General features: G+C 34.3%; 20 protein-coding genes, 2 long non-coding RNA genes and 1 pseudogene across 48 annotated transcripts; 16 read left to right on the forward strand and 7 right to left on the reverse strand.

The window, feature by feature from the left end:
• The first annotated feature begins 1395 nt into the window (after positions 1 to 1395).
• Positions 1396 to 2618, forward strand: LOC100262921 (zinc finger CCCH domain-containing protein 14-like; annotated as a pseudogene).
• A 5383-nt stretch (positions 2619 to 8001) lies between these two features.
• LOC100261210 (3-hydroxyisobutyryl-CoA hydrolase-like protein 3, mitochondrial) lies at positions 8002 to 21292 on the forward strand. 2 transcript variants are annotated; one of them, XM_003633083.4, is made up of 10 exons: positions 8002 to 8307; positions 10545 to 10646; positions 10847 to 10911; positions 13540 to 13674; positions 13769 to 13865; positions 19076 to 19205; positions 19619 to 19797; positions 19944 to 20071; positions 20193 to 20294; positions 20980 to 21292. In XM_003633083.4, the coding sequence occupies exons 1-10, from the start codon at positions 8070 to 8072 to the stop codon at positions 21079 to 21081; spliced, it is 1278 nt and encodes a 425-aa protein (XP_003633131.1). In that variant the 5' UTR covers positions 8002 to 8069; the 3' UTR covers positions 21082 to 21292. The 2 variants fall into 2 exon arrangements, with proteins under 2 accessions (XP_003633131.1, XP_002284721.2); XM_002284685.5 differs by lacking the exon at positions 10847 to 10911 and adding an exon at positions 11123 to 11175 and having other exon boundaries at positions 8040 to 8307.
• A 386-nt stretch (positions 21293 to 21678) lies between these two features.
• LOC100252655 (nudix hydrolase 20, chloroplastic) lies at positions 21679 to 26963 on the reverse strand. Of its 2 annotated transcripts, none has more exons than XM_002281381.5 (9): positions 26582 to 26963; positions 26038 to 26102; positions 25510 to 25678; positions 25217 to 25297; positions 23987 to 24112; positions 23243 to 23322; positions 22827 to 22942; positions 22507 to 22627; positions 21679 to 21871 (listed from the first exon to the last, which is right to left on the reverse strand). In XM_002281381.5, exons 1-9 carry the CDS (start codon positions 26846 to 26848, stop codon positions 21802 to 21804), a joined length of 1095 nt encoding a protein of 364 aa, XP_002281417.2. In that variant the 5' UTR covers positions 26849 to 26963; the 3' UTR covers positions 21679 to 21801. The 2 variants fall into 2 exon arrangements, with proteins under 2 accessions (XP_002281417.2, XP_059596782.1); XM_059740799.1 differs by having other exon boundaries at positions 23987 to 24081; positions 25524 to 25678; positions 26582 to 26906.
• A 9424-nt stretch (positions 26964 to 36387) lies between these two features.
• On the reverse strand, positions 36388 to 41872 carry LOC100242417 (nudix hydrolase 20, chloroplastic). 3 transcript variants are annotated; one of them, XM_059740797.1, is made up of 10 exons: positions 41527 to 41872; positions 41000 to 41064; positions 40472 to 40640; positions 40164 to 40244; positions 38862 to 38987; positions 38117 to 38196; positions 37698 to 37813; positions 37378 to 37498; positions 36614 to 36687; positions 36388 to 36510 (listed from the first exon to the last, which is right to left on the reverse strand). In XM_059740797.1, exons 1-9 carry the CDS (start codon positions 41791 to 41793, stop codon positions 36618 to 36620), a joined length of 1095 nt encoding a protein of 364 aa, XP_059596780.1. In that variant the 5' UTR covers positions 41794 to 41872; the 3' UTR covers positions 36388 to 36510; positions 36614 to 36617. The 3 variants fall into 3 exon arrangements, with proteins under 3 accessions (XP_059596780.1, XP_010656361.1, XP_010656360.1); XM_010658059.3 differs by having other exon boundaries at positions 37698 to 37831; XM_010658058.3 differs by having other exon boundaries at positions 36388 to 36687; positions 37698 to 37831.
• Positions 41873 to 44452: 2580 nt separating this feature from the next.
• LOC104880679 (uncharacterized) lies at positions 44453 to 50026 on the reverse strand. Of its 2 annotated transcripts, XM_010658195.3 has the most exons (4): positions 49815 to 50026; positions 45452 to 45993; positions 45124 to 45358; positions 44453 to 45041 (listed from the first exon to the last, which is right to left on the reverse strand). In XM_010658195.3, the coding sequence occupies exons 2-4, from the start codon at positions 45983 to 45985 to the stop codon at positions 44581 to 44583; spliced, it is 1230 nt and encodes a 409-aa protein (XP_010656497.1). In that variant the 5' UTR covers positions 45986 to 45993; positions 49815 to 50026; the 3' UTR covers positions 44453 to 44580. The 2 variants fall into 2 exon arrangements, with proteins under 2 accessions (XP_010656497.1, XP_059596802.1); XM_059740819.1 differs by lacking the exon at positions 49815 to 50026 and having other exon boundaries at positions 45452 to 46053.
• Positions 47200 to 47999, forward strand: LOC109123406 (uncharacterized). Its single transcript, XM_019222998.2, has 2 exons — positions 47200 to 47404; positions 47506 to 47999. The coding sequence occupies exons 1-2, from the start codon at positions 47200 to 47202 to the stop codon at positions 47760 to 47762; spliced, it is 462 nt and encodes a 153-aa protein (XP_019078543.1). The 3' UTR covers positions 47763 to 47999.
• A 1473-nt stretch (positions 50027 to 51499) lies between the features above and the next one.
• Positions 51500 to 68464, forward strand: LOC100256125 (uncharacterized). 4 transcript variants are annotated; one of them, XM_002284712.4, is made up of 15 exons: positions 51501 to 51791; positions 52347 to 52424; positions 53090 to 53139; positions 53262 to 53315; positions 54165 to 54217; positions 54981 to 55053; positions 57188 to 57249; positions 58015 to 58083; positions 59346 to 59451; positions 60417 to 60487; positions 61595 to 61695; positions 64612 to 64707; positions 65366 to 65433; positions 67603 to 67648; positions 68231 to 68464. In XM_002284712.4, the coding sequence occupies exons 1-15, from the start codon at positions 51582 to 51584 to the stop codon at positions 68309 to 68311; spliced, it is 1218 nt and encodes a 405-aa protein (XP_002284748.1). In that variant the 5' UTR covers positions 51501 to 51581; the 3' UTR covers positions 68312 to 68464. The 4 variants fall into 4 exon arrangements, 3 of the variants coding, with proteins under 3 accessions (XP_002284748.1, XP_010656365.1, XP_010656364.1); XM_010658063.3 differs by having other exon boundaries at positions 51657 to 52233; XM_010658062.3 differs by lacking the exon at positions 51501 to 51791 and adding an exon at positions 51809 to 51909.
• Positions 68465 to 75057: 6593 nt separating this feature from the next.
• Positions 75058 to 75864, reverse strand: LOC132254633 (uncharacterized). Its single transcript, XR_009466888.1, has 2 exons — positions 75807 to 75864; positions 75058 to 75697 (listed from the first exon to the last, which is right to left on the reverse strand). It is a non-coding gene; the product is annotated as an uncharacterized LOC132254633 (long non-coding RNA).
• A 10081-nt stretch (positions 75865 to 85945) lies between these two features.
• LOC100266181 (tRNA (guanine(37)-N1)-methyltransferase 2-like) lies at positions 85946 to 93891 on the forward strand. 3 transcript variants are annotated; one of them, XM_059740727.1, is made up of 11 exons: positions 85946 to 86278; positions 86899 to 86996; positions 88008 to 88112; positions 89031 to 89091; positions 89303 to 89378; positions 90186 to 90711; positions 90793 to 90912; positions 91085 to 91246; positions 91820 to 91926; positions 93451 to 93525; positions 93620 to 93891. In XM_059740727.1, exons 1-11 carry the CDS (start codon positions 86181 to 86183, stop codon positions 93710 to 93712), a joined length of 1521 nt encoding a protein of 506 aa, XP_059596710.1. In that variant the 5' UTR covers positions 85946 to 86180; the 3' UTR covers positions 93713 to 93891. The 3 variants fall into 3 exon arrangements, with proteins under 3 accessions (XP_059596710.1, XP_059596712.1, XP_059596711.1); XM_059740729.1 differs by lacking the exon at positions 86899 to 86996 and having other exon boundaries at positions 85956 to 86140; positions 88008 to 88135; XM_059740728.1 differs by lacking the exon at positions 86899 to 86996 and having other exon boundaries at positions 86163 to 86278; positions 88008 to 88135.
• Positions 93892 to 94293: 402 nt separating this feature from the next.
• On the forward strand, positions 94294 to 96887 carry LOC100260978 (glucan endo-1,3-beta-glucosidase 8). Its single transcript, XM_002281464.4, has 2 exons — positions 94294 to 95411; positions 95679 to 96887. Exons 1-2 carry the CDS (start codon positions 95062 to 95064, stop codon positions 96784 to 96786), a joined length of 1458 nt encoding a protein of 485 aa, XP_002281500.1. The 5' UTR covers positions 94294 to 95061; the 3' UTR covers positions 96787 to 96887.
• An 849-nt stretch (positions 96888 to 97736) lies between these two features.
• On the forward strand, positions 97737 to 102415 carry LOC100250972 (syntaxin-32). The gene is made up of 5 exons (XM_002284739.5): positions 97737 to 98341; positions 99517 to 99767; positions 99889 to 100061; positions 101108 to 101302; positions 101917 to 102415. The coding sequence occupies exons 1-5, from the start codon at positions 98104 to 98106 to the stop codon at positions 102074 to 102076; spliced, it is 1017 nt and encodes a 338-aa protein (XP_002284775.1). The 5' UTR covers positions 97737 to 98103; the 3' UTR covers positions 102077 to 102415.
• Positions 102416 to 114944: 12529 nt separating this feature from the next.
• LOC100245597 (uncharacterized) lies at positions 114945 to 124326 on the forward strand. Of its 2 annotated transcripts, XR_009466948.1 has the most exons (5): positions 114945 to 116182; positions 118027 to 118245; positions 118380 to 118471; positions 118661 to 122650; positions 124049 to 124326. XR_009466948.1 is itself a non-coding variant. In XM_002281488.4 (4 exons), the coding sequence occupies exons 1-4, from the start codon at positions 115070 to 115072 to the stop codon at positions 119367 to 119369; spliced, it is 2133 nt and encodes a 710-aa protein (XP_002281524.1). In that variant the 5' UTR covers positions 114945 to 115069; the 3' UTR covers positions 119370 to 122702. The 2 variants fall into 2 exon arrangements, 1 of the variants encoding a protein (XP_002281524.1); XM_002281488.4 differs by lacking the exon at positions 124049 to 124326 and having other exon boundaries at positions 118661 to 122702.
• Positions 120718 to 125550, forward strand: LOC100245830 (uncharacterized). Its single transcript, XM_002284754.4, has 3 exons — positions 120718 to 121041; positions 124163 to 124418; positions 125011 to 125550. Exons 1-3 carry the CDS (start codon positions 120718 to 120720, stop codon positions 125394 to 125396), a joined length of 966 nt encoding a protein of 321 aa, XP_002284790.1. The 3' UTR covers positions 125397 to 125550.
• Positions 125551 to 125836: 286 nt separating this feature from the next.
• LOC100267915 (omega-hydroxypalmitate O-feruloyl transferase) lies at positions 125837 to 127690 on the forward strand. Its single transcript, XM_002281495.4, has one exon. It carries the CDS (start codon positions 126164 to 126166, stop codon positions 127556 to 127558), a length of 1395 nt encoding a protein of 464 aa, XP_002281531.1. The 5' UTR covers positions 125837 to 126163; the 3' UTR covers positions 127559 to 127690.
• Positions 127691 to 133519: 5829 nt separating this feature from the next.
• Positions 133520 to 137274, forward strand: LOC100268154 (polyadenylate-binding protein-interacting protein 5). Of its 3 annotated transcripts, XM_002284776.4 has the most exons (4): positions 133564 to 133799; positions 133868 to 133972; positions 135718 to 136181; positions 136862 to 137274. In XM_002284776.4, exons 3-4 carry the CDS (start codon positions 135744 to 135746, stop codon positions 137018 to 137020), a joined length of 597 nt encoding a protein of 198 aa, XP_002284812.1. In that variant the 5' UTR covers positions 133564 to 133799; positions 133868 to 133972; positions 135718 to 135743; the 3' UTR covers positions 137021 to 137274. The 3 variants fall into 3 exon arrangements, with proteins under 3 accessions (XP_010656370.1, XP_002284812.1, XP_010656369.1); XM_010658068.3 differs by lacking the exon at positions 133868 to 133972 and having other exon boundaries at positions 133520 to 133799; XM_010658067.3 differs by lacking the exon at positions 133868 to 133972 and having other exon boundaries at positions 133671 to 133867.
• A 1441-nt stretch (positions 137275 to 138715) lies between these two features.
• LOC100262770 (dnaJ homolog subfamily C GRV2) lies at positions 138716 to 163705 on the forward strand. 2 transcript variants are annotated; one of them, XM_002281506.4, is made up of 22 exons: positions 138716 to 139581; positions 140857 to 141090; positions 141299 to 141386; positions 141531 to 141739; positions 145746 to 145847; positions 145923 to 145985; positions 146121 to 148391; positions 149564 to 149926; positions 150581 to 150721; positions 153420 to 153812; positions 153933 to 154427; positions 155034 to 155257; positions 155365 to 155709; positions 156099 to 156393; positions 157237 to 157695; positions 157769 to 158114; positions 158194 to 158537; positions 158621 to 159088; positions 160450 to 160574; positions 161700 to 161823; positions 162586 to 162654; positions 163212 to 163705. In XM_002281506.4, the coding sequence occupies exons 1-22, from the start codon at positions 139108 to 139110 to the stop codon at positions 163407 to 163409; spliced, it is 7830 nt and encodes a 2609-aa protein (XP_002281542.1). In that variant the 5' UTR covers positions 138716 to 139107; the 3' UTR covers positions 163410 to 163705. The 2 variants fall into 2 exon arrangements, with proteins under 2 accessions (XP_002281542.1, XP_010656371.1); XM_010658069.3 differs by lacking the exons at positions 138716 to 139581; positions 140857 to 141090 and having other exon boundaries at positions 145736 to 145847.
• An 849-nt stretch (positions 163706 to 164554) lies between these two features.
• LOC100257646 (pentatricopeptide repeat-containing protein At1g26460, mitochondrial) lies at positions 164555 to 164962 on the forward strand. Its single transcript, XM_010658070.3, has 2 exons — positions 164555 to 164772; positions 164876 to 164962. The coding sequence occupies exons 1-2, from the start codon at positions 164575 to 164577 to the stop codon at positions 164945 to 164947; spliced, it is 270 nt and encodes an 89-aa protein (XP_010656372.1). The 5' UTR covers positions 164555 to 164574; the 3' UTR covers positions 164948 to 164962.
• A 7015-nt stretch (positions 164963 to 171977) lies between these two features.
• On the reverse strand, positions 171978 to 175299 carry LOC104878684 (trafficking protein particle complex II-specific subunit 130 homolog). The gene is made up of 4 exons (XM_059740841.1): positions 174994 to 175299; positions 174215 to 174305; positions 173974 to 174098; positions 171978 to 172031 (listed from the first exon to the last, which is right to left on the reverse strand). Exons 1-4 carry the CDS (start codon positions 175051 to 175053, stop codon positions 171978 to 171980), a joined length of 330 nt encoding a protein of 109 aa, XP_059596824.1. The 5' UTR covers positions 175054 to 175299.
• A 1642-nt stretch (positions 175300 to 176941) lies between these two features.
• LOC100242271 (non-specific lipid transfer protein GPI-anchored 14) lies at positions 176942 to 177662 on the forward strand. Its single transcript, XM_002281549.4, has 2 exons — positions 176942 to 177301; positions 177409 to 177662. Exons 1-2 carry the CDS (start codon positions 176971 to 176973, stop codon positions 177660 to 177662), a joined length of 585 nt encoding a protein of 194 aa, XP_002281585.1. The 5' UTR covers positions 176942 to 176970.
• LOC132254648 (uncharacterized) lies at positions 177325 to 185640 on the reverse strand. Its single transcript, XR_009466952.1, has 2 exons — positions 185136 to 185640; positions 177325 to 177677 (listed from the first exon to the last, which is right to left on the reverse strand). It is a non-coding gene; the product is annotated as an uncharacterized LOC132254648 (long non-coding RNA).
• Positions 185641 to 186084: 444 nt separating this feature from the next.
• Positions 186085 to 190766, reverse strand: LOC100264554 (E3 ubiquitin-protein ligase At4g11680). 13 transcript variants are annotated; one of them, XM_059740622.1, is made up of 6 exons: positions 190577 to 190703; positions 188499 to 189018; positions 188330 to 188399; positions 187216 to 187341; positions 186846 to 187131; positions 186085 to 186463 (listed from the first exon to the last, which is right to left on the reverse strand). In XM_059740622.1, exons 2-6 carry the CDS (start codon positions 189007 to 189009, stop codon positions 186272 to 186274), a joined length of 1185 nt encoding a protein of 394 aa, XP_059596605.1. In that variant the 5' UTR covers positions 189010 to 189018; positions 190577 to 190703; the 3' UTR covers positions 186085 to 186271. The 13 variants fall into 13 exon arrangements, with proteins under 13 accessions (XP_059596605.1, XP_059596604.1, XP_059596603.1 ...); XM_059740621.1 differs by having other exon boundaries at positions 188499 to 189163; positions 190577 to 190698; XM_059740620.1 differs by adding an exon at positions 190086 to 190181 and having other exon boundaries at positions 188330 to 189018; positions 190577 to 190697.
• A 6076-nt stretch (positions 190767 to 196842) lies between these two features.
• Positions 196843 to 197615, forward strand: LOC104880680 (ornithine decarboxylase). The gene is made up of 2 exons (XM_019222910.1): positions 196843 to 196969; positions 197056 to 197615. Exons 1-2 carry the CDS (start codon positions 196843 to 196845, stop codon positions 197613 to 197615), a joined length of 687 nt encoding a protein of 228 aa, XP_019078455.1.
• Positions 197616 to 200163: 2548 nt separating this feature from the next.
• LOC100249162 (ornithine decarboxylase) lies at positions 200164 to 201620 on the forward strand. The gene has a single exon (XM_002281585.4). It carries the CDS (start codon positions 200164 to 200166, stop codon positions 201400 to 201402), a length of 1239 nt encoding a protein of 412 aa, XP_002281621.1. The 3' UTR covers positions 201403 to 201620.
• The last annotated feature ends 4041 nt before the right edge of the window (positions 201621 to 205661 follow it).

The following is a 205661-nucleotide window of genomic DNA, read 5'->3' on the forward strand; positions in this document are numbered from 1 at the left end:
ACACAATTTTATGGTGATTTAGAATCCCTTGCCTATATCCATTCCTCTCAAACTCCAAACCAAGCGAGGGTTCTACTATTTTTTAAGCTTATCAGTTCTTTTTATCTTTCTCAAAATTAGAATTTTTTGATAATATGATTAAAGGTTGGAAAATAGAGAAATTAATTATAAGACATAAGATAATTGCACTTTATTTGGATTAATATATATATATATATATTTGAAAAATAAAAAATCTCATTCATATCCCCTTTTCCATTTTTATTTTAATTACAATAAAAAAAATTAATATTTATCAAATACAAATATTAATGATTGTAAAATTAATATTTACTAAATATATAAAATTGAGGTATAAACTGTTTCTAATATTTCTAAACTATTATTTTTATTTTTAAAGAAAAAATACATGTGATATGATAAAATTTGTATACATAAATTTCGATTTATAAAATTAAAAAATAACGAAATAACAACAAATAAAAAGAAATATTTGATTAAAATGAATAAAATAATCCCTAAATTATGAATTTAACTCTTCTCATGTTTTTTCTACCCATTTTTTTTTACATAAACGTCTTGTAGACCCTTTATAAACTAAAGGTTTTTTTTTTTTTTACCACCCGAATGAACTAAGCATTTCATTTTTGGAGTGGGGGTGGTTCCTAGATGAGCCAAGCTGCATGGGACGTGTGGCAAGGATTACCAGCTCGCCATGGTGGTGGTTGGGGTGGTGATTTTTGTTGAAGGGTGAGCAGTGCAGCTGGTAGAAGCTTGCAAGAAAAGAAAAGGATGAGACTAGGAGATGACGGTTTTTTTTAGAAGAGAAAACAAGAGCAAGCAGGGCGAGAGAAGGGCTATCCATGGGTGATTGATTTTCAAAGGTTTTGAGAGAGAGAGGAAGCTGTAGGAAGAGAAGTTTTCAGCAGTGGAGTTTTCAGAGAAAAAAATAGAGAAAGAAATAGAGAGCTAAAGAAAAGGATCTTTAGGTACGTTTGTTGTCATTTCTTCATTTTTTCATACTTCTTGCTTCATTTTTCGTCATCTCATATGGTTCTTAAACATTGTTGGTTTGTTTGGTGGTGAATGTGTGCTAATGCTCTGTTTTTCTCATATTTTCTTATGATTTCCATCTGAGGATAAGTCGGTATACGACTTTTGGTTTTTTTTTCCCCATTGATCATGGAGCCCATTAATCTCAAAATGAAATGGGTTTTCCATTTAATGGGTCTTTTGTTATCAATCTAGACGGTGCTCTGTTTTGGGACGTTTTCCTTTCCATGTAGCTGGTATCTCAAGTCTCATCTCTATTTATTATCATTAGCTGTCCTTGCTTCTAATTGATCTATTTTGCTTGTGGAATTTCTGGTTTTTGTGTTCATGGAGGGCAGCTGAGATTTATTTGAGTGGTATGGTTTGAAAAGAACCTAACACCGAGAAGGAAGACCCAAAAGTTTGAAAAACATAGAGAAACAGAGACTGTTATCACCCTCGTCGCCAACACTGCCGGCGTTTGCAACGGCTATCTCATTCCCACAATCGGTCGCCGCTGCAACCCCTAGCTCCACCATTCCCGACATTTACACCTCACTACAATCATCACCACAACCGCTCCTAGTTGCTCTTTTCTCCACCATAGTCATTCATTTTCCATCCAAGTGTCGACGAGATCCATTTGAAACCCATGCGAACTCCGTTCTGCTCACTCCCAAGTCGACACCATACCCATTACCTAACCCACCTAGCCATCAACACCTACCCACCTTCATCCTGCCCAACCTGTCACAATCACAACCTGGGTAGCCCGCACAACCACCTCCTGTTCCAAATGGCTCCTCTATGCCTGCTGATAATAGTAAAATGTGTAACAAATTCAACACCACAGAAGGCTGCAAATTTGGTGACAAATGTCATTTTGCCCATGGTAAATGGGAGCTTAGCAAGCCACTTGCTCCATATCATGATGATCCTCGAGCCATTGGATCCATCCCAGGCAGCTTAGCTGGTCGAATTGAATCGTCACCAATCGACCCTGTTGCTAGCTTTGGTGCCTCAGCCATTACCAAAATTAGCGTAGATGCATCATTGGTTGAAGCCATCATTGGGAAGGGCGGTGTGAACTCGAAGCAGATATGTAGCCAAACAGGGGCCAAACTTTCCATACGGGAGCATGATTCAGATCCAAATATGAGGAATATTGAACTGGAGAGGACTTTTGAACAGATAAAGGAAGCGAGTGCAATGGTAAGATAACTAATTGTGAACATCAGTGCAATGCCAGGGCATGCAAGAACAATTGCAATGTCAGGTGGTGGCCAAGCCCCTCCGCTAGCAAATACAAGACTAAGTTGTGCGACAATTTTACAAAAGGATCATGTACTTTTGGAGAAAGGTGTCACTTTGCTCATGGGGTTGGTGAGTTGCACAAATCTGCAATATAAATGGCACACTGCTATACCATAGTAGTAGTGGAGTTAAGAGGAAACCAAGGTAGCAGCCTATACATCTGTAGAGATGGGAAAAGATGAGAGTGCTCAATTGGGAAAGCTAGAATTTGACAAGTAGGATGATTGGGATTTGATTTAATGAAATGGGTCGGGATTGTGTTTTGAGAGACACGTGACCTATCCTTCAATCTTTCCATGCATGTTTTTTTTAATCAACTTTAAAATTCCACCATCCAATGCACCACCTATAGGATGTGCGTCATCCTCTTGCTTCTTCATATTTTGATGTCAAAAATTAATTTTCAAATAATTTTCTAAACTTCAATTCCTTAATTTAATCTTTAAAACTCTAATTTCCAAAACTCCAATTTAATTTAATTTAATTTTTAATTTTTAAAACTCCAATTTTCAATTAATTTTCAAAACTCTGATTTCTTTCTAAATTAATTTTCAAAGCTCCAATTCTCAATTAATTTTCAAATTTCCATTTTTTTTTAATTTAATTTCCAAAATTCCAATCCTTAAATTTAATTTTCAAAACTCCAATTTTCAAATAATTTTCGAAACTTCAATTTCTTTCAAATTTAATTCCAAAAATTCCAATTCTTAAATTTAATTTTTAAAACTCCAATTCTCAAATAATTTCCAAAATTCCAATTTCTTTCAAATTTAATTTCCAAAATTTCAATTCTTAAATTTAATTCTCAAAACTCCAATTTTCAAATAATTTTCGAGACTTCAATTTTTAAATAAATTTCAAAACTCTAGTTTTCTTTTAAATAGTTTTAATTTCACTCTAGTTTTTCAAATATTTTTTAATTTTGCAACTTTTCATCCTTTATTAAGGTTTTAAGTCGCCAAAAATCCTGATTTTAATAAGTCTGCTACCATTCTCATTTTGGTATGCATTTGTATAATTTTTCTTCAATTTTCAAATAATTTTTTGTTTCTCTTGATTTTAAATAAATAAGAATGAATTTTTCATAATTTCAAAATAATAGAATTTGTGAGTTAATTCATGCTAAAATAAATTGGGTTTTGGTGAGGGCCCAACATTCATAATTTTTCTTTCGAAAATAATTCAAGTGAATTGCATGATTGATATTATTCGATTTTAATTGGTTTTGTGCGAGATGCTTTACACTTATCATTATGCACTAACCCCATTTAATTAATAATGCATCTTTAATTGCTGCTAAGGTACGATCTCATTCCTACTTCATTTATTTATTCGTTCTCATGCTTGATTTGTTTTATTATTCGGTCGTTTTATTGGTATCCATTGATTTCCTTGTCAATTATCACATTTGTTTCACTTTATTTAATAAAGACCAATTTTTAGGGGCTTAGAGGGGTACTACAGTCTTTACCGTACCTTCCTAATAAGCAACCTGATCCCCGAACCTAGGTTTGGTTTTTCATAAACCGTTTTTTTTAAATAAAGAGTCACACTTAGGGTTTTCTTTCTTATTTTGTTTTCTCTTTAAAAAAATAAAACAAAAATAAGTGGCGACTCCAAATCTTTTCTAAAAATCAAATTTTTACCAAACAAATAAAAAAACGAATTTCGTCATCAAGTGGGAACACATAGAGCGAAATGCACGTCTTTTATTATTTTAAGTATTTACATATGGGTTTTAAAATAGAGTTATTTTTGTAAGAAAATAACGAGGATATTTTTGTGTAATTGAGGTCAAAAATGGTGAAAGGTTAAATTTCAAAATTTGGGTTTTCAAAGCCCCATTAATCAAATAACCCAAATAAATATGTCAGCACGCTTTTCTAAGATATTTTTAGAATAAAAAATATATATAATTGCCTTATTTCATCTCCCAGGCAAGTATAGCATGAGAAGGAAAATTCTATTCAACTTTTTTCTTTCTTTTCTATAAATAATTTCTATTTTTATATTTAAATAATTATTTGAATTTTTTTTTTTTTAATTTAAGACTTAGTTATTGCAGACCCCCATTTAGGCATGGGTCACTTTTTCTCTATTTGTTTTTGCAAATCACATTTTTTAGCCAAGTGTCACTATCCTAGCGGGCCACGTGTCACATCCTTAGTGGTCATAAGGAATCAACCTCGCTTTTTGAAGCTACAATAAGACTTTGACACGTGGAGGAACTTTCTGGAAGGGGGTCCCGCAGGCCGTTAAGGGGCGCGGATGAGAGAGAAGGAAAGGTAGCTGCTGCAAGAAGGGAGGTGACAACATTGTAGTGGTGCAGGAAATGTGGCTGCTGCAGAGATCGTTGGAGGTGACAACATTGTAGAAGAGCAGAGGGTTTTGCTTTGGGGAGATCGTTGGAGGTGACAACATGGTAAGGGGGCAGAAAAGGTGGCTGCGGCAGAGATCGTAAAAGAGATCCGAAGAAGGAGAGAAGTGAGGGAGGCTTGTTGAGAGACGGAAGAGTTTTTCTGAGGGGAGTTTTTCTGAGAGTTTTGAGAAAAGCGTATTGGCTGAACTTGGGGAGGAAGCTAAGAACAAAGGAGCGTAGAGTTGCTAGGAAGGGACCAGGACACAGAGCTGAGAAGGGAGATTTCCAGGTATGACCATTTGTTTTTGTATATTTTCCATTTTTATCAGACTGAACAGGTCTGATTCTCATCGATTTTTCATTTCTGCTTGTTGGGTTGCTCTGTTTTGGTGATTATTGATTAAATATTGAAAGAGTTTGTTGTGTTTTATGCCCTATCCTGACGAGTATTTTCCATCTTAACTCACTGGATGTTGGACTCATGGATGAAAAGATGAAATGAGTCCGATATGCTGGTTAAAGTCTTCATGTTCTTCTTCTTGTTGCTATCCTGTTATCTCCTTGTTTTCTTTTCCTCCCTGAGTGCATACTCAAGGCTTCAAAGTCTCAGTTGCTTTTCGTGAAGCTTCAAGCCATGGCCTCCTTGTGGTTAGAATCTGGGTTCTCAGTGATGATGAGAGCAGGCCTTTTCAGTTTTCTCCAAGCTTTCACAGTCAGCAAATACCCAAGGTTGCATACTACCAGACATAGTTGTCGGCTAGACGTGGAGGTGCGTCTGCTGGTGGCCTGCCCATTGTGTTTATGTCCATGCACGCGTCTTCACTCTGCATGACCCCTATCTCTATTCTCATGCAAGCGGGTCGTCATCTCATCCCCATGTATTTTTCCTTATCCACCATACCCATCATTCATCTATTCATCACTCTCTCTAGGTCGTCATACCCATTTCCTCACTCAAGCTTGCAGGAATCAAGCATCCTCCACCACACCCATTTTCCTCTCATTCATTCTCCACCCCACTCCCTCACTTACATGGAGTCTCGCGGGTGCATGCTATCCTTCACTCCTTCACATACCCATTAACATTCCACCCGGGGAAGAATTCTGTCCGCCGACGTCCCCCGCCTTCTCAGGATGTCTCACATCCGGAATTTTGTCCGCCTACGTCCCCCCCTTCTCCGGATGTCTCACATCCGGAATTCTATCCGCCGTCATTCCACCCTTTTTCGGATGTCTCACATCCAGAATTTTGTCCGCCGCCATTCCACCTTCTCCGGATGTCTCACATCCGGAATTCTATCCTCCGTCATTCCACCTTCTCCGGATGTCTCACATCTGGAATTCTATTCGTCGCCATTCCATCTTCTCCGGATGTCTCACATCCGGAAATTTGTCCGCCGACATTCCACCTTCTCCGGATATTTCATATCTAGCGCTTGACGTCGGATGGGAGAGGAGGGCGATTCAACTTCCCCGGATAGCCATGTCCGGATCCTCTGATGGCGCTCACCCGGAGAGCATCCGCAGCCGACAATTCAGATTCCATACTCCCATTTCTTATATTTTTTTTTCAAATTCAAGCTATTAAATGGTTTTCCAATCTCTAAACCCTTTCAATAATTTTAGTTTTTAAAATTCTCATCCTTAAAGTCTTAGGTCCTAAAAATCACATTTTTAATAAAAATTGGTTGCCACTTCCTTTCTGGCAAGCCATTTCCACACCTCCTCTGTTTTAAAAATGTTTTGAAATAAGCAATGAATCAAATTTTGTAATTTTGAATAATGGAATTTACAGATTTAGTCCATACAAAAATAATCGGGCTTTGGTGGAGGACCCACATACATGATCTCATGATCGATTGATTGATCCGATTTGATTGACTTGGTTATCATACAAGATTTATTTATCCTGCTCTCTGACATGCATGCTATTATTCCTTAATTGTACACTAACCCTCTCTCTTGATAGTGCATGGTGGCTTATTGCCAAAGTATGTACCCACTTTCTATCTGATCATTGTTTATGCATATTCGAACTCTCATACGTGCATGATCATTCTGAGTATTCATTGATTCTCTCATCAATTGTTATAATTGCTTCATTTTATTAGTAGAGACCCGACTTTAGGGACTTAGAGGGGTGCTACGGTCTTTACCGTACCTTTCCGATAAGTAACTTGACCCCCGAACCCGATCCGGTTTTTCGTAGGCCAACCTTTCCTAAAACAAGTAGTCACACTTAGGGTTTTTTTTTCTTATTTTGTTTACCCTTTAAAAATAAAACAAAAATAAGTGGTGACTCTAAGTCAGTTTTCTTAATCAAATAAAATCAATTTTCCAAAATAAAAATCGAGCTCGCCATCGAGTGGGAAACGCATTGAGCCGAAATACGGGGTCCACAGTTATTTTTTATATATTAATTTAAATTCATTTCACTTATTTTAACTATTTAATATAAAGATTAAATAATTTAAAAATACATAAGTTTGTAACTAATTTTAATTATATTAAATTTTCCTTCATATTTATATAATACAATCAAATATGAAAAAATAATTTCTTATGGTATTTGTGTAATTATACCAATTATGATTATTTAATTAAAAAATAATTAATTACTTTTCATATTTAGATTTGTTATTACAGAGTAAACATGTGCATAAAGTTTTTACGATGCTATAATATATTTTTAAACACAAATAGTTAAAAGTTTTTAAAAAATTTAAAATTTTATTTTTTTATTAAATTAAATTTTCTATCATTTTTATTAAATAATTAAAATATATATAACATTAACTTTATTATTTAATTGTCCCATGCCTTGCACTAGGAACAAACCAAATAAAACCATAGAAAATAAGATTAAATTTGGATACAAAATAATGAAATTTAGGTTATGATACAAATAAGAAATGTATGAAAACAAAAAATATATTTAAAATAAATAAATTATTTTATATACTATTTTAAATTTAGTTTATTTATTTATTTTTCTTAACATAAAAATTAAATAATTTTTAATTTTTTTTATTTTATTTTTTCTTTTCTATCATTCACGTTGAAACCAAATATGATAATTTTTTATTTTTTTTTTATAACAAATTTTTCCTCTCTCTTAATACATTTCGGAACCGAAGGATTGTCAAGAAGATAGCAGTGGACCCTTTAGATTTTTATTTTTTATTTTTTAATAATAAACCCTGTAGTTACAAAATTTTACAAAGTACTATCCGAGACAAAAAAAATGGGAGTTGGACTATTTGATGCGAGGGTAAATTGGTGGGTAAACTCGGGGCAAAATGGACAACTAAAATGGGAAGTTCTCCATCACCTCTTACACTCTTGCTCACACGCAGATAAAAACATGCGAAGCCTAGTGGGCGCATCGCAACTCTTGAACCGATCCTCTACTCTTTTCCTCTTTCGAGGCCCTAAGTCTCATTCTCAATATCTCCATTTTGGCAAAACATCATCTTCTCTTCGAGGCTTGGCCACTATGGCTGCTGCTGCTGCTGAGGAATTTGTCAAGGGAAATGTTCATCCAAATGGCGTTGCTGTGATAACTCTTGATCGCCCCAAGGCTCTCAATGCTATGAACCTAGGTTTGGTTTTCTCATGTTTTCCTTGTTCCATCTCTTAAAGCACATCATTTGTTCGTTTTGGATTAGGATGATTGCATTTGATCGAGTGTTCGTTGCTGAAAGTTTTGGTAAATTTGTATGAATTTTATGCTTGGAAATGTTTCATTAGGAATAATTCGGGTCTGGATTTGATATTAGTAAACCTAATTGCTTCTGATTTTGGGGAGATGGTATTAAAGTGTGGTTGTAATGACCCGTTTGCAAACGATAGATGATAGACTGTAACCCTTGATTCAATTGAAGCAATAACATTTTCAGTCCCTTCGTCTGTCCTAATAACTGCATTCTTTGCTTGTGATTTTTGGAATGCTTTTTTCCTCTATTTAAGGAAAGTGATATTTCTGAAAACTCTTTGTGCATGCCTTGTAATTTTTTTCTTTTTTTGGTTTTCCTGAGAATCAAGGGCATTTATTATGGGTTTAAAAAAGGGGGGTCGTTTTTGGAAAAAGGCAGATCAGATTCCATTCCCCAAACTGTTGAAAAACAAAATTTTTGTACTTCATCTTTCTCAAGGGACCCTTCTTGAGGTTTGTGCCAAGGTTTCAGACTGAAAGGAAATAGGATCTTTGAATACCTTCTCTTAACCAGTTTCGTGGAAATTCTGTTTCTGATAATTGAACACCATTATTGGTGCATTTAACATGCATTTCTCAATTCCAATCCTTTAAATCTTCAGACCACTCGGGAGATTGAAAAAATAACATACCTAGAGCAATAACATGATGAACCAAGAAGTCTCCAGGACCTATTGTTAAGAATACTGAATTACAATTCCCATTAACAGCTTGTTTTCGGGATAAGCAATTATGTTATGATTGTAAAGGGACAATCTTAGTATGTGAAAGTTTCATTAGATATGAAACGGCTTCCTTTGGGCATGGCCCAAAGAAAGAACATCCAGAGGAGCAATATTGTCATTTTTTTTTGTTGAGGTCTTTTTAAAGTTAAAAGTATTTTTACCAAGATCACTCAAATACATATAAAAGCTTTTATTGGGTATGAGGAAGAGCTTGTGGTTTTCAAAAAAACCCATCCAAACCACAAAATAGTGTGTATTTGTGCTGGCAGCTGAGCTCAGGAATGGAAATCCTATTTCCAAAAATGAATCCTGGAATGGAATGATTAAGTAATCCCAGTTCCATTTTTGGCTACTAGAATTTGAGATTTTGGTCAACTTCCATTCTCATTCTGGTGTTTGGTTATTTAAAAAAATTGCAAGAAAATTAATGCAAATTTATGAAATTATCCTTTAAATTATATTTATGAAAATTATTTATTTTTTGTAATAAATAAGGAAATAAAAATGGGTCGTCAACATTTTTTTCCCCATAAAAATTCTATGATGGAGATGAGCAAGATATTTCAACTTTTTTTTTTTATATAGACAAGATAGTTCAACTAATTTGGAACTTTGGAAATCAAACTTTTCAAACTTGTGTTTCTCAAATAGTCATCTTATATCTAGGAATATAATACCCATTTTCTAGTTAAAATACATAAGAAATACATAATACTTGGAAATGCAGTTGGTGGAAGTGGTGTTACTTAGTTGTAAATAATAGGCTACCACTCCATTTTTCACCACCTAATCCAAGGCAGTATCCTTAGCAATCATCTCTTTTCTTACTGTCTTAATCCCAAGTGAAGCAGGCTGCATAATTTCTTACTCATGTTACCCTTCAGTTTGGTGGATAATCATGTGTTTTCTTACTGCATTGTCCATATTCTTTCTTGTCTTCCTCATCCTTGTGGCACCTTCAACTTAATAACATTGCTTCTTGTTGGGCCTTTCTTGCACATGTTCAAACCATCTTAAAAGACTTTCCAATCCTATGTTGGCGTACCTTTAATTTCTCATGGATGAATTGACTTTTAGCTTCATCACTCTCATCTGGGTCATCTTCATTTCTTCAATGTGTTGTTTCTTGATTGAATATATTCCATTCCATAAAGCTTAGTTTGCCTTTAACCATGTCAGATGTTTGGTTTCCTTTTGGCTTGGTAGGTTTTACATTGTGATGATGTTTATGTTCTTGACCAGTTGTTTTTGGAGAATTTATGTGTGGGAAAATATTGAAACCACTTGTCATGTTTCAGATGGGATGTGATATAATATGTTGTTGATATCATTGCAGAAGTACTTTGTGTATCATTTTGTCTCTCATTATACTGACTTGTCACTGAATTATAATGTGTAGATATGGATATAAGATACAAAAAATTTCTTGATGAATGGGAAATGGACCCAATGGTCAAATGTGTTTTGGTTGAGGGCAGCTCGTCTCGTGCCTTTTCAGCAGGTAACATGAAGAAAAATAGAACTCCTCTGTTTTCCCTGTTAAATAATGTTTTCATGTATTAAATGTACTTTTTTTGTTGTTTAGCATGAGCTTCAATTTTTTTTTTTTAAAATCTAATTTTTTAAAAAAATTTTGGGGTAATGTTTTGTAATTCTGAGTGTTAGGTAAGATTTTGAGGGAACCATTTGTGGAAAATGCAGGAATGGATATTAAGGGGGTTGTTGCTGAAATTCAAAAGGACAAAACTACACCTCTTGTGCAGAAGGTTTTTTTTTTTTAAATTGCACATTTTATATTCAACTGTCTGTTGGATAGATCATAGTTGACCATGGTTTCTAATCAGTGTCATTTTCACTTCTATATACCCTGTGTTGTTTGTTGTTTGTATGTTTTATTGTTGTGATGGCAATCATTTTGAACCAATACAGTAGCGTAATGCTTGTCAATTGATAACCCAAGTCTTAGTTTATCTGCAGGTGGTGATGTGAAGCAGATCTCAGCCAGGAAACAACTATCATATGTGATTGAGGTCTTGTTTGTATGCTTGTGATTATGTATCTCAGATTTTTCATCATGTAAACATTGCTGAAGAAAAGCTAATAGTATCTGAATGCTATTTAAGGTTGTTCTTTAATAATGATGACCATGACCATGACCAATAACAGAGCTGACCTTCTTAATAATAGTCTGTGAGTCCCTGACGCCTCTAAAGGACTTCTTTCCTGTTTTGTTTGTCAGTGTTTCTTTAAAAATATTTGAATAGCTGACTTTTGGGTGGGGGAATAGTTAGGATCTCAGTGCCCCCAATTTTTGGAGAAATTTTCTGGATAAGGAGTTGGAGTTAGTGCAAGATTTTCTGCACAATTTTTTTCAAAAAAGGGATCATTCAGTGTATCGATTTAGTGCTCTTAAGGATAGGTTGCCCAGATAAGATGGTTGGAGGTTAGCAAAAGTTATGCTATGTTCTTGTTTAAATCTTCTTATAGGCTCTTTTTTGTTCAAGGGAGCAGAGTTATGCTGCTACAAAAGAGGTTTAGGATTTATTGGCACCTTTAAAAGTGTGCCTGTTTTCTTGGGAGGTTGGTTCAGTGAATTTGCAGAACCAAATGTATCGTATAAATTGACCAAATTCTTGTGCCATGCATGTAGCTTGTGCATCATATGGTTATCCACTTCATAGCGCATGCATTTTCCTTATTTTCTATGGATCTTGGCACTTTGATCTTGCAATCCATGTTTTTTCCAACTTATTACTAGATTGTGTGATTTGATTTTGATGCATGACTAATTTAGGGGGTGTTTATCAAGCTGAATTAAGTAATAAAAACTATACTGTTAAAAGTTGTAACCACTGAATCTGTAGTGGTGAGAAGTATATTGGTATCATTTGAAACATAAGTGCTAACTTTAATTCAACCATTTGATAAAAAAAATAAAATAAAAATTGAAGTTTGAAAATAGTTTGTTTTATAATTTTGTCATTACCCATTATTATAACAATTTTTAAATATTTACTTAGTATGTCAATAGGTACCACTTGGCACAAAAAATGTCATATGGGTTATATTCTTGAAATAGGTAGAATCGTATTAATATGATACAAAGCTTACAATTTTGTAGTTAGGCTTTAGATTTTGGAGCTAAAATTGTATCACATGGATACCTCAGAATAAGCAAAATTTCATAGTAGGATTCGTGTTGGATAGAAAATGTTATTTGAACCACTAGTTTTACTACTTTTTTTTTCATCTAATGATGTGATAATTAGTACCTGGATCTGGAAAAGTTGTTGCATTTATTTTAGAGCAATACCAATCCCATCACCTTTTACAGCCTTACCAAAGTTGCAAATGGTAATTGAAGGAAAGAAAAAGTCAGAAGAAAAAATAAGGTTTATTCTTCACCCATCATCACTTGTCACCTTGCAAAATGGTAAAAAGGTGGTAAAAGGAAGGTAAGAAGAAAGGCATTTTCATTTATTTTAATTACCTTTTTCACATCCACTTACCACCAACCATACTAACCATGGTAAAAAATGTGATCAAGTAGTGATGCAAATAATGTTTTCCATGTTGAATTTATAATTTTAGATGATATATTAATAAAAAAAGAATGCCGTGATACATTATTGTTGTTGTTGTTGTTATGATTGTTGTTTCTTTGTTATTTTTGATATAATAGAGGAGTTTGGATAATGCAAGAGACCCAAATTTCTTCACACATATAAAGATACCGAAGTAAAAAAGTCCAATAAAATCTAGATAGAAAATCTTGTACTCTCCAACAAGCAATTAAAGTTCCTTAAGATTTTGAATGGAAGATGGCAAAGAATTGGAATGCTAATTTTCTTTAGAATCATTTTATGCAAATAAATCTGGCAAAGTATTCATTAAAACAATTCTTTCTTTGGCATGAAATTCAAATGTTATTTTGTATACTATTCAAACTAGACAAGATCTATTTGATTTCTTTGTCAGTGAAATCAGGGACATTTTTGAAGAGTGATTATTAAATATAGTTTGGATGGTAAAAATGGAATTTAAAAGATAAAATTTATTGAACCACTTATGGTGTTTTGCTTGAAGTGTTTGGTAAGGTTCCTATAACTTTAACAGATTAAGCAGTTTTTGGGTAGATTTCAGCCATAATTGGCTACTTGTTTTTGCATCAAACAAGCTGAATAAATGGAGTCCACTTGCTTTTCCTCTTTTCAGCACTTCATAGTTTATTAAACTAACCATAGTCAATTCCTCATTGGTTTGGGTAGCATTTTTAAATCCTGGGCAGGTTGCCATTTGTCCTGTATGTGGTGGTTCATTATATGTCTTTGTACTAGATTGTATTTATTCTGTTGCCTGAAATTGATACCTCACTCTGCCAAATTTTCTGGCAGGTATTCACAGCAGAATATTCCCTAATATGCAAAATTTCTGAGTACAAAAAACCATATATAAGCCTCATGGATGGCATTACAATGGGTTTTGGAATTGGACTGTCTGGTCATGGTCGCTACCGGATTGTCACAGAGGTATAATGGCCATATATGGACATAAATTTGTTTTGCAACTTCAATTAGAATAATGTTCTAATTTCTGATATTTATTTGTACTAATTTGTTTCAGAGAACTCTTCTTGCCATGCCAGAAAATGGAATTGGCTTGTTTCCAGATGTTGGATTTGCTTACATAGCAGCACAGAGTCCAGGAGAAGGATCAGTTGGTATGCTTTTTGTTATTTAAGAGTTTTGATGGTTTGAGGATGGAACCTTTTATTTAGTTTCACATCAAAGTTTTTGTATCTGCTATCTATCATAGGTCCACAGGATTTTAAAGTTTCATTTTAAACTTAATTGTCAATAGTCACAGGGTCTAAAACCCATTATAATTGAAGTGCTTGAAAGAAGACAGAACTTGAAATGGGTCTTCTTCACATTATTCTTAGGCCATTAGCTTATTCAACTGATATAAAACTGATTTTTGAAATCCATTTGATGTGGGTTATAGACTCATTTTCAGCAGACCTTCTGTCTGCTTCTGTGATGTAAGTAGGCTAAACATAGTTACTAGAACTTTCAGATAGATTTCCTTTTTGGAATAGCGTACACCTATTTTCATTTTTATCCAACTTTGCATAGAGGCGTCTGTATTTTTTGGAATGATTTTTCATCCTTTGTACTTATTTTTTCAATGTAATGAAATGGTTGCTTCTAATAAAAACAATCCATAGTTATCGGAACAAGTAAAAAGGCATAAAGCAAAAGTGGTGGGTGGGAAGAGAAAAGGGACAAAAATGTTAGAGAAATGTACAAGAAAAAATTATGAAGGCCTCTCAATAAAAGTATATGAAGTATTTGACATGTAACATATATTAGGATGCATCAAATCCAAAAAAGAAAAAAGTTTATAAATACAAGTGATAACTTTACTTTTGGGTGTACATGCTTTAAATTATCATTGATTCACCACCAATTGTTGCAATGTTTAGTTAACAAATACTAACAATGACCATCAATTCTCATAAAATACATGTAGCTTCTAATGATCTTGAAAGTGCTATTTTGAATTTTTTTTTTTTTTTGATAAGTAAAGCAAATTGTATTAAAACAGAGGCGAGAAGCTACAAAGCATACAGGGGGTATACAAAGCAACTAGCACCTCTCAAAGCAAAAAGAAGACCAACAAAGCCTCACCACCCCTTAATTGGACGCTAACCATTCCAAGAACCGTATAAGGGATAGACGCTCCTCTCCAATATACAATCTAGCCTAGCTCCATAAATTACAAACAAAAGAATTCTTAAGCTTCTGAATATCTAACACTCCTCCCCTAAAAGTTAGTCTATTTCTCTCCTTCCAAACCGTCCAAAAAATAAACAATGGTATGGACTTCCATATCTTTTTCCTTTTCTTTCCCACAAAAGGGCCCCTCCAGCTAGTTAAGACCTCCTTTACAGTTTCTGGAAAGACCCACTGCACACCTGATAACCCAAGGACAATATTCCACAGAACTCTGACCACTATATAGTGAATAAGTATATGATTTACAGTTTCTTCTTCACACCCACACAGAAAGCAACAATTAGGAAGCTGTCATCCTCTTTTCTGAAGCCTATCAAGAGTGAGCACCCTCCCTCACGTAGCCTCCCAAGCAAAGAATGCAACCTTGGTTGAAACTAAATCCACCCAAATACATCTTGACAGAAAAACAATATCATTGGGATTGGCCAACAAGCTGTACGCTTCTTTGACCCTAAACTTTCCGTTTTTTCCTCCCTTCCAACAAAATGAATCTTCCTCCATAGAGGGCTTGTAGCCCCTCAGAGCATAGAGCAATTCCCCTATCATATCCAACTCCCAATCATTAAAATCCCTCAGAAATCTTAGATTCCAACCCCCTGACCGAAATTCTGATCCCACATCTCCTCCACCGTAGCATTCCTATGGGAAGCCATAGCAAAAAGACGAGGGAAATTTTGGGACAACGCTATACCAGTACACCAAACATCAGTCCAAAAACTGATTTTGCTTCCCTTCCAAGCTATGAACACCATGTTATCCCAACACCAATTAGTTTCCTTCAAAATTTCCTTCCGCACCCCTACTCCGAACGCCCCATAAGCCCTCTTTGCTCTCTAACCATGACCTTCTTGCCTGTATTTCGCCGTTATCACTTGTTTCCAAATATTATCTTTATCACAAGCAAACCTCCAGATCCATTTACCAAGCAAAGCTTTGTTCAAGAGCACTAGCTTCCTTAAGCCTATCCTTCCCTTGTTCTTGTCCACACAAATCACCTCCCATTTAATTAGATGAGCTTTCCTTTCCACGTTTCCCCCTCCCCAAAGGAAGTCTCTTTGTACTTTTTCTAATCTTCTAGCAACTATCTTAGGCATCCGGAATAGAGACATATGATAGATTGGCATGCTAGCCAAGGTGCTCTTTATGAGAGTGATTCTCCCACCTTTGGAGATATATTGCCGTTTCCGCCGTGCTAGTCTCCTCCTCATTTTCTCTTCCACCCCATCCCACACAGAAAGTGCTATTTTGAAATATTAGAGTTACCATTTCAATTTTTTTAAGCACAAGTGGTTCAAAGAACTTTTGAGTTCCAATGGTAATCCTAAGAATCGAAGAATCAAGCATGAATAGTTTACTCTGATGTGTGCTGCCACAAAAGTCTGGAAAACATATCAATACTGCCATTCTCTAAGGGCTAAGAACAATCTTTTATTTCTAGTTAAAGAGGTTTGGGGATCAGGTGCCTCTCTCAAAACTCGTTTTTTGATTAGGAAGCGGTGTGGGGGAAGATATTAACTGTAGATACGTTGATGAAGAGGGGATGCCCCTTGGTTAATAGATGGTTTCTTTGTAAAAATAGTGAAGAGTCAGCTGATCATATTTTGATTCATTGTAATTGAAAATGTGAATCTCAATAATGAACTACACCTAGAGGGGGGTGAATAGGTGTTGTAGAACAATTTAAAAAATCCTTCCAACAAAGATTACCTAACCTTAGACTATCTTAATGTCAAGAATTTTTTCTTCTAATAACTTTTCAACAAAGCAAAACATCCACAAGCAATAATGTATGCATCAACACTCTCCCAACAATTTATAAATGCAAAACACATGCAAATACTTCAACACTCCTCAAAAATAAATCAAAACATAGAGTGAGAGAAAGAGACAATGAACACCGGATTTTTAATGTGGAAAACCTCCGAAAAGATCAAAAACCACGGGCCTATCACCGATTGAAAACTCCACTATGAAGAATAAAAAAACTGAGTACAAAGTTTTACCTAGTTCAAGCCAACCAATCCTTCCCGGAATACTTGACTAGTACCTTCATTTTCAGCTTCTCCTTTTGGAGCACACTTGGAGTCCGCACCAAGCTCAATCTTGGCCTCTTCTTGAATCCACACAAGAAGAAAATGGGTTTTTGCACAACCCAAATAGAATGAGAGATTTAGATGTGAATGAAGGAATGAATCAACCCATTTATTGCTCAAGAAAATCCATTGAAAACTAGTTTTGAAAACATTAAGAGAAGTGGATTTTCTTTGCAATCAAAAACCCCAACTTAGGAAAGCAAAAATGAGAAATGAAGAACACTTGGAGTGTGGCTACTCTCCCCACATTTTCTGCAGTCTCTCTATTTAGAAAATGAGAAAAGATTTGTTTTTAAAGTGTAAAAAGAAACCCTTAATCTAATGGCTGAGATTTGATCAAAAAAACATTAGTTGGATAAATCCACCCCTACACTTGGATCGATCCAGAAACAGAGGAATGAAAGCCTTGCACCAAAAACCATTTTTCCCAACTTTCTAACACATTTAAAAATTAAAAACCGAGTTGATTCACACCCAATCACTCCACACTCGACTACATACCTCGGCCTCTTAGTAAAGTCTTAGTCTTCAAGTCAAGTAGTCCGAATAGGAATAGGAAAGCCGAGTTAGGGGACACTTAGGAATTTTGTCCGGAATTGCCAACCTAGCTAAACACTCACAGTAATAAGACAAGACAACTTTGGTTAGTGTTGTTAACGACTTTTGATTTGGTATGGGTGTTCCTAGCTTCAGTGAGAAATCTTCTCCTATAATGGAAATTCAGGGACTCTAGAGAAGAAGAAGAAGAGAGCAGTTTGGCGGCTAGCTCCGATTTGTTTATTTTGGTGTATTTGGGGAGAGTGCAACTGAAGGATCTTCGAATATGAAGAACTGTTGGACCAAAGGCTGAGTGGTCCAAACAGTTGCTGAATGTGGAAATCCCCTCTCATCTGAATTTTCTGGAGACTCTATATTGTGGCTACCCTTGCTTTTTTCTAGGTTTTTGTCTTTATTTTCTGGTGCTTGGGTTGGTTTTTTTTGTGTGTACTGCTTGTTACATTGAGTATGCCCCCTTTTTTTGGCGCTTCTTAATACAAGCTTTTGTCTATCCAAAAAAAATTTGCCTTTCCAGGTGACCTGTTGGGTTTTCACGGTAGCAGCTCCTCTAGGTAATAGTAATACTAAGGATCAAAAAATGAAATATGAATAGTTGCTCTAAGGTGTGCTACCAGAAAAGTCTGGGACATATATTGGAACCTGCTTTCCAAGTGAGTGACCTGTTGGGTGTTAGTAGCAGCTCCTCTAGGCTTCACCTTAAAATATTGTCTCTACATGTGTGATCGAAGAAACTTAAAACCAAATCACATGATCATTGTACAATTTTTTTTAAAACCTGGAACCTTCCACAAACCCTTCCCATCCCTTGACCACTTGAGTCAGGCCTCAAGGGCTTGCATGATCATTATACAATATCAACACCAATGCACATACGAGTTCCAGATCTACCAACTTGAAACTTGCTGCACTTAGACCAAAACCTTTGCCGGCTACATCAATAAAGGAACTTGAGGAACAGCAATATTGGAACTAGAATTAAGTTGCTTAAATGAAGGTAATAGCATAAAAAAATTAAGTTATCAAAGTCCTGACTAAAATTCACTTTTGAATGATGGGGGCCATGGCATGGAAAGTAAAAGTTGGTTGATTTGTTGAAAGATTTTTTTGCTATGTTGAAAGTTTACAAGATCTAGGTCCTTGCCTTGATCCTCCGGGAGAGGGTCTTTAGATGAAATGTCACCAAATGCGACTAACTGGGGCAATGGCATGTCAAGTAAAAGTTGGTTGACTTGTTGAAAGATTGTTTAGCTATGTTGAAAGTTTACAAGATCTAGCTCCTTGTCTTATTCTTCTAGGTAATGGTGAAACAGGAGTTTTTGTTTTTTCCCATCTTCTACATCGGCATAGGGAATAATTTATCCTTCCTAGGCATATTGTTTATCCATCTTTTTGTAGCTGTTAAACCTAGCTTTGTTATAAAATAGTCGATACCATGGTCTTCTGTGTTTATTTCATGCTTTAACTAATTCAAGTTTTTTCAGGTGCTTATCTTGGAATGACTGGAAAAAGGATTTCTACATCAGCAGATGCACTATATGTAGGTCTTGGAACACACTATGTGCCATCTGGGAACTTGAGTTCACTGAAAGAGGCCCTTCTGACAACCAGCTTGTATGCCTCAAACAATCTTTCTATGCATGACAACAACTATTTTTGCCCTGCTGAAACTGCATTACGCATGACCATATGCTTTCACTTACATACATGATTTACAAAAATTGCCTTGTGAACCATTATTTATGAATAGGAGTTTTCCCCTTTATTGACATCATTCTATGAATCTATCAATCTAGCTTGATAAAATGATGGAACATTCATGTCACTCACTGATGTAGGTTAGGTTTTTTAATTGCTTGATGTCTTTTCATTGTAAATTTACAATTTTTACAACCAATGTATGAAACTGAGGCGTTCAGTTTCTGTTATTCATATACCATCTAGTCTGGGATGTATTCTCCATTCATGTATCTGTTTATCATATATCCACTTTCTCACTAGAAAATCATTATCGATTGTCCATACAGTTCAGAGGATCCACATCAGGACATCAGAGAGCTGTTGGTGAAATACAGCCATGACCCTGAGTCTGAGGCCCAGTTAAAGTTGCTTTTGCCTCAGATTGTTTCAACCTTCAGTGCAGATAAGTCAGTTAATGAGATTATAGAAGAGCTGAAAAAGCATCAGCTTAGCACTGATGCTATAGGTAAGCTACTTTACACCATTCTTTTTATGGTAGATCAGCTCGGTGCCTTGGACATCTTCTCCTACTCAATCTAGTAATGTTGGCATCTAGTTCTTGCTTCAGCTCATTTCATCCATCATTTTGATTGCCATTGTTTCCATGAACAGTGTCAGAGTGGGCTAAGGAAGCCCTTTTAGGTCTTGGAAAGGGGGCTCCTTTTTCTCTTTGTTTAACACAAAAGCATTTCTCCAGAGTTGCTTTGGCACGTGGAAAAAATGACAGTGATTTGTGCAGTGTGAGTTGCTTTTTCCTGCTTTTTTTTTTTTATAAAGAAAAGAAAACTTATTTTGCTAATTCCCAAAAGGCCACAAATTTTAAGAAGTAACGGGTATTTTCCTGCAATTGGCTGTATCCAGTTAAGCGGCGTGATGAAAACTGAATATCGCATTGCTTTGAGGTCTTCTCTTCGGAATGATTTTGCTGAAGGGGTCCGGGCAGTCTTAGTGGACAAGGATCAGGTTTGTCTCATTATAGTAGGAAGCCATTTATATGTTAGAAGCATATGAACTGGTGAAATTCTGAAATTCTGTTTGATGCTGCATGCTTATCAAGTGCATGTTACCTTGTGGGTAATTTTTTACAACACTATATTACCCTATGTATACCATCATGGTCCCAATAGCTTCCTTAATTTTTTTACACTTAAATAGAATATTAGCTGCTTCAGTTTCTTCGGAATGATTTACTTAAATTCCCATCTGCATTCCTCATCTTAGTAACAGTGGTGAAAAGGCATCTTACTAGACTGCCATCTCGCCTAGTTTCCTCTGCAGATGCCTCCATTTTGTTGCAGTTCATTACTAAGCTAAACTCCTATACAAGTGAATATTAGCCCTTGAGAGGGTTTAAATTGGATGGAAAGTGGAGTTTGAACAGCCATCATGTTCCTTCTCATTACATGCTTGAACCAGAGATCCTTCTGAGGATGATATCACCTTGTATCTTTCTGAGTGTGATCCATCAACCCATATGACCACTTCAAATTCATGAGACCATCACTCTAGCCTATTGTTGAGATTTCTTGTAATGTGAACTGAGCTGAGTATTGTAGTGTGAGTGTTTGATTTTCCTTTTTACTTGCATTGAACTCGCTGTATCTGAATAAAATATTTTAATGCATTTTCCATCTTCATGCCTCTGCAGAAGCCAAAGTGGAACCCCTCAAGCTTGGAGGAAGTGGATCTAAATGAAGTGGAAGCTGTCTTTGAACCATTAAGCCAGGGAACGGAGGAATTGAGAGTTTGAGTTGTGTTGGTCATCCTTTGCGCTTTGAATATCACAGACGTTATTAGTGCTATTGAAATATGTCATAAACCTGTACAAAAATAAACTAATTTGACAAAGGGCATGCTCCATTACGTTGTGGTGCTACATCAAATTTCTTTTGGTCTTTTCTCAAAGGTGGCGGATAACTTTGTTAAAATAAAAGGAAAAACATCAGCTAATTTGGCAGAAAGTCGAGGGTTACAACATATTCATTTCTATTTTCTGTCAATCCTTTTTCTCCATTTTTTTCAGTACTTTTGGACTTGACTAAGTTTCTTAGAACATTTTATTCAATTTTTATTCAGTATAACATGGTAGGAGTTTTTGGATTGTGCCCGAATATCTTGATTTTGTAGTTATCCACTCTTATGTATGCTGCACTAATCCGTCCTTTGCTAAAGGGCATGGGAGCACTCAACCCAACCATTAGTAGGTAGCATTAGATTAAAGAAAAATGCTTAATTCTAAATTGTTGCCAGGCTCATCACTAAGGTTGAATGCGTAACCAGGATCTCACCACTGAATCCAACCACCATTGGCAGTTCTATATCTTTGGCTTTCAGTCGACAAACCAACTTGTATCAAAAAAACATACTATTATTGCAAATGGGATGCTGTTTGGTCATAAATTCAATGATAAAAAGGACTACATACAGCATCAGTGTGGCTTAAAAAGAAACAGCAAGGAAAATGTGCATATTACGAGCAATCTCCGCTCCTCAAGCTCTGAAGTAGCTCCAAGTATCCTAAACTATCAGGGCCAATATACCTGCAAATATGAGAGAAGTAAATAATTGGAATAAGCAAACTGTTGGAACATTTTTTTCTTACGTCTGCTAAAAAACTGGATCAAAATAACTCATTTTGCTTTACCATGGACACAACTTCCAATATCTTCAGTATGTTTAGCAACCAGCTAGTACCGAAGATGATATGTGATGACCCATTCTTTTCCATGTAAATATTGTCAGCTCTAGGCTAGAACACTAGGTTGTCATCTTATTGGGACTTTTTTTAGCTTCATTTATTATAAATTCCAATTCTTTCTTTTATTCTAAATTGTCTAAATGGTTTCTTAGTAAGTTTTAGTTTGAAATTGTTTTGAAGAATAGCAAAATGTTTGATGTTTTTAGAGGATTTTCTTTTTTTTTTTAAGCTTCAAGGAAAAGTAGTACGTTTTTACTCGCTCTAAACATGAATTTGGTAATGGGTAACTTTCCTATTACAAGATGTTTGTTTGAGTCATTCCCATTTTGACTCTCCATGCTTGAAATGTAAAATGACCATTATGCCTATAGAGTGGGTCCTAGGGCGTGCCATGATATATGCCAAATAATAATTGTTTCCATTCATTCACACAAAAGCAGGAGAACAACAAGAGAAGGAATAGAGAAAAAGCTATACCCATGGCGAAACAGGAAATCAATGATGACAAGAGAACAATTTGACTTGAAAAAGTGTGTCCTCCGTACGACATCTGCAACCTGTGACACAGGGATCAATCTGAAGCTCTCCACTTCTCCATCTGTTACATGTTTAAGAAGCCATTAAGGGGGATGGATTGAATCCAAAGAAAAATATTGCAGTTAATAACTTCCAAATGAAATGGAAAGTTGGAAACAAAGCAAATGCTCCAAGACTGAGTTGCAATTTTACAATTTCTAAAGTGGAGAAGAATGAGGTTGTGATGACAATTGATGAAAACTGAGCATCAATATGTTTACCTTGGTTCTTAGGAATGAAATCGTCAGGGAGTTTTAAATCATAACAAAATAAAACATCTCGCTTGTATCTATACCCATCAATGTCACCATATGAGACAGCACCAACTGGTACAGCTCTGTGAGTCAAGCATGTTCCGTCAATATTATAAATTGTAAATGAAGAAGAAAATAAGAGAGGCAGAGAAGTCGGAATGAAAAAATCTAATGCAAATCAAGGATATATATTTGACAAACCAAATTTCAACTTCCTAGCCTCTATGAGCCATATGATGAATATGGAAAAAGGAAAAGAAAATGCTTAAAATTGTTCGACCAAGTACTTTTAAGCACTGTCTTTCTTTCTGTTGCTTTTTTTTTTTTCTCTTTTAACAAAGCCAGTTGGACAAGTCATAGTTCAATGGCAAAGGAAAACCTACTCTTTAGACATGGATCTGGGGATTCCTGCTTCCTCTTCACATTCCTTCATAACATTCTCCATACAGGCTATCCCATGAGGCTGCAATTTTGATCAACAAAGTAAGAGATACAGAACTGCCTCAGAAAAAAAAGGGCAAATGCTCTTATTGTACATGAAATTGAAATTTTGTTGATTGCACAGCCAACTAATTTTATATAACCAACTTCTGATAGCCTGCATAATGGAAAAACAAAGGTCCAGCCAGAAAATGGGCAGCCCTACAATGCCCACTTGGAATTTTGTTGTCTTTCCCCTTTAGTTATATACTTAAGATATAAATGTGAAACTGACATCTAAATAATGCTTTGAGCAGCACGATATAACAAACAGATGAACATGTTAATTGCATATTTTATGGAATATTTTTCATTCAATGGATCCTAAAACCTTTACAAGAATGGAAAAACCTTATTTCTCCCCATGAATGGTATGGATCATAAAACTCTCTGATTCATTATTATGTATAAAAGCAGACAAACATGATTTCTTGCTTGATCCATGCAAGGGATTTAAGTCATGACCTTTGAGATGCCATTAGGCTATGACCTTTATCAGAAGGAATGTGACACAATGGGACATAGAAAGCCCTTTTATGAGGCCACAATGCATTAAATTACTTATGAGAGCACATAGAACTGGGTAATGCTTGGTAAGCAAGAAGAAGAACTGTCAATATATGCAAAGGTAAAAGGCTGTTATATACCAGTCCTCCAGAAACTAGATGATCAAGCATTCCTGGATAAGTGGTCTTCACTTGACTTCTCTTGCCTATCCACAAGTATTTCTGCCCGTTTCTTTCTGTGTAGCCATTCATTTGAATTCCATAAGCCTATTCTTCAAAAAGCATTTAAAGGTGAAAACATAAGATGGATGGTACAATAATCAGCATATAAACATAAAATACCTTGGATTCATTTGTCAGACAGCCTTTGATACAAGAAAAATGCATATCTTGCCATATGTGAAGATTGAATGTTTTTCAGCCTTTTATTAGATGTAACAAGGTGATGAGAATTACATGGAAGAAGACATACAATCCACAATTAACACATGTAGAAATAATCAAAGAGGAGATGCACAACCTTTCACCTCTATGGTATACAATCAAAATTTGCACCATCTTTTATTAGCAAAAACATGTGGATTTACCCTTGGCCTTTGGATGAAGGACTCACTATACACTATTTCCAAAATGGTGTAAGTAAAAAATTTAAGTGAGACCATGACAAGATGATATTTCTACAAGACAGACAGTTCTCCAACTTGTAAGCCACACAGAATATGGCACTAACATGGTCTAAGCTCAGAAAATTTTCTGCAATGCATAGTACCATATTATAAAATAATATGCTTGATGAATAGCTCATCTATAGTTTCCTTATGCACAACTAGCCAACACCACTTTTATAGGCTTTGTTCAACAGATTGAGAAATATAAGTAATATGAAAAATGAAAAAACAGAAAAATGCTTCCGTGCAACAGATTGATTAAGGAACATGCATCACAATTATAATTTCAGTGGTTTAAGAGTTAAGAAAAAATTTCTTTATGCACTACTAGCCAAAACCACTTTCTTAGGTTGGTGATGTCCAAACAAATCACTGAATTAAGCCATGGTCCATGATGATTTTGGAACTCAAAGACAATACCACTAGAGCATAGAGGAAAAAGAACATCTCAGGTCTCAACTCCATATTTTCATACTCTATTTCATTGTTCTTATTTTTTATTTTAACACTAATAATCAACCCATCAAAATCAGAGCAATGTGAAACTTATTACACTAACCAAGATGAATTTCACTATTTAGTGTCTTGATATTTCCAATGCCCAACATCACAAACTGGTAATGAATGCTTAAATTATCTCATTTTAGTTTGTGTTTCCAAAAGGGGGAGCAGTTTCAATACAATATACAAAGGCATGACCAACCTTTATCCCAAAATAAGGAGCGGCTGCACGTTCCAGCAAGAAAAACACCGGTGCCCCAAAGAGTGATGCAACAGGATATAGCTGAAGAAAACCAATGTCAATAATAATTCACCAATGAAACAAAAAACGAAGTCCAAAAAAAGAAAGAAAAAAGGAAAAATTGAGCTCCAAAAAGTTTCAACAATATAATAAACAGATCCAAACTAAGCAAACCAAAGCATTTGATAACACAAATCCACACACTGAAGGAAAGATGAGAATCAATAAATCATTTTAGTGATCTGAAGTAGTACCTCCTTCCGTATACCTGGAATCAGTTCTTCCCCTAAGCATTTAACTACATCTCCAACTGCTCTAGTCCTTTCATTGGGTGTCCTCAGTACAGGGTGTAGCATTATATGGGAGTTATCTTGGGTGAAAATAAACACATTAGAAAATCTCTTTAAGTGATCATCGAAAAAGCTGCACAAAGTCAAAATGCATTCATTAATACAAACATACTGTTCAAGTTTTTCTAGATCTAAATTCAACAACAATAAATAAAGAGGCCCATTATCGAGTGCAGGTCACTTTTTGTGAATTTAGGAGTGGTTCAACAACTGGTAATAGACCTAAATTCAGCAATTTTTCAATAAAGTGGTTGTGCAAAATGTCAAGCTGCAGTTGCTCACTTCACTTGACAGTCCAAAAGTTACCAATGCACCTAGTAATGGCTGCTCTTTCAGCTGTACAAATTGTGTCCGAACTTAAACTACAAGTTATCAATCAAGTCATTAACTCATTAAGTATTACATAATTAAGATAATTGATGATGATATTACCCTTTATGAATATAGCCAACAGTTTGGTCCTCAATGACAAATGGAAGGAAGTCCGATTGTTTTTCCTGCACGAAATTTCAATCAACAACTACTGATTTGGTATGGCTAATGAGAAAATGTAGGGAAAACAAAAGTAAGTTATGACATCTCCCAATTTTCATCACAACCAAAAACCTCCACTCAATTGATTCCGATACAACTCGAATGCTATTCATACAAGTAATTTCACTTAAGAACTAGCGACTTAGATTCTCTAGTAACCATTTCAATTAAGAATTACAGGTTTAGATGCTCTGTTTGGTCACATAGAAAACGAAGAGAAAATAAATTAAATTTTGAAATCTCGGGATTTTGATCATTTATCCAAAAACCTCCCCCTAATTGATTCTAACACAGATTTAATGCTTCTCCCATTCTGCTCAGAGACCATGACAAATTAAAACAAAAGTTCAAACTTTAATTTTCTTTTCCTTGCTTTTCTCGGCAACCAAACATGTGTTGCATACATACATAGAGAGACAGAAAGAGAGTGTGTGAGAGATACTAAGCCGCGATTGCAGACTCTGATCTTCTCAAAGAAGCCTTGAAGGTCGGACGAGTGTCGCGAAGAATCCTGGGAGTCGGAGATTCGAACGACGTCGTCCCAAGTGAAACAAGTGGCGGAGACGGAAGGAGAGCTAACCCTAATTGGAGTGGAAGCCAAAGTGCGTGATGAAAGGGTGAGTCTAGTTGGAAGAAGAGGAGAGGAGAGAGAAGCAATGGAGCTTCGGACAGAGTGGCAGAGACGCAGATGATGGTGATTGCAAGCCATGGAGCGTCGAGGGAGAGAGTGCGGGAATGGGAGACTCCTTTTGGGCCTTTGGCTGTTATACGGTTATCCATGCCCTTCAAAACGACGTCGTTGGAGCTCTTGCATTCTCCGAGGTGACTTGTGTCAGCCATGCACCTGCCTAATAGGCCATGTGCCCGCTTCGCAAAATTAGGTCTTCAACTTTTACACGAGAGGACTCGAGCGTCGAGACAACTCCTTTTAGAAAGCATTAAAAAAAAAAAAAGGCGATTAAAAGGATGAAATCAATCGACTTATGGAATACTAACCTTCACCTTTTTTCAATCTAAAAATTATCTATAAAAATACTCTCCTTTTTTTCTTATTAAAATAATAATTTTTAAAAACATACACATAAATAATAAAAAAATATTAAAGATATTTATATCAAAAATTAGAAATTCAAAAATAGGAAAAATTAATTTTACAAATTTAAAATTTTTTTCATCTCTTTTAATCAACTAGTAACTGCAAATGTGCCAAAGCACATAAGAGAATATAAAAAAAGTTCAACAAAAAAATTAGTATGTGAATTTATTTTTTTAAAACTTATATAAAATCAAGTAAATATTCAAAATCAAATAATTGAATTAAACATGAAACCAAATTAAAAAAATAATTAGGATTAAATACAAATAAGATTACATTTTTGGGCACCAAATTTTATGATAATAAAATTATTTTTTAACTAATGTTCTTATATTATAAAAATAAATATCCTTGGTCATAAACATTTACCAATTTAAATTTAAACATATTATTTATTTCTTTTACACTAAATTTATAAAAAAAATTTGTGTTAATTATTTTACATATGTTCAAATTTTTTTTTTGCCTTTTATATAAGACTTTTTTTTAATAAAAATAAGAACAAAAATGAATTAATTTGAGCAAGAAATTTGAGGATTAAAAAAATTTAAAAAAAAATCTCAAATCGATGGCATTGTCAGACCAAACCCATTGGAAGAGTTGAAGTGAAAATTTTGAAAAGAATAGAAAATGACAAAAGAAGAAAAAGCTTTTGAAACTTTAAAGAGAATAAAATTTATAATGGATGAGAAATTTGAAAAGTTTTTAAACTTTTAATAATAAATTTTTATAACATTAATTATATTAATTATGTGGTTTTAAAGAGAATGAATTAAGACATTTTTGGAATGAAAAAATTGAAGAGTAATTAAAAAATTAATGATTGATTTTCATAACTTTCTTTTCAAAAAATAAAAAATAAAATATTTATATTAAATTTAAAAATTCTTATGGAAAAATTATTGACTATATATTATGTTGTTCAAAATTATTTTAAAAATATATTTTTTTAATTCATTTTTAAAAACCATTATATATTTTATAAAACTTATTATTATTTTTTGTTTCTAAGATAGAAAATAGAATCCAAATTAAATTAAATAATTCCATATCAAAGAAAAATATATAATATATCAAATTATTCAATCAACCGAAAAAAATATAAAGGAATAATAAGTTTTGTTCTAAAAAAATTTCTAAATCAAAATAATTAAAATTTTAATTAAAATTTTTTTATCATTTTGGTACATTTTATATCAAAATCTTAATATTTTTAATATAATGTTGTAATTTCCTTAATAAAATTTAAATTTGTTTAAATAAATAATGTAAATGAGTGATGAAACTTTTTATTCAGTAATTATCTATAATATAGTAAGTGTTATTATTAATTCACTATTATTTTATTAAATATAAAAGTTTAAAATATTTAAATATCTCAAAATGAATGAAAATCACTATTTATAGTTATAAAAAGTAAACAGTTTGATGTAATTAATTTTTAAAAAAAAATAATTTATTTCATTGAAGAAATGAAAGATAGGTTAGGATAATAAGAAAATATTAATAATAAATATAAGTATTAAATACATTTTATTTGTTTTCTCAAAACACATTCAAATACGATTTAACATACTTTGAATTTGTTATTAAGAAAAAAAAAATACCTAATTTGTAGAAGAGTTTTAAACAAATCCTAATTGTTCTTCATGTCAATTCTAAATCCGAAATCGAAAAAACACTTTGCGGTGATCTCCAATCATAACCAAACTTCTCTCCATACATATTATAAATAAAGACTAATAAACATCATATTGGTGGATCATAGGGCACTTCATCAAATAGGATGAAGGTCTCTTATCATAACAGACTTCTCTCCATACATATTATAAATAAGTCAAAATCAATGGTTAAAACTAATAAACATCATATTGGTGAATCATAGGCACTTCATCAAATAAGATGAAGGACAAATTGTTGTGCCAAAGGGGACGTAGGATTGTTGTGTCGAAGATGAATGCTCGATTTGAGAGGTTTCTCACAAATTAACAGTTTCCTTCATAGTTTATTGTGAAGAGTTTTAGGATTGAATTTGAATATAAATTAAAATGAAGTATTGAATTTGAATATAAAATCAAAATGAAGTTATAAATATTCACATTAAATTGAAGACAAATGAAAATATTAAATTTTTCGTTTACAATGACAATTTATGGAATGACTTCCATTAACCCTAATGAAATAAAAAGATTAAATTCTCATTTAAGTTGATTATGAGTATCAAAAAGATTAAATTTTAAATTATCTTTTAGGTTCGTTAATTTCTGGAATGGTTTTCGTCACGTGAAGTAATTAAAACTCTAATTAAATAAAAAAATTAAATAATTAGTATTGAAAATATTAAAAAAAAATTAATTACCTTTTAGGATTGTGCTGATAATTTTAGGAATAGTTATATCAAATAATTAAAACTCCAACTAAATGAAAAGATTAAATTATCATTTAAATTGATTATTAATATTGGTAAGGACATTTCTAGAAATAAAAAAAGTGAAAAACAGCTCATAGTTTTATAGGTGGTATAGAATGGAAATTGAAGGCAAATGAAAATATTAAATTTTTCATTACCTTGGGGGTGTTTGGTACATGGAATAGGAAAAGGAAATGAATATTTTGTTTCATTCCTAATGGAAATGAATTTGTCCATTCCATTTCTAGTGTTTGGATGAATGAATTCAAGATTGGAATAATTATTTGTTTACATTCTAATGTGTGGTAATAACAAGAATGAGAATGAAAAATGACAATAATACCCTTACACAGTTTAAAATAATTTTTTTTATTTTCATTGAAAAATAAATAAATTTTGAAAATTTTCTTTTTGTTACTAAATATTAATACTAAAAAAATAGTCTTATTATGGGATGAAGAGACACCATGGCTTGATAAATGAAATGTAAGGGTAAAATAGTAATTTGAGACTATTTTATATTTTCTTATCCGGTGAATGAATCAGAATACCACCTAGTTGTGATAAATTGAAATCCTTCTTATAAGTGGATTTGATTTCTGTAGGAATATTTTTTTATTCCATTTCTACCTTCATAAAATTTATTCAAACATGGGAATGAGGGAGAGAATGAATGAGATGTCTATCTCTATTCCTCATTCCCACAAACCAAACGCCTCCTTTAGGTTTATGATAGGAATTTTATGGACGACTTCCATTAACCCTAAGGAAATAAAAAGATTAAATTCTCATTTAAGTTGATTACAAGTATAAAAAGATTAAATTTAAATTATTTTTTAGGTTTGTGATAGTAATTTGAGGAATTAAAATTCTAATTAAATGAAAAGATTAAATAATTAGTATTGAAAATATTAAATTTTTTGAATTACCTTTTAGGTTTTTTATGATAATTTTATGAATAACTTTCATTACTTCAAGTAATTAAAATCCTAAATAAATTAAAAGATTGAATTCTCATTTAAATTGATTATTAATATGGTATGGCCATTTCTAGAAATAAAAGAGTGAAAAACAGCTTATACTTTTATAGGTAGTATAGATTAATCCTAAAAAAAACAGGAAAACAAAAATATAAATAAAAAAATAAGTTGGTTAACGTATTTTAATACTATTTTTTAGAATTTAAAAAAAAATACACTGAGAATAATTAAATATAAAAATTTAAAACACTATATATAACATGTTTAAAAATATAAAAAACATATTGTGGATCAATGTCCACTCGAAAGAATACAGGATTCATATATATTGGTGAAAAAAATGATTTTAAAAAAAGTTGAAATCACTATCTATTTTAGTTTATTTTTAAAAGAAAAAAAAATAAGAAAAAAAACTATAACTCCTTATTTAGGAAAAAACCTTATTTAGAGTCTAAATTCAATTATCAAGTTACATATTGAGACAATATAGTGATAATTCATAACTCCCTTTAAGCCCCCATACTCACTATCTTTACTAAACATGGAGAAAATTATGAGAATTAATCAATTAATCATAGATACCAACCACAAATCAATATACAGAAAAATAATAATTATAGCATATTACAATAATGTACTAGATAAATGATATGAGAATTATGCAAACTAATAAAAAAGAAGATATTTCAAAAAATTAGGTTTTCAAGAAATTCCAAACTTTATTAAAAACAATTTGGAATTAATGATTTCAATTTAATTTTTTATAAAAAAACTTTAATTTATTTTTAATAAATGATTTGATTCAATTTCACTTGTATTCAATTTTCAAAAAAGTTATTTAGACTTGTTATTGTTAAAAAGAGTTTATTAAGAACAATTTTATTAAAATAAAATAAAAAAATTTGATTTTATTACAAGAAAATAATTTTTATTTACTTTTGTTAGAAAAAAAGAAAGATTTTTTTACAATTTTATTTATAAAAGTGTTTCAATTTTATTTTTTATTTAAGAAAAGTGATTTTTACAAATTATTTAGAAAAATGATTTTTTATGACTTTATCTAGCTATGAAAGATATTCCAATTAAATAAACAAGACTTTTACTTGTAAAAATATTAAAATTCAATCCAATTGTATTAATAAAAAAAAAATATTAATAGGAAAATTAATTTTCACATAATCATTTACAAAAATGATTCATTGTTTGATTTTATTAAAAAAAATCTCTGACTCTACAAAAAGAGATTTCAAACTTATTGCTTTTTCAAAGGTTTCAAATTTATTAAAAAAAACATTAGAAAATATTTTTATCTAAATTTATAAAAGAGATTTTCATAATTTCACTCACAAAAGGTATTACATTCGATTTTTTAAATTTATTTTTATTTTCTTTTGAAAGGACTTTATTTACTTAAAAAAAAAAAAAAAGCTTACAATATGACTATTTTATCTAAAAGAAAAAAAAAATTTACTTTTATTATTAAAAAAGGAAGATGCTTACAAATTGTTTAGAAAAAAATCTTTTACAATTTTAAATAAGAAAGAGAGAATTTTGGTTGACTTTTATTAAAAGGGAGTTTTATTAACAACTTCATTAAAAAAAATTGCTTTTTAAAAAGAATTTTTACAAGTTTATCTAAAAACAAAATTTTTATTTATCTTATATTTCAAAAAAGAAAAATATTTTCACAATTATCTTTTATTAAAAAAAAAAAAAAAAGATATTTTCACAAGCATGGTTTTCAGATTCTGAAAAAAAAAATTTGATTTTTTTTTTATTTTGATAAAATTAAGATAAGATTTTCAATCTTACTAAAAAAAGAAATGAATTTTAATTTTACTGTAAAAAAAATGTGCAGATTGTTTTTTATTTTTTGTTTTAAAAAAAAAGTTTTATGGAAATTTGGGGTTACTTTTCAAGCTTACTTCATGAGCAAGTAGGAGAAGGTGAGTCAAGGACTATTTCCTTCATGAGAGATAGGTAGAAAAGGTGTTCTTAGATCTTTAACATAACATTTTCCACATAACAACATTTTGTGCAAGACATATATATTTATATATGCCAATTTTAAAGGGAAGTATGCTGGATTGAAGCTAAGAGGTCTTTTTTGGGCAGCTATAAGGGCTACCTAAGTTCAATAATTTAATGGTTCTCATTGTTACATGAGCTGGTGGGGAAGAATATAAGGTATTAGAGAAAATAATGGTTCTCATTGTTAATGTGTAGCAAATGTTGTGTTAATGTAGAGCAAGGCCGATAAGTGATATCCCTTGTAAACATGTCATGGCTTGCATTAACCATAAAAGAACATATTCAACACCATTCATTCACCAATTTCCTCTCAAATGAAGCTTATTTGAAGACATATAGTTGTATGATTCATCCTATTCCGAATCAAGCCATGTGGCTTGAAGTGGAGTATGATAAGTCGTTGCCCCTTTATTTAGAAGTGCATGCCCGAAATACCTAAGCTTAAAAGAATGAGACAACTTGATGAAGAGATTTAAGGAAAAAAAAGGTCTTTCCCTATAAGGTATGGCTTGTGCAAGAGTCTTGGACATAACAAAAGATCATGTAATCATGATTCTAGTAATAAAAGAAGAGTTAAAACAATGCAGGTATTCATACTACATCATTTCTAATTAATTAATTATTATTTTTCTTTTTTCTTAGCACAATATTGTAATTTTTTTCTAGGAAAATGTTGGTGCTCCAACAAAGTGTGCAAGATGGTGGACAACAAAGTGAACTAAATTGATGAACACAGTGAGCCCTTTGGTGGACAACAAGACTAGGATTTTGAAAGAAAGATTTTATTTTATTTTTCTTTTTGGAAAACAATGGATTCCAAGACTAGTATCAGTTTATATCCTCTTTTTTTGTTCTTGGTACTGTTTTGTTACGGGATCATGTCTCCTTGTTTTTATGATGCACAAAAGGATATGGTTTTATATATGGAGTGTGAACACATTGAAATTTGCATATATCGTCTTCAAATACAACTATTTATAGTCCACCCAAGTAAATTCCTTCATTTTCATTCATTGAAGTTTACAAATTGTATTTTTTTTTTCACGCTTCAACAATCATAATTGAAATACAACTACTAAAATTTTAAATAATATCATATCCAACCATTATCATCGTTATCTTTCAAATCACTTTACACTCCTAACTTTTAATATCAAATGATTAAATTCTTCCGTTGGTAAAATTGGTTTCCAAAAAGACATCAAACTACTTCTCATCATTATCCCACAATTACAACTTTTATTCTTGAATTTTATTATGCCTCAATTAATTTTGTTATTGGAGCTTGTAGATATCATTAAGGGTAAATAAGTAATTTTGTTACTTACATTAGTTTCGGGTGTAAGTCTATTTAAACATTATTTCAAGGCGATGGTATTTTTCTTACTTCCGTAATCATCGTTTGGAATCAATTTTATCATGGAAAGGATTAGAGAGGTTAGACCATACGAGGATTTTGGTCGTTTGAAGCAAAATAGAGGGAATTTATACTCTGCTCTTTATTCCACCATATCTGGAAACATTAAGCAATGAATCTCAATCTCTGAAGATCATCACCATCGTCGCTTTATAACAGTCGGTCTCGCATAGAATTCTCACGCTCCCGCGCGGTTTTTGCCACCGTCACCGTGCAATCAGTGGCGTTCATGCCGGATTTTCTGCCAGAAAATGTCATGCACGTCAGAAGCCGCGCCTCCCGTGCTCCAAACAGTCACCGCCACTACATCATATCCGGAGCTTATAGTACGTATCTTGATGGCCCTGTTTGGTTGCCGAGAAAACGGAGGAAAAGGGTTGGAAATGAAGTTTTGTGTTTTGATTTTTCGGATGTTTGGTTCCCTGGAAAATGGAACACTCGACGTGAGTCTGTCAAGGTGTTGTGCGACACTCAGTTGAGCTGTTTCTTTCGTTATTGGGAACTGAACAAACGAGAATGGTGTGATGTGAATTTTGTTTCCGTCACTCTTTTCTTTTTCCGATTCTCAGCAAGCAAACAGAAACAAGTTGTACCTTTTTCGGAGGGACCGACGAAAGGAAACGGAAAAGAAGTTCACTTTCTTAAGAAACTAAAAACCTCATCTCACTAAAATGATTGTATAAGACTTAATTCAGTTGATTATTCTTTTTATCTCCTTAGGAAACAAACAATTGAAAATACGCGGTTTGATCTTTTCCATTTATTTTCTTCTATGTTCCTTCCATTTCTTCTGCTTGTTTGGAATGCGTTAATTCTTCTGCTTGAGTTTTATTTGTATTGAAATTGATTGAAATAGGACAAAAATGCTGATTTATCAATGAAGATTGAAGAAGGGTTCGGACCCAATGGATTGGGTATTCTGACAACAGCTCATGTAAGAATGTTTTACTAGTGATTCTTTGTGTTAATTCTCTCTCTTTTAGTATTTGATTTTCATAAAATCAGCAGGGTTTCGTGCCTTGATTTTGTTCACGGGCTAATTACTAGGTTATCATTATGGTTGATGTTCAAATGTTTTATAGTTGATCCTTTTGTCACATTCACTATGTTGAAACTGAAAACATTCAATATGTCATATATACCTAGTTTGCTGGTAGTATGGAAAATTTTCACTCTTTATCCTCTAGTTATGAAATCTGTTCGTTGATCCCCTTAATTTTCACTGCTCTCAGTTCTCACTTATTCTTACTTTCAAATTGATATTATGCTATCCATTGATCCATCATCCCTGGTTAAGAACCATTCCACGACATTTAATTGCTTATATTTATTTATTTATTTTCCCTTTGGTAGTACTTTTGAAAACTACAACCGTCATTTCTTTGCATCTGTTCTTCTTAAAGTCCTACCTATGCAACATTTTAGGAGATCTTCAGAATAATGTGCTTCTTCTAGCTTGAGATATTGCAGATATGACACAAATGTAGTGTTAAATAGGTTCTTCTGAAGTTCCACTTGTCTTGTCTTATGATAAATATGAAAGGAGAAAAACAATAGTATCATAAATTTAAAGCATTCTGAAATTTAAAATTATGGTTATGGTATTGTCTAAGTGGTGTTTGTTTTTTTGGCATAGAAAATATCAAAATATTTGGTTTTTTCTATTCAGCTAAAAGTAACATGTTGACATCATCTAACATAACTAAAGTGAACTTGTTATCAATATATTGAATTTAATTATGTTGAATGATATCAATAGATTACTTTTAACTTAATAGAAAAAGACAAATATTTTGGTTTTTTCTATTCAACCAAAAAACAAACACCGCCTAAGTAATTGGTGAAAAAAGGATAGCCTAATAATGGGCCTTTACTGAACACAAATATCACTGAGAATCAAATCTTATAAAGTTAAAATATTGAAAAGCATGTGGTCTCCCTAGTTTTTTGGTTCACTGGACTGGACAAGAAGCAGCTTATTAAACAGGGATCAACAGATTGATCCTGTCTTATTGGGTCTCTTCTCAACTTTGTATATAATCTTTAGGGAATGTTCCCCAAGTTAATGGAGAGAATCTTTCTAAAGCCTGAAGGCACAAGTTAATGATAAGAGAGAAAAAAGGATGATGAAACAGGAAACAGTTGCCAATCTTTTTCTCTTCCTCCTTTTTATATTTTTTTGCAATGGAAAGGGCAACACATTTCTCAAGCAGGTAAAATAAATAATCAGAAAGTAAGAATCTCTCTGGCAAGTCCTATTTCTGCTTTATGTGATAGCAGTAGGTTTCTGGGTCTAAGTGACCAGGAAATCCAGTGAGGGTAACAAGGAAAGTTATATTTACTGTGATGCAATTTTCACAAATTAATATCAATCAACTTCCCTGATATTTCATATAGTTCCTCTGTTGATTCTGTGACTGAAGTTGTCTGAGCTTCCCTACAATTATTAAAGATAATAATAATAATAATTATAGTTAAAAGAAACAAAAAACAAAAAGGGAAGATTGAGAAAATGCGACAAGGAAAATGTGTCATATTACGAGTTTACAAGCAATCTCCCCTCCTTAAGCTCTGAAGTAGCTCCAAGTATCCTAAACTATCAGGGCCAATATACCTGCAAAAATGAGAGAAGTAAATAATTGAAATAAGCAAACTGTTGGAACATTTTTTCTTACATCTGCTAAAAAACTGGGTCAAAATAACTCATTTGCTTTACAATGGACACAACTTCCAATATCTTTAGTATCTTTAGTAAGCAACTAGTACTGAAGATGGTATGTAATAACCTATTCTCTTCCATGTAAATATTGTCTGCTCTAAGCTAGAACACTAGGTTATGATCTTATTAGGACTTTGATTTAGTTAAGGTTGAAGATAAATGAGTGATGCATTAGTATAAGTTTTAGCTTCATTCAGTATAAATTCCATTTCTTTCTTTTATTCTAAATTGTCTAATTAGCTTCTTAGTAAGTTTAAGTTTGAAATTGTTCTGAAAATAGCAAAATGTTTAATACTTTTAGAGGATTTTTTTATTTTATTTTATTTTATTTTTTGAAGTTTCAAATGAAAGTAGTATGTTTTTACTCCTCTAAACATGAATTTGGTAGTGGGTAACTTTCCTATCACAAGATGTTTGTACGAGTCATTTCCATTTTGACTCTCCATGCTTGAAATGTAAAATGACCATTATGCCTATAGAGTGGGTCTTGGGGTTTGCCATGATATATGCCAAATAATAATTGTTTCCATTCACTCACACAAAAGCAGGAGAACAATAAGAGAAGGAATAGAGAAAAAGCTATACCCATGGCGAAACAGGAAATCAATGATGACAAGAGAACAATTTGCCTTGAAAAAGTGTGTCCTCCGTACAACATCTGCAACCTGTGACACAGGGATCAATCTGAAGCTCTCCACTTCTCCATCTGTTACATGTTTAAGAAGCCATTAAGGGGGATGGATTGAATCCAAAGAAAAATATTGCAGTTAATAACTTCCAAATGAAATGGAAAGTTGGAAACAAAGCAAATGCTCCAAGACTGAGTTGCAATTTTACAATTTCTAAAGTGAAGAAGAATGAGGTTGTGATGACAATTGATGAAAGCTGAGCATCAATATGTTTACCTTGGTTCTTAGGAATGAAATCGTCAGGGAGTTTTAAATCATAACAAAATAAAACATCTCGCTTGTATCGATACCCATCAATGTCACCATATGAGACAGCACCAACTGGTACAGCTCTGTGAGTCAAGCATGTTCTGTCAGTATTATAAATTGTAAATGAGGAAGAAAATAAGAGAGGCAGAGAAGTTGGAATGAAAAAATCTAATGCAAATCAAGGATATATATTTGACTAACCAAATTTCAACTTCCTAGCCTCTATAAGCCCTATGATGAATATGGAAAAAGGAAAAGAAAATGCTTAAAATTGTTCGACCAAGTACTTTTAAGCACTGTCTTTCTTTCTGTTGCCATTTTTTTTTTTTTCTCTTTTACCAAAGCCAGTTGGACAAGTCATAGTTCAATGGCAAAGGAAAACTTACTCTTTAGACATTGATCTGGGGATTCCTGCTTCCTCTTCACATTCCTTCATAACATTCTCCTTACAGGCTATCCCATGAGGCTGCAATTTTGATCAACAAAGTAAGAGATACAGAACTGCCTCGGAAAAAAAAAGGGCAAATGCTCTTATTGTACATGAAATTGAAATTTTGTTGATTGCTCAGCCAAATAATTTTATATAGCCAGCTTCTGATAGCCTGCATAATGGAAAAACAAAGATCCAGGCAGAAAATGGGCAGCCCTACAATGCCCACCCGGAATTTTCTTGTCTTTCCCCTTTAGTTATATACTTAAGATATAAATGTGAAACTGACATCTAGATAATGCTTTGAGCAGCACGATTTAACAAACAGATGAACATGTTAATTGCATATTTTATAGAATATTTTTCATTCAATGGATCCTAAAACCTTTACAAGAACGGAAAAATCTTAGTTCTCCCCATGAATCGTATGGATCATAAAACTCTCTGATTCATTATTATGTATAAAAGCAGACAAACATGATTTCTTGCATGATCCATGCAAGGGATTTAAGTCATGACCTTTGAGATGCCATTAGGCTATGACCTTTATCAGAAGGAATGTAGCACAATAGGACATAGAAAGCCCTTTTATGAGGCCACAATGCATTGAATTACTTATGAGAGCACATAGAACTGGGTAATGATTGGTAAGCAAGAAGAAGAACTGTAATAATATGCAAAGGTAAAAGGCTGTTACATACCAGTCCTCCAGCAACTAGATGATCAAGCATTCCTGGATAAGTGGGCTTCACTTGACTTCTCTTGCCTATCCACAAGTATTTCTGCCCGTTTCTTTCCGTGTAGCCATTCATGTGAACTCCATAACTCTATTCTTCCAAAAGCATTTAAAGGTGAAAACATAAGGTGGAGGGTACAATAATCAGCATATAAACATAAAATACCTTGGATTCATTTGTCAGACAGCCTTTGATACAAGAAAAATGTATATCTTACCATATGTGAAGATTCAATGTTTTTCAACCTTTTATTAGATGTAACAAGGTGAGAATTACATGGAAGAAGACATACAATCCACAATTAATACATGTAGAAATAATCAAAGAGGAGATGCACAACCTTTCACCTCTATGGTATACAATCAAAATTTGCACCATCTTTTATTAGCAAAAACATGTGGATTTACCCTTGGCCTTTGGACAAAGGACTCACTATACACTATTTCCAAAATTGTGTAAGTAAAAAATTTAAGTGAGACCATGACAAGATGATATTTCTACAACAAAGCGACAGACAGTTCACCATGATGTAAGCCACACTGAAGACTAGCTGGCTTATGGTTATTAAAGGAGGGTGACCAAAAAGAGGGAAATCACCAAAATCGACATTTAGAAAAATGTGGCACTAACATGGTCTAAGCTCTCAGAAAATTTTCTGCAATGCATGCTACCATATTATAAAATAATACGCTTGATGAATAGCTCATTTATAGTTTCCTTATGCACAACTAGCCAACACCACTTGTATAGGCTTTGTTCAATAGATTGATAAATATAAGTAATATGAAAAATGAAAAAAACAGAAAAATGCTTCCGTGCAACAGATTGATTAAGGAACATGCATCACAATTATAATTTCAGTGGTTTAAGAGTTATTATGCACTACCAGCCAAAACCACTTTCTTAGGTTAGTGATGTCCAAACAACCGCTGAATTAAGCCATGGTCCATGATGATTTTGGCACTCAAAGACAATACCACTAGAGCATAGAGGAAAAAAAACATCTCAGGTCTCAACTCCATATTTTCGTACTCTATTTCATTATTCTTATTTTTTTTTACTTTAACACTAATAATAGGTTAACTATCAAAATCAGAACAATTTGAAACTTATTATACTAACCAAGATGAAATTCACTATTTAGTGTCTTGATATTTCCAATGCCCAACATCACAAACTGGTAATGAACGCTTAAATTATCTCATTTTAGTTTGTGGTTCCAAAAGGGGGAGCAATTTCAATACAATATACAAAGGCATGACCAACCTTTATCCCAAAATAAGGAGCTGCTGCACGTTCCAGCAAGAAAAACACCGGTGCCCCAAAGGATGATGCAACAGGATATAGCTGAAGAAAACCAATGTCAAAAATAATTCACCAATGAAACAAAAAACGAAGTCCAAAAAAGAAGAAAGAAAAAAAAAAACTTGAGCTCCAAAAAGTTTCAACAATATAATATGCAATCGGAAGTAAACAGATCCAAACTAAGCAAACCAAAGCATTTGATAACACAAATCCACTCACTGAAGGAAAGATGAGAACCAATAAATCATTTTAGTGATCTGAAGTAGTACCTCCTTCCGTATACCTGGAATCAGTTCTTCCCCTAAGCATTTAACTACATCTCCAACTGCTCTAGTCCTTTCATTGGGTGTCCTCAGTACTGGGTGTAGCATTATATGGGAGTTATCTTGGGTGAAAATAAACACATTAGAAAATCTCTTTAAGTGATCATCAAAAAAACTGCACCAAGTCAAAATGCATTCATTAATACAAACATACTGTTCAAGTTTTTCTAGACCTAAATTCAACAACAATAAATAAAAGAGGCCCATTAGCGAGTGCAGGTCATTTTTTATGAATTTAGGAGAGGTTCAAAAACTGGTAATGGACCTAAATTCAGCATTTTTCAATAAAGTGGTTGTGCAAAATGTCAAGCTGCAGTTGCTCACTTCACTTGACAACCCAAAAGTTACCAATGCACCTAGTAATGGCCGCTCTTTCAGCTGTGCAAATTGTGTTGGAACTTAAACTACAAGTTATCAATCAAGTCATTAACTCATTAAGTATTACATAAGTAAGATAATTGATGGTGATGTTACCCTTTATGAATATAGCCAACGGTTTGGTCCTCAATGACAAATGGAAGGAAGTCAGATTGCTTTTCCTGCACGAAATTTCAATCAAAAACTACTGATTTGGTATGGCTAATGAGAAAATGTAGGGAAAATAAAAGTAAGTTATGACATCTCCCAATTCTCATCACAACCAAAAACCCCCACTCAATTGATTCCGATACAACTCGAATGCTATTCATACAAGTAATTTCACTTAAGAATTAGCGACTTAGATTCTCTAGAATTACAGATTTAGATGCTCTGTTTGGTCACTAAGAAAACGAAGGGAAAATAAATTAAATTTTGAAATCTCGGGATTTTGATCATTTATCCAAAAACCTCCCCCTAATTGATTCTAACACGGATTTACTGCTTCTCCCATTCTGCTCAGAGACCATAACAATTTAAAACAAAAGTTCAAACTTTAATTTTCTTTTCCTTGCTTTTCTCGGCAACCACACATGTGTTACACATATACATAGAGAGACAGAAAGAGAGTGTGCGAGAGATACTAAGCCACGATTGCAGACTCTGATCTTCTCGAAGAAGCCTTGAAGGTCGGACGAGTGTCGCGAAGAATACTGGGAGTCGGAGATTCGAACGACGTCGTCCCAAGTGAAACAAGTGGCGGAGACGGAAGGAGAGCCAACCCTAATTGGAGTGGAAGCCAAAGTGCGTGAGGAAAGGGTGAGTCTAGTTGGAAGAAGAGGAGAGGAGAGAGAAGCAATGGAGCTTCGGACAGAGTGGCAGAGACGCAGTTGATGGTGATTGCAAGCCATGGAGCGTCGAGGGAGAGAGTGCGGGAATGGGAGACTCCTTTGGACTGTTATACATTTATGGACGCCCTTCGCAACGACGTCGTTGGAGTTTCCTTCATTCTCCGGAGTGACTTGTGTAAGCCATGCACCTGCCTAATAGGCCACGTGCCCCTTCGCAAAATTTGATCTTCAACTTTTAGAAAACAATTAAAAAAACAGGAAAACAAAAATATAAATAAATAAAAAATTAGGAGGTGCGAAAATAATTTTGAAAATAATTTTTTAAAAACAGTTTTTCTTATTTTTGTTCAATCAAAATTTATTTAAAAACATAAAATATTTTTAACCTATTTTTAATATTTTAAAAAAATTATATTATTTTTTTATAATCATTCTACATATTTATATAATTATTTTTTAAAATACATTTCATAAAATATGTAAAAATAATATAAAACAATTAAAAGATGTTTTTTTTAAACATCTTGTATTCTATTCTTAAAAATGGAAAATAGAAAACAAGTTTTTGTTGTCAAATGTATTTTTGTGTGTTTTTTTTAATAATAGAAAATTCCCAAATAGTATTAACTATCTTTAAAATTAAAATACTATTGAAACTTAAATATGAAAAATAGTTGCTTAACTTATTATCTATAAAAGGTAACTATCTACTTATGTGAAATGCAAAAGTTAACAAAATATTTTTTATAATTTTTAATTGTTATCCAAAATATTTTATAAAAAATAATTGAAATACCAAAATTTTATTTTTAGAAATAATTTATTTTTGCATCAAATCCTCAAAAAAGCTTTTTTTTTTATTATAGATTTATCAAATATATTTTTTTGAGTTGTGACAGTATTTTCTAAATTAGCTTCCAAACAAAACTTTAATATTTGGCCTCAATCAAACAAATAACTATTTTTTTACACCTGTATGTACTTTTTTCTGTTTAGTATTTATTTCTATTTCTATGATTATTTAATTAAAATGGTCATTAGAAATTCAATTTTCCAATCTAACCCTCCATCATTTTTTAACCATATTTTGACAAAAATACTTTCACTTTTTTCTTGTAAAAATAACCGTATCTTTTAAAATCTACATGTAAATATTTGAAATAATTAAAGGTATTTATGTCAAAAATTGGTTAATCTTCAAACAAAACATGACAGAGATTAAATTCACAAATGACAAATATTTCATCTATTTTAACCAATTAATTCTTATTTTTATTGGTCATCTTCCTTCTTCTTCTTTTTTATCTAATCATCATGTTTGAAAAAACAATCTCTATTAATTGAAAATTGAAAAAAAAAAAAAAAAAAAAAAGAACTTAGATTGACATTTTTGAGTGTGAAACACGAAAAAATAATCGATGTATCGTTTTCCAATAAAATGTTATATTTGATGTTTTCAAAATATAGAGATATTATTCTAAGGTTGTGTTTGTTTGGTGGGATAGAATAAAATAAGACATGTATATCCCCATATATATCATATTTTATTTTATTGGAATAGTATATTTTAAGATATTATTTCTAATGGTATATGATATCATTTGATATTGTTTTAAATAAATTTGATATCTTAAGGTAGTAAATGCACTTATATATGTGATATTATACTATATTTAGGCTGTAAAATTAAAAATTAAAATAAAATTGAATTTATATTATTTTTTAGTGTATGGTATTTGTTTTAAAAAAATTATATTGCATTTCAATATTTGTTATTGCAAAAATGAAATTTCTCTTATGTTTAATAATATTAATGATTAAAATATTTAAAATTTATGAATAATTTTTTTTATATTATATCATTCAATTTATAATTTATATAAACACATATAATACATATATTAGCTATGGCAGAACTAGAGACTTTTGCTAGGGGCATATGCAAAAAATATATTATATTATAGTCATGGTTCATAAATTGTAAGGTAATTAATGGTATTTTATATTATTATTAAATAATTAAATCATTTTAAATATTAATTATGAAAATGTATTAAATTCAAAAATCATGGCACTAGGAACACTTTAAAAAAGATTTAGATTTTTATGTAAAATAAATAAATTATTAAGAATATTTAAAGGAAAATTTCAAAAAAAAAAAAAGATGGAAAGAAAAATCAATATAAATTTTCAATAATTTTAATCATTTCATAGCAAAATCCTTTAAAATTATTTTAAATAATTAAACAATTTATGTCATGGATACTTTAAAAAAAAATAAGTGTGTCATTTAAGGTCTCAATGTTTTATAGCTTGATCTTATTTATTTATAACTTGATCTTATTTATTTATACCTTAGGTGGCGTTTGTTTTTTTGGCTTAATTCTAAATAGAACTTTTTTTTAACTTAATACTAAATAATGCTTAATAACATTAAGCATTAAGTTGTTTGTTTTTTTAAAATTTTATTTCTATTAAGTATTAAGCTGTTTGTTTTTTTATATGCTGAAAACCAATATCTTAATATTTTAATGTATTAAAAAAATATAATTTAACTTATTTCTAAAAAGTTCAAAATAATAAAATTGTTATAATAAATAATTTATCATTATCATTCTTACAAAAAATAATTAATATATTTATTTTTTATATAATTAAAATAAAATATTTAAACTTAATAATATGAAAAATAATGGATTGATAAAACCTAAATCAAATTAAAGAAAAAACATAACAATTCAAGTACATATTTTCAAATATCCGAAGACATCACATAACAATTCAAGAAATACTTCTAATATCTAAACATTGCATTTCTTACAATGGTAAAAAGCTAAAAATGACAAGTTAACTAAACACTTGAAAGAGTTCATTTGCAATTTGGTTTCGGAACTGTTGCATGAATTCTTGATCAGATGCTGCAAAAAAACTGCTTATAGTGGAGGTTTGATTTTGATTTGCATTGTCACTTTCCAATTCCACTTCATTGTCATATTCAGAAAATAATCTATCCGCAACTGAGATTTGTCGAAGAAAATTGTGAATGGAGAAGCATGTCATGACAATTTTTGTTTGAGTAGTAAACGAATAAGGTGTCATTCTCTTCAATATTGGAAAACGCGCCTTAACAACACCAAAAGCACGTTCAATGACATTTCTTAATCTTGCATGACATTGGTTGAATATCTCCTCTTTTCCTACAGCTTTACCACCACTACGAAAATCACTCAACCAATAGCGCACATTACGATATGGTGCCATAAAACCTCGAGTGTGTGTGTATGCTGCATCTACTAAATAATATTTTTCTGAAAAAAAAAAAGGATTGAGTTGATTATTATAATGAATAAATATAAATCATATTAAATAAAATGAAAATAAAATATTTACCTGATGGGGGCATTGGAAAATTATGTTGTGGGTTACGGATAGTTTCTGTCAAGACTCTTGAATCATGAGCTGTTCCTTCCCATCCAACAACAACAAACCTAAATATCATGTCAAAATCACAAACTGCCATAACATTTTGAAAACATTCTCCTCTCCCACAACCTCGATAAGGTACTTGTTGATTAGTGGGAATACATGCATGAATAAGAGTTCCATCAATTGCACCAACAGCATCCTACATGGTAATAATTCTTTAAAATATAAATAATTATTTTTTTGAGAATAATACAAATATGATATAAATAATTAGAAATAAAAAATAATATACCTTAAAAATTTGTCTTAGCCGACGATTGGAGATACCATTTGAACTATCATTGAATGATGGAGGAGTAATCATCTCTTTTGAGAAATTCACCATGGCCACTAAAACCTCATGGAAGTATTTGTGAATTGTTTGACTTGAGTGTTGGAATCTATTCTTAATCAATCGATTCTGAAGATTATGACTAATAGTCATAAGAAACATGGCCATTTTCTCTTCAACATTCAAATGTTTACTGTCAACAAGCCATCCTTTTTCTCGAAACATGTGACATAGAGAAATAAATCCATGTTTTTCCATCCGCATTAGTTCATAACATGTGCTAGATGAACCATTTAACAGCTCTTGAATGAAAAGTGAACCTGTAAATGATGAAGTAGAGACTCGTTCCTTATCAATGGATGAGTCACTTAATAATTTGAGCAACAACACAACCAATCTTTTTTTTAAAACTCTTGTCACTTCTAACTTTGTATCTTCATCTTCACTTGATGATGATGAACTTGAACTATTTGAGTGATGTGAAAGATTCTCCATAAGAATATCTATTATAAAAAAACAATAGTTATGAAATAAAAGCATAACAATATAATCAAATAGTTATAACAATGTATGAGTAATAAATATCCAAAACAAATATCCATAAAATGTAGAGAAAAAGTCTTATAATTGGAAAAGTTTAAATGTATCAAATATCCAAAACAAACAAACCAAATGTACCAAATTAAAATCATCATATAAGTCATATACCCTATGTATTCCACAAATCTAAAACAAATATTTAAAAAGTTATTTTCGCAAGCTTTGAATCCATCCCATTCGCTCTTCGTCACTTTCCATCTCCATCCACACCTCTCTGTACTCTTTCTTCTTGCAAAATGCATTAATTGCTACATAGTATAATGGATCCTCATAAGTCAAGAGCCTCTTCAAAATCTTCATGCATTCTTTGACTGAGGGTCCTTCAAAATTCTCCAACACATTCACTATTCTATTCATTTCTTCTTGAGTTTGCTCTTTCTTTCCTTTCTTCTATTTTTTCTTAGAACCTTCTGCTTCATCATTAGTATTTCTTGGCAAATCCTCATCTTCTTCTAAACTAATTGAAGTTTCGCTAGGCATAGATGTAGAATGTGTTGATGATTCCTCAGCCCTAGAAGCTATCACTCCTCCAGAGCTCCAATTTTTAGACCCAGTAGCTAACACTCCTCCAAACAATGCCTCTAATTCTTCCACATTTGCTAATGGTTTAAAACGGAATTGTTTAGCTTCTGGATATTTCTATTTTACAAGATAAACAACAAGATAAAACTACTATCATAAGTGAAGCAAAGTCATTGGTTCAGCATGCACAACAAATAATAGATATGACTAAACAGCTGAACAGTAGGAACAAGCTTTGAGTCCTTTGTGCCATCTGTTTGGAGTCATGGGTCCTCAACCATTCCATTCTGGTTGAAACTGTAAAGTTAAGACCTCAATTTTGGATTTATCTATTTAATTTTGAGCTATACCCATGCCTAACAATGATAGTAGTTTCAAAGAAATGTATTTGATCTAAGACCTTACCCTGTTCAAGACTGTAAAAAAGACCTTAACCTGTTTACATAGTCAAGCTGTGACTAGTAATTTATATAAATTAATGACTCATAGGATAACCTGGTTGAATATTCTGTACATAGTAGTTCTTCTTCCCTATAAGATAAAAATCCAACTCAATCTATATCTTCCCTATAAGATATAAACAACCCATGAAGTTGTTTATATCAATTTCAGGGTCCAAGTTCAGAGATCCCAGCATATGTGATGTTGCCTATAAGGACCCCATCAAGGTCAGATCAGTCCACTTCATTGGAGCCAAGGACTGGTTGAGATTGCCTTCTGAGGACCTCGCCACTGCCTTTGACAACCCTCTTATCATAAGGCACCCTCAAGGCCACACCATCCCCAGATTAGGTGAGTCTTTCCTCATTCCCAAACCCTAAGGAAGTTTTCAAGTGTTTAAAGCAATGATTATAACTTTGGCTACCTATTTCATTGTTGCGTGTGACAAGCAGATGAGGCAGCAACTGAGCAATTAAGAAGCTGTAGCACGGAAATCCTCCTCCATCAAAGCAATAACCCTTCAGTTAACAAACATAATTTGGAGAATGGAGAAGTGAAAGCAGATGAGGCACAGATGGAGAATGGAGAAGTGAAAGCAGAGGAGCACAAGGGTAAGGTAGAAAAAGCATGTAAGACCCAAAAACCAGAGGGTGTAATTGAGAAAAAGATGGAGAATGGAGCTGGGGGGTTAGAGGCAACACAAGCCTGAAGCAATCAGGTGGGGATATAGATAAAGGTAGTCCTCCACTCAGGACCATGCTTTCAAAGAAATTTTGGAGTGTGAGGGAAATAATGTTTGCCTATTCTTATCATAGTTTTCCTATGTAGAACACCTTGGGTGCTGAAGGAAAATTAGTGCTCCCCCTGGATTAACTTTGGTTTTTCTTCTTTTGATTTGTAATATGTTTCACCTCTATTTATGGGACTCATCATCGTTTTGCCCCTACCATGTCTGTGGAATGATCTTAAGCTCTTCTATTCTGAAGTTTTTCCTTCCTCAAAAGACATTTTATCTGAAAAAAAACGCAGACAAATAAAATTATCTCAACCCTATGATCCTTGCACCTAAGCAATAAACAAGGCAGGTGACATGCTTTACACCCTTCTTTTACTAGAAGCTCCTGGATTTCTTCCCCTTCCAGTAACCAGGGGCAGAAAATGGTCAAGAAAAATGACGTAGGTAGAATCACTATAGCAATTGGGTTCTGAAAAAAAGTTTGGGGAACATTAGAGAGAGTAATGTCTGCAGGATTACAATTCCCACAGCTTCAATCAGGTTGAAGACTAACCTAGTACTGCCCAGAGGGTCTCTTTAAGCGAGTGACATGAGCTAAAGTAATGTTGCACCAGTCCAGGTTGGTGTAGAAGTCTGTTTCTATTTAAACGAGTTCATACAGCAATGGAGCTGAGTTGATTCAGGTGCGGTAAACTAGAGTAAGAAGGATTACAAGGGATGTATACATCCAGAACCAGATCGACAAATCAGGTTCACAGTGGGATGCCAGTGCCGCTTAAAAAGTTTTGTAATCTTGTGTTAAAGGGCTCGTACCCAATTTTCTATTTAACACTATATTAAACAAACACACATCTGATGTTTGCTCTTTCTACTTGGAAGGCTTTCTACCTGAAGGCTACAAACAAAACTAATGGCAGAAAAAAGTTCCCACGCTAGGTTGAATTCGAGGCATACCCATCACTGCTCAAACTGTGTTTGTTCCACTTAAAGACATCTCTCCCAAGTCGACTCAAAACTTAGGCCATCTAGGAAAAAAGACATTAGAGTTTCAAGGGAAAATTCACTTTCATAAATTTTTTTCATTGTAACTAGGCACTCAAACGGTTGCAATTAGTTCAATTTTTTATCGTTCACTTGTAAATTTGTGAATAGGCCCTAGAATAACTAGCATGATTATAATCATTAGAAGAAATATTGTATTGCATAATAAGATTTGGTAAATAATACCTCTAAATATATATCACCAATAGACATAATATTTTGAATCTTCAAACACAAAGAAATATATCATATTAGCACAAAATTAGTAACCCTCTATGATTCTCACTCAGCAAACAGATGGAATAGAAACCATACCCATAAACAAGGCAGCTTATAACCCTGTTCGTTAAACCCATCTAACAAAATCCAAGAAACATTCCATAGATTATATATGAAAATATAGGCACATGCTATAAGAGTCTACAGTCTCACTACAGCCAGATCATTAGAGAGTTTAAAAGGATGGATACCCATGGACCAAAGCCAAAAATTCAGAAGTCGATCACAAGGACAGGATGCATAAACAGAACCCAAGTAAAATTCAGCAAACAAAGCATCCACATACCAATCAGAGAAATGGTGTAAGAGAGTTTGAACAACTAATTCAAAAGGGTTGCAAAAGATAGAAATTAAACTCCCAACCACCCATTGAATACTCCTGATTTGGTCTTGTTGAGACAAAAAAACCCAAATACCCGATACCCACATTCTTTGTAATCTCAAACAAAATCAATAGCCTATAAATCTTTTCTTAAAAATGAACTCAAACAAAAGAAACACCCACACAGCTCCTCTAACAGAGCCTAGAAATCCTAAAATTATCTTAGGACCTGCAACACGTGAACTCAAAAACCCTAAACAGAGCACTTGCATATGTGAACCAGAATAGAGAATGAGAGTTTTAAAGAGAGAAGCACTAGGAAATGAGACTCGACTGCTCTATTAAAATCCGAAAATCCAAAATAAATTTGGGTTGAGGGTTACCTTCAATCAGATCAACAATGTCGATTGAAAGTGAAGCGTCTCCAACTGTGTAGTCTCGGATGCAGAGCGATGGAGGAGGAGAATGAAGAAATTACCGCTCTGGGGATGAGGTGAGGCCCTGAGGGTTGAGGATGCCAGTTGCAGAAAGCTTTGAGGGGATGGGTGGGCTAAGGTCGAGCGTCGGGCGTCGGGCGTCGGGCTTTGAGAGGTTTCAAGAAAAAGCTAAATATTTTGGCTTTTTTTATTTAGCCAAAAATTTTAAAAATTTAGTAATAAGTCATTAAAAATTAAAAAAATAAACAACCTAAATTCTAAAAAGAAATTGCATTAAGTAAAAAGCCAAAAAAACAAACACCACCTTAGTCTTATTTTTTATACTTACATCCAAAAGCATAAATTAAGATTAAGATTAAAATTTTCATAGATGCCATATTAATACCTTGATTTTTTTCACTTTTTCAAATAACTAAATTTAAGATAGTTGAAAGTAATTTTTTTTTTTTAAACTTATGTTTCAATGTTTCATACAATAAATCAGTAAAACATTAATAGCTTAATGGTTAGATTTTGATGGACTAATATTAATATTATTACTTCCAAGTAAAAATATAAATAGTTAATAAGAACTAAATAAATATTATTTTTTATGATTTAGTTAAACCAACATAAAAAAAAAGTATAAAAAGGAGAAATATTGAATTAACAAGAAAAAGTAAGTATGAATAATATTAAATAAGTTTTTTTATATTTTATTTTAATCTTAATATATTATTATTAAGTAATGGTGAAATTTGTGTTTTTGGTAATGTCATTCAGTCGCCATAATTTTTTTTATTTTTAAAATTTAACCAAAAAAAATATTTTTTTGAATATGTAGTTACATTTTATGTTGGTTGGACTAATGACAAAAATAACTTATTTTATTTTATTATCAATTAAATATGAAATAAGATATGGTATTATCTCTTATCATATCCCATCTCGTGTTATATCAAATCAATCAAATATGATATAAGTAAAATTATTTCATGTATATGCTCACTTTCTTTTTCTATCTATTCGAATAGTGATTTTTTTAAGGACAAAAATGTATTTCGATGAAATAACCAAACTACCCTTAACAATGAATATACATTCATCTCTCATTAGTGTTTGACATATTAAGCCCGAACTTCTACACAATGTTTAGCCTTCCAGACTACAACGTAATGAGGTTTTTTTTTTTTTATTTATTAAATCACATCTAAATTATTCTTAATTATTTTTAACTATTTTTACAACAAGTCTTTTTATTTATTTTTAATCAAATTTAACATTAAAAAAAAACTCATATTTGGTTGATTGAATATAGATGAGATAGAATAAGAGAGAAATAATATTTTCGAATCTATATTTGGTTGGTAATATGATGCGATAAGTTATATTGTCATTTATTCTATTTTATATTCAATTAAATATAAGATAAAATAAGTGATATATTTATAGTTTTATTATTTATTTATTTTAAAAACAAAAAAAATAAGTATCCCCTCTATTTAAAAAATGATAATAATTTATTTCAACTCCGATAATTAATATATTGTTTTAATATTTTTATTAATATATAAAATTTTTAAAATTAAAAAAAAAAATCTAATTTTGATTTATTCAATCTTTTATGAATAAATAATTTCCTTCCATAGTCGTTTGGAATCAATCTCATCGTGGAGAAGTGTTTTGGACTGTACCAGGATTTTGGTCGTTTGAAGCAAACTAAACGGTCAAACAATGAATCTCAATCTCTTAAGATCATCACCATCGTCGCTTTATAAGAGCCGGTCTCGCATAGAATTCTCCGCTCCCGCGCGGTTTCTTCCACCGTCATCGTCCAATCAGTGGCGTTCCTGCCGGATTTCCTGTCAGAAAATGTCATGCAAGTCACCCGCGCCTCCCGTGCTCCAAACAGTCACCGTCACCATATCATATCCGGAGCTTATAGTACGTATCTTGACGGCCCTGTTTGGTTGCCGAGAAAACGGAGGAAAAGGCTTGGAAATGAAGTTTCGGGACTTTGATTTTTCGGATGTTTGGTTCCCTGGAGAATGGAGCACTCGACGTGAGTCTGTCAATGTGTTGTGCGATACTCAGTTGAGCTGTTCTTTCTTTATTGGGAACTGAACAAACGAGAATTGTGTGATATGAATTTTGTTTCCGTCACTCTTTTCTTTTTCCGATTCTCAGTAAGCAAATAGAGACAATTTTTACCTTTTTCGGAGGGACCCGACCAAAAGAAACGGAAAAGAAATTCACTTTCTTACTTCTTCTAATGTTTGGTTCCTGAGAAACTAAAAACCTCATCTCACTAAAGTGATTGTATAAGACTTAATTCAGTTGATTATTCTTTTTATCTCCTTAGGAAACAAACAATTGAAAATACGCGGTTTGATCTTTTCCATCTATTTTTCTTCTATGTTTCTTCCGTTTCTCCTGCTTGTTTGGAATACGTTAATTCTTCTGCTTGAATTTTATTTGTATTGAAATTGATTGAAATAGGACAAAAATGCTGATTTATCAATGAAGATTGAAGAAGGGTTCGGACCCAATGGATTGGGTATTCTGACAATAGCTGATGTAAGAATGTTTTACTTGTGATTCTTTGAGTTAATTCTCTCTCTTTCAGTATTTGATTTTTATCAAATCCGCAGGGTTTCATGCCTTGATTTTGTTCACGAGCTAATTACTAGGTTATCATCGTGGTTAATGTTCAAATTTTTTATAGTTGATTCTTTTTTTCATATTCGCTATGTTAAAACTGAAAACATTCAATATGTCATATATATCTAGTTTGCTAGTAGTATGAAAAAATTTCACTCTCCATCCTCTAGTTATGAAATCTGCATGTTGATCCCCTTAATTCTTTCACTAGATAGCATCTACACTGGCCATGATAAGACTCTTCAAAATGTAAAGACATGAATACCCACCAGATGTTGTCTTGAGCTATTGTGAAGGTTTTTTTAACTATCTAAAATTTTAATAGGTTCCATTTCTGCCTTTTTTTTTTCATTTTTTTTTTTCTAAAACATGATTTGCCAAATGTCGCTATCTATGAATTGACAATTACTCCACAAAAAATGTTGCATTTTCTTTATATTTCTTCTAATTTTGTGTGTATTGTTTACTTTGATCTGTGAAATTTTAGTTGCCAGTGAGATTTTTAGGGCACTACTCACTTTATGCTTGATTTCAATTTCATCTTTACTGCCTTTTTGAGATTGTTCTTTTCTTCAATATAGGTACCTGGATTTTCTTTATTGCGTCAAAATCTCCTACGCCTTTCACCTAGGTATAAGCTTGTAAAAGGAATTTCTGTATTTATCCGGATCTCACATAGATCTAACATGAAGATAGAGGCTTAAAGTAATTCTTATGCCGTTGCTCATAGGATTGATCCTGCTCTTTTATCAGGTTAGCAAGCCTACCTGAGGAGGTGAAGAAGGAACTTGAAGATCCTAATAGCAGGTAATTTTTACTGTTCTCAGTTCTCACTTATTCTTACTTTCAAATTGATATTATGCTACCCATTGATCCATCATCCCTGGTTAAGAACCATTATACGGCATTTAATTGCTTATATTTTTATTTTATTTTTTCCTTTGGGAGTACTTTTGAAAACTACAACCATCATTTCTTTGCATCTGTTCTTCTTAAAGTCCTACCAATGCAACATTTTAGGAGATGTTCAGAATAATGTGCTTCTTCTTCTAGCTTGAGATATTGCAGATATGACATAAATGTAGTGTTAAATAGGTTCTTCTGAAGTTCCACTTGTCTTGTCTTATGATAAATATGGAAGGAGAAAATTATGTTTGAAGTTCCATTTTGGTGGCAAATCTTACTCAGATACAGAAAAATGAAAACTTTTTAAAATAACAGGAATCAGTATAAAAGAAAATGCATGGAAACTCCACTGAACTTTTAATAATACTGAAAGATAAGCCAAAAAGGTGATGCAGTTTGTTGGTAATTTCTTAGCACCTTTATAAGGCCAATATAGGAGGAGTCAGTGAAGGTATCATGTGTCAGAAGGGCCCAAGGAAGGGAATTTTCTCTATGAAGTCTTTTTATAATGTTTTGGTTATTGGAGGTGAAAATGTTATCCCTCGAAGGAGATTTGGTGCAGCTTGATACTCTGAAAGACATCAAGTTTCTGATGACTTTTAGCTGATCACCTTCCATTGCTTATAGATATCCTATGGGAGACAGATATTTTTCTATAAGCGGTTGTGATATCAGCTTTCAATTTTTAACTTGCCCTTAATCACACATTTACATCTAACTTTGCTTCTTTTTAACCGCTCTCATCTGTAGGTACAACTTTGGATGGAGTCATGGGAAAGAGAAGCTTGAATCTGGAAAACCTGGTAAGTATTTTTTTTTAGGAACTCTATAAATGATTTATGACCTAACACAATCAAGCTTCCTCTTGTGGAACCTCCTGTGGCACATAGAGCAATTATTCTCTAAGTCTTTTTATAGTTCATTAGTATATAAGAAAATATTAAAGATCATTTGAGAGAACCTCAAAATGTATATGATGCATCTTCCCTCACCCAATCAATCCCTCAATCAATGCCTCAATTTTATAATTAGCAAAATGATTTTTGCTTCCCAGTTTAGTTTTCAAAGCAATATTTTCAGTTATGAAAAAAATAAAAGGCCATTCAATAGTCGTTAGGGAGATGGCCATGGCCCTTACGGTGCTGTTGAGATCGGTTGTTAATACATGTATAAGATAGAGCTCTCTGTTTTTTAATTTCTTCTAATGCTTTTGGTAAACCTACCCTTAGGTTTCCATCAGCCTTTTCTAGCACCACCAGATTGACCGAACTGTCAAAAATGTAAAAGTTATGTTTATTTATGAAAGTAAAAGTTCAGAAAATTGCAATAACTCTCTAATGTACAAAAGCAAATGTTATTTCATTTATTCGTTATTTACTAAAATAAACTTGTTGGCAAGGTTATGACAAGAAACTAAGATAGTGAATATCTTTAGTATTTGCAAGGTCAAACTAAATACTTCAACTTTTTGAACAAGTTGTTGGGTTGACTTGTTTACTAATGGTTCAGGGTCCAATAAATATATATTCTTCACCTGTTGCTTTTCTCTTGCATTTTGTTGTGCAGATATGTTGAAAGGCTCTTTCTATGCAAATCCAATATTAGACATACCCACAACTGAGGCACCTCTTATCCAACGGTATAATGGCTATGAACATTTTTATTTATTGTGCTTTTAAATATTGCTCATTAATCCTAGATTGTGTATATGGCTAGGGAATCTGTGCTCTGTGAGGGAAGAAGCAACTTGATAATTCAATACAATTTTCCCCTTTCAAGATTAAAGAAAATTTGTAAATTGGCAGATGAACAATGTCTGAAAGAGTTTCTTATGCTAATCAACTGTGAAAACCATAATGTGACCCAAAACCTTAACCTACTAGGTCATTGGCCAACAATATATATATCAAGCTGGCATAAACACTTTCTCCCACATGCAGTCTTCTCTTGCTTTGCATGTGGACCCATTAAATATACATGACCTCTTGAAAACCAAGGCTATGATACTATGTTGCACAAACAACATATATTAGGTTATGGCCTTAACAATCATTAATCTTCCTCAAAAACACATGTTTTGAGCATTTTTGCATTTCTTCTGTTAATCAAGTATAAAATCCATTCTTTAAATTGTATAATTGACTGCATATTTTTTTGGATAATGTTTGTTTAGTTGAATGGAGACATGTACAGAAGCATCCATAGGTGCTCTTTTTCTTTGTGGTGCTGTTTTTCCATATATTGCAGGGTGTCAACTTGTTACTTAAGTAGACCAAGAAATAATCTGTGACCATTCCTGTGTGAAAGGTGTATAGAAGCATATGCCGAACTGGTTTATATCAATTGCTTTGCCTCTTGCTAAAGAAGTTTTGATGATTGTTAAAAGGATAAGGAGTTTATATTGTAGCAAAAGGGTTGTAGATTCCTGTCAAATAGTATAGAATTAAGCATATGGATAGAGAGGGAGGAAGTCTTGGGTGACACATGCATCTTATGTGAAATTGAAGTTAGTTGATCCATGTCTTTGCTTGGCTGAGATTTTTCTTCGAAAGTTCAAAATATGTTTATGTTATTTGATCTGTGTCATGTGCATGTATACATTTTTCCAAACTTAATGAGGGTACTTTCGGGTGGGGAGTGGAGGAGGGAGAGGGAAGGAGTGCTGAGTGGAGCATCTCTGTAAATACAAGTTCTTTTAATTTTCATTACTATTGTGGATACTTGCAATTCATTTTATCAGGAATAGGTTAAATCATGGGTTTTGGAAAACTATCCACCTCCTTCTCTTACTTTTCCTTGTTTTCTTCTTTTTCCTTCTTCCACTTGGAAACTTAATAAACATTTTAGAACATAGATTGGGAGACTCTATGAGAAGACAGGATGGCCTATGATTTAATAGAAAATAGCACCCCAAAATAGATTTAAATGGAGTAGGACTGATGTAGCAAACCTAAGTAGTTGGTTAATGTTTTTTTGAGTTAAGATGATTAAGAAAATTATGAGTGTTGTGTTTTTATATATATATATTGCTCGATATTCCAAAATAATTTTTGGTACAGTTTCTCCAGTAGTCAATTAATTATTATTTCTGATATATTCTCATCATTATAACTATTAAATGATACACATTCAAATATATATATTTGATTGACAATACTATGATATATTGCTCACAGAACTTCAATCTCTACGTTACAGAGTTTTAAAAATTATGAGATATTTGCCCATCACAAAAATAACAATGAGCTATTGTGTTGTATTAATTTTTGAAGGAGTGAATGAAGATGGTATCCAAAAATTGTATTTCACAAATCAAGAATGCTGATTTTCCTGCCCTTTTCTGTATTTTCGTGAAACATTGCCTGAAGTTGTTTTTAAGACAAGGAGGACACGAGAGAGTATTGGAGAAAAAAACTGTTCCCTTGTAAGACCTTGGCCTAAATCCAGGATCCCAGCTATAGAACATGAATGTTTGGCTGAAATGGATGATAAATCCTTGTTTATCACAATATAAATCACTGTGTTTCTATGAAATATCAGCTGAAATTGTTTTAAGACAAGGAGAAAAGGTGAGGAAGAGTAACAAAGAAATGCTCCCTTTTAGAGGACATGCATGCTTAGCCATAGATGAAAAAATGAGATGAAAATTCTTGTTGTTATTGAAATAAAAATGACACATAATTTTTAAATGCTTGTATAACAATTAACTGTCCTATTTTTTATTTTTCTTTACTATTGCTTTTTTTTTTTTTTAACTCATGTTTGGTCTGTAGGTATCCATCATATTGTGGACCAAATATATGGCCAAAACATGCTTTGCCAGAACTCGAAGTGGGTATGTTCACATCCAATTCTTTTGTTCTCTCTGCTAGGATTTTATGATGCTTAACTTTTCAGCATATGTAGATGTTCTCTTTCCTGAAGTTTGTCTAACATTGTTCTCAAGAAACATTTAGGATCTGTAGATATAATATGAGTGATAATACATGCCAAGGCTAAAGATATGATTCCCACTGGTGCATACATGTGAATGACTATATGAACTATCTTGAATCATATGCTTTGTTGGTGTAATTAATTCGTATTATTATTTGGTTGAAGCAATTATCATATTGGTCCACAACATTTGCTGGTCCCTCTTTGTGAAACTTCTGATTATCAGTTATCTATTGATCTTTAATTGTTAACCAACTTACTTTTTCCTTGTGTTGATTTTAACATATGTATTCTCCACATCATTTTTTCAAAATATATTCTTTGCTATCGTCTCTTTCCTTGGAATTGATTTATTCTAAGTGATTTTGGTTCCAGACTTTGCTTCCTACAAGTTATTTTTCCTTACATGTGCATGTTCGAAGAAAAGGAATGATGCCCCACAAGGGTCTGGACAGAAATTTTGTGAACAATTATTAGAGGCAGTGAGCTCTTATTACAATGCAAAAAGAAGTTTATGCATGTCTAAGTGTTTCGTGTGCATTGATATTTTAGCAAATGATGATGGCTTGAGAGCAAGATCTACTAATTGAATATAGTGAATGTCTTTTAAGATTCTGATGCTTCGTGGATTATATGGTTTCTAAAATTGGTTATTGATATGTAGCTTTCAAAGCTCTTGGGAAGCTGATCCTGGATGTTGGGTCAATGGTGGCATATCACTGTGATCAATATGGTAAATTCTCCATATCTAGGGTTTTGAATTTCTCACAGCAACACCAAAAGTGAACTATCATTGTGTAAGCTATCTGTTTTCACATATTTTGTTAGAACAGTTGATTGTTTGCACAAACTTTTTAAGGACTTCTTTAATACATATTATTTTAGTCACGTTCCATATGAATATATTTAGAGGACTTCAGAGAAAACTAATTTGAAAAGAGTTCAATCTTCATTGACAAGGAAGAGTGTGGACTGGAAATTTAATGAGCTTTATTTTTTGAGCTTATTTCCCAGTTGTCTAATTAAGTTACATCTATATTTGTATCCATTATTAAGTTACCTTGGACTAAGTGGTGAGCCTTTCTCATCCTTACTGGTTTGAGAATCGGAAGGAAGAGACAATATGAGGAAAAAACAATGAATATGACTAAAAAAGAATGGAAAAGGCGATCCATATGTTTGACGATGACTGTGAAGCTTGAAAAGTAACTCAAGGACATATGATAATGTTGAAATGGATGGGAAAGTTTATGGAGAACCTTGATGGCTATGAAATTTCATTTAAATATTAGGAAAGATTTCCAAATCTCTGTTTCAAAAATTCCAAAAACATTTCCTGTGCCTTTTTAAGAAGCATTTAACTGTTTTCCTGGGAAATTGATGCTTCATGTCCTGTAATTTTGATGGAGGTTTCTCGTCGGTTTTTGAACAGGATTCATGGGAAACAGCTCTCTATGAAGATGGGTGTTTTCAATATTTATGTTCTCATCTATAAGGGAGAAATGAATACTTTAAACCTTAAGTGACAAAAAAATAACCTCTCTAAACATCAATTTCTTTCTATATATTTTTGACAGAAGTTGTCCACCAGTTCTGAATGGTGTTTTTGGGAAATGAGTTTCCCTCTTGAAAGTTGAGCTTTCGGACCATGTTCTTGTCTACAAGGGAGAGATAATGCTTCAAGCCTCAAATCTGACAAAAATTAACTTTTACTCATTACCTGGCATTTCCCAAATAAGTTGTAATATATTTATGGGGCCATGCCAAGCTTGAATTGGTGTTTAGAAGATTTATCTGCATTGGGCTCAGATGTTTCGATTCAGGGCCCTTTCATGCTCAGGCCTAAACACGCATGTTATGGGCGTTGCTAGGCTCTGTGTAAGCTCTAAAAATTGTCAAATGCATCTTGCTTTTCTGTAACTATGTAACATGTTTGTATTTTGCCTTGCTGTTCTCTTAAGTGACCCTCAAAAAATTTTATGAGTGCTTGAGCAGTATCCAGATTGATGAAAATTAAAGAGGATGAAGGCCTAGAGAAGATACTTCTTCGCTCTCGGTGCCACAAAGGGCGTTTGCTTTATTATTTTCCAGCAGAGAAGAGGTGATTATGTTTCTTATCACACACTTTTGTGGCTGAATAATACTATTATAGAGCCCTTGGTGTTTCTTCACTCATCATGTTCTTGCAGGTCTGTTATATTTTGATCAATATGTGGCTACATTTATGTTTTCTTTGGTGAATTATATTTGCTTTATTTGCTTAGTCATAGTGCTGGGAAATACAAGATAAAGGAATTTTCAAGTTCACATGATTGAATTGTTTGTTGCTGGCACATTCAAAGTTCTAAGTTAAAAGCTTACCTAATGAATTTCATTCATGACCTTGCTAAATTTTAAAATTACCAAAATTTTAAATCAGGAATGGAGACTTTTAATATTGTAGCTCTATGAAAATATTAGACTAGATTCTATAGAATTTAAGAACATAAGATGATGCAGCAGGTATTATGGAAGATATCTAAGATTATTTTTTTAATTGGAAGACATCATTTCAAGACAGTAAAGAGCTAAAAGATGACACATGAGAAAGACAATTTCATCATCAAATGTTTTCCTTTAACTTGTTAGCCACTTTTGCTACCTCTACTACCTCTTACCTCTGTAGCTCCCTAGCTTCTTTGTTGTTGCTTTTGCTTGTTCCTATCTCTAAAGTTTGCTAGCTTCTTTTAGGAGCATTTTAGTTAACTCGATTTTGGGGTGTGTGGATGGTTAAGAGAGAAATGTTGATTAGGAGGTCTAATGACCAGGAGTGACTTTGTATTTTATTTTCCTTGTGTTTTTTTTTTCTGTAATTCCAATTTAATAGGGCAGTGACTATCTGTTTGGTAATATAATAGAAATTTCAGCAGAATTCAAGTGTGGATTTTTCTTCTGTGTTGAAGGTTTAGAAAAGAATTGCTTGATAAGCATAGACTAATCTCGTTTGTGTCCTTGAATAGTACAGTACTTGGTTTGAGGACTCCAATTCTGACCAGTTAACAAATATAATAGAATTTTTTCTTGCAGTAATTGCAGCAGGGATGGTGATTCTATGTCATCTTGGTGTGGATGGCATACAGACCATGGTTCCCTTACAGGTGATCAATTCTTCCAGACATCCTACTATATTGTTAATTTCTAGCTAGAGCTCAATGATCATTTGAGCCATTCCTGTTATCTGGTTCGCTGATATGCTATTAGTTTAAACACACTATCCTCGAGCTTCCCTGTATACTAACAACTAAAATGAAAGAGATTTGCAAATATCCATTATATTGCAATCTTAAAATTCAGTGGCCATGTGTGTGCCTGATCACTTCTTTCCTCTTCATGGATGAATTCAAAAGTGTGTCTTCTTGCTTGTCTGTGCAAGTTCTATGAGTTGAAATTAATGTAAACTCTAGGTGCATTTGAAAACCCATGGAAAAGGAAATTACTTATTCTTTCTTGGTTTATAGCATCTATGTGTGTGTGTATTAAGTTCTATTTAAAACAACTGTAATGATATTATTTCCATGGTGACTAAATGCTCCCTAATCAATGCAAAGAATCTGGCCCCTACTACATCAAAAGTTTGTTTAATACTTTCAATTGGAATAACAGCCTCTATGCATAAAAACAGTTTTATTGTGTTGTCCATTAATTTTATTTAGTTTTGCACGAATTCAAAAGGAAAATTAAAATTAGGGAATTGTATCATGTTAAGAGCAAAAAGGGTTCATGATATGTGTTTGGCGAAGAATGGTTAAGGAGGTGAGAGAGCTCCTTATATGAATTGCATAATGAAAATGAAGTAGGAAAATGATTTTTAGACAACTTACTAATTCTTTGAAGGTTAGAAATCATGTGTATATTTGAAGAAACAGGGACCAGAAACTAACAAAGTTCTAAAAAAGGAAAAAAATAGAAAAGATCTGTGGACTAACACTAAATTTCTTGGAAGGGGAGGATGATGCAGCATAGTTTACTAAGTTGTTTAGCAATATTTAAATATTAAGAATATTTCAAATGAACATAAATGACATTTTAGCTCTCTCTCTCTCTCTCTCTCTTTCCTTTTCTATATATATGTCATTACAAATAAATGAATTCCATGGACATTGTAACTCGGATTCTGTTGGTTGAGAAACATTTTTTGTCTTCTTAGAATCTTTGTAGTTGTAAGTATTTCTCACATTGTCCGTTTAATTTCTGTTTGAATGTAGGTCTGACATGTGGCATGTTTATGAGAGATGCTGTAGAAATACCTTGCCCTGATAGTGCTGCTGGTCTTTATATTAAAACCCGAACTGATCAAATAGTTAAAGTACACATTCTTGTTCTTAAATTCACAGTAATTCTAGGATTCACTGGCAGTTCTATTATCTCAATGATGACTGACATTCATAATTGTTTACTCCAAAATATGAAACTATGCATCACACATATAACTGATTCTGGGACTGCTGTCTTACCTTTTACTCACCACATGTCAATGTTTGTGATATATCACACCTTTGAATGGGGATCTATTGATAGTGCCAAAATAAATGAAATCTTGGTGCTGGGATTTGTGTTTCTTGGGCAAGTTGGGGGGTGCATGATGGAAAGTCTCAGCGAAAGTTTTCAGTAAATATTCAACTAAACTCTCCTATATATTAATAGTAAAAATTGTCAGAAAGGAAACCTATGTACTGAACAAGCATGAGAAGGTTGTGGGGCCATATTCTGCCTTTTAAGGTGACTTTTGGAAAAGTGTTTAGAGTCATATGTAGATTTTTGTTTGCTCTAGGATTTTTTGTGACAAATGTGTTGATATACAATGAAACAACCAGCCAAAAGGAAAACTAAATTCCATTACAATAAGAAAGGTAAAGCATATTTTGAAAAAAACATGCATTGTTTCAAGTATTGATATTTCAAGTAGCGTTTAGGTCTTTCTTTCTTTCTTTCTTTTTTTAAAAATTAGTTTCATCACTTAATAGATTAGAGAATAACATGTGTTAAAAACTTGCGATACACGGTACAATACATTTTTTATGGAAATTGATATGTATTGCAATCCGTTTCTTATTTTAAAGTGTATCTTACGACATGTGATATTATGATACAATGATACATATATTTTTAACTATTTTTCTATAATTTTTTTTAAAAAATAAAATTAATTTTTTGTTAAAAGGAATTTATTATATTAATTGTTTAAAATATACTAAATGATTAAAAAATGGCCATAAAAAATAGAAATAGGTAAAATAATCTTATATAAAAAGCTACATTCTTATTGTCAAGTGTAATATTAGAAGTCAAGTAAGTTTATTTTTACAATAAATATTAGAGAATTTTTATTTGAATGATTTGAATGTTGACAATGAAAATGATGGTGAGCAATGAATAAAATTTTTTACCTAATATATTAACTTTTTTTTTTGGTAGAAAGAAATGATGACGAATTAAAAAGTTAGAACTTTGAAGATAACACATAAAGACATATATATATATATATATGCCTAGTTAGAACAACACAATAAGTGTCTATATCAATTAACAAGACAAGAAGTGCATATGCCTAGTTAGAAGTTGGAACTAAAAATTTAAAAAGATTATTTTTTTGGATTATGTGATGAATCTATATATTAAAGTCATATTTTGTTAATTTGAACTTGTCAAAACTTCAACATTCAATGTTTTCATGTGATATGATATAGTTTAACTCTTTAGATCCTACTATCTTCCATAAAATTGGTTATTATTACTCTGTATTTCATGCTTTCAATAGATATACACACATATACATATTTTTATTTTTTATTTTTTACGATGTAAAAAAATTTACGATACATGATACATTACGGTACACAATATAGAAAAATAGAAAAACAATACATGATACCTTTACGAGTTAACAACTATGGTTATAAGTAAATGGAGTCTACGGCAGTTGATGCTTAAGATCCCTACCTGAGCAATGATAGTTTTTCTTTAAAATTAATAGTATTGTCTAATTATCTTTAAGAAATTGGTGAAAAAAGGATGACCTAGTAATGGGCCTTTACTGAACACAAATATCACTGAGAATCAAATCTTATAGTTAAAATATTGAAAAGCATGTGGTCTCCCTAGGTTTTTGGTTCCTGTCTTTTTGGTCTCTTCTCAACTTCGTACATAATCTTTAGGGAATGTTCCCCAAGTTAATGGAGAGAATACTTCTAAAGCCTGAAGGCACAAGTTAATGATAAGAGAGAAAAAAAGGATGATTAAACAGGAAACAGTAAATAAATTGCCATTTTTTTTCTCTTCCTCCTTTTTATATTTTTTGCAATGGAAAGGGCAACACATTTCTGAAGCAGGTAAAATAAATAATCAGAAAGTAAGAATCTCTGGCAAGTCCTATTTCTGCTTTATGTAATAGCAGTAGGTTTCTGGGTCTAAGTGACCAGGAAATCCAATGACGGTAACAAGGAAAATAATATTTACTGTGATGCAATTTTCACAAATTAATATCAATCAACTTACCTCCTATTTCATATAGTTCCTCTGTTGATTCTGTGACTGAAGTTGTCTGAGCTTCCTCTACAATTATTAGAGATAATAATAATAATAATAATAATAATAATAATAATAATAATAGTTAAAAGAAACAAAAAACAAAAAGGGAAGATTGAGAAAATGCACTATTGTAAAACATATAAGCATTTGTTAGTGATAAGTTGGAGCACAGTAGATAGGTTAATTAGACAACACATCTAGAGCAAGGGTGTTATTTGGTTGTCTCTATGCATTTGCAATAGGAAAATACGATGACTGCCTCTCAACCTGTACATCTAATATTTGAATGTAACCCTGTATGACTCCACGAAATAGATGTAGACATAAAAAGAGACTGTGATGCCATATTCCTTCTGTTAATGATGTCTCTGGCTTTTGGAGCTATGCTAAGGGTCCATACTTGGGGCATTTCTGTAGTATCATAATATCCCTTTCCTGTAGCCTCATTTCAGTTCCACCCAGTCATAAATATAGAATGTGTTACAAAAAGTTTAACAAGAAGATTGCTGATGGGGTTTTGGTTCGCAAGGTTTGGTCATTTGAATTTCCCTGATAACAAATTTTGATGTGCTCTTTTATGTTGATAACTTGAAAAAGCATTGCTTCATTTAAGTGGTATACGAAGTACCTCAGTACTTTAGATGGATAGATATAGTTTTCCATATATTACCCTGGATGCTGTTTTGTTCATAAGGTTGTCTTTGGAGAAGATGAAATAGCATATCAAATTGGTGAGACGGCTGAAATACTGTCCAGAGGTTATCTTTGTGCAACACCACATTGCGTTCGGGTACTTTCTGATAATCCTTTTGTCTATCCATCTAAAGCTTTGGCACAACCTTCAGGGCATAAGCCTAGTTTTCAGATTTGCATTATGATGGTATCTAGTGTGACCAGAGCATTGTTGTGCATATGTTATCGTATTGACCTAATGTAGATAGATTAAGCTTACTGAGACACCTTTCAAGGGAAAAAAAATTTGGTGGCATGCACCATTATTAAGTTTATCTACAACGAATTGTTTTTGATTGTTACCAAAATAATTCACATACACCAATACAAGTGTGGAGCACACTGCCTCTGGTTTTGTCCTGACCTTGTCCAATCACCATTAACACAAGCACCACATTAAAAGGTATGGAGGAGGACCAGCTGTATTTTCATAGAAAGGAATTGGTGTATTTTGTAATTCATCCCATTTTGCTTCTGTAGCAAAATGGTGGATGTGCCCTTTCATACCTTGATGTTGCCTCTCCAATTGGTGACAGGAAAACTAGGGTGGAGCTGAGCAAGCTGTTGGTTGCTCATGAACACCTAAGATCTAGTACTCCTCTCTATGGCCAGGGCCTGTCCATATTAAGTTAATAGTTTCACTTTCTTTCTTGTTTTCAGTTTCTGTAGTCATGTCATTCAAGAAATTATATCTTTATGGTCTGCTCATTGGTTAGGCACCTAAGGGAGAGGAGGCTTCTGGTGTTGAACGATCAACATTTGCATTATTCATGCAGCCTGACTGGTATGTGGGTTTTAATATGTAGTTGGCTGTTTTAGACATGCTTTCTTTTTTATTAAGGGTATTCCCAGTGCTGTTTTGGTTGCTTTGATAGCATTTATACATGTTTAACCATCCTCTCTTCATGGTCAACTGAATACACTTAACAATATTGTTACCCTTTCTTAATTGGAACAATTTCATTATCAACATCAGCTTCTCTGATCATGCCTGGTCCATTGTAACCTTATTGTGACTTGCCCCTGAATGTAATACAGCAACAGAAAACATGAAATTGATTATAAAACATCAGTGGCAACTGGCAAGGTGAGGGTATAAATCCACCATTGTTCTATTGAAACTTTAAAATTATTTTTACAAGAAACGAAATGAATCTTTGTTTGGAACAAATTCTATACTTTTTCCAGAATGAAGAATGATGGTCCCATTTAGACTCTCTTTCTTGTATATGAACTATTCTTGTCAACAAAAGGAAAATAGCAAGAGATTGGTTACCAGTGATAAATAGTTGTACAGGTTGTATATAACCACATGAATTGCACCACTCAGAAATGATGGCTTTAAGAAAAGTTTTCAACTAAAATTATAGAAATGGAATTAATTTCCCCAGAAATAATTGGTTTTTCTTTCTTGTGGAAGGTCATAGTCAATCTGTTGGTTATTTGGGTATGAATTGACTGATAATATGAATATGTTCATTCCTTTTTACTGATAATCGCCTCATTCTAGGACTTTGTTACTTATCGTTTTTCTTATTTTACTTTTTGAAACAAATGGAGTCAAATGAAGTTATCTTGTTATAGTTCGGTGTTCTTTCCTTTCTTCCCACATCTCATACACACACACATGCACTCCTAAATCTAAGGAGTATTATTGCTAAAGAATTTCAACGGTAACTGGCAGTTTACTGCTTGTCCTGAAACTTCTCACTTGTTCTTTGAAATTTTTTTCTAAAGTGATCTCGAAAATTCTGCTGAAAAAATGTGGAATCTTCTTGATGTAGAAATATATTCATCCACCGTTTCATTGTCTCTTTGCATCCCAAAGAAATAAACCTGTAAGGAGAGGTAGCTTGATGCGGAGAAGGTTTTGGAATCCATATTTTGTCAAGCTTTGGAGGAATCTCATACGGTTTCTCATTTTGGTGTTATCATTTCTTGATTATTTCTCCTCTTAGTTTCTGAGGATTGGTATTGAATCTTCACGAAGTAGAATTCACTTGTCTTTTGCAAATTGGGGATGGATATCCTAGCGGAGCAGTGTGATTATTGCTACTGTGGATCTACTCCTGATTGCATCAATTTCAAAACCTGTATTTCCTTAAAGCTATGTTTGGTTCCTGAAAATTTCGAGGGAAAATGCAAGGGAAAAAAGTAGAGAGGAAAAGTACAAGGAAAGAAAAAGTAAAGAAAAATAAAAAATAGATTTAGAGTCAATAAACTATTTTTATATACTATTTCAAATGTATTTTACTTATTTTAATTCTTCAATATAAAGATGAAATAATTTGAAAATGCATAAGTTTTTATTTAATTTTTATTATATTTTATTTTCTTTGATATTTTTCATAATACAATCAAACATGAGAAAATCATTTTCCTTAATGTTTTTTTTCATTCTTTTATAGTTTATGGGAACCAAACATAATCTAAGGCTATGTTTGGGTCCTGAAAACTTTGAGGAGAAGCAAATAAAAGGAAAAATGTTGAGAAGGATTATAAAATATTTCTCTTGTTTGGTTGTTGATGAAAAAGTTGAGAGAAAGAATTAAATTCTTGAATAATGCACTTTCCTCAAACTTTCCCCACATTTTCTAAGAAAAATTAGGGCGGAAATTTTTTATTTATTTTCTCATCTCTTTTCTTTAGTATATTTTTCTTTACCCCTTTTTTTTTTTTTTAATAATATCCAAATATAAGAAAATTATTTTCCTTAACAGTTTTTTCCCTTGCCTTGGTACCATCTAAGAACCAAACATAGCATAAAGGAAATTGACACTTTTATGAAGCCATTTGGACCTAGTTTGGAGCTATAGCAATATCCCCTTTTTATATTTTTCCTTATGCTTGGTTTGCTTGTTATCACCTGTGAATGAGTGGAAAACCTGAATTTAAATTTGACTGAAATATGTGTAATGCTGGTTTAAATTTTCTGCATTCCTCGTTTTTGTAGGGATGAAAAGCTTAATTTTCCTGAGGAGGTGCATATTCATCAAGAGGTATGTATTCTGCACCCTAAAGTCCTTATTGGTGTGCACTATTACAGCACTCACAATGCAAAAACCAATAGTGGCATTTGCCACCTGACCATCACCAAACTTTACCAGATTCTAGCTTTGGCATGACAATTTTTTACTCGCTGAAGACTTGATAGTGAAGAAAAAAAATGATGGGAAAGGATTCCGTGAACCAGATTCAAGATGTTTCTATGACTTTACAAGGCTCATTCATGTTATAAACGTTTTTTTTTCTCCTCATCCCAAAATCACCAGGAGTGCTTTTCTAAAGCAGAATGGATTATCTTGTGAATTTCGCCTGTTTAACTTGATTAAGTTATTAGGACCAGTAGAGAAAGCTCGATAAATACCACCCAGATGAGTTTCAGATGATTTTCAGATAACCTGGCAGACTGAATTTGCCTTTGTCAAACTCTCTTCCTATATTACACGTTATTGTTGTATTGAAGCAATAGTATCAAAGCGCTTCGTTCACTTTGGTTTTTTGATTTCTAGTTGCGCTAAAAGTGCCACTTATGAATGTCATGCTACTAAATCGAAATTTGTTTGTTATGTTTTTTTCAGTTGATCCCATCAAACTGTGCCTTAACTTTTGGAGAGTATTCTGAGAAGCTCCTCGACAAATATTACCACCTGAAAAATTAAGGGCTCGTGTTTCTGTCTGAACATTGCCTATTGTTAAAAAGTTTCCTCCCTAATGCTAGGGAGAAATAAATAACAATTCAAATGATATGATGTAAAACAATTTCATTTGCATAATTGACTTTTAGTTGGCAGTAGTCATCTCCCTTTTCTTCATATTATATGTTTCTTATTGATTCCATGATTTCACAAAGCATATCAAGATAATCCAGTTTCAGACTGGCTTAAACCCTTTGAGGGTCGCCCAATCTTGAACCCGATGATGAAGCATCGCATCGGACCAATCTATTAAGGTTTATTACTACTCTCTTCTTTGAGAAGATCAGCATACATCACCCTTCTACATGAGCGCCATATTGTTTAGTGTCCTTTGCAGGCAGGTAGTGGAACCAGCAACCAACGGATCCCACCCAAGAGATTCACACTGTGAGTATAGTTAGATGACATCTATATATTAAATTGATTGATCATATTATATTTGCGTAGAAGATGTTCATCTTTTGATGAGTTGTGCTTCATTTTGATTTTCTAAACAGACCTTGTCGGCTGTGTAACTGTGTTGCATTAGAAGCATCCGTGACTCAGAATATGAGCCTTCATGACATCACAAATATTCTCAAGAAGGTGGCACCATAAACACAGCACAGGTTTGTATTTTCTGAAAAAAAAAAAAAAAAAAAAAGAAACTGATAAGTTGGCAGAACTTCGATGAATCTACTGGTTTTTTTCTCCCTGCACTAGAGATATTCGTCAGCCGTATTTGTTAGTTCTAAGCTTGGGTTTCTCCAGGCTATGCTTGATTCTAGGAAAATAGTAAGTAAAGGAAAAATGGGTTAGGCTATATTTGGTTTCAGGAAAGTACAACGTGAAGGAAAAAAATATGGAAAAAAATAATTTTCTTATGTTTGATATATTATAAAAATAATAATAAAATATAATTAAAATTAGTTAAAATTTGTACATAAAAAATAAAACTTTTTTTTTTCCCCTATTTTTAGTCGAGTTTTTTGAAAGCCAAATATAACCTTTAACGAAAGAGTTCTTCAACAGAATTTGGACCTGCTTTCACTTCTAAGTACCGACAGATATAAAGAGAAAGAAAGATTGATTGTGGTTTTTCTTTAGTCTATTAACTTCAAATTTTGTTTGGTTATTTAAAGAGATGTTGTTTTGTCTACCATGAAAGCTACTCCTCAAATGCTAAATGACCAAATGATGAGTTCACTTTATACTTGATAGGACAACCTCCTAGCTATGAAGTGATGCTAAATCGCACAGACGGAGCAACGGCCGCCGGCAAGGGAGGGAGAACAAAGAGCATAAAGTGGGCCGCAAAAGGCCGACATTTAGAAGTGAGATTAGAATTATTCAGTCAAATGATTATTCATGGTATAGTCCCTCTCATTGCCAACTATACATCACTCCATATATAAACAAACAAAACAACCACCTGCGAAGAAAGCGCATCATAAAAACGATCCCCAATATCCTACCTAAGACTACCCCACTCGTTTGATATTATTTATGTACAATGCTATTTAAACAATAGCGTAGGACCTTGGGATTATATTGAAAAAAGTAATCAAAATTTGTAAGTCCATAAACATTACCCTTTTAATAAGACAGTGGTAGCCCCTTGGTCTCTTGAAGAGACCAAAGCAACCTTGGGATGTATAGTTCCCACCAAAGTCAACTTCTTTACATTGTTACTAACGATCTAAGTTCCATTAATTTATCGATAGTTGTGAACACATTCTTGTAGCTCTTGTTTTTCCTTTTCCAATCATCAAGGAAAACTATATTTTAATTATAATTATATGCTAATATTTCTTATGATTCCCATACATTTTATTTTGGGGGTATTTTTGGGGTTTGATTGGCCTATTATAATATTATATATTCCACACCGCCCGCCCATTGGTGGTAATGATAAACAAAAGTGTGCAACCTCCAATCGTATGGTCCACGTCATCCAGGATAAGGTGGGCCCAGTCTGGATTCTATTTGCTTTATTTTGTTCCCAGTGTGAATTCTGAAAGCGAGATCAGCTTCCCCATTTTATCACGAGACGATTTTGTCCTCCGGCTTCAAACACCTGCCAGTGTGTGTGGCCCGCGTAGAGTGGCTGGTGATTATCACGAGAAGTTGTTGGAGGAGATGAACTGAACCTGGAATGAAGTAGGACGGCGTCGGCGGTTCCAGAAGGGGGAGAGGTGGGCGGGCTGATGTCTAATGGAAAACGTGGGCTAATAAAGGACAAAAATGGACACGTGGGATAGTGGAAAGCAATGGGGGTAGGGGCCCAAACGCTTTCCCCACACGGCTCTTTATCTGTTTCAGTGCTTTAAAGTCCTCCGGACATGCCCCCTATGCTTTGACCACACCATCAATGTTCTTTTATCTACTTACCACATCACCCTTTTTTGCCCCTATAATTCTAGAATATATGCGTGATTCACTGATAGAACTTTATTGTAATTAATTTATTAACCTAATAATTTAAGAATTCAATCAATTACAATATGTAACATTATTTTATATCTTAATCTTATTATTAGTACATGATCAATTGTATTATAGCATTTTTCATAATTTGAATGTTACAACATTTTTTTTTTTTTGGGAGATCCCACCAAACAATTAATTGAATGACAAATGATTAAAGTAGATTAGAATAAGGACCTAAAATGAAACCTCAAGAATGGGGAAATCATTTCTTATGTATTTAGAAGTTAGAATTGAAGAAGAATAACACGTGGAAAGTTGAGGGCAATTATGGCATAAGGAAAGAAGGAGTAGCTTTCGTGGACAGGACATCAACATCAGAGAGGTGGACCACGGTACAATACACGCTAATGCATCCTTCTATATGTATATAACTACCCATTTGGTTACTTCAAACCTCACCCTCCTACTACTCCTAAGTCCTATCCTACCCCATATTCTCTACCAAGGGGTTTTTTTTATTATTATTATTATCTCCCATTTCCATGTCCGTCTCCATCTTCCTTCCCACCACCCACTCTGGCCGGAAAACTGGCCGGAAGTCCAGTCTCCGGAAGCGGTGCTTCACTATGGTGAAACAGCAGAAGACCAGGTTCTACATATTGGGAAGATGCGTCTCCATGCTTCTCTGCTGGCATGATCATTCTCTTGGTGACTAACTGATCAAGTTCTGTGTCCCATGTAAGTATTTCCGATTGGTCGAGGCGGCGGAATCGAAGCCCTTCAAATGGGTTTTCCCGGACGGAAGTGTGGGCTTAAGGGACTGCCATGGCGGAACTGAAGAAGAGCACAGGATGGGAGAGAGAGAGAGAGAGAGAGAGAGAGAGAGAGAGCTCTTCCATGGCAAATTATTGATGGATGTATACCACTTCATGGAAAGAGGAGGAAGAAGGGGCAAGCCGGGATTCCATTTTTATTTTTTATTTTTGTCTTTTTTTAGCTTTTCCTTTTTTTCATGGAAGATCAGAGAGGAGAAATGGATGCTATTCCCATTCCTTGGATGAAAATGACAATTGCACGCTATATGAGAAGGTGTAAAAAATTGTTCCATTTCCATAATTCTATTCCACATTGGATGCCAAGATCCTTGACATATTAGAAATGATTTCACTTGATGGTTGGGGGCATTTGGAATATTGGACAGCCCCAATGGGTCTACTGGGTCATGTATTGAGTTGGAAAAACATTCATTCTCATAAATCATTTTTGAATTTATAGAAGGAATTGAATGTTAGTTTTTTTTCCTATAATATGTGGCGTGTAAATATTATTTATGGGTATTAATTAATAAGTGGGTAAATCAATTGATTGGACATCCAAGAGTCTTATCTACAAAATACTTAAATGATAAATAGGGAGTTATATAATTTAATTTATGCGATGGTATTACAACTTTTGTAACTCCATTATTATGAAATTTATTTGTATATTATGTTTATGAGTAATGGGAAAAAATTGAAAAGTATAACCTATATAATTATATAGTTGCATTCAAATTAATAACTCATCATTACCCATTAATTTGTACATAATGGTTGTAAATGATGAGTATAACTCTCGTATAATCTTTGATAGGAAGATTAAGAGATATACAACTTTTTATAAGTTAAAATTCTAAGTCACACTCTCATTTTTATGTCATTTTGTTATTTTATTTTTAACAACATACACCACACAAGTAACTCATCCACTATATAAGAGTAGTGAGTTGAAGACCTTGACACATGAATTAATCTTATTTCAAAAGTGTCGTTGATATTATGGAGAATATAAGAATATGATCATTATTTTAGTATTTATATTTATTTTATTTTATCCTTTTATTGTAAACACCATTTTTGAATCCTATCACTAATTCTAAAATCGACGATAATTTTATAAAGTATTTTTAATATTTCAAAAATTATATTGTTTAAGAATTAAAAACAGTTAAAAACACTTTTTATACTCATTATGAAATATTATAAATTTCACGTGATTTTAATTCTGATTCGGAGAACTTTTAATCATTAGAAATGTGGAAGGTGTTATAAAAGTCAACAATTTACAGGTGATCGTATATGCAAATGTTTTCCTTTCTTTTTGCTACTCTCGATATACTCAAAATGATAAAATAGAAGTAATAAAAAGATAAAAATTAAAATTAAACATTTATATGTAAAATTATTTCTTTTTCTCTATCTATAAATATTAAATTTAAATCTATTCTTTATTTCTTTTTGTTAACAAAATTATTCTTATTTATATATATATATATATATATTTCTTAAAAAAGAAAAAGAAAAAGGGAATAACTCTATTTTCCTAGACAAAAACTGGAGTAGGGAAATTTCAGTGGCACGCCCACCATCGAGCCCACACCAACCCAAACACATCCCATGATGTCGGCCGTGTTGCAGACGTCAGGCCCCAACCAGCTTTTCTACTTTGGTTTTGTTTTTGCTACCTTCTTTCTTCCTTCCTTGTCGGCCTCTAGAAGCCTTCTTTTTTCCCACTTTTATAGCCAGAAAATCTCAAACCATATCTGATAACCAATTTTATTAACTAAAACATCATTTTCATCCTTTTCTACACGCATTTGATTCAAGAAAAATCTTAAAAATTTGATGCTGATTTGACTTAATCCAACAATTGTTTGACTATTTGTAGATTTCTATGCTGTTGTTTCTGTTAGCCAATTACAAGGTGCATGTGGATCTGTGATAATCTTTAGCTCGACAGTGAAAGGAGATTCTGAGAAAGATAAACAGATGCTTAGAATGTTAAACAGTAAGGCATAATCAGTGTATAGTGCATGGTGGAATGAGAGTCTTTTCACAACTGAAATCATAAACAGTAAGGCATAATCAAGACCTTTGACTTAGAAGGGCATTTCTTTTAAAGTTAAAGTTAAATTCGTGAAAGGTGAATACGATTTTTACTATTTTTACTGTTTTTAAAAAATAAAATCATAATTATCAATTATGATATGATTTTATGATGTGATAATTTATGTGGTAATTTATGTGGCACAGACACACTAGATTGAACATTATTTTTAATTCTATTTATTTTATAGAATTTTTTTTTAAAAAATATGGTATTTTTGGTCAAAGGTCGCATTATTAGTGTATAGTGCATGGTGGAATGATAGTATTTTTCACAACTGAAATCATAGTGCTACTTCTGTTATGATGAGAATGAAGCATCTTTTGGATAATTTTCCTTTTTTATTTTACCTGGATATTAAAATTATTATTAAAAAAATTTGTATGAGTAAATTTTTTTTTACATTAAATTATTTTTTAAGTCGTAAGTCTTTTAAACAAAATTAGTTAAACAAGCATTGAAATTGTTATCAAATTTTAAAAATAATTTTTGACTTCTCAAAAATCAAATAAAATTAGATGAATGTTTAGTAAATTGATTTAATATTTTAATATAATATAATTTAAATAATTAACATATATTAATTATGTTTGATAAAATAATTTAATCTTACAACTTAATACTTAAAATCAACTTAATGGTTTAGATTTGGTTTGATACTGATTTCAAAAAACACTTTTAGGGTATGTTTTAGAGTGCGTTTGGTATTGATGTAAGTAGTTTACATGCTATATATATGTGATTCCAATGAGCATTTACAATATGAATCAAAACTGAAAAAAGACTTAGAATAGTCTACTTACCTCCTGTCATTGTATGAGTTACTGTAATCGGTTTCAAATCTTGATTTCCAAACTCTGATATCTCATTTAGATGATGTATTTATGAAGATAAAACAACAGAGAGGAGTTCGAGACCATTTTAAAATCTTTATAACAGTGGCTTCCATCATACCACGTTGCTTTTGCCATCATGTTGAGCAGTTGGTGGAATGTACTCCTTAACCGCAGCAGAAGTGAGAGATGGTGGAGGACGTGGTCAAAGTGTTGGACCACATTTGAAGTGTTGGACATGTGTGAACGTGTATCAGCTAATATTCTCCCACTTGGTCCAAACCTTTATCATAATGTCCTATCCATAGTTTTAAAAGGCTCAAGGGGCACCAAGGTGCAAAGTAGTCCTGGAGCCTGAGGCGCAAGGCGCATCTAAGGCGCGGGCTTTAGTGAAGTGAGGCGCACCTTAATTTACATATATATTTTTATATAATATAATCAAATTTAATAATCATTTATTTGTCCTAAACACATAAATTATCAAATATCATCCAAAACTTGAATTTAATAAACAAAAAACATAAAAATAAAGAACTCCAAGCATAAAAACAAATCCAAATCCATATTGCTAATTGCCTAATACATATCCAAATCCAAAGTTTCCAAACCTAAAGGTCCAAAACATGAAATTTGTCCACAATTCAAAAACATCATTAAAAAACACTTAAATCACAAATTTGTCCACAACAAGCAATCATCACTCCTCCTCTAAATCAACAAAATCATCATCATCATCATTTCCATCACCACATTTGTAGCCTTCCCCATCTTCTTCATCTACTGAATCAACCATGTCTCCATCTTCATCTTCATCTATTAGTGAATGAGAAGGCAAAGTTCTAGAACTTGAAGCTATCCCCCTTGTTGGTGGTATTATGCTTAAGCTTGCTCTAGCTCTAGCTCTAGTATCAAACCTGGCCTCCTCAACTCCAGCAGCTCTAGCAACATCACCTCATGTAAAATTGTCATCATCAAATACAAAATCATCTTGTGCACCTCCATGAAAATCCTCATCTTCCATTCTCCCTATCAACCATTCATTGCTATCATCTATATCTTTCAAGGAAATTGGGTCAATGGTGTTACGTTCATTGTATCTTCTCTTCAAGGCTCGATTATACTTAATGTACACCAAATCGTTCAAGCGTTGATGATCTAACCTATTTCTCCTCTTGCTATGAATCTGCAAAAATTCATAAGCTCATAAATATATTTTAAAGTTTTAACTTTTAAGTTACATTCAAGACTCTATTAGACTATTACTTGTAATTATTTTGGATTTGGTCACTCACATTTTCAAAGATGCTCCAATTCCGTTCACAACCTGATGCATTGCATGTTAAGTTGAGGACTTTCATTGCAAACTTTTGCAAATTTGGAGCTGAAGCTCCATATGCAGCCCACCATTCAGCTGTAGTATAGATATTAACAATTTAGTGAAACAATTCACCTATTTTTAGTAAAAATACAATCTAATCATTTAAATAAATAAAACTAAATAACTAACCTAGTGCTCTAGTCTTTCTTGTCCTAACAGCTAACTCATTCCCGAATAGACCTTGGGCATTTGTGAACAAACTCACTTCGGTCATAACTTTTTCTTGCTTAGCAGGGTTTCTTGTTAGCCTTAAGATGCATTTATACAAATCACTCATAATCTCAGCATCATGCTCTATTTCTGGCTTATCATAGAAGAATTCCGGGTTCAAAAAGTACCCTACTGCATGCAAAGGCCGATGAAGCTGAATCTCCCACCTCTTATCAATGATGTTGAAGATTTCTTTGTACTTCTTTTCATTTCCATTAAAACTTCTCACAATTGCATCTTTAGCTCTATTCATGGTTTCATAGAAGTATCCCATAGGAGCTTTTTTTTTTTACCATCAACCAAACGAAGCACACGAACTAGGGAACCTAAAACCTTTAAGCAAAACACAATAGTGTTCCAAAATGAAGGCATTAGAACTATGTTGGCTATAGTTTTCCCCTTCTGCTTTTTTGCCCATTTACTGTCTGACCAATCCGAGCTTGTAAACATCTTCCTCAAATTGTTTTTTTGTTCATGCAATCGCGATAATGTGATGAAAGTAGTTGCAAACCGAGTCTTAGCAGGCCTAAGCAATTCCTTTTGTCCAGTAAACCGCCTCATCATGTTGAGTAACCCTAAGCGATTATAAATATACCCATTTAGTGATATAGCCCTCTCCAATGTCCTCTTGATGTTTGGTAGCTTTCCAATATCTTCCAACATCAAGTCAAGACAATGTGCAGCACATGGTGTCCAATACAAATGTGGGCGCTTTAATTCTAACAACCTCCTTATATGAAATTGTAGATAATAAATTTACATAAGTTCTCAAGATAAATAATTCAAATTTTAAAAGTAAATAAAAATTCAAGAAATAGTATTTATTAGCTGTCATCACATAACTTTAGTGATTATCTGTTATAACTTGAATAACATTCTCCTCACCAACTTGCTCTACCCATTTGTCAAGTAACTCAAACATCTTTTTTCCCATCTTAATCATTGAAGAAGTATCAATGGATTGCATGAACATGGTTCCCTTTGAACAATTAACCAAAAAGTTCACCAAAGTTCTCTCTTTCCTATCGGTCCATCCATCCGACATAATTGAACATCTATTTTCCCCCATTCCATCATATGATCTTTCATAAAATCTTTTGTGAGAGCCAATTATTTCTTAAGGTTAGTAACTCTTGCCTCATGAAAAGTTGGTCCCTTCATACCCACACCATATTGGCTAATAGCCTCAATCATTGGTTAGAAACTCGGATATGTGACTGCATTAAATGGAATAGCAGCCTCATACATCCATATTGTGATAAGCATACAAGCTCTTTCTCTTGCTTCCTTTTTGTAGGCATCATTGATGGTAGTTTGATTCATCTTTCTACTCCTTCGATTTTGAACAACCATCTTTGCATTAGGAGTGAAAAAATGATCCATAGGACCTTTTTGTCTTGGTTTTTTTGAAGAAAACGTCCTACCACCACTTCCTCCTCGGTTACTACCTCCACTAGAAATGTTGGTGACATTCGTTCTACTAGTAATCTCCTCACCAATATCTTCATCTTCCAAACCAAACAAATCTTCATTAACATATTCGCTTCCCATATTCATTTGCTCTTTTTGATTTTTCTTGGAACTCATATACTCTTCCATTTCTTCTCTAACATGTTCCGGACATTTTCTACACTTTTTAGCATTTCTATATCCACCAACAAGATGTTGTTTGTGTCTATATATGCCTCATTTGGTTACTTTATCACAAAAAATGCATATGATGGTGTTCAAATCTTTTTCATTAACCAAACGACCATATTTCCACCTCAGATCTCTTCTTTCACTTGCACTAGAGTCCACTTGAGTTTCACTCTCATTATCCATCTTGCAAACAAATTATCTATACTCTACAATAAAATAATTATAATTAAATTAAGAAAAAAAATTGAAAAAAAAATGCATATCACATTATCAAATATCACATTAGCAACAAATATGCATATGAGTGCTTTTTATTTATTTATTTTTATTTTGTAAAATTTTCATGTCAAAAACTCAAAATATAATATTTATATTTTAAAAAAAAAATTACCAATGAGAGTTATGAGATAAGAATGGAAAAAAATGCAGAAAAGTGAAGAAAAAAGAAAAATATCGAGGTCCGGAAGGTACGTGACTATTTCCCCTTTATTTTTCTCTTATTTTCCCCATATTTTTCTTTTTCACTTCTGCAGCATGGAAGAGGCTAGGGCAAAGAATGGCAGTGGTCTCGGGTTGAGAAAGCCAGAAAAGGGGGCTGAATGGGAGGAACAGGCCAAAACGACGTCGTTTTGGCCTGTTTTTTTTTTAAAAAAAGAACAGGGTCCAAAACGGCGTCGTTTTGGGCCCAGCAAAAAAAAAAAATGTAGGACTCCCGCAGCCCCGCCTCCTCTTTGCAACTCGACGGTAGGAAGGAGAAGAAGAAGAAGAAGGAGAAGGAGGAGTGCGTACCTGGTCGGACCATCGGAGGCGACTCGGGCGATCACCTTGCCCCTTGCTGGAGGCGAGCGCCTTGCGCGCTTAAGGGGCGCCTTCGTGATGGGGCGTTGCCTCCCTTCAGGCGAGGCGCCAGAGGGTGGCGTCGCGCTGCCCTGAGCCTAGGCGCGCCTTTCAGAACTACGGTCCTATTTCAGTCCATCAATTATCCCCATTAAGTAACAAATACATGAATCATGACGATAAGTCCTCTATTTAACGAGTGTTACCTTCCATGTATTACAGTGTACTCATTTCTTAACATTATACTTTTTGTGACAATATTACTTAATGAATAAACCCTATGTTCATTCTTGGTCCAATGAAGTTGAATTTTCTCAAAATTAAATAAAAGTGCACATCAATATGAGAAAACATCATAATAAGAGTTTGTACAATAGAAACTACATAAGAGAACTAAGTCCGATGTTCACTACATGATCCTTGAATTTCAACGGTGGCATGCCCTTAGTCAAAAGATCAGCGATCATCAATTCAGTGCTAATGTGCTCAATAACCATTTTCTTTTCTTTAACACGTTTTCTTATGGCTAGATACTTAATGTCGATGTGTTTGCTTCGACTTCCACTTTTATTGTTCTTCGCCATAAAGACTGTAGCTGAATTGTCGCAATATATACTAAATGGCCTAGATATTGAATCCATAACTCTAAGCTTGGAAATGAAACTCTTAAGCTATACACCATGTGAAGTTGCCTCAAAACAAGATATGAACTCAGCTTCCATAGTAGAAGTAGCAGTCAAGGTCTGCTTAATGCTCCTTCAAGATATAGCTCCACCGACCAATATAAAAATGTATCCAGATGTTGATTTACGTGAATCAACACAACCAGCAAAGTCTGAATCTGAGTAGCCAACAACCTCTAAATTGTTTGTCCGTCTGTACATAAGCTTGTAATCTTTGGTTCCTTGAAGATATCTCATCACTTTCTTTGCAGTTTTCCAATGGTCCATACCTGGGTTACTCTAATATCGTCCTAACATTCCAACAACAAATGCAATGTCCGGCCTTGTGCAGACTTGAACATACATTAGACTTCCGATTGTAGAAGCATATAGAATGTTCTTCATTTGTTCCATCTCAAGATCATTTTTCGGGCATTGGTCCAGATTGAACCTATCACCCTTCACTATAAGGGGAACACTAGGTGAACAATTCTTCATCTGAAATCTCTCTAAAACTTTATTGATATGGGTTTCTTGATACAAACCTAAAATACCTTGAAATATGTCTCTATGGATCTTAATGCCAATGACATAAGATGCCTCACCCATATCCTTCATGTCAAAATTTTTAGAGAGGAATTGTTTCACCTCATGAAGTAAACCTTTATCATTGGTTGCAAGTAAGATGTCATCCACATATAAAACAAGAAAACAAACTTTGCTCCTACTGACCTTAAGGTATATGCATTGATCCATAACATTTTTTACAAAACCAAATGAAGAAATTATGTTATGGAATTTTAAATACCATTGGCGGGATGCTTGTTTTAAACCGTATATGGATTTCTTAAGCTTACAAACCAATTGCTCACCATCACTAGAGGGAAATCCTTCAGGTTGTTTCATGTAAACCTCCTCCTCTAGCTCTCATTAAGAAATGTTGTTTTCACATCCATTTGTTGCAATTCCAAATCAAAGTGGGCTACTAACGCTAATATAATGCGCAAGGAATCTTTCTTAGATACAGGAGAAAATGTTTTTGTGTAATCGATTCCTTCTTTCTGAGTGAACCCTTTTGCAACAAGCCTGTCCTTGTATCTCTCAATGTTGGATGTTTCTAAATTGATCGCTCCCACTGACTAAGTCATGTTCAAGAAATTTAACATTTCTCGATTCCGCAATCCTAATGTTGTGAGATGAACAGTAAAATCTGTACCCCTTAGACTTTTCAGCATATCCAATGAAATACCCACTAATAGTCATTGGGTCCAGTTTCTTTTCTTGTGGATTATAAATTCTCACTTCAGACGAGCATCCCCAAACGCGCATATGTCGCAAACTCAGTTTCCAACCTTTCATTAACTCAAATGGTGTCTTTGGGACAACCTTGGTTGGAACTCGGTTTAATATATACACTGCTATCTTAAATGCTTCAGTCCATAAGAATTTAGGAAATTTTGAGCTGCTAAGCATACTCTTCACCATGTCCAATAAAGTTCGATTTCTTCTTTCTACTACACCATTTTGGTCTGGCGAACTAGACGTGGTGTATTGGGCAACAATCCCATGCTCTTGAAGAAACTTTGCAAATGGCCCAGGTGATTGTCCATGTTCCAAGTATCTACCATAATATTCTCTACCTCTATCTGATCTCACGATTTTAATTTGTTTACCACATTGTTTCTCTACTTTTGCCTTGAAAACTTTAAAGGCTTCTAAAGCTTCATTTTTGCTATGAAGTATGTAGAAATACATGTATCGTGAGAAATCATCTATGAAAGAAATGAAGTATTTCTGACCATGAGAGTCCATGTCAAGACTCATATATCAGTATGTATGATATCTAGTATAGCGGAACTCCTAGTAGCACCTTTCTTTGACTTGTTGGTTTGCTTTCCCTTAATGCAGTCCACACAAGTCTCAAAGTCAGTAAAATCTAGAGTACTAAGTATCTCATCATTCACCAACCTTCTGATTCTATTTATGGAGATATGACCTAATCTTCGGTGCCACAATGTAGAGGAACCCTCATTAACAACACATCTTTTAATGCCAGTTTGGACATGTAATGAATTATGAGTGATATCATTTTGTAAGAATATGCAATAAAGACCATCAGACAAAATACCATTCCCAACACAATCATATTTATAAATCAAACTGAAAGGTGTTTCTGAAAAATGAAAGGAATATCCAAACGATACAAGTTTAGAAACTGAAATCAAGTTTCGTGAGAAACATGGTACATAAAAGGTCTTTTGCAATTCCAAAACAAAACCACCATTTAAAGTTAAATAACATGTCCCTATTGCTTCCATATGCGAGCCTATCTTGTTTCCGGATAGGATGAATTGCTCACTTGTCACTAGCTTCCTTAGGTTTTGCATACCCTGCAAGGAATTTGAAATGTGGATTGTAGATCCATAATCAATCCACCATGTGTTGGTATTTACATTAACCATATTAGATTCATAACAAACAAATGAGGTAGGGTTACCTTTCTTCTCAAGCCATTTCTGAAATTTCAGACATTTCTTCTTCATGTGTCATTTCTTTTTACAGAAAAAACACTTTTCGTCTTTCTTAATGTTAGATTTGGGAGGATTTGATGCTTCATTTTCTGACTGGCTTGAGATTTTCATTTCTTTCATTTCCTTTGCGTTACCAGCATGGCAATTTCTCCTTGTTCCATCAATAACCTCTCTTCCTCTTGAACACACATGGTTATCAATTCATTGATAGACCACGTATCCTTATGTGTATTGTAAGAGATTTTGAAAGGTCCATACTGAGGTGGAAGAGTGTTAAGGATAAAGTGCACTAAGAAGGATTCAGACATTTCTACATCGAGCTTCTTCAATTAAGCCACTATGTCCTTCATCTCCATGATGTGTTCGCATACACCTCTTATACCGGTGAGCTTCAGGGATGTGAACTTCATAATCAGGGTGCTTGCCAAAGCTTTATCTGAAGTGACGAATTGCTCGTCAATAGCCTTGAGCAATTCGCAGATATTCTCATGTTACTCAATTGAACCATGTATACCAGCACTAATTTTTTTCTTAATGTACATCACGTTGAGGCGATTGGATTTCTCCCAGTGTTCGTACAATAGTATTTCATCAGGTGTGCTGGTATCAGTGATCTTATGTGGTTCATCTTTACTTATGGCATAGTCTATGTCCATGCACCCTAATTGAAGAAGAATTATCTCTTTCCATATCTTAAAGTTATCTCCTCTAAGTTCGGGAACCTCACAACGAATATCAGATATGCTAGGTAAAACTGAACAAAAAGATTACAAGCTTATTAAAAATTTGAGGCTTTAATATAAATTCATGTTTTACCAATGTAGAACATGCTTAAAAATTGAATCTAATTTTATTAAAAATTGCCTGTGGGCTAAATCTTTAATTCAATCATATTCATTATCTTTATGATAGACTTTATCAAACTATTTTATTGAATTATGAAATTTATTATGAATATAGTTTGGTATTTTCTGTCTATAATTTTTACGATAAACCTATTAAATTAATTCTTCCTAACTCCTGCGGGTAAATTAGGAAAAATTAATTTTAATATTTTATCCTAATTAATTATATAAACATAATGAAAACCATGTGGGGTAAAATCGTCATATTTATATAATTAATTACAATTAATGTCCATAATGTGATCCTTATTTACTTAATATATAATTTTATATAATTAAGGATGTTGTGCTTATTCCTTTATTTATTTAAAGTTATATAATTCACTAGACATTAAAACTATATGATATAATTTTAATATATCTAACACAATTTTAGGCAACAATTGCATGCATTAAAAGCTACAACTTTAATTTAGGCTACATTTTTATACATACAAACATATAAATCAGTATATAATAATTTATTTTGCATGTATAAAATTTACATGATAATTTGAAAATAATTTAAAGGTTTCAGATTATGAATGAGTGCCTAAATCCAAATAAAACACAATCAATTCCATGCCCAATAAAATAAAACAAAAATTCAAATCGGGCTAAAAAGGGCCTAAACTGGCCAATTTTAACAATCATCCAATGAACCAACACTTAAAGCCCATAATTTAGTAAAATGGGCCATTGGCATGCATTGAGCTTAATGAGCCCAATAGCCTCTTATACCAAGGCCCAAATTTCACATTTAACTCATGGCCCAACACTTAATAGAACCCACTCTCTCTAGTTTATTTTATTTTATTATTATTATTATTGTTATCACTTGCAATGAAAACCCACTATCCTTATTTTCTGCCACCCCGTGGACTGCACCATCACCAGCTAGCTATGGAGTTGCCTGCAACACATGCAAGAACAGCCCCACACGGTCCCTTCAAGTCGTCTGCATCACTAGCTAGGCCAACCTTACACGATATTTCCACACGCGACGACCTTCCTTCGAACCGACACCACAACAAAGTGCATGGTTTCTGCACCCACGCACAGGTAGGCGGAGACTGAATGCTCCTATTAAATGGCCCCTCTCCTCACGGCAGCATCATGCTCGGCCTTGAAACAACCTGCAACTTAATGATGCAGGCTTGGCAGCACTCTAGGAAGATTTTGGGTGACTCACACTCACAATCAATTCGATTTTTCTGGGTTTTTATTGACCTTGGCCAGCGTTACAACCAGCATGAAGAGCATCAGTTTTAAAACGACATTTTTCGAAAGCCTGCAATGGCGCTTCCCACCTGAACGAGATGACGCTTGAACGGCGCCAGAACGCGCCTTGAATGGCGCTTGAAGCGCACCTTGAATGGCGCTTGAATAGTGCCGTTGGAGTGCTTGAAAATGGCACTTGAATGGCGTCGCTGGTGCGCCTGAAAATGACACCTTAAACGGCGTTGCTGGTGCGCCTGAAAATGGCGCCTTAACAGCGCCGCTGGAGTGCCTGAAAATGGCGCCTAAACGGCGTCGCTGGTGCGCCTGAAAATTGTGTCTTTTGAACACCTGTAATGGCGTTTTCTGAAAGGAGGACACTAACTATTTGGATCGCCTCTAGCAGGAATTGTTTAAATAATTATCGAGAGATCATATAAACAAGAATTTTCATTCAAAATCAATACAAAGCATAGGTAAGATTTAACGTGCTCGGATACCAAATGTAAGTAGTTTACATGCTATATATATGTGATTCCAATGAACATTTACGACATGAATCAAAACCGAAAAAAAAAACTTAGAATAGTCTACTTATGTCCAGCCATTGTATGAGTTACTGTAATCGGTTTCAAACCTTGATTTCCAAACTCTAATATCTCCTTTAGATGGTGTATTTCTGACGTTAAAACAACATAGAGGAGTTCGGGACCATTTTAAAATCTTTATAACAATGGCTTCCATCATACCACGTTGCTCTTGCCACCATGTTGAGCAGTTGGTGGAACGGTGGAGGACGTGGTCAAAGTGTTGGACCACATTTGAAGTGCTGGACGTGTGTGAACATGTATCAGCTAACAGTTAGTTCTAAAAGTATTTTTGACATTTCTAATACTTGGAAAATTTTATTTTTCAAGTATTAAAAAAACTAAAAGTACTTCATAAAATTATTACTGAATGCACTCTTAATAATATTTTTAGGAAATGTTTATTCTAACATTTGAAAATTTTTATTTTTCAAATATTAAAAATATTAGAAATACTTCATAGAATTAATGTTGCTCTAAAAAGTATTTTTGGATAAAAACTATAGGCTTGTTTGAGAAATATTTTTTAAAACAATTTTTTGTTATTCAAAACAAAAGATACAGAAAACACGTTTGACAACAAAAAACTTTTTTTTTTTTTGTTTTAACTTGTTTTAAGAAATAATTAAACAAACATATAGAATAATTAAAAATAAAACACTAGATATACAAATTATTTTTAAAAATATTAAAAATAGGTTAAAAATATTTTAGGTTTTCAAGTAAACATTTGGTCTACAAAAATCAAAAAACAATTTTCAAAAACTACTTTTTCATAATTGTTTCTAAAACAATTATTAGGGTTGTTTGGTAACAATTTTAAAAAACAATTCTGAAAAATAGTTTATGAAAACAATTTTTGAAAATTGTTTTATGGAAAAAAAGTTTGTTTTGGAACTTATTTTTAATATTTTCAAATATATTTTAAAAATAATTTTTATATCATGTACTTTATTTTTAATCATTTTACATATTTGTATAATTATTTTATAAAATAAAAATTAGAAAATAAGTGAAAATAATATATAATAACTAAAATATATTATTTGAAAATATTATATTTTATGTTAATTTTATTGTGGATAACAAAAAACTGTTGTTAATAATTAGCAAACAGACCTTTAGATGATTGACAAAATTTAAAAAACACTTTTAAATATTTGAAAAATCAATTGTAGATTTAAGTTTGCATAAATAGAAGCAAAAATATAAAATAGTAAAACTAGTATAATCAACTTTTGATTAATCATATATTTTTAAATACTCTAAAATTTGTTTGTAAACATAAAAATGGAAAATATGTTATTTAGTGGATAATATTTATAAAAGAAAATGAGTTGGGTTTTAAAGTAAATTATTAAAAAAATTAATAATAATAAAATTTAAAAATTTAAATATTTCACAATAAATTTTTTGAACAAAGCTTTAGAAACATCCTATCAAAGTATCTTCCCTTTGGCAACACAACAATTTTTGTGGGTGATAACAGAACCGGTCTGGACCGGACAGGGTTTTTCCATAGAGGGAACCCGAAGGTGTGAAGTAGTAAGCCTGCTCTCCTCTAGACCGGACCGGGCTTTTTCAAAGAGAGAATCCGAAGGTGGGAAGCAGTATGCCCGCTCTGCTCTAACTCCAACCCTAACCCTAATTTGAGATAAAAAGAAGAAGAAGGAAAAAGGTGAGAATCTGAAACCGTGAGTGGTGCTTTGTGTATTGCAATGTTGTTGGACGAAAGTAAGTTTGATTTGCAGTTGAAATTATGGGCGCTTCGAATCCCTAGTCAACTCTGCAAGGTTGCTTCTAGGATTCTAAACGGGTTAGCTTACATCTCAAATCAACTTGATATGCTTTCTTAGTTGTGCATTTCTTTACTTTGTCACTCTTTTCTTTGGTGCGTAGAGGTTAGATTGGACGGAATTTGTCGCAATGAAACTCAGAATTTTGGTTCTCAGTTTCACTGATTTTATAAATGTGAACTTCGCTAAGTAATCCTCTGGACCACCCCAATGTACGACAAAGAACCAATTGAGAGAGAGAGCAGCACTCTGCAATTTCAATGCAGTGGCGCACTGTATTGAAAAAAGTGTTAAATGACCATGTGGGTCTCTAAGGTTTGTAAAAATTCAGAATGGTTGCGTAGTTGGAAGTGAATATTAGATTGGAACTCCATAGCACTTACTAGATATTGTTCCCTGGTAAGCTGTGGTGACATGGAGGAGTTTATTTGCAGAGATCTCATTTATAAAAATGTTGATGATGGGTTTGGAACTCTTAAGCACCTGTTCAAAAAATGCCTTATGGAAGAGCCAAATGTTTTAGCAAAAATAGTGTCCCTTTTCCTTGGATTCTATTTTCATCTGATTTTACCTTAAAAATATACAAGTCAGTGGACATTGTTCAGGGTGCCTTTTTTTTTATTATTTAATTTTTTTGCAGATATTTGCTTGACAAACCCCGTGTTAAACCTATAACAGAAGATCCAACATGTGAGACAAACCGTTACATTATATTGTCTGAAAGAATTAAAAATCCTGGTAAGAAATGTTGATTCTATGGTGATAGTAATAAAAAGGTTTTGGGGCTTGCTAAGAAAATTAAATGCCTTGTTTTGATGTTTTTAATTTTTTATTATATGAGATAAAAAAATGTGTTAATAAGGGAAAATAAGTATCCTTCAAAGAAATCAATAGTGTGAGGACTTTCTACTTCCTGCAATGTTATGGACCATATTTTTTCATATATACCAATTCATATGCTTTTATATTGGAGGAAGATATGAAATAATTGAATCTCAGTGGTAAAGGGATGGGAAGGGTTTGTAGGAGCTTCCAAGTTCAAGTCCCAGTGGAGACAAAAAATTTACCTATCAAAAAAAAAAAAAAAAAAGGACATGAAACAATTGAATGGTAAATGTCATGTATGAAAAAGTTTCAGCTTTTGCTTGAATATAGTTGTCAAAATGCATGGTGACACTAGGTAATTGCTAGATCTAGTAGCTTGCCTATTGCCCTCAGTTTTTTTAAATCTAATGAAAATTCCCCATTAGTATTAGCTCTTTATAGTGAGTATCAAGTTATTTGGACCCCCCTCCTTTCTCAAGTCTGACAGCCATTTATAGCTCTCGCCCTCCCAACTTTGTGTTTGCTCACTGCTTTGTGGCTTTTCGCCTCTTAATATATTTGCGCTCATTTATAAAAAAAAAACTTTGTGTTTGCTCACTTGTGTGCTTTTTTTTTTTTTTCATTTTTAAGTCAAATTGTGAAACATTAGTTTTGACGCAAACTGTTGCAGAATCACTTCATGTTGGTTTTCATCATATGTATGGTCCATGCCTTGGCCATTAATGTTACTTTTTAATTTTTTTTTTTGAACTTTTCTATTTTAAATTTGGTCCTTTTTTCATTGTTGACATATTCTAGACAAGTCCAAGCCTTGGGATGCCGAATTTGGTGGTTGTTTTATATTGCTGCTTTTCCTTGTAACAATAATTTAATTGGACTCATTTTCTAATTTTCACTGAGGGTAAGCTTTTTGGTGTGGAACAGATTTATCTGATATTCCAGAGGATAAACGTGATGAACTGAAGGTGCTATGCAAGATTGAAGTAGTTCCATATTCGTTGACACTTGGATATTCTTATTGGAGTGCAGGTCATTTCCTATGTTCATCCAGAGTATATTACAAATTTTCTCTCTTTTATTTGTTATTTCATCTCGGTTGCTGAAATGTTGGCTAACAATGGGCCAATGATTCTGGATCTCATTTATCTTTCAATTGATCTGGAGTTGGGGTTTGTATGTTAGAATCAAATGTTCCCTTTGCTACTCGTGATGATGACATAGGATGTGTTTTTGAATTACCTATAAAAAAAATGTTTTCTTACTAAGCAAATTTGTTTTGGAAAAAGAAAAGAATATAAATGCAGGGTATTCTCTGAAGTAGTTGCATTTTGTGAGGTTTGCTATACTAATTCATGTATGTCATTCATCCATTACTTCAGGCCCATTAAAAATGGACCAACCAAAAAGTCATCCATATACTCCCAGTTCTTAGTGAAGAAGAATTGGAGACTAAGGAAAAAAAATGAAGAAACTTATTATTATTCCTGCCCCCCAAACCCCTACATGAATGGGATCAGGAAATATTCTGTAATCATCATCATCAACAATAACAACAAAAAGGAAAAAAAAAATCAATTCTTATCATTGATGTTATTGGCTTTTGGAGGCTCTTTTGGTTTAATTTGTTTGAGTAGTGAATGCTGTATCCTTGCAACTGGAAAAGTAATAAAAAAAACCCTTGTATAGTTCTTTTGACCTCCATAATCTTTGAATAAATCTTACTTCATTAACAGTAGGCAGTTTCTGTCCATTAGCCTGTACATATAGTGGAAAATATCATGCCTGACAACATGTCCAAAATAATACATTTGATGTGAGGTTCACATGTCCTTGACTCCTTCAATTATATTTTGAGATTTTCTTAACGATTCTATTTGATTTTTATTCACATCTTTTATCGTGTATATTGAAGATGGCCAAATTTCTGACTGGTTCTTGTGATTATAGACCATGTGTTGAAGCAGATTCTTCCTGATGGAGTTGAGGTCCCTTCATCCTTTGAAACAATAGTTAAGTTTTCTATGTATATTGTTATTCACTTATCTTTTTTCTGCTTGCTTTTTTTCCTAATATTTTAATTTGTGCTTATAGAAAGACTTTTTCTTTATGTCTTGCTTCTTTGCCTTGCTATGCGGTTTGCAATTTCTTACAACTTGTTCACTAGCTTGTGCATTTTTTGAACAATAAATGAGTAAATTAACATGGCTTCATATTTGTGCAGGTCACATTGCCCATCTGAATATAACCGGTGAACTACTTCCCTACAAGGATGTCATTGCGAAGGTCATCTATGATGTAGGTATCAATTCCTTTATTAGCTTCATGCATATCCTGGTTCTCAACGAACTTATTATTATTTATTATTATGTGTATGGAGGTCTACATGACATGTTCTAGATGTATTAATGTTATTTCTGCCAAACATACATGACCTCTTCCCCTTTCTTTCTAAGAGCACTCATAATTCTTTATTTCAACCATCTGAATTTTGTTATTTCTGCCAAACATACATGACCTCTTCCCCTTTCTTTCTAAGAGCACTCATAATTCTTTATTTCAACCATCTGAATTTTGCAACTTCATTTGTCAAAACTCAAAAGTGATAATTTCAGTGAAAGCATAAATCCTGATCACTTCTTGTTGATTATGTTCATATTTTTTATGGTGCATTTCTATATGTTTTTAGCGCATTTTACTTGCATTATTGCCCTTCTTCTTCTCACTGGCACTGCTGCCCTCTGCACATGTCTAAATCACGTTACATGGGGGTCCCTTTATTTTTGTATTTATCAAAACCTCAGCAGTAAACTAATCCTAGTGTAATCTGAAAGTTTTAATTCTGAAAGAGAGATTACAGACACCTCATTTTCACTTCATGTCCTTGTATCTTTTGTCTCCATGTCATTGTTATGGATGTTTATTCCTTTTCTTCAAGTAATCATATTTCTAGACTTATCAGGAACAATTTATACTGGCAATCTATTATATTTTGAATTCCTGAGTGTTGTATTTCTCATTTTTTCCCTGAGTGTTGAACATCTCATTTTATTTACTGGTTCTCATTTAATCTCTCTCTCTCTCTCTTGTGTGCTATATTTGCAGAAAAATTATCCTAGAATCAAAACAGTTGTTAATAAAGTTGGAACCATTACGAATGAGTTCCGGGTGCCAAAGTTTGAAATTCTAGTGGGAAAAGATGATATGGTTACAGAGGTGAAGCAATACCGGGCAACATTCAAGCTTGATTACAGCTTGGTCTATTGGAACTCAAGATTGGAACATGAACACATGAGGCTGGTTTCTCAGTTCCGACCAGGGCAGATAATTTGTGACATGTTTTCCGGTGTTGGTCCTTTTGCCATTCCAGCAGCACAGAAGGGATGTCTAGTGTATGCAAATGATTTAAATCCAGATAGCATCCGTTATTTGAAGATTAATGCAAAAATCAACAAGGTTGATGATAATATTTGGGCTTATAACATGGATGCAAGGAAATTCATTTCTCAATTGATGGAAGTGCCAGTTCATGAGATTCTTCCAGAACCTGATGTTCCTGTTCTCAAAGCTACCGAGGAATGCAGTATTCAGGCTAATGTGCAAACAGAGTCGCAAAATGGAGGACTAACTGGTAAAGCTTTTGTTTAGTTGACTTTATCATTTTCATGTGTAAGAGTGCAGCTCTGTAACTTAATCTACATTATCTCTGTAGTTGAGGCGATAGGAGTACATAGTGATGATTCAAGTAATATGGATGGTATAGAAGGATCGTGTACGGTTGCTGATGATACTGTGGCTGCTGTTAAGAAGCATTCTGGAAGTTGTGAGGAAGGTATTATGGGCAGTTAAACTCTGGTCTTACTAATTTGCATGCTTGATCAAGTGTTTAATACATATTAATTTTTAGATGTGTAGAATGCATAGTTAAATGATTTTGCAATCATTGTGTTAATCACTGTCTTTTGTGGTGAGAATAACTTGTCCCTTTCCATTTACCTTTGCAGAAAATGGAACTTATGATAATGCCACTGTTTCTGTGGTGGGTAGGAGGAAAGATCGCATGAATAAGAGGATGCGAGGCTCTGAATCATCATCCAACATCAAGCCCTGGGAACATGTTGATCATGTCATAATGAATCTACCTGCTTCTGCCATACAATTTCTTGGTAAAGTGCATGTTTTTTTTATTACCTTTCCCTTTCTTTCTGATCACTTTGAACATTCGCTTTTTGTTTGATTTAGAATCTCCTTGCTGCCACTGTTGGGCAACTAAAATCAATGTAGCCTCAAACATTATTTAGCATTGGCCAGATGGTCTAGACCACTAATTATATGGCATATTGGTTCACTTGCATATATCATTCAGAACCATCATTTGTTCTCAAATTAAAAAATTTGGATGTTCTCCTTTTGTTTCTTTCATTCACTGATTCAATTCATAATTTCTTCTCTGTTGTTTGGTCAATTGTATTAGTACTTAATTTCTTTCATGTGGGAGGAAAGCCTTCTTGTTCATTGAGGTGCATGCATCTTTGGGCTGTTAGTCTAGGTCTTATTTTCTCTTTGAGGGAATGCTAAACAGAAAGCTTGGCGTGGATTTTCTTTGGTTGTTTATATTATGACATATTTCTTTCCTTTCCTGTACATGCTTTAGATATATTGCATTTTTTACTCAGTGCTCTGTTTGTTTTCTTGCAAGAGATTGAAAAGGAAATTAACATTTGGAATTTCCCTTTCAGATGCATTTAGAGGCCTCATTCAGAGGAAATACTGGAAGGGATCTTTACCTTGGATTCACTGCTATTGCTTCATCCGGGCAAATGAAACAAATGAAATGATTATTTCTGTGAGTATCATTCTGCTGAAACAAATTGATTTCTCTTTATATTAATGCTTTAGTAGTTTCATTAGTGTGTTGTTTCATATATGTATATTATGCAATCTTGCATGTGCCACATTTTCTGTGAGGTTAATGTGAAGTATATTATAGGTTGATAGTTGCACTGCGGTTAGACTGTTTTAAATATGATTTTCTGAAACTTCTCATGAGATCAACGGTTTACCCTTACTTATAGCATTTGGACATATGTTTTAAATATGTTTTAAATATGCAATCTTGTATGTATGAGATAAGTAATACAATTTGACCTTGATTTTAGTTGAATGTGTCCATTCCTGCTCCTTCCAAATACGCCAACCCATGGACTGTGGGGCTGCTCTATTCTTTCTTCACAGTTTTACTGTAACATTGCCATGCCAGATTGCTATGCCAGGAAATATGATGTAAGCTGTGCCATCATAGTGTTGTTGGAAAAGCAAAAATAAGTGGGGCTATAAACATTCTCACCCTTTCCAGGAGCATGCTTGGTGAGATCAGCACTGGGTGATGATCTTTTTAAATCCAAGGGTCAACAAAAGATCTCAGTTCTGATTTTGGTTGCTCTGAAAGTGGTACTAATTCACACAGGAGAATTTACCAGAGTTTAAGTCTAGACATGTGGTTGGCTTATGCAGAAATTCACTTGGTGTCCTGTTCTAAATCTTATTCATTTTTAGTTATTATTATGGAAGTTCAATACCCTATGCTAAAGCTTCGCCTTCAATTGGGAATTTCTTTGCTAATTACCCAAAAATGATCATCTGTGCCATGCATCTGACTCCTGAATGTAGGAATTAGAACTTTGTTGAGTTGATATGCAATCCCCTTCAGCACTGTAGTTAAATACCTGTTTTACAATCAACAACAAATAACTACAGCTGAAGATCTGGTTGAGGACAATTTATCGACAAAATTAAATAGGTTTGCATGCTTCCAGATTCTTTGCTCAGGGAATCCTCCAACAAATCAATCCCAAGCTTGATTAGCTCAGATTAGCTCTTATATTTATTTGAATTTGTGTTGGTCTACCCGCATTTTGGTGGAATACGTCCTAATTCTCTGTTGGATTTCAGTTCTTGAAATGTGGAGTAAGTGGTCTATGATTATTGCTCTGCTTGAATTGGCACACAAGTGCAAACTTACTGCAAACATTGTTCTTTTAATCTTCTCCAAAAGTTGGAAATCCCAAATGGGCACTTTGGGATTTTCTAAATTCACTGAAAGTCCATTAGCTTGCTCATGTTTGTATACTGTTGATTTAGCTTGCTGTGAGGTAGTTGCTGTTGATCATGCTGTAACAGCAGTCACTGCACCCAAGCGGATTCAGCTTAGATACATTGTGAACTGAACTGTGGTTTGCTGTTGATCATGCTGTAACAGCAGTCACCACACCCATGCGGATTCAGCTTAGATACATTGTGAACTGAACTGTGGTTTCATGTTCCAATTCACTTTTAAGTACTCATCTCAGTTTCAATTGTTTGCTTACAGGAGGCAGAGACTGCTTTGAATGCAAGTATACAAGAACCAATACTTCACAGGGTTAGGGATGTTGCTCCAAACAAGGTACAAACAATCATGGGTTCATATACATGGATTCACAACACTATTTTTTCATGTTAGTTTATTAATATTTTTTTAACTTTTTTGTACCCTACAGGCAATGTTTTGTTTAAGCTTTAGGCTGTCAGAGGAAGCATGCTTCAAAGAAGATGCCACCAAGAGTTTGCTTGATTCTTCTGGAGACTTATAGGCACTCTTAAGAACTGAGGACCCAGGGTTGGGCCTGACAGTATCTCTGTTTCTAAACCCAAATGAGGTGGGTTTTATTCTTGTTAACCTAATCTAACACAATATGAAAGCATAAACGAATAAAAAAGAGAGCCTATGTGATTTGAGAAATTAAATTAATGCATGGAGGAACTTTGAGCAGACTGCTTTTTCTTTCTTATTCCTTTAATTTTATTTTTTTTGGGTTGGGGGGGTGGTGGTGTTCTCCTTTGGAATCTTATAGTTGAAGTTATTAATAAAATTATGTTTCTTCTTTCCAAGTGCTGCATGCTTGGAATTGGTTTGATAATTTAGGATCATGAGGAATTATGACACATGGGACACTATTGCTTCCAAAATCTCATCCTTGGGGTTGTGTCCATTCTCTTTAAAATTCATTATCCATTTCCCATACTTGTGGCAATCTTTACAATGACAGTAATAATGATAAGCCTTGGCAGAGACACCAAATCAAGCATAGATATAGCAATTCCTTTTTGATATACACTTTCTATTTGGATTCCACCATAACCTGGTTGAAAAGGTAAAAGCTCTCATAAAAGGGCCATATAATGAGTAAAGAAAGACTTCCCTCTTGTCACGACCACGTGGCTTCAGGCTGGAAAGGCCAGATTTTGAAGGGCTATCTTCAAAATCCTTTTCAAAAGTAGTCAATGGCTGTTCAAGCTAAGTTTATTACATGGCCTCCAACTGTACATCCATCAACAATCTCTAGTTTACACAATGCGAGGTGGGTTTTGATCCACCAACCGTTAACGGAAAGAGAATTGATTTGTTCCTCAAGTTGCAAAAATGAAAAGACTTGTATTGTTGTCCTACCAAGATGGGCAATTGGGAAAAGTTTGGTGGAAGGACGAAGCATTACTCTCTTCAGAATTTGCTGTAGAATTGCTGTGATTCACGTGAAAGACAACTTCTTTATGTTTCACCTTTACACTAACAAGAGACTCGAAGCCTGAGAGCAATTGGAACGATCAAATTCCAAAGGGGCGCGTTGGCATAACTGAATAACTGAATTAAGGAAGGAATCTTCCATTCCCTTTTCTGCTTTTTGTCTGGCCAACCTCCTTTCAGATTTTTCACCTTCTCCCTGAAGGTTTCTCAAAAGCCAAACATTAAAAATTTGAGAAAGCAAAAAAGGGCCTTTTCTCTACTTGTATAAAGGAGTGCATCAAACAACCAGAAAATTCCCCCCCCCCCCCTTCTCTCTCACTCTCTCTCTCCCAATCATTTGGCAGCTCTTGTTGATTCTTGATTCAAGAAAGAACAAGTTTCAAAGAGACCGGTCAAAGATTCATCAAAGAAAAGAGAATGGGGGAGGCAAGATTGAGCTGTTACCATCTCTTGGTACTGTTTCTTGTGATGTGGATGAGCATGCGGTCAAGTGGGTTTGGTGTTGGGGTGAACTGGGGAACCATGGCAACCCACCAGCTGCCACCAGAGAAGGTGGTTAGAATGCTGAAGGATAATGGGTTCCGCAAGCTGAAGCTGTTTGAGGCTGATGAGAGGATCTTAGAGGCTTTAACTGGAACTCATATAGAGGTGATGCTCGCAATACCCAATTACATGTTGCCGGAGATGAGTGAGGACCCCTCTGTTGCTACTTCCTGGGTGCAGGCTAATGTCAGTAGTTATAGCTACGCTGGTGGAGTCAACATCAAGTTGAGTATCATGCTTCTTTTATCCTATCCACAGTTTCCCCAATCCTCTTTTTAACTTGGGTTTCTTTAATTTCCTTTAACCCTCTTTTTGGTTGCTGAGAAAATTGAGATTTGAATTGGGGTTTTCCCATGCAATGGTTTCCCCTGTTTTTCTTATTTTTCTTTCACATTTTCCTCTTTTGAAGCTCCCAGTTTCTCTATGTGCTTCTGAATGGGCTTTCATTTCTTTTGATGATCAGAAATCACCTTTGGCAATCTGTTTTGTAGGTATGTTGCTGTGGGCAATGAACCCTTCCTTCAAACATACAACGGCACCTTCCTAAAATATACACTACCAGCCCTCAAGAATATCCAGCAAGCCTTAAACAATGAAGCGCTTGAGTCGGTCAAGGCCACAGTCCCCTTCAATGCCGACATCTACTACTCTCCTGACTCCAACCCAGTTCCATCCGCTGGCGACTTCCGAGCAGAAGTCAGGGACCTCACCATTGAAATAATCCAATATCTACATTCAAATGATGCCCCTTTCACTGTCAACATCTACCCATTCCTCAGCCTGTATGGCAACGCTTACTTCCCCATGGACTACGCCTTCTTCGATGGCTCAAACAAACCCATAAAAGATGGCAACAACGTCTACACAAACGTGTTTGACGCAAATTTCGACACTCTTGTATGGGCACTAGACAGAGCCGGATACCCAGATGTGAAGATCATTGTCGGAGAAGTAGGGTGGCCAACAGACGGCGATAAGAACGCCAATGTAAAAAATGCAAAGAGATTCAACCAGGGTTTGATCCATCATGTTCTGAGTGGGAAAGGAACCCCAGCTCGAAAGGGTAAAATTGAAGCTTATCTATTCAGTCTGATCGATGAGAATGCCAAAAGCATTGCGCCAGGGTGCTTTGAGAGACACTGGGGGATTTTCGAGTATGACGGGAAGCCAAAGTATGAATTAGACGTATCAGGGTCAAGGGAGAACAAGGGTCTAGTTGCAGCAGAAGGCGTGAAGTACATGGTAAGGAGGTGGTGTGTGTTGAACCCCAATACAGATGATTTGGAGGACTTACCAGATAGTATTAACTACGCATGTTCCATGTCTGACTGCACTGCTTTGGGCTATGGCTCTTCTTGTAATCATCTCAGTGTGGCTGGTAATGCTTCTTATGCCTTCAACATGTATTATCAAGTTAACAATCAGCAGAGTTGGGACTGCGATTTTTCGGGTTTGGGCATAGAGACAGAGGAGGATCCCTCCGATGATGAGTGCCTGTTTCCGGTGATGATTGCCCATGGCTCTTCACTGGCACTGCATAGACTGGATTTTTTGGCGTCAATTGTAGGAGGGTGGATGGTGTTTTTGCTTATGGTATAATAGGAAAAGCTTCAGGAGTCTGTCCTGGTTATTTCTTTCAAAGGAGATTTATGAGCCTGTAGGCTATAGGTTATTATAAAACTGATTGCTTTGTCAGTGAATTCATGTGCAGAATCTTAATGAATTTTGGCCTTAATTTAAATGAATCGACATCAACACTGAGGGCTGAGCAATGCTAGCTCAGAGGTTTGGACCTACAGTATAAATTGCTTCTCACCAGCAAATGAAATATGAGATCCATGATCCAACCCTCAAGCAAGGAGATCCCATTTTTTGGGTGCTGAAATTGGAATCTATTTAGAAAATAGAGAACAAAGTCAAGACGAGGGTGACCCCGTCCCACACCCCTCCATCCTGACATCCTTGGAAATTGAAAACCCTAAAAAAATAAATAATAGTATTTTCATATATATATATATATATAAATAAAAGAACGACATCATTCATTATATTTCATATATAAAACCTTATTCACTATTTGATAAATTAATTTAATAATTTAAATAAATTTAATAACTTAATTTAAATCAATATGTAAATTAAATATATTTGATAAAATCACTTAATAATATAACTTAAAGTTAAAAATAATTTTAAGAAAAAATAATTAACTTATTTTTAAATTTATATTTATATTTTACTTTTTTTTATATCATAATTTACCTTAATTACCTTCATGATTTTTTTTACTATTTCATGACCTTTATTGTTATTTGATATCTTTTACCTTAATTATAATTTATAAAAATAAATATATTAATTTGATGATTTAGGATAAATTTTAAGTTAATTAACCTTAATATTTAAAATAAAAATTAAATAATAAACTTTAATTTAATAATTTAAATATAATTTAATTTAAAATTAACTTAAATTTTTAAGTAATAAATATTAAGGTTTTATCAAACACTCATGATTTCATATATTTATCCTTTTATTCAATAGTCTAAAGCAAGGTGTGGTGTGAGCATTAAGTTCGGGGTCTGAATAGCACTTGTATGCGTATATATAATTTAAATGCTGTAAACATTTTAACCATGAACATAATTAAGGTGTTGTAACGGGGTAGCCTTGAGAGAGTAGGCGTTGGAATCATTTCATCTTCAAAGCAAATCGCAATTTCCCCGAAACACTATGCAGATCCACTCTGCTCTCTTCAATTCATAATTTGCGTGCTAGCTAAGTCTTTCCTCTCAAATTTACAAATCCTAAACACTCCTCCAACCAGATCTAGGGTTAGGGTTTCAGATCTCGGCATTTTCACTCTGATCGCCCTCGTATTGATGCAATTGTATACGATTTGGCCTTCCTTTTGAAATGTCCATGAAGTCAGCGCAGTCGTCTTACCGCGATCGAACGCAAGAGTTTCTGAACGTTGCCGAGAGGCTCAAGAAGTCATTCTCTTCGGCTGCGCCGAATGCGGTGACCAGTAGTGGCGCGAAGCCCGACGGAACGCGATCTTCGCTCGCTATTCAGAAGGAATTCAAAGACAGGGCTTCGCGGATTGGATATGGGATTCATCAGACCTCGCAGAAGCTCGCCAAGCTAGCGAAATGTGAGTAATTGAATTGGCTTGTATTTTAATTTGATTGTTCTGACGTTATAATGATTTTAACAACATATAGCATCTGCGTTAACTGGGATGTTTTTAGGTCGAACATTGTGTTGGGTGTGAGAAACTTAGGCTGGTTTGGATGCGCGAAATCCTATTTGATTAGGAATTTTGGGTTGGTAGAATCCGGAAATTTTGGCTTTAATGTAGAATTGTTAGTATGATTTGGCGTTTGTGGAATTTGAGTTTTGGATCAATTTGTTTATGATGCAACCAAACAGTATCCCAATTTCACTTCCATTCAGCTAAAGTATTCTTTAACATTTTTAGCTGCTGCTTTTGAGGCTTTAAAATCAGAACATCAAACACAAGAATTCGGTAGATGAGAGTGCGTTCATAATGCAAGAATAGAGAAGAATGGGTTGATGAGTTCATTGAAGTTTTTATCAAGTTCCTTTACTCCTTTTATCGTAAGTAAACCCTAGGTAGTGAAACATGCAGGTTTCAGTTTGGTGTTTTTATTTCTCTTTTGGTCAGTTTGGATTTGTTTGTAGATGGTTCCTGATAATCATGAAAGATATTGACTCTGTTCTCCATCTTGACAACAGGGACATAGGGAGTTTCCAAGATATAGTGTATACTGTTGTTCTTCTATTGTTAACTTCTGCATTATATGTAAATAATATATGATAACTATTAGAGGTATCAATTTTGTTCTTCATGAATACCAATAAAGGAGGGTACTCCATGTGGAGAGGAGTTATGCCTTGTTGAGATGGAGTTTTTTTGGTATCATATTTTCATTTTGCATTAAAAAAATTGAGTGGAATTTAGTTTGAAAATGTAAACAGGTGGGAGAAAATTTTGTCCTTGCTTAACAATTGCTTTCTATATTTCAGGCATGATACTTGAACGTGCTAATAAAAATAATTGAAATGTCCCATAAAAATAATTGAAAAAAGTTTAAAATTAAAATATCAATCATAGGAATTCACTTGATGCAAGTTTTAATTGAAAATTAAATTTAGGAACTCAGTATTTTAAACATTAATAATAGTAATAAATCTTGTGGCACGCAGTGAGGTTGTTGTTGATTTGTGATTGTGCACAGAAATGCAAATCTATGCTAGTGTTTGGAGAAAAAAGATTTTGAAATATTTACTCTGCTGTATCACCAGTGGCAAAGAGGACATCAGTTTTTGATGATCCAACAATGGAGATCCAAGAATTGACAGCTGTTGTCAAGCAGGATATTACTGCACTAAATGCAGCTGTAGTGGACCTACAACTCCTTTGTAACTCCCAAAATGAAAGTGGCAACATCTCAAGCGACACAACCTCCCATTCAACAACAGTTGTAGATGACTTAAAAAATCGCTTGATGAGCGCGACAAAGGAGTTCAAAGATGTTCTCACCATGCGAACAGAGGTATATTGATCTTGCTGTGCACAAGGTCTTGATTTCCCGCTACTAATTCCATCCTTTGGAATGGGGTCTTGTTATTTAATCATTATTATATTTATCAGTTGAATTTGTTGGATAACTACAGAATTTAAAGGTTCATGAGAACAGAAGGCAGTTGTTTTCTTCAACTGCTTCAAAAGAGTCCACAAATCCTTTTGTTCGCCAGCGTCCATTGGCTGCAAAATCAACTGCTACTGCATCATCATCCCCTCCTCCTTGGGCCAATGAATCTTCATCCTCATCTCCCCTCTTTCCAAGGTAAAGATCTTTCTAATTGTTTTAGGTGACTTTTGACTATTCTAAGGATCATATAAATAAAAATGGTCATTTTTTGTGCTTGGCTTGGGCCTCCTTTTTGATAGGTGCCTTCTAATTCAATTTTGCTTTGCCTATAAAAAATTGATCATGTATTGGATCATCGTTTATATTTGGGAAAAATCCATAGGAAGTTTTCTGAAGTTGGAATAGAGGATACCAACTAGTTGGTATTAAACTAGAATTTTCTGGTTGGAAGTTTCCGTCCTCCAATATTTTGGAAACTCAAATTCTTTTGGTTACCTAACCATAAATCATTAGAGTATATGGATGCACTCAATGGGATCATGTTGATATAAATCAGATCAAGCCATTCTTTGGCTTAAATAGTCCATAAATGTACGGTGCCCCTTGAAAAAGATGGTCATCTTTAGTTTATATTTGGCAATTCTTCTAATAAATTTAGGATATAATCTCTTTTACTAATCTGCTTTTTGACAACTCTAGCTCACTCAAACAGAAACATTTGGCAACCTTTGGAGCGCTTTAATCTTTTGGATATTTGACTGAATGCAAATGCTGCTGTGTGAAAAAAATCATTGTTTGGAAAGTTGAAATGATTAATAACACAAGCTCTATCTTTACCTATCAAAAAACTAAAATAAAATAAAATAACACAAGCTCTATCTTTACCTATCAACAAAATAAATAAAATATAACACAAGCTCTATCTTTGCAGTGAAATCAAAAGTCTATTTTTGAAGAATTTTATTGTTTATTTCCTTTCAGCTTCTTGGAAATTTGACAAACTATTTCATAAAAATCCTTTTTCTACTTTATCTTTTCTGATGTATAGCTTCATGAATAACAACCAATAAGAAATTCAATAGACTATAAGAGAAAAAATAAATTCAATGGTGTAAGTATTAATTTTTGGCTGGACGTTCCCGCATCACTCTCTAGTATATGATCCCTCTCTTCTCTATTGTTGCAGAGCCAAATTTTGATTTAAAGGATTCTGAAGATTTTATGTTTGTTTTCCTTCCCAGGAAACAGGGAAATGTGGAATCTCAACCATTGCTGCAGCAGCAGCAGCAACAACAACAGTTGGTTCCTCTGCAAGACAGTTACATGCAGAGCCGAGCTGAAGCTCTTCAAAATGTGGAGTCAACCATTCATGAGCTTAGCAACATCTTCACACAACTGGCTACTATGGTTTCACAGCAAGGAGAGCTTGCAATCAGGTTGGTTAATCAATTACTGTGTTAATATGCACATGTAGTAACAGAAAAAAACGTGTGTGGCTAGGTTGTCATTAAACACCCACAAGTATATCCACTTCAGTGTAGGTTGACTTATCCACTCCAGTGTAGGTTGACTTGCAAGGGGGTGAGTATGTCCCTTTCTCTTCTGCATATCTTGAGTTGCTATTTTAGCACCTCTTAGCAATACAATTCTTTTCTTACTTATCAAAAATAAAAAAATAAAAAAAATATAATTGTGTAATTTGTTTTACCAAAGAGATCTTTTTCAAACCAGACATTGCAGCGTTTGGTCTTTCTGGTGGCCAATAACTGAATATCTCACTTTGGCACCGATTCCATTGCACTGAAAGAGGTAATTTCATCAAACAACCAGGCTTCTAAATCCTCACCATGTGGTGAAAGAAGAAGTCAACTACTTAGGAATCAGTACATTTGACCATAGGAGGAGGAAGATAATTGGCAACATAAGAATGGCTTAATAACTAAATTTGACATTGAAGAAAATTATTTCATATGTATCACCATTTATTTATTTGATGAATTTAGAAGTATCAAAGTCACCTGTCACAACTAGATAATGCTTTGGCTGTCAGGATTGATGAGAACATGGAGGATACACTGGCAAACGTGGAAGGAGCACAGGGACAACTGGTCCGGTACCTTAACAGCATATCATCCAATCGATGGTTGATGATCAAGATATTCTTTGTATTGATTGTATTTCTTATGATTTTCTTATTTTTTGTGGCATAAGAATATTTTTAAAAAATAGGAAAATAAAGGGAACAATAGAGCATTTCCTTTTTTACTTTTTGCAATTGCTCCTTCATAGAAAATGGGGAATGCCCTCCAAGAAAAAAGTGTTATACTTTATCTAAGAAAAAGAGGTCAAATTTTGATGTGCCGATGCTCCTAATTAGAGAGGTTGTCATCCTATTATTGAAAAAGTGGGAGCCATCATCATCATTATCATTGGTATTATTATCATTGACAAATGAATCTGATGGTGTAAATTCTGTTTCCTGTTCAATGACATTGTTTTTGCCTCGTTTTTTCTCGGCAATATATGGAGAGTTGGACTCTGCTTGCTTATGTGCTTGTAACAGTGGATAATGATAGGATGCTTTTGTGGTCTGTTTCTATTCTTGTAATGTTCTGTGTTTGGATGATAAGAGGACCCCCTAACTGCAGATGGCCCTCTCTGAGTCCTCACCGGAAACAATAAAACTGATTGCTGGGGCTGTAATGTGGCCAAATATTTTGGTGCAGAACAATCTATCCCTCCGTCCCTCCCTCGTTCAGCCTTGATATGAGTTGGGCTTCCCCTTTGAAGCAGGTTAGTCAGATATGATGTACTGACCACTTCTTTTCAGTCCATGTAAAATGTAAGCTAGGACCTAGAGTGTCAACCTTTTTCAGTTCTAATAGGCTTGGGATATGAATTGCGAAAGTTACCAAATTGTGACTTGAAGGCTAATTTGGGATATTGGTGCTGGGGATGGATGGCAAGGTGGCCGGTTTCGGAACAGTCAGCTCATTTTGATCTCTTCCTGACCATTTGAATCCATTCCCATCCTCTCCCCCCCAAAAAAATAATAAAAAATAAAGGATATCTTCTTGTTCTATTTTTTATGTTATAAATTTTATTTTATTTTATAAGAAATCAATTTTTATATTGTTAAAAAAGGAAAATAAAAAATAAAATAATTTTTACTTAATTATTTATATATATTGAGTGGAGTGAGTAGGGGCAAAGTTATATCTAAATCCAAATCTGTTTCGATTTAATTTTCTTTTTAAATTTCCTTCTAATCTATTTATATTCGGTTCAAGTATCTGACAAAACTTATTCCATTCTCTCATTGGTGTTGATTTGTAATTGCCATCCTAGTTGGTATTAATTTAACATTCTATTAGGTGATTTCAGCACAATCGTCTGAATTGCACTTCTATTTTTATTTCCACTTCTAGGCTCGAAAAACCAAAGAATGTATTAAGATTGTCTTTGTTGAACCTAAAAAGGCTTTGAACAAACACATGTTTTGACTAACCATTAGAGTTAAATCAAAATGACGCTACATTTTTCTATAATAAAGTCTGTTTTCCTTTGATTGAAAAATCCAAATTAATTTCTAGTTATGAAAAATGAAAATAAAATTTATGAAACATTTTTTTTTGACCTATTTTAAAAAATATCAGTAAAGCAAAATTCAAAATCCATTCGTTGGTGCCCCACCATCTGATAAGCAGAGTAAACAAACTCATAACACATCTGCATCTACCCCTGCTCCAGTGACTCGCCAAAATACCCAAACCACCGAGCAAACCCAGTATCTACTCATTGGTACACAATCTGTTCTTCCACCATTACCAAATCTTCCCTCCTTGCATCAATCTCTTACTGTGAAGCTTGATGAGAACAACTATCTCATTTGGAAAAATCAACTACTCAAAGTCATTATTGCAAATGGATTGGAAGATTTCATCGATGGGTCTCATCTTTGTCCAACCAGATTTCTTGATTCTCAAATGCAAATCGTTAATCTAGACTTCAGTGCTTGGCATCGCTTTAATTGACTCATTATGAGCTGGATTTATGTCTCTCTGACTGAAGAGATGCTATCTCAAATTGTTGTGCTATCCAACTGCTCTGGAGATTTGGAATGCTCTCAACCAGATCTACTCTGCTATGTCCAGGGCTCGTCTGACTGAGATTCGTGTTAAGATACAAAATTTGAGGAAAGGGGGAATTGTAGGGATCCCTCCCTGGATGATACGTGGCACACATTTCTATCCGGATTAGCTCCATCCGGATTTCCCCAAGAGGACACGTGGTGCGCTTCCCCTATCCGGACTCCCTCAAGGAGAGGCACACGACACTCGCAAACATCACATTCGGACGACCGACATATCCTATCCGGATATGTTTGTCCGGATCGTTTACTAAAGTAAGCAAGTCTTACTACGTCATTCCGACAGCCTGCCATGACCCACGTTTCGCCACCTGCAGAGCGAAAGGACAGGAATGATGGCAAGTCACCTCCCACGATCTCTGTCAGCCGCCCTAAGGGTGATAATGGCCCTACCACCACCTAGAGGTATCATGACGAGCCAAAAAATCTCCCCACCAATAAAGAGGGAGGCAGAGCTTCTGTCACTATATATATGAACCTTCACACAAAGAGGAAGGTAAGCTTGCTATACCTAGTAAAAGGTCAACTGCTTAATCTCTCTAACCATGGTTGACAAAACCATCGGAGGGTGTGTCCAGACACCCTGTCCAGGTACCTTTTGCAGGGACGACTGAATCAGAACTCTATTTTGGTTGAAAGCGTGCGTCCATTTAGCAACTACGTGGATCACAGGGACGTGAGGCCTCAACATGAATGACTGTTATGGAATATATTAAAAAATCGGAGCATCTCTGCAAGACCCTAGACACCTCCCTTTCATCTTATTTTGCACCTACCACTCAATCCACCCCAAACAAGTCCAAACCTCAATGCCAAATCTGTGGAAAACTTGGCCATAAAGCCAACATTTGTTATCATAGGACAAATCTCAATTACCAACCAACCCAGCATCCTCCTAAGTACTTCATTTTTTTTTTTCCTCCAAAAATTGAGACCACTAATCCTCCAATGCTCAACATGATGTCTAGCAACATTGCAATTGCAAACTTTGTGGCTGATAATATCTGGTACTTAGACTTGAGAGCTACTCATCATTTCATACCAGATTACTCCAAGTTGACCTCAGCAACACCATTCACAAGGTCTGATCAAGTGTCAGTTGGGGATGGTAAGAAAATTTCATTAATACATAAGCTTCTTATTATTCATTGATGATCATACCAGGTTTCCTTGGCTTTACTTGCTTAACACCAAAGATGAGGCTTCTTCCATGTTTCTTAAATTCCAAGCTATGGTTCAAACTTAATTCAATGCTGCAATTCAATCTGTTCAATTTGATTGGGGTAATGAATACAGGTCTCTCTCCAAATTGCTTGAGTCTCAGGGTATCTTCCATAGAATTTCATGTCCATGTACCCCACAACAAAATGGTAGGGTAGAAAGAAAAAATCGCCATGTGGTTGAAATGAGATTGTCTCTCCTAGCTCATGTTCATATGTCTCTTAGTTACTGGCCCTTTGCTTTCCAAACTGCTTCTTACATCATCAATAGGTTGCCGACTCCAATTCTAGCTCATAAATCTCCTTACCATCTTCTCTATCACATACCACCATCTTACTCACATCTCAAAAAAATTTGGCTGCTTTTGTTTTCCTTTTTTACTACCTTTCAATGATAACAAGTTGCAATTTTGGTATTGTAAATGTGTCTTCATCGGTTATAGGTCACAACATAAAGGTTATTTATGTCTTGATCACCTCAGGCAGAATTTATATTTCTAGGCATGTTGTGTTCAATGAACTTTCTTTTCCCTTCTCTAATATTCAATCACCTTCTCCTTGTACAGCTTGTCCATATTTTCCTTTCACTATTCCCATTTTTCCTTCCTCTACTACTCATATTTCCCCTTCCATCTCAAACTTTACACCTACTCCCTTATCCTCTTCTTCTTCCTTACCTTCCTCATTTTTCATCTCTCCGTCTGCACCACCTTCTGATTCACCCACTACAGCCACCTCTCTTCCTCCATCACCACAACCTTCTACTTTTTCCACCATCTTGGTAGAGGACTTGCATATCTCTCCAGAGTAAACCAGACCACCAACTCACAATGATCACCCCATGGTGACAAGGTCAAAGTCTGGAATTTACAAGCCTAAGCTACTTTTGAGCACTCTTGCAGGACTTCAGGTTGAACCATCTACTTACAGCTAGGCCGTCAAACATGCTCAGTGACAACATGCTAAGCAAGCTGTTGGTAAAGTCATTAGCTGTAAGTCTTGATTAAGAACAAGACTTGGCACTTGGTTCCTTCTCCTGCTTATGGTAAAGTCATTAGCTGTAAGTGGGTATAAGAGCTTAAACTGAAAGCTGATGGTAGTATTGATCGATAGAAAGCTCGTTTGGTAGCTAAAGGCTATCACCAACCAGATGGCTTGGATTTTTTTGAAACATTCAGCCCGGTAGTCAAGCCTGTTACAATTCGTGTGGTTCTCACCTTTACCATCTCTCAAAATTGGCCTATTTGACAGTTACATGTCTAAAATGTGTTTTTGCATGACGACCTTATTGAAGAAATTTTTATGATGCAACCACCAGGTTTTGTTCACCCTGAATTCCCCAATCATGTGTGTAAATTGGAGAAAGCACTCTACGGTCTCAAACAATCTCCATGTGCTTGGTTCACCACCAAACTAAGCCATGCTCTTTCTCAGTGGGGCTTCACTAGTTCTCTTGCAGATTCTTCCATGTTCATCTACAAGTCAAATTCTATTTTTCTTGTCATACTCATCTATGTTGATGACATCATTACGGTCACTCATTCTGAGTCTATTTCCCAGCTCGTCCTTTCACTTGGTCATCATTTTGCCATTAAAGATCTGAGACTTCTTCACTATTTCTTAGTCATAAAGGTGCATCGTTCTACTTCTGGTCTACATCTCAGTCAGCATAAGTACATCACAGATCTTCTTGCTTGCACCTCCATGACTGATTCTAAGTCGGTTCATTCCCCTATGGCTTCTGGTTATGCTCTATCCATTCATGATGGGACTCCTCTTGAAGATGGCACTACATACAGAAGTGTAGTTGGGGCACTTCAGTATTGCACATTAACAAGGCCTAATATTTCCTTTGTTGTAAATAAAGTTTGCCAATTTATGCATTCTCCTTCTAATGTTCATTGGCAGGTTATAAAACGCACTTTACACTATCTGAAAGGGACTTCTCATTATGGCCTTTCAATCCAAGCCACTCCAGATTACAATTTAACATGTTTCTCATATATTCCTTCGCATTTATTTCATTGTAATTGAGACAAGAAATATACCAGAATTATTTTCTTCCTCCTCTATTTTCTTTTATGGCTTTCTTCTTTTTCTTCTCCTCCAACTTAAAGTTTTTCTCTATCTAGTCGTAGCCTCAAAATTATGTAATAGTGTACTACAAAAAAAAAAAAGTCTTTTTTAAGCAGGTTTATTTTTGGCTTTTAAAATACATGTTTTGTAGGAAAAAATAATTCTAAAAATATGCACTCAAATAATAACAATGATTAAAAGTTCAAAATTACCCTTTAAATTTCATTAGAGGATGAACCACTGATTGTTTGATCTTATCCCACAATATCATCAAAGAAATCAAACAAAATCATCTTGAGATGATATGATAGGTCTCAAAACGAAACACTCTAGATCAAGACCTAAGAACACTTCACTAATCCCTTTATAAACAAAATAGTTTCACAGGAATTATCTTGATTGTCGAATATCATTGAGAAATAGTTATTTAACGATTTCTTACAATTCTTCCTAATATGGAATCCGTGAAAATTCAAGTTTGTAATTGAAATGAGTTTTGTACACACCGTAGTCTTCTTTCAATCATTTTCAATTGTAATATAAGCAACAATGATAGAAAACAGTCCACTTTATCTCCTTTTTGAATATGACCCTATTGACTTAAGATATCCCCCATATCCTTTAAAGCCAAGTGGAACTCTCGTCTTGAATTGGCACCAGGGTTGACATATGACCCTATTGACTCAAATATTCCCCCTATTCTCATTTTGAATTGCCATGAGGGTTTGCTCACCATGCTTTCCTTTCTTTCCTGCAACCCAACTAATTCATATTTTTTTTAAAATCTTAATATAACAAGTCAAGATACCTCCATCATGTTTTGTAATTTTTACACATGACACGTGACAAACCAATATGACACATTATTTTTCGTTTTTATCCCTCTTCTTCCATTTTACCTAGAATGTGATGTCACTTTTGATTTTTTTTTTATATTTTAAATATGCTATTTACATATTTTTTTGATGAAATCTTTATAATTATTTTTTCATATTTATTAATTATTTATGGATACTTTAAAATAAGATAATAATATATAATAAATTAATATAAAAATAAATACATAATGAACACATTCAAAATTTTAGGACATAAGATTTTATATATTCATGTTAAATAAAATATTTATTTATTTGTATCATATATAAACGAAATTAAAATATTTTTATCATATTATTTTATTATTTATATTATTTTAAAATTTTCTTGTGATAATCAAAATCAATGAACATGGTTTTAACTTTTTACTGATGCTAATTTCATTGTAATTGGTTAAAATATTTAATTTTTTATTTATATAAAACAAAAATATGACTATGGTTCTAACTTTTTGTTTGGTTAAAATTATGAATTTTTTATTTATATAAAATAAAAAATAAAATATATTTTTAGTAAAAATTGTATTTACTATTTTATATGAATTTTCTCTTAATTTTATTAGGAATTATTATTATTATTATTTTGCATAAAAAATGTACACCTTTCAAGTCCCCTAAGAAAAAACACCCACAAGGGCACCAAGAAAAAATAGAACACCCTCAAGAAATATAAAATATTAAATATGCTATAAAATATGAGATGTTGTACTACTATGGTAATTTGTGGATGATCATCCATAAATATTTTGTGTAACTCCCTATAAAAGGGAGAGACCCTAATGAAATTCAAGAGAGTTTTCTCATGCATTCTATTATCTCTTTCTTGTTTTTTTCTTTTCTTACTTTGTTTTACAACACGTTATCAACACGAATAATCTCTACAAAAGAAATATAAAGATTTTTCTCTATTCAAAGAAATAAGAAAGACATTCTTTCGTTTAGAGAAATAGAAAGATCTTCTCTCTTCTTTCTCACAAAAAGGTATGTGATAAACTTATATTGTGATTTTTTACTTTATCACCCTTTGACTCTCTATTTTCATTTATTTTATTTGAATACATAAATTTGTACAATCCGTATAACCAGAAGTTATGAGATAAATTATAAATTGTAGGGTAAATTTATAACCAGAAGTTATGAAAAATATGTGCAATCCCTATAACCAAAAGTTATGAAAAAAATTATAAAATTACAAATACATGACCAGAAGTTATGTATATGATCCCTAATAAAGTAAATAAATAAATAAACGTCCATAGCCTGAAGCTATGTACAAATCTACATAATGAAATTTCATAGCCCAAAGCTATGCACAAATCTGCCCAATGAATAGTTCATAGCTTGAAACTATATACAAATTTATATATATATATATATATATAACAGTTCATAACTTGAAGTTATGTACAAATTTAAATATTTTCTTGTTTTGACAAAATAATCATGACCTAAAGCTATGAAATATATTAATTTTTAATTTCTTTTAATTATATTGTGTAATTCGAAGTTATACATAAATAGTTCATAGCTTGAAACTATGTACAAAATTGCATATTTTCTTGTTTTTGACAAAATGATCATAATTTAAAGTTATGAAAAATATTGGCTTTTAATTTTTTATTTTGTACTCACTTATTTTTCACAACAGAAATTATGAAAAATAATTTTTATTAACAATAGTTTCATAGTTAGAAACTATGCATACAATTTCTAATTCTCTTGTATAACCAGAAGTTATTCAAAACAAAATTGTCAATGAATCTTGGAGTTATGATCAAAGAAGCAAATCAAGCATTCTTGCAGGATCGCGTAAAAATACCGATTTTCCTTCGTCATCATCTCCATGAAGGTTTAACAAAAAATGAGTTTTTGATGAGAAATCATCAGTCTCGTCCAACTAGATCTAAATCATTCCTTGAAGTGAATGCAATATTGTCCCAAACTCGTGGACGATGACGATGACGTGGTCATGGAAGAAATCCCCGATACCATGGTTCTTATAGTAATAATTTACCAAATTTTCAGAAAATAAAAGCCTCATTGCACCACCAGAAGTAGAATAATACTGAGGTAAAACAACAAAATGGGAAGTGTTTACAAGATAAACCTCATAAGAACCATGAGAATAAGTGTCATAGATGTGGCATGAAAGGACATTGGTCACGTACTTATTGTACTTCAAAACATTTTGTTGACCTTTATCAAACCTCAATAAAAGCAAAAGGAAAGGAAGTTGAAATGAACTTCATTGATAGTGATGGCTCAATGGATCTAACCCATTTAGATGTTTCAGATTTCTTTGAGAATCCTAATGGGAAAATTGATCATCTAATTGGTGAAGAAATTGTTTGTTATGATTAAACATTATGTTTTTATAAAGTTATTTGCAAATAGGTTTATTTTGTTATCATCTTTGAACACATTGTTTATTGCTCATATTTTATAGTTTATTTCACATTTTATTATTTATCATTTAAATTATTTTCTTTTTTTATACTTGAAGATACATGGATCTCTCTTATACCTTGATCCATCACTACAATTAGTTTGATTATTGAAGTACTTTCTAGTTATTTCATGTATAAATTGCTCCACACTTACAAAATCAAATGTGTGATATACTTACGAAATATATAATTTTAAATTATATTTTCATATTTGTTTTATTGTGTTATAGATGCTCTCACTGCTTTTACACAAGTTATTAAGTTATGTCATCATCAATGATTAATATTTTTCCATTGATTTTAACTATTTCTCTATGATAATATTTCTTCAACGCTATAAAAACGAGGTTTTTATGACAATGTTTTATGACTTGTTACTTTGATGAAAATCTTGTCTCATTAATTCTACAACATTGATGATAGACAATGTTAATACTATATCAGGTGATAGAAACCTGATTAAAGGTTCCAGAAGAGTTTATACCATTTCACTAGTAGCATTTGATTCCATGTGAATGACACTTTATACGATGCTAGATCCAGAAGAATCTTGTAATGCCAACTTGGTCCTCTGGGATAAAAGGTCGTATGCATGTATATTATAAAACTAGAAGTTTTTATTTAGTGACTAGTCTACATACACACTTAAAAGGTATAATGACATGTTGTGCAAATTATCATTTTAATGAGCCAAATTTCTCGCCGCTAGGGGGAGAAGAGCCAGTTTCAGAAGAACATCGTGAAATTATTTGGAATGCATTAACTTTGACTCATCTTAATCCTCGTACAAATCAATATGAACTAGAAGTTCAAAGGATCCTTCATTTGCAAAATCTTGCAAATCAATTACCAGATGCATTCATTAATACAAAGAAAATGACAAAGTTATATATCCCGACTACAAATACTCCAACACGGATTGATGTCCATGTAGGACAGTTAACAAATGAATCTAAGATACGCCTGAAACGTGGTAAACCTGTCGGCTCAAATGATGTAACCCCCCGGAAGAGGAGAACCCAAGAAAAACTTGGCACTCTAGAAGAGACCATCAAAATGACTTATCAATTTAAAATTGATAAATCTATAGCCCTAGAAGAGGCACAAATAATGTTGAAAGCCCCTAAAGAGGCACATATTGAACAAGAAGCCCTTGAAGAGGCACATATTGAACGAGAAGTCCCCTAAGAGGCACAAGTACCAAAAAATTGTAAGATCTCAATAAGTTATGTGCACACGAGAGAAAAATGGGATAGAAATAATATTGTTATTAACAATATTTTCGCTTTCCAAGTGGCCTCCGATATCATAAGAAATGATGAAGATGCCGAACCACGAAATGTGGAAGGATGCCAACATAGAAATGATTGGCCAAAATGGAAAGAAGCTATACATGCAGAGTTAAACTCATTAACAAAATGAGAAGTTTTTGGACCTGTAGTCCAAACATCTGAAGATGTAAAGCCTATTGGGTACAAATGAGTATTTGTACGAAAACACAATAAGAATAATGAGATTATAAGATATAAAGTGCGATTAGTAGCACAAAGTTTCTCGCAAAGACCTGGTATTGACTACGAGGAAATATTCTCTCCTGTTATGGACACAATCACACTTTGTTTTTTAATTAGTTTGGCAATCCCAGAAAGACTAGATATGTGTCTCATGGATGTTACTACAATATATTTATATGGATCCATGGATAATGATATATACATGAAAGTCCTTGAAGAATTTAAATTGTCTGAAGCAACTTTTACAAAGCTTCGTAGCATGTACTCAATCAAGTTACAACAATCCTTGTATGGATTAAAGCAATTTGGACGCATGTGGTACAATTGCTTTAGCAAATACTTGCTAAAAGAAGGGTATATGAATAACCCTATATGCTCATGCATCTTCATTAAGAAATCAAAAACTGGATTTGCAATTATTGCAGTGAATGTTGATGACTTAAATCTTGTTGGAACTCCTGAAGAGCTCACAAGAATAACAAATTACTTGAAAAAGAAATTTTGAGATGAAAGATTTTGGAAAAATAAAATTTTGTTTCGACTTGCAGATAAAACATTTCTAAATGGAGTTTTAGTACATTAATCAACATATATTAAGAAAGTTTTGAAACATTTTTATATGGATAAAACGCATCCTTTAAGTTCTCCAATGGTTGTTAGATCACTTGATGTGAAAAAATGACTCATTTCGTCATTGCGAAAAAAATGAAGAATTACTTGGTTCTGAAGTACCATATCTTAGTGCTATTGGTGCACTTATGTATCTTGCCAATTGTACACGTCTAGACATTGCTTTTTTTTTTTTTGTCAATTTATTAGCAAGATATAATTCCGCCCCAACTCGAAGACATTGGAATTATATCAAACATATATTGTGTTATCTTCGCGGAACTACTAATATGAGTTTATTTTACTCAAGGGAATCAAAGCAACAATTGCTTGGATTTGCAGATGCAAGATATTTTTCAGATCTACATAAAGGTAGGTCACAAATAAGATAAGTGTTTAATTGCAATGGTACTGCTATTTCATGGAGATCTATCCAACAAATAATGGTGGCCACATCATCAAATCATTCAGAAATACTAGCAATTCATGAAGCAAGTAGTGAATGTGTATGACTAAGGTCAATGATCCAACATATTCAAGAAACATGTGGACTACCTTCCATCAAAGGCAATGCAACCAAGTTACATGAAGATAATTCTACTTGTATTGCACAAATTAAAGGGGGATTAATAAATAAAAGGTGATAGAACTAAACATATCTCCTTAAATTCTTCTATACTCATGAGCTTCGAAAGAAATGTGAGATCGATGTTCAACATATTTGATCATGCAATAATCTAGCAGATCTATTCACAAAGGCATTACTTTCGACCACATTATAAAAGTTAAGATATGACTTTGGAATACGAAGATTGAGAGATCTACCATTTGAAATGTTGAAGAAATCATAATCATGTTTACATGAGGGGGATAATGATAATATGGATATACTGCACTTTTTTTTCCTTCGTCCAAATTGTCCCACTAGGATTTACTGGCAAGGTTTTTAACGAGATAGTTGTAGTAATCCAAAAGAATATTGTACTCTTTTTCTTTTACTAGGATTTTTCCCATATAGTTTTTCCTAATAAGGTTTTAATGAAGCATATTCTTATGATCATCCAAGGACGAGTGTTATAAAATATGAGATTATGTACCACTATGGTAATTTATGGATGATCATCCATAAATATCTTGTATAACTCCCTATAAAAGGGAGAGACCCCTAATGAGATTCAAGAGAGTTTTCTCGTGCATTCTATTGTTTCTTTCTTGTTTTTTTCTTTTCTCTCTTTGTTTTACAACAAAATATAATTTTTATGAAAAATATATTTTATTTTTTATTTTATATAAATAAAAAATTCAAAATTTTAACCAAACAAAATGTTAGAATTATGGTCAAGTTTTTATTTTATATAAATAAAAAATTAAATATTTTAATCAAGTAAAAAGTAAGAATTACATTCAAGTTAGAATCATAAGTAAAAAGTTAAAACCATGATCATTAATTCTAATTTTCATATGAAAAATTGAAAAATATAAATAATAAAATAACATGAGAAATATATTTTTATTTAATTTATACATAATAAAATTTATCAAATAAATAAATATTTTATTTAGCATAAATATATAAAATCTTATATCATAAAATTCTAATTGTATTTACTATGTATTTATTTTTATATTAATTATTTTATCATATATTATTATTTTATTTTATTTTTAAATATTAATAAATACAAAAAGATGAAATGGTTAAAAAAAATGAAATTCTAAATATTTTATAAGAACATGTGTAGTTAACATATTTAAAAAAACAAAAAAAAAAGTAAAAAATGACGTCATATTCTAGGTAAAGGGTAGAAAGGGGAAAAATGAAAAATAATAGGAAATATTGGTTCGCCACGTGTAAAAATTAAAAAATGAAAATTGAATTAATTGATTGCATGAGAGAATAATTAAAAGGTAATACTTTAATTATTATTTTTATTGGAGTGCATGCTTTTGAAATTATTTTTCTCCACATGTATTTTGAAAATCAAAAATAAAATTTCTTGGAAAATCTATTGCTTTGGCCCTTGGGCAATGCGATATTACATGGTTTTTCCTTAAAAATTTATCCTGTAGGAAAAGTACAATGTTTTTGAAAAGGTGATGCCAGCGCAGCAAGTAAAACCTGGCCCGTTACATCATGTCCGTACCACCCCCTCTGAGTTTGAACTCGACGATTATAGCGCGCATTTGAATTTGAAATGCCTGCAACGGTCACATTTACTGGTCCACTCCTTCTATTATACATCTCTTCTCTCTCTCTAACACAACACAACCCACACACATTCTCTCTCTAAGCCCTTGCTCTCCCTACAATGGCTTCTCTCACTCCAGGTATCCTTCTAAAGCTCCTCCAATCCATGAACTCTAACACCAAAGTCGCCGGCGAGCACCGTTCCGCCCTCCTCCAAGTCATCGGCATCGTTCCTGCCCTCGCCGGCTCCGATCTCTGGCCCAACCACGGCTTTTACGTCCAGCTCTCCGACTCCCTCAACTCCACCTACGTCTCCCTCTCTGACCGCGACACCGACCTCATCCTCACCAATCGTCTCCAACTCGGCCAATTCGTCTATGTAGATCGCTTCGACTTCGACTCTCCCGTTCCCCGTGTTTGCGGCATCCGCCCAATTGCCGGCCGCCACCCATTTGTTGGAAGTCCTGAACCACTCATTGCTCGCATTTCCCCTTCGAAAAAGGATTTTGTCATTCAGCCCGTTTCAGATTGGGATCAGTCGGTTGATCCAATTGCGGCCTATTTGTCGAACAAGAAAATTGACGATGTGAAAAATGATGGTAAGGAATCGAAAATTGAGACCAAGGGGGAAAAGGGTAGAACAAGGCAGGTTCTTGGTACTAGGGACAATAATGGGGATTTGGACGAAACTAAGGTTTCGGATAGGCCTCAGCGGTTCTCATCTCCGGCAGGTGCGAAAAGATCAGTCTCTGCTGGGAAGAAGAATGTGGCGGTTGCGGAGAGAGATCCGTCTCCAGCAGGGAAAGGGAAGAGGTCAGCGTCACCAGTACCATCTAAGTGTATGGTTCCTAGTTTGGTTGTGGCACGAGAAGAGAATAGGAAGACATCGAGGGAACCTGCAATTATAGTGCCTTCGAGGTATAGGCAGCCATCTCCAAATGGGCGGAAACAGGCCTCACCCAATGCAAGGAGAGCTTCAATTTCTCCAGGGAGAAGGTTGTCAGGCGGTTTGAAGTTTTCGCCTGCTGTTGGGGGTGCCCCAGATTCTACTAGCAAGAAGAAGATGGCAACTATAGTTGCTGGGATTTCAAAGGTTTCTGAAGCTCTGGTTGGGTCTGCAAAGGCAGGTAGGAAGAGTTGGGACGAACCACCAGCGGCGGTGGGCTCTGGGGAGCTGAAAGAGAAAAGCCTTGCAAAAATTAAACCAGATGTGCAAGCTATTTTGCGAACTCAGGTAATATTCTGTGCATATTTTCATAATTTCAGAATATTCACTTGTTTAATACTTTGTCCTGAACATCTGGTCACATAATTGAGATATATGATCTTACATAAGGAACTGAATTTTTAGATCCAGGGTAGATCATCATGATCGTAGGGGACTTTCTCCTTATATCATACTTAGTTGCTTCTGATATTTTTTGCAATCAAATTCATTTTTAAATTTATTCTGTCCCCTTTCCCCAATCACCCATCTCATATTTTGGTGATTGTGATATCATGGGGCTGCAAATAACGACTTCCAACAAGCCTCACGCTAACCATGTATTTTGATCATTAGGCTAATTCACATATGGATCTGATTCTTCTTGAAGTTTCAATCCACATTAATATTCCTCCCTAATGGAGAACTAACTTGGATTACACCATTGCTTGTGCTAAAATTGAAAAAATGTCTTTGTGGGATGGAACATTTAGAAGACCTAGTTCGAACACTTTGCAAGATATACCATTGTTGTGAAGCAAGTATGATTCATAAGCTCGTGCTCAGCCCCAGGAATAGACCTTGGAACTTCAAACACTTAGTCGCTTATTCATGAAAACTTTTAGCAAGAAATGGACCAAATAGTTCATTTGTTAATGGAGAAGCTCAAAGTTATGCAAGAAAGCTGTATGCTTATCAAATAAAAAATAAAAAATAAAATTAAAGACTTCATGAAAATCCTTGTTGACACAACTATCTCTGATACAACCATACAATAGACTTTTCCCCCGTCATCGTATACAATATGATTAATGGCTCTGCAGTCTAATAGGATATGTAATAATTTTCATTTTGTTTTAGGATTTGATTTATTCCATGCTTTAACCATTGCAACTATGCCAATACGTAGTGTACTAAGTACTGAAATTTCGATCACTCCCAGCTTACTACCTGCTCGCTGCTAATGCTATTTCCTTGTGATTCTCAGAATATCAATTAATCTGTCCTGCATCATGTGCATATGGAAGTCCTGTTTTTCTTTTTCTTTATCTTTTTTATTTTTTATTATTATTGTACATACATGAATGCAAGTTTGATAATTAAGGCAAGGTAGAAGCTATTCCTATATAAAAGGATAATAGAGAAGTTAGGTAGTATGATTTATCTCTTTAGCTCTTCCCTGTGATAACTCTATCCAAGACTATATTAGGGTCAGTTCTTAAAAATGGTTATCAGTTGTTTTTAGGAGTAAATTTCTGATTGGGAACTCAAATATGAATAACAGTTTTCTCTACTTATTCTCCATAAAATGCCAACGTGCATTATACAATGCAAATGTTTGTGACTTACTTTTCTCTTTCTTCTTGTTTTGAGAGCAAATGTTTGAAACTCAAAACAAGTTACAAAAAGCATTTGAAAACAACTTAAATTTCTTCTAAAAGATCACTTTAGTTTTGTAATAAATTCTGAAAAAAATATTTTCAATCCAAAATTTGTTAAACATGTTTTTGAGGTTTGGAAAATTATTTTTTGTTCTAAAGAATTAAAACTTGTTACTGAGAACAGTTTCCAAATAGGCTCTTACTAACCGTACTCCCAATCCTTACAGGAACATGCAAGTTTTATGAAATGATTCTTATATATAAAATCGTTCTTGTCTGGCAGTTTAGGTGTTCATAAACTTTAAACGTGTGGCAATAATGCATAGAGATGAGAAGAAACTCTGTGCCTGGCACTTTCTGATGTTCAATTTCAATTTTAGTACTTCTTTAATGTTTATACGGTTCATTTGCTGCATTTTCTTTGCCCTTGCATACTTAGCATGATATATACCGGCCTTCTGATAATTCTAACTTAGACGTGCAATCTTCCAGGCTGCTATTTCTAGGCGTCTAAGTGATGTGCATGGTCGACAAGCAAACCAGGATGATTCTTCTACCAATGAGAAAACAAAACCTAACTCAGCAGAAGGATGTCTGGTACCAGAGAAGCCGACCTGTGAGGCTCCAGCAATTACAGTTCATGAGAAGAAATGGACTGATGGCAGTGTTCCATTGGATACAGTCTCTTCCAGCCTTGCAAAACTAGGAAAGGTATGAATAATGATTAGAATGGAACTAAGACTCATTTGCCAGCAGTAACTTGGAATTCATAACATCTATGTTGAATCCCTTAGTGTGCTTGGAAGATTAAGAAAATGGGTTTCGCATATGTTGATTAAATGCAGGAGGCTATGCAAAGGAGAGTTCTTGCTTCTAAAGCCGCAGCTGAAGCTTTGGAAGAGGCCACTGCTACGGAGTCTATTATAAGGAGTTTAAGGTAATCATCCTATTTCTTCCGACACACATTAATCACTAAACCTATCTTAAGATACCCACCACATCTTTATCCTCCTTGTATCAGCAAAAGATGTCATGACACTAGTCTAAAGTACAGTAATCATTGTTCAATATGCAAGGTTGGAAATCCTTGAACCACTGTTGACTGATTTTTGTCAATATATTTCAGCATGTTTTCGGAGCTTTGTTCAAAATGCAAGGTTGGAAATCCTTTACCCACTATAGATCGATTTTTGTCAATCTATGATGAAGTCATGAGATCAACCGCATTCGCTGAATCAGTTAGCACTTGTCACCGCTCTGACATACCTCATGACAGTTCAAATTCTACTTCTCTTTGGGTTGAAGCTGCTTTAGCCACTGATCTTGGCATAGTCTCACTCCTAACGGGACTGAATATCGACTCTCAGCCAACATTGCAGAAGAGTACATCAAAACGACAGGCTCTCACTGCACCTGCCAAAAACCATCTGAAGGTTTCCTCATTGCCAGCTTCAGATCCTACTATCGGTTCATGGACGAGGGGTAATGGGATGAAAGAGACCATAGAACTTGCAATGAATTTGCAGTCTGAGATGCAAATGTGGTTTGTGAAGTTTGTTGAGGAGTCCCTAGATGCAGGTTTCCGGGTGTTTAGGGAGTCCAAGGCTGATGTCTGCAGCATGCTGCCTCCAGAATGTGGCCCAATTGCAGCAATCTTATCACAGTTGAAGAGAGTAAACGATTGGTTAGATCGCGTGGCTTCAAAACAAGATGAGTTGCTGACAGAAAAGATCGAACGATTAAAGAGAAAGATCTATGGATTTGTTATTCATCATGTGGGAACAAGTCTGGATAACTCCTCCTCCATTCCTTCCTCTTGCATCTCCATGTCCTAGTTGCTTAAGCCCATTAAGACAACTCAGGCCTCTCGACTGAATTGTTTCATTCTTAATGTAACCAGCCCCTCCATTTTCATTGAAAATGATATTTGCTTCATTCTCAGAACAGCTAGTTTCTTCTATCAGTAAATCATTTGAGATTTTGCTTCCTTGCAAAAGAAAGAAAATCATGACTAGGATTCTTGTTGTTTGGTAGTGGAAATTATGGCATTAACTTTATGCCCTTTTCTTGTCAAGAGGATAAGGGATAAACAAATTCGTACAAACACAACACATGATGGAATTCTGATGGCCAGGGTAACAGGAGTATTGTGCTGTTTTCTTTTCTTCCTGAATTTTTCCTTTTTGGTGAAATTGGTAGGGGTTTTACATGTTGTTTCATTGGAAGGCTAGATTTTACACAAGATCCCTCGTCCGTCCCGTCAGTGCTTGTAAATTATTTATTTTAATTTTAAAAAATAAAAAATAAATTGCCGACCCTCTCACTGCCATAGGAGGTGAAAATGAAATTGAATTCCCAATGTATCTGTCCTGTGTTTTGATTCTTGTCCTTGAAGTGAAAAGGGGTTTAGTCATTTTCTGGATACGTTTCTCATATGTTTGGGCCCTATGGGCCCCTCTTAGCACCACAAGTTTGACCAAACTCTTCGTTGCTTTTCATATTCTTTTCCCCCTTTGGATCCAATCATAATTCGTATGAAAACAGAAAACCTACCACTCAAGATTTGTTTTTGAAAACAGTTTATTTGTTTTCAAAACAAGATTTTATGAACTGGTTTCTATTTTGAGGCCCATAACAGAACCAAACCGAGGCCCATTAACGCGCATGGGTGCCAAGTGTCCTCATCCACAACCACACGTAATGAGAAGCAGGTGCTGCCAAGTGGCAGTAGGGTCCACAAGAACCCATCTTGATGGGGTGCACGGTGTGGGCGCGAAGCTGAGAATCAACGCCCAGGAGCCACGCCGAGGTGGGGTGGTCACCCTGGGGGAGCTGGAGAGGGTTTCTTTCGCTGGTTTCTGTATTTATATATAAAACGCAGCCCCATTTTTTCATTATTCAGGTCTCGTCACAACCTACGTTATCTGAATCTCTCATATGTACACTATCTTCACAAACCCTCGTCTCCGCATTTCGAAACCCTAACCCTACCCTTATCATCTACCTTTTCTCTCCCTATCTCAATCCTCCGCTCTCGCTCTCTTCCTAGATCCTTCCAATCGATCCGCCGCTGCCGATTCTTGGAAGAATCTGATCATCGGCGTGTTCTCGGAACTCTAATTCGTCGATTTGATCTCTGATTTTTCCTTGTTTGGAGGATTGAGCTTGTTGTTTGTGAGGGAAATGGCGGGAGGAGGGAATCGGAGGGACGACGGATCTCTGGTGATAAACAGCACGAATGTGTTCGCGGCGCTGGGTTCTCTGAGAAAGAAGAAGAAGTCGGAGAAGGAGAGTTCGTCGTCGTCGAGGAGCAAAGGGGCGTCGAAGAAGGCGGAGTCGACGGAACAGCCGCAGGTGTTTTGGGCTCCGACGCCTCTGACGGTGAAATCTTGGGCCGACGTTGATGACGAGGATGACGATGATTATTATGCCACCACGGCTCCGCCTCAATCGGGTTGGGGGCCGGCGGATCCGCCCAAGGCTAAGGAGAGTGTGACTCCTGTAGAGGTTTGGAGATTTTCTACCATTGTTTTTCAATTGGTCTGTTTTTTATTTATTTATTTATTGGATTCAGCATTTCTTCCTTGGATAAAGGATTGGTTATTGCTATTGAGTTTTATATTTGAATAATAGTGAATGTAGGGGAATATTTATATGTTTACACATTTTATGCCGAGACGTGCAACTAATCCTGTAGCAGGTTTCTGTGGTTTCGTTTGATGCTAATGAATTTTTGCATGGACAAGGTGGGCTGAAATTTCGAACCACTTGTTGGTTTATGCTTTTTACTCGATTGGAGATTTAGGGGTTATCACTATATGCGCTCTGTTATGTAATCCTTGGTGGGAGTCATTTATGCATCTCTTCATGAAGAGAGAGAGAGAGAGAGAGAGAAGGGGGAGTGGTTTGGGGAGGGCGGCAAACAGTTATGTATGTAAGGAAGAGGCGGCTTCCTACAGTGGTTTAATAGGAGAGGAATAAAAACAATGCTAGAGAAAATGGTGGGCTTGGGAAAGTATTTTTGTTCCCACTTGAATGACTGGGTTTATTTACTGTTGTTGTAAATTTACATATGTTAATTTTATGGATAAATTGAAAATCCCCTAGTCATGCAAGTGGCAGCTTTGTTGTCATTCCAAAGAAAAATGAATTGAGAGCCTTTTAGCGGGTGACATGGTGTATCTTGATGCAGTGGGAGGCAACTGTTGTTGAGTTTCCTGTGCCACTAGACTAACATGTAAAAAGATCCTCCAATTTCAGGCTATAGTTATGCTGCATTAATTCTGCCTTCCCACATTCACTCGAGGAACTTGTTTGCTTGGGAGCAAGCTAAGGGCACTGAAAAATATCTTCTAGCTGTTGGGAATACATACATTGCATGGTATTAATGTTAACTTAATTTTAGTTGGTGGATAAGAATATGCAAGTAGTCTTCTCCTGTGCCTGGAGCTCCCTTTCAGTAATTTTTTTTTCATGACAAGGTGACTGGATTGCCATTAGTCATAAATCCTCAAGCACCACCCTTTTGTGAAGCAATGCTCCTTGTCTTACGTTGTGTTACAAGATGGTAAATTATTAATTTGATTCATTCTGTAACTTTCATTTAATGTCTAAATGCTAAAAATTTTAGGAGCCTAAATGACAACCTTTCTTGTAGCAAAATTGATGGAGACTTGCTTACCATTTTATCATTATGGAGAAACTGCACCGGCATTGATCAAAATTGTTAAATCTATGCCCTAACTGAATCTCTAGATCTTTCTCTCCTTTTTTCTGTTTCAATAGGTAATTTACTACTGTTTTACAGATATCCATTTATAAACTTGAATTAATGCCTAATACTCTAGATGTCTAGTGGAGGCTAGTAGCTCAGGAGATGGCTTTTGATTTGGACATCTCAAATATAGCACATCCTACATGGTAGCTGTTGCACTGTTGTTGTTAAGAACCGTTTTGTTTGAATCTCAATGAGATCTTTAGGCTTTTACAAGATATCAAAGCTATTACAATGAATAAAGGATGCTGAGGATATGATGTAGCTCGTGGTTGTGGGAATCCCTTTATTGCCCATATTCATGTCAATTTGGCATTTGGCTTGATGAAGGCAACTCATAAGGTCAGAGATGGTTTGTTTGTCTCAAAGCTTCCCCATTTATTTGAATATTTTTTTTTAAAAAAAAATGAAAACTGTCTTTGTGTTAAGCATTGCTACACACCTCGCAAATCAATGGGTCTTTATGCTCTTATGTATCATAGATGGTAATTTTTAGTTTAAAATACTCAAGTTATAAATCCAAATCAATGTTTAGTTGTGAAAACATGTAGGTGGGCTTAAGTGACACCCTTGCCAGTTGTCTTGTATTTGGGTGACTAGTGTAAATTTCAGATATGGGATGTCATCCATTGTATTTTGCTTTATTAACTTGGAGTGTGATTTCAAATCTTAGAAGGGGATATGTACCTGTTGAGAGTTGTTTAGAATCCCCATACCAGAATCAATTATGCAGATGATAGATATAGACATGCATAGTTGAAATCATGGAAACAACTTATAATAGTGAGAATGAGAACAATGTTATAACTAATTGAGTATAGCAGCAGGAAAATGCTTAGCTTTGAAAAAACAATACAAAAAGTTTTGCACAAGGCCAGATTTAGTCAAATCTGATATTTTAGCAAGGTCATGTTACATTTATAATTGGCCAGTATGGGTGAAAGGAATTGCATTTGGTCATGTTTTAGTTAGGAGCTCATTCAAGATGAAAAACATGTTTAATTGTTTTTTGGCAAGTGGTTTGCTGCTTATATTGGTTACTGGGTATACATTTGTAGGAAGCATTTTAGTTAATAGTGAAAACAGAACAGAGATAATCCTATAATCAGAAGCTGCATTTCTGTTGAAGACAGAGAATTAATTGAAATGCTAGTTAAAAACAAATAAAATTGGAAAAAAAAACTCAAGCATCAATTTCTGCATTGGAAGAAAATATGTGTCTGACTAATTGCTTTAGGTTCAGTATCAAGCGAAAATCATAGGAGCTATGGAATGTTGACTCTCACAAAGCCCAAAGTGCTTGTGTCAACATGACTTAAATGTATCCTTACTACATTTGTTTATCTATCTCTTTGTCAAGCGGTTATTCTGATTACCTAAGATTTATCACTGCTTGGTAAAATGTGAATTTAGATGCATGCTTGTAACACATGGATTGAATGCTTAAGTGGCATAGGTGCGTGCTTGGGTGATCAAAAGTGTACTGTGCTAGTGGGTCTTTGATAGTGACATTTCTATATTTAGAATTCATTCAAACTGGTTCCTAAACAATGTGTTCTCTAAATATTATAAATTACTTGGAACATCTTTATCCCTTTATGTTGATCTTGAGAATCAAATTTTAAATTTGCTGCACTAATTTTACCTTCCTTTTTATGCTCTTCTATTGTTTCTCCTAAAGTTTATTGTTATTTCTTAGTCTGTGCTGACTAATTTTTTTTTTTTTTTTTTTCATTTTAGATAAGTTAGATGTCAGAATATGAGGAGTATTTCATGAAGGGCCTCTGTGCCTTGAGCTAAATTCATTAATTTACAGATTTTTTGGATTTAGTATTTTTCTGTACTGGATTCCAGGAAAGTGAAAGTGAAGAAGAAGGTATTGATGAAATTGATGATGATAACGAGGAAGAGCATGAGAATGAACATGAACCTGAGGTACCAGTGGAAAAAGAGCCAGTCATTAAGAAGCCTCCTGCAGCTTCTTTGCCACCTAAAGATACAGAAAGGCAGCTTTCAAAGAAGGAATTGAAGAAAAAGGGGCTGGAAGAACTAGATGCTGTTCTTGCTGAGTTGGGTTTGATAGAGAGCTGTGGCCAAGATGAATCCCATGGTAATTTAGTGATCTATTATAATACTTGAGCTCACCCATGAGTTCCTTCTGTTCCAATGTGGATGGTATGTTTGAGAGTTTTGTGCATGTGAGCTAGCTATGTGAAACAATATATGGAAGCTGATGGTTTTAGCTTCCAATACCTTAGAGATGTTTTTCTTGATTAGTACCTCCAAGCCATAAGTTGAGTAAACCCCTCCCACTCTTCTACTTGTAAAATCTGAGTTTTAATTGTTTCTGGATCAGATCAAGTTTCATTTGATTGCTGGGAGGCTGAGACTTGTGTAATCTTACTCTCATTCTATCTCCTCCCCTAAAATTTTTTATTTTTTAGAAATCAATTATGTTCTTGCCTTTAGTTATAATGCCTAGGATATGTTATAGTGTTTTGCTCTTAAGGGGCCAGGGGAGTGATAGTTATCAAGCTTTAGTTCTTTTATTATATTGATCTTTTTTTTTATACCAAACATGCATGCATTTGGCTTGTGGTTGCAACTGGAGCTTCCTTCTAGCTTCCAGATATTGTTATAGCTGTGCATCTTCCCATTTGCTCTTTGATTCTTCTTACATGTTCTCCTTCTTGTATACCCAGGTGCTGGGGAAGAGAAAAAGGCAGAGAATCTCAGTGGAGAGTTAGAAAAGAAGGAGAATGCTCCTGGAGAGAGCAAAAGTGCAAAAAAGAAGAAGAAGAAGGATAAAGCTTCAAAGGAAACTAAAGAACCACAAGACCAGCCAAATGATGCTGAGGAAGGAAATGGGATGGAAGAAACTACTGTGCCCGAGAAGGCAGAAGATGCAGCTGCTGTTGACATGAAAGAGAGACTAAAGAAAATGGCATCTATGAAAAAGAAAAAATCAAGCAAGGAGTTGGATGCTGCTGCCAAAGCCGCTGCTAGTGAGGCTGCTGCAAGGAGTGCAAGGCTTGCTGCTGCAAAGAAAAAGGAAAAGAATCACTACAACCAGCAGCCTGTGCGCTAAGATCCTTAATCCTTCTCTCTTCTTTCACATGTATGAGCATGTATCCTCTTGTTCATTTGTTGACTGGAAAATAATCATTGGGATATTTTCGAATGACTTTTAATAGGAGACTTTTGTTCTAATTAGAAAAGAATTATGGTTCTCTCTTTCTCAATGGTTTTCTCCCACCCTTGTGGCAGTTAAGCTTATGCGGAAAGTTTCATGGTTATTAACATGGTCTTGAATTTTTGTCTCATTGCTGCTGTTAGGTACTTATTTTTAATTTTTGGTTGCTTCCTTTTGCCGTGGAAAGCTAGAGCAGCAATTTTAGGAATGAACCAGGGTCGAGGGTGCCATTCTAATTCAGGTCTTTAAGTGTTTTTCTTCCCCAATGTTTCTCCATGTATTGCATTGATCTGTACCCAGGATCAGTCGTGAGTTATTTAAGGAAGACTAAAAGAGAATGTGCAGATGTCTCAATAGGGGATTGGAAACTGAATGGCTGGCAGGTGGGGGTTTTATTATTAGCCTTCAACAACTTCATTTCATGCATTTTTCATGTATTATTCTTTCTCCCAACCCCACAAAATCATCCTCACGTCACACAAAGGATGAAGCAAAATTGACAATGGAGAAAGCTGAGAATTATGGTATTACTGGTATCACCAAAGGAATAATTTAAGATCCAATTCATATAAAGCCCAACTATCTTTGCATGCCAACGCAAATTCTTATGCTAAACTAGTACAAGTTGCACTACTTTGGCACAAGCATTAAGCCCTCCATCAATGGCTCCATGGGTTGAAGAACTCCATTTCCCTCACTTGGAAATCCCTGTAACCATTTCTCATGTTGGTCTTGTCATGCCATCCGGGATCGTTCCGACCGCACCTGGCCACACCCTCTACCTCTCTAACCTGGATGATATAATTGGTGCCCGTGTTTTCACTCCAACTGTATATTTTTATCCATCTCATGCTCTGAGTTCTGACCGGAAACTGGTCATGGAAATACTCCGCAATGCTCTTGCCAGTGTTTTAGTCCCTTACTACGCCTTTGCCGGTAGGATCAGGGAGACCAAAAATGGGAAGCTGGAAGTGTTTTTTGGGCAAGAACAAGGTGCACTCATGGTCGAGGCACGCACAGAAATGGCCTTAGCCACCCTAGGAGACCTTACAGTTCCAAACCCAGCATGGCTTCCATTGGTCTACTTCTGCCCCAATGAAGAGCCATACAGACTCATTAACATGCCATTACTCATAGCTCAGGTTACCTTTTTCAGCTGCGGTGGCTTCAGCCTCGGCCTGCGGCTCTGCCACTGCCTCTGCGATGGCCTCGGTGCCATGCAATTCGTTCGTGCGTGGGCTGCCACAGCAAAAGCGGGCACCTTAATAACAAATCCTAGGCCATGTTGGGATCGAGAATTCTTCAAGCCACGGAACCCACCCATCATAAAATATCCACACATCGAGTTCATGAGGATTGATGATGGCTCCAGCCTAACAATGAGTCTATGGCAAAAGAAGCCAATTCAAAAGTGTTATCGAATTAGCCCAGAATTTCAAGCTCAACTCAAAGCTTTAGGACAACCAGCTGATGGCAAGTTCACATGCACCACATTTGATGCCATGGCAGCTCATGTTTGGAGGTCCTGGGTGAAAGCCCTTGATGTGCAGCCATTAGACTACAATCTTCGCCTTACCTTTTCGGTCAATGCTCGGCAGAAGCTTCAAAACCCGCCATTAAAAGAGGGGTTTTATGGCAATGTTGTGTGTGTGGCATGTGCCACCAGCACAGTATCCAATCTTGTTAATGGCCGCCTCTCTGATACCGCCAGGTTGGTTCGAGAAGCAAGGCTCAGCATCTCAGAGGAGTACCTGAAATCTACACTGGACTATGTTGAGGTGAACAGGCCAAGGAGGCTTGAATTTGGTGGGAAATTGACCATAACACAATGGACTAGATTCTCAATATATGAGTCTGCAGATTTTGGGTGGGGAAGGCCAGTTTATGCTGGAACCATAGACCTCACTCTCACACCACAGGTTTGTGTTTTCCTTCCTGAAGGAGGGTCTGATTCAAGTGGTACAATGGTGGTGTGCATTTGCTTGCCTGAGTCTGCTACCAACAAGTTTACAAAGCATTTAAGTATGATATTGGATTCAAGCCATGAAAATTGTTGATAGCAGCAAACCGTATATCAGTTGTTGAAGCTGGGAATCATGCAATGCTGCATTTCATGGTTCATAAACATTTGATTGTTGAACAAAAATTTATAAATTCATTTAATTTGGGTGGGTGTGACTTCTTGTTCACTTTTTGTGTGTGAAACTCCCTTCAGGGTTTTGTCAATTTAGAAGCTCTTTGCCCACATCTTTGTTGGAGAGAATTAGGATATATATATATATATATAACACAAATATGGATTATCACATAGGATTATTATTATTTTCTTTTGTAAAAAGTTATATTTCAAATATTATTCTTTTTTGGAAGATAATTTTAAGAAAAAAAAAAAACGAGTAATCTTAATATTATAAAAATATTTTTCAAGAAAATTGTAAAAATGATTTTTTTATACAAATTTTGTTAGGGTTGCAATAATGTTGTTTAGTTTAATCGAATGTTATAAAAGATTTCACTTTCTTCACTATACATCAATTGATTTTCAATAATCATCAAAAGTCAATTTAACAAATAGTATGAGATTCGAATTATTACAAATACCATATTGATGGTGGAAGACGGACACGAAATTACCTCTTTCATTAATAAAATAAAATGTCATTGTCTCTCCCTTCGTTACTTGCATTTATATTATTAAATATAAAGCTTTTTTTAAGCCAATGAGAAGGGATCTTCCACCTATGAAAGGGACATTCTCAAGAATATTTTCTAAATTTCTCTTCATTCCTTTTTCTACCTTACATTACTTTTTATTTTACTTTGTAAGGCATTATTAGTATGTCATTTTAAACAAAGAGTGAAATTCTTTCTTGTATTAGATACTTTCGAATTTTAAGTGTTTCAAATTACGTCGAACCTTGTGAAACTTGAGTTTGGACACTTCTAAAAACCATTATCTATTATGGATACCTAATGTTGAAATCCATTTTGATGTCATAAATCTTAAGACAACAATCAAAGAAGACAACAAGGCATTCTTATGGGATTACATTAAAATTGCTTTCATACTTTAGACTGATTTGAAAAAACAATATAACCACTAAAAGACGATAATCCTTCCAAAGGCTCATTATGATTTGATGCATTTGAGGTTGCAAGTCTTCGAAAAATATAATTTTTCATCATTCAAAATTATCTTTCAATTGAAGTTATGGAAATAAGTTACGTTAAGAAAAATATAAACTATTTTTCATGCCTCAAATGTGTTTCTGCACCATCAATATTGAGAGTGTGAATTTACAAAGTGCTCTAAATTGATCTCATGTCTTCTTGTTGTTTGAGCAAAACAACGAGCTTTTGCTAAAAAAAATGACTATTTTTATCTAATTGGTTTTGTGTCATTGCTTAACACAAATGTCATTTTAGCTCATGATTTCAAACATAGAGGTAGACATAAACTTGAGTAAGGACATTTCATGTCATACCACTAGAAATGAAATAATATATGGATAACATAAGAAAATAAAAATAAAAAGATAAGCTTATCAAGGCTTATGAAAACAAATGCTACAAATGTGACATGAAAGGACAATTGGGTGTACACCTAACACCAAAACATTGAATTGAGTTTGATTAGGATTTAATGAAACTATAAGGAAAATATATAGAAATGAATTTTATTGATAGAAATAAACTTATAGTTTAAGTTTGCTTGATGAGATAGAATATTATTTTGGGATATCATATCCCTTTAAATAAGAAATGCATATTTTAGAATATTATTTGCAATAAGATGTGATATCTTAAGGTAGTATATTTAATGAAATATATTATAATTTTTTTTACTTTTACCACTTTATGTAGATTTGTCGTAGCGTAGGTAACAATGACAAAACCTCTAATAACTACTGATCAAGATTACCAAAAATCTTTAATATCAAGGAATGTACGATTATACCATTTCCTAAGTCAAACTAACTTTAGAGGATATTTTGATTTCAATACCGTTGCTTTAACCTTTCATTCATTCCATCAGTAGTCCAATCTCACCCATTGTTTCTTTTTAGATATAATCTTAAGTTTTAATGTTTTTTCGCCGAAAGATAACTTTTTAACCTCTCATGAGTGTATTTTACACACACAAACCATAAAAGAATAAGAAAGAATCTTCCTTCATTTTATATCATTTCCGAAGTCAAACTAACTTTAGAGGATATTTTTATTTCAATACCGATGCCTTAACCTTGAATTCATTCGATTAGTAGTCCAATTTCATCCATTGTTTCCTTTTAAATATAATTTTAGGTTTTCATGTTTTTCGCTCTAAGATAACTTTTTAGCCTTTCATGAGTGTGTTTTTACACACACAAACCATAAAAAATAAAAAATAAAAAGAAAGAAAGAATCTTTCTTGATTTTAATAAAATTAAAAATAATGCTTTATTCAATAATGTGAATGAGAAAGAAACCAAACCAAGAACAACCTTGAATGTCTTTCTTCTTTCCTTAGAATCATCCCAAAAAAAAATCTCTTCACTTCCCTAAAAATATAAAATATGGGTTTTATATCAAAAATAAAAATTAACATGTGATATACTCATATAAGCCACTTATTTATCAAATAATTACCTAAAAATAACAAAAGAATACTAAAATCTCAAATTCTAATCATGTAGGGCCCACTTAAGGTTGGTAGAGTGCCCAAGTTCTAATTCCTAAGGTGGAGAAAGCATATCTCAAAGTGGCAATGGGTGATTTTGATCGCACGGATTTTGTCATTTGTTGGATCAAAACAAAATTTATAACCTAATTTACTATTCTATAGCAATTTGTACCCGATCAAAAAGAGGTTTTAGTACAAACTACTATAGTATAGTGGTATTTAGGTATCATCCACAAGGATGGATTATTCTCGGTAATTAAGGCTTGAATGAAATGATAAGAAATGATTGTGATCAAATGAAATTGACTTGAAATTGAATGATAAAATTTCAAGATAACAATGTATCCAAATTGAAAGGAAAAAGAAGTGTAAAAGAGAAGAAAATGAATAAGATGTGAGATTCTCGGAGTTAGGATTTTCTAGAAAGCAATTTCCATGGTGAATAGATGTTAAGATCTAATTTTCATCAAGTTAGATTGAAAACCTAAATTTTCATCTAAACTGATTTTTGATTTAGCTTTAGGTCTAGATCTAATTTCTCTTCAAATTAGGTAATCTAATCCAAGAGATCAATTCAAATCATATATTCAATTCATCTTAAATTATCTTCCAATGATTCACACAATGCAACTATGCAATCTCATCAAATCTAGCATTAAAAATTTGATGAATCTACCTAGTTTGCATTGTAGTAATCATCCAAGATAATTTGAAGAGAAAAATCCTCAAATTTCAATTAATCAATCAATTTGATCAAATTACCTTTGCAAATCAAGCTCAATTCTCTAATTCACCATAAATCTTGCCTTTAGATTCTCCCTCCTCCGAGAAAAACGAGATTTAGCGACTTATACTTGGAGATTTGATTTCACAAGACATGTTTAGCTACCAAGAAAATGAGAGAAAATGAAGGAAAGTAGAGAATTATATAGAGAGAAGAAGTATGAAAAGTTCTACAATTAGAAAATGTATCAAAAGTCTTTAAATGAGTCAATCATGTTTCTATTTATAGGCCAAGGTCAAGTGGACACTTGGCATCATCTAAGAGGTCTTCCAGAGGCTTCTTCATCAAGAAATCTGGAGAAAATACATTTTGACACGAGCCCTTAGCAATTTCGCATGATGATGCGAAGTGAAAAATCCATCAGCTGCATTTTCGTCTTGCTGAAGCTTTTCTCATGATTGTGCGAAAATTTCACATGGTCATGCGAAACCACTTTTCACATTTCCCTTATCTGCTACAACTAAGTCTATTCTGTTTCATTTCGCATGGTCATGCGAAATTGAAAAACATGCTTTTGCGACTCCTCTTTGCAATTTCTCCCATTTCTTTATCTTGATTCCACTTCAACTACCTCCAAATCAACTCCAAATCCCGATCCAAACCGATTGCATTGCTTCTTTCATTATGCATTTGGATCATCATCAACTTTATTTGTTTTCTTCAATTTGATTCATCTCTTTTGTCACCAATTTATCAAAAAACATACCTTGAAATGACTCCATAACTTCATAAAACTTGTTAGTAACTCTTGCAAGGGCAACAACATGTTAATTGAGTGTTTTAGGCATAATTACTACTCAAAAGACGTGAAACTCATGAGAATTATTATCTAAAATATGCTATTTTTGAGTAGTAATCAGATTTCGAAATGGATTTGAAATCATAAGTTAAATTTTCTCGATCACCATTTTGAATTCAAAATGACTCTACTATACCTAATTGTCTTTAAATGACCATAACTCCTTAATTTCATCTTCAATTTGCACATTGTTTGAAACATTAAACTCATAACTTCTCAAACTTCGAAATGATATATAATTTTATCAAAATTAACCTCACACAAGTTCTTTAAAAATTATGTCAAATTTAAGATATATGTTGTTGACAAGTTTGAATTCAAATTCCTATATTGAACTTTGAGCTAAAACCTCCAATCTTCTTTTTCATGTTTGCTTGCTCTCTATATTTCTCCATAATATTCATTTCTTATCTCTTATATTATGCATTGCTCCATTTGCATTTGTTGCAACTTTCATTGTGTTCAAGAACTTTTAGAGCTCATTTACTATCATGGATGAAAAAGGTTCCTGTAACTTGTGTCATTTTCATATCTTAAACTTAGATTTTAACTCATGATATATGTTGGATTCGTGACTAAGGTTTTAACAACAATTTAAGATAAGTGAGATAAATTAAACATTTTTTATCACATAATTTACTCTCTAATTGCACTATTAGAGCACAATTTGTGGCTACGATCACTAGGTCATTTAGGATTCTTTATGATACATCATATTATAATTCAATTCTCATGGATATCCTTTAAGGAGTTAGAAAATTCTTTTACCTAATGATTTTCATTGTGTTGCTTGCTCATAAGGCAAATTGATTGTTAAATCAACTTTTACTAAAGTTATCTTCAAGTCACTTGATGAGAGAGTAGCTTGATGGGGATCACTAAAATGCCCATGGGTGTCCAATCCATGGTAGTGAGACATTGGTCCTTCAAAATGAATTTAAGGGAACATATGTGGATAAGTGGAATATATAGTTTTATTTTTTTATTTTAGTTTTAATTTAGTTGCTTTTGACCATGGTAGACCTTTGTTTATCTAACTATTGTTTGTTTTATTAACATCTTTTAGTTATTAATATCCTAACATAACAATTGGATGTGAGCTCTAAAATTAAGGGGCGGGTAAACCTCCAATGACCTTAAGAGGATTCGAACTGGTGACTATTGATGAGCAAACCCAAGGCAGGATCAACTGAGCTATCCCTCAGGGTTAAAAACTTAAGGAAAAATATAAAAGTACTTTTCATATCAATATGTTTTTTTCCTTAGCTACAATACTTGTTTAGAGAATGCTTGTTAGTTTGTGGTGGCATTTATAATGGACCATTGAATTAGAAAAATTAACTAATTAAATGTGACAAGTTAATGCCATTGAGAAAATGCACAAAGATTAATTAAATCTTTTGAACCCTACTCCAAACTTAAGTAGGTCTAAAAATTTTGAGTGCTATGACACTAGGTATCTTCCGTATCCTTATATAACGATAACACAAACTGGATGATTTTCATCTCGAAAAAGCCTAAATACAATTATAATACAAATCCTAACAAAACAAGAATTAGTCATTGAAACCAACAATTGAACACGATGTTGAGTTACTATGGACTTCATTTACCATCGTAACACAAATGCTTTCATGATAGGTTAAAAATAATAAGAATCATCTATATGTTCATCAATCATAAACCTTAGTATAAGTATATATATATATATATATATACACACACACACGTATCATCTATATATTTGTTTGTGTCCTTTTAATGACTTCTGTGTCGATTATAAAGTTACAAATGAAAGAAAAATGAAAATTGATCAATTTTCCAAATAAAGCCATGGCCCATGGAGATGTAACCCAATTCTAAGTTTCTGACAAGCCAAACGCGGCACAACCTGAAATAATTACAACTAAAGCCCCAGCGTCAGCATCAAAAATCAATATATGGTTTCGTCAGCGCGCTTCTGCGTTACATTCACCTTTTCGACACTCTCCAATGGCTTGATCGATCTCTCTCCGATTCGATTCGATTTCCGATCCTTCTCGCTCCGTACAGGTTCTCATCTGTCTCCACCCTTCCACTCACGCCTTCAACGATTCTCACGAACTCTCTGACTTCATTAGGTATATGCGGGTCATGCGATCTTCCGCTAGGGTTTTATTTTCGATCAAGACGGAGTTCGGAGGTTGCTTGTGTTTGTGTTCTGTTTGGTTGCTGAGAAATAAAAGGTAGGCGAAGAGGAGAGAAGAAAATTATTTTTATGATTAAAATTTTTTGAATCTTGGAGCTTCCGACTCAATTCAGCATCATGATATGACTATTTGGTCTAGTTTTGACGTGGAGGTCAGTTTTGAGTTTTAAGGGAACGAAAGGGATGGAATATTGTTTTCTTTTGTGTCTTGCGGTTTCTCAGCAACCAAACGGAGTGTCACACTGTCTGTTTCTCTTTGTTTTGTGATGTTTATTTGTCTTGAAAGTTTTACGGTCATTTGCGGTTGTTTTCTGTTTGTTTCTTTCATTTTCCTTCCATTTGGAAGCTAAGAAAATGGAAGATAAAGAAGGAGAAAGTTTTAAGTCTTATGTTCTCTGTTGTTTTTGTTTCTTGCACATGAAAAAGTTGACTCATCTCAGGCCAGAAGTCCAATTAGGCTCTGAATTTTGGTTTCTTTTGTTTTCCTGCCTTTCCTCGGCAACCAAGCAGGGACATCTTTTTTTTTTTGATAAACTCTCTGATTTTAACGAATGAACTTGTTCTACTCAATGCTATAATTTCTTGAAAGTTCTTATCATGAATCATGTGAATGGTATTGCCACTTTCTGTCTCTCTTTGGATATTAGATCCCTTGCTTGAACCTTTTGTCTACACTTTTGACTTCAACATTTCAATTTTCAATTACATGGCAAAAGTTATTATTTGAATCCTTTTCTCTTCTCACATTTACGTGCCTTTACAGTTTCATATTCCCATGGACTTCTAATTTATAGAATGGAGTTGGACTCCATTTATTGAAGTTAATAGCTAAGCGATTTATTGATTTCATACTGCTGTCCATGCAAATATAAGATTGCTTTCTCCTGCCAGCTGAACTCAGCCATAGGATGTCTTGCTTATTTTCTCTAGGAGAATACTCTTGGAAACTTGATGTTTGATGTAGATGTAAAATGCATAAATGTTGTGTATTAATACATAGGACCTACAGATTCATAGGCTGCAAGATATATAAATATCTTTAGGTATGTTATGCAGATTGGACCATAGATCGTAATTCTTAGAAGAACATAGGTTGTTGATTTCTATTTTTACATGATATGCTTCTAAAAGCTTCAGTTTTAATGAATACTTCTTATTATTCTGTCTTTTCTTGTATTGAAGTTTCTTCTGTGTGTGCAAATCAACTTTGATTTGGAGGACAATGCCAAGAGCTAGTTTTTTTTTTTACTTCAACCACCAATTAAGGCAGTTAATTGAAAATCTTCTTTTGAAATGAAGGAAGCAATCGAATAAATCTGGGAATAGTGCCTCTCTTCTTGCCTAACTTAAATATTCAAATACATCTTTCTAGTTATTATTAACATCACAAAAGACAAGAAGAAAAGTAAATCAAGCATTATGAGGGAGATCGAGCACATTTGATTGCTTATTGTGATTGACATTATCATGAGAGAAAGCAGATACTAGTGTTGTTTATAATTATTGATTTGCAAATATAACCAGACTGAAATGTTAGATTTTGTTGCTAATTATAGTTTTGAGGACTATGCATGTGCTTTATGGAAATGCCTTTGTAATTTAATCAGATTGATACTATGTTCTTTAATATTAACCAAATTCATGTAAGCAAAGTGCTGCTTGCATTTCTCCAAATTAGAAGGATATTCTTATTTATATAAACATATGGCTTCTCTTCTAAATTGCTAAATGATATATTTTTCCCCCTGATAGTCACCATTTCTTTGCTTGTCTTTTCGACAGTGTGATCTGTTGTACAAATTGAGACAATGAAGTCAGGAACATCATCTTTGAATCCATTTGCAGAATCTTACATACCGCTCTCCAAGAGAGAACCTAAAAATGAGGGCAAAACTTCTGAGATCACAGCAGAAAAATCTCCGAAGAGTAGTGGTGAGACTACTTGGTTTGGCACTCGTTCTCAAGGCCCCAAGGAGACAAAACAAATCTATCTTCAAAGTGATGCTTCTTTTGACCTGAACATACATGGCATTGAGGAGCTACTCATTGGTGAAGATTTCATGAAGAAGGGCCATGAGAATCCAAGTAATGAGACAGAAAAATATTACACAGATGAAGACTCTCAGATGGATTTGGCTTATCTGGGGACCTTGTTTCCTGGTATATCAGATCAGTCCCTCCTGGATGTATACACTGCAAATGGTGGTGACTTGGAAGCATCTATCGATATGCTGAACCAACTTGAGGTACAAGTCTTATGCTCTAAAAGAAAAATTTTAATTATTTAATTGACCATCTTTTTATAGGTAATGAATAATGTTAATTGGTAAGGGCAATATCACTTGGTCGTACCGTTACAGTTGTTTTAATGTTGTCATGACATTGTTAGCTATGGCGGGTTCTAATCCAGTTACAAGCTATTGCAGTAATTAAAAGACCCAGAAATGTTGTTCTTGTCCACCATTGCCACTGTTTTGAATTAATAATATTTGAGAGATGCTAGGATTCTGGATTTACGTGTTTGAAAGTGTGAGTTCTGTTTTGAAAATTTTCAACCCAGATTGGAAAAAGATTGAACCTTATCAATTGGGAATCATTTTAACATCATTTCTGCAAATTCCAAGAATTTGAGCTCATTTGTAATGTGGTATATTTTTGGAAGCCTTTTTACTTTCACAGCCCGTGGTTTGTTTTTGTTCTTTTGATATATTTTCTCTCTTTTAGTTTGGTCTCATCCTCATATCTAAAACAAAACTTCCCTCCCACTTGTTTATAAATTTTCCTTTCATGCTATGTGAAGGATGGGAGACCCACATTTCTTTCCATGGTATGTGGTATGCCAGATTCAATCCCAAATTTTTACCTTCATTCATTCAGTTTCTGATCATTTCCACACTGGATTGTTTTGATTATTTTGAATATGCAGTTCTACCCTGTTGATGCTCGCAGACATCTTCCAGAGAGCTTGGACATTGGTGATGTCTCAGATGTCAAATCTTCAGCTGAAGGTTCCTCCAAATTGAAGGGCATCTGCCCTGGAGAAGCCTGTGGGTCGTCTTCGTCTGGTCCTTCTCCATCCCCATGACTGGATTTGATTGAAGAAATCCTGCTGAGAGGGCTGTGGCTTAATTTTCTTAAGAAAGAATGATGGTTTTCTTTGGATGCGTGGCTGAATTTACAGTTTCTTCTTTGGTTCTTGTAGCTTGCATTTCAAATATGGTTCCTTCATTGTCTATCCCTCTGTGCAGTTCTCTTACAAGTTGAGACTTTTTGTTTACTCTATAAAAAGAGGAAAAAAAGAAAAAACATAAATAACGTGCCTTTTAAGTCTTTAACAAAGAACCTTTTCTTGTATGGGTGTGGATCACATTCACTCATCATGGTCAGTTCAGCGACCTTTCAATTGTTTGGCCCCAAATAAAAAGAAGGCCCAAACCAAAATTGTTCCTTTCCGGGGAGCTAAAATCCCTCAATCTCCGGAGCCAGAAATTTTGGTGAGGGGGTAAAATAAAATTTTTGAATATTATAATAAGTATAAATAAATTTTCATATTTTAAAAATGGTAACATCGGTGTCTTTCAATAAAAGAAGCAATTATTAATATTAACTATAAAAGGAAAAAATAATTTATAATATGATAAATTAAAAATATTTATAATAGAGTTTTAGATTTTATTAAAAGTTTATAAAAAAAAATTAAATAATATTTGTGAATTTTTTCTTTTAAAAGATAGTAAGAAATTTGACTACAATTTTTAAAAATATTTTGGTAAGGAACTTTTAGAAACATTTAATAAATTATACACTAATTTTAAATAGTTAAATATAAATCACTTGATAAGATTTGGATTGTCAACTCTAAATTACTAAGTATTTAATTCAACCTAAAAATCTAAACATTTGTAAATATTTTAAATTAAACTAAAAATAACCTACCACTAAACAAGATACTTAATAAAATATCAAATATTAAAACAAAATTAACTTTGATAAAAAATTAAATAAAATATATTTGAATAATTATGTACATATTCATGCTTAATTATACCAAAAGCGTCAACATCTAAGAAATCTCAAAATTAAACAAAATATAGCCCCAAAAAATTTTTAATAAAATATCAAATACAAAATTATAAAACATTTATTTTGTTAGATTTATTATATATATATATATATATAGATTTAAATCAATTTAATTTTATTAACATTAAATAAATTTAAAAATCCAAACAAATTAATATTTTATAAAATCTATTTAAAATTCACATTTTTTTTCACACATAAAATTAGTTTTTTAAAAGGGAAAATTTTCTATATTTTTAACTTTTTAAAATTCCTAAATCAATAAAAGGATTTTTTTTTTATTTTTTATTTTTTTAAATTTGACGGGGTGCATGTGCCCCTGAGCCTATGGTGGCTCCGCCCCTGTCAGCTCCTTTCTTGTAAAATTATTGTATAAATGTGAAATAGAATGATGATGTAGTCACAAGGAAAACGATGGAAAGATGTACTTAAATTAGCGAGATACTCTTAAAGGCTTAAAGCTCAGCGCGTTTTACCCATTTTCCTTTTGGGATATTTATGGCCCGTTGGTTCAATTTCTGGTACAGCCTCCCACGCTATGCCCGGGATTGTGAATTTTCTTGTAAGGTTCCAGTGCAAAAGAGGACAATTGATAAAGCCTGTACCGCCAACGTGCCCCAATTAGAACTCCGCACGTGGAACCAGAAACCCCGTAAGGTCACCGAGTTGTGAGGATAGTCTATCCAAAACGTTCACTATTGACAGGTTGGTCATGACAAAGAAGAGCCTTCCTCCCGTAGCTGGCTGCAGTTTCTCTCTCTAAAACCTCCTTTGGGATCCCGCTGGATCCATCCCACTCTTGTGATCCAAACACATCTTTTCATTTTCTGCCATTTAATGTTAAATTTCGAAACCTAATCCACGGATTCTAATTTTCTTAATTCACTTGTTTTTTCTCCCAATTTTCCCCATATGAGATTGGGACTTTTAGGGTTTAGTAATCATCCAATCAAAACGATCCGGTAAATATCGTCAGAGCTGGGGGCGAATCAGTCTCACAATCGCCCGGCAGCGGCGCAATCCGGCATCGGAATCTTCTTCCTTCGCCCTAATGCGCCACGCACCCACACCCTCCAATATCTCCACCACATGGACTCCATGAACCGCCGCGCTGCCGAGCACCCTCCGTCTGCCTCCGCCGATTCCTCCTCTTCCCCTTCTCCCGCTTCCTCCGCCCCTCATGTCCCCGAAGAGCCCGAGTACTTGGCTCGATACATGGTTGTCAAGCACTCCTGGCGTGGCCGCTATAAACGAATCCTCTGTATATCAACCTCTGCGATCATCACTTTGGATCCGTCTACATTGTCGGTGACAAATTCGTATGATGTGGCGACGGATTATGAAGGTGCCACGCCGATCATTGGCCGCGATGATAATTCGTTTGAATTTAACATCAGTGTGCGGACGGATGGACGTGGGAAGTTTAAGGGCATGAAGTTTTCGTCAAGGTTTAGGGCGAGTATATTGACTGAGTTGCATAGGTTGAGGTGGAATAGGATTGGCGCTGTGGCAGAGTTTCCGGTGCTTCATCTGCGGAGGCGGACTGGGGAGTGGGTTCCCTTTGTAAGTTGCACTTTTCTTAGATTAATCATTTTTTTTTTCGCTAAGTAAGAGAATGTATTAAAATGTGCTAAAAACTCAAGAGTACACAAGACTTTTCTTGGATTAATCATAATGCAGTTTTGGATGATGCACCATGCTGGAAGCTAGTTTCTTGAATCTGCTTGTATGAAACATTTTAGTCTTTGGTTATTTATAGTTGCTAACTTGCTAGAGCCATGTAAGTGGAAATGGTAAAAAAAAAAAGGGATCAATGCTTAATGGATTACAATCTGCACTTTAAACCACGCAGAAACACCAAACATCTACCTTAACATTGACTTTGAATTCTAGATAAGTGGGATAGCTTTTAGAACTCAGGCTAGTATTTGGGAGGGACAGACAGATGAGAAAATGGATGTTTCTTACTCCTATAGAACTCAAGCAAATTACTTATGCAGCCTTCTTGTAAATTTTTTTTACTTGCTATCTTTGGGGGTTTATTTTATGATATCATTTTTTTGAGACTACAAAACACGGTAAGGAGGTCAGAGGAGTCTTTGGCTCTCTACCCATCTCCTAGAGAAATTTATTCAAGGTGGGAATCATTTCCTTCGACCATGTAGACAAGCTCTTTAGGATTTTATTTATTATTTATTATTTATTATTGATTATATTTATTTTGTTTTTTTTTTAATTTTTTAAAATTGGCCAAACTTCTATGTCGAACCAATAAAAATAGGAATTATGGTTTCCCAAATGTAGCTGTGCTACTATCATGTGGATGGATTCAAGTTCAGCCTTGTGTTTGGAGGCATCCTTTGCTATGATCTGTTTCTCCCTGTTTGGGAAGTTAGCTATTGTCATTGGTGTTAGGCAATTCACACACCAGCTAAAAAATTGTCAATCCAATTACATATTTATTCTATTGTGGTGTTTTTGGCTATATTGGAAGTACTTGATGAAAGCATTTACATCTTTAATAAATTATTGGTAGAAATAGAAAAAATAGGATAAATCTTGGTCACCGATTAAATGTAGCTAGGATGTTATGGAATTAAATGGTGATTCATGTAGTTATAAAATCACCACTCCTTTGAAAGCCTAATTTTATCATTGGGCCTTGAATTACAATAATTAACCTCCCATTGATACTGGTATAGCCATACTTATATCAAGTGGCTGTATCAATGTCGTAATGTTTCAAGTAATAAATTTCCAGCTTGCCTGATATGCTGAATTTTCTGTTTAACTATTGAACTTCTGCATTGATAACTGGTGATCAAATGTCTTGTACAGAAAATGAAAGTTACTTATGTTGGACTTGAACTCATTGAATTGAAATCTGGAGATCTTCGCTGGTGTCTGGATTTTAGAGATATGAATTCCCCTGCTATTATTCTCCTCTCTGATGCTTACGGGAAGAAAAACACTGAGCATGGAGGTTTTGTTCTATGCCCTTTATATGGAAGAAAATCTAAAGCTTTCCAAGCTGCTTCAGGGACTTCAACTACTGCCATTATATCAAATTTGGTATGGTTGTTTCTAAAGGTTTAATTCATATTTCTGTTTCAGTTGAATTAAAAATTGTATGATCTTCTGCTTTAAGGCTTCCTTCTTAGCTTCTAACTACCCTCCTCTCCACCCATAGGAAGGTTGTTTGAACTTGCCTACTGATTGGTGTTCCCGTGCTTGAAAATATTCTGCATCAGTTGTAATTTCATTGAAAAATTTTGTGCAGACTAAAACAGCAAAATCCATGGTTGGGTTGTCACTAGCTGTGGACAGTTCTCAATCACTTTCTGTTGCCGAGTACATAAAGCGAAGGGGTAGCTTATTCTAAACCATGTTTCATGCGCTTATCCACCACTCTCTCTCTCCTTGTTTTTCCTTGTTTTTGTTTGTCCTATTACTTTTTTCATATGTGATTTGATTCATTCACACCTCCTATGCAACATATGTAAAAAATACAGCCAAAGAGGCAGTTGGAGCAGAAGAGACCCCTTGTGGGGGTTGGTCTGTGACAAGGTTGCGGTCTGCTGCTCATGGAACTCTTAATGTTCCAGGATTGGGTTTGGGAGTGGGGCCAAAAGGAGGACTTGGGGAGCAAGGTGATGCTGTATCTCGTCAACTCATTCTCTCAAAAGTTTCACTTGTTGAAAGGCGCCCTGCGAACTATGAAGTGAGCATATGAATTCATTGAATTTTAAATCATTGGCTTTAGATACATGTCAAAATGTTGAGAGATACACATATCATTCATCAAGGCTTTCTTAATTTCAAAGATGTATGCCTTTATGAGATAAGCAAAATAAATGGTTTGCCTCACGGAATTTGTTAATTTTAGATAGTTGATTGGTGTCTCTAAAGTTTAAGGGTTTATTTTTTTTGCTTTAGGGACTGTCCCACTGGACATATATGAATGAATTACTGCAATTTTTGTTTTAATTTTTATTTTTTGAAAGTACCAAAATTTAATTTATTTTCATAATTTCAAATTTTATTTTATTTTATAAGGATATGTTAAAAGGAACTTAAGATGTACTTAAAATGTAATTTAGTTTATGCATTTGAATTTATTTAAAGGCTTTTTTCCCAAAGAGTGCAGCCACAACAAAAAAAGTTGTCTTTGTTAAATTCTAGGCTGGAAGAGACAATTTTCTCAAAAGCAAGGTTCAACTCTAGCATTTCAGTCTTTGCTTTTATAATACAATATGATTAACATGCATGAAGAAGTACAATTGCTTTTATAGTTTTTGTATGTTTTCTATTTTATGTTCATTTACACTTTTTATGTGCATGTGTCTAATATTATTGGGTGGAAATGCAATTAAAACATCATTGTACATTTATGCTTATAAGCAAAGTTGTTGTATTTAATGTTTGTTAAAACCTAGAATTACACACCTATCTTTGTCCCTATTTCTCACCTCTCTTTTTCAACTAAACCGCCATCTCACCTATAGTGCTATAAAAGACATTTAATTTCACTTTTAAACATTTTTTTTTTTTGGAGTAAGGCAAGATAATATATTAAAAACAAAAGACACCTGTGAAGCACCCTAAAGTACACAAGATGTATACAAAAGACGCCTCACAGTGCCTTCAAAAAAGAGGGTCAACAAAAACACCGCCCTCCTCAAAATGAGCCTAACTAGTTCACAAATTCTATTATAAATGGGGATTAGAAACTAAAAACAACTTAGACTAATACCAAAGATTGCAAAGGAAGGAATGTTTTAGTCTAAGCATAGAATGCTCTTCATTCTCAAAAAATCTGCAGTTTCTTCCTTCCAAATTGTCTAGAATAAACATAAGGGAGCAGTCTGCCATGCCTTTTTCCACTTTCTACCTACAAAAGAACCGTGCTAACCTAAAGAGTGTGTCTCTAACCGTGTAAGGAAGCACCCACTGTACCCTAAAGAGGGAGAACAATAGATGCCACAACACCCTTGTGTTGACAGTGAAAAAGCAAGTGATTAATGAACTCTTTCTCCTCCTGACAAAGAAAAGATTTATTTGCCAAGGACCAACCTCTCATCTTCAAATGATCCAAAGTTAAAACCTTTGACCAAGTAGCCTCCCAAACAAAAAAACTCACCTTTGGTGACACCTAAGAGTTCCATATCACACATGTCAAAAACAAAGTTGTACATCGCAGTTCTAAAATTGTATAGAGCGCTTTAACGACCTTATCCAAATTTCCTTATCCTCCTCTTCGCTACTCACTCTCTTCCTATGCAAGTTCAATAGGAACCTTTTCCACTTAATTCACCTCCCAATCATTTAGGAGCCTAAAAAAGTGAAGGGCCCAACAACCCTTTTCATCTGATCGATTCCAAACATCCACCACCCAAGCCTCCTTAAAATCAACAAAAGTAAAAAGAGAAGGGAATGTAATACAAAATGGCTCATCACCACACCACTTGTCCTTTCAAAAGCTAACCCTCTACCCATTCCTAATTGAGAAAGCAACTTTGCTAGCCACAAGATCCCAATCCTTCCTAATTGCTTTCTATAATCCTACCCCATAACTTTCTCTCACTTTCTTGGATCGCCACACACCCTCTTCTACCCCATACTTTCCAGATATTACAAGCTTCCATAAAGCCCCCCTCTCCTCAGCCCCATTCTCCAATCCTCTTCCAAATAATCATAAATAAAACTAAGTACACATTTCCTTTTGAATAAGGACCTGATTACAAGAACTGATGGGTGGATACCTTCTTAAAGTGATGTAGAAGCCCACATGCAAGAAAGTTGGTGGGGTAATATGAGGGTGGAGTTAATAAATATATTTTTGTTGAGTGTCAAGGTGCTTTTTGTGCTCTTTCTTTCAAGGCCTTGCTTTAGGCGCTCCTTGTTTATGTCTTGTGTACTTTGGTGTACCTTATTCTTTTACTAATTTATACATACCTATCTTTACCCATAAAAATAAAATAAAAAATGTACCTTTGTAACTTGAGCTCTTTTCCAAGTAATGCCGATATCTATTTAGGGGTGGGAGATTGATCTTGTTAAATAGTATTCTTTTCAAGTTCACCTATATACTTTATGTCCCTCTTTGTTATTCAAAGGAAGATGTGGATGAGACTAGAAAAGATTGAACAGGATTTTTTTTGTGAGAGCTACTACTTTGGGAGATGAAATGTTATTTAATAAATTGGTCAACTTTTTTCTTGGATAAAGGTAGGGGTGATTTAGGCATTAGTGTCTTGTCTTTGCCCAATGATGCCCTTTCTGGAAAGTGGTTGTGGAAGTATGGATGGACATGGATGGATTGGGAAGATGTGTTCTTTTGAGTAAGCTTGAAGGGTTGGTGGCTAGGTGGTGTCCTTTGAAGGGGCGGGAAAGGTTTGAAGTGTGCTTGTGGAGAATGATGAGATAAGGTTGGAGGAGTTTTGAAGTAGGGTCAAATTCATGTGGGGTGATGGAAGGAGAGTCAGGTTTTGGCATGGCTTGTGTTGCAGTGATTTTTCTTGGGCAGCAGATGATTGGGAGGAAAGGGATGGTGTTTGGTGTTGGAACCCTTGTGTTTTAAGGACTTTCCATGATTGATGTTGGAGAGTGTTAAGTCATTTCTTAGGCAAATTTATGAGGTGATGGATTATAGGGATTGTAGCAACAAGTTGATGTGAAGAACTGCTAAGGGTAGGAAGTTTTTTGTTAAATCTTTTTATGGTTTGATGGAGTTTGTTCCTTGGGAGTACTTAACCAGCTAAAGAATTTTGGGGGCCACATGTTCCCACAAAAGTGGGCTACTTTGCATGGAGTTGCTCAGGAGAGTTCTAACTCTGGACCAACTTAGAATCAAAGAATGAATGTTAGCTAAAATGAGATTATTTTTTTAAGATTGCAGAAGAATTGGCTAACCCAATCTTACTTTATTGTAGTGTGGCTAGAAGCTTGTGACATTTATTTATTCTCGTCATTTAGGTTTTGTTGGATTTCCTTCAGCTAGTGAAAGAGGTGCTTTTACATTGGCATGAGAGTTTTGTGGGAAGGAAAGATGAAAAGTTTGGAACTCTGTGTTGTTTGTTGTGGAACATTTGGTAGGAAAGAAACCAAAAATGTTTGAAGGATTGAAGTGGTCAATATAAGTGATCAAGGACTTCTTTATGAGTAACCTTTTCCGGTTAATCTAGATTTTGCTTGGGAGCAGATTGCTTTGTCCTTAGTTCCTGTTCAGATTAATTCTAAGCCTCTTAGGATCACTTTTGCAATAATTCTAAGCCACTCGAGACCAGGAGCTATTTGAGTTGCACTAAGAAAGACATTGGGCAGTTTTCTTCTTTAATCTGTTCACTTAAAACGAGGGATGGTTGGCCAGGTCAATGGATTCTTTTCGGTTTTTGGGAAGTTTTATTTTTTGTGTTGTCAGGCTTAAATATTTTTTTGTAAAAGAACTGTGCTTCATTTTTTGTTTAAAAATGTTACAATTTCTAGGTGCTTGCACTTTATGACATTCCTGAAGGAGGTATAGGAGTGCTTTGGTTGCAATTTTGCTTTTTAAACCTATGCCTGGGAATTTGTGTAAAATGAAAATTGAATGAAGTGAAAGACTGTCTTTCTTAGCGTTTAGGAGCTATTTGAGTTGTGCTTAAAAAGACATTGTGCAAAGGATAGTTATGTTTCTATATGTTTGATGGTTATGTCAAGTGTTAAGAATCTCAATTAGATGTGTGCAGGCTGTTATTGTTCGACCTCTATCTGCGGTAAGCTCCCTTGTTCGATTTGCCGAGGAGCCCCAGATGTTTGCAATTGAATTCAATGATGGATGCCCTATTCATGTGAGTAATTGTTGCCTCAACTGCATTTCAAATATAGCTTCTGCATAAAGTCTCATACCTTGGTTTGGACTTCAGGTTTACGCAAGCACATCTCGTGATAGCTTACTTGCGGCAGTTCGTGATGTGTTGCAAACAGAAGTAGGTAGATGGGTTCTCTCTTGGATATCAATTTAGCTTTTGAACTCATAATTTGAATATCATTTGTCACACTCTTGTGTTCTGTGGTGATTTAATCTCATAAAATGTGATGACCTTTTGGTTTGCCTTTTTCAGGGCCAGTGTGCAGTACCAATTTTACCAAGGTTAACTATGCCTGGCCATCGTATTGATCCACCTTGTGGGAGGGTTCTTTTGCAATTTCAGCAATCCCCTATTGGACAACAACGTCCTGTTTCTGATGTGGAAAGTGCAACCATGCATTTGAAGCACTTAGCAGCAGCTGCCAAAGATGCTGTTGCAGAAGGGGGCTCAGTTCCAGGGTCACGAGCTAAACTGTGGCGTAGAATAAGAGAGCTAAATGCATGTATTCCTTACACTGGAGTGCCCCCAAACAGTGAGGTGCCTGAAGTGACATTGATGGCCTTGATTACCATGCTTCCAGCTACTCCAAATCTTCCTCCAGAATCCCCTCCTTTGCCACCTCCTTCTCCTAAAGCTGCTGCAACAGTGATGGGATTTATTGCTTGTCTACGCAGATTATTGGCTTCAAGAAGTGCAGCTTCACATGTGATGTCTTTTCCTGCAGCTGTTGGAAGAATAATGGGTTTGCTCAGAAATGGTTCAGAGGGTGTAGCTGCTGAAGCTGCAGGGCTTGTTGCAGTTCTTATCGGTGGTGGTCCTGGGGATACAAATGCATTGGCAGATACTAAAGGAGAGCGCCACGCCACATATATGCATACCAAGTCTGTGTTGTTTGCTCATCATGGTTATGTTATTATCCTTGTCAATAGATTGAAGCCTATGTCAGTATCGCCTTTGTTATCAATGTCTGTTGTTGAAGTTCTTGAGGCTATGATATGTGATCCACATGGTGAAACTACCCAATATACAGTTTTTGTTGAATTATTACGGCAAGTGGCTGGCTTGCGTCGTCGCCTGTTTGCATTGTTTGGACATCCAGCTGAAAGTGTGAGAGAAACTGTGGCTCTAATCATGCGTACGATTGCAGAAGAAGATGCAATTGCAGCAGAATCAATGCGTGATGCTGCTTTGCGTGATGGTGCTTTGTTGAGGCATCTATTGCATGCTTTTTACCTTCCTGCTGGTGAGCGACGTGAAGTTAGTCGACAGCTTGTTGCTCTTTGGGCAGATTCTTATCAACCGGCTCTTGAGTTATTGTCTAGAGTACTGCCCCCTGGACTAGTTGCTTATTTGCATACTCGTTCTGATGGGGTTGTACCTGAAGATGCACAGAACATACCGAATCAAGAAGGATCACTTATCAGTAGAAGACAGAGACGCTTACTTCAGCAGAGGAGAGGCCGTGTCGGTGTAGGGAAAGGAATAACATCTCAAGATCATTCCTTACCTTCTGTTAACAACTCTGATGCTGGGGATCCAACACGGCAAAGTTCTGCTGCTTTTAAAGCGTCAGATAGCTATTACAAACCTGCTCCTGATCCAACTTCTGGACAGGTTCCAGCTGGACATCCATCTGTTGCTCACACAGGTGAAAACTTAACAAATGAGTTGTCCTCTACAGGGGTTCCACAAGTGGATTATTCAGCTGCTGTAGTTTCATCCGATGCTCTGGCAATGAACACAAAGGAGGCACTGGAATCGATTGCTTCAAATTCTGTTGATTCTGATCCCAATGTGGCTAATTTCCAGAATGCAGGCCTTCCAGCTCCTGCACAGGTTGTTGTGGAGAACACACCTGTGGGATCAGGAAGGCTTTTGTGTAACTGGCCTGAATTTTGGCGAGCTTTTAGCCTTGATCACAACCGGGCAGATTTGATCTGGAATGAGCGCACCAGGCAAGAGTTGAGAGAGGCTTTGCAGGCCGAGGTCCATAAACTGGATGTTGAGAAGGAACGAACGGAAGATATTGTTCCTGGTCGTTCGACAGTGGAGATCATGAGTGGTCAAGATAATGTGCCTCAGATATCATGGAACTACACTGAGTTTTCTGTTGGTTATCCCAGTTTATCAAAGGAAGTTTGTGTTGGTCAATATTATCTGCGTTTATTACTGGAAAGTGGCAGCAGTGGCAGGGCACAGGATTTCCCACTGCGTGATCCAGTTGCCTTTTTTAGAGCGTTGTATCATCGATTCTTATGTGATGCTGACATAGGGCTTACAGTTGACGGTGCTGTTCCTGATGAACTAGGTGCATCTGATGATTGGTGTGATATGGGAAGATTAGATGGTTTTGGAGGAGGTGGAGGCTCTTCAGTAAGAGAGCTTTGTGCAAGGGCAATGGCTATTGTATATGAACAGCATTATAAAGTAATAGGCCCTTTTGATGGTACTGCTCACATTACAGTTCTCTTGGATAGGACTGATGATAGGGCCTTGAGGCATCGCCTTCTTCTTCTTCTGAAGGTAATCAATATTACTTTCCAAGCTACCACTCAAAAAAAAAAAAAAATCAATATTAGTTTCCAAGCTACTATTTGTTTATTTATTTATTTTTATAGTTAATTGATAGACTATATAGGATGCTTAGTCAATTGCTTTTTTTTTTTAATTTTTGTGTTAGTTTTAGGTGAATATATTCTATCTGCTTCTTTGCACAATATCTATTCCACTTATTTGTCCTCCATAATTATTCACCTCATGTTTGTTTAAGAGGAACATGTGAGAACTACGCTTGAATATTGTCTTTGAAGTACATTTGAGCACAAATTTGTACAAATAAATGGGCTTGCTCATTTCCATTATCTTTACTCTTGATCAAATTCACTAATTTGTTGACATGGAATTTTTCTTTTAATGCATTTTTTATTGAATGGTATAAAACCGATTCTCCCTTTGCCCCTGATCTTGTTTCTCCCTTAACACCTCCCATGTTCTTGCTTCCTTCTAGATCTAATGGTAACCCCTTTTTCTAGTGGCTGAGTTTTCCTCAAAGGTTCAACTTTCTTTTTGTACCTTTTCCCCCTTATATTGCTTGAAAAGTACTCATACTTGCATCATCTTTGTATTTTTTTTTATTATTTTGGATCAGAAATAGTAATTGTAATTATACTATATAGAAGGATGTATGAAGAAGGATGAGAGATCCTTCATAAAGAGAATTTGTATGGATGTTAAAAAAATAAACAAATAGAGATCGGTACAAAAAACAAGAACCCTTTTGTATCCTAAAATAAAAAAAAGGGGTAGACTGCTAGAAGAGAATGAACAATTCCTCTCTGGCAAGATCACAATCCTTTGAATGTGATGAATATTTCATGATTCTCTATCCATTGCCACCCAAGAGAGGATTATCATCGAGTCGTCTTCATCCATAAGATTGAGGACTCTCAACCACTTTGCAATTTCCAGCCCTTTAATAATGTCAGAATCTCTACTTTGATAGCTAGGCTGAAACCAACTACTTTTGAGAAAGCTCAGGTTGTCCCAATTATAGAAAACGGTTTCTACCATATTGCCAATGAAAAAATGGAGGAAAAGATATCCATCTTCTCTCTCCCCAATTACACTAGCAGCAGTCAAGGCTAATGGTTTTATCAGGTCTCCTGAAATTAGTGCATGTTTCACTGTATGTGCAGGTGCTAATGAAAGTTTTATCAAATGTAGAGGCTTGTGTCTTGGTGGGAGGGTGTGTATTAGCCGTTGATATGCTGACAGTAGTTCATGAAGCATCAGAAAGAACGGCTATTCCTTTGCAATCGAATTTGATAGCTGCTTCTGCTTTCATGGAACCATTAAAGGAATGGATGTTTGTTGACAAGGAAGGTGTACAAGTTGGACCACTGGAGAAGGATGCTATCAGAAGATTCTGGTCAAAGAAAGGTATTGATTGGACAACAAGGTGCTGGGCTTCTGGGATGTCAGATTGGAAGAGATTACGTGATATCCGTGAACTTCGGTGGGCACTAGCTGTTCGGGTTCCTGTTCTTACTTCAACGCAGGTACTGTTGTATTATGCATGTTTACTTGAGTCTATATTACATTGTGAATGCTACATTGCACTTTGAGTTGATTTTGACTAAGTTTACTTCACCACAAACTGCAGCTACTGGTGGACTGCATTTGTAGTTGTATCTGGTTTGGATTAATGTTCTTTTAATGATTCTTTTGTTCCATTCACTGCCTGAACTTGTTGATTTTTTATGGATATTCAAGTTCCATATCTTTTATGTTAAATGACTGCGGTCTTGTATCTGAAGCTGTCTATATACATTGTCATTGACTATTTTGAAAACAAATGTCCTAGCTCACTAGTTAACTTTTAAAATAATTTTTGGGCATGCCTGTATGAATCAGTTTTTTAACATGGATTTTATTGTTATTTTAAACTTCAATGGTGCTGATAGTGTCATCCTTCTGTTGTAACACTAAAAATGTATTTGAGGAAAAGATCCTTCCTTGTATATCTTGTTAGCATCCTTGTGTTGCTGGAGTCCAGCATCTGGAATGTTTGAAGATGTATTTTGTGTAGATTCAGTTCTGCATATGAAATAAGTACTAGTGCTTGTGATTTTATACTTCTTTCTTCAACTGTTTGTCGAGGGCATCATATCCTTTCCTCTTATCTCATGTTAGTTTCATTTGTCTACATTCAGGTAGGGGAGGCAGCATTGTCCATATTACATAGCATGGTATCTGCACATTCAGATTTAGATGATGCTGGTGAGATAGTTACCCCAACTCCTAGAGTGAAACGGATCTTGTCAAGTCCTCGTTGTCTTCCACATATCGCACAGGTGATTCCTGGAGTTGTTTTGACTTATGATTTCTGTATTATTCATAGCTGTTGTCTATTTAAAAATTTAATTAGCATCCATGTTTGTGTGTGGGGAAGGGTGGATTTTGGAGGGGCTTTGTTCTCTTTCTTTCTTTCTTATATTTTTTTTTCAAATAAGGATTGGTTTATTAATGTAGATTGTTAATCTAGAACTGGTTTCTGGCTGTCCTTATCCAACTTGAATGCAGGTGATCACAAACTTTAAGGCATCTGTCCTTTTTTATTTTTTATTAATCAGAGCTGGAACCTTAAACCTCTGACATTACCCACCCCACCTGTTGTCATGTGAGTCAGGCCTCGAGGGCAAAGCATCCAATCCTAAATAATATGCTACATTTCTATTGCTTGTGGTCTGAAATTTATATATATAGTGTGTAATTCTATTATTTTGACTTTCCACTTTTCCCTCTTATCATTTCATGCTGTTGAAAATAATTTCAATACTGATTTTTTAAGACCTGGGTCATGGTTGTCAGAAACTTACAGTGCATTATATTATATGCATGGTGCAATTCATTTTCACATAAAACACTATTTGTCACCTATATATATTGCATCTTGACTATATCTAGTGATAGCTATATGATAGATAATACAAATGATACAGCCACATTTGACTGCTTTTAACAGCTTTTATGAAATATCAGATTTAATCTTTTTTCTTAAAAGGGATTAGTATATTATTGTTTAAAAGGTACTTTAATCCAGGTTATTATTTAGATTATTTGTGTGTTAACATTGAGAATGACCACAGATGAAGAATGATTTTGGCTTAGTGTATTGAATCTTCATTTTGAGTTCTTTTCCCCATTTAGCTGCATGATTATGATGAACTTTGGAAGTTAGAACTTTAATCATAGCTCATAATCATTAGTCCATGCAAGTACATGGTAACACAGCTGTATGCACTCTCAAGTTGCAAGGGGTTGGGGTGGGGGATGTGTGAGGTTTGAGTTCCTGGAGGGACCAAAAAAGGTGTTGCCTATCATAAAGAGTACATAGTTACCCGTGCTTGATCATAGTTTCTCTTCGGTAAGGAACTTGGAAGTCTTGGCATAATTATATTTTTGAGGGGCTAGTTGAAATCTGTAACTTAAATGGATAGTTTAGACCCTGTTTGGTAACTGTTTTAAAAAATAATTTGAAAAAAGTTCTCTTGTTTTTTTTTTTTGATAGACAAAGGTAGAGTGAATTAATAAACACCTAAAAACAGGGGGCGCACCCTATGTATATAGGCAATATACAAACAAAACCCAACCAGGCTGCAGAAAGGAGAAACAAGACCTATAATAGGGAGGCTAGTCTTATTTTAGTACACCCAAAATTTCAAAAAAAGAGGGATTGTCCAACCCCAAAACCTGCTAAGACCACTCTAATATTTTTTGTGAATTTAGTTATACATTGCTTACTTTGGTCATGCTAAACAGATATGTGTGTCTGCCTGTATGTATTATATATTTTCTAATCTATTTTTGGATATGTAAAAGGACTAATAAGACATGATACGATACGATACAATACAATTTACGAGTTGGCATTTGCTAATCACAAGTATTTTGTTCCATATTTATGGCCCTCGATTTTATTATTTTCTGCATAAGTGATGCGGAAGTTGATGCAATGATGGTGAGGCATTTGTAATAATGGTGACTGGATGCAGTCTTATATTTAACTTTCTTTGAATCTGGAATTTTTTTTTTACCTGTGGTCTTGTGTATTCCACACCTCTTTGAAAACCTGAAAAATGGACCTTTTCTTCCAATGTGCAACATCAGTTCTGCTTTCAAACTCTTTTTCTTGGGCCATCTCATAGATTAATGCCGTAATTTTTGCTCTTTTCTTTCTAGCTGTGGCATGCTCGGTTGGCGCTCATTAGTGAACCCCATTTTTTCCTTTTTTTATTTATTTATTTTCTAAGGAAAAATTGTGTAATTCTTACTCAGTGCACTAAACTCTTCACATATCTAAAAGATATTTAATTCTTTTTTTTTTTCTTTTTTTTTTATAAGAGAAGCATTGTATTACAGGGAAGCGCTAAACTAGTGACTCAAAATGTACAGAAAAGAAATGGAATACTCACCCCCTAACAAGAGAAACAAAAAACTGTCCGCAATGATATACAAAAAAATGGCCCCTCCCTTAATGGGAACCCACCCAATCAAAAAACTCCAAAAAGGTCGATAGAACATCTTTAATAAACAGTTTAGTCCCCGACCAAAGTGAAATAAAGTTGTTTGAATTTCAGCCATTTATAAACTAAAAAGTTCAAATTTATAGATTAACTCTTCCAGTGCAAGCAACTTAATGCCTGGATCAAACAAGGCTTGCAGTGTGGATTCAATAAAGAACAAGTATAACAGTTTCTATGGTGTTAAAGCATCCAGTATTTTTATCTTTGTTCTAAGTTTCATTTAACTATGTATTGTTCATGTATGATAAGAAGATATAATTTTTTAGTGCTATTTGTCAAGAAGTGTGCTTAGAATTTGATACAGATTAAAATTCATTTAATTTCATAAGTGAACCTTTGAGGTTTCATTTGAGTAGGCCTTTCCTATTTGTCTAAGGTTTCATTTGAGTAGGCCTTACCTATTTGTCTAAGTGCTAAAATTGGATGTTTGAGTAGTAATATCTTTCTTTCTTTCCTGTCTCCAAAGGCTATGCTCACTGGGGAACCAAGTATTGTGGAGGGTGCAGCTGCTTTGCTGAAGGCTGTTGTTACTAGAAATCCCAAGGCAATGATACGTCTATACAGCACAGGTGCATTTTACTTTGCCCTGTCATACCCTGGATCTAATCTCCTTTCAATTGCCCAACTCTTCTCAGTGACTCATGTCCATCAAGCATTTCATGGCGGCGAAGAAGCTGCAGTTTCTTCTTCGTTGCCACTAGCAAAACGTAGTGTATTGGGTGGACTTCTCCCAGAATCCTTGCTGTATGTGTTGGAGCGTAGTGGTCCTGCTGCGTTTGCAGCAGCTATGGTATCTGATTCTGATACTCCTGAAATTATATGGACACACAAAATGAGAGCAGAAAATCTGATCCGGCAGGTAGTTGAAACCTTGAATGAGGCACACTGCAGATTTGTTTTGGTTTATTTTCTATGATATTTTATTTTAAGATTTTCCATGATTCCTGGAATTTTTTTCATGCACCTTTCATCACGTCAGGTGTTGCAGCATCTTGGTGATTTTCCTCAGAAATTGTCACAGCATTGTCATTCATTATATGATTATGCTCCAATGCCACCGGTAACATATCCAGAGCTAAGAGATGAAATGTGGTGTCACCGCTATTACCTTCGAAACTTATGTGATGAGATTCGGTTTCCAAATTGGCCAATTGTTGAGCATGTTGAGTTTCTACAGTCATTGCTGGTAATGTGGCGTGAAGAGTTGACAAGAAAACCTATGGATCTATCTGAAGAGGAAGCTTGCAAAATACTTGAGATATCCTTGGAAGATGTATCAGGTGATGATGCCAGTAACAAACACTCTTCCGAGATTTCTGAGGATATTACTAGCATATCCAAGCAGATTGAGAATATTGATGAAGAAAAACTCAAGCGACAATATAGGAAACTTGCAATGAAATACCATCCTGACAAAAATCCTGAAGGCAGGGAAAAGTTTCTTGCTGTACAGAAAGCTTATGAGCGCTTGCAGGTAATTTATTTGCTTCTAAATCTAGTGCATATTAACAATTAAGTTTCTATTAACAATTAACTTGCTTAAAATTATGAAGATGCCCTTGAGACCATTAGACCATCATACATTCTGTAGAAATTCATGTATGTGTATGACTGCTGGTACTTGCAAGATGAGCTCTACAAGAATGAACTATTTCAAAATCTAGATTCAATATCTGAAATTTGAACTTGTATTTTATTTGGTATCTTAAGTTCTATCTATGAATTTAAGGGAATTTCAGAATGCTATTCTTTTCAGACATGGAATGTGAAGAGGCCAAAAATTGTAGAGGAGCCGGTTGTGCAAACAACCAAAGCGAATACTTTGACCAACTTTAAATATTTTTTTTCCTGTAACTAGCTTATTGGATGGTGATGTGGGTATGAAAGTTCATTAGATTTGTACAAAGACCTATCACTTTCTAATTGTGGGATGTGTGATATCTCTTCTTTCTTGTAAAACATGTTGAATATGATTTGCATGGTCCAGAGATGTCGTTGTTGGAATATTTGAACAGTCTGTGTCTGATGTCATCTTGCTTTCTTAAGTTTTCTCAACACAACACGATATCTTTGTTGACAGGCTACCATGCAAGGCTTGCAAGGCCCCCAACTTTGGAGGTTGTTGCTTTTATTGAAAGGACAGTGCATCTTGTACAGGCGATATGGACATGTGTTAGAGCCCTTTAAATATGCTGGTTATCCGATGTTACTCAATTGTGTCACTGTGGACAAGGATGATAACAATTTTCTTTCCTCTGATAGAGCACCTCTCCTTGTTGCAGCATCAGAACTCATTTGGCTAACGTAAATGCTCATCTGCCATTATTTTCTTTTGTTAAATTTCATTATAGATTTTGAAATTTGGGAGGGAGATTGACAAATTTCACTTCAATCTTTCTTATGTGTTTTAGATGTGCGTCTTCCTCATTAAATGGTGAAGAACTTGTAAGGGATGGTGGGATCCAACTTCTTGCAACTCTTCTTTCCCGTTGCATGTGTGTAGTTCAACCAACTACTCCTTCAAGTGAACCATCCGCCATCATTGTGACCAATGTGATGCGAACCTTCTCTGTTCTGAGCCAATTTGAGAGTGCCAGATTTGAGATGCTTGAATTTTCTGGTCTAGTTGATGACATTGTCCACTGCACTGAACTTGAGCTTGCACCTGCAGCTGTTGATGCTGCTCTACAGACGATTGCATATGTTTCTGTATCCTCTGAATTACAAGATGCCTTGTTAAAAGCTGGTGTTTTATGGTAAGTTAGTTTGTTATATTAATGTTTTTTCCCCATTATTTTTTGGTGTCTTGCCCCAGCTTCTTTTTAATGTGATTGCTATACCTCAATTCCAATGACATGTATATCTTTCTTAACCTGGTTTGAAGAGTTGTTTTGAGCAAAGATTACAACATAGAAAAAAAAAATTGAAACATCCGGTCCCTTCCCATCTTGGATTGAGTGGCTTTCATTGTCTTTTTGAATAGAAGAGAACTATGATGTCTGTTAGCCCTGGTATTCCATCATATTAGGTGTACCTTTTCCATTCTCATGTTCATTCTTATTGTCTGTGTCTTGTTTGTTTAATGGATTGTAGTTATTGAAACATATCAAAACCTGTCATTTAATGGTGTTAAACATGATTTTAGGTATCTATTGCCATTGTTGCTTCAGTATGATTCAACTGCTGACGAATCTGATGCGACGGAGGCACATGGTGTTGGTGCTAGTGTACAAATAGCCAAAAATTTGCATGCTGTTCGTGCATCTCAGGCCCTGTCAAGGCTTAGTGGTTTGTGTACTGATGGGATTTCAACACCCTTTAATCAGGCTGCAGCTGATGCACTCAAAGCTTTGCTAACTCCAAAACTTGCCAGTATGTTAAAAGATCAGTTACCCAAAGACTTGTTATCCAAATTAAACGCAAACTTGGAGTCACCAGAGGTAAGTGGTCTTACTCTTCAAGTGGAAGAAATGAGTGTTTGTGTATGAGCACGTTGACATTTCTTCAGTGAAAGTTCATTTAATTGCTTGTGAGACAAATAACAATGCCTCTGTGGCTTTTTGTTCATAAGCATTTATTCATTTTTCATCTGGGAGGAGGATATTGTTTTGTCCTTTTTGTTATAGAAGAAAGGGATAACATTATTAGTTTGAAGTTATACAAATTCTTATGAACAGACATTGTTAGATGACTTTCAATGTGCTTAACTGGAGTTGAAATGTTTAGTTGTCCTGCCATTTCTTTTGGCCGCAAGTCCATGGCATAAACATTTAGTATAAATTAGAGCCACTAATGTGTACCAACTACCTAGTACGTAAACATTCTCACCCTAAACCCTAGAAAAAAAAAAAAAAAAGGGAAAAAAGGATAGGCAGCACAAGTTAGGAACTACACCAATTGGGTCCAAGGCAGCACATATACACCAATTGTATATGTACTTAAAAGAAGGTAAGGACCCACAGAAGATCACAGATAGTTCTTATTATGTCCAAGGGTTTGAGATATTGCCCTTAGGGTCCTGCAGAGTTTCATGGGATCCATGCCCAAATGGTATTAAATAGTTCCTTCCATGAGCTTTAATGGGTACAATTATATGGGAGTGTTAAGTGTTGATTTGGAGTGCAAGTGTTAAGTTAGTTACCTGAGAGGTAGCCTACTTGCTTTTATCATAAAGTATTTAGTCCATCAATCATATTTTTTAGGCATATGGTTCTCCTTCAACTGTGAAGTTACAATTCAATTTTTACTATGTTATTTAGTTTATCAACCTTGTGTTGTCGCAGATTATCTGGAACTCTTCTACTCGAGCAGAATTACTAAAATTTGTGGACCAGCAGCGAGCAAGCCAAGGCCCAGATGGTTCATATGAAGTGAAAGATTCACATTGTTTTGCATATAAAGCATTATCAAAAGAACTTTATGTTGGCAATGTGTACTTGAGAGTCTATAATGATCAACCAGACTTCGAGATCAGTGAACCAGAAGCATTCTGTGTTGCTCTTCTTGGTTTTATTTCATTTTTAGTCCACAATCAAGGTGCTGCAGTTTCGGATGACCAGGGCACACTTAATCTTGATGGCTCATCCTTCAATACATCTGAGGTTCAAACTGATACAGCAGATGGATCAGTTACTGTACAGAATGTTTCTGATGATTCTCTGGTAGTCTCTGATGGGAAAGTAACAACTGATGAAAACTCCGAACTGGTTAAGAACCTTCAGTTTGGATTGACTTCTCTTCAGGTACATTGCTGAGTGGTGTATGTTGTCCTACAATTCAGTTAATGACTCTGAAATTTATGTTTTTTTATTGCAGAACTTACTGAAAAACAGTCCAAATTTGGCATCCATATTTTCTACTAAAGAACAGCTGTTGCCTCTTTTTGAGTGCTTCTCTGTGTCTGTTGCTTCAGAAACTAACATTCCTCAACTTTGCTTGAGTGTGCTGTCACTGTTGACTATGTGTGCTCCCTGCTTGGAGGCTATGGTTGCTGATGGATCCAGTCTTCTCCTTTTATTACAAATGCTCCACTCTGCCCCTAATTGTCGTGAAGGGGCTCTTCATGTTCTTTATGCCTTGGCAAGCACACCGGAACTTGCATGGGCAGCTGCAAAGCATGGTGGAGTAGTGTACATTCTTGAACTTCTCTTGCCTTTGCAAGGTAAATATTTTCCCTTTACCTTCTATGTTTAAACTTTGTGTAAGTTCATCCTTAATGACCAAAAGGCTTCATCATGCAGAAGAAATTCCCCTACAGCAGAGAGCAGCAGCTGCCTCATTGCTAGGAAAGCTTGTTGGGCAGCCAATGCATGGGCCAAGAGTGGCCATAACTTTAGCAAGGTTTCTTCCAGATGGCCTAGTATCAGTTATTAGGGATGGACCTGGTGAAGCTGTTGTATCTGCTCTTGAACAGACAACAGAGACACCAGAACTTGTATGGACACCAGCCATGGCAGCTTCTTTGTCAGCGCAAATCGCAACTATGGCTTCAGATCTTTATCGTGAACAAATGAAAGGTCGTGTTGTTGATTGGGATGTGCCTGAGCAGGCATCTGGCCAGCAGGAAATGAGAGATGAGCCACAGGTATCTCCTGTTCTATTCTGTCCTTTTTATTCAAATATGTACCTGTACTGTTGAGTGGATTTCAAATTTTCATGGTCATGCAGGTTGGAGGAATCTATGTTAGGCTTTTCTTGAAAGATCCCAAGTTTCCTCTTAGAAATCCAAAGAGGTTCTTGGAAGGACTGCTAGACCAGTATCTTTCATCCATTGCTGCCACACATTATGACATGCAAGCTGTTGACCCTGAACTACCTTTGCTTCTGTCTGCTGCATTGGTTTCATTATTACGAGTACACCCTGCACTTGCAGATCATGTAGGATACCTTGGATATGTGCCTAAACTTGTGGCTGCAGTGGCCTATGAAGGAAGACGGGAAACAATGGCCACAGGGGAAATGAAAAATGGAAACTATACTGATGGAGCATATGAGACGGAGGAGGGGTCAACACAACCCAATGCACAAACACCACAAGAACGTGTACGCCTTAGTTGTTTGCGTGTTCTACATCAACTTGCAGCTAGCACTACATGTGCTGAAGCTATGGCAGCAACTAGTGTCGGAACACCTCAAGTATGTTCAGAACTATCTGTTGTTTTCCCCATGAAATTAATTATATATTCATAACATGAATGTGCTGGATTATCTTCAAGTTTGTTGGAATGATGAATTCCCTTGTGGTGTGTGGGATCATGTGGTTTAGCACATTATTTAATCTACTTGAATTTGAAAATCCTAAGTTGATGTGTCTGACAGGCGTATCTGAAGGGTTCCATCTTTTTGTTCCATTGTTTAAAAATATATAGTTTTTCATTTCTTTTGGCAGCATTAGAAGTTTAAATGCTGGAATGAAGCCTGATTTAACAATTAGGGTTCAATTATATTCATATAATTTTCAATTTTTTGAAACATAATTCTCTGGGTTAATATCTTTTGGGATATTTTATTTGTTTTCGTAAAAATTCTGATCTACTGAAATAGGTCAGGAAATTTTAGGAAAGAGTGTAAAGAGAGGAAAAAGGCACTGAAAGATATATGCACCTATGACACCTTGGAGAGAGCTTCCATCAAAGGGTTAACTGACTAATTATGCAGACAAGAAATGGAATTGAATCTCACATGTTGTTGTAGATGCTCCATATTATTCCATGAATGAAGGAGAGTGACTATTGATAAATATGAGGACTGCATCTACTTTAAATGGATGGATGAATGATCTTGCAAAAAGGTAGTTCATGAGCTGCTGTTGTTAATGTTGAATTGTGAGAAATGGATTCTCAAGATGCCACCTTACATTGTGATTCCATATGAAGTAAGGAGATTGGTATTTAATCCTTCACTGAAATTAGTCTCCTAACTGAATTTACTGACTCCAGGAATTGATTCTAGAGTTCCTAGTTCCTACTATTAGATCATCATGTGCAATCATTCTTAATGGGTATTTGTTTGACTGCAATGATCAGATATTCTGGCTTTAGCATCTTGGGAAACCCATAAGTATTGCAATTAAATTTTGGTTGTTTGTAGACCATTCAGGTGGTTTTAACAGTAATTTTTTTATGACCGTTTTCTGGATTCCTGCAAACATAGTTTCCCAATGCCTGCTAGGTTTGTAATGATTTGTAAAGTTTGAGTGGGCTAAAATATAGGCTTACTTGTTCTTTTTGTTTACTCTGTTAAAAATATTTATGCAAGATGTGTCATTGGCATCCAGTTTTTCTTAGGTTGTTCTCTGTTATGTTCCATTAAAAGATTGTTTGTCAGGTCAGATCACTTCATGAAGCCTGTGATGTAACTCAAAACTCTGGAAGACAAAATTTGAAATTTATTGATCCATAGTTGCATTTGGCAACTTCAGACATGTGTAGTGCTCTGTGTTTATCTTATATATAATCGGTATCTAGAGATTCATGCTTGTTGGTCTTTGCTTCCAGGTTGTACCACTCTTAATGAAAGCTATCGGATGGCAAGGTGGAAGCATACTAGCTCTTGAAACACTGAAACGTGTTGTGGTTGCTGGAAATCGAGCTAGGGATGCACTTGTTGCCCAAGGGCTTAAGTGAGTGGCTTTTATAGTATAGATAACATATTCTGAGTTTTTTATGTTTTTATTGGGGTGTGGTTTTCAATTTGCAAATCCATGTCCAGGTGCATGTCATAACATGTATTTGGACACACAAGCAAACATAAACCTACTTGGCATGCTCATTGATTTTATTCATATTCTTCCTAATACTAAAATTTTTTGAATGGGATAGTTATTTTGTAGTCTTAAAGACATAGTTTGGCTTAGGGTTAATTTCACTCACCTCCCGTAAGGTTTGAGCTAAATACAACTGGCCCCCATTGGTTTGAAAATTCATCAAATACCTCCCTTTATTTTGAATTAGAGGGGAGGTGAGTGAAAATCTCAAATGAGAAGGATAGGAGAGGCATTTGATGAAATTTCAAACCAATGGATACTAGGTGTATTTAGCCAAAACTTTAGGGGAGGTCAATGAATTTAACCCTTTAGCTTATTTTTAGGTCAAATTGGGCTAAGTGAACATTGAGAAAGTAGGATCAAATACTTCAAATAATTTAACTGCATTCTGGATTGAAAACTGTGGTGCACTCTCCTATAATTGCTACAAAGCATTAAACCTGAAACTTGCAAATATTGGAATACCCTTGCTAATTTAGCTCAATTCCTGAAGTTCTGGGTAAATATTAACATCTTGTTAAGGGGCTCTTCTCCTATCAACTCGATGATACAAAAAATTGTTTGATATATTAAATACAATAGGTTTATGCTTGTTATGAGGCAAGATTGGGCATTTGAATTGTGATCATCTGCTCCATTATGGTCAATAGCTATGTTGCATGAATTCAGACACGTGGTAGGTGTGGGTGTTTCAAGCGCTTGCTAATTGAATATAAAGAGAGAACCTTATCAAGGATCTCTTTTGGACTTAGATGGGTGGGTGCACAATGTTATTGACCAATTAGCACTTGGAAATGATTTGGTACATTCTGCTTTCCTTGTATATCATTTTTTTTTCATATTTAAAGAGAGTTTTGATGTATTTGGAGGATAAAATTTAGGCACTTGTATAATACCCAAAGAAAAAATCAATCCTCCTTGTCAACTGTGTCTCTATTGTTAACGATTTTTTTTTCGATGCAAATTTTGTGGATCATGCAGGGTTGGCCTCGTGGAAGTACTCCTTGGCCTTCTTGATTGGAGGGCTGGAGGGAGGAATGGACTTTGCACTCAGATGAAGTGGAACGAGTCTGAAGCATCCATTGGACGGGTGCTTGCTATTGAGGTTAGAGTTTTGTTTATAATTATAAATCTGACCTAGACTTTGCAATTTCCTTTCGTAGGGCCTGTTAATTAGATGCTTCTCTGAGTGTGAACTCTGAACTAAATTCCCATTTTTCTGTAAGAATTCTGATCTAGTGTAGTTCCCCTTCATTTTCTATTCTTTATTTCATTTAATTACATAACCATTCCCATGAGTTTTATATTCACCTTAAAAAATTTCCATTCCGGTTCCTTAAATGTGAAGATGGGTTCTCAAAAGAGTGTTGTATCTATTTATCTTAAACACAGGTGGCTGTTATAATCTTTTTCTTGTTCAATTGTCCTATACTCCTATTTAAACATATCATAAGCAAGTTTTCACTCTTTTAACTGCTGTTATGAACCAAGTGTTACATATTTCCTAATTTTATTTAGGTATTTCTATTAGGAAGGGAATAATATGCATTCCATCCATTGACTACCTTATTACTGGCTTACCCAATGTCAGTTTGTGATGAATCACTTCTCTTGTTAAGCAGCTCTAGCTTACAGGAAACTCTTAGGTCCCCATAAAAGCTCAATCTTTCTCCCAAGTGTTCGAAAAGCTCTCTATTGATGGTGTATTCACAGTATTCACATATGAATATGATGAAAATTTACTTGGAAATTGGTTTGTTTGCTCCTTTATTAATTAGTTTAGTTCAATATGCATTCTCATACCCCTTTCAAGCAAGATCTTCACTTGTTTTACTGCTTGAGTTTTCTAATTATATTATTATTACAGGTCTTGCATGCATTCGCAACTGAAGGGGCCCATTGTTCTAAAGTGCGTGACATATTGAGTGCCTCTGATGTAAGTCTTGACACATTTGTTTCTTCCATACTATTCATTCACTTAGTTTCAAGTCTTGACTGGTTAGTGCCTGTTGTCTATCTTTTCCAAAACTTACCTATTGTACAATCAGGGGAGTTGATTGCATATAATTTTTCATTGTTAAGATGAGAGTAAAAGACAGGACACATCTAAATAGAACTGAAAGCAAAAAAATTTGATTCATGTGCCTAACCTAGTTGGAATATCAAACTTTGTTGCATCAAGTTTTATACTGGTTTTGGCCTGAATATGAGAATCCATTTCTCAATACCCAGGTTTTCTATTTGTTTGAGGGTTATCTCTATTAATTTGATTAGTTGCATAAAAATTAGAAAAGACCTGCTGTAAGTATTGCCACTTATCAAACTTCTCATTTCTCTTGAATCAAAACACCTGGTTTTTATTGCCTCCACAAATTATTATTAGCTACTCTTCAGAAAATCCCGACTTTGTGACAAGTGGAGGTTGAAGTGCTGATCTTTTGAAACCTGCCCAAAAATTTGTGACCAAATTCCTCATCTTTGCTGGATTTGCAGGTTTGGAGTGCCTATAAAGACCAGAAGCATGATCTATTCCTTCCTTCTAATGCTCAATCTGCTGCTGCTGGAATTGCTGGTCTTATTGAGAATTCATCATCCAGACTCACTTACGCCCTCACAGCTCCTCCTCCGCAGCCTGCTTCCTCAAGACTTCCTACCTCAACTACATATGACACTAATGGAAAGCACGATTAGTAATCCATGATCAAGCTATTGTTAAAGCTTTCATACTTGATGCATCTGTATAGCGTACTGTACAGTATTCTGCTTTTTCTCCGGTCTTTCTCTTTCCAATTTTCTCACAGAAAATTCAAAGGATAAAATCAGTCTTTCCCTGTAAAGAAAACCTCTAAAACATTTGTATATTTAAGTCGGTCTATTGCCCAATTTGTTATCAATAGGTGAGGTGATTTTGTATGAATTCATATGAGTAATTTCTATTTTTTGAGTTGACTTGTATGCTTCTCTTTTGAGCATATGAGCAATTTCTATGTTGGGTGCTTTGTTGCCTTTACTTTTTCTGGAAGACCATTCCATTTGTTCCCATGCAAAAAGATTTAAGGGATGAGGTACTTCCCTCCTACCAATCCCATATTTCCAATAATTTACTAAAATTTGAAGTTTTTTATATTGTAAAATTGGATAAAATAAAGAGAAGAATTTAGAGAAAAATGCAAAGAAAGATGAATTTTAAATTTAATATTATTCTATTAGCCATGATGAAGTCTTAATGATAATGATTATGATAAATATTTTTATAATATCGGCATATGAAAGATTTAATATAAAGAATGGTGATAATCATAAATTTTTTAACATATTTATCACTCTTCTTGGATGGCAATCATTTCTAAAATATACATTAGGGAGAATTGTGTTTTGGGCCCAGCTGGGCCCAAAAATTAACAAATGGTCCATCTATGTTACAGAATTAATAGAAAGGCTATGAGATTTTGAGTGACCTATATACCCTTCTAATTTTCAAGTCAGATTGCTGTAAATTAAAAGGGAGAATTGTGTTAAATGTGAAATGCCATGTCACCTTCCCTTCTATCAGTACTCTCGATGAAACCTCTGAACTGAGCAGAGCTTATCAATGGCGTCCCAAATGGCGATCCTCTCCAGAGCCCGTAAAACCCTCCTCAAAACCCTAAACCACCACAACAATCCCTTTAAAGCTTCCATTTCCACCTTCACATTCCTCTCCCTGGAAGCCCAACTCGCCGAGCCCAGCCTTCCCCCGCCATCTCCCATTCCACTTCCTCCCAACCCCGCCTCAGGGAGCCCGCTCTACAAGTATTTTTTATGGATGGATCTTTACTTTATTTATATCAGGATGATGCAGACAGGAAAAGAATCTATGCCTGATGATGAGTCATATGAATTGGTTGTTGGTATGCTGTTTTTGACAGACCAGATTGATGCTGCCTTGAGATATGTTGATTTGACTTTGAAATCTGGTTATATGTTGTCAATGAGGGTTTTTGCTGAGTGTGTGAGAAGTTGTGTTAACAAAGGCAGGCTGGATGCTTTGGTGTCTATTATAGAGAGGTGCAAGGTACATGACTAATTAGAATTTTTTTCTAGATCATCTGTGTTAGGAGGAACACTTTCTGGTTATGTTTCTGTTTCCGACCTCGCTTCTCTGGAGTGTGTACCAGACAATGGATCAAAATAAAGCTCTTTCTCCCTCCTGGAACATGTGCATCTTCATTGCAGATATTGCGATGTAATAGGATAATAGCAAGTTAGCTTTTTATGCCCTGTAATTCATAGCCAGATGGATTGCTCGGGGTGAGAATGCAAGGGGTCATGTTCTACTCTCTGTGGATGAGGGGCTTGTTGTATCAGCACTTGGAACTGCTGGTAAGACTTACAGTTCTACTCTTGTAGATGCATCATGGGCGATCCTACGAGATCATTGCGTCAAAAGAAGGCACCTCAACCAGAATCTTATCTTGCAAAAATATATGCCGATGCAGCATTGGGGAATTTGCAGAGAGCATTCAGCTCTCTGCATGAGTTTGAAACCGCTTATAGGAACTCCCCCAAAGAAGCAGAAGAGGATATATTCTCACCTTTTACATCTTTACATCCTTTGGTAATGGCAAGCTCCAGGAAGGGTTTTGAAACTTTGGACACGATTTGTCTTCTTATCTGTAAAAGTTTCTGTTCTCACAATTCATTTACTATAGTTGGTTGATTTTCCATAAAGTGATACTGAAATCTGATTAGGTTGTAGTTTGTTTTTACTTTTATTGTTTTTAGTCGTTTAGGTTGAATTTAGATCGCGAAAAGTAGGAGGGAAACTCAATTGGGAGAAAAAATGGAAAAGGAAGAAAAAAAAGCTTAAACTTCTCTAGCATACTTTTCCAATATTATTCTTCTTTTCTATAGAGAATAAAGAATTTAAGAATGTATAAGTTCTTAAATAATTTTCATTATATTTCAATTGTCATCAATTTTCTATGGAAAACGAGACTATTGTTTTTTCTTTCCCATAGCACTTTCCATGATCTGAACAAAGTCTTAATGAATCTGAAACTGGAACATAAAAAATATACACTTACCTTTATTTGTCAAAAAACAAACAGGCACACATATACATGAAACCCCTTCTCGTCCTTTATCAATTTTTTTTTTTTATAGGCAAAGAGGAAAATATTACCAGTGGTTATGTTTTGTTGAGTAATAGATTTGAAATTATGCAAATCATGCATTATTGGATTTTATTTCTTTCCATGCTTTAATTTTCTGTCTAGTCCACCATATTATTGACTTAGTGAGTAGCTCTCAATGGTAAAGATTCATGGAAGAGCATCAATCAGGGGTGGGATGAGTTCATGAGGTTCATTTCCTTCTCTTTGGGTGATTGGCGAAGAGTTAGGTTTTGTCATGATATATGGTGTGGGGAGTTGCTGCTGCATGTCAGATTTCCTGAGTTGTTTTCCATTGCTGTGGACAGAGAGGTTTTGGTTGAGTTATTAGGGCTTTTTGAGAGGTGGGGCTTTTTGAAATTTGATGTTTGTGAGTGATGTCCAGGGCGTTAGGTTTGGCAAGGGATACTTTGGAAGCTATTAACATCTTTATTTCATACAGGAAGATGAGATATTTTGCGATGTAAGGTTGTAATAAGATGGAATTTTCAATGAAATCTTACCATGTGCTAATGACTGGAGAGGAAGTTGTTTTCCCAACTAAAGATTTATGGTTGTTTCTTTGTGTGGACAGCTATGTGGAAGAGAATTTTGACTCTAGACCATTTTTAATAATCGGGAGAATTGTGTTTTGGGCCCAGCTGGGCCCAAAAATTAACTAATGGTCCATATATGTTATAGAATTTATAGAAAGGCTATGAGATATTGAGTGACCTATATACCCTTCTAATTTTCCAAGTCAGATTGTTGTAAATTAAAAGGGAGAATTGTGTTAAATGTGAAATGCCATGTCACTTGACTGCGAAAAGGGTCACCACCCTCCTACCCCTTTATCTCTCTCCGTAAACACCATGATCAAAGACGATGGCCATTGTGAATGTCCCCCAATCGATTTATTCGGCAAGCGAGGGTTGTAAGCAAGTCAGAAATTAGAAAACCCTTGCATCTATTTTATCATCATCATCATTTCAAAATCCAAATGACGGTGGGTGTAAATTATTTTCTCTCACATTTTGATTTGATCATATCCATCTCGGGTCATAGCAATGAAGCATGAGGTAAGTAAATTGAAGAAACTTACAGTGAATATTTTCGAAAAGATCTCCTATTAAATGGCATTTCACCTGTTTGAAAATTCTTCACTTTATAATCTGGTTGTTGGCTTTATAGTGTAGGCAATAAATGGGTATGGTGGAGACGGTGAGCTGTGGGGATTAGTTAGCGCACTTATGATGAATAGGAAAGTAAATTGGGTTTCATTTTCCCCCTTTTCAGTCAGCCATGACATTGGGATGTGGTTAACCCGGTCATATGCACTCTTTAAGTTGTAGGTAGGTCAAATTCCTGCAACTGTACAAGGCATTTACACCAACTGTACAAGGCATGTACACCAACTGTACAAGGGTATACAAGGGTGTGTATCTTAAGGGATTTCGAGTGATTTTTAAGAACTTGCTCATTTACTTTTTCCAATCGTGGGGGACATTCCTCACACTTATTGGTTGACAACATACTCATTGCATGCATTTTATTTGATATCTACCATGTTAATTGATTGTTTTAGCTCCCCCACATTACTTATGTGTAGGAACCGAAACGAGGGTTAAGTTTTTCCACCTTTTCCCTCATCCACGAGAATGGAAACATTGTTGCCCCACCCATATGCACTTGTTCGGTCGTCCCTTCGGTGGATTGCATAACTGTACAAGCCATTTACACTAACTGTACAACCCAAATGTGCTAACTGTACAAGTGTGTACAACCCTACCTATATTGAAGGATTTCAACTTTTTTTGAAAACAATCGTTGCTCATTTCCTTCTTCTTTTTACTAGGGGGACATCCCTCACATTCATTCCTCATTTCCCTTCGTACACATTCAAATGCCTTGTGGTAGCCCACTTATGTTGCATAGGAACCTAAATTGGGTTTCATTTGCACCATTTTCACTCACCCATATCTTTGGAATGTGGTTATCCCGGTCATATGCGCTCCTTTAGTTGCATTTATGTGCAATTGCTCCAAGTGTACAAGGCCTTTACACAAAGTGTACAAGGCCAATGTACTAAATGTACAAGGGTGTACAAGGGTGTGTACCTTAAGGTAATTCAAGTGATTTTGAAGAACTTAGTCATCAACATTTTCCACTCATCGTGAACATTCCTCACACATATCGGTTGACAACACACTCCTTCCACGTATATTATTTGATATCTACCATGTTAGTTCATTGTTTTAGCTCCCCCACATTACTTATGCGTAGGAACCGAAACGAGGGTTAAGTTTTTCCACCTTTTCCCTCATCCACGAGAATGGAAACATTGTTGCCCCACCCATATGCACTTGTTCGGTCGTCCCTTCGGTGGATTGCATAACTGTACAAGCCATTTACACTAACTGTACAACTCAAATGTGCTAACTGTACAAGTGTGTACGACCCTACCTATATTGAAGGATTTCAACTTTTTTTGAAAACAATCGTTGCTCATTTCCTTCTTCTTTTTACTAGGGGGACATCCCTCACATTCATTCCTCATTTCCCTTCGTACACATTCAAATGCCTTGTGGTAGCCCACTTATGTTGCATAGGAACCTAAATTGGGTTTCATTTGCACCATTTTCACTCACCCATATCTTTGGAATGTGGTTAACCCGGCCATATGCGCTCCTTTAGTTGCATTTATGTGCAATTGCTTCAAGTGTACAAGGCCTTTACACAAAGTGTACAAGGCCAATGTACTAAATGTACAAGGGTGTACAAGGGTGTACAAGGGTGTGTACCTTAAGGTAATTCAAGTGATTTTGAAGAACTTAGTCATCAACATTTTCCACTCATCGTGAACATTCCTCACACATATCGGTTGACAACACACTCCTTCCACGTATATTGTTTGATATCTACCATGTTAGTTCATTGTTTTAGCTCCCCCACATTACTTATGCGTAGGAACCGAAACGAGGGTTAAGTTTTTCCACATTTTCCCTCATCCACGAGAATGGAAACATTGTTGCCCCACCCATATGCACTTGTTCGGTTGTCCCTTCGGTGGATTGCATAACTGTACAAGTCATTTACACTAACTGTACAACCCAAATGTGCTAACTGTACAAGTGTGTACAACCCTACCTACATTGAAGGATTACAACTTTTTTTGAAAAAATTCGTTGATGGTGGTGTTTACTTATTGTTGGTAAGTGTTATGACAAACAATTTCCGTCTCCTTCTATTCGCCTTGTTATCTTGGGTAACAACACATAATTTCAATAAGCCAGTTTGTTGCCTTTATGAAAAACTCTCATTTGATGTTGATGTGAGGACAAATTTCTTTAAGGTTTCTAATTCAACAGCTTCATGCAAAATCAGATAGTTAATTCACATTTTATGGCTTTAGAGGTTTATTTTCTCTTAATTTTCATCCTTCCAATATTCTTAAATTATTAATATGTTGACTTTTTTTGTTTGTAAGACGGATTTATGACTCTGCATCAATGGAAAATTATGTGCACAGTATTGAGTGACGGATAATAGGAGAACTTAAACGAGTACATGAGGGTGTCGAATTGCACCTTTTCCTTTTCGTTTTTAGATGAAGCAAATAAATGATCTTTTATCATTGAACTAATTGTTTTTCCCTTTATGTGTGCAGGTGGGTAGATTCTTGAAGTGGGAGCTTTGTCACGATTAATACAAATACTTCAAAATAAGAGGCTTAACATCAGATGAAAGATGAGAAGAGAAAAAACAGAGAAGTCTAAATGATCAAGATAGTTTATTTTATAGGAAGCCAATCTATGTTAAGAGTTGGATAATAAGATACCAACCTTCTTTTAAGTTTTTACATTGTAACTATTTTCATCAAATAGTTTCATATACGTTTCGGGACATGTAATTATGCATTTCATTCCAATTAAAATTCCAATGTATTGAACTTAAATTTTGGTTATTTCGCAGTTTGTCAGCACATGTTTCTTGTTTTTAAATTTTGTTTTTCCTCCGTTTATATTGGTTGTTGGACAAATAATGGCTCATTCTCATTTCATGTCATTCTCCAAGTTTGCTGAAGAATTTCTTTACTTGATGATTTTATTAAGTCATTAAATACATTAATCATGTTTGTTAAGATAATTTCATAGCCCATATTTTTAATATTAAATTCATTTCATTAATTATTTGTTACCCGTTTCATACCCGTTTCACCAACATTATTTGTTAACTAACTATTTTAGTTCACCCGTACCCGATCGGAGCACGTTCGGCTTCTGAGAGTCCAACAGTTCACTTCAACCGGGAAGAGGATGCTTATGGATGCGTTATATTGGTTTCTGCCAGAATCAGCGAGCAGTTCGCGACTGCAAACCTATATCCAGTCGCCCAGTATTTATTTCATGGACAGAGACCTGGCAGCACATACTTAGCCTCGACCGGTAGTCGACCGATCATCGTCCGGCCGTTGACCGGTCATAGACCGGTCTATGATAACCGGTCGACCGGTTGTTGCCCTTTCTGCTTGCTATGAATATCGTTGACCGGATGTCGACCGGTCGATGGTAACCGGTCGACCGGATCCATCCCCGGTCGACCATCTACGGGTAGCTCATAATTAATTTAATTCCCTTGTCAATTTAATTAATTTGATTATATTTTTCCTCTTTAAGCCTTCATTGGATTTTTCCTCTTATTAGGAAATATATCAAAACTTGTTTTTAGGAAGTCAGCAACTACTTCAACCAATGGTACACATTTATGAATTTAATCCAAGTATGCCAACTCACTAATAAAAGAGTTCCAAAATATGCAAATTTGTTAATTTTTTTAATAGTTATTAATTCAAAAATTTTATCAGTTCTAAAACTATTTTGAGAACTCACATTTCATGAGAGAATGAAATATTTTTTCTTATATTGGATGTTCTAAGAAAATCAACTTGTTAAACAATGCAATGAAATGACTAATATTGGTAATGTGGGATTACACTTTTTGGTTATGAGTCATCATCCTAGTTCTAACCAAGTGATCAATTCATTCCATTTTCTTAGGCTATGTTTTGTTCTAAAAAATCTGAGTAAAAAAGTTGAGGAAAGAAAATAAAAAGAGAGGAAAAGTAGAAGATAATAAAAAAGTGAAGAAAAATAAAAAATGGATTTAAAGTCACTAAATTATTTTTATATATTACTTCAAACTTATTTAACTTATTTTAACTTTTCTACATTAAGATTAAATAAATTATAATGCATAAATTTTTTACTAGTGAGAAATATAATTTTTTTTCTATTTTCTATCATATAATTAAACATGGGAAAATCATTTTTCTTACCATTTTTCTTTCATTATTGTACTATTGATATCTAAAGGGCTCTAGTAACTATACCAACATTTAACATCCTTGCCTATCCTTCAATCTCAAGATGAATGCATGATAGTAAACAAGAGTCCTTGCTTGTTATAGTTTGATAAAAATCGTGAACCAATCTTGTATAGAAGAATGAGGGTGGCATTGTAAATGACCAAAAAAACATTTTCTGTCATAATCTAATACATCATTACAATGGAGCCTTGAAAAACATGACATTATGAAACAATACATCATTACAATCGAGTATCGCTGACAACAGCAACCTCCTCCATACGAGCCCCAATAATAGGTAGATGTCGAATAGGAGTGTCTGGTACTTCTTCAGTGCGATGGAATGGCATGTCATATCGGGCATAGGGTGAATCATGCTCGGCCTCGGGAAATTCATCCGCTGCATAGCCCGAGTGACCAGCAGTAGGGGAATGTACACTTCTTTCTCTTCGAGCATCCAATCTATGGATCAGACCACGCATGATGCCAAGCTGCTGCTGAATACCCTTTTGATATGAATTTATTGCGCATTCTGCTGCATAGTACTTCTCCAAGATTTCCTGTCACATGTTAACGAATTGGCATAGGCAAATTTAATTTCAAACTAGTTAAAAGAAAATTGATTAGATGTTATTAACAATATAGCAATGATAACCAAATTGTAATGTGATTCAGATGGATTGAATGTGTAAAGTAACAAGTAGTTTTAGCGTACATCACCTCCGTAGTGGCCATAGAAGAATGAAATGATTGTTGTAAGCTTCAACCTTGGAAGAATGGGCACTGGAAATGGGTGTTATTGCAGTTATTGATGACCTGGAGAAACTAATAATAAAGGGAAAGGTCAATTGACTATTTCGACAATTAATCTATTTGATTAATTTGGTAATGGTGTTCCATAATCATAGTTGTAAGGAAAAAATAAATGAAATACATAACAATATGGCATTTTAGGAAAACGCTTACAATTTGGAAGCAAACACGTGTATGATCGATTATCCAACTGGCAACCAGATAAATTACTAGATAATAACCATATGGACAACGTGTGTAACAAGTATATCTAATTGAGGACAAATTGAAAGACAATTTTTATGACGTCTTAGAAATTGATGGCACATTGAAATAGGTGCAACCAGAAAATAATGCGATAACAGGACTAATTCACAACTTGGAAATAAATATAGGGAAAGTCTCGCTTTATTGAAAAAAAAAATTTGTCACCCCAATACGTAAAATAATGTAACAGAAATTGTCATCCTTAATGAGGCTCCAAATAAGAAATGCTCGATAATGTAGACACAGAGATGGAATTAAATAACAACTAAAAAAAAACCACATTCAAAGTGCACTTTCAATTAAGTTGGTTACTGAAAGCAACTCTAAATAAGAAAAATTCCAAAATAGTGCATCGTGCCTATAAATAGGGCAATACATAAAAACGAGAATCAATAACCCCATACCATATACCATACAACAATACATAAAAATTTGAAGGAAGATTTTAGTATATTGTAGTACTTGATGCATATACAATATTTCTAACAAAACCTCTTACTATGAGGAGTATCCACCGAAAAACACTGAAATTGAGTCCTGATATTCAGCACTAAAATTTTAAGTTTGGGAAAACCCAGCCTCTTTCATAGTTTTACTTCCAAACACTTGAGATCATGAGGGAGGAATAATTTTGTAGCATTATCACATCCAATGTCAAGGCAAAGGCAAATATCTTGTAAGTTCAGCAAATCAAAGTGATTGTGCCTCATCTGGAGCCCCAAGACTCGACCAACCTTCTAGTTAGGATGTCAATTAAAATGCATTTTACTCATTAATTGTGGTATTATTCAAAAAGGGGTATTTTTATGCTTCTTGAGGTGATGTCTTGCCCCTCAAACAGAATTTAAAACCCACAACACATAAATTCATTTAGCCATCAAAAGTTCTGATGAAACAAGATTCCTTTCTATATATGTAGTAAGCATGCAAGTACATATATTTATGCATATATTCAAAACGAGTATTAAAACACTTTCTTGTGCTCATGTCTCACACATGTCTTTTTCCGAAAAGAAGGTTCAAAACAGAATTTCTAAAACCACAAACCATATGTTCATTTTAGTTGTTAAAAGTTTGCAGAAACATGAGCTCTTTCCATATATGTATGTGCACAGCATGCTTAGGTAGAATATATGTGTTTATGCATATAACACCATAAACAAGGAAATGAGCCATCAACTAGCTTACTTCTTTAACCCAAAGAGTCAATCATCAATCCTCACTGGAAAAGAAAATGAAAACAGAGAAGAATGACAACAAAAAAATCAACTAAGAAGAAAATTGTTCCTGTTTACAACATTGTAATAGTCCAAAGTTCCATTGTACATGAGCTAGGAAATTACACCACTCACAGATGTTTCAAACACCCAGATAGTTACCCAACCCAAATTCAATTCAAATGAGAGTTCTCTTGATTTTCTGAAAATTGAAAAGCAAACAAAAATACAATCAACCACCAAGCAGTTGGGAGGTGTGGATCTTGGTTGGCTGTTGGGGGTAAAATTACAGATTTACAAATATCAACGTTAAACAAAAATCGGATATCTAATATCTATATCTATCATTATAATTTTTTTATGAAATGAAATGAAATGAAAAGAAAAACCCCAATCCAACCATAATGGAAATGGATGATGAACTTGAGTAATCATGCTGGAATATAGAAAAAAGAGCTGAAAACAGGAGGCAAAACACAGACCAGGTGGGGGCCAGCAGGGTTACAACTTATATTTGCCTCATCTACGTTTGGAAGCCCAAGCTTTGGGGGATGTACGTATCCGGCCATCAGTGGCATGCACAAAATAGAAATAACTATCCTCGAACCTATAACAGTAAAAGAGATATTTAACATGTCATAAAAAATGCTAAGTACAAATAAGATCCTATGATGATTTCCTTTAACAAAAACCCACAAAATCAATAAAAAGTAATTCAATAACCTTGCTTTGTTGAGAGTGATACATGGCCTCTCTTCATCCCGACAATCATCCAATTCTCAGAATTTGCATTGACTTCGTATAATACCTCATCCTGTTGCACAAGGAAAGGGTTATGTCATCCGTCCGAAAAATGTGCACAACAGTTCCTCTTAAAGTCACATATCCCTTACAGTAAGTAATAGGATAATACCCAAACACAGTTTTAGATTTTAACAGCAAACACAAAATACCCCAACTTGAGTTACTATCTAATTTTTCTTAACATTGAACCCAAGTAAAAGAACTTCGGATATTGTGATCGGAGCATTATGACTTTCATAGATCAAGTGCTGGAGCTAGTGTTACCCTGGGAAAAGAATTTCATATTGTGAATAGAGCATTAAGACTTTCATGGATCGAGTGCTAGAGCTAGTGTTAACCAATTGAAAAATAGTGCTAGAGCTAGTTTTTAACTAAAAATATAATTATCTTGATGAAAAAAATTAAATTAGGATGCCACAGACAACTTAGTTTACTTTAGCAAAGTCGGAAAAAATGTGAAACATCAGGGTATTTAAGGATACTTCACTTGAAAAGAGAATAGGAGGAGATTAATAGATAAGCCCTTTTTTTCAAAAATGAAATTACTAAGGCGATGATTTACCACAGCATGGCACAGACTTAGCTTGAGAGTGATCATGCTCTCAAAGTTAAACCCTAAGTACCAAAGGAACACCTGGTGTCCTAAATTAATCAATCATTTTGAGCAGTAATCTAGAATGAAAAGTTCTCTCACTTACATTGTTTTGAGAAACTGCATTCTCATCAAAATCCTTCAACCTTTCAACTCTCCATTTCATGGTTACTAGCTACCCAACTCTAAGGCCTCCTAAAGAAAGAGGAAGAAAACCAACTGCAAGGCACGGATCCATCACAGGTCTCTGTAAAACAAGAGCACTCCTGAAGATTAAATCCTGTGTAGAACCCTCAGATCCAACAGGTTCCATAGTGACAGGCATATGAGCTCCGATTGTTCTATTACCAGCAATTCCATATCTGATGTTCAACACACTCTCTGGTTGTGGTGTCTTGGCTTCATCCTGTGTAGAACCCAAATCCGGTGGTGATCGTCGACACCAATGGATTGACAGAGATGAAAAACTCCACCGTTTACACCTAAAATCGGATGGCTAGGAAACTCCAGATGAAGATAGGATTAGGGCATTCTTTGGGCGGAAACGAGGGAACACTCAGGAATGTGAAAACGCCTCTCAATTTTGGGGAAAACAAAATGGAAATCCAACGTCGATTTTGTTTTTAATCGGATGGTCAGCAAACTCCAGATGAAGAGAGGATTAGGGCATTCTTTGGGCGGAAACGAGGGAAACACTCAGGAATGTGAAAACGCCTCTCAATTTTGGGGAAAACGAATTGCAAATCCAACATGGATTTTGTTTTTTTTTTTTTACATTAGCCAGCAAAGGGCATTTTCGGCATATTATAAATTGTATAGCCTTCTTATCAATTTTGAGACTTTGTCTGGGTGTTGGGCTTAATTCTGTAACATATATGGACCATTTGTTAATTTTTGGGCCCAGCTGGGCCCAAAACACAATTCTCCCTATACATTATTAAACCTTACTAGTCCTTTGGTAAAAAATCTGGTGCCACCAAAAAAAAATGATATTCCTAGTTACACTATTTCATTAACTATTTTGAAAAAAAAAACAAAGTATAATACACTAATATCCGTGTAAATGTACACTTCATCGTTTTAGTATGATTATACTCTCTTAAATACTTTAACTTTAAGATCTTTGAATTGTCGTATTTTGATATTGTATTTTAATTTCTCCATTGTAGTAGACGGTAATGTTTTCATGAATAAATTTGTTAAATTATCGAATAATCGTATTTGTTGAACCTCAATTTCAACGCTATTTTAAAGCTAATGAGTGCAGATGAACTTTGATGATATGCCTGCTTTTGTGACGTTTTTTTTTTTTATCGGTCATCATTTAATATGTGCAATGCATGCAATATGGTCGATGAATCCCAATTTTCAGAGGTAGCAGGACAGAGGTAGAACAATTACAAGTGAGACATGAGAAATAAATGGGAATTTCATTGGGAATATAACCACCAAACAAGAATTGAATTTCGTTTTGATTTTCCTTGGAAGATGGAATTCCTTTTCTCAAAGCCTGAACTGAGTTAGTCATCTGCCATTGCCATTCTCCATATCCATATCCAAATTTGCATTGAATGACAACCTTCTTCCTTTCTCAAATTACCCCCCACCCCACAAAAAATAGGGGAAAACAAATCCCAAACCATCTGGAGTCCCGGAATTCTTGCTTGCCCGTGATTAATGTTTTCAGTTTTAAAAAGCCGTGATTTCAGAAAAATTATGAACAAAATTTGCATAGGAAGAAATTGAATACCCAATGAATTATTGAAACCTCTGAGGATGGAACATGGAAGACTTGACTTATGCTCTATACAGTGTCCTAGTTGACTCAGCAGGAAAATCCCCAGTTGGACCACCCAGTTTTCACGAGGCGATCGTGGTATACATTAACCAGCTGGGCCATCTAGTTGCTGTATCCCTCATCAATCACCACACCACCCTCATCAATATGTCTACATATAGCCTCTAGAATTTCATAAGTACCTAACTTAACTAACCCTATAAATACCCATGCAAGCCCACAAAGGGGAGCCAACCGCCTCAAAGAGAGTGGGAGGGAGAAGGTATACAAGGGGGGAAAAACAAAATGGGGAGAAGCAAGAAGGTGATGGTGTTTAGCTTTGTGGTGGGTTTGTTGGTGGTGGGATCCATGGGAACCATGGAGGACGACGAGAAGGATTGCGCGGACCAGCTCACAAACCTTGCTGCTTGCATTCCGTTTGTGAGTGGCACTGCAAAGAAGCCGACGCAGCAGTGCTGCCAAGACACCCAGAAAGTGAAGAGCAGCAAGCCTAAGTGCCTGTGCGTTCTCATCAAAGAGAGCACTGATCCCTCTCTGGGCCTCCCTGTCAACACCACTTTGGCACTTCAAATGCCTTCCGCCTGCAACATCGATGCCAAAGTCTCTGATTGCCCAAGTAATTTCTCCTATCCCAAAATCTTTGAATAAGTATTGCTTGTCTTTGAAGTTTGAATTAACACACCAGATGTATTATTATGTCTTGTTGGTCTGTGTTGTTCACAGCTTTACTGAGCCTTCCACCAGATTCAGCAGACGCGAAGATCTTTAAAGAAGCAGATTCAAGTGCAGAGTCCTCCACAGATTCCCCACCAGCTTCAACTTCAACTTCATCTTCCTCCTCTGGGTCCAGTTCAAGTGCGGACTCAAAGGCAACTCCAACGAGCAATGGTGGAGGAAAGTTGAAGTCGTTTGGGAGTGGAAGCTTGCTGATGATAATGGCTTCAATTGCATGGATGTTCATCTCAACTGCCAATTGATCCTTCATGGCTCACCTGAGGAGGCAAAGTTAGGAGTTTGGAGAGGGAACACTAGTAGTAGGTAATTGATTCGGGGTTTTCCAGTTTGTTCCCTTTCTACTTTCATAAGATAATAAAATAAGAACAGTTGATCGGTTGATCTGTCCTGTGATGATCTTTGTGATGGAATGAGAAGATTATATAATGCAATCTAATTGGTGAATCAATGCTTAATTACTAAAAAGTTTTACTCTTAAATTACAAGAACTAAAAATGTAGAATATTTACATAATCACGTAAATTAATCGTACATGATTAAATGATACTAACAATAGAAAATCACTATAAAGAATATATCAATTTGAGTCATCACAAAAAAAATAAGTGATTGATTGTTGCAACCAAGTCTTCCTATCTATGATCTTGATAACAACTATGGTGACTTTATGAGAAAATAAAAATACCCTTTATCTAAATTAGGGAGGGGACTTAGCATAATTCAATATTAGGTTCTCATTGGGCCCTCCCATAATGGGCTTCAATGAGACCCATAGTCTACACTTACCACTCAACTGAACTTCTACTCAAAAGATGCAAAACACAATCCAAATATGACCACTAGTTAATTGAGCTAATTATATAATAGACTATCCATTAACCCTTTTTTTTTTCCAAATACAAATTATTTAATTAATGTTAGCCCATATAAAAATTATCAATAAAAAATTGAAAAGTGTATGATTAATTAATTTTTTGAATATAATTATGTATTATTTTACAAGCAATAAAGATATTTCTAGGAATTTTGCATTGTCATTAAACACTTTATTCTTCACAATTTCTAGAAATTTTGTATTACTTAGAACTAATGTTTTCAAAATCGGACCAGTCATTAAACAAAAAAAGTTACTTGTTCATGATTCATTTGTCGAATCGGCGATTGAACCGCGATCAAATCGATGACATCATAGATATATATTTTATATATTATTAAAATTAATAAATAATTTACTTTTAAATCAAATATTTATTTAAAATTTAAAAATTAGAATTTCATTTGAAAATCAACAAAAATTTCAATAAATTAAAATATCAATGTGCAATAAATAAACAAAAAATGAAAGAAAAAAAATCATAAATATTAAAATATTAAACATGACATTAAATTTATAATAAAAAAATTAAGACATTAAATATAAAACATAAAAATTAAATTTAAAAAAATAAAATAAAAATGGAAGTTTAATCTGCAAGTGAAAGAGTTGGGGGAGGGAGGAAAGAGTATTTTGCTGTGTGGACAAGGCAAGCGCAGGCGTTGACAACTGCTACTGGAGCTAGGGTGCTGTGAGGGTGAGTTGGTTGGAGGCAACGGGTAAAAAAGATATTTTAATAGTCATCAAAACGATGTCATTTTGATGCTTAAAAAAAAATAAAAAAAATTGGTTGAACCGTTCGGTTCAAAGAGAACTAGCCGATTCATCCGATTCATCAGTTGAACTGTCAGTTCAATCGGTCTGATTCCAGTTCGACCATAATCCGGTCTATTTCACTTGATCGAATCAGAACTGTGACTAGTTGAAACCATGTTAGTGAGCATAACAATAAAAAGGCTTGCATTTTGATATCAAGTGCAATTTTCATGGTAGTTAACTGATTTATTATGCTTTGAAACACATTCAAGTAATCAGCTACCAAATTTCCTTTTTTTAACTTCATGTTCACTAACTTCTTTAGCAAAAACTTTCTTACCAACGATCTGTTTAAATATTGACTTCAACTTCTAAGAGAGATAATGGCATACACTAGTTTCATTTGCCACATGGTAAGAAGTTGTACTAGTTTATTACAAGCAGTTGCCTTCTTTAATCCTGTTCATCTTCTTCTATTCACGGCTTAAAGTATATATCCTTAAGTCTACCTTCTTTATATTCAAGAGTGTCTAATAGATCTTTGATCGTGAGAAAATCTTTTATGATAGACTTTCATATAGGTTAATTCAGATTATTAATTAAGTTCTATCATTAACATAGAGGTAGCTTCAATTCATTTCCATTACTATAAAAATATACCCTTGTTTCAACAAAATTAATCCCCTTATCATTACTCCAAAGCAAACATATTGTTGATATGTCGGTATGCTAGAGCAAATTAGAGTCCCTTTAACAGTTATTTTAGGAAGTGTTTTTAAACTTTTTAACACTATAAATTTTTTATTAAAAGAGTTATTTTTTAAGTGTCAAAAAGATTAAAAATAATTATTATAATCACTATAAAACGAGCTCCTAATGATCAAGGGTTTTGATTCAATCATGTCAATTAAAAGAACTTATCACTATCCCTAAATGCCCAAATTCTTCAAGACAAAAGTAGTGTGAACGCTCCCAAATCCTCGTACCAGTGATTGTGTGTGCATGTTGGGCACTTGGCATGTTGTGTTCTTTTTCATGCAAACATGTAGAATTTTTTAATTAATTTCCTTAATGTACACCAAGACCAAGAAAACAAGAAAATTAAACTAAGAAAGACTAAATCGGACAGGGTAACGGATTGGTTTGCAACTGATTCACTCAAGTTAAGTCAAATGGAGGTTGGAATAATGTAGGTTGACTAAATCGGCTTGCTTCATATGGTTTTTAATAAATTTCATATGAGATTTTAGACTTAGATGATGAGAAAATTTTAAAATAATACAAATGTTACTCCCATAAATTTCATATTAATAATTACAATAAATAATAATGGCCAAAATAATTTTAATATTAATGATTATAATGAATAATATATAGTGGGTGAATTTATTTTATATTAGTAATTGCAATAATAATAAGATGTTACAATTTCAAAATAACTTAATAAGTAAATTTTTTTAACCTTATTATTATCAACTAATAAAAATGGAATAGAAGTAAAATAAAATAAGAAAAATTTAGGGAGTCATTAAAACCATTTATTTTTGTTATTTAATAAATCACAATAAATATAATAGGAAAATTATTAAAAGAAAAAAGTCATTAAAATCATTCATCTTCATTACTCTGTTAGTCACAATAGACCATATCAATTTAATAGATATCTCGCATTTTTCTTTAGAACCCACCAACATACAAAATCAATTTTCCATATAAAATAATAGATAATTAAAAAAATGATATACATCCAAAGAAAAATAAATAAATAGGATAAGTGCCAATTTAATCTATCAATAGTTAGAATAAGAATAAAAGTTAAATGAGTTTGTGATATTAAATAAGTGGATGTTACACAAATAGTAATGAAGACTAAATCGAATGGTTTTATGGTATTAAATAAATGGATGTTACACATAAAAATTTGATATTAATAATTGTAATAAATAATAAGAGGAAGTGATGTTAGAATGATAAAAATAATTTAGAAACTTATAAAATTAAGGAAAGAGAAAAACAAATGATATAATAGGGGTATTTTAGGAAGGAAAAAAGTGTAAAACATCTTGTATTATTATAGATAGATAATGACATGAATAAGAAAATGTGAAAAGTGGGTTTTAACTCACTAATATGAAAATATTTGCAAAAAAATAACCTCAAATTTTTTCAATCAGTATTATCTTTATTTATTTAAAAATAATTTGAAATACATGTAATTTTTAATAAATTTGTCATGTTATTTTACGTAAATGTTTCCCTTCCTTTTAGATAAATTATAAATTTTATTTCCAACAAAACTCAAACTTATCTACGGTCTATCAGGGTTTCACTACTTCTAACATCCATACTCTTCAAACTATCTTACTTTTACTGTAAGATGTTTGTTTATAAAGAGAAAAAAAAAATCTAACTTTTCTCACGGGTATTTGCTTTTAAAGAAAAAAAATCCCAAATAATAATAATAATAATAATAATAATATCTAAAAAAAAGAAAAATATTTATGTGGAAGACTCTTGTTGTTAACTGATGTTGATAATATAACAAGTAAAAAGAGCAATTTAGGGAATAATTAAATGAATCATTTAAAAGTACATATATTTAGAATTATTTTTAAATAGATGATGATAATACATTTAAAAAATTTGAGATTTTTTTTCATATATTTTTACAATAGCAAGTCAGCACCCACTTTTTCAGAAAATTTTAAAATTCTAATTTAAGGAACTAACAATAAAAAATATTTTGTTTTAGATGAGTTCAATTTCAACCTTACAAATAATAAAAATACTTCTGTGGACCCCGCATTTCGATTGCTAGATGCGTTTCCCACTCGAATGGCGAGCTCGATTTTTATTTGAAAAGTTGATTTTTATTGATTATTTGAAAATGACTTGGAGTCGCCACTTATTTTTGTTTTATTTTTAAAGGGTAAACAAAATAAGAAAGAAAAACCCTAAGTGTGACTCCTTATTTTGGAAAAGGCGGTCTATGAAAAACCGGATCGGGTTCGGGGGTCAGGTTACTTATCGGGAAGGTACGGTAAAGACCGTAGCACCCCTTTAAGTCCCTAAAGTCGAGTCTCTACTAATAAAATGAAGTAATCGTGGCAATCAATAAGAACATCAATGAATACTCAAATCGAATCATGCACATATGAGAAACAGAATATGTATAGAAAATAACCAGAATATGAGTGGATGCGTACCTGGGTAGCAAACGGCAACGCGTTATCATGGAACAGGGTTAGTGAATTAACACAGAATGATCATATGATATAGCATACATGTCACTAAACTAAATACAAAATCACCAATAGCACATGTGTCATTTCACTCAATTTTATTTTAAAGAAAATTTATTTGATGTTGGGCCCCCACCAAAACCCGTTTATTTTGCATGAACCAAATTCGTAAATTCCATCATTAGGAATTACAAAATTTGATTCTTGCTTATTTTAAAACATTTTAAAAAAACAAAAGAGATGTGAAAATGGTTTGCCAAGAAGAAGAGTGGCAGCAAAATTTTATTGGAAAAATGGATTTTTGGAACCTAAGAAAAAAACTAAGGATGAAAAATGGATGAGTTTGAATTATTTGAAAATCGACATTAAAAAATTATTTGCAAGAAAGGTGTCAGGAAATTATTTTTTAAACCAAAAGATTGAGGGAATGGGAGGTGACACGTGGCCCAAAAGGTAGCCATGCAGCTGGGTGTACGTATGACTGGTCACCAGGTCAGTCAATGGCTTTGTGAGACTCTACTGAACATTGGGATCCCATCCTTCATGGCCTTCAAGATCATCACTGCCTTCACCATCAATACCAGTCATCCTCTATCTGCCATGTGTACAATTCCCACCTCTGCTGAAATCTCAGATCTTCACTCATGTTAGTACTTGGGTAATCACAACTGTGTAACTATGTGCTCAATCCCCGGGAGAGTCCGACCATAAATGACTAGACCCACTTATCATCAGAGTTTCAGCTGCTTGTTTGGAGAATGAGATCAGTTTGATAGAAGGGTTTCCACTGCAACTGCACCTTGAACTTGTTTGAAAGATTGTACCATGATTCTAGCATTCATTGCTTCGTCTATTCTCGGATCTTTTGGCAAAACTGGAGCTTTTGGGATAATATCAATCCAAACCGAAACAAAACCAGCAACAGTACAATATAAGGAATGCTTTCCCTTCTTTTCTGCTAGGAAGCCTTTGTACACAGCCAAATTTACCTTTGCCCAAAAGATTCTGTGATTAAAACCCATCTATAGCCTCTGCAAGTTCTTCATATTGGAACCGTATTCTCGAATTGCTGTCCACTAAGATATTTTCTTCTAGTTGAGTGGAGACTACCAGGTATGGAGGGTGTCCAGGCTAGGAACCAGTCAAAACTAACCACATATACACCAAGGTGGCCAGGCACTGTGAACGCCAAGCACGTGGGAGATGGAACTAAAGGGTAAATGATGAATGATGGGCGGTAAAGGTGATAAGTGGGATGGTGGTACAATGTAGGGATATAACGGGTATGAGGGGTATGGCAATATATATGTAGGAGTTGGTGATATGCAGGGGTATGGAAGGGTAGTGGACATGAGGATAGGAATTGTGAAAGTGAGAGGAAGATGTCGGCATGAAACGGGTAATGGAAAGGGTTAAATGGGTTTAGAAAGAAGTGGTGGCATGCATGGGCATGGAAATGGGTATATGCATGGGTATGATAGCAATGGGTGGGGACATGATGACGAACTGTAGGCATGATATGGTAATGGGAGTGTGAAGGATAGCCTTGGATGCATGCATAATAATCACGTACACATGGGACCCATGAGCAGGTAAGAATTTTGGATTTTAATGGAGACTTTTGAGGGAACTTAGGGTGACGTGTTGCTCTTTATATTCTTTAACATTTCTAAGGCCTTGTCAGTCAACCCAACTTTCAGATACCCACTCGCTGTAGCTGAATACATATTCTAATCAACAGAAATATGGGGATTCTCCCCCATCCGATTCAAGAACCCTTCCATTGCAGAAATATCAGATGCCACAACATAAGCAAACACGTGATTCCTTACTGTGAATGCATCACATGGAATTGCTTTCCTTTGCATTTCTTGAATCAATGCCTCAGTCTTGCCATGATTTCCAGTTTGAGAGTAAACGTGGATCAACATATTGTAAGGAAAAGATGATATTGCAAAGTTCATCTTTCTCATTTTCTGCATAGTGGCTTCTGCTTTCTACACAGATTTCTCTTACACACAGCCACTGAGAAGAGCACCATACGCACTGGAAGTCTCTGCCTACCCTTGTCCATGAATCATGAGGATCAAGTCCAATCTGATTGCTGCCTCACTCGGAGTTGATGTGCAATACCGACAGTCAGTCATACATGGAGATATCTCTTGGGCATGATGGAAGCGTCTGAACTCTTTCATGATCCGAACAAGTGATTGGAGTTGGGGTTTGCTAACTATTTACCCTTCTTCTGTGCATTGATTGAGGAGTGGTGAAATCGAAGCCTTAGGGTAAAAAAATTAAACGATATCCTTGCCCTTGGGAAATTGTCACTCCTCCAACAACACAAACGCGACAAAATCATGGATCTGATCCCCAGAATACGTCCTCTACCACCATGGACAACTTGAGAATCCAGACATATTAAAGCCAATACCCTCTTCTTCACACATAAGGAGCAACCTCCTCATGATCAAATACTAGGAACAGAGGAGGGTTGCAAAACAGAGCACAGAGCAAGAACAAAAAAGACTCATGAAAGCTGCGTTTCATATTTCACTTAACGAGCTTATGACGCAGAGGTGGATAAAAAAAACAAAATGGGATTTCAAATAGTTTGCAAAGAGATCGAAATTAAAACAAGATGACCGACAACTCATAAAACAGAGTCCAGAAGACAAGTTAGAAACCAAATGCAGGATGAGGGTGAGCGAACACAAATATTGAAAGAAAATAGGTAGGATTCTCACCTGCTTGCATAGATATGTCAAGATAGAAACTCATGATAACCAGTAAACATAATAAAATGCCATGAACACAAAAGAAACCTCAGATTACATGAATAATACCTGTATCACCCTCTTCCAAGGCTATTCCTCCGTGTCTTTCTTCAAACAGCTTTCATGAACTCTCTCTAACCAGCTGAAAATATCCCTCCACTGCTCATTTACCCTCTCAAAGATCCCTGCTCCAGACTATGGATCCTTCCTTACCCTCAGACTCTTTTTTTCTCAAAAATATCTCTCAAACCAACCTCAAAACCACCCTCCAGCTCCAGAAATATGCTCTGTCTCTTCTTCTCGCTTGCCTCCCTCGCTTCTCAAGCTAAACTATCCTCCTCTCCAGCTCCAGGAACCTCCCCCCTTCCCCAAAGCTCTCTGCCCCTCTCCCAAATATCTCTAACGGCCTGCCCAGAGCTCCTGCCAACAGCCCAGGTACCTCCCCTCCACCCTGCCAGACGACCTCCTTTCCTATAACAGAAAACCTTTTTCCCTTCTAGAAGATTCTTTCCCTTTACAGGTGTCTTCCCCTGATTAGTCCATCAATTCCACTATAGTGATCCCATATTGACTAATCCGGGAATGACACGTGGCCAGAATGAGCTGCATGAAATAGCACCCAAATAGGGGTCTACAACTTCTTTATAAATTAAATAGAATTTTTTTTCATAAATTTACTGTTTATTGTATTAAAAAGATTCTTTGATAAAATCTTTTATTTTATTAGAAAAATAATAAAATTGAAAAAAAAAAAAAAAGCACTTGGAAATTTTCAAATTCAGTTGTATGTCTTGTCATAAATATTTAACCAAATCCTATTATTAAACAACTTGAATGATTCTTTGATGGTATAGTTTTTAGTTTTAAATAATTTAAAATAAATGTTGGCAAACATTCTTAAAAAAGGGAAATTCACCAAAAAAAAATTATTTTTAATTTTTAAATGGCTAATTCTTTTGTCAAAGGCCCCCTTCATTGTTGAATTACTCATCCATCAAGAAACTAGCAATATGGCAGGTTTTGAAATTTTCTGTATATCATACAAGGCTGTGATAGAAACTAGACAATCTCAACTGTACAGACCAGATCCAGTTTATGGCCAATAACACAGGGATCAGTTGAAAAATGGTTATTTCAACTTGAGAAGAATACTTTCATCCTTAGACACATTAAATTTTGATTGGAAGTTTTAACCCATAAATCTTTCATCGTTGCTGGGAGGAGTTTGATGAAGATGGCAAACTCCCAGTATTCTCACCAACCTCGCATTTGCAGAGGGGACAGGATGCATTGATCTTCAGCCATTTATCCACACACTCACTATGGAAGAAATGAGAGCAAGGCAGCTCCCTCAGCTCATCATCATCTGCATATCTTGTCAAGCAAATGCAACAAACCTGCACAGATTAAAAATAGTCCCTGTTCATCAAAACCCAACTGTTAAGAAGATAATTGAAGTAAAGATGGTAAGTATGCAGGTCTAGTACGGGTCAGGGTCACAAACACAGGAAGAAAATCTTATTGCTTTGCCACCCCGCTCCTGTATAGGATATTGAGATTCCAGAATTGTCACCATTTCGTTTTAGAATTTAGGGCTCATCAAACCCATCATTGCTCCATCCCGAGTCAGGCATTAGTAGGGACAGATCAGGGCTGGATGAGGCCTAAAACAGACTTGTATACCCGGCTATGCATGGTTATAAGGCAGCAGCATTTCAGGCTACACTTCCCTAATCACATCACAGAATATGAAACCTAGACAAGCATCTCACGACTTACAGCATCTTCCCCTGAGATAGCGCGCTCCTTTTCTGTTCCCGCTCCCACAACCCCACCTTCAACTCCAGAACTAATTTCTCCACTGTTGCCACTTCCATTTTTCTTCAACTTGAATTTGTAGGTTGGTAAAGCATTAATAGATTCTGCACTGGCTCCTCTAACTTGGCTCAGATCCCCATGGCCAAGAATTGAAATTATACAAGGCAAGCAGCAGCATATCATTGCACATAGAATGAAAGGCATAGCGTATCCAATACAGCTAAAGGTAAGAAACACAATACATAACCTGCAAGCAATCCCAAGAAACAGGTTGGATTTTCATGCAGAGTGAAAATAAAGGGTCAATATGTAAGCAAGAATTGACTAATACCTGTACAAATTTGGAGCTGCGGTAAAAGAGGAGTGTCCTCCAAAAATCCATACATTACCAACCACAAACCACACAGCAAAGAAGCAATCCAGGGCCATCTTATAGTAGTCTGCTAATACACTGAGCCTGTGGAGAAGAATAGATATTACCAGGGAAACTACATCTTTTCATAATTAAGATTCTAATACAAAGCATGCATAGAAACACAGTTTTACAAACACTATGTAGATCCCAATTAAGAATGAGAATTGTCACATCACACACAAACCTGGGCAAAGCATGTAAGATGTGGGCATTTGTGTGTGCATATACATATGTCAAGTCCATACAACCACAAAATCTTCAGGACAATGGATTGACTGAATTGGTTCATGATGTATCATATTTTTTACATCATGGGTTTAAATCAAGTATTCAAAACACATTATATCGAAAAGAAACAGATTCAAGTGTTTAAAGAAACATCTAAAGAACTAAAATATCTAATACATAAATGCATTCGTGCCCATGTATATGTACAACTCTATACATATACACGCACATGTATATCAACATTATTGACATAGTAAATTGAAACTAATCCAAAACTTTTATACAAGGAAAGCAGCCTAGTTAAGACCAGTCGGGATTCAATGTATTATTTCCACCATCTGAGAAGAAATAGGATGCACCTGTTTCTGAAGAAAGTGAGTATTCTCTCTTCAGAAGTTATACTTAGATGTAACACATCAGAGATCTATTATAAATTCCAATTGAAGAATGGTTTTGAGTTGCAAGCATCTGAGTGCAAGAAATGGTAGTTATAATTTAATGAGAGAATGAATTTAGAGAGAAATGGTTAATAAATTGGGAGCTACTCCAATAACTAAAACAAATTTAAGCTATACCTCTCATCAAATCCAGAAATGTCTCAAATCCATATTAATGCCTCAAGTCTCTTTCTGACATATTAATGTAATCAAATGAACTGGGTAGAACAGCACAAAGCACTTCTGGTAAATGACTGAATGCTAAAATAGAATTCTAGGAAAATCCCTATCCCCAATCAATAGACATTGACCAATGTAGAATTAGATGAAAATATACCACAACCAACAAATAAACAAGTGGTTACCTAGCATTTGAAGCACCCATAGTATGACCATTCCAAGTGTTTGTAGACGCATCTGGGAGATTTTCCTCTGCTGCAGACCGGGTCAATGAGATAGTTATGTACGAATTAGATTCCAATGTAGTACTTCCTTGTGATGAACCCTGAAGCATATGATTTAAACCTTGCTCACCATCATGGTTGCGGCGAAGATAACGCCAGAAAAGAATAGGAAGGCTTGCTGCACATCCAGCTGCATAACCCACAACCCAAGCAAACAACGGAGTTTGTGGTTTCTCATCTCTTGACAAGGACAATACTACTATGGATGCAACAATCAGGCTTGTAGTGAAAACTATCTCAATGGAAATCCATAACCCTGAATTAAACGGACTCCAGCGACGACGCCCTGGCCCATGAGCTCTGGTTATGATTGAAGAATTCCTAGACTCTGATACATCGGAGGAAGATGGGGAAGATTGAGATATGGGGACCCAAGCGTCAGTTAATGGTCTATTTTCATGGTGGGTTGGATTTGAAACATGAGCAGAATCTTCATCAGATGAGCTTGATGAGGAAGCATCACTAGCACTGACTATGTCAACAATGTGCTCATGATTCTCATAGTTTTCTGGCCGTTCCATGAGCAAAGGATACCTGTCAGTTTGGCTCTCGCAACTTGGTTCTTGAGAAGAAACAGCCATTTAATTCCACTGAAACAGAATTGAAGAAAGCATACAATAATTATGGATCTTTTCTCTTGCTCTTCCGTGATGTTAAACAACAACTTCAAGACTCCAATGTGGAATACAACATATGTTCACAAGTCTACAAATTTTCTCCTACCTGAGAAACAAGCTGCCACAGTTTAACTCATTAGTTTCGAATTTTACAACAAAAGGATTGTGTTAAGGAGAGACAGATCTTTAAAAAGAATCACTTAACCAAGATATGTTTAGGAATTCAATTTGAATTGTCCATTGTATTTAATATAGTTTTATGTTTTAAGAAAAAGTCATAGAAAAAGGAGCCACATCCAAAATTGGCAGTCCTCTGTCACAAATTAAAACAAAAATTTGAAATTAAAGTATTTCAGGAAAGCATAGAACTCATCCATACCATCAGTTGCAGTGATGGCTTGAATTTTTTTTGGTGGTCCTGGTTTAATAATGAATCTGTGCTTTTAGATTCTATATTAAATAGTTGGAGCTACTCAATTTCCTATAGATAACCAAACATGCCCCTAGAAGCCATGAAAAATCACAGAACATGATGCATATTTCCTGCTTGTTTCAAAGCATATATTTTCAAAAAACAGAAGAAAGAAAAGCGCAAGTGCTACCTGAAGGAGCAAACAAAGAAGAAGTCAGAAATCTCGTGTTTGACAATCAAGAACCATGACCACACAACCACCATTGAGTTTCTCATCGTAGAAAAAACACAGAGGATATAAAATTCAACTCAAAGATGGTAAGAAATTAAGCACCTGCAACACCAATTGTCCCATACCTAAAACAAATCGAATAAACTCACACCTCCAAAATGAGAAAAAGAAAATAAAAAACATGCATAAAGTTGAACTTTGAAGAAACTAATATGCAGAATGAGATGAAAAGATCCAGCACCCGTGCTAAACTGATAAATTTACATTACCCTTGCTTAAATGCGAAGCAAAGGATACCAAATACAAGAGGGAGATCACCATTGAAAGCAATACCTTATTTTCAACTGAATCTCAAGTCTAGAATAATAACAACACTGACCCACAAGCAATAATCACCTCGCAAGCCCATCGGAGACCGAATCACTGCAACCCGCTGTTTGGTTGCCGATACAAGGTAGGAAGGGAAGCACTAGCTTTGGGTCGTATTTTGCCCTGCTCGGGAACAGGTAAAACAAAAATCCCCACTCAACTGAGCTTAAAATAACAGTTTGGTTCAATTAGTGTCAGATTTTAACCAAATAACATAACCGCAAGATTCAAAGTTTTCTTTTCATTTCCTTTCTCTCCTTTCCCTTGGTTTTCTCGCCAACCAAACGGGACGTAACCAACCAACCCAAAACCCTAATCTTCAAACCCGTATTAATCTCAATTAAACCAAAGAAATTGTATTTAACAAATAGAAAGATACAACCATCGAATCAAGAAACAAGAACTTGAATAAAATAAAATAAATCAGAGACAAATTAAAGGGGTTTGAATCTCTTTGCTCAAACTCGGAATTAAAATTCAAAAATAAAAATGAAGCGAGCACGAGAAACAACTAATACCCGTAATTTATGCCGTCGAGAAACAAAGAGGAATTCAAAGTTTCAGTTTTCTCGGGAAAATAGAGTCAGCTCTCACCCACTCTTTTTTTAAAATGTGTACGAGACGATGGTCTATTTAGAAATTTGCTCATTTTTAAGTGTCAGATATTTGTTTTTATTTTTTTCTTCTTCTTTTTCAATGATCAGTTCCTATCCGGTCTCTTCCCTGCAGTGAAATCGGTTGTCCAATTCAAGTGACGCGTCATTATCCTATAAGATCAACGTAAGAAAGTGAACAGATCCGGACCGTCAGTTTGTGGCTTCCCCATATGGATGGTACGGGTTCATTCATTATTACTTACCTTCACAGGGATGATTAACTAAGACATGTTTAACCATGACTACCAACAAAATAAATGAAAATTTACTTTGCTTTTACCGTTTCAGATGGTTCTTAGAATAATTATGATTTCTTTGTAATTCAAAGGTTTACAAAACATTAAGGAATTGTTATTTGGACCGTTAAAATTGTACGATGAAATTTGATTTGTTAAATAAAAATGCAAGAAATTAATATACAAATAAATAATATTAAGATATAAATAAATGAGATTAAAATACAAATAAATAGAATTAAGATTTAAATCAAAATTAGAGTAATGAGACTTCGCGTATAAAATGTAATGTAATGGTGGTTATGGATTTTGTTTTAATTTATTTTTCATTTTTTTGAAATGTAAAAAACTAAAAAAAAAAAAACTTTTTTTTTATAACCGAGGAACCTTTTATACTTAAATTCTTAGAACTCTCCATAAGAACCCAAATATTGGGGTATTGACTTCCTTGCAATAATAAAGAAAAACAAGGGTTATATTTTCTTTCTTTCATTTTCTTAGCGTATTTGAGAATTTATTTGTTTTTCCTAATTTGTATATCTTTTGTTTGCTATTTTCTTGTTCATATATCTTCTAGTGGAGTATTTTTGTAATTGAATGTTAATTTAATTCGTCCTTGGAAAGTTCTCAAAATAATAATAATAATAATTGAATACAAGAAATTTGTATATTAGTCCTTAAAAAGTTTGTTTTTATTATTCTTACAATTAGCTTTTTGTATAAAAGAAGTTTCTTAAATTGGCTTTTAAGAAGAGTCAAGAAACAAGTTTTTCAAAATCTTTTAATGAAAATTTAAAATATTAGAATATTATCAAAGAAAAAAAATATTTAAAAATCCATGCTTACAAAAGTTTCATTTTAAGAACACTTTGGGCATAGAGCTTTTAAAATAATTTACTCTTAAGAAATTTTGTATTAATTTTTAATTTATTAAAAAATTGTTTAAAACATGAAAATCTATAATTTGTAAATCTTTTATATAAAGATTCCTCCCTTAATTACATCTTCTAAAGACACCTGATTGGAAGACGAAAAAAATGTTTATCTCCTTTTTCTTTTTTTGTCTCATTATTATTACTTTTCTTCCCATATCTTCTAAATGTAACTCTAAAATTTCTAATATCCAGAGTCTCATCTAGCGTTCCAAAAAAAAAAATTCACTACACGAACCATTGTTTATGTGCAAAAATGCTACGATCTTTCATTCAATACATAGCCTAAGATTTCTTATAACAAATTATAGACCATTTTATATTTATATTTTCCACATTCATTTCTTCTTCTTGTCTTTTTCATCCAAACTTGATCTCCACAATGTTATCCTAATTTCCATCAAACCAAGCTTCCTTTGTTGTTTCATCTTCTTCGACAAACCAACTATCATTGCTACAAATAAAGCATAGAACCTTCAAGCCAAAAAATTAGGTTGGCAAAAAGGTAGGGTTTAGGGATTTTAAAAGTTAGGTACAAACCAAAAAAAAAAAGGAATTAGTAGAAAATGAAAAGAAAAATTAAGATTTGGGGAGTTAGGTTTCGTTGATGTCTTGTTTTGTAAAATATACATAGACCACTCATTACATGTCATATGTTAAACTTTTGGCACGTAAGTTTTATCATAACGCCACTAATTACAAAGCAGGTATCTTCAAAATAAGTGCAACATGTTCAAGATACTCTTTATTGAATTATAGTATGAAAATAGCTAATTAAATTAAGATAAACACCTGAAAGGAATGGTGAATTAGGTATTAAATCCATTTTGAAAAACAATTAACTAAACAAGATAGTGGAGAACCATATAATAATACAAGAACAATATTATAAAGAAGTTGAGAAAAGAGAAATGTAAACTCTTTTATAGTGGTTTGGTAAGTCATCTATATCCCTTCTCCTTAAACTTCTAATCAAGTAAGAGTTCCATTATCTTCAAGATTTTTATAGTTAAAGTTTTCAAACCTTTTACACTTTGATTCCAAGATTCCAATAGACTTTTACCACTTCTTCAAGTATATAATCCACTTGAATAAATTCTCTCACAAGAAGTAGGCAAGCAAGAATTTAAGGATTTCAAACTTAGTAACAAGTTAAACTCTCAATACAAGAAGAAACTGGGATGGATTTGAAGGTGCACAAAAAGATTTGCAAGTTAATTTGAACTTCAATACACTAGTGGAAGAGTTTTGAATGAGAAAAAAAAATGTTTTTCAAATGAATACAATTGTTCTCTTGTCAACAAATGTTCTAAAATTATTTAATTTATAGGTTTCTAGTTTGAGGACCTAAAAGCTACAAATAGGCATCAATCGATTAAGCAACTAGTTTAACCGGTTCACTAACCGTTATGCATTTAATGCACTAATAGGTGATTATTAGGATTCGGACTCTTAACTAATTGAGTAATCAATTAAATATGCTACTACATGAGAGAGTGTAAAAGACACCCCTCAACCTATCAAGCTTAATGGGTTAAACCAATTTCTTACTTCCTTAATCGGTTGCACTATAAAGTACTTAAAAGACCCATTTTGAGGCTTGGAACCTCCAACAACCTATGTTGAGTTTATAAAAACCTTTTAGGATATGTTTAGAAAGAATTTAGCTCTAGTTTAATTTAAAACAAGAATTCATCCAAATCTTTGGTAAAATTATCATTTTTAGTTTAAGGAATGATTAAATTTAATATCTAAGTGCATGAAAATGATTTAGACTTCAGTGCATCAATCAAATACCATCTTATAATTAATCCTAAGTCACTTCAAATCTTCAAGGATCCTAAATCTTTATGGTATTGATTTTCTTCCATTGCATGTTGCTTGAGTTTTCTTTGAAGTTTCACAACTAAACCTCAAAAACTTAACTTGATTTGAACCTTTAGTAATATTAACTTTGTTTTGTTATATAAAAACCTGATTTGGAGAACTTTTGGGCTAATATAGAGATTGTCATGTGTCTTGAAACTATGTCACACGTTCAAACAATTTTCTTTGCATCTTTCTCCATGCCACCATATACTTTAACATTTGAATATAAACGTCATCTCCAAGTACACTCATAACTCACCCACATGCTTAACATGAATGCCCATGAGTGGAAAACTTCAAAATGGTCTTTCTTACTTTAGTTACTAGCAAGGATTAAAATATCGGAAATTACAACAATATCAAGGCATGAAATATTAGTCATGGATGTTATGGAATGAGATGGAGGGCAAACGACCATAATAGAGGAGGTTTGAAGCAAATGCAATCAAGTTCACATAGAAATTTGAAACTCAAAATCTACTAGTAATACATACTCTGAATTTAAGATCAAATCTAAAGCATTTCTTAGGGTCAATTTTGAGTAAGTCATATACAACTTCAAAGCTTAGGAAGTCAGGAGTCTAATATTTCAAACGATGTGCAAATCAGAGTTGAAACAAAAAAGTTATGCGCATTAGAAGCGAACTAGCAGTGGATGAGTTTAAAATTCACAATGAATTTCAAACTCACCACCTTGATTTCGAATTGAGCAATTTTCCTCCACTTATGAATTCAAAATTGATTTGAAACTTACCTCAATTTTGAATTCAATCACTGGTGATTGAGTTTTAAGTCATAAAACACGTCAAAACAAGTTTTAAATGCCTCCATCTAAGTTGAAATGCATGATACTTATTTAGAACTCAATATTTTAAGATTTTTAGGTTGTTTTTTAATTTTCTTTATAATGACTGGCCAATGGAAATGTGTCACATGTGAGGTTATTGAATTTATCATATAAACTCTTTTAGTTCTAGGTTTAAAAACAGGAAAAAATGATGGAACATAGAAAGGAAGATTGATCTCTCGTCTTGCAAATATTTAATAAAGTTTTAGGTCTCTTTTTTTTTAATCTTTCTATTTTATTTTCTTAGCAATCAAACATGCCCATGTTTGGTTAACTTGATTGATCTGGAGATGCCAACAAGAAGGTGAAAAATTCAAAAAATAGTAACAAGAAACGATAATGTATTGAATAGTTTAATTATGTTTTCAAGTTTTAATTCATAAGAATAAATTTTCTATGTTAGATCACCCTAGATAAATTACGGAAGATTCTTATCAAAAAACCAGTGGTTTGTTGGAAGGCTTTGATCACTAGTTACTATAATTTGATCTTACTATTAACGAATCTAAGGATCAAATCTACAAAGATAGATATGGATTTTTAATTCAATGAAATTGAAAATCAAAATTAACCATCATATATTATTATTTTAAGAATTATAACAATGAGATTAATGAATGATGGGGTTACAAATTATAGATCTTTAATCCTTTTCTTGTGAGTTATATTAAGAAATGATATGATAAATTATTATTGGATACTAATAATTCTTGATAATTCTTAATCATTAGTTATACTAGTCTTCCCTATATCCACACCCTAAATTGCAAGTCCCCTCGGTCCATCAAGTGTCTCTCATTCTTCCTCGCATTTCTATCCACCTCATATAGTTTTTATATATATAAATTAATTTAATAAAAAGTTTTAAAAAAATTATATAATCAAATCTAAAATGTAAAAAATAAAAAATAATGTGGATTAAAAGAAAATTATTAAAAAAAAATTAATTGAAAATAATTGAACCTTTCATGAGAATTATAAACTACACTTTATTCAATTTCACCTTACTTTACCCTTACAAAAATTAAATGAAAGAATATGGAACATGGAAAAGATAGAATGATAAATTTTTAGTAGGAACCAATACATTTACATTTTTAGTTTTTTTTTTTTTTATTCTGTTTTCATTTTTAATTCTAACTTTAATATTTTTCATTTAATTATGGATGACAGATGACACATTTTCTATTCCATTATAATGGTAGAAAATAAAAAGATAATATATGCATATTTCACTACTTGATGATTAGGAAAATTTGTGTGACAAAAAAATGAATTGTCTTTTTAAAAATAATGAATTTAATATAAAAATAAAATGAGTAATAAAAAGTATCATATTTTTAAATTTATTTTGTAATAATATTTATTTATTTTTAAATCCCCAAAGTAGGTTGTCATATTTTCAATGGCAAATTCCTATGCTCTCGTCAAAGCCATATAGGGGGTTTCAAAATATATATCCCTTTTAATAAGAATTAAAAGACTGATAATCCAATCCAAATTAATATATTTTCACTAAATACAAATAATTAAGAAATATTTTTATATGTAACAAAATTAAATGAAATCTAAAAGAGTTTATAAACTCAGTAAATTTACATGAAATGATGCATGGGAAATTACAAGTTTTTCATCATGAAAACTTGTCCATGCCATCGTCCAGTTCTACACTGCACGGGTAGGCCCACCACCAGCCACTGTCGGCTACCCAATTGGAATATATATATATATAAAGATTTTCCATGAATGATTGAATGATCAGAAGCCCAGAAGGTTATCAACGCCTCCGTTTTTCAATATACCTGGCATGGATGCGCAGAAGGATTATTTGAAAATATCTAAGCTTTGAGAGATAATACAACCATATCAAAGTTCTCCCAAATCTTTGGTCATATGAATTAATTAATCTTATCATTTTTTTTAATTCTGCTGTGTGAAGTACCATTAGGGTTTGAACCACCATGATCACCCCCTAATGTTTTGAATTATGAAGAACATCACCTCCAGCCTGGAGGATATCTTGATGATTGAATGCTCAGCCACACTGTGATCGCCTTCACAGTATTCAATCAGTCTCCTAACTCTCCAGTCTCCACCAGCCTGGAGGCACAGTATGTCGTCAATCAGCCTCCCCCAGCCTGGAGGCATGGTCAAGGTAGTAATATATATTTATATATATGTACCACATCCACGGCCTCCAACGTAATCCTATTGGGTAGAGCATTCAATCAAGATATTCAAAAAATGTCGGCCTCCGCCAGCCTCCAACTCCGATTAGGTGCAACCCAGCTCAAGAATTGGGACGTTCACCGAGTATCAGGAGATGGATTTACGGCTCTCATCCGATCAATTTCACAGAAACAAAAGGATCGTGAGCCATTCTACATATTGGATTTGGGAGCTGTAGTGAGGCTCATGGACATGTGGAAACAAGCTCTTCCCAACGTGGAGCAATAGCTTCTACTAGGGGTGTGTTCGACGCAGCTGCCCAGCTGAAGCTGCCTCCAATGCATGTTCTCGACATTGGAGGAGGGTTCCAGGAAAGCCCAACGTTCCACGAAATTGCTGCAGTCATAAAGGAAGCCATCAATGATTATTTCCCAAGTTCTGAAACATCTGAAGATCTCAAGATAATGGCTGAGCCAGGGAGATTCTTTGCTGAAACTGCATTCACGCTGGTGTCTAATATAATTGGGAAACGGGTGAGAGGCGAGAAGAGAGAGTATTGGATTGATGATGGGATCTACGGATCCTTTAACCTTCCAGCATATGATAAGTCGTCCATGATGGTGAAACCGCTGCTTGGAGGATCAGAGTGGATGAATAAGGCTAAATTCTGTTCGACTGTGTTTGGACCAATGTGTGATTCCATGGACATGGTGCTGGCTGAATCTCAACTGCCGGAGCTGCATATGAATGATGTGCTGGTGTTCTATAACATGGGGGCATACACTGCCTCTGCTGGAACCAGATTCAATGGCTTTGACATATCATCAATTTCCACCTTCCTGACGTAGTTTACAGGCCATAATTAAATAAGGCAAAAACAGTACTCCCTCTGTGTGTCTTCCTCTCTGCCTGCACCTGCATTTAATTATTTTCTTAGTGGAGCCATATCTGGCCTTTTTGCACGTCTTATAAACGAAGAAAGCCTCCGTGTTGTCGCATTGGAGATTAGGTCATATTTCTTGTTGAAAGGATTAAAAGATTAGTAAATGAGGAATCCATAAGTCTCCTTATTTTAGTAACCTTGGTATTTGTATGGGCTGCATTAAAGAAAAGCAAACCAACAGATGAAGAAGGGCCCCAGGAGGAGGTATGATGTTCTAGAAATTGCGCATACCGATATTATTTGTGACCCCTTTAAAATATGTTTAAATGGCCAGGATAGTTCTTCAACTTTATTTTATATATATATATATATATGAGATGAGAGTGAAGCATTAGATTCTTTCAAAATCAGTAAACTATTGAATAAACAAATTAAGATCATATGATAAGATGAGGTGAAGAATATTATAACAGGTACACGTTTAAAGAAGCTATCTATATATATATGTGTGTGTGTGCACATTAGATTCTTTCAAAATCCATAAGGTAGAGACAGATAAACAATTGAGTAAACAAATTAAGATAATACAGTATGATAGAGGTTGAGAATATGATGGTAGGTATATTAAAGGAAGACACTTGGTCCATTTGCAAGGTTGAGAATATGATGGTGAAGCCGCTTCTTGGGGGATCAGAGTGGATGAATAAGGCTAAATTCTCTTCGACTGTGTTCGGACCAACGTGTGATTCCACGGACATGGTGGTGGCTGAATCTCAACTGCCGGAGCTGCATATGAATGATGTGCTGGTGTTCTATAACATGGGGGCATACACTGCCTCTGCTGGAACCAGATTCAATGGCTTTGACATATCATCAATTTCCACCTTCCTGACGTACGTTTACAGGCCATAATTAAATAAGGCAAAAACAGTACTCCCTCTGTGTGTCCTGCACCTGCATTTAATTATTTTCTTAGTGGAGCCATATCTGGCCTTTTTGCACGTCTTATAAACGAAGAAAGCCTCCGTGTTGTCGCATTGGAGATTAGGTCATATTTCTTGTTGAAAGGATTAAAAGATTAGTAAATGATGAATCCATGAGTCTCCTTATTTTAGTAACCTTGGTATTTGTATGGGCTGCATTAAAGAAAAGTAAACCAACATAAAGTATAAATCACTAGTATGGAATAAAATTATAAGAAAAAAATCTCATATTTGTTACATTTTAATTATATTAGAGTAATGAGTTTATCGTTTTTATTTCATTGCTAAGGTATCTTTGGTAGTTAAGATTTGAATTTATAAGTATTTTTTTATATTAATTATTGTACAAACTAAAAAATTTTGATTAAAAATTAAATTTATGGTTTAAAAAGAAGAGCTAAAAAAAATTGTAAAAGACATTAAAAATTAATAATAATATATGTGTTATTCAATTGCAAATATTTTAATACAATATAATTTTTATTTTATACAAATATCAAACATTGAAAATAATACATATTTCATTTCGGTTTTTTATTCATGGTACAAATTAAATATAAGTATAACATAATATATTTCATTACATATACTACTCAAAAATATCATGTTCATTTGATATAATATTTAAGAATATTATATTTTATCTCTGATATCTCAATATATACATGTCTTATAATATATTTCATTACATATACTATTTATCAATATATACATGTCTTCTAATATATTTCATTACATATACTATTCAAAAATATTATATTTAATCTTAATTAGAATATTATATTTTATCTATCTTACAAAACAAATGTAATTTTAAAATATTGAGGAGTCCACTAAGGAGTATAGTGATGTTGCATTACTAGCATAAGCTTTAAGTGTAGTCACGGAAATGAAAGTTTTAAGAAGTAGCATTATCATATTATAAGTTTTTTCATTGGCTTAATTTTGATCGGTTATAAAAGTACGTATAAAATCGAAACTCATCATGTGTTTTATTATACGATTTATAATTTTTTCCATTGGCTTAGTTTTGATTGGTCATAAAGTACAAAATCGAAAGTCATCATGTATCGTATCATATCATTTATAATTTTTTTTCATTGGTTTAGTTTTGATCGGTTATGAAAGTATAAAATCTAAACTCATCATGTGTCTTATCATATCATTTATAATTTTTTTCATTGGTTTAGTTTTGATCAGTTATGAAAGTATAAAATTAAAAATCAAATTGATCGAGTCAGTTTTCCCCATTCTCAAATTGAATGAGCCGAGGATTTGGCTGGATTAGATCAGTTTGGTGGATTTTTACTTACACTCGTAATTTTTCAGGTATAAATGCTTGGTTGTTTAAGTCAGTGTGGAGAGTTAGAGCCTGTGACGAGCATTAAAGACCCATTACTCTTCGTCAACCAGCCTCCCCCAGCCTGGAAGCATGGTCATGGTAGTAACATATATTTATATATATGTGCCACCTCCACAGCCTGCAACGTACTCCTATTGGGTAGAGCATCCAATCAAGATATTCAAAAAATGTCGGCCTCCGCCAGCCTCCAACTCCGATTGGGTGCGACCCAGCTCAAGGATTGGGACGTTCACCGAGTATCAGGAGATGGATTTACGGCTCTCATCCGATCAATTTCACAGAAACAAAAGGATCGTGAGCCATTCTACATATTGGATTTGGGAGCTGTAGTGAGGCTCATGGACATGTGGAAACAAGCTCTTCCCAACGTGGTGCCATACTATGCTGTTAAATGCAATTGCCAACCTCCATTGATCACTGCGCTTGCCTCACTGGGCGCAAACTTCGACTGCGCAAGTCGTGCTGAGATTGAGACGGTGATGGCACTTGGAGTTGGTGCCCAACAGATTGTGTACGCCAATCCATGTAAGGGCGAGTCCCATCTAAAGTACGCAGCCAGTGTGGGGGTCAACCTCACCACCTTCGACTCCATGCAGGAGATTGATAAGATTATAATGTGGCATAAAAAATGCGACTTGCTGCTTCGAATCAAGGCTCCGAATGATGAGAAAGGTTCATGGCGTTCGCTTGGATCCAAATTCGGAGCACTGCGGGAGGAGGTGGTGCCACTTCTTCAGCACGCCAATGCAGCGGGGCTGAGGGTAATTGGGGTGTCATTCCACGTGGGGTCTAAAGTGAATGACCCCCAAGTGTACCGTGGAGCAATAGCTTCTGCTAGGGGTGTGTTCGACGCAGCTGCCCAGCTGAAGCTGCCTCCAATGCATGTTCTCGACATTGGAGGGGGGTTCCAGGAAAGCCCAACGTTCCACGAAATTGCTGCAGTCATAAAGGAAGCCATCAATGATTATTTCCCAAGTTCTGAAACATCTGAAGATCTCAAGATAATGGCTGAGCCAGGGAGATTCTTTGCTGAAACTGCATTCACGCTGGTGTCTAATATAATTGGGAAACGGGTGAGAGGCGAGAAGAGAGAGTATTGGATTGATGATGGGATCTACGGATCCTTTAACCTTCCAGCATATGATAAGTCGTCCATGATGGTGAAACCGCTGCTTGGAGGATCAGAGTGGATGAATAAGGCTAAATTCTCTTCGACTGTGTTTGGACCAACGTGTGATTCCATGGACATGGTGGTGGCTGAATCTCAACTGCCGGAGCTGCATATGAATGATGTGCTAGTGTTCTATAACATGGGGGCATACACTGCCTCTGCTGGAACCAGATTCAATGGCTTTGACATATCATCAATTTCCACCTTCCTGACGTACGTTTACAGGCAATATTAATTAAATAAGGCAAAAACAGTACTCCCTCTGTGTGTCTTCCTCTCTGCCTGCACCTGCATTTAATTATTTTCTTAGTGGAGCCATATCTGGCCTTTTTGCACGTCTTATAAACGAAGAAATCCTCCTTGTTGTCGCATGGGAGATTAGGTCATATCTCTTGTTGAAAGGATTAACAGATCAGTAAATAATGGAATCCATGAGTCTCATTATTTTACTAACCTTGGTATTTGTATGGGCTGCATTAATGAAAAGCAAACCAACAAAATCAAGAAGGGTCAGGGGAGGAGATATGATGTTCTAGAAATTGCATATACCAACATTATTTGTGACCCTTTAAAATATGTTTAAATGGTTAGATAGTTCATCAACTTTATTTATTTATATATATTTATTTTATGATAAGACTGAAGCACGAAATTCTTTCAAAATCTATAAAATAGAGGTAGAAAAACAATTGAGCAAACAAATTAAGATAATACAATATGATAAAGGTTGAGAATATTACGGTAAGTATACTAAATGGAAACAATTACTTAGTCCATTTGTAAGGTTTCTATAAGAAAAAAACATTGTTGCTCAATACACAATGTTGGGCTCACCGTTGCAAAATAAAGTGGCTCAAAGGCGAAATCGAATCTTAAAAGACATAATGAGGAATATCATTAGTAAGTATATGTCGAAATAAAGCTCTTAAAAGAAAATATGATGTAGCAAATAAGATTTTAGTTTCCACTGTACTATTTATGTTTGCATTTATCTTAACATTCAGACATATATTACTTATATTATACATAACTTTTAGTATGTTATTAGTAGTACAAAACATCGAAGTTATGAGTTTCTTACGAATTGATTAGTTATTCACAACTAATTCTTGATTAGTAAGCTGAGGAGTATCATCGGTCATTTTCCTATTAAAAAAACTAGTTGTTAATAGGATATTTTTTACTTCTATATAGGTAAGTATTGTTGTTTAAAGAAGCACAACACGAGGTTTCAAGTTATGTCTTTCAAAGTAAGATTTTAATTCTTTTATTGGTATTTTAAATTCATTAAATATTTTTAAACAAATTCAACATTCTTTTAATCATTGTCACTTTTTAATCATCTTTGAAAATAATGATCAGAAATAACAAAAATTAAATGAAATTTTTGTTAAACAACTCGATCTTATTGATTAAAGTTAATCTTTAACTTTAATAAATTATTTTAAATAAAGAAATAAAGAATTCAAACAATAAAAATAAATAAAGGAATAAATTCTCTTTTACACAACGAAAGAAGTGATGGAAGCAAAATAATTGAAAAACCAGCATCAATGAAGGAGCAAGTCAAGCACCAACTCCTGTAAGTCTCTCCTTCAATCTTCAAACTTTGCAAATTCAATAATAATTAATTTTGATCAGGGGCATTTAAAGAAATGAAAAAGTTTAGAGCAACCTCAAATTCTTGGGTAGATAATGTGATTCATACTTGACCCAAGTGCCTTTGAGTCATTATGACCGTAAAAATAATAAATAAATTAATTATTTTTATTTATTACTTAAATTTGTTTTTTACTTTAAATCATATTATAAAATTATTTTATCAAAAATACTTAATTTATTTTAATGACTTAAATTAAATTATTAAGTTACTTTAACTTATTAAGTTGGTTTATCAAACACTCACTAAATTTTAAACTTAGGAATGTTTTTATTCAAAGTATATATTTTTAAAAGAATCACATATCATATATTTTTTTCAGAAAACACTATAATTAATTTTCTAATACAATAAGTGATTTTTCAAATTTTTAAAATTATTTTCAAAATTTTATCAAACATCTAATATTTTTTGAATTAAAAGTGTTTCTTAAAATAACATCAAACGAAATCTTATCTTTTATGAAAAAGAACAACTTTAATACTTGAAATGAGATTGTCAAAATAATTTTAAACTATCATATTTTAAAAAATGGCTGTAATTTTTTCAAAATCCCCACAACATTCTATCAATGTATTCTAAAGATTCAGGCTTTAGCCCAGCCTAGGAATCATGAGGAGCCACGATTTAACTCCATTCTCAGCGGTACGGCGAGCTTAATGGGCTAGGTCCAGGACCGTCAACCTAAGCCCACAAAACCAGAATACCGGCCCAAAAAGCCTTGACTGTTTGGGCCAAGAAATTCTCAGTCCATTTCCAATTGAAGGCCCTTCTATCCGTGTCCACGGGGATCAGTCTCCAAAGGAACCTCCCTTGTGTCTGACTTTCTGCATGATTCATAAATGAGATTGAAAAAGAGAGAGAAACCGAATGGGGAAGCAATTAAGCCACATTTTAGGGAGGGTCCACTGGTGCAGCACTAGACCATGAAAGTGTACCATTAATGAGTGTATAAATACATCCATACCACCGAATATCCAGATTATGTGTACAAATTTTACTTTATGATGTGCACATGAATTATGCTCTTTTTCTAATATTTACAAAAAAAAAAAAAAAAAAAAAGTGGGGGGAAGAAGAAGAAGAAGAAGAAGTGGGTGTGGGGGTGGGGGTGGGAGGATGTGGTCCTGGTGCAACCCCCCATATACGCCTTTTTCATGATACAGCTAGCATTTGCCAATGGCCATGCAGTTTTGTTAGTATATCTTCAAATCATCCAAACTTGACCACCCATCTATGGAGTTCGTTAGGGTTTGGTTTCATCAAATTTAATTCTCATCATGAATCAACCAATCCTGTGACTTCTCCCATCAATGACTTTTCTTTTCCTACCCTTTATTACCTTTCATTTTTGTTGCCCAAACCCAAATAATGGAGTCAAAGTAGACTCATAGCAAATCAGTTTCATGTGAAGCTGAGAGAAGCTGGTGCATGTCCATTTCTATGGAGAGTTTTAGGGTCCTTTTCTTGAGTCTTCTTCAAAATAGTTTTCTATCGTTGACAACATAAATTAGTTTTCTAACTTAAAAAAATATATATCCTTAATACTTATTATATAATAATTTAAGTTAATTTTAAATTAAATCATATTCAAGATATTGAATTAAAACTTATTACTTAATTCTTATTATAAGTATTAATATTAAGATTATTTGATAAAATTTATTTTAAATCATCTAATTAACATATTTATTTTTATAAATTATAATTAAGGTAAAAAAAAAGTAAAGTAATAATAGAAGTCATGAAGTAACAAAAGAGATCGTGAAAGCAATTAAGGCAAATGAGAGTAAAAGGTAAAATAAAAATGTAAACTTAAGAATAAATAATTGTTTTAATTATTATTTATAATTATTTTTTACTTTTAAGTCACACTCTTAAATTATTTTATTTTATTTAATGGCTTAATTTAAGTTATTTGATCACTTTAAGTTATTACTTTGGTTTATCAAACACTCACTAAGTAAAAAATATAAAGTGTATATTGTTTTACTTAATTCTAAATATAACTTAAACTTAAATAGTATTAATAATATTAAATATGAGGTTGTTTATTTTTATAATATTGTATTTCTATTAAGCATTATAAAGTAAATAAAAACTAACATATTACTTTTTTTCATTTTAAAAAGAATCAAATATTTTGGTTTTTTCCATTCAGTCAACAGTTTATAATAAATTATGAAAAAGTAGAAAAACAAATAATATATAGTCTGAAATCAAATTACTTTCAACAAAAAAAATTAAAAAAAAAACGTCCTTTCTCAAAAAGAATTTTGTTGTTACAAATATTTAAAAATTATTTTTAGATATATTTTTAAAAATTATCTCAAACAGATATTTTTTTATGTTTGTTTTTTTTATTATGTCTTATATTTGGATATTTGGTGAAAGTTGCATTTGGTTTAGAAAATATTTTATTTTATTATTTTTATTTTTTTGAATTTTTTTTTTTTAATTCCTTTAGTTGAGAAAAATTAAAAATGGTTTCACAAATATGAAAATTGTGAAATCTTATTTATTGTTGAATTTTTGCTTAGATAAAAATGGGTGAAAATAAAGTAATTTATTGAAAAACCAAATGAGAACAAGATTATGAAGATTGGAAAATTGAATAGGAGAAAAGAACTAGAAGAGTCATAATATAGGAAGCCAATATAAATCTAGACTTGTATTTGAAGATAAATTTTATTTCAAAATTAGTTTGCAAATAGAAACAAAGAGAATAAGAGTATAATATTATTAATAATATTCATGTTTTTTTTATATGCTTTAGATTATTTTATTCACTTTTTGTTTTAGTTTTTTAGAAAATTATTGTTAAATTTTCTTTT

The sequence above is a fragment of the Vitis vinifera genome, chromosome 11 (genome assembly GCF_030704535.1).
Source record: "Vitis vinifera cultivar Pinot Noir 40024 chromosome 11, ASM3070453v1".
NCBI classification, from domain to species: domain Eukaryota; kingdom Viridiplantae; phylum Streptophyta; class Magnoliopsida; order Vitales; family Vitaceae; genus Vitis; species Vitis vinifera.

What these genes read in the sequence shown, in the direction of transcription:
- LOC100257646 (XM_010658070.3), top strand. Translation starts at nt 164,575, where the DNA reads ATGCCTGATGATGAGTCATATGAATTGGTTGTTGGTATGCTGTTTTTG. An exon ending in CTATTATAGAGAGGTGCAAG is followed by an intron (nt 164,773 to 164,875) that starts GTACATGACTAA and finishes AGTGTGTACCAG; the next exon opens with ACAATGGATCAAAATAAAGC.
- LOC100245830 (XM_002284754.4), top strand. Translation starts at nt 120,718, where the DNA reads ATGGCGGGAGGAGGGAATCGGAGGGACGACGGATCTCTGGTGATAAAC. An exon ending in AGAGTGTGACTCCTGTAGAG is followed by an intron (nt 121,042 to 124,162) that starts GTTTGGAGATTT and finishes ACTGGATTCCAG; the next exon opens with GAAAGTGAAAGTGAAGAAGA. An exon ending in TGGCCAAGATGAATCCCATG is followed by an intron (nt 124,419 to 125,010) that starts GTAATTTAGTGA and finishes TTGTATACCCAG; the next exon opens with GTGCTGGGGAAGAGAAAAAG.
- LOC100245597 (XM_002281488.4), top strand. Translation starts at nt 115,070, where the DNA reads ATGGCTTCTCTCACTCCAGGTATCCTTCTAAAGCTCCTCCAATCCATG. An exon ending in GCCTTGCAAAACTAGGAAAG is followed by an intron (nt 118,246 to 118,379) that starts GTATGAATAATG and finishes GATTAAATGCAG; the next exon opens with GAGGCTATGCAAAGGAGAGT. An exon ending in TCTATTATAAGGAGTTTAAG is followed by an intron (nt 118,472 to 118,660) that starts GTAATCATCCTA and finishes AATATATTTCAG; the next exon opens with CATGTTTTCGGAGCTTTGTT.
- LOC100252655 (XM_002281381.5), bottom strand. Translation starts at nt 26,848, where the DNA reads ATGGCTTGCAATCACCATCATCTGCGTCTCTGCCACTCTGTCCGAAGC. An exon ending in TTCCAGGTATACGGAAGGAG is followed by an intron (nt 25,298 to 25,509) that starts GTACTACTTCAG and finishes GGTTTTCTTCAG; the next exon opens with CTATATCCTGTTGCATCACT. An exon ending in ATCTAGTTTCTGGAGGACTG is followed by an intron (nt 23,323 to 23,986) that starts GTATATAACAGC and finishes TCAAAATTGCAG; the next exon opens with CCTCATGGGATAGCCTGTAT.
- LOC100261210 (XM_003633083.4), top strand. Translation starts at nt 8,070, where the DNA reads ATGCGAAGCCTAGTGGGCGCATCGCAACTCTTGAACCGATCCTCTACT. An exon ending in TCTCAATGCTATGAACCTAG is followed by an intron (nt 8,308 to 10,544) that starts GTTTGGTTTTCT and finishes TATAATGTGTAG; the next exon opens with ATATGGATATAAGATACAAA. An exon ending in ATGACAGTGATTTGTGCAGT is followed by an intron (nt 20,072 to 20,192) that starts GTGAGTTGCTTT and finishes GGCTGTATCCAG; the next exon opens with TTAAGCGGCGTGATGAAAAC.
- LOC100266181 (XM_059740727.1), top strand. Translation starts at nt 86,181, where the DNA reads ATGTTGTTGGACGAAAGTAAGTTTGATTTGCAGTTGAAATTATGGGCG. An exon ending in ATATTCTTATTGGAGTGCAG is followed by an intron (nt 88,113 to 89,030) that starts GTCATTTCCTAT and finishes TTGTGATTATAG; the next exon opens with ACCATGTGTTGAAGCAGATT. An exon ending in CCTTCATCCTTTGAAACAAT is followed by an intron (nt 89,092 to 89,302) that starts AGTTAAGTTTTC and finishes TCATATTTGTGC; the next exon opens with AGGTCACATTGCCCATCTGA.
- LOC100242417 (XM_010658059.3), bottom strand. Translation starts at nt 41,793, where the DNA reads ATGGCTTGCAATCACCATCAACTGCGTCTCTGCCACTCTGTCCGAAGC. An exon ending in GAGTCTGCAATCGTGGCTTA is followed by an intron (nt 41,065 to 41,526) that starts GTATCTCTCGCA and finishes AATTTCGTGCAG; the next exon opens with GAAAAGCAATCTGACTTCCT. An exon ending in CTCCTTATTTTGGGATAAAG is followed by an intron (nt 38,988 to 40,163) that starts GTTGGTCATGCC and finishes TTGGAAGAATAG; the next exon opens with AGTTATGGAGTTCACATGAA.
- LOC100249162 (XM_002281585.4), top strand. Translation starts at nt 200,164, where the DNA reads ATGTCGGCCTCCGCCAGCCTCCAACTCCGATTGGGTGCGACCCAGCTC.
- LOC104880679 (XM_059740819.1), bottom strand. Translation starts at nt 46,030, where the DNA reads ATGCTTTTATTTCATAACTATTGTTTTTTTATAATAGATATTCTTATG. An exon ending in GGCTAAGACAAATTTTTAAG is followed by an intron (nt 45,359 to 45,451) that starts GTATATTATTTT and finishes ATTACCATGTAG; the next exon opens with GATGCTGTTGGTGCAATTGA. An exon ending in TTTTCCAATGCCCCCATCAG is followed by an intron (nt 45,042 to 45,123) that starts GTAAATATTTTA and finishes TTTTTTTTTCAG; the next exon opens with AAAAATATTATTTAGTAGAT.
- LOC100256125 (XM_002284712.4), top strand. Translation starts at nt 51,582, where the DNA reads ATGAATCTCAATCTCTTAAGATCATCACCATCGTCGCTTTATAAGAGC. An exon ending in AGACCATGGTTCCCTTACAG is followed by an intron (nt 60,488 to 61,594) that starts GTGATCAATTCT and finishes GTTTGAATGTAG; the next exon opens with GTCTGACATGTGGCATGTTT. An exon ending in AGGTGCATATTCATCAAGAG is followed by an intron (nt 67,649 to 68,230) that starts GTATGTATTCTG and finishes TGTTTTTTTCAG; the next exon opens with TTGATCCCATCAAACTGTGC.
- LOC100250972 (XM_002284739.5), top strand. Translation starts at nt 98,104, where the DNA reads ATGTCCATGAAGTCAGCGCAGTCGTCTTACCGCGATCGAACGCAAGAG. An exon ending in TCATCTCCCCTCTTTCCAAG is followed by an intron (nt 100,062 to 101,107) that starts GTAAAGATCTTT and finishes TTTCCTTCCCAG; the next exon opens with GAAACAGGGAAATGTGGAAT. An exon ending in CAAGGAGAGCTTGCAATCAG is followed by an intron (nt 101,303 to 101,916) that starts GTTGGTTAATCA and finishes TTTGGCTGTCAG; the next exon opens with GATTGATGAGAACATGGAGG.
- LOC100267915 (XM_002281495.4), top strand. Translation starts at nt 126,164, where the DNA reads ATGGCTCCATGGGTTGAAGAACTCCATTTCCCTCACTTGGAAATCCCT.
- LOC100260978 (XM_002281464.4), top strand. Translation starts at nt 95,062, where the DNA reads ATGGGGGAGGCAAGATTGAGCTGTTACCATCTCTTGGTACTGTTTCTT. An exon ending in GCTGGTGGAGTCAACATCAA is followed by an intron (nt 95,412 to 95,678) that starts GTTGAGTATCAT and finishes TCTGTTTTGTAG; the next exon opens with GTATGTTGCTGTGGGCAATG.
- LOC100242271 (XM_002281549.4), top strand. Translation starts at nt 176,971, where the DNA reads ATGGGGAGAAGCAAGAAGGTGATGGTGTTTAGCTTTGTGGTGGGTTTG. An exon ending in CAAAGTCTCTGATTGCCCAA is followed by an intron (nt 177,302 to 177,408) that starts GTAATTTCTCCT and finishes TGTTGTTCACAG; the next exon opens with CTTTACTGAGCCTTCCACCA.
- LOC109123406 (XM_019222998.2), top strand. Translation starts at nt 47,200, where the DNA reads ATGAAGTTGTTTATATCAATTTCAGGGTCCAAGTTCAGAGATCCCAGC. An exon ending in CCACACCATCCCCAGATTAG is followed by an intron (nt 47,405 to 47,505) that starts GTGAGTCTTTCC and finishes TGTGACAAGCAG; the next exon opens with ATGAGGCAGCAACTGAGCAA.
- LOC104878684 (XM_059740841.1), bottom strand. Translation starts at nt 175,053, where the DNA reads ATGAAATGGAGAGTTGAAAGGTTGAAGGATTTTGATGAGAATGCAGTT. An exon ending in ATGCAGTTTCTCAAAACAAT is followed by an intron (nt 174,306 to 174,993) that starts GTAAGTGAGAGA and finishes CTTGTGCAACAG; the next exon opens with GATGAGGTATTATACGAAGT. An exon ending in ATCACTCTCAACAAAGCAAG is followed by an intron (nt 174,099 to 174,214) that starts GTTATTGAATTA and finishes TTACTGTTATAG; the next exon opens with GTTCGAGGATAGTTATTTCT.
- LOC100262770 (XM_002281506.4), top strand. Translation starts at nt 139,108, where the DNA reads ATGGACTCCATGAACCGCCGCGCTGCCGAGCACCCTCCGTCTGCCTCC. An exon ending in CGAGTACATAAAGCGAAGGG is followed by an intron (nt 141,387 to 141,530) that starts GTAGCTTATTCT and finishes TAAAAAATACAG; the next exon opens with CCAAAGAGGCAGTTGGAGCA. An exon ending in AAGCTTATGAGCGCTTGCAG is followed by an intron (nt 154,428 to 155,033) that starts GTAATTTATTTG and finishes CTTTGTTGACAG; the next exon opens with GCTACCATGCAAGGCTTGCA.
- LOC100268154 (XM_010658068.3), top strand. Translation starts at nt 135,744, where the DNA reads ATGAAGTCAGGAACATCATCTTTGAATCCATTTGCAGAATCTTACATA. An exon ending in ATATGCTGAACCAACTTGAG is followed by an intron (nt 136,182 to 136,861) that starts GTACAAGTCTTA and finishes TTGAATATGCAG; the next exon opens with TTCTACCCTGTTGATGCTCG.
- LOC104880680 (XM_019222910.1), top strand. Translation starts at nt 196,843, where the DNA reads ATGTCGGCCTCCGCCAGCCTCCAACTCCGATTAGGTGCAACCCAGCTC. An exon ending in TTCACAGAAACAAAAGGATC is followed by an intron (nt 196,970 to 197,055) that starts GTGAGCCATTCT and finishes GTGGAGCAATAG; the next exon opens with CTTCTACTAGGGGTGTGTTC.
- LOC100264554 (XM_010658073.3), bottom strand. Translation starts at nt 189,009, where the DNA reads ATGGCTGTTTCTTCTCAAGAACCAAGTTGCGAGAGCCAAACTGACAGG. An exon ending in ATGGGTGCTTCAAATGCTAG is followed by an intron (nt 187,342 to 188,329) that starts GTAACCACTTGT and finishes TCTTCTCCACAG; the next exon opens with GCTCAGTGTATTAGCAGACT. An exon ending in GCAGCTCCAAATTTGTACAG is followed by an intron (nt 187,132 to 187,215) that starts GTATTAGTCAAT and finishes GATTGCTTGCAG; the next exon opens with GTTATGTATTGTGTTTCTTA.